Source organism: Vanellus vanellus (genome assembly GCF_965231255.1).
Source record: "Vanellus vanellus genome assembly, chromosome: 6".
Taxonomy (NCBI): Eukaryota; Metazoa; Chordata; class Aves; order Charadriiformes; family Charadriidae; genus Vanellus; species Vanellus vanellus.
Window position 1 is genome coordinate 29445503 of NC_138911.1, and position 235493 is coordinate 29680995.

At 41.6% G+C, this 235493-nt stretch overlaps 3 protein-coding genes across 3 annotated transcripts; 2 read left to right on the plus strand and 1 right to left on the minus strand.

Moving 5' to 3' along the window:
* Positions 1 to 10423: 10423 nt before the first annotated feature.
* Positions 10424 to 11829, plus strand: LOC309673553 (carbohydrate sulfotransferase 9-like; the record flags this gene model as incomplete). Its single annotated transcript, XM_082485349.1, has 2 exons — positions 10424 to 10517; positions 10979 to 11829. The coding sequence occupies 2 exons, from the start codon at positions 10424 to 10426 to the stop codon at positions 11827 to 11829; spliced, it is 945 nt and encodes a 314-aa protein (XP_082341475.1).
* Positions 11830 to 32728: 20899 nt separating this feature from the next.
* Positions 32729 to 68507, plus strand: ITPKA (inositol-trisphosphate 3-kinase A; the record flags this gene model as incomplete). Its single annotated transcript, XM_082485324.1, has 7 exons — positions 32729 to 33232; positions 57007 to 57103; positions 59225 to 59438; positions 61153 to 61357; positions 66013 to 66114; positions 67237 to 67308; positions 68183 to 68507. The coding sequence occupies 7 exons, from the start codon at positions 32729 to 32731 to the stop codon at positions 68384 to 68386; spliced, it is 1398 nt and encodes a 465-aa protein (XP_082341450.1). The 3' UTR covers positions 68387 to 68507.
* A 9112-nt stretch (positions 68508 to 77619) lies between these two features.
* On the minus strand, positions 77620 to 174632 carry LTK (leukocyte receptor tyrosine kinase; the record flags this gene model as incomplete). Its single annotated transcript, XM_082485636.1, is given in 32 exon segments — positions 77620 to 78393; positions 79130 to 79220; positions 79596 to 79730; positions 81219 to 81320; positions 81916 to 82008; positions 84648 to 84745; positions 87173 to 87302; positions 89920 to 89984; positions 92479 to 92569; positions 93395 to 93581; positions 94247 to 94357; positions 95098 to 95250; positions 95755 to 95853; positions 96386 to 96568; positions 97444 to 97453; positions 97456 to 97602; positions 98131 to 98175; positions 98177 to 98203; positions 98205 to 98264; positions 98978 to 99128; positions 99654 to 99831; positions 102827 to 102928; positions 107483 to 107577; positions 112911 to 113077; positions 114970 to 115070; positions 116150 to 116302; positions 117213 to 117350; positions 119364 to 119503; positions 126066 to 126288; positions 126929 to 127084; positions 131253 to 131366; positions 174590 to 174632. Coding segments are annotated over 32 exon segments (4362 nt in total).
* Positions 174633 to 235493: the final 60861 nt, after the last annotated feature.

The following is a 235493-nucleotide window of genomic DNA, read 5'->3' on the forward strand; positions in this document are numbered from 1 at the left end:
GAGAGTAAACCACCCGTTTTAAATAACAAGGCAAGCATGAGCAAGATTTTTGGGGGAAAAACATTTGGGGACCACTGGCAAAATAGATTCAAAGAATGAAATCAGCAGGAAGAAACTGCCTTGATGAGTAGTGTGAAAATTTATGTGGGAGAGAAAGGAAAGGAACATGTGTCAGTACAGTTTAGGAGATATTAAAATAGCTAGAGCTGAAGTGCAGAGCCTGGGACTAGCTGAGTACAGAGCTGAGAGTGAGAAGCAGTGGGGCTGCGTGGGAGGCTTGGAAGAAGGAGAGACAGATTTGATGAGCTGGGCTCGGAAGTGTGGTTAGTGTCGGGGGCTGTGAAGCTGACTGAGGAGACTAAGGGAGGAGTCTGGCAGTGGGAGCCAGCAAAGAGCTGGTTCGTGCATGGGGAAGACTGAACAGCAGAATCAGGGTGAGATCTGATGGGCATTTGGGAAGCTGTAAAACAGGATTTGCTGGGCAAGCTGACTGGGAACGATACAAGGATGGCTTTTGGAGGTGAGAATTTGCTGGAGACTGGGTTAAAATTTTGCCTGAGGAGTGGAAGCAGGGACTGGGGAAGAAGGGGTCACACCTGGGATGGGGGCTGATGGAAAAGCACTGATGCCCATGCAAATATATGTCCAGCAGAGGGGAATTCAGTGTTGGAGAGTTGCTGGGAAATGAGGTGCAAGGAAGTGGGATTGGGGGTAGCAGAAGTGGAAGACTCTGGGCAGGCTATGCTGATGGTGGGAACAGGGGAAGCAGGGACAAGCTCTGCTAGGGACCATTCTCCTCCAGTGCCAGGAATGCCCACGTGCCTGAGTCTTGCCATTTTGTTGCTATCAGCAGGTAAGTCTGATGAGCTTGGGTCTTGTCCTTATTGATGCTGGGTTTGTTCAGAAGATAACAACTCACTGCCACTATCAGTTATTCCATTAGAGTGGGTCTGATCAGTCGAGGAAGCTAAATGATTCACCACTGTGACAATGATTTTTGTGCATGTTGTTATGATGCCACATGAATACATTTTTTGGTAGTTTTTCAACACTTGGTTTTTAAAGAAACAAGTTATTGAACACAACTTGACACTCTCAGCTCACAGCATGGACATGCTCTTGAGATGCTGAGCACTGTGCATTAGGATCCCCACTATCTACAGCAGATGAGGGAAGGTGTGCGGTGAATCAGGCAAGGGGTTTTAGGATGAGAGTTTGGTTTCTTTGTCTGCCACAATATTGCCATGCGCTGCGGAGTGCCCCGCTTTTCAGAGATTCTCATTGACTGTTCATTCTCCATTTTCTGGGTACTTGAGCAGGGTATGGAAAACAGATTTGCAGACCTTTTGAGCATTCATATCTGTAACTGAATCAGCAAGACTATCTTGAAATTAGAATGTACTGTAACATTAAATACCCTAAAATGTCAGCTCTTTAGCTTCGAGACTCTGCTGCCAAAAGCCAGCAGTTGCTTCATCTTATGATCTCTATGATTTAGCTAATGCACCACTTTAATGCTACTATTTCCTAACTTCTGAATACTTGATACTGCATGTGCCATAGTATGATGTAAATACCTGTTTCTAAAAAAAGACCTTAAACATAACATTTCTGCTGAACAGCTTGTCCCGCAATACAGAGGAAACCAGAAAGGAAAGGGAAAATAGGCCTAGATTCATGTAAGAAGAGAGAGGAATGCATATACATAGTTTTTTCAGTAACTGTCAGGATATTTCACACAAAGAGGTTATTTCTGTAAAAGAGCAGGCACGAAAACACCAGTGTAAGGGCTTGTACAAGGTTCCTGTACGGGAGTCTTTGGAGGAGTATAAAAAAGAGTTGGGGGGAATGAGAGTACAGGAATGGTTTTGGACAAAAAATTGTTGGATACTGAAAATGAGGGTCAAAAGCTGGACTAGCATGATAGAAGAAGCTGGAGGAGATGAAAGCAAAACGGAAAATAATTTAAGCAAAAACCAGAGTATAAAAAGAGGAAGAGAGATCATGGCTGTTACCAGTTATGTTAGAGGGGTACTAGTGGAAGGAATGCAATAAGGATGTAATGAGATGAACAGCAGCCAGGAGGTTGCCTGTGGGCTGTGTGCTAAGCAACCAGGACTGTTACAGCCAGTTCTTGCTATGCTATATGGTGTGCAATGGCAGGAATTAATGAATCAAGTTTACACGAGGAGGATCTAGGGTTGAGACAAGGTGTATAGACCTGAATGGCAAGGATGACATAGCTATTACTGAAAGTAACCAGGAAGTGAAAAATGTTGGAGAGAACTGTAAGACACAAAAGAAGCCAGAGACCTAGTTATCAATATAATAAGGAAAGCAGAGGGATTTTATGAGGCCCCGTCTCCCATGAAACCAGCCTGAGAAGAGGTCATTCATTGCCACCATGATAAGTGTGCATCACATTCTAAGCTTTTCTTCCACAGTCCTTTTTCTGCCTTTCTTCCTCCTTTTCAAGTTTCTTATGCTTATCTGGATTCCCTAAAAGAAAGAGTGGTGGAGGTTGCTCTCCCATGACTGGTTTTGCAGTAGTTTAAATGGCAGTTTGATACATGCATGGACATGTAATTAAGAGTTTAGATAAGAATGCCCCATAGCCCGTTACCAGGTAAGAAAACAGAGGGGGTGGACTTTGTTCTCATATTATCTGTCAGGCACCAAAAGCACTAACAGAGCCCTGCCCAGTACCCTGCGGCTTTCTCCACCCTGCCCAGGACCCCACGTCAGCTGCCTGGGGGCATCAGTCCCTGTCCCAGTGATGCCACAGCAGTGCCGGTCTCCAGCTCCCCATGGCCCCACCAAGCTGGGCCAATGTCAGCGTAGCTCTGCCTGATGATCTGGTCTCTTGGCTGAACCTGGCCAACATGTCCAGGCCTTCAATGTTCAGGGACAATGGAGATGGGACAAGGCTGGTGAGGCTCCTGCCACGCTGGCCATATGGTTGCACTTGGCTCCCCATCCCGAAGGGAAAAGCTGTCCCTCCCTGCTCCCTGACAGTATCGATGGGAAGTGGCCATACTTACAAAATCAAAAGCTTGTGGTCTTTCTGTCTACAACTACAGGAAAGAAAACAGAGACAATTTTGATCACACAGTAAGGGTTGGGTTCCAGTGTGTTAGAGACTGCACTGCATTTAATCTCATTCCTCTTTAAATGTCTGTGGTAATTTATTGGGTAGTTTTGCATATTCCTTTCTATACTCATTTCTTTGAATTTGTTCTTCTCCATCTCTACGTCACTGAATTATACTTTGTGTATTTTCCACTCCCAGTCTCAACCTCCCTTTCCCAGAGGATCATTTTAGCAGGCTACACAGCCTTTCTATTTCCCATGGCCCAGGCTCTGCCACTTTTCCTCAGGTTGCTGCTCCCTGCCTCTCCGGGAGTTTTTCTGTCTGGCTCTGTGCTGCCTTTTCCCACGTACTCTTTTTTTCTCCTCTCTTTGGTTCTTTTCATCCCCAAATTGGCTCTTCCTTTCACTTGCTTTTTTGTGAGCTGGTTGGTAATAGATTTAGCACACTGGCAGCCTAACTGGTGCTGGCATCCCTGAAAAGGAGGATTTTAAGAAGTGATTTTAGGTGAAAAATGCAATAGCTCTGTAGGTGCTTCAGAAAATTCTTCCAAGAAGGGGGGCAGCAGAGGAGAAAGCAGAAGCTATTTCATAGAATCACAGAATTGGTTGGAAGGGACCTCAAGGATCATCTGGTCCAATCTTCCTTGGCAAAAGCACAGTCTAGACAAGATGGCCCAGGACCCTGTCCAGCTGAATCTTAAAAGCGTCCAATGTTGGGAAAGCCACCACCTTCCTGGGGACACTATTCAAATGGCTGATTGTTCTCATTGTGAAAAATTTTCCTCTTGTATACAATTGGAATCTCCCCAGGAGTAACTTGTACCCATTACACCTCGTCTTTTCCATGCGACTCCTTGTAAAAAGGGTGTCTCCATCTTCTTTGTAGCCACCTTTTAAATACTGGAATATGGTGATAAGGTCTCCCCTAAACCTTTTTCTCGAGGTTGAACAAACCCAATTCTCTCAGCCTTTCCTCATATGGCAGGGTTTCAAGTCCTACGATCATCTTGGTGGCCTTTCTCTGGACCCTCTCCAGCCTGTCCACATCTTTTTTGTATAACGGGGACCAAAACTGAACGCAGTACTCCAGGTGTGGTCTGACAAGTGCTGAGTAGAGTGGGATAAGGACTTCTTTATCTCTGCTGGTGATGTCTTTGTTGATGCAGCTGAGCATCTTGTTGGGTTTCTTTGCCCCAGCAGCACTCTGTTCACTCATATTGAGCTTGCTGTCCACCAGGACCTCCAGGTCCCTTTCCACAGAGCTGCTCCCCAGCCATGTAGATCCTAGTCTGTGCAACACTCCCAGATTACGTTTTCCCAGGTGCAAGACCTTACACTTGTCCTTTTTTAACTTCACAAGGTTCTTGTTAGTCCACTCTTTCAGCCTATCCAGGTCTTCCTGCAGGGTGACTCTCCCTTCCACTTCCCCACTCAATTTGGTATCATCAGCAAACTTCATCAGGGTACACTTGATCCCATCATCCAGATCACTTATGAAGGTATTAAACAGCATTAGGCCCAGTATTGACCCCTGAGGGACCCCACTTATGACAGGTTGCCACTTTGAAAAGGAGCTATTTACCTGTCAGCCAACGGCCTGTCAGCCAGTTCCCCACCCAGCACACAGACCGCTTGTCTAGACCGTAACACATCAGTTTCTCTAGGAGGATGCCGTGGGGATCTGTGTCAGAAGCCTTGGAGCAATCCAGGTTGACAATGTCTACCACTAGCCCCACATCAGCCAAGAAGGTTACTTAGTCATGGAAGGCAATCAGGTTTGTCCGGCACCATTTGACCTTGGTGAATACGTGCTGGCTTTTCCCAATCATGTAATTCATCTGACTGTTTGTTTGTTAGCAAGGGCTAACGGTAGCAGGGACTAATAATATGACTGATCAGAAAGCTGAGCTTTTAATACTGCATGAGAAATGACAGGTAAAGAAACACCTTGGAAGGCAAGACAGACAGATGACATGGAATGAAATAGAGACGCAGGCTAAAAGACAAGCATACGAAGGTGAACTGAGAATAACAAGACACTTAATGATGGCAATGGGGAAGGTAGCACTGCAGTTGCTGAGAACAGAGAGAAAGCTGATGCAGTAATGGAGAGCTGAGATGATCAGTGCAGAGAACAAGAATTTTAGCTTGCATCTGTGTTGGAAATTGTGACTTTGTACCTGCCTCACTGCTGTGATATGTGCTATTCTGTAGGACACCCCTGTCAGCCTCTTCCTCCCAGTCTAGCTCGTATGTTGTCTCTGTCCTGAACTTGTGCTTATTTTTGCATAACACCTTTCAGCCTGTGCTGCTGCAAGTGAGATGATGTCAGACTCTGGCCCTTGTTTGGAAAATGAACCAGATCAGATGGTTCTTCTAGCCCTTGGCTGTCTGCAGCCTGCTGGAGGTTCCTAGTCCACTAATGATTTTCCATTTCATGGAGCAGGCCAGTCTGCCTGCTGAGACTCCAGTTTCTGGGGTCTGTCTCCCTCCTGTCCATCCATAGCAAGTTGTACAAGAACAAGGAGGCTGCAGATTTGGGTGAGCAAGGGTCTTGCTTCTAAAGGCACAATTCACACTGTTAGAACAGCGCACTCAGAACTACATCTAGCAAAGCTTGTTTTTTCCATTCATTTTTAATTCTGGCTGTTCCAGGGGGATTTCAACACGTCAGCACCTCCTCACCTTCTATGTACCCATGTACATATCAGTATGTATGTATTTGCAGTTGGTTTTTTGAAGGGATTAACAGGGTTTAAGCATAGAATGTGGCTCAGCCACTGAGAATGTTATCTGTTTCCAGAGATTTTCCCTGCCTTCCACTGAGCTGCACTACTGGTACCTTTTTTTACTTCTGGCTTCAAATGTATCAGGAACACACATAAGTATTGTTGTAATTTCATTCTTTTAATCTGGAAAGTCTCACTTATCGTCAAGTAGGGTGCAGAGGATCACCTCATATACTCAGCTGTGACCAAGATCTATCTTTGCAAAAAATCAGCTTGAGACACACCTTTGTAAGTTTGTCACCAGGAGACCTTAAATCTTTATCAATCTACTTAGTTAGTTTACTTGGAACAAATAACGTGCCAGTGTAACTGATATTAATGTGTTTCTGAACTACACGGGTGTGTATATATATGTACGCATGCATAGACTTCAGAAATACACACAGACACACACACACACACACGAGTGTGTGTACACTTATTTCTATACTTGGGTAATAGGTGCCATACATGAAGACTTAACATTATTCAACATTTCCAGTTATAGGAGTTCTAATTGTTTATAAAAGTATCAAAATATTGTTTTTTCAGACTGATTTTTAAAATACCTTTTTAAAAACTGCAGATTTTTCAATTGTAATGATTCAGCAGTTCCAGGAGAAGGATTAGGGAATGCTCTATTATGAATCATTGTTTTAGCAGTTCAAGGACAGACTGATGTACCAGTGATACCTGTTAAAGGCAATGCAATCTATTCCTTCAGTGCCTGTGCTAGAAATAAACCTGCATGGCAGGAGTGAGAAGTTCAGTCTGGTTGTGATGTGCTAGATCATGTACTCACATGACTATCATTAAAACATCTTCGGACTGTCTAAATATTTGTTAATTGAAAGAGTACCAGTGATCCTATATGAGACCTTGCATTGGTCAGGGGAAAAGGAATTAATTAGAAAACCAAAGTTGGTGGTTGGGTAAGTGCGAGTGGTTGTGGTGTAGCTACATATGGTACAGTTAAAGTCCAGACTGATAACAGATACATGGGATGGTTGCATAAGGTCTATCTATTATCACAAAATGGAAAGCAAGTACGAGGCAAATGAATCAAGAGAAAGTAATTTAACAGGAAAAAATATCCAATAACTCAGGCATATGACATTTTTGTGAGAACACTGGGAAAGTACAATCTCGTAATTGAGACGGAAAGCTCTACTGGGTCAAATGATCTAGCCTGACATACAGGAGCTGTGCAAGTAGGTTGCCAGCCACTCCTCCATACCCAGTAAAGCATATAGGAAAGGGGGATGTTGAAAGTAATTAAAAGCAGAAATTTTTCATAAATTTATTGAAGGAAACAGAAGGATGGAAAGAACCTTTTATGGTTAGCAAACTTGAGAACAAAGGTATCAACAATGTGATACAACTTTTGAGGGGTTTGTTACTAGGAGTGTGTATATCGGGAAGAAAAGAATCTTAACAATGGATTAATAGAGGGGGATGGTAGAATTATCAGTAGTGCAAAGAAGGTTGGAATTCATTAAATATTTCTCACTTTATGAGGGTTTCAGGCCTTTTTCCCATCTCACATCCACATGAGATGATTTGCACTCCTTTTGCCAATAATCTGTTCCCCATTTGCTACCACTCCTGGTTTAAGCAATTGCTCTGGTTGCTGTCTTGTAGAAATTTTGTATTATTTTATAGGAAATGGATCTCACCAAACTAACTTCCTATTTTTATTTGGGTTTGGTTGATTAAGGTAATAACATCGATATGGTGGATTTAGAATTGTATAAAGCATTTGACTTGATGCTGCAGCATGTTTTGGCTAAGAAGCTAGAAAGCTGTCAAACCATCTGGATACACATTGAAGGAACTAAACGCTAGTTAACTGACAGGCCTCAAAAAATCTCATCACCTGGTAGAAATGCTTCTGAAAGGGTTCTATAAGGATCATTCCTCTTACTGTCTGGTTTACTGTTTAGTGATGTCCAAGAAAGAGTCCTAAAATGATTTCTTATTAAATCTGTAGAATCCAGTAAGACATGCAGAGTTGAAAATATTAAGCCATAGATACATACGGTTAATCTATAATGACGTGATCTGAAGAACAAGCAAAGACCAGCAGCACAGTGTAAGACTGTGATCTTGAAGATTTTATGCTTCATTAAAAATAAAAACCAACCAAAAAAACCCAAACCACAAAACCCTCACAACTATGAGTAAAAAGAACAAAGCAGATTAACGCCCTATATTTAGTTTTTAGTATTTTCTCCTCTCTTTGGGGATATGCTAGTTCCAAAGAGACATTTAGATCTCTGACTCCTTGCTGCATCACTTTTCACTAGAAGATATTTCTGCCTTTTTTTGAGTCCTAGTCTTTCCACCTTGCCTGTGGGAGCCCATTCTGCTTCCCTTTCGTTACAGCTATTTATTATGGAGTTGTTGTGTTAATAGACTCACCACACCTCGGCTGAGGAATGCCTTGTAGTTAACCAGTCACCTTAAATCACACTTAATTCCAGGTAGGATGAGGTAAAATGCAAATAGAAGTATTAATTCATTACATATAAAATAGACAACACAATTAGAAATATGTGGAACACATGTAAGTGAAGAAAAATGTTCATCTGATATACTGACACTGAATGTATCACAAAGATGTATTTTTGATTTGGAATTTTATTTCCCTTTTTCATTTTTAGGTGGCTTGTCCTTCTTCTGACAAAATGGTTCTCAGAATTTTCTTTCCTCCTCTTCCTCAGGTTGCTCATAGGTGATTTTCATCATTGGAGAACTTGCATTACACACAACTCTATATTGGGACCTCTCATCAGAAAACATCTTCAGAAGAAGCCTTCAGACTTCATCTTCAGGTAGCTTCTCTGAATCATCATGTTGACCTCACTTGTTGATGGACAGTTTTAGTTCTTATGGACAGTCTGCACTTTGAAGTTTTCTAAAGGGTCCCAACGTGCCATTGTGTGTAAAAATACTGCGTTTGTTTGAATAAGTATTCTAACAGTTTAATATAAACACAAGTAAATTGTTAATATATGTGACTCCAGATTTGTTCATAATGGTGTTTACAGGTCAGAGGCAGTGAACAGTCATCCCTCTCCATTTCTCAGGTCATGCCTACACTAAGTGAGATTTAATAATTAGTAATGATGTTAACGTTATGAATTTGAAGATATTCTGGTAAAGATGTGTGATGTAATAATCACCTGTCAGCCCTGAAAGGAAGAAACCTTCTGTGCAAGTACATCTGCAGGAATTTAACTATTACTGCCTCTACTGCCATCTCAGAAAACACAGGAAACCGGTTTCCATTTTGGCAGCTAGGGCTTATATACATCCACACTGCAGGGTGGGGGAGGACAGGGGGCACCACAAATAACTTCCAGAGTGGTCCTGTTGTATCTTTGTTTTTACAAAACAAAACAAAACAAAAAAAAAATTGAAGTTAGATCCTCAAGAAATCCATGCAATAATGTTTTTATTGCCAGTAGGTTCAGGGAAAAAAATCAAAAAGCAGAAATGGAGGACAGTGTTGCTTGGCTTTTTTGATGGTGCAAACTTTATGGGACAGAAATGGAATATCACATTTGCCAGTGGTTGTGGGTTTGCACTTAATTTTGTTACTTTAAATGAAGAATGATGAACAGCATGCTGATGAAGAGCTTTCTAATGGGGGCAACACAGTAAGATTGCACAGAGGATGTGCACTTACTCCAGTAAGTGCAAGGGGACAGAATGAGTAAGCACAGGAAAAGGAACACTTTGAGTGTTGGACTGCATTGGCCTTCTCTCCTTTTATCTGTGAAAACGGGACATCTTCTTTTCTGTTGTTTCCTTTGCTGCTTCTCTATGCTTCCTGCCATAGTGAGCCATTCTGGGGCTCTTACGCTGCAGCAGCAACTGCAGCAAACATATATACACTGCAATGTCTTTGGGAGGGAGAGAATGGGAGAATTAATCTATTGTTAGTAGTTAGGATTCTCTGCTGCAGTGTGGAAGAGTTTATCCTGCAGCAAATATTAGTTTATTTGTACAAAGTGGAAAGCTTCAGGGCAAGAGATGGGACGAATCTCATCCTGAATGCATTGTAGGCTTGCAGATAGGCCTGTTGCAGGTTACAGAAAACTTTGTACTCCCAGACTCCAAGAAGTAAGGTTATTTAAAAAAAATACATCTCTGTAATCCTAAATGAGGCTATTGTTACACAATATGAAAGGATAGATGAGTTTGCTTGGCAGGAACAACAGCTTTAAATGAGAAGGGAGGAGTATTTGCTCATATGCAGTTCATAGTTCTGAGAAAGGGAGGAATTTTGTAATGTTTTGAAATGATCGTATTATTTGTCTGTTTGGTGTGACAGTATAATTATGGTGACTCTTTTTCATAGGAGAATTTTTACTTATTAGCAAAGCCTGTTTTTATAGGGCTTGAAAGGTCTTTCTGCTATTGTAAATTCTGCAAGAGAATACTGTGTTATCTTTGTTGTATCAGTCATACAAAATCTAACCTGCATTGTCTTTCCTTGTTGACAGAAAGGCAGATTTCTACTTTAGAGATCACTTCATCCTCCTTCCTGTGAAAATAATATGAATCAGAAGGTGTTAGTTTTCCTTCTCCCAAATTTTATTTTTGGGATATTTCTTTTGGGGTTTTTCTATAAGAGACAAAAAAACCTAACAGGTGAGTAAAGAATTTACCAACAGAAAGACTTAGTGTTTTCTAGAACCAGGGACACCTTTCCCAAATGTGTTAGAAGGTAACTACGGAGCCTAAGTGATAAACAATACCATGAAAATGTCCAAGGCCCTGTCACTGTGATAGCTCTATCTTAGCAGTGTATGGGAGGAAGAGCACTACAAAAACTAGCTGACAATAGAAGTGTTAGAATATCCATCTTTCTTAGAGCAGTATTGCTAACATGTTGGAAGTTTTCATTTTGACAAACTTTTCACTAAGTAGGATAGTTTGTTGCATGTTTGCGGTAGTGGAGTCTGGTGCCAGTAAACAGAAACTTGATTTTAGCATCATCATTAGTTTTTGTATGCAGAGAGGTAGATTGAGTGCTATGGTTGTCACAAAGAAAGACTCGTATAAGACTATTTCACACTATTAGTTTAAATTTCTTCCTTCCTTGGTTGCAGGTGCTTTTCCTGATCCCACTGAAGATTGGCTGGCAATTCAAAATGATCGCAAAAGCACACTGGCTTCTGTCTGCCTGAAGAACAACCTTCTTAAATTGAGAAGCAAATTGGATTCTCATGTTGCAAACCAGCTCTTTGTGGAGCACAAACATAAATTTATCTACTGTGAGGTGCCCAAGGTAGGCTGCTCCAACTGGAAGAGAACTATTTTTCTTCTCCAAGCAGACTTGAATGCGGAAGCTTCTGAAATTGAGCATGACCACATCCACCAAACCTCACTGATCAAAAAGCTGGTGACTTACCCTCCTTCCATACAAAAGGAGTTTCTGAACAATTACACCAAAGTGATGTTCACCAGACATCCCTTGGAACGGCTGGTTTCAGCTTACAGAGACAAACTTCTGCACTCTGAGCCATTCTACAGTATCACTGTTGCTAATGAGATTAGGGCAATGTTCAGAAAAAACAAAAATTCTTCTGAAAAAGTGAGTTTCCAGGAGTTTGTCAACTTCATTATAGCAAAACCACCAAATACTCTTGACATTCACTGGAAACCAATGTTTCTGCTCTGTGATCCTTGCAACATTCACTATGATATTCTGGGTAAGTATGAAACTCTTGGGTTAGATTCTGAGCATGTTCTGAAGGTCATTGGAGCACCAGGGAGCCTGCACTACCCCAGCTTGAAGAGGTATGGCTCAGAGAAACGAACTAATGGTGATATCACCTTGGAGTATCTCAGACAATTGAACGCAGAACAAATTGAGAAGATAAAGAAATTGTATCAAATGGATTTTGTCTTGTTCAACTATACTACGAAATATGAGGATTATTTTTCCCTGAATGACTAATGTAGGTTAAACAAAGAACAGTTTCCTTTGTACAAAATGGGCAGAACTTGTCCTCACAGGTGCTTGATAGGTGGGTTGGTGACTGCTGCTGAGATTTTACTGGTGTTTGGAGACATGCTTTATCATCCTAAGCACTCTTGTAACAAATCCCTGCCATGATCTGTTGTACTGTACAGTGCTTTAACTATATGAAATTATTTTCTTCATGTTGATCATTAATGGCATATCTTTGTTTCACAAAGACTGTTTATAAATGATAGATGTTGGTCTGTTGGTAAGAGATCGAGATAGGGGAAGGATGAAGTCTTGTTTTTCACAGTGAATATTTTAAAACACCATTTTTAACGTAAATTATTTTAATTTTTTATTAGAAAAAGACATACAAAGCAATAAATAATCTGCTTTAGAGTCAAACCACTCTCTGTCTGCAAGAGCCTCAGTCATGAATCCTGCAGGAAAGGAACAAATAACTTCAGATGCTTGAAGCTGCATTACACAGAACTTAATGCCTGATTATATTCCCCTCTGGCGGTGCTCTCACCACAGCTCACCAGCTTCATCCCTCAAGCAGTATAGCTGGCAGCAATCCAGCCAGGCTTTCCCTTGTATCTCTTCAAAATCTTCTGATGAGCAGGTCTGGCTTTCATGGTGACTTTGCAAACTCTTTTCACCACCTTTATGAGAATTATGGTCTGATTTAAGAGGGGTGTCTGAAAAATGTATCTTTTTTCAGAGGAGTAGTTGGAGGTACCTTCTAAACTGTACAACCAGAGTGGTGCAGAATCTAAAATCTCAGTGGAAAGGTGACTCTTATCTATTCTCCAAAAGCACTTATCATCCAGTCAACTGACTGGCCAGTCAGCACAGGGCAGACAATGTTTGGCCTTTCCCATTTGTGCCTGCCTGGAGCCCATGAGCTGAGCCCTTGGGACTTACCTGAGCGTGACACTTAGGTGGAGATGGGTAGCCTCAGATAATCCATTTTTTCTACTTGTTGCTTTCTCACTTCACAGGAGATTGAGTGCAAATAAATTGTAGAATTATGGTGAGGGGAGCAATGAAGTGTGTGGGAGAAGCAACTCAAACCATTATCCACTTCTTATATTCCTGGGTGGCTTTGGTTTTAGATCACTGAGGGGTCTATAACTGCTACTGTATTAAGTACAAGGCTTGCCCCATTCATACATCGTATTAGCACCATCTTTAGGGGATGTGAGTCTCTCACGAGCTAACTTGAAAATCTCTCAAATGAACTTAGTTCCTGTCAGCTATATCTGCAAACGTACGAAGGCTGGCAGGCTAGCCTTGTACCCAAAGTTGGCTCACAGCTTCTCATTACATAGAAAAGGACAGGGACAAAATAACTTAATCACATTGCAGTGACCAATCTCTATAGCCATTGCTGCTAGCAGCATGGCCAAGGGAGAGGGAAAAGAAGATTGGGAAAATGGATGCAAAGGGATTTGAGTCATGAGGGTTGTGAAGAGAGCTCCCAGTGTAGGGAGCGGGATGCACAAGTGAGTGTTCTACCCCAGAGGGAGGGTGAATTGATATATTGGACATCAGCTGGAGATACTGATGAGACCCATGATGACAGGAGGAGGCAGAGGAAGAAGCTCTGTGCATCCCTCCTTGATAGCAGATGGTACGCAAAGCCAGGACTACCGCTCGGTCCATCTGGCAGCTCTTGCTTGGCTGACTATTCCATAAATGGGGCAGCTTTGGCACAGAGAGATCCAGAGTGAGAAGACCAAGCAAGAACAGAAAAACATATTTTTTTTTAAATAGCTTGTGATTTTATGCAGAGTGATTCACGGTTCAGGATCTTACTCTCACCACCACCATATTTGGTGTCCCCACAGTCCTACTATTCCCCAACACTGGTTGCTTGTGCTGCCCTGGCAACCCTGTAGTTCATGTGGATTTTTTTTTTACTTTTTTATTGTGCTGAGGCAGAGGAAGCTGGAAATGTCTCCCATCAAAGTTGAGGCTATGCAGAGGGATTGTGTGTCTCTCTCTCTCTCTCTTTCCTGAATCAGAGCCATCTCCAGCTATATGTTTCTCCTACGTTCTTTGCCAGATCATGCAGAGGAAGCGGGGAGTAAGATTTACTTTATAACTTGCTTCTACGTGATAGATCCCACCAGAGCTGTAAGCTTCAGCAAAGATACTTTAATTTTCTTGCACCATCAGGCAGCCTAGGAAACTCTGAAAAAATTATACTGACAGAGTTTGATAGGTCTCTTTGCTATCAGCACTCTAGTGTTAACACTCCCCTCCAGTTTCTTGCTGTTAGATATGAGTGGCTTTCTATTCTTATTTCCTCTTTCACACAGGATCACATGTTCTTCCTACAGCGGTGGCAGAAAACGGATGGCTAATTCATTCATCACAAACACTAGTCAGGAACAGAAGGCTATCTACTGATGCAGAAAAATATCTGTAACTATTCATGACAGACTTTCAGATTTAACATTTGCCTATAGAAAACTGTAAGTAGCACATTGCCCAGAGCCACTGGCTGGTGTAAAGCGATTTGGCTGGTGTGGATCTCAACAAAAAAAAAAATGCAGAGGACATGTGTGTGCATGTATGCACATATAACAACAGTTTAGGAAGGAGTGTCACACAAGAATGGTGTTAAGTTCTAACAAAATGGGAATAATGGGTTGATATCTGTTGGAAAATAGAAAAAAAGGACATTATCTTATAAAGGATCTTGTAACATTCCCCTGCAGGCATCTTTTAATGCTCAACCCAATTTACTACGTTTCCATTTCTGTGAGCTTGAGAATACTCCCTATCACTCCCCCATGCACAAGAGCTGCTATGCAGTGGTGCGGGAGTGCACAAGAGTGCTGCAATGTGTTTCAGAGTTAATGACAACAATGGCGACTTGCTGTATGTTGTAAAAAGCTTTGCAGAGATGGGCATGGAAGTTTGGGCTGAGCTCAAAAAATGAGTCTGCAGGGGGAAATTGCAAGGTCTTCAGTACTTGCATTGAGCTGGCTGTATTTTTTAGCGACAGCTGCCAAGTGGAAATGCTCGTGGAAAACTCTGGTCCGTAGTGTTTCCTAGCGTGTGAGCAACTGCCCATTGCCCAGAGCAGTGGGGACTGTGCCACCTTGTTTATTCCCCAGGTGAACCTCAAGGCTCATTACACTGGACAGAAATGAAAGGGCTTACTGTTATTTCATTCTTCATATTGTAATGTAATAAAAGTTGATGAAAGCTCTAGACTTTGTCCTAGTCAGCCAAAAAGAACTGCAAGACACCTGTAGACTTTATGACAAAAATGATGACTGTCTCTTCATGGCCTGGGAGAAAGATTTGCTGATCTGTTTTCCCTTCAAGTGTACTGTCCAGAATAAAGGCTCTAAGCTGAGCTGGCATCCCTCCTGCCTTTGCCTGGAGAAGAACCCCCAGTGGAGCTTCTTTCCTTTTGGTGCTAACTCTAGGTGATGTTTTCCTGGGAGAAAAGTGGGTGCTTGCTGTTGGGAGAGTGGCGGAGGCGATGTGACATAGCTTGTGGCTCCGGCCATGGGGTGGATTAAAAGGGGTAGGTGTTGCCGTAATTCATCTTCTGATTTATTGTTATACACCTGTGATATGACCATTACTGTATTTCATTTCTAATTACTGTAATAAACTGTAGTGAGTTAACACATTCATCTATTTGTTCATCCTTCTCAATAACATCTGTTTAAAAAAAAAAGACTCAGAGCTGTTCCATCAAATCATAACATAGGCCACATGCTATTAAACAACAATAAATACAAAGCCATTTGGCTCTGCTTTGGTACATTAATATAAAGCTGTCTCTCAGGACTTTTAAAGAATTGAAAGAATTAGCAAATAATAATGAGTGTTCCAGTTTGGAGAAAGGATGGATCTAAGCAAGGGAAGGAAGAGAAACAAAAAATCTTGCAAAGTCAGGCTTGCAATGTTTCTACGAGTCTATCAGCAGTGAGTAAATAAGGGAGAATTTGCCCATTCTCAGGGATATCCACGCACACATCCTTTCAGGATAGGTATCCACAAACCTGACATCCTAGTTTCTTCGTGCAGGTATAACAGATCTGATAGTTGGTCAGTGTATGTCAGCAATGGAGAGCATGTCACCAGTTGTTTCCTGAAGGAGACATTTTCTCCACTTAAAAGTGATGGTTCTGCCCATAATCAGTCCTAATTTTGAACGTGAGTCTTAACAGGTAAACCGTGGTTAGTGGTTTCTTGTTCAGAGAACTTCCCAAAGCGGGGCAGCTGTGAACAGAATAAAAGTTATCCACAGAACAGTGTGAGCAATGAAGCTTTGCGTGTTTGCTGCTACACAGAAGTGTCCTCTGACCAAGGGTAAGCAGAGGAAACACCACCTCTGCAAGTCATTGCATGTCGACCAAGCTGCAGCCCTCACGGCTCACAGTTAGAGGGTGGTTCTACTTCTGCATTCCGACTGTTAATAGGTCAAAAGTTTTAAGCTCTACGATCTCCAGTTTTCTTGGCTTGTCTGTCATAGAGGTGTGACAAAGAAAGGAACAGGGAAAAAGGAAACAGGAAAAGAAAAAGACACTAATGATCTGTGACAGCGGTGTAGGCCTGGCATGATTTGTCTCTGTCACAGCACTTCTTATCTCTCCCTTCCTTCCGGAATGATACGCTAGGTCATGCTTTAGTATAAAACAAAAAGTTATTAAATTATATTACTTACATAAATTAAAGTAAAGCAAAGAAAATCAAAACAGGCAGAGAATTTACTTGGTAGAAGTATCTGAAATGACAGGAAATCCTCTTGGAAGTTTTGACTGTGTATCGAATGTGCACAGTTACAATGCTGCTTCTAGTAAGAATTATTTTTAAAGAAAAAGTTCAAGTGATCATTAATCTCAATCAGTATACTGAGAATAAAACTCCAGTGAATCAGCAGATCAAAAATGAGTGATACATCACAGGATCAGGTCTGTAATAGGGAACCAGCTCAACACTGTTTCAGCACTACCCGTGTGCACGTCGTCACCTTTGTTCACGATGACTGCAACAATTTCCTTATACCTCCAGGATCCATCTTGTAGCTCCTTCTGGAGATGTACCAAAGCTTAGCAAGATGAAATAGCTTTCTCAGAAAGTCCCCTCATCCCACCCTGTAGAGGCATTGTTAATGAGCTTATACATCGCTTGTGATGTCCCACCAAAGGTATAACAGGTCAGCCGTTACTGGAGCTCAGAGCAGAGCTCAGCATGATTCCCTAAAGCCAGGTGGATATATTCAAGTTTGTATTTCTACAATATAGCAGAAGTATGGCGAAAGCTTTTTACCTACAAATCTATGACTAATATCCCAACTCCCAACTTGCTTGATGGCATTGTCCCAGATCCCTTCTTCAGTATTGACCTGAACTGCATGTAGTGGCTCCTGCTGAGTTCCCACAGTTAGAGGCCACCAAACAGGTGCTGCAGATGCTGACCTATTCAGGCACAGGTTGTTGCCAGGTGCATGTTGCTGGATGTATTGCAACTATTGTAAGAAGGATTTTTTTGTGAGAAAGTTGTTCAAGCACCTGCTCCACGCATGAGATATTACTGCCAGGCGAGATGTAAATATAAAGTGAACGATGTTTGGAAGGCATTCTTCCCCCTAAAAATAAACTCATCTTCCATACAGATAGTTTTAGTGGATAAAGGAGAAAGCTGATTTGGGACCATCGACATCAAGTCTCAGAGGCCTCTGTTAATTATAAACCAAAAGAGACAGGAAACCCTCGCTCATGAGGGGCCATCATTCTCTGCAGGGTTAAATTTTGTTTAGCCCCAGGGATTCATTAAGATTTGTCCCCTGGGGTGCCTACATGGGAAAGGAGCCCCTTGAAACTTCTAGCTTTTGATAAGCATGAAAAAATAGGGTGATGAAGTTGGGAGAGAATCCACCTGACATCTGAACATCAAACAATTGATTCTGGGTCCATCCTGTTCCAGAAAGACAGCGCAGGTAAGAAACAAAAACAGGGGGAAAATCAATACAATTAATATAAACAACATATTATCCTGAAGATTTTTATTATTCAGTAACTGACTCATACATTCTTTGGTCTTTGTTTTTTAGGTTCTTATCTGGAAGGCTGAGATTATGGGTTTGGCTTTTTTTTTTTGTCTTGCTGCACAACAACTGTTGGTACAGGCAGAGCCCTTTAGGTTTTGTAATTTTAAACACAGTGATGCTTTTATTTGTAGTAATATTCTTTGTTGCTGTGCAGAGTCAGATACCCACTTCGCTGTATACTGTGTCAGAATTTGGATTTGTTCTCCAAGTTCCTGTTGCTGTGGTTTACACGCCGCGGGACTCTCAGGAGTACCCTGTCTTACTGCTGGCAGCTGACTGTGTGCTACGTGTTAGGCATTTGTTACAGCCTCTGCCAAGGATTTTTCATTCTACTGAGGTTTTGGGGTTTTGTTTTTATCTGAAACAGATTTGGCCTCCTTATTCTGCAAACTGCAGGTTTAAGAGCTGATGAGAATATAATCTTTCTAGAATTGTAATAATATAAATAACAGCTCTGAAATAGCTGGTTTAGCCACTTATTTTGTATGTAAACTGTTTTATAAATTCTTATATGAATTTAACTCTTGCAGCCTTAGTAAATACCATGTATTACCATTTGTTTGCTTTGCTTTATTTTTTCCTAATTTATGTTCTCATAAACCTTAGATTTTATGAATTTAAAAGATTTTTCTGTCTTTTGGGGCAGCACACTGTAAAGCAAAGGTGTAATCCGGTCTACCTAAAAGGGCCCCTAACATGGGTACACACCACACCGTGTCATGTTTTAACCCCAGCTGGCAACTAGGACCACACAGCTGCTCGCTCACTCTGCCCCCCGCCTGCCCCCTCAGTAGGGTAGGGAGAAGAGGGAGAAAAGGAAAAAAATTCGTAAGCTGAGATAAAGACAGTTTAATAGAACAGTAATGGAAAAAATTCGTAGGCTGTGATAAAGACAGTTTAATAGAACAGTAACAGAAGAGGAAAATAACAACAACAATAATAATAATGGTAAAAGAATATACAAAATAGTGAAACAGCACAAGTCGCTCTCCCCACCCAATGATTGGTTGCCCAGCCCATCCTCAAGCAGCGACCACTGATCCCTGCCCCCCCAGCCAACACCCATTTATGAATTGAGCGTGATGTGTACGGTATGGAGTATCTCTGTGGCCAGCTTGTCCTGCCTATGCTCCCTCTCAGCTTCTACGGGAAGCTGGAAAAGCCCAGCAAGGAAACTATGCAAGGAAAAGTCCAGCAAGGAAACTATGATATAGTTGCCATCACAGAAACGTGGTGGGAGGACACACACAAGTGGAGTGCTGTAATCGATGGCTACCAACTTTTCAGAAGGGATAGGCAAGGAAGGAGAGGTGGTGGGGTGGCCCTCTATGTTAGGGGCAGTTTTGAATGTCTGGAACTTAACAGTGTGGATGACAGTGTTGAGCGTGTATGGATAAGAATTAAGGGGAAGGCCAACAAGGCAGACATCGTGATGGGAGTTTGTTATAGACCTCCCAATCAGGATGTAGAAGCCGATGAAGTATTCTATAAGCAGCTGGCAGAGGTCTCACAATCATCTGCCCTTATTCTTGTGGGGGACTTCAACTTCCCAGACATCTGCTGGAAATACTACGCAACAGAGAGAGAACAGTCCTGGAGGTTCCTGGAGTGTGTGGAAGACAACTTCCTAACACAGCTGGTGAAGGAACCAACTAGGGGAAGTGCCCTACTGGACCTACTGTTTGTTAACAGAGAAGGTCTTGTGGGGGATGTGAAGGTTGGAGGTCGCCTTGGGCAGAGTGATCACGAAATGATAGAATTTTCAATTCTTGATCAAGTAAGGCAGGGAGCCAGCAGAACTGCCACCTTGGATTTCCGAAGGGCAGACTTTAGCCTGTTTAGGAGCATGGTCGAGAGTGTCCCTTGGGAGGCAGTTTTGAAGAGCAAAGGTGCCCAGGAAGGCTGGGCATACTTCAAGCAGGCGCTCTTAAAAGCACAGGAGAAGGCCATCCCCTTGTCTCGAAAAATGAGCAGACGGGGAAGAAGACCAGCCTGGCTAAATAGAGAGCTTTGGCTGGACCTCAGGAAAAAAAGGAAAGTTCACATTCTCTGGAAAAGGGGGTTGGCAAGTTATGAGGACTATCAAAATATAACAAAGCTATGTAGGGGGAAAATGAGAAGGGCCAAAGCTCAATCAGAACTCAGCTTGGCCACTGCAGTTAAAGACAATAAGAAGAGATTCTTTGAGTATATCAATAGAAAAAGGAAGACTAGGGAAAATGTAGGCCCACTGGTGAATGAGACAGGTGCCCTAGTGGTGGAAGACACAGAGAAGGCAGAGTTACTGAATGCCTTCTTTTCTTCGGTCTTCACTGCTAAAGCTGTCCTTCATGAATCCCATACTCTGAAGGCAAAGGGGAAGGTCTGGAGAGAGGAAGATTTTCCTTCAGTTGAGGAGGACCGTGTCAGAGACCACTTGGCCAAGCTGGACATTCACAAGTCCGTGGGCCCTGATGGCATGCACCCATGAGTGCTGAGAGAGCTGGCGGATGTTATTGCTAGACCACTCTCCATCGTCTTTGAATGGTCAAGGAGAACAGGAGAGGTGCCTGAGGCCTGGAGGAAGGCTGACATCACTCCGATCTTCAAAAAAGGCAAGAAGGAGGACCCAGGGAACTACAGACCAGTTAGTCTCACCTCTGTCCCTGGGAAGGTAATGGAGCGACTCATTCTGGATGTCATCTCCAAACACGTTGAGGAACAGGAAGTTATTTGAAGTGGTCAACATGGATTTACCAAGGGTAGATCGTGCTTGACCAATCTGATAGCTTTCTATGATGTTATAACTGGTTGGCTGGATGAGGGGAGAGTCATAGATGTCATCTACCTTGACTTTAGCAAGGCTTTTGACACTGTCTCCCATGACATCCTCATTAGGAAGCTGAGGAAGTACGGGCTAGATGAGGTGACAGTGAGGTGGATTGAGAGTTGGCTGCGGGACAACACTCAGAGGGTTGTGATCAGCGGCACAGAGTCTAGTTGGAGGCCTGTAACCAGTGGTGTCCCCCAGGGGTCAATACTCGGTCCAATTTTGTTTAATATATTCATTAATGACCTGGATGAGGGGACAGAGTGTATCCTCAGCAAGTTTGCTGATGATACCAAACTGGGTGGGGTGGCTGACACCCCAGAGGGCCGTGCAGCCATCCAGCGTGACCTGGATAGTCTGGAGAGCTGGGCAGAGAAGAACCTAATGAGGTTCAACAAAAGCAAGTGCAAGGTCCTGCACCTGGGGAGGAAGAACGCAAAGCACCGGTATAGGTTAGGGGCAGACCTGCTGGGAAGTAGCTCAGAGGAGAAGGATCTGGGGGTTGTGGTAGACAGTAAATTATTCATGGCCCAGCAATGTGCCCTTGTTGCCAAAAAGGCCAATGGAATCCTGGGCTGCATAGGGAAAAGTGTTGCCAGTAGGTCGAGGGAGGTCATTCTCCCCCTCTACTCTGCACTGGTGAGGCCACAACTGGAATACTGTGTCCAATTTTGGGCTCCCCAGTTCAAGAGGGACAGGGAACTGCTGGAGCAAGTCCAGCGAAGGGCAACTAAGATGATTAAGGGCTTGGAGCATCTGCCTTATGAGGAAAGGCTGAGAGAGCTGGGACTCTTTAGCCTGGAGAAGAGAAGGCTGAGGGGAGACCTTATTATGGCGTACAAGTATCTAAAGGGTGGGTTGAAGGAGGATGGAGCCAGGTTCTTTTCAATGGTTCCCAGTGACAGGACGAGGGGCAATGGGCACAAGTTAGAACACAGGAAGTTCCATTCAAATACACGGAAACACTTCTTTACAGTGAGGGTGACAGAGCACTGGCACAGGCTGCCCAGGGAGGTTGTGGAGTCCCCTTCTCTGGAGATTTTCAAGACCCGCCTGGACACAGTCCTGAGTAATGTGCTCTAGGCAATCCTGCTTTAGCAGGGGAGTTGGACTAGATGATCTCTAGAGGTCCCTTCCAACTCTGAAAATTCTGTGATTCTGTGATTCTACAAGTGCCACATAGATAGAAAGCGTGAACTCAGGTATGGTACATATTACCTTCCCATTTGTACTGTGAATTCAATGTTGTCCTTGTACTAGTGCATCACCTCTTGTGTTTTTAAGACTGAGCCATGATTCTGCATCCAAATATCCCAGGACTTGAGACCTAGATTCAAATCCAAGTTTTTGAACCTGGAGCTGTTCAAACTCTCCACCCTCATATGGTCAGACTTTTTGAGTTATTTTTGGTTTGGAGGTTTTTTTGGTAGGTTTTTGGTTTGTTTGGTTTTGTTGTGTTTGTTTGTTTGTTTTTTAATTATTATTTATTTATTTTCTTTGCTTTTGGCAGCTAGCACCCTTGGAAATCACGGAGAATCAAACGCCCGTATGTCTTTGAAGCGAGTAACCAATTTTTCATTCACGTTCATATGAAGCCATCTGGTGGTGAAGCGTGGGCTAGGCAAGAGAGGTACTTGATGGCTGGAGTGTTTCAATCCCTTCTTGACCTAAGTCTCGTATCTCGAGACTCTCGTGCCTGTTTTTTCTCTCCCTCTGCTTCTGTCCCCCTTCCTCTCTGATTATCTACCTTTTTCTCTGGAATAAAAATTCCATTTCAATTTGGTCACTAGTGTTTTTCTTGTCCCAGTAGTTTGTGCATCAGTTTGCCACAAGCCTTCCTCCCTGACTTGCCAAGATGAGAGGACAGTCCAGCTTCTGACACTGGAAATTACCTTGTGCTGCTCCAGCAAGAACTTCTTGTTTCTGTGTTGCACTTTTTTTTTGGCCTGTAACTTGGCAGGAAAACATGGCATTACGGGTTTGATTTATCAGCACCCTTGTTAAGCTCTAACTGAACTTTATGGTTCAATGTTATATAAAAATGAATTATGAAGACAGTTAATTTTCAGTTGCCTACATTTGAAAAGTAATTTTCTTTTGTGTGCTTTGATTCATCTCTGTCATTGTTTCAGGCAGAGATTTATCCATTCACCCTCTTTGAATATCTCTTTTTGAGTTTGATCTTCATGGGACAATCTGAAAAGCAGGTTGTGGTGTATGGTTATGTATGAACATCTAACCTGCCATTAGCTATTTTCTATGTAAAGTGCAGCTCAATACCTCTATTATTAATCTCAGCCAAAATTCTGCTGAGGTATTTACACTATGAAATCTGAAGACAACATTGTTTTCCAGGAATCCAAACGTATGTGTATCAAAAGGAAAAGGTTTTAATGAAAATGACTAAAAACTGCCTGTGAGGGAAATGTAGTTCTTAAAATGAAAATTAAGTCCAGCAAACAAACTTCTAGACACCTCATATCAGTCTCTTTGTATCATCTCAACCTAGTGTTTACATTTCTGAAGGTGCTTCTGTCCTCATAAGGCCAGTTCTCATACTCTTTGGCAAGTACTTTGATACCAATATAAGAGAAATAGGATTCATTATTCCTCAAACTGATATACAGAAAAAAGCTCCAAAGTGTTAGGTTCTAGTTAGTAAACATGATTAATTAATACTCACCCTTAACAACTTAAAGAAAAAAAAAGAAAAAACAACAAAACAAAACAGAAAAAAAAAAAAACAAACCACAAGCTAAAACCAAGGAGTGTTTCTTCAGGTTGATAACAACCCCACAAGGGCAAGAAAGGTCTGCTCCTTGCAATTTCAAAGAGGATGTGGTTTTCTTTGCTTCCTGTCTGGTCATCATGCAGCCTTGCAAAACTGTACTTACCTAAGGCAATAATGTATTGGATGCATGAGTAAAATACCCTTGCCATTTTTATTTTGTTTTGCTGTATTTTTTCCATGCTGTTAAAGACCATGTTATTAGTTTTTTATGCCAGTAAAAGCACAGAGTACTTTCCCCCAGTATTTTTGCAGGGCTATTTTGTTTATCACTGTTTATTAGGACAAAACATCCAACTAGTCCCATTGAAAACAAACCTGGGGATGAAATGGTGTAAAATACCATGAGTTCAGGAGGTTGGAGGAATGTTTGTTTGCTAAGCCACTATTTCTGTCAGAGGAATCAGAAGAATTTGCTGAAAGATTGACGACCCCTGGCTTATAATATAGTAGTGTAGTTCCTTACGAGGAAGAATGGATGATTTAATCCTGTCTTGCTTTCAGTGTCTTTTTCCAGCAATCTGCTGTCTTGGAAAGAGAAAAAGAGCTGGGAACCCAATCTAATGATCTGCAATCTCAGTTTAGTTACTGAAGAGAACTTTTTGTGCTTGTAGCAATGACAGAAATACCAAAGACAAGTGCCAGATATTAGCTCAGCACACAGATATGGTAGCATTAACTTTTGTAGCAGGGTCCTGGATAGTTTTTTCATTCACAGAATTGAAGAAACCCATCAGAAAAATGGTGTAGGAAATGTCAGAATTTATCCACTAGGCTGAAGAAGACAGAGGAATTTATATTCTGATTTGAAAAAAAAAAAAAACAACCAAACGAAAAAGACAGATCCATGGCCCTAGGGAAAGTAGACCTTCTCCTGGTCCCCTTTATTGATTTACTTCAGCAAGAACTGACCAGCTACCATTTCTTTAATGCAAAAATCAGAAATTATTTTCCATCCAGCCTACTGCCTGCTTTACTTTCAAAATAATAGGAAAAAAGGAAAGGTAATTAAAACTACATACACATTACCACAGAAGCTTGGAAGAACCAGACCTTAAGCATACTTTTTACATGCTATTTTATCTAATTTTTATACTGATTTACTCTTGCAACATTTAGTGCAATAGGCTGTCCATCGTGCTCACTTACACAGCGTCAATGGCTATGTCACGGGTTCTGTCATGCTTGCATTAGCAGCATCATTATGGTTACAGTGTTATCATTGCTTGACTGTTTAAAATTCTTATCAGGCACTTTTCAGAAGCGTTACTAGCAGCGGTGGTTTTGGAGACTTCTAGGTCACGAGAGAATATGGGTTCTCTGTTTTGAAGACGGAACCACGAGCATAACTCAGTACAAACATTAAGCTCTATTTTGGTTCTCAACGCCTCTTTGGGACCAACAGCCTTACCGTGACTGGCACTACCAAAGCAACCTATCCATAGCTTGTATGGAAACCCGACAGTTCGACTTCACAGGAGGAAGGGGGTCGTTCTGGAAGAGGCGGGTTTCCCCGGCGCGCTGGGTGGACCTGGTGGCCAGCGGCGTGTCGGAGCTGTCCGCGGTGCTGAAACAGCGCCCGGCTCCCTCGGCCCGGCGATCGCCCCCCAAGGCTGGATGGAGGCGAAGCCACCCCGAGGTGGTGGCAGGAAGAGGTACAACCCTATGGCACAAGGCTTACGTTAGCATTGAGGCTGGAAACGTTCTCCTCCTGCTTTATTTTAATTCTGCTGTTCTTGGTGATTTTCATAGATCACTCTTTTCCCTTAGCACGTTTACGATCGGAGTGGAGGAAGTCGTTATGCAAGACGTGTCTTTGCAACACTCCTCACTTAAAGAATATGCCAGAGACAGGCAGTGAAAAACCCTTTGAAGACACAGACAATAAGCATGTACTTATAGTAGTGCTAAATTTGTTCCTATGACTTAAAGTAAAGAAAGCATGTGCAAGCACTTCTCACAGGCAAATAAATAAACCGCATGCAAATATTTAATCTTATGAAACAACAACAGCAACAAACCACAGAGAAAACATTTCCTGAATATTTCTGCAATTTGCTTTAATTTTTATTCTATCTTGTATTTCTATTTTTATCCTATATTTCAGTTGTTTCCAGAGGACAAATAATCAAGTCGTGCCAATAAAAAACTCTGTTAGGTTCTCCATCATACTGTAATCTAGTCTACAAAGCTGGGCAAATATGTGGGCTAACAGGCATGCTGGGAATATGCAGGAAAAAGTGGACATTGTTATAGACAGATTGCAACTAATTTGCAATTATGTCATGCCAAAAAACATATATATATCCTAAAAAACTCTAAAAAACATTCTCAGTGCGAGTAATTCTGCACAAGCGCAAACTAGTCCCTTACATTAAAACAAAGCCACTTGCTCATTGCTTAGTAATGACTCTCACTTACCTTTGCCTTAAAATACATTCGCATGGCATCACTAATATCACTAGAGTGTGCCTATGATTTTTCAGGATGTATTTGATCTTTCGTGCAGCACTGTCAAATGAACTGGCAAAGCAAATTGTGTGGACAAAGAAGTCTTTAACATAGTAAACACACCCCCCACCCCAATCCCCTCGCTATTTGATTGTTCAGTAAGAAGTTTTAAAAGATTTCCAGAAATTTTCTTCTTGAAAAGGGAAATAAAAGCCTGTGACTGTTGGGATATAAGCTTTTGACCACATTTGTGTAGTAACATCCTTCATTAAAAAGACTATTTCAATTCAGCTGCCATACCAGGTTAATTGTTGTAGTAAATACTACTAGTGATGCTTTCTGTGGAAAATGTTAGATTCTGTTTTAATCTTTGTTAAAAACTAAACTATTTATTTCAGACTTTCATTTTTCTCCATAATTTGGAGGAGTGTTTATAATTTATACTTTTAAATGTCTTAAAAGTGGAATCGCCTCTTGCTGAGATCTATTTTAATCTCTTCTGATAGGGAAGAACCATGATTTTCTCTTTAAGTACACCCCTGGGTTGCAGGGTGAACAGGTGAAATTAAACTTCTAGAAACAGTCTGCCTGTATATATAATGAGACATATCCTGCTCTTCTTTACACTGTTATAAAACAGGAGTAAATCCACAGATTTTAATGTGAGCCTTGCTGTAAGCACAGGCAAATAAGTCCTGATGTTCTGAGGGGGTTATAAATGGCTGGCCAAAAATAACTTCCTGAAAGTGTAAAGATAATAAGTGGTTTCACTGGAGTAATTATCTTTAAATAAAATCTTCATACTGAAGTTCTTGCAGTCGGTTCACAAGGAACTATGAGGAACATGGTTGTTAGGGTGAAGTATTACCTGTAATCATCCCAATCAAATGACAGCAAAACCTCTTCTTGTTTTGTTACAGCATTTTTGTGTGGATTTTCTGCTAAAGTGACAGTTGTGGAAGCTGAATCTTTTATTTAAGCTGAGAATGGGCAAAACACAAGCAAAAAACATGAGAGTATCTCAGGTGCTCTTCTATTAAGCTGCAGACACTTTGAGGAGGGAGCGCAAAACTCACATGTCAAACTAAAAACCTGCGGCCAGTGGTGCTGCTGCCATTTATCCACCCAGCTGCTTCTTTCAGCACATACTTCACATCATGGAATAGCACACCCGGCGCCCCTTCTCCTCTCCCATTTTACTCTATTGCCTGGATGCGTTGGCCCTCAGGCCAGCAGTGTGAGGGAGAAAGGTGGTGGTGACAGGCTGAGAGGGAAGTGGGAAGGAAAGGCCTTAGTCTTCCCCTTTCATAAGGAAGAATAGCAACTCTCTGCAGCATGAGATGGTGCAGATGTGGGAGAAAAGTGTTTTTTCATTCTAAATGTTTTCTAGTCACTTGTGACCTCCGCTCTCTTCACTTCCAGTGTAGCTCTTACTTCCCATAGTACTTCCCTACACAGTAACCCTGTGCTCTATGTACCAGCAGAGCACGGTGAGTCATTTTGTCATTTTTGTACACAGCAGGGGCACTGTGTACACTCCTTCTTACCCCTGGCCTTACCCTTGAGCCTGTTCTCATGGCAGTCACCTTATAACCTCAAACACTTGCAACCCCTTTTCCCAGGGGGGCAGTGGTATCCGCCTGTGCTTGAGGTGTGTCGTTTCCCCCTCTACTTCCCCCTCTTGCATCCGAGCATGTGAGGTAGCTGAATAGTTCGAGGTACTTCTGTTCAGGAATAGGACTTGGAAATGTAATTTTAATTCCAGCCACGAGGGGACCTTCGTAGTTTACTGTCTCTTTCCTGCAGGTTCATCTGATTCATACACCAAGATCTATACAACCATGCTCACTTCCACCAATATACTACATCTCCCTCCTAGCTGAGGATCTGCTCAAATCCCAGTATCCCCTGTTAAGTCATCTCTCTTATCCTTGGAATCTGCATCCAACTTTATTCTGCTGCTCAAACGCAACAGCATCTTTCCTGTGTTTACCCAGCAGCTTTGGATTCCCCTTTCAGCTTTCTACAGACTCCGGGCTGCTCAGGAGTAGTACTACGGGGCACTAGCAGCTGAGCTGACAGCAGGGCTGGGGAATAGAAAAAGTGATTTCTGCATGTGCTGATCCACAGATTCTGGGCCAGAGAGCCAGGACAGGGAACAGCTGAAGCACTGTTTGTGTCACTTCACATCTTAATCATCCAGCCACAGGAAGATTTCAAAAATTGCTGCCTGAGTTACAGCTATGCTGCTTCTTAGGTAAAAGCAGATTCCTAAGTCCTTTTTTCATATGGCATTCATTGAGAAGATGTCCAGAGTTTATATTAAAAGTCTCCAAGCCTTGCATAGAGGAATTTGGCAAATAACCTAAAAAAAATTAATCTGAAAGATAAAGAGCTCCCATTTATTGCAGCAATTGCTTTCACGTCATATAACCAGGGTCCGGAGTCTCATTCTCCTCTTGCCTGCGGTAGCTATGCACTTGGATAGTTTGATCTGGTTGTGTTTGTATGACAAAAAGGGGCTGTGACTGCCACAAGCGCTAAGCCACTCACTTAATCTAGCCAGCAGCAAAGACAGAGCAACTAAAACGCCAGCCGGGGTCCCCTGCCCGTTTGTAGATGGTGACCAGCCGACGAAGCTGTCTGCCCTCCCTGCCACTGCTGCTCTGCCAGCTACACCGGGCTGGCCCGGCCCGGAACCTGCTCTGCTCCCACCTCCTCTGTGCGGCGAAGCATCATCTTTCCGCAGTCGCTCCTGACTGACCCCACTGCTGACGGGAGCTCAGCCCACCCGTCGCTTTTCTTTCTGACTTTCCAGGCGGAGCTGCGATCTTCATTTCAGCCACAGGGGGGAACCTTTGACTTTATCGTGACAGGCCTGTGGGCGAGGTGGGATCTTTCCTTAGACCCGACCGGTTTTCACGCCCGTGTACCTTTCTTCAAGTCCTGAAAAGGGGCCTTGCTGTAAGAAAACGTACCCACCTTTCCCCCGCCCCCCCCCCCCCCCCCATTATATCCTGCAAGAGATATTATAACTACTTATAAAAGATATCTTGCTTTTATCTGTTGCATCCAAGAGAGACACGAATCACAACTCTCAACTACTTTTCAGGTCTTCTTAGGTCATGCTCAGGTTGGAATTGGAGGACATGGTGTTTCTCAGCTGTCATGCTCTAGGTCCTCTGAGAAGTCTCATGTGGGCAATGGAGTATTTTGTACATGTGAAGCAGGCTAAGTTCAACCCCAGCTTCCCCTCTAGACCATACTTAAACTGATGTCTATGTGAAATCTTTCCCATCCGTTAGAAGCGTCCATAGCATCTCCTTTGCCTTTGTATTGTCAAGGCTTAGGCACTCTATGGGAATGCAAACTGAAAGGAAGTAAAAATAAGCAACGTGTTAATGATAACAATGTTTAGAAAGAGATTTCATGGGAATGAAATAGTCTTTTTTTTTTTTGCCAATATAAATAAAGGCAGAAAGTTCTTTTTGTAGCAGGAGTGTATGAAATGTGAAACCTCTGCAGTGAGAAGCAATACTGATATGAATCAGAATGACTGTGATAAACAAAACTTTTTACCCCTTGAGGTGGGAATGTGATCCAGTGCTTACAGCAGCAGAGAGCAAATCTGAAGCGCCTGTTTCTGCCCCTGACTCACCGTGTGCCTGTAGTCAACTCATGTACTGTCTGTACATCAGTTCACCCATCTGTAAACAGGGACCCACATATCTGTATCTTATCGGATCCAGCTCTTGCCAAGCGTCATTAACGGATGCTGACAGCCCTTTGCTGTCAGGAATGCAGGATTTCACAAGTGGAAAGTACAAGTCATTACAACTTAGCAGGACACGAGCGCCACTCCTTTTGTTAAAACAGTTGTACACCTACAAGCAAACGTGGTGACACCCGACTGAGTGAAGAATCTCTTTATTCTCCTGGCAGTGTTGAAAGACTGAGTTAAATCTTACACAAACTTCAAAGATCAGTAGCTCTCTTAAAGCTGATATACTGTAAAAGCAGGCAGCTAAACCTATCTAATTTTATCCAACCAATCACTACTGATATTATTAAAATGACATTTTTCTAATTTTATACATGTACTAATTTATTAAAATTAAATGGATTGCATATATTTTATTTCCATCTTCATTAGTTGAAATGAAATCCTTCATAAATTATATTTTATAACTGAACTATTAACTAATCTTAGCACTCTGCGGAGTGGGTTGGTGGTCTCAGAACCGTTGCTAAGGTTAAGGTTTCCTAAATAAGGAAACCTTTTAAATAAGGTTTCCTAATCATAGACCACATATAGTCCTGTAATTGCAGAATCGACAGACAGAGCAACGGCCAAAAGAGGCTGGAAACGGAACTGTCCTTCCACGTGCAGCACGGCTCCCTGAAGGGTTCCTGTTTGCCCTGTGAACTCTGACACTTAAGCTCTCTCCTGTGAATAAACTCTTTTTCTCTCCTGCTCATCTACAGACGGGCGCTGTCGCAGCTACAGAAATTAGTTAAGTGGGTCCAACCTGTGCGTGTGGAATCTTCCACACCCATTTAAAACTGGCCTCTGCGGTTTTGGCTGTGACCTGTAAATTTATCACAGCGAGTCTTCTTATAAAGCTGTCAATTATAGACTCACTCTTTTGATTTAACTGTTATGACTTTAGGTATGTATTTAGGGCTAATCTGTCTTCATATTTTGGGACTGCCTTTCTGCACTATGAAATTTGAAACTAATTACAAAGTTAATAATAAAAGCAGTGACTCTGTGTCTTCTTTCAGAGAGAACTTAAGCCTGTTCTGGTCTATCATGAAGGAATACCCTCCTACTTCGGTTTTCTGTCGGTTGGTGAAAAGCTGCCCTGCCAACCATTTTCTTCGGCACTTTACTGCGAGTGAGTGTTTTTACATAATTTGGCGGGAGCTGTCACCCCCGCCTCACCCACCACATACACCTTGGCAGCTCCCTCAGCTGCTTCGACACAAAGAACTAAATCCACCGCAAGACTTGGCCGTTTCAGCTGGAAATTCAGATTGTCCAAATTCTTGGCTAGGCACCACCTAATTCTAGAAAAGCATCTGAAGACGCCTGAATTTTTCCTTCTGAAGTTCCCCAGCTGCCTTCCTGCCTGCTCCCGGGCATTTGCAAGCTGTGGGCTTTGTGAGCGGCACGGCGGTTGTCTCAGGAGAAGGCACGTCGTGCGGTGCCTGTTGAAACAGACTTTTCCAGAGGCTACCTGCAAGACTGGGCTCCAAAATAGTCAACTGCAACCAAATAATCTGAACGAATGAAGACAGGTTGACTAGTTATTTATAGCATTGCAGGACCGAGAAGTCCCGGCCGCGGCCTGGGCTGCCTTGCGTTACGTGTCGAGGGAGCACGGCCCCTTTTGCAAGAAGCTCACAGCCCAAGTACCAGGCAAGAGACAACAGATGGCGAGAGACAGATGGGAGAGTACACGGAAACAATGAGATAAATGAGCAAAAAACTAAGTTGAAGACTTTAGCATTTGGTTCCAAAATTATTAGTTTTATTAATCATCTCAGCTGATGTAACCCTACGGTAGGACGCCTTTCCTGTTCCAAAGGTCTTCATCGCTGCAATTACAACACATGCTGCAGCCCAGCACGGGTTACGTTTTAGGTGAAGAGTGGGAGTGAAGCGGAGGAGAAGTACCGGGGAGGGGGGAGGGGGTGTTATTTGCTGAAATTCATTCAGAAAAGGTGGCGGGGGTACCTCGGCAACCCCGGGCTGAGGGCAATGTGGTTAAGCACCGCTCAGGCGGTAAAGCGCTGACTGACGGCAAATCCCGGCTCTAGGGGAGGCCGGCTGTGCCCCTGCAGCCAGAGACGTGGGGCGGGACCGCGGCGGCCGGCGGGAACCTCCGGTGCTGCAGGAGGCCCCGAGCACGGCCCACCCCGCCCCGCCAGCCGGTCGGCGGGGGCTGATTTATTTCCGGACACCGACCCCGGTCTCCGCGGGACAGTGACAACTCGGTGTTTCCTCCCGTCACCCCGCCGCGGGGAGAGCGGAGCCGTGCCCGGGTATGCCCAGGTCCCGCCATGGCAGCCCCGGCACCGGGGGCGGGGGGAAAATCGCCGCACACGGACTCCCACACCGCCACGGGGAGGCCTGAGGGGATCGAAACACCGGGAGAGCGTCGAAAGTCGCTCCCCGCCCCGGCTTGGGAGGGGGTGCAGGCGGGCCGGGCCGCCCCCTGCGGCCCCAGGGGGGCCGGGACGCGCCCGCGCTGCGCAGCCGCCGTGCCGGGGGAGCCGTTAGCCGGCGGCGGGCGCGAGGCAGCGGCCGTTGGCGGGGGCGGCGGCGCGCGCAGAGGTAAGGCGGGAGGCGCTCCGCTGGGCCACTCTGAGGTGGCCCCCGGGGAGCGGCGGCCACCTCAGGGAAACCGAAACCAAAAGGGCGGCGGCGGTAGCGGGGGAGAAGCAAGGAGAAGGGGCGGGCAGGGGCTCCTCGCAGCGCAGCTCGGCTCGGCTCGGCTCGGCTCGCTCCTCCCCTCCCCTCGTCTCAGCGCCGAGGCGGGGCGGTGGCGGCGGGCGGGCGGGCTCAGCGCGCCCCCATGGCCCTGGCGCCGGGTCAGCGGGCACGGTAGCCGGCTCCGGCTGCCGCCGCGGGTGAGTCAGAGCTGCCCAGGGAGGGCGGGCTGGACATGAGCCTCGCCGCCGGGCTCGCAGCAGCGGCCGGAGGCTGAGCCACAAAGAAGTTTCCCCGGCGGCGGCGGCACGGCGCTCCTCCATGCACGCCCCCGGCCGTCGGCCCTGGGGCACTGCCCGGCAGGCGCCCGGCGCCGACCCCGCCATGGAGCCCCGCGCGGGGCTGCACAGCAGCCCGGAGCTCAGCCGGGCCAAGCGGCTGAGCGTAGGGGAGCTCCGTTCCCTCTTCGAGGCTCGCTGCGCCGCCGTCGCCGCCGCCGCCGCCCGGCAGCTACCCGACCCGGCGAAGAGAGGCTGCCGGCCCCCCAATGGGGTGCTGCCGCCCGTCATCCCCCGGCTCACCGTCACCGCCGAGGAGAGCGAGGAGGCGCAGGGCAACCCCCAGGCGCAGCCGCCGCACGCCGAGGGCGGCTGGCTGAGGACGGACAGCTCGCTGCACCTGCAGTCCCGCAGGCTTTCCACCTCCTCGCTCTCCTCCACCGGCTCCTCGTCCCTCCTGGAGGACTCGGAGGACGACGTGCTGAGCGACACGGAGTGTAGGAGCCAGGGCATCGTGCACCTGGAGCACGGCGAGGACACCAACCAGGTAGGGGCGGGGGGGGTGGTTCGCCCGGGACGTGCAGCCCCTTTCCCCGGGCCGGCGGCTCCTGCTGGCGGGCGGTGTTGCCCGGGGGGGGAGGTGTCGGGGGCCGGGGCGGGCGGGCCTGCTGGGTGCCCCCCGGGTGCCTCGGGGTCACCAGGCGCTCCCCCTTTGGAGTGAGGTTTTCCCAACTCCACACAAACTCTGGGAAACTCCTGCCTGGGGCCAGCGGCAGTGCGGTACGGTATACGGGTTGCCGCGCCTCTTTGGAAACCGCTGCTGCACGTTGGCTCTCCTAAAAGCCGGCCAGGTGTGCGCTGTTTCCTTTCTGCTGTGAAACTGTGCTTGATGTCCCAAGAATACGGGGGAACGTTTCTTGATCATAAGTGGGTTGTTTTTTTTGTGTGTGTGTTTTGTTTTTTTTTTTTTCCCCAGTCCCCTTTATCAGATCTTCAAAATAAAATTTTTCCAGGCATTTACCAGCAGGTATTTTTTTGTCTCTTTCAATCGTGGAGTCTGTGGTTGTCAGTTTTGGAGCTGCTGCTTGCTGTGAGCATGACAGGAGATGGGGAGGAGCTTGGAATGGGTAGAATGCGTGCTTTTGTCCATTCTGGCAGTAACACATTCTTCTCAGTAAATCCCCTCTGTAATTTGGCAGCTTTCATCCATGAAGTGCACTTTTAAAGGCATATAGTTAGTTGCTTTTTTCCTTTAATATATATTTGCCTGACTCCTTGTAATGTGCTTCTTGGGGTTTTGTAACTGAAATATGTTGCTTTAGTAAATTCCCCCTCCTACCTTCATTGAGACCACAACTTAAATTGTTGTTCTACTGCCAGCTCATTGGTACTGAATTGTTTTCAAGCAGAACATATGTTTTGAAAAATTGTATAAGGAAGAAGTAATGCAACTTGTAGGTGATACCTCCAGCTGCACTTTTCTCATGGTAATTGTGGGTTTACTACTTTAGAGGGCACATAGTACAGGAGCTAAAATGCTGTGCGCAATATTGGCTTTGTTTGCATCAACTTGTGGCCTGGTTCTGGAAAAAAAAGTTTGTACTTTGTCATATTACATATCAAGAAACTGATAATAATACTACTTAATTCGTACTTTTGATCCTGAGGTAGAATCTGGTGTGTGTGGGAAACAATTACTACTGTATTGCTGTTTGGCTTTCTTTTCTAAAATACAGGTTATGCTAGTGGGGATTTTGTGGAAGTAGCAGAAGAATAAAAATTAAAGGTGGAAAAGGGCTATTGGATCATTTGACTCAATATCCCTGCTGTTGCAGTGGGCTGTATGCATGTTTAATAGGGAACAAGAATTTAATGATAACACTTTAGCAATAAGGAGAACTTGGATATGGCATTGTGACATCTGGTTAACTTGTCTGTGAATATATGCTGAAGCAAAACCTATTTTTCAGGCAGGAAGTCATGCTGCTTTTAAGGTTTTGCTTCTGTACCTCTGAACTCATTGCTATTGTATGCAATACTGAGTTTTAAATCATTCATTAGGACTGTGTGCTTTAGATACATGCATTGTGTCATGTGTGTATCTAAAACATACAGCATAAGTGGATGTGACCGGTATTAATTTCTTTTAAATTATATGAAGTTTCTAGGCACTGCAAAATTGAAAAAGGCTTTAGTCACCTTTTAATTACAAGAGAAGAAAATTTGAAAGGTAAAGAAGGTCTTCAATGATGATTTATAGACAAACTAAAAATAGCTGTATCATAAGTATTTTAAATGCCAAGAGAATGTTATATTCGTTTAGGTGCATGGGAAATTGAGAACTTCAATACTATTATGATAATGGCGTTCTTGGAAAAAGTTTTTGCATGTTTCCCAAGTTTAGTGCGGCACAGGATTTTTTTTAATGTCTCATTGGTAAAGTATTCACTCAAGTAGTAAAATACTTCATGTTTTCAATTGCCAAGTTACTTACTACCTGCTGTGTAGGGGAAGATAGGGCAAACTGCCCACCAAGAGCTTGCATTCTGACTGATGTTCTCTACCTCATTATCACTTCTGTGGCAAGCTGGCAAACCAGAGTTGGGACTGGTACTTAGGACTCTAAAACAGGAGAACTAAGTATCACCAACTTCATGATACTGCCTAATAAATTAAGTGGACCAAATCTTTTATCTTCTTAATGCACGCTCATGTAGTTCATCCCTGCTTTCCTTGCTGCATTACCAAGGGCTCGAATCCTGGGAATCTGCTTTTTCCCTGTGGTCAAGACATGCTGCCCTTCATCTCAGGTGCCTGCACTGTGTGCTCGCTGATACCTGGAGGTGACCAGGACTGGCTTGTTCTTGTGTTTGACGTCTTTTGGTACTGAACAATGCTAGTGATCCCTATGCTCAGCTGTCCAGTCTTTACAGGCACTGTTTCTTTAGTGAAGCAGTGAGTACACAGCATGCCAAAGTAGAAGTGTCTGCTCTGAACCTCTGCAGGTTGAACTTTACAGGATGTGTCCTTTCTACTAATTGATCTTGGGGCAGGATGACTAAGCGTGTTTTAGAACAGAAGGCTTTGGGTTCAAGGCAGGCACATACATGTGAAAATATCTAGAAACCTGAGAATAACCTGAGGAATGGTTTTATATTTTGAAGATTCTATTTAGAGGCAAATTGGCACATTTTGGACATACTCATTGTTTTTAGTGTATGTATTTTAATAGATGAAGGCTGGTTCTCAGAGTAGAACGCAAAGGATAGAGACTTTTCTGAAGGAAACTGAAATCAGAGGTGGGCAAAACTTGGTGTTCTCTAATTCATGGGAAATTGTGACATTTTGAAATTTCCCTCGTATTGGAGTTCTGTTAGACTTTTCTTTGGGTGTGTTAGAAATTAATTTGGAGACCGGCACCTTATGACTAAGCTCAGACCAGCGCTTGGAGGACTGCTGGACTGTCAAGCCTACCAGACTTCACAGTGCCTAGCAGGGACCTTGGAAACTTGCCCAAGTCTTCAACCGCGGGAGCAGAAGTTCTGATAATGTTCCTGTTATCAGGGCTTCAAGGCTTCCATCTGCAGACCCAGGAACTTGAGACCTAAGCTGAAGGCGGCCCTCCCAGGCCTCTCAGCTGATGGCCTCTACTGTTGACCTGGAAATCAAGACTCAGTTGGGTCTTTGAAATTGTGTGGGCTCTCAAGCTATCTGTGGCAGGCCCGTGTGAGAGACAGGAAACTCTGGAGCCCTTCCTCTGTGTACAGGGCTTGCTGCCCTGGAGTTATCAGGCCTTAAATCCTGGGATCATAAGCTTGGGAGCCTTGGAGGACAGTTTTCCCTGGCAGCTCACGAGGTGAACAGAGAGTTCTCCAAGAGGATGAGTGTTTCAGTTAAGCGTTTCACAGAGTATTCTGGGTTGGATGAATTGGCATATAATGACAGCGTTAAATTTTTGTTTCTTATTGCGGTATGTGGGCATGTCCCTGGATCCACAGGGCCCCAGTTGGGGGGAGTGAATACCTTGGGACTGGTGACTGTCAATTACAGTACCGTTCTAGCCTGGCTCAGCGGGGACAAAATGCTGTTTGCATTTAGGCAGGCCCACCTTTGGGAGAAGCTCAGTGGGTAGGTGTTCCAGCTGCGGCATAAGTTCCGCATTTCATTTTGCAGTAATTGACAGAGGCTTTGGAAACTGGACTGCCCTGGCTTTCCTGGAGGAAGACCACTCCAGCAATGAAGAGCTGGAAGTGTGAGAAGCCTGTTCTGCTGCTGTTCTGTTAGCTGAACTTGTGGTTCTGGGAAAACCAATTGCTCATAGCTGTGTTAATGTAATTTGCATAATGCCGTAGCTGGAGCTTCACAAATCTTGGTAGGTAGCTTAATCAAAAATTAATGGTTATTTTCTAAATAGCCAATTGACAAAATAGATCTTACCCTATGACAACAGTTAACATTCCTGCCTTCCCTTGCATTTAAATGGGAAGCGTGCTTTTCTACCCTTGCTTCACGCCATCTGGAAAGTGTATATACACAGTTGAATCTTGCGGTGAAAGCACCAGTGGTCCATTTATAGTAATGGAGAGAGTGCAAGTGTTATATATTTTTGTCTTCGTTCTGTGAGTGAGCAATTTTAAGAAATACATAAATCTGGTTAGCACCTTCTTTGTTGGGACAGGGAGTTAAAAAATGTGGTTTTCACAGAGAATAAACACCATGATAATGTACAGCAGCCTCTTGTCCTCTTTATAGGAAAATGTTATTTACTAGATGGAAACATGCCAAATAAATCTACTCGTTCTCATAACTGTGACCTGTCATTCCAAATTCCTAGATCTGTAACCATGAGAACAGCTGACAGCTTGCTACAGAAAAAGCAGTTCAGTTCTTGCTTGCAGTGATACCAGTCCAGAAACTTTGGGGGATGGCTATTAGTGAAGCTTATTTGGTTTCACTGGTCTTCTTGCCATTATTTTTCATAATACGAAGCTCCTTAAAATGGACAAATGTATAGAGAGGCACACACACTTAAAAAAGCCCCGAAAGTTTCAACTACTTCAGTTCAGGGGTGGGTTACATAAGCTAATGCAGTAGAATAAAATTGTTATTTTTAAATGAAGAATGGGAACGAAGGGATGACATAAGTAAGACTGTTAATGGGTTTTTAGCCTACTTTCCAAAGGAAAGAAAGCTTGTGTAATCACTCTATCAATTCTATTTTAACAATTTCAGTAGGTTTCAACCAAATTTGGCAGTGGGATAGACATCTCAAAGCTTCTTCAAGAAAGAGCTCTTTAAAGTTCCACAAAGATCAGCCTCTGGGTGGAGGAAAGGAAACCAAGTGCATACCTTTTCTTCTCAGGAGGAGAAGGTGCAGAATGAGTTCAACACTTGTCTTCTGTTTTGCTTGTTAACTAGTGAATTGGCATGCGCGTACTGGCTAGTTGCCTAGTGCTTGTGCTGCAGCAGGTAGTGCCTCTTGTCCTGCGTGTAATTAAGAGAAAGTATGGGAGGGAGAATACAGTGCTGTGGGCTGGTGAGGTTAGGGAATGTGGAAGGCACTAGTTGAGAGGCAGGGGAACAAGGTGAGGAAGTTGTGGGGAGATGTGGAAATGGGAGAGGGATTGGAGGTTTTTTGGCACAAGCTTAGAGAGGACAGTGACAAGCTGTAGTTACTCTGATAAGGGTGCAGGACAGTAGATAGCAGTCAAGTAGAAACCAGGCTTCATTAGTTTGCTGCTCATGGAACAACTACTTCTAATGGAATACATGTCATAGTTCTAAAAAAAAAAAAAAAAAGCTGATTTATGATGACAGACCTGTATACTGAAATCTTTCTGAACATATGTATACTGAACAAATATGAGGTGAACAGAAGTAGAGTACTTTCCACATTTCCATGTTGCACAGTTATTGGGCCAAAACTCTGAATTGGGAGCCTTCTTTCAGTTTGAGGATGGTTTCTTCTCCACTCTACACTAGAATGGTGGAGTATATCAAAACATCAGCAGTATCAGTTCTAGGGGTGACTATTTATTAGTAATGTAGATTCTTGTCTGGTAGGAAATGAGTTGGCTCTTATCAAATCAGTTGAGAGGGAGGCAATTAAATGTCCTATCACCTAAGAGTTTCTGATCCTGGATATATCTGAAACGGTGACTTAGGGTTACAATATTCTTCTCTTTGGAATCAATTTCCCTCTGATAGTTTTCACTTTTCATATGTTAAAGGACATGTTGTTGCAGCGGTATACAGTTTAAAATTGGACAAGCTCTATTATAGTTTTTTCTCTTATGGACCTGTTGGATTAGGTATGTTATAGAAGTTTCTCTATATGTGCACTTTTACAGTTCAAACCTCCTTGTAATCTTTATTACACCTGGAAAGAGGGAAAGAAAGTAACAGCGACTCCTTATCAGCAGGTGATGCATTCATAATTAAAGAGGGCAGATTTTTCTCAGGGTGTCATTGATTCAACACAGTCGAAGATTTGTTTGTGAATACCTGTGCCAGTCTGAAAAGGAATAAGGGTAGTGGCTGGAGCATTAGTTTGGAAATTTTGCATGTCTATGTATATTTTTTTGGTTCTGACACTCTTACCCTATTAGGCTGGTTTGATGAGGGTGAACATTTTTTTAATTGAACATAGACAAAAGTAATCTGTCAATCCACACCTAATTCCATTATAAATGGAACGTGTTGAAGTGAATCATTTTGATTAAATGCTCACAGTGTGATGCACTTTAATACAGCTAATATATCTGGAAGCTGAGAATGCATGTTATATTTATGTGGTAGATAGCTGTTTTGTTTAGCAGTGACTGAGAGAAGAACTAAGGATCATCATACAGCATTTTGGTGATTATCTATAAAATATGATGGCAGAAAAGGTAATATTATCCTTGCACATCTTGGAAGGAAAAAGTGATCATCTTATCTACAGCACCAGTAGATTTGCTGTCTCTCTGTCTTCTACCTTCTCTGTCAGTGTAGTTTTTGCAGAGAAAGGGGGCTGAGGCAGAAAGAATTGGCTTGTCAGTCCATGTTAATTTGGATCTTGCATAGCGTAGGTTTAGATTGCATTTTTAAGTGCTCTTCTCAACTTTCTCTACCAACAGAACTTCCACTGAAAAGCTCGCAAATTGGGCAAGATGGCATTGCCTGTCCATAGCATAGCATACCTGGGGAAAAATATAATTTAAAAAAAAGGGGGGGTGGGTGGGGAAGAAGCAGGTGTTAGTCTCCATCAGCATATTCTGAGTGAAAGTATAGGGAATGGGGAGAGGCTACCTGTTCATCCAGTGTCAGACTAGCAAACACGTTTCTATATTGTTTCCAGTGCTTAACTGATCCACTCCTGTCAGTAATGGAGAATGCTTTCTGGGATAACACATAGCCAGCAGCATTTGGGTGGGTTTTTGTATTGATAAATGCTGAACTTCCCACAAGGGATGAAATTTTCCTTTCCATTCCAAAATGTGGAAGTGAGACTGATGCTATAGAAACCTACCCTGAGCCTATCAGGTGTGGCTACTATTGCCTTCTATTCCTTGGTAAGCTTGGGAAGAAGCTAGCCAAAGACCAATTGGCAGCTCATTTGAAGCAATATCATAGACCTGGCACGATCCAGATTTAGAGCTTGGGACAGAATCTCCAAGCCAGTTGGTGACTATAGCAAGCATGACACAGACGCTGCTTTGTGGGAGCTTGGCGTTAACCCAGAATCCAGGAACAGTCCTTGTCTGCGGGATGAAATATCCTAGTAAGGTGACGCAGTGAATGCAAATTCTTTAAACTGTTTACCCCAGCCCACCAATACCACCTTTATTTTAGTCACATTCAACTTCAATCCACTGTTCCCCATCAGCCTTCTGACCTCATCCATACTTGAGCCACATTGATAACAGAGGTGTGGTTACAGGTAAGAAAGAATAGGTATAGATACATGTTATGTCTGCATGTAATTGGCACTGAAGTGTGTATGACTCATCAGTCCACCAAATAATTACCTGTTTAACAGGAAGCTGTGATGTTGCAGAACTGTGTAAGAAAGCTAGTGGCAACAGCACAGTTCACTTTTGATGTGTTGAAAGAGAGTGCAAACTGCTGGAGTCTTCATCAACTTTCTTATGATAAGGGTAATATCTTTTGGTAAATTACACTGAACACTGCATAGAAAGAGAATGCCTTTGTTTTCCAGTGGTGATAGGAAATCATTGTTCGCTGTAAGTATAACTGATTCTGTCCCCTGGTCTCTGCAACACCCTGACATAAAATCATCCAGTCTTAGCTATAGCTGCCTTCACTACTCTGAGCTGCTACGGAGAACACAGCTTTCTTTGTGTCTTAGCTTTTTTCGAGCAACTCCATATAGTTGAGAACACTGCAGTGGTTCTTCTCAATGATGTTCACTGTGGCCAACATGTCACTTCTGTGCTCTACTTTCTTTGCTTCCTGTGGTGGATGCTGAATCAAATGTAGGTTTCTACTTCTTGCCTTTGAGGTGCTGGTGCTCCTTGAACTCTGTCTGTAGTGCGCATGAGGGACTGATGGAGCTCAGCTGTGAAGGGTGTGGTTGGCCATCCCACTCTTCACACTCAGGCCCAGCTGTGCACGAGACAGCTGTGACCTAGGTTCACTGGATACAAGAGTGCCAGCTCCCACGGGGCCTGAGGAGCCTCTCCAATTACAGCACTCCTTTGAGTGCCTTCTTTAGCATGGGTATGTGTTAAATGGACCAGGCTGCTCTAGCTCACTCTGTAGCATGCACTTTGGAAAGGAAGGGAGGATGAAACGCTGTTGTCACATGTCAGCACCTTCCACTACTGGAATGTGTTCAGATGGAGAATTATGTCTGCACTGGAACATTAATAATGTCTTAAATGCAAAATTGAGCACTCAAAAATTAGAAATTTTCAGAATTGAAGTTTTCCGTGCAATCTTAAATTATCCTTTTTATGTCAACACTTACCCTCTTCTGCAGAGCTTATGATATAGTCTTTAATTATATAATAACATATTGTAGTTCCTATTCATTCAGTGTAAACAAACAATTCCTGACTCTATAAAAAGCATAAAAAGCAGCTTTTTTTTTTTTTAAATTCTGTCCTCATTGGCTTTACCATTTTTACTTCACTTACTGGAAATCTACTGTAAACATAGTTACTGAGTTTTGTGTGGTAGTTTTAAGACAGCCATCACTGCAGCAGTAGAGCGCTTTCCAAATTTTAATGAATTTGTTGTCACAGTCTCTGTTACACAAACTTTTTTATTCCTATCTTATAGGGAAAATACTGAAGGAAAGACAGGGTAATATGAAAAGTACCCACTAATTTTGAAAGCCCAAACCGAGGTGCCAATTTTTGCTTTTCCTAATACCTAGTGTTATACCACACCATAGAATAGCTCCCATTAACTTCAGTTGCAGGTACAAACGTTCAGCATTTCTGCTAATAAGACCCACACTATCAAGTCAGTCAATAGGAGAATGAGAAAAATACAATTATCAGCCATGATGAAAGTCAGCATAAATAGCTTGCCTAGTCTCTCCCAGAGACACTCTGAAACGCAAGCAGTTCTCCAGATCAGCATTCAGCAGGATTAAATAGGGAAGTCGGTCCTTCTCTTCCTGTGATCTGCCTGATTCGTTGCATACCTATCTATGAAGAAACAGAGGTTCTGCAACACATAGCATCAGTCACTATGTAACTGTAACTTGTCCTTTGGGTTGATCTGAAATATAAGCCAGCTGCTTATTGGTTGAGTTCTACATTAAAAACTGTAGAATATTAATATGCCCACACTGCAGTCACTTTAGTTATTTTATTTCACATATTCTCAATGCTGAGATGATGATTTCTTAATATAATTGTCTTACATTCTCCTGATGCCATTGGGGTTTTTTTTTGAGAATGTATTTTCCTTGCCTGCGTGTGAAGAGTGGGATGGCCAACCATACCCTTCACAGCTGAGCTCCATCAATCCCTTGTGCGTGCTGTACCCAGCAATCTCCTCAGAAGGTAACTTCTAAAGACTAATGAGTGTCTACTGCAAATGAACCTGAAGTTCTTACAATTTGCCAAATCTGGTCAGGTTGACTTCTGCTCTTCCCATGGCTTGTTCCTGCTTTGAAAACTCTCCTCTTGCCAAATTTCAGGCTGCTTCCTCAAAATTCAAGATTAAAAAACTTTTCAGAGGCTTCATCAGAAATTTTGTCTTTGGATCAAGATGTATCTTTTTCTAGCCTTGGAAACAGTTGAAGTTTTGTTGGAATTGTTCAGTCTGAAGCAAACAGTTACTGCGCTTCTCTGAGGTGAGCAACTTAGAGCAGTTCTGAGGAGAATGAGACACACAGAAGCAGAAAGACTTCTTGTGCATTGGTGCTTTAGTGGCTCTGCAGGAAATGTGGGGTTTGAGACCCTGATCTTCTGAAAGAGGCAGAGCTAGATCAAGTCTTAAAGGGTGGCCTCTGTATTTTTCTCTGTTGCTGTATGCTTATGTGATGCAGTGATAGAAAGGATAAAAATCTGTGTGAACAGTGTTCGTGTGTGCAGATTGGTTGTTTGTTATCTTTTGTGGGGTTTGAGTGGGTTGTTGGCTAAGTGCACTTGACCTGAATGTTCTAATCATGATAAGCTCTGCTTGCTGTGGGCTCCTTTCTCAGCCGTTCCCACCCATGCGTGTTCTGTAGGAACAGCGGCGCCGGTTCTGCAAAGGGTCAGCTTTGTTCAGAGGAGAATGTAATGTGAAGAAACTCTAAAACCTTCCTACGCTCCAGCTTCCACTTTTCATAGTGCAAAATGCTGAGTATCAGAATTTTGCGTTGATAATTGGATACAGTTTGTATTGTCTTGCCCTGTAGAATTTAGGTTAAGAACTTTTTTGCCTTCTTTGTACTAACCCGGAAGGAGTAAGCAATTAAATCCCAAGGTACTCATTTCAGGACAGATCCTGCCATTCTGTTGAAAATCCTGTGAGAGTATTTTAAAGTGGAGATTCCTGACTTCCAGGTGCTTTTGCCTATCACTTGCTCATGATGACACCATGGCTACCAAAGGCATTCAGTAGAAAAAAATAATGAAGCCGTGTTTTAAATATGTTAGGAAGAAGTCTCTGGAGTTCTCTCTGGCCTAATGATCTGCATGGATTTGGGCACTAATCAGGCCCCTGTAACAGTTTCATGACTTGTTTTCCCCAAACTTGTAGTAAGACCAAAGAGAATACATGACAGACTGCCTTCAGCAATGACACCAGGGAGGGAGGAAGTCCTGTGCTGTGTAACAGCCCTGTGTTTGTTAATCTCTACACCCACAGTCTCCAAGTCTTTTCCCAGCAGTAGGGCTGGCTGATGTTCTGAGCATGGTTTCCCATTCCAACATTAAAACTGGAGTGAAAGCTAATAATTTTTTTTCCATCCCTGTTCATCCATTGGGATTTTCTGCATTATCTCTATAAATGCATCCTCTCCCATTGCCATAGCTGTGTGTCTTGATCCCAGTCTGCCTTTTCAGTCCTCTGATTGTATAGGCAGCAATTCTGTCTGGGGCAGGGGGTGGCTATAGGATGAATGTAGCCAAGTCGCCAGTTTTCTTTTTATGTTGCATTCTTCAAGGAATAAAGCAGACAGGGCAGCAAAATCAAGTCTTGGCTTGTGAAGTAACTTCTCTGCATGGCTCGTTCCCCTGTGTGCAGCGTAAGCCATAAACCACCTGCAAATGACATTTGAAATGTCTGTCTTTTCGTCGTCTGAGCTTGATGTATTGATGTTGGTCACTCATGGCTTCTGTTACCTATGTCCAATCTGGCATAGAAGCTGCTGCTTGCTCCATGTTTCAGGAGGCTGGTGGAGATGGTTGTGCAAGTGTGGCTTGCAGTTCTGTTGCTAGGCACCAGCAGTATGAAATGTTTTTTATGGGGTTTTTTTGGGTCTCTCTTACTATGAGATAAAAGTTTTGGTAGATAAATGGTCTATGTATAAACTACACCCTGTTTATTTTATTTTTAGGTGGGTTAGCATCTTAATAATTGGCAATTGATATCTGTGCTTCTCTAAAGGTGGGATCTCCAGGATCTTGATTGTAAACACATTTGTTTACCTTCAGAGCAGAGGAAACATACTCTGTACAACACATTCACTATTGTTCAAACACCCACAACTCTTCAGGAAGGCAGATGCCTTGTTTCAGTTTCAGTCTTTCGTTGAGTCACTCCTGCTTATGTAAGTTCTGAATTTGACTCCCTTTTTTAAGGCTACATTATGGAAATTAAAATCTTAAATAATCCCTTGTCTGCTGGGACTACCTGCTTCTGTTACGGAGGAGGAATTCAACTCGCCTTTCTTGTGTTGTTCTGTTAACAGAAATTCTCTTTTGATCCTGTAGTTTTTCTCAAGGGGGAAGTCATCTTTTCTCCAGATTCCTTACATAGTTCCTAGTACTGACTTGGGGCAGGAAGAGTTTCTCTAATCTAGGTTTGCTCCAAAAATAAACAACTACCTTGTGACTTAAAAGGCCCTCTCACTCCTATGGGGGAAGTTGAAGGGTCCCCATTTCCATTTAATTCTGGGTTTCTCCATCATTGCCACATTCTGCTTATGGGCTCCCATCCTGTCTGGGACACTGGCCTCACTTGTTCTGTTCTGATGCTAACCCAAATAGGAGTGTGGTTTTTGCCTTTTTTTTTTTTTTTTTTTTAAATCCTTTCAACACAGTGGTTTGGAATAATCTCACAGTTACTATGTTAAAGCTCAGAGTTATTAAAGTGGTTGCTGAGGGATGTGGCTTTCCCCTAGGTAAATACCACACCACTCTAAATAACAGTGCCTATCGCATGTTGACGCTTGCATTCCATTGCAAAGGGTGGGCCGTATTTGAACAGTGGTGTATGTGATAGGTGAAGCAGTAACTGCTTATGCATCTTTAGGGGAAAATGGAGGTGTGAGGAGACAAAGGAGTAGAGGAGAGACGGAGTACTGGACTTTGTCTTGTGACAGATTAGAAGAGCAGATGGCAAACTGTTACCAGTGGATGTCTGATCTGTTTTTTACATGACATATTTTTAGACTAATAATGCTTTTCACTTAACACTATATTGCTGCTTATTTGAGTACTTAAATGCCTTCTTTGAGTGCCTCTAATTTAGTTTATGAGCAGTAATTAGTTAAACTGTTCGTGTTCTGAAGTGGAGCTATTGTAGCTTGTAGTTGTGCAAACTGGAGCAGAGAAAGGGCACGTGTCTGGACTTAGATCCCATACTGAGGCAGTGGAGTTTGCTCAGATCTTTTGTGAAGGAGTGTCCAACATTTTAGGGTGTTAGAAGCTGAGTTATTATGGTAGGAAAGAAAAAAGTTATATGTAAGTCCATTTTAAAAATAAATACCTGCTGGTAACCTCTTTATGTGTACGTGCATATGTACATGCATGGGTACAATAATTTCAGAAATCCTGATTTGCAGACAAGTGTTGGTGTGAGTGACTTAATTTTTTAAATGTATGTCCTAATACTTTTTAGGAAGTAAAAACAAAGGACAGAAAGGGATCATGTAACTTTCCTCACTCTCCTGCAGGACATAAATATCTTTAGACAATTGATGATGAACCATCTTGGTGCTTGTGACTAGAACTCCTTTAAAAGTATTGCAACTCTATGATGCTGGGATCAACTCAGTTCTGTGTTGGTGACAGGTTTCCCCTGTGACTGAGCTAGACCACAGTTTTACAGACATTGTCAAACCTGTTTGAAAACTCACTGATACACCTGGAAAGCTCTTTTCTAATACCTCACCTGAATGTTTTGATTTTGTTGCAAATTAATTTGTTCTTGTCCTTCCCAGTGTACGTGGAGAACAATTGGCTGCTCTAATAGTTATGAAGACTTGTTGTGAACTAGAAAGAAGACAGTTGCCATGCTTGGTCCTCTCAGGCTAAGCAAACAATTCTTTTAGCCTCAGAGATATGACGTTTGTTATTCATCCCTGAACTTTCCTCCATTTTGTCAAAACTTTCATAGAATAGTGACCAAAATGAAGCACAACCATCACAGATAACCAGTAGGTTCTTACAGCAACCTTAACTCTACCCTTGTGCTTCCTATCCTTTCCTACTGGAAAAAACTAATTATAGCATAAGTTTTCCACTGTTACAGTATTATGTTCCTTTCAGGCAGAATCACAAAGTTATATGGGATACAGCTTCTGAGGCCCTTACACAAGGGTACGTTGAAAGCATGGTAAGCTTTCAACATATATTTGCTAACCCAAGCTGCTAGGCATAGGAAGAGAGGAGTCTTTGACCAGTTAATAGAAGACAATTTTGCAATTCCTGTCTGATGGTAGTAGTTTGTGGTGAATGGGGAAGTGTAATAAATGATAAGCATTAAAATTTCCTTAATTTCTCTGTTCAGACTGGAGATTCTACTGTGGCCACTGCATCACTGGGGTGTTAAACTGGTGGTGAGCCTAGCCCTGAACTGCTGGGCAGGCAGGACAGAGCTGTGTGTCTAGGTAACAGTCTACACCACCTTAGCAAATAAGATGTAGCGCATGCTCAGCTTCCTTCCCAAGCACCTGGAGTTCACTCAGGGGAAATTAGCTTCCTGGCCTGTTGCCAGAACGCAGTCTCTCTTGATGTTAGGCAGAAACCACACCTGATTCAAATGGATTGGCACTTCTTCTTGTAGTACTTTGGATTTGAGGTCATACACAGTTCACAAATGACATGTTTGTGCCATAACAAATTATGCTTATGTTTTAGGCTGAACCTATTTATTGGTCTATGTATAGAGAAATGTGGTTGTGTTTGGGTTTTCAGTATTCCCAAATACTCATCCTGTGTGGAACTGGTAATTCTGTGTCCTATCTAATAGGGTGTTAGGCTCATTTTTACATCTGAAGAGTATTGTCTTTCTGGGTGTTCTTTTCTCATGACTGGTGACCCATGGCAAGCAGAGGATAGATGGAGGATGGACAGAAAATTCTCAAATTGCCAAACTGTGGCATAGGAAGTTTCTGAAGACTTAAACTGCAGTTGTTTTGGAGGTTAAGAAAGATTTCTTTCCTTCTGCTACACCATCTGCTAAAGTGATGTTTGATTTACCACAAAATTGTTTTGGGTGATGGACAGCCTGGATAAATCTCAAATGTCTGGGCTCTGAAAGTGAGTCAACTTTCCTATAGTGAGGAACTTTCCATTTACTTGGACAATAACATTTCCGTTTCCAGCAAGCCTGACGTTCTGGCAGAAGCCTAGTAGGGCCAGAACCTCTTTGGTTCAGTTTTCCTAAGTTCGGTAGGGACAGGTGGCAAAGCTCTGTGCTGTCAGGGAACTGGTGTCTTTCACAGCAGAACACAAGCTGCAAAGGTAGAGATAATGGCCATGTTTAAAGCCTGCTATCATAAGTAGACATTTCAGTATCCCTTAGATCAGAAAACGTTGATTCTTATTTTAATGAAATCTGTCTCTCAGTCAACAGTATTGGCTTTTACAACATCTCAGTGAGAAAAGTGAAGGAAGCCCTCATGACAGTGCAACTTTAAAGCTATCTAATTCATTTACTATTTTGGCTTTTGGCCTAGGAATGACATAAAGATTGTAGATATTTCACTTGAGAATGATCAGAAGCAACATGCCAACGTTGATTCCTGCAGAATAGTCAGCAGACTGCAGCTCTTGATGCTGGTTACAGAAAGGCAAGCAGTACTTTCACTTCTTCGCACTTCATTTTGCTCTGGAGCGGGACTGCTCCTGGAATTACAAGTAGGATCCAACTGTGGAGTGGGATGTGGGATTTTGAGCTCCGAGTAATTCAGTCCGATGCCGACTATCCGTTTCTCTTTTCTTCACTTCTTCCTTTAGTCTAGGCATAGAGAATATCCAACAAGCTTACCACATATCCTAAAAGCAGCGAGCCAAAGAATGCATGCATCTCACTGCATGGCGAGGTGTGACAGAGGAGAAAACACAGGAACCTGAAGCTTCTGACTTGCAGCTTTGTTTCTGCTTATTGCATTAAGTGTTTCTCATGGCTCTGAAGGTTTAGCCCGGCCCATCGTGAGTGTGGTACAAACAGGAAACGAAAACCCTACAGTCAGAGGATACACCTGCTAAACGCGGGTTGAGCAGCTGTGGCTCTCACCCATGGATGAGTGCAAAACCGGAAGCATCAAGGGCTAAGTACAGGCTGAGAGCACCGTTTCTTCTCAAAGCCTTGGAGGCTGGATGGTGAAAGAGAGGGAGGGAGAGATGAAGGTGTAGTCACAGTTTGGCTGGCAGTCTGATGAGAGGTGCTGATCAGGAAGTTGCTGGTGTAGCATGCAAACTGCCGTTCTTTAGGAGCCTGCATTCTCCCTTGCTGTTGATCATCAGTCTTACAGCTCCAGCTGGCACTCATATACCATAGGAAGATCAATGGTGTGACAAAGCAGTGAGTGAGAGTTCCCTTGGGAACTGAAGCAGATACAAGGATGGTCAAGGCTCCCGGGGTGTCTGGCACATGGAGATTGCTCAGTGATTTTCTTGATCAGGGACACGGCTACACTGTTTGTGTTCCTTGGGTGACAGCTGACAGCATTTGAAGTTACACCGCTGCCCCGGCAGAAGGCCAATTGCAGTGATTTGGACAAATCATCCGTTGATGTTTGTTGGCATAGCACCTCTGACAGTCTGAAGAACGATGCTGTTGCATATAGGGTCAGGGCACAGATTTTTAAAGCAGGCACTCAGATCTCCAGACTCTGGGCTGGGCTATCTGTTGATGTAAGTTATTATAGAGCAATATTTTGATTCTGGCCCTAAATACCTTTTTGTCTAGTAATCAACAATCACTACTGTGCGGACTAGTGCATCAGGAACCTGTTTACTGCCCGGAGACAAGAGAAGCTGAAATGTGGTAATAACGGGGCTAAGTCAGTTGCTGTAAGAGCCTCACCCTGTCTTGGGAGCTGAATCAAGTGTTGCGCTCAGAAACTTAGTTATAAAGGTTTGTGTGAGTGTTTGCTCACATACTCCTGTCGGATCTTGCTTGGGGAGCATTCTTCATGTTGACTTGCTCTTTCACCTCCCACCCATTGAGATCTTTGTCTTGATTTGTGATTCATGTCTGATTCAGCCAAGTGGGTAGTAGACTTGGCAGCAAGAATCTCCTTAGTTTGAGGATTCCAGAAACTTTTAATAAGGGGCAAAAGCACAGAAACTGGCTGCTGAAAGTATAAAGTAAGTGCCTTATATGAGAATTTCAGGGTTTTTTTTGTTATTTGGGGTATTTTTGTTTTAGCTATGGAAAATCTTGTACCTTACTTCCCTACGCAGAGCCTTTGTGGATATTTAAGTTATATTTCTCCCAATAAATAAGGGAAAAATGACATATGTGCCTCACTTTCTCCATTGCAGTACGATGCCTTGTTAGGTCTTCTAAGTTTCTTCAAATACTAAATGATCCCAAGCCTAGGAGTTGTTATAGTCTGGACAATTGAGGGGGGGGAAGTCACGAAAATTTGATCAACTGCAATGGAAAGCTTTTATTAGATACTTTAGATATTTAAAAAATGTGCATGTATGTATGTGTATATATTATTAAAAAAAATGCAAGGATAATTATAATTTGCTTATATTGGCCATAAAAATATCTGCTTTTCCAGGATCTGGATCTGACCAAGTCAACTGCCTATCTCTTTCAGGTTTGCAAAGGCAACTACACTAAGCCTCAAACTGAAAGAACTCAAAACCAGAATCTCTCAGTAGGCAAATTCTGTGACTGTAACCGGAAAGATACCATGTTGCTCAGCAACTCTCACTATCTTTTAAACTTTTATTTTTTTATATAACATCACTCAAATCCCTAGATCTCTGCAAGAGGTGAAGCCATATGGCTGGCTGTCCCAGAGCTGCACTTCCTTGAAAAAATGAAATCCCTAATAACCTTTCAAGCTGGCTGCTGTAAAGCTGTACCTATGGAAAACTCATTGGCTTGGGGGAAGTTACACTGATAACAACTTGTCTTGGTAGAATATTTTGATTATGACAAAGCAGTAGATTCTTTGTTAAAGTGTTTGTGATTTTTTTGTTAATAGGTTGTTATTATAGTACTGTAGTTATTGATTACATTTGCACAAAGAGAGAAGCATATCTAATCACAGGGTAATTAAATTAAGCTAGTAATTGTCTTGGTTGTGGTCCGCTCAAAATGATTTCTTATGGAAGCTTTTTATGGTAACGGCAGGTAGTGGGTGTATCGAGACAGGTGAAAGCCAAGTTTTGTTCTGGCTAGGCTTAGTTCATCAAAATAATATGGTTAGTAGCTTTGGACCTACATTTAAGTTCTTTGTAAGTGCGGGTTCAGTATGTCAGGTCAAAGCCAATTAAAAAAAGTGACAAATAATACTGAAAATGGCGAACAAATGTGAGTATGTTAATTTCATTTTCCAAATTGAATTAAGGAATTGAGTAAAACGGTGTACAGGATTAAGAAAACAAACTGCCTTTCAAGCTGATTTATTTCAGTTTTAATTAACTAAGGTAAATAAAACAGTCAAGGATTTTGTAGATAAAATTAACTCATAGGGTTTTAAAACCATTTTATTGAGTTAAGTAAATGTATATACTATAAAAAGTAAAACTGAAACGATAATAAAACTTTAAAACATACACAGAGTTTAGAAGGAACAACAGAGAACTATTTGCAGGACTAGACTACCATCTGCTCACACTGATACTTACAACAGGTCTGTGAATAATCTTAAGGGACCTTATGAGTATTTGTTGTGTCGCTCAAAGAAAGTAATGTGGGTGCTAGTGTGTGACCCAGGAAGGAAGAAGGAAGAGAAGAAGGGGGGGCGGGGGGAATCACAGCAGAAAGGTGAGCCACTGGAGAATGACTAATACAGTGCATGGACAAGTCATAACTGATACCCAGTTTGGTAATGATTAGTGTTAGCTTAGGGGCTCCTCATGGAAGGCAGTTCCAGCAAATGGTCCGATGGGTTCCCAGGTGTCACTTTTGCAGTCACTATTGTTACGGTTACTGTGTCCGGAAAGAGGCCAACACCCATTACCTTCTCCCATGCTTGCTTATTTGCACTGTGTTGTCTGAGATTGCCAGGCAAGGTATTGCTCAGTGCTTTTGCATTTTGGGCACATGGCTCTTATGGAATTATTTTGAAACACATGTAGTAACTTTTTGATAATTATAGTTTTCTGTACTCCTTGCAAGTCCCTGTGGAGGAACCTTGTTCATTCTAGGAGTTAGTGAGACACTGAGTAGGCAGTGGCATCCAGCAATACGGATCAGATTTCAACCCCCATGTCCCAGAGTGGCAGAATTTAGCCTAAGTGATGTAAAGACTTTAAGAGAACAGTAGATTATGATGACTGACAATTAAGTACTCTTTCTTAAAGCCTTTTGGGGGGAAAAAAAAATTACAAAGACATTTCTCACTATCCTTTTGTTTCTTGCTGTCATAATAGCTCTCTGTAGGCTTGCGTAGGCTTTGTACTAGTGCACAAAAAAAAAGACAACAGGGTCTTGGATAAAGAAACTGCTGAAACTTTCCTGGAAAAAGGATTCAAGGGTCATTGTTTACTATAGTCTAGCAGAATTTCCATGAAAATTTACCAGCTCAGGCAAGAAACTGCTCCTCCACACTGCTGCTGATGGAAAAATGAACTTTTTTAGTGACCCTCTTGATTTATGTTACATTTCAATGTCTTTTTGTTCTTTAACTCATGATAGTTTCAAGTAACATTCTAGGATTATTAAAACTGGTAGGTGTGTTTTTTCTGAAGAAAAGTTTTTTCTTATTCCCTTCCCTCCCCTGGTACTTACTAGTTTAGATGTGATTGGTGTTCTAAGTTATTGTAATTGCAGAACTGAGTCCTAAGTAAAGCAAATTCCTGTGTATGTTGCCTGCTTGTCTGAGGGTAGTTACGTGTGTTTAAGGTGTTCACAGAACAGAGATCTTTTACCCTTAAATGAGGGAGGGATTTTATTTCCTCTTCCACAGAACAGCAGAGGAGGCTTCAGGTGCCTATCCCCCCTTGCCCTTAGGAGTCAGAGTGGCTCATCTGTCCCTGAGGAATTCAGCATATGCTCAGAGAGAGAATTCAGTTTTTCTATACCGCCTGTAAAACACCAGCAGCAGCAACGGAAAGAAACCTCCACCCAGTTCAGGGAGTCTGCGCTAATCTGTTCAGTGAGTTTGGCTATTAGGATGTTATAGCCCTTGTCCTGAAATGCTGGGAGGGTTTCAGGAACGCCAATTAGTTCCTGTGGATTAATTCTTAGGGACAGTGAGGCAGGCCTGAGCCAAAACCCCCTAAAATGGATGAAATGCCTCCCAATGAGTTTGGTGGGTTTTCCTCAGCCAAGTCCTACTGGCATATTTGGGCAGGATCATCATGGCTGTGCTTCTACATACTAGTAATGTATGAATTTGTGTTCTCGATCATGAGAAAAGGCTGGAGAAAGCTGTGCTCACAGAAACCAGTGGTTCTCGGTTGCTGCTCACCTTTTCTGTTTCTTAATGGATAGGCACAATGGCAACAGCTACCTGTATCCAGGGTTGACTGGCCAGCGTCTTGCCTGCCTGTGCCAGTGCTAACACAGAGCAAGTCTGCCACATCTGCTGCATGGATGTATGCTTCCCTTCAGTGCGGTGCTTCAAATTCAGAAGAGTGATTCAAAGGAGTAATCCAGATAACACAAATCAATGTCACATACGAAACCACAATCTTTGCATACATTGTGGCTGTATTGCAGGAATCGGTTCTCCCATTCTCTTCCCCAAACTTTTGTTCATTTGCTACCAGGGACATAGTTCCAGTGGTACAGCCTGTCACACAAGCTGACCTGTTGGCAGGAAACTAGCTTTTCCCCCTTTAGCATCCCACACCTCTTGCTGCTTAGGGAGACATATATATATATAGCGTATCAGTTACAGTTAACATTGAGTAACTCATATGCTGAATCTAAGAATGTTACTATTCCTCGTGTTTGCCTCTTGACCCTTTTGGAATGGTTTCCTTTTTCTTCTCTTGAGTTATATTGATCTCAAGAGGCATATAAAACAGCATTGGTGATGTCAAGGGTATCTGATTCAGGCAATCCTGATACAGAGATATGAGTTTTCCCTGAATATATATGAATAGCATACACTGATTGGGAATCTAGAAGAAATGAGGGCTTGGAGAAACACAGGCAGAGCAAAAGATCAAGGAAGACTGAGCAGGAATCTAGAAGAAATAGGGACTGAGGGAGATACCGACTGCAAATACAGATGGGCAGTGGTAGCAGTCCTCCTTGCCATTGCAGCATAAAGCAGTGATTTGAAAAGCATATAGTACCATTGCTTTGTTAAGAGGTAGAGATCTTGCTTTAGAAATAGAAGTGAGAAAGATTCCTCCCACAGCAGGCACACAAAGTTTTCATCTTCCCACTCACACCACTGCTCCAACAGCATGCAGCCCTGTTTGCATCCTGGCAATTTGCATCCTGGGTTGAGTGAGTTGGGAGCCTGGAAGTTGCAGTAGAGGAAAGTACAACTGCTGAACCCCTGCCAATGGCAGCATGCCCCACGGGATGGGTCTGGAAGCAATCCTTTCCCTCCTAGCTTGAGCTTCATGCTTTCCCTGTCTTGAAGGGGGGGAAAAAGGGTTGCGAAGAGATTATTTAAAAAAAAAAAAGTTAACTATTGTCAGTGTTCTCAAACCAGGACATCTGCTTATTGGATGAGTAGCTTAAACATAGTCATCCAAGGCAGCTGTAACTTAAGCAGCCAAAGTCCACTTGAGCTGGGGCTGAATTTGGCCCATTGTCTCTCCTTCACACCCACAGTACAAAGAAAAGCTGCAGCTTCTTAGGGCTAGGTGGGAGGGAGGAGGTGGGAACGCCACTGGAGCGTGGTGTTGCATTGACAGTTGATGTGCGTTCCTTAAAAACTTGAGCTTCTCATCGCTTCTGGAGGTAGCAGTATAAGTCATTGGGAGACAAGATGCAGTTTGTTAGGAGTGGGACATTATGATAAGTATAGGATCTTTATGGGAGAGCTATGGAGCAATGCTGATTTCTGATTAAGGGATAGGGAAAAAAGCAGTGTTACCCTGAAAACTGGGCTGGAATCTTCAAAAACTAAACGTTTGGCAGGAGATACATTCAAAGGGGTCACCAATTCAGAATGATGTTTACTTTCAACTGTTCTTTAAATAACTTAAAGCTGTGCCCTCTTGAGTAGAAACAGCAGAGTAGACTGAAGGGCTTTTACTATCAGTTAAATTACTTTTGTATAGTCTATTTGCTAGATTTATCTTTGCTAATTGAATAGCAATAGTTACAAGGGCTATATCCTCCAGAAGGAGGCTATGGACATTTATAAGTGGCATACAAGAGTGTCATCCTCACTAAACAGCAGCTAGATCTGTGATAGAGTCAAGTTGCTGTTTAGCACTGCAGGGCTGCAGTTTGGAATGACTTAAAGCAAATAATATAGAACATGAAATCCAAATAATATAGAATATGAAAGGGTCATTTAAACCTCCAGAAAGTATTTATGAAACTTGAGTTAGGTAGAGCTAGTAACACCTGTGGAGTTGCAGTAGGTGCACCTGAGTCTTCATGATTCTCAAACATCCAGGATTTTCTTTGGATGCTTGCTCTCACTGGCATGCTATGTTTTCAAAAGTATTACTGCTGCGTGGGGCGCTTAGATCGAGAGTGACTTCATTTCAGCTTGACCTGCATACAAAACCAAAGTAAGTTAGATAGGAAGAAGCAATCTTATTTCAGAATAAGTATGTTCATACGGTGATTGTATTGTTACATCAGTTTAATTTGCAGCACAACTTAAAACTTTATTGTGAAGACAAATCCTTAAAAGAAAGATCACTTGCATATGTATGTTCACATATACATTCTAAGATAGCCACTGGGTTTTAACCTCACGCAGTGACCATCGTTGCTAGAGGATATCTTACAAGAAGTGTGGTGTAAGTGAACAAGTTTGGGGCAGGATTGCCAGGTTAGAGTGTGATATAGAGAGCAACATTTTGCCTGTGTATCATTGTCTGCAATTTCACTTTTTGTATTTTTCACTTCTATAGAAGTATAGTGTAGAAGACAATAAAAAACAGGTGTCCTAAGCACCTATATTGCCAGATCAATATCCCTGCTAGAGAAGACATGGTTGTTTTGAAGGTGGATATTTCAGGTGTTGAGCAATGACCTAAACTAGTTTTCAGTGAAATCAATGTTTCCGATTGATTTTGGTGAATCCCCGTTAGGCCGTTGATAAGCACTTCTGTAAACGCAGCCTAATCTCAAACTCTACTTGATCTCAGCAAAAAGCCCTCAGCACTAAATTGTTGTCCACAGGTATTGTGCAGCTCCGTTTTCTTCTCCAGCAGGGTATCACATCCTAGTGACAGAAACAATGAGCCTGCTGTCCTTGTTTGTAAAGCACATTGGGATCGGAGTGTAACATGAATGCCAGCGGGCTGGGTTTCAGTTCCAGAGCATGAGACTTTTTCACTTTCTACTTTTTTCCTCTTTTTTTTTTTTTTTTTTTTTTTTTTCCCCCCCCCTTTCTGCCTTTGTGACAGAGCACTCAGCAGCTGTTCTGTTTCCCTGTCTGCCTGCAGCGGTATCCAGACAGCTGCACTGTGCGGCAGCCAAAGGTGGCCAGAGCAATGCCCAGCTTTGTTAAAAAGTAACAAGATTGGGAAAGAGGGGAGGGAGCAGGAAAATCTGTGACCTGGAGTAGATTCTACAGCACACTGTCAATGGGTGCCAAGAGACCTCGGTGTCCTCTGTGTCTGACTAGAGATGCATTTTCTGTGCATCTGTCACAGTAAGACTCACCTGCTGGCTCGGAGAAAGCAGTTAATCATGAGGTGATGCTGAAGTTCTCTGGGAAAGGAAGTATTGCTGACAGTGGCAAACAGCTTATGTTCGTGTCTCATGGAAACTTAAATGTGCGTAAGTGTGTGTTCAGCATTTGCTTTCTGCATACTGCATGACTCAGACACAGAGAGGGTCAGGTGTGGCTGAGAACAGGCCTGTGACATGCAGTATGACAATTTTTTTTTTTTTTTAAATTTCTTGCATGCAGCTTTTTTGTGGATGGTAGAGCATTATATTTAAGTATTTGTCCATTCTTTGTTTTATGTGCATATTTTTCCAGTGATGATCATAGTGTCTGTTTTGTGGTTCCACCTTTGAGCACTTACAAATTAGTGAGAAACAATTTAACGTGCATGAAGCTATGTGGTAGATTTGTGTCATGTTAGGATTTCAGCTTTTGCCCAACTTAATTTTTTTTTTCTTTTCTTTGTATTCCAGAAAAAGGCATGGCATACAATTAAAACCATGGTTAACTTACCAGTCATCAGCCCCTTCAAGAAACGCTACTCATGGGTGCAGCTGGCTGGGCATACAGGTGAGATATGGATATCTTCAATGTGTTTGTCTCTGGAGTGGGGATGGCAGCAGCAAGGAAAACAGTGTGTTAGTGTTTCTCTGTTTCCTTCCTTCAGGTAAAAGGAAGCAGGCACTAGAACATCTTTCCTTCAGTTGTGGTGAGGATAGGGAAGGGGGAGTGATATACCTGAATAATAAGATGAACAAGGAAGCAACGGTCAGCTTCTGGGGAAGAGCCAGACTCCTGATGCCTCCTTCTAAGGTCATATGTAAAATACATGTTAGAGGGAAACAAGAGGGACCGGGAAGTTGAAGCCGTAGTCCATCTGCTGCTGTTGGTTGTGGTAGGGGATCATCTTTCTTGACTGAGTAGTCAATATGTTACTTCCCTAGTGCGAAGGATTGCTGTATGCGCCTCAGCCTTGGCAAGGACAGTGTTTCTAATACCAGCCCCAAACCCCTCATCTGAACGTAAGCCTTTGGGTGGAAAACAAATCTGGTGAAAATTTACTTGCTGACCAGGTGTTTGCACTGCGAGTCTGTCATTGTTCACTGTATGGGTGCAAGGAGCAGCTCAATCTGCTGGTTCTAGTTTGTGTCTGTGGAAGTTGGTAAGTGTGCTCCTAATGTAGGCTTTGTTTCATTGGTAAGACAAAAAAAAAACCCAACAAAGAAAAGTAATCAGGTTTGCTTCTCTTGTGCTTCATTTAATTCCTATGCAGCCCCTGTTCCTAAAGTGCTAGTGCAGGGTTTATTAGTACACATGTGGGCAGGCACCTACGCCACATCGTGCTTTAATGCAGTACCTGAACCACCTCTTTATATGCTAATGCACTAATATGATGCACTTCAAAGCTGTGCAGAGAAATTTATTTAGTCCTAGAAATGGAGTAGCTACACTTTGCTTAGTGGTGTTGGTGGGGCTGACTTGTCACACAGAGTGCCAAGATGACCCAGTCTTATTGCAGTTCTTATCACAGTGTGTGGGGAATTGGCTTGATATGTGTGGAGTGATGCACTCACTGGTCACTTAATTGCAACTCTTCTGGAGGCTTGTGTAGTAGGGTGGAAGAGTAGTGTTAAGAGGTTACTAGAAGATAAGGAGAGCTACTGCTCCACTTTGCTTTAGATATTTTTCTGTGGTTGCATTTAGTCCATCCTTTTTGCAGTTGTTCTCTGATATGACAAGTTCTTTCTAAACTAAAACCTGGGCAATTACCGTTGTGCTGAGGCAGTGCCAGTTATAGGATTTGTCAGAGAAGAACCAGTTTGCAATGGCTGAAGGATCCTGCTGTGATAAAAGTTGAGGGTTAGCCCCAGGAATAATGAGGCTCCTACTTTGGTGCTTATTTTATGTCATGTAGATTAAAGGGTACCTTTGAATGAAACCTGTACTTTCCTCAGACATTGTTGGCAGGTTGCAGGACAGGAGAGTGACTTCTGCAGCTGGAGTCTAATTACTGCCAATCTGGGCCTATGCAGACTGTCATTTGTACTGGGTACCATTCCGACACTGGGTTGTAAAAAGACAATTGCACTGCAGGCTGTACATGCAGATTAGCAGGGCTTGGGAGAAGAGGCAGTACCTGGAGGTACATGCATGCGCAGTGACAGCATGTATGTGTAGAAAGGGCAGTGCTTGGCTCCTGGCCTGTTGGTGGCTGTTTAACAATCACTGATTGACCATACTGCCTCAGTATGTACACACTCAGCAGGTATACCCTATGTGAGGATTAAGGACAAAGCCAACACTGGCAGTGTTATGCAGCTTTAAAATAGCCTGTCAGAGGATTAATGAATTCTAGCTCGTGGCTTCTTCCTGTGCATTTTGATAAGTATAGTAGTGTTTGATATCCTAACAAAGAGTTTAGCATGGAAAGAAAAACAAACAACGGTGGCCTGGAGCAGCTGCACTCCTTAAAGCTATAAATTCTGATGTGGGAATGTATCCAAACGGACTTTCACTGCCCATGGCTGTGTTTGTCCTGGGTGGTTTATTTTTTATGAAAAGCATGTTATCTTTTCTGCTCAGGGGAAACCTTTAACTGGTGATGTGTAGATGAAGCTGGAGTAGTGGGGGAAGGTGTTTTTCTTTTTTGTGGGTCAGTCTCATCAGCATGTGTTTGATTTTCTTTTTTAGGGAGTTTCAAGGCAGCTGATAGTGGGAAGATTCTCAAACGCTTCTCAGAGAATGAAAAGGAGTGTTTTGAGCGATTGATGAAAGACCCGCTACGCTCCTGTGTCCCTTGCTTCCATGGTGTGGTGGAGAGAGATGGCGAGAGCTACATTCAGCTGGATGACTTGCTTACTGATTTTGAAGGGCCTTGTGTGATGGACTGCAAGATGGGGATCAGGTGGGGTACCTGAAAGAGAAAGTGCTTTCTAACCCAAATGCATTTGAAGGAAGTGGGTGAAGGGGGATGGATGTGGTCATGCTCTGTCTGGAGAAGTTTGGTAACATTTTTGGAGCCTTGGGATTCAGTGGTTTGGCAATTGCCTTGGAGAGCCTGAGGAGAGTATGTCCCCTTGTTGCCTGATTGTACATGGATTCTGTAAACTGACTGATCTCTGACTGATCTATAGCCTCAAAAACTATCCACATCAAGATATTTTCATGGGTGATTTAAGACAAAGTTTTTCTGCAGTGGCCTGATAATACATGGTAAAAAACTTACACGATTCATTCACTGCCAGTTTATTTGATCTTTGTGTATGCAGTGATTCAAAAAACACCACGAAGAGTAAAATTCCCATCTCCAAATGTGGGTGACTGAATAGCAGTGTGAAAGCTCATTTCCAATGCCTGAATGAGTCTTCACTGGTATTGATCTTTACAGAAAAGAAAATACTTGACCATCTGCTCAGGACTGACCTGTGTTTTTCCCTACTCTTGACGTCTCCATGATGCTATCACCTTGTTCTCCAGATTCTCACTTTCTTTTCCTTTTCTTGTCTGTGATTAAGAGGAAAGCCTCAACAATGTTATCTAAGCATAACAAATAGGTAAGGAATCTGTTGAGAGCCTGGAGTAACAGTACAGAGGGGTATGAACTGTCATAGTAATCTTTTGGCTGCCAGCTCAGATGCTCAAGAGTTATTGTCATAAATGAGTTATTCAACTTCGAGGAGCGCAGACAAGCCTTTTCAAATAGATGCAGAATCTTAAATGAATTGTCAGCTAAATCAGAGCAGAAATGTGTAGTATTCGTATGCCCAGAAGAAAGAGGAGAAGGATTTGCAGCAGTACATATTTTACTCAAAGTAGGTGACATTCTGGTAATGAGTGACAGTATCTCCTAAACACCAGCCTGGTTTATTCCACTGTGATGAAGGAAGTATGCTCCAGGCGCCTGACAAAGTGCAAGCTTTGTGGAGAGGGACAAGCCCTGAGAGTCCAGTGGAATGTAGAGAACATGGATAGTGCCCTTCTAATGGTTACCAGATTAACAGGTTGAGTGATAACAGCAAAATGCGGAAAGTTTGTCACCCTTCACCTTCTTGTTCGTAGTTACCTTTTCTGGTTTGGAGCTGCTCAGATAATCTGCTTTACTCTTTCATTTTTACTATATGAAGAGGGATTCTGTCTTTCACTGTCTGATGCATTAAGTAAAATATTGCCTTCTGAGGCCTAAAAAAATCACACATGACTGATGTTAAGCTTTTTTGAGGAAAGAGAAGACCGTAAGCCTTCAGCAGCCCTAATTGCTTTTGATTTCACTGTAAGTGATCTCTCCTAACTGTCCTCTGAAAATACAGTTCTATTTCATGGCACACTAGGAATTCAGCTTTCTCCCATTCCGTAAGCAGGACGTGACGATAACATGTAACGGTAAGTAAAGGTATAGTTGGAACAAGAAGTGAATGACACAACTCCTGATTCCTGCAACTGTTTCACTAAATATGCCTGTGCAGTTGTTAGTTCATGTTCTTTAGTTTCCCCATGTGCAAAACTGGGGTGATGATAACACTCGCTTTCCTGGCTGACATTTCTTGAGGCCGGGTTATAAGTTGTAAAAAGAAATGTTTGGGGAGTCCTTACAGTTTTATTGGGATGCGATGTTTTTTCAGGACATACCTGGAGGAGGAGTTGACTAAGGCCCGTGAGAAACCAAAGCTGCGTAAGGACATGTACAAGAAAATGATTGAAGTGGATCCTCTTGCTCCCACAGCTGAAGAAAATGCTCAGCATGCTGTCACCAAACCCCGATACATGCAATGGAGGGAAACCATCAGCTCTAGTGCCAACCTGGGCTTCAGGATTGAAGGGATTAAGGTAATAGCTTCAGTTCTGCCTGTTCTTGGAGACCGAACTTTGTTTGATTTGTTGATTAATCAAAAAGTTCGTGCACATCAGTAGCCAGGTTTTCCAAAGGACTATGTGAAAATGCAGTAATTAAAACCACAGAGTTCAGCGTATTTTGTTTTTAAAGCATGCATAGTAATTATAAAGGAGTACTGTCAATGAAGTTAAGCATCGAACGCACGTCAGCTGCACTTGGTTCAACCCCAGAGGCATTGCAGGAAGGACCCAATCAGGTACACAGAGTAGGTACAATGAAAACGAGACTGTTATAAGGAAGAATTCAGAATTTAAGAAGTAACCACGTCTGCCCATGACATTACTTTTTTTACCCAGGAATGATACATATTTATTCCAAGTGAATCACAGTAAAGTGTTTTTGTTCCAGTTATGCTTATTTGCAAGGCATGTTAAAAGCATTAGCTTAGATATTCTTGGGATTGAGGAAACCCCTTTTCCTTTTAGTTTATTGCAATATCTGGTATAGATGGAGCTGCAATAAAGCCAAAACCAAAAATAAAATTTCTCCATCAACCAAGTTCACCTGCTGTTCTTGATGGATAAGTTTGTGCCCCTATATCGTTCCTAGGATACTACCTTACAGCCACGGAAGAACCCTGGCAACTTTCTTTCCTACCCCTTAATTCTTTATATTTGTTGTGCCCCATGGCAATGTCAGGTACCTGCCCAGAAACCCATTAGGACCTACTCTCAGAATATCAGCCACCTGACTCGGTTACTTGCACGTTAACACTTGCTGGAATGCAGAAGTGTGCTTTCTGCTTGCATAGGCCTGTTGCAGCTCGCCTTAAACTCGTTCACTTGGGGTTAGATAGTGGTGTACCTGTAGCAGCACAGAGCATGGTGAGGGCTGCCCAAACCCCCCCGCACCCTGAGTACTTGTTAACCGAAGCCCATGACGGGACAGCTATGAAGAAGTTAGTATGGGTTACCCTGTGTGATTTCAGGATGTTCCTGGAGCATATACGTTTAATTTAGGTATGTTAGGACACTGTAAATTATAATCTGGATGAGTTTTGCTTCCATTTCATAGTTCAAGCACATAAGAAGAAGAAAGGGATAAATGAGAGTGACGCTGATGAGTGAAGGCTCTTTAAACACCCCTTTCTCCTCTGCTTCCCTGTGTTGTCTTTTCCCTTCCTCACTGACGGGTTCTCCTGCTGTGATACAGGAACTAGGGCTTCCAGCTCATGCTGTGCTGGCCCCTCGTACACTGCGCCACCCACTCCTGGCTGTTAGACACAGGCATCCTCATGCAGGAACTGTCTGGGTGGTAGATGATCTGGCTCCAGTCCAGCCAAGACACTTCCTATCTCATCCTTTAGCCATCTAATGGTGTTATTAAGATACCTGTTTTATTCCTGTACCACTTAAGTCTTTGGATGCTCTGTGTAATGGCATCAGAAACCTAGATGATCTTAAGACCTTTTACTTATGTTCTTAGAAAGATAGTTGGTCAGTGTAGAAGACTTACAGATTTATGTTTAGTCCTGAAGACTGACTGTACTAACGGAGCACAGAGGAGCTCCAGTAAAACCTCCTGGCATGTTCTTTGTGGTTTGGCTGGTTATCAGAGGTGGGTAGGAGCAGTATGGCACACAGTCTGCATGATATTTCCCTCTGTTGAGGGACACAAATACTTAATCTTTTACTAAGCACAGGAAATGCTTTGGAGTACTGCAGTACATTACCTCTGTCTTCCTGTGCTGTTATGAGGGACGTAGGTATTTATTATCTTATTTTTTCACATGGAGAAACGATGATGGAAAGCACGTTGTTCAAGCAATACAGTTAGTCAGCACTCCCTACACTGTTTCCCTGTAGCTGAACTGTACATCCAGTTCTGTATATTTGCAGAAAAGCAAAGCCGAGCTGCAGAGATCCGCATTTTGAGAGGAGAGCTATAAGGATCAGTGGTGCCAGCTAGTGGTTGATGGGAAAAAGGGGTTGTTCTCCCTGAGTGCATTGATAACTGCTGGAATTAGCTGAACAGATATGTGGGGTTTGGTCATTCAGAAATATTTCTGCCCTGTGGCTGCTGGAGTAAGAAACCATAGAAACCCTTCTGTGAAGTGGCTTCCAATAAATGAGATCTAGTTCACCATATGCACTCCTCCATCAGTGGGTGCATTTTCTTTTTAGGTTGATCCATCTCTTTTCCTTGCCTTGCTTCCCTATCTCTGAAATCAGGCCAGGTTCACTTACAGGATTTGTCCCTCTTCCTCTTATCAAAAATAGTTGGAACCATTGGGTTTCCTTGCAGCTGGCACCTGACACTCAGTCTCTTGTGCCTGCCAGATTCAGAATGCAGGTTTGCTTTCTGGAAGGGGGTGTCTGAAGGCTAAGCATCACAGCGTCTCTACAACATTAATAGTTTTGCAGAGCAGAGATGCATGGGGCTGAGAATCGGGAGTTCTGGCTTCCCATTATGTTACCGAATCTCTGTGCGATTTGGCAAGTTATTCTTCCTTTGGTACCATTCCTTTAGCTGTAGATCAGGGATAGCCATTTTTCCAGGAGGACATCAGATTTGATTCATAGATCTTTGTGAATCCGTTTAGGTGATGACCTTAACCCAGAGCCTGTTAAAGGAACTCTGCAGAGGAGTCTGAGCAAGACCACACAGGTTAAGATAGGTAGCACTTTTATGGAGCAGCCAAACCTGCCCTCCTGCCAGCTGTGTCACTGTCACATCTAATGAGAAGTGCTGCAAGTGACCTACTAGCTGTACTGTACAATGAACTGCTCTGCTGTGCAGGAGTGTATGTGGAGGCCCTGACAAAGGTAGGACTTCAAGGAGCAAGTCAAGCAAGTGCATCCTGGGGATCAGGTACCTCCAGAGTTGTTGCAAGGACCTGGTATAGAATACAAGGGATGGTGCCATTCAAAATCTGAATGTTGTTTACAGCAAGTAAAGTCAGGCAGCAGTTGCATTTCCTGCCAACCACTGCAAAGGAGCAAAATATCATTAAAGTGTTTCTAAACAACAGGGAAGCAAGCAATTAGTCTGTCCAGACTAAAAGGGATGAAAAGGGAACACACAGCAGCTATTCCAGACTTTGCTCTGGGATTTGGGGCACCTGGAGAAATTATTTTTAAAACAGCCTTACTCCAGTGAAGAGGTACGAGGCATCAGACGAAATTCCAAACTTCTATGTGCTGTTGAGTATTATCATACATCAGATCAGATGGCTCCTAACTTTCACTGCCTACCTGCTGAACTTCACTTGCATAACTTACACATCGCATCAGGCTGACATGCCACACTTGTATCTGGCCCACAGCCTTGGAATAAAATTCTGTTTATTCTGCTGCTAGAAGGGCTGGTAGGTGGGAGGCTGTTCTGCATGCCTTTGCCATTCAGTCAGTTCATTCTCTTGCATGATAAATCTGGAAATTTAGCGTTACCAGATTTTTTTTGTGTATATACTAAGGGCCGAGTTTTGCTGTGGAGTAAATAGTGTTTCACCTGCTGAGACTGGAACTGAATTTACCCAGTTTTGGTGCACTGACTTTTAATATGTGTGAGGGAACACATTTTGATGAGCTGTTGATTTACTCTTAAAATGGAGATGAGGAACTTCATTGGACTGATACGATGGAGAGGAATACAGTTTGACAATCTTGCAGGCTTTTAATGGATACAGGCTACCAGCTGTTTTACGCGTGCATCCTAAAAGCTTGTACTTGTGTCCCTTAAGGCAACGGGGACACATTCATGGAGAAATGCATATTAATGTAGTCTATGCTGAACAGATACCTCTGGTTCATGCACTGCTCCTACTTGTAGCCCTACAAGCACAAACTGGTCACTACCAGTACATAAAAAGACTTGGTTTTTCAGTAGCAGGGTGCTACTGTACTGAGTCGTACCCCTAGCACAAAAATACTCTGAGTTTCTCCAGGACCCAGTTGGATGCAAGCATGCACGTGCTGTCCTTTGCCAACATTCACACGCTTGCTTTGTCACTGCTAGCATTTGTGTCACTCCCACCATTGCAAGTCCCGAGTAGTTCTTGGCTGCAACTGGCTTTCTGTTCTGTGAATTTTGGGTCACATTAATGTGCAAAGTTATATTGGGAACTGAATCTTAACCACAATTCTTTGATTTCCCCATTGAAAAACAAAAACAAAAACAACAACAACAACAAAAAAACCAAAACAAACAAAAAGTAGTAGTATTGGGTTTGAAAATGTTCCCTTACACCCCCAGCCAGGATTTGACTATACCAAGCTAGATGAGAGGACAACCAAAGAGGTCACTGTGGTTTGCCCCATTGAACTTTGCACTGCTAGTACTGACACATGGGAAAACCCTCCTGCAAGCTGGTAATACCATGAGGGTGTTGGGTTTTTTTGTTTTTTTTTTTTTTTTTTTTTTTTTAGCTGCACTCAACAGGAAATGAAGTGCCATTTAAAGTTACCCAATCAGCTTTTGTATCTTTTCTCCACTTCTTGCTTGTTTTATCTGCTCTCTTCCTGTTCAACTACTCACTTTCATCTGGTGAGCAAGAGCTAAGCTGCTCGTGGTTCAAGAGGATTGACTGATAAAGGGAATGATATGTGTGTAGTATAAATCATCTCTGTCTTTGTGCGTTTTTGTGCAGAAGGCGGATGGAACGTGTAACACAAACTTCAAAACTACGAAGACACAGGAGCAAGTTCTACAGGTTTTTGTGGAATTCATTGAGGGCAACACAACTATTCTGGTGAGTCTGAACTCTTCAGGTTCACTGATCTTTGACCCAAAGAGCTTGCTTCAGGGTGATTGTCCTCTGGTACAAGGAAGATCAATGAAACTATCAAGGAAGAAAATGGTTTGGACTTCCAGTCCCTCTCAGCAGATGGAGTGGACATAGGGACTTGGGCTGTGAGAAGTAGTTGGCTGAGACCAGTTCAGGCAGCTCTTGCCATGAGTTCAATTGGGCTAGCAAAACACTGGTCAAGCTAACTTATGGCTTGCCATCAGCTTTGACCATGAGTGTTAGATGCATCAGAGATGCTTAGACGGTGTCTAAGCAAGGATTGTGTTGGCAGGAAAACTTGTGATTTGGGAATTCAGTTTGGAGAGGATAAAACCAGACCATGGGGGCAGGAAGTGAGATTGGTGGCTGGCTGTGCTCCTACATGTGAGACTAGCCTTGAAGAGCAATTCCTGTGTGCTGCTTCACGGGTAGCACAGCAGGCATGTGGTAGAAAGCATAACATGTCTCTTCTGTTTGGAACTTCAGAGGATGCCCTAGTGTTTTGCTGCAGTGTAGAAGCCATTGTGAAGACAGATTAGCCCTCCAGGAGGAGCATGCTTGGTAACATAGAGCAGCATTAAGAACGTACAGTACAGCTTTCCTCATTAGGCCTTGATTTTATGTTGTGGGTTTTTTTTGTTTTGTTTAATCCCCTCCCATCCTTCAGCCCAGCTTGGTTGGAGCTCCTTGTCTCTCTAACACAACTTCATTCCCTTTTCACTGCAGAGAACTGGAAGTTTTTTAATTGCTTGAAACTTTTTCTCTTTATTAAAAAGAAAAAAAAAAAAGGGGATGCAGAAAGCGTGCAGCCAGATGCTATCTCACTGCATCCAAAGCAAGACAGATGAGTGTGCTTGGTGTAACACATGCAGCAGAGAAACTCCAGTCTGTTAATTCACTATGAAAGCCTGTTGAAGTGTATTTTCAGATTGACTTTCAAATGATGAACCTATTGTTTTGAAGGACCCCTAGCCTAAAATTAACATGATGTTGTCATTATATTGACTCTTGTAAACTCTTGTATTTTCATTCATTCTTTACTTCTTTTGTGGTTTTTTGTTTTTTTTTTTCCTCCTCTTCCTCCAGAAAAAATACCTCAAGCGTCTGCAGGAAATTCATATCATTCTTGAATCCTCAGACTTCTTCAAGCGACATGAGGTGAGCAGTGAGTGAAATGCTGTGGAGGTGCATTGCTGTTTGTCATTCAGATGTACTTCAGAATAGCCTGCTGTATTAGTAGAAAGGAGTTTGTAGAAGAAGAAAACTAGTATACGTTAACACAGATACCTCAAAGCCTCCATCACAACAATACAGAAGATTAAACCAGTTGAGGAATAAGGAATCCTCCCATCTTTTTAGCATCCCAGCACTTACAGCTCTAGGCCACTGCAGGGAATAGTTTATTAGTACCAGTTTCCTGTGGTTTCTCTAATCTCAGCGTGTTCCAGTGGGAATCTTTATGGGGGAATGGTAATGTGGAAGCTTGCATTTGCTACAGTAGGATTCAGCTGTAGTTTGACAATGAAGACTTTGTTATGCTGGATTTACATTGAAACACTGTATAATTCTGCTCTATATGTTCTCCTTGTATGCTTTGCTGTGGAGAAGGCATCATTAGCATTGTAAGTTCTGCTTGTTGCAGCTCAAGATTTTTGAGGTCAGACATTTTATTTTACCTTGATAATTTACTTTTCTCACTAGAGGTATTTTTGTTAATCATGGGTCATGGTCATTCTTGGAAAGTAGTCACTGGCTTTTACTGAATTGCTCAAATTGAGACCTGCTGCCAAGTGAGCTGGAAAATTGCTTTGTCTACTGGGTCTCTTTTTCCATATACAGGCCCATTTATATGTTACTGATTGACATGGTTATGCAAATTTGGCATGTAAATTGTCGATGTGTAAGTGCAGCCCAAAAGTCTGTTAGATCACAGGTGAGGTCATCTGAGGAGGTCATCTTAGTGGGAAGCATTAAGTGATGGGGGAGACCTAAAGATATGTTTTTAACCACGTCGTCTCAATCTGTCTTCCAGGTCGTTGGAAGTTCACTACTTTTTGTACATGATGGCACTGGGAATGCCAACGTGTGGCTGATTGATTTTGGAAAGACCACACTTCTCCCTGATGGGCAGACGCTGGATCACAGGATCCCCTGGCAAGAAGGCAACAGAGAGGATGGGTACTTGTTGGGATTGGACAATTTGATTGGCATCTTGGAAAGCATCACTGAAAGATGAGTTGAGAATGGCACAAAACTTGCAGGGCTGCTCTGTAACTTTCTGCTCTACTGGGATCCCTCAGTTAGAAGGAAACCTTTAACTCCCTCCAAACTCCTGAGGTCATCAGTGCAGAGGGAGCTGCATCCAGAACCCAGCAGTTAGTCATCAAAATGACTTTGCATTGGCCCTCTATGAACCTAAACAACTCCAGATTGGTCTGTATTGCACCAGCCCAACTTCAGACTGGTCCTCAGAGAAAGAAGATCTCCATACTCAGGAATCACACCAGCATGAGTCGAGATCTGCGTGGTAAACCAGAATGATTTTGATTTCTGGCAAACAGATGGGACTCCAGATTACCTCTTAGTGAACCAGAGCAAGTGCTTGGGGATTCAGGGTAGGAATAACGATTTTTCAGGGAACTGCATAGTTTTGAAACCAGTAAGAGTGGTTTTTTTTTTTCCCCCTAATTCCAAGTCTCCTTGCTCCTTTGTACACTATAGGTTGGACCAACAACTTCTGCTGCATTGTGTTACAGTGTGCACAAGGTGGAAATGGGTGATACTCACAAGAAACCTGGAGTAAAGGGAGACAGCAGTTTGTAGTGGCTGGATGTGGTAACTGCTGTTGATCATTCCTCTTCTTCCCTACCCTAGCCCCGATTCGCTTCTATCCAAGAACAGCCTTTGCTTTTATGTAGCCTCTCAGGAGATTACAAACACTCTAGGGAGAGAATAGCAGCCTATTGTCTCCCAAAACATTTGACTTTCAGACTGGGCGGGCTGTTGGAAAAGTGCCTAGCTTGGCAAGTTTGGCCTCTCGCAGCTGAACTGCAGTTCTGAAAATCAGTAATGACTCTTTCGCACACAGACCAGGGAACTAAGGGTTTGTTGTTTTGGTTTTTTTTTGTTTTTTTTTTTTTAAAAGCTTTATTTTTAAAGACAAAGCCCTTATACAGGTGCACACATACGCTCGCACTAGTAGCCAGCAACCAACATGATCTAAGATCACTGTTTGACTGACTCCTAATGCATGTGACTTCTTGGCCATTTTCATGTTCCCAATATGATGCTGCCAGGTCAGTGTATAGATTGGAGCAACAATCAGGAAGGTAATGTTTCTGCATTCACAGCATTATACTAACGATGAGATAATTCTCAGGCATCCTTCCTCCAAGGTATCGGCTGTTAACTCAGGGAAGTTTGGGGGAAGGAATGTCAGTATACCCCTGGTCCTCATCTGGAATTGCGGGACCATCTGTGGTTCGTTCTTCTCTTGCTGTGGCCCAGGCACGGCCACAGAAAACTCACAGTGTTCAGGGTAAAATCAGGAAAGACTGAAGTGGTTTCTTGTAATGGCTTCACATACCTTCTCTGTTGGTTGCTTCTAGTCCCTTGAACAGTTCTTTAAATACTAGCAGTATCAATACTATCAGAATTCACATGTTCACTCACATTCCAGGTTTTAACATTAATAACATGATGATGCAGTTTTCAAAACAAGGACAAGACTTATATTACTATTTGATTGTTAATCCCTTTTCAATATCTAAAGCTGTAATGCACATTGATCAGAAATTGCTGTCTTTTGCCTGTGTCCTGTGTTCAGAAGAGATTCTGAGAACTTTAGGATATATCAAGGTGACTCCATGCTTTGGGAAACTGCTATTTCAATAATAACTGTGATCATGAGCAAAAAAAGACTGTAGAGTCCAGGTCTGGAATGAAATGTATCTATAACATTTGTAATTAGAATTGAGCAGCCTAAAATAATTTCTAAAAGATAACACACTACTGTACTAAGAGATCAGTCAGATTTAATGATTTTTTCATCACCTCTAAACAAAGCACCAGTATTAAAAATTCAAGCTCAGCTGTGACCGAAAAGTTAGACGCCATAGCATGGGTATTCTGTAGGAAGTAATGACATATGGGAATGTTCCATCCTAAACCAGAAGTTGTTTGAATTCATAATTATTTTTGCAGTTCACTGCAAATTCTGACTTCCTTCTGTGGCCTCCCAGAGTCCCTCTCAGTTTTATTTTCATAATAGTATGTTAACGAATTTTCCCCTTAGATGTTTCAGAGGGTTTACACTTTAAGCGATGATGAGCCTTCAATAGCGAGCACAGATATTATCATTCCAGATGCCTCCTAACTTTAGAACTGCTATGAGATGACAAATTAATCTGTGGTGAATTTTATACAATTTAGAGGAAAAAAAAAAAAAGTTTTCCTCCTTTCCTGCAGCCAACAGGTAAGCCATCGATTAGCAGTGCTTAAGGAGAATAGGAAGTAAATAGGTCTCACAGGGGAGGACTTTAATAACAATACATTTTCTATGAGACTGCAATTGCAAGCAGTCCTACCATAGTGAAAAAAAAAAAAAATAGAAAAGTCAGAAATTAGACTGTTAAGGTGATAGAATTCATTAGTGGTTTGCCTAATAAATCTTCAGAGTTAAATTTCTTTCTTCTGTTCTCACATATTTGAATCTTTTGCACCAGTGCAACTTATTTTCTAGAGGGGAGATTTAGAGGGTAAAAGTTGATGCTCAAATGTCAGTTGAGAATTTGAGACAAACTTCTTTTAGAATGACTGTCCCTTTCTAAAGGAGAACTAGAAGCAATGTGGTACCAGTATCTCCAAAAGAACCAATTGCTGCTAGCATCTGGTTGGTTTGCAGTATATGGGCTTGGGGGAAAACATGGAGAATGATCCATTCCTCTGCAGTAGTTGAAAAGGTCGGGGGAAAAAAGAAAGCAACTGCTATAGCAGACCCTGGTCTGGAAACTCATTCTAGATGATAAGTAGTTCTAGCAAGTTAGTTTTGAAATGGCCTTTTGGCTTGCTAAGGGATTAGAAGGGAAGAAGCCACAATCTTCTGCTGTTGTTATGGGAAAGGAGAAAAGGAGGCAGCTTTTCATTAGCAAATTGCAAGTGCAGGACTGCAACTGAGCACTGGAGCTCTAAGGGGTTGGAGGATATAAGCTCATGAGCAAACTACCACAGGGTATGTTAGATATACCTTGATTCGCATCAGGTGGCCCAGAGTGCCTGTCTGTGTACACTCACGTTCTAGTGTGAGGAAGCAGCATAGCTGCCTTTCACTATGGGGTAAGCTGCCTTGAATAAGCTTGTATTTACCAGAGGGTCACCATGATGCCTGTGCACAGGCATGTAACACAGAAGAGCCGATGCCTGATACCCAAGGTACTTGTTCTCATACAAGTCCAGAATGTAGTTCTTTAATGCCTCTGCTGAGATATTGCCTCACTCTGGAGACACTGAGAGCACACGTGTTTCCACAGCACGGTAAGACATGCTGTCCCAGAGGCGCTTTGGTGCTGAACAGCTAACCTCTGACTTGGGCACCGAGGTCTTTAAACTCACTAGTTAGATGCAGCAATGCTTACTGCTGTAGCTGCTGTGTTCCTGTGTGAATCTAGCAGTAGGACTTCTCCCTCAACTTTGTCAGTGACTTGTTTTTTTTTGGCCTTGGACAACTATCCTAGGCCTCAGTTTTGTTCCCATTTTACTGATGGGAATAGTACCTACTTGCCTCACAGGAATGGTGTGAGGCTGTCCTTTATTATTGCTTGCAAGATGCTGTGAGATTCTTTGGAGGAAGGTGCAATATAGAAAGAAATGCACAAAGAGCAGCTAAGTTTAAAAATCATGGGTGTTGGGGCCCCACAAGGATGAGTTTGGATGAAATTTAACCAAAGTGGTAAAAATTAAATCCCTCTTTTTTTTACATGGGGGAAATTCAGCTAACATCTGATCCAGTTCCTATTATAGGGAAAGATTTCAATGGGAGTTGGACCAAACCCTTAAGTATCTCGGAGGGCTCTTGCTATTTTTTTTTTTTTTGTATTGCTATTGTTATTATTTGTTATTCTTAAGGTACTGAGATGGAATGGCCTGTATCATCCACAGTGCATCTGTCCTGAACACTACAATGCAATGCTGACCGTGGTCACTTTTGACATTGACTGTATTGGTTGAGTGTTTGTTACTCTGAAGTGTGTATGCTACTAAATAAATGAGACTGGAGGAAAAAAGACATCCACTGTGATTTAGTCACAGGACAGTAATATCTTTTCTTCAAGAATTTCCTTAGGGAAGGGACAAAAAATATTTATTTCAGTGTTTCTTGTGCTTCTAGTCTTTAGCATCTAGTACCTCCTAAAACAAAACCAGTTCTAAGACATCTAGAAGCTAACCTACATTTGCTTTAGAACCTGATCCACACAAAGCTTGACAACATCCTTCCAGGTAAGCTCTGTCTCAGAAATCTCCGTTCATGGCCTACAGTATACCACAAAATTGTGCATCAAAAGGCACTTGGGAGACTCAGAGCAGTTAACTGTTTTGCAGGGTGGTTTTATGTGGCAGCAGGGAACAAGAGTCAACCCTCCGGAACCGGCAACACTTCTCAGCAAGAGAGAGCGTCCTCTTACCAATGTGCAAAGAGTACTTAGCAGAGAGGGAAACAAATAGCCACCATTAGTGTCTCTTTATTTTGTGTTCCAAATATAGAAGTATACACTTGTCCAGCTTTAAATTGCATAGAAGCAGGCATGTCATCTACTTATGTACAGTAGTCACCCAGAAATGTACGTTGGCAAGAAGTGCTGCTGTGGTCAGAGGTAATGCGAAATCAAAACCAATTCAACTAAGTGCAGAAGTCATGTGATGAGAGGGGAAGATGTTAGTGATGTCATGCCTAAGGTCTCTGCATCAGATTGAAAAGGGTGGGCAGCCGGGAGGAGAGAGCACGGCCAAGTCTACAGGAGAAGCTGTCTTGCAGAGCTCTGCTGTTGGAGGGCTGAGGCAGCGCCGTCCCTGACTGACACAGCTGTGCAAGTGCAAATACACTGGGGAAAATCATACTCCCAGCAGTGGCATTTTCTTCTCTTTCAGGTAAGTAGGGGGAGGGTATTGGAGGTGGAATAAGTTACACTTACTACTAATAATACTAATTAATTAGACTGATGAAGCTTTCTTAGTGCACACCTTGCCCATTGGCAAATCAGTGGAGAACTTACCTCAGCGAAAGGGTTGATATGAGGGAACACCTTAAATCTGTGCAGTTAAAATCCCTGTTTCTTTAAAGGGAAAATGAAGATACAAAACACCTCAGTTGAGGAGAGAAAAGATAACAAAGAAATCAGAAGCAAGAGTATCAACAAATGTGAAAAGAAAGAGAAAGACAAATTTAAATTTGCATTACTATTTCATGTTTGTTATTCTTTAACACGTAGGTATGAGGTTGTATGAAGCAACACGAAGTACTAATGCTGAGCCCAGGAGAAAAAAAAAAACTAACAACTATATACACACACTAAAAAAACACAAGTTGGTAACATGTTAAAAGACATACCACACATCAGGAAGAGCGATTTATAATAATCATATAAATGACTGATTCTCCAGTGGGGAAGTGTTGGAAGACCTTTCCCATGGATCACAGGACTGAATTGATCCCAGATCTTCAGCTCATGTCATTCCTCTAGGGAACAAAATTATGTTGTGGCTTTCAATTGCCAAAGTAATCTAACTTTGATACTATGGGTTCAACTCATTGCACTAAAAGGGTCTCCTTAAAAAAACAATTTCAAGCAAGTTATGTTTTGAAATAGCAGCAGCTGAGCACTATGAAATCTGTGATTGTATGAACAGTAAGTCTCAGTCTTAGAACTGTCGGACTGAAGGTTGTACCGTATATCATTGCAATTGTTATTTTTCTTTTTAGATAATATGGTTTGGACAGCATGTAGCATTTCAGCATCACAACAGGAGCAATATTAGCATAGTTTCCTCCAGGATATTAATTAAAAATTAATTATCTGTGAGAGTTTTTAAAAGCAACTAAGATCAGATATGCACAGAAAAACTGTTACAGGTCAGAGTCACGGCAACTGTGCTGACAGAACTTCATTTACTTTTAGTTCCTACTTGAGAGAGTGAAGAGCTTGTATAAAATTTGGGTTGCCAATGCAGATTCTTTTAAAATTCCTGGCTCTTTCTTTCAGGGCCTGTTTGGTATGTGCTGCTCCATGATCTGGCTCTACTTCCCTGAGCTACATGCTGCTGTAAACCAGGCACGTATGTCTAGGAAATAAATAATCACAACGTGCTCATGCTACTCTTTAACAGTTCACCTTCAACACCGCACCATAGGTGGTTCCTAGAGAGAAGATACTGGGCAGGGTGGAGTTTTATTCTGGCTCAGTGCAACTTTGTCTATGCTCTTCCTGTAAATAAGTATCTTGATGCAGCTATTCAGTAAAAACCGGTATTTCCCCAAAGTGCTCGACTGCAGAACTTGCATTTACAAAATGAAGGCATAGCTGCAGCCAAGACTGCGTGTGGCATTGGTAATAGAACAGTGCTCTTCTCTCACTTCACTTTTCAATGGCTTATCTAGTTTTGTGTCTATGTCTAATTTGTGAATTAACTTGAGGCAAGTGCTGCATATGGGGAAAACAATGGTAGCTCAAGCTGGGTAGCCATATGGACAGCAGGGATCCTACCTCCTCACTGGAATCCTAGGGTGTTTTATAGTCATTTCCACGGGAAAAAATGAAGAACTGTCTTGTGCCTGATACTTTATATAATTATAAAGTCTGCAATGAAGAAAAGGTGGTATAATTAACTTCCTGTGGCTTCTGAACAAGTCAGTATTTCACTCCTCGCCCATTTCCCACCCATGCTGATGGCTAAGGAGAATTGAAAGCAGAGTCACAATGGGCCTGCAAAAGCATGGTGATGCCCACCAGTGGTCTGCTCAGGGTAGAGCCTGTTACAAACAAGGGTTGGAGGGCAATTGGGAGTCATGTCCACTGCGGCTGAACTGGGATCCCTGCACTCTGCTGTGGCCTTACCACATATGCTGGGAGGAAGGGGCTGAGTTGCGGAGACCCAGTCACAACTGTTGGAGAGTTTGGTAGCTTACCTTTGGTGGGAAAACTACTAATGCACAAATGATAGGACTAATATAATCCAAAAGGTAAGGCTGTTGAAGATGAGCTGGTGTTACTCCAACTAGCTAAGAGTAGATGTATTTATTCTTGACTAGCATGTTCCAGAGGTGGCCAGCCTGAAACATGACCAAAAAATGTTAGCCTTTGCAAGAAGAAAGAATGAGAAAACTGCTGCTAACTGGGCTTTCCTGCCTCATCTCACTGGGCTGTAGCAGCTCCTGGACATAAGACGAGAGGCAATGAGCTAAACAGGAGAGAAGCCAGAGAGCTAAAGCAAAGGTGCAATGAAAAAAGGGGCATGAGGAAAGGGCATACATCTCCCTCAGTCACTAACCCATCAATCCCCACACCACTCCTGGAATTTGCCTATGCACAGAGGGACCCTTCTCTTCTGACCACCTGTCATTTCCCAACATGGATTTGGAATTACTTCCATACCATACGGCCCATTACTGAAAAGTAGCCATCATCACCACTCTGGAAATGATGATCTGTAAACCCATTATAAAGCCAAAGGCCTAAAACTATAGGAAGGGTGGAACAGACACAAATTCAGACCAACAAAGCATAAACCTGAGCTGAAGATGGACTCCACTCACAATGGATTCAGACTCTTTGCTCTGTGCTTCTCTGTGTCACATCTCAGTAGTGTCCATCCCTGAATGATGTGAGGACAGGAAGTCTGTGTGGTTAAAGCAAACCCTCTCCTGCCAGCCCACATCTTCAGACTGTACGTGCAGCTGATGGCTAAGCGTGAAGCTTGTACCAGAGGACCTCTTCCCTCAGAAAGGAACCAGACAGAGTCTACGACTGATACTCGCCATACAACTTGATTACACCTGAAGGCAGCATGTAATTTGCCACAGTAGGTTGGCACTACAACATTCAGGAGTGGGACAAGGACATAATGCTTCTGACACTGTTCAAGCTTAATCCAAATTATTTACTTGTTTCAGTGTGCTTGTATTTTGCAGGCTTTAACCAGTAAACATCAGTTTAGTCCCTAAGCAACAGAAGAAAGCCTTAGAAAGGAGCTGCCTTCAAAACAAACAACTACCACCTTTACCAGCAAGTCTGTATACTTGGAAGGTGAGAAGAAATGATGATGTGCTCAGGTGTGTGAAGCCAAGTCATGATTTTAGCTTTCTCAAAGGGTTGAGCTATTCTACCTTCCTGTGTAAAGGGCACTGTAAGGTAGCGTTTGTACTAGGTTTCCCTTCACGCTGCCCCTCCCTTGCATTACCTCATTTCTCCCTCAGAGGAGCAGGTGTTAAAACCAAGAACTCCTGTGGGCCAAATGCTAGACAGTTACACAAGAACCTCAGCATAATGCTTACCAACACAGCACAGGAAATTACTGTTGAATGTCAAAGTACTTACTTACAAAAATGAAGTTCATCCCAAGTAAAGTCCATTATAAGATAAAGACAGTCCATTTCTCATCACCCCATGAAGCGCACCCTTTCTTGGAAAACCACCTTCCCCTTCCACACCCGGAGCTGTGAGGAAAGCGACACCATGAGGCAAGCAGCAGATTTCCTTCGCTATTCAAAGGGATACTATCAGCTCCACCAACTATTTCTTTTTTTTTTTTTTCAATAGTAAATTTGTTTTCCTCTTCATTGCTTGTTTTCAAAGCACACGCTCAGAGGAGCCTGGATTTTTTTTCCCCAGCCTTCCTACTGCTTCCAGTTTGAGCAGTAGCTTCATTTTCGTGTTTTTCCACAGGGTCTTCTAATAAAATAGATGCAAATGTGGCTGCTATTTATTTACTTCCCTTACAGTGAATGAGCATCATTAGTAAGTCATCAGGATTGTAAAAAGCTCCCCGGAACATAGCAGCCTTTGCAAGTTGGTTGCTGCTGGCACAGCATGCATTTTTGGTTTCTTCAGTCAGAAAGAAGCGCAACCTGTGTCAGTCATTATTTCCATCCAAATGCTGCATTTGGATGGTAGGTCCGTTTCTTTTCACCTGAGCAGATTGAGAAGGAGACCTTTCACTAAGTATTGTATTCTGAATCAGAGCAGCAATGCCATTGTTCTCCACCACTAAGATGGTTCAGTGGACAACATTTGATGGACACAGACAGAAATGCAACTGTCTTTAACGATCTGGGGAGCTGGCAAGTAGAAGGAGGAAGCAGAACACTGATGATGTTGAAACATCATCCATTTGAAGGAACTTAAATGGAGGAAGTAGGTGAAATAGGAAGCAGTCCTTCCAAACACACACATTCCCTGATCTTTGGAAGAACCTTTTCTGTTATACTGGAGTAACACTCAGGTCATCTGACAAAGACAGACCAGAGTCCCTCTCTCTTGATGTTTTCTCTGTTTTATAAAAAGGCTTTTCATCTTGATGCAGACTGGAGCTCCTTAGCACAGCTGCTCTGACATCTGCCAAAGCTGATGGCTGGTGGTCAGTGCTATAGCACAGGTCATCATAAGCATAATTTACATTGCCACAGGGGAAAGTCTGGAGTTTCACCAGTTCAATCCCACCGATATCCAGGTGAGGGCAGTTGCTTCTACTTGGAGATGCTGGAGATGCCCGAGAGCTAGGAGAACTGCAGTTCCCATCAAAGCCTGAATCTTCCCGCTCTGGAGTCACTTTGAGTGTGGAGCTGGGGCTGAAGTGACAGATGTTCTCTAGCACCCACGATCCATAGGTTGGGTTCCAAAGATTTTTGGTTTTGTTTTTAAGTCTGTGGGTTGGTGGATTGCTGAGCTCCAACTTCTGGTTTGAGCTCTGCTGGAACCAGGACCCACTGTTGAAATCGCTGAGGCATGGCAGGTTGGGCCCTCGAGCAGTCCGGTTGCTCAGGTTCTCCACCAGCAGCTCTTGTGGACATTGTACAAGTTTGTGCCCAGCATGGTGGGAGTCCAGTGTTTTAGGCGTCATCTGAGGTGTGAGAGAAGGGCTTACCAACAGGGGCACTATCCCACTGGAAATGTTTGGGCGCATGACTGTACTCCCTTCATCCTCTGGTGCAGGGCCACACTCCATGGGCAGCTCAGTGTTGATCACATCGGGGTCCTGAAAAGAGAGAGACAAGAATCTATTACACCCTGAGCACTTCCGGGGTGACTGTCACACCTGCGTTTTTAAAAGAAATAGCTGTGAGAGTGAAAAAGCTTTTGGCAGAGGCTGACATCAGGTTTGGGAACTATTCCTGGACGTTGTACAAGGTGCTATGTGCCATCTGGATATAGCATGCTCTTAGGACTTGCAAAAATGCTCTCTCTTTTACGTGCTTCCTTTGAGCAGAGGCTGTGCTTTATTGAAATTGGTGGCTAAGCTGGCGGTCACTAGTATATAATTTCTCCCTCAGGAGGTTGGATCCAGGCCTGTAGCTGTAAAATGCGACCAGATGGTGACCTCACCATGCCATCTCATTCCCAGCCTCCCCACTCCATACTAATTCAGCTGTGACTTTCGAGCAGTGTTAGGAAAGGTCAGAAGACAGACCTTGAAAGAGATTCTAAATACCTTTCCATCACAAAACGAAGGACATTTTGCTACTGAACCAGCTGAAAGCATCCACTTGCACAGGAACAGTATAAACTCATTTTGGTCGGGCTGAAGATGGGAGAGCGAGGATGGATGCCAGAAAACCCAAATGAAAAGAGCAATTGAACGAACAGCACTACCACAATTGGGAAAGTAAGTAGATCCATCTGTCAGGACTCTTAGTTTTGGGCCCTAAAGCTAGTGCCTTTGGCTAGTTGGCATTCCATGGATTATCATCCACCTGGATACCAAAGACCAATACCTGTGTGCAATACTTGATCCTTTCCAGGATGGTGGAGAAGTTTGGCCGATACTCTGGGCTGTGCTGCCAGCACTGTGTCATGATCCGGTACCTTAAAATAAGTAAAAAAAAAAAAAAAAAACAACCAAAAAGTATTGATCAAGAAATATAACAATGTAAAACGTGTTTCAGTACTAAGTGACCATGGGACCAAAGGAACTGCAATCAGTACATGGCCCAAAGGAGGAGAGCAAAAGCGGACATGTCATTTCTGCATCCGTGGATCCTGAGCCATTAGGGAATGACACTTAAAGCAAAGCTTTAAGGGGTCTAAGCTGTATACAAGAGTCAGTGGCTCAAGAGATATCCAATAATACCCACTTAACGCCGGGGGAAATCACCATTCCTTGACTAAAGGTGTCCAGTTGCCTTTGTCTAACCTGTTTGATACACCCTGTCTCTTGCCTTGGAGTAAGGAAATACTCACACTGGCCCTGGACAGTTTTTTGGTGGGTCCATTCTTCCTCCACTGGTGACAAATTCCAGCACTTCCTGATTGGTTTTGCAAGGGTAGGGCATGTAGCCTAGAGAGAAAATCTCCCAAAGAAGCACACCAAAGGACCTGCATCAGAAACCAGCCAACAATACCAATTAGTTTTCATTTCTGCTCCACAAACCTGGCACAAAGCTGGGTAGGTAACACCACAGCAATAACCTTTCAAAGCTGTAGGCCAACCATAGTAATGTCCAATTAGTGTGATTATGAGTCAACTTTGATACAAAAAAACCAATCCATCAAAACCTTTGCTCAAGCTCTGAAAGTAGTTCTGCAGAGGTTTCAAAATATTTGACTAACTCTGAAGATGTTCTTTCTGCTGCAATTGTTATTTCTAGAGCAGGAAACGCCAGAGCACCCTTTGCTACGTATGGTCTAACTGAAAAAAACTGTTAGACCTGGCATGGAGATTCCTACCTTACTTGGGAAGACTCAAGATCTTTGAATCAGCGTTTGGGAAAAGAATGCTCAAGAATAGAGTCAAGTAACAGACATCCAATGAAACTGAAAGGCAACAGCATTTATTTTTTGTCATGATATGGTTGCTCTCCTTTTTTACATCTATGGGCCAGTTAGGCAGTGCCACTGAAAATAATGTATGACTTAGACCCAGGGGAGTCAAGAGGGTTCTGCCAGGACCTCAGCAGGGTCAGAATTTTAAGAGTCACTATTTGCTGCAAAGGTGGAAGAAAATTCCAGGACACGCATGCTACTTATAATAGCCTATTACAGGAAATGTGGCACTTTCCTTCAAAATATTTAGTACCGGCTGCTCACAGTTAGGCGCTGATAAGCAATCCCTTGTCTTCCGGCATCACTAACAACTTCAGGAAACTGGGTCAGTGTGGTATTTAAGGCAATGTCTTGGTACAGTATATTGAAGGATCTACTGTACAGGGAGAGAGGCATTTTTAAGCAACTGGGAAATTTCCATTCCCCAGCACCTGTGCATGAATGTGCTACTGGTGAGGGGCTGCTTATTTTAAAGAAAGATCAAGTTACATGAGGAATCAATATATAAATATTTTTCCTCAGCAACCAGCAAGGATTTTTGATTAAATTTGCTGTCATTTTATAAACATCAGAAAAAAAAAATATACAAAAGAGTAATTCTGGGTGGTACAGAGTCATTTACAAGGTGTATAAGCATGCCCTGTCACTGATACAAACTGAGTGGCAGATACTGAGGGTTGAGGGAAGTGTCTGATGGTATGTGCCTGGATTTTTAACTCAGACTTCTTGGGAATTGAAAATGCTTTCGCTTTTCACTTCTTGATTGCATTTATATGATGCTCTACAGTTATGTATAGTCAATTTTTATTCTCTTTTTAATAGTTACTTTTTAATTTTTAAATTTAATTAATTTTTTTTTATTCTTATTCAGAATTCTTTAGCTATGCTTCTGCTGAATGCAGAGGGAAGACTTCTAATATTTTTTCTGGGAAATTCTGACATTTTTTCACGTCCCTACTGAGCAGACTTTATTTTTCTTGAGCAGTACATTTCTTGACCCTTATCACTGAGTAGCAGAAGTGATTAAAAGACATTTGTTACCAGGTATCAGTCTTGGAGGTGAAAATGCCCTCTAGAAAAGCTTCTGGTGGCATCCACTTGACAGGCAGCATGGCTCTTCCTCCCTTGCGGTAGTAACTTGCTCTGGGAAAGATAAAATGCACAGAGAATGTCACACAGTCTGAAAGGGCTCAGATATATAAAAGATCTTATCACCACAGCAACAGCAGCTGGGGACTGTGAGCAGCAATGGGGACCAAGTGAGAAAAAGGAGAAAAGTCATCAACTCAAATAGTGTGGTGAAACAGTGTTTTAGACTCTTTTTGCAACTAGGATGGAAACTGAGGATGTTGTATGTGCACAGATGAAGACATCAAATTTGCCAATGTTCTGCACAGGGGTGCTGATGCAGCAAGCCTTCTTGACATCATAAACTGAAAATTATTTTTTTTTCTTTTATTTAAAATTATTTATGATTAACTAGCTAATAAATTTGCCTGTGCTTGGTTTAGTGTCCATATGTTTGCAGTGTTCCCTGGGGCCCAGTCTGGAATAAACACAGCTGAAATGTATTGGCTAGTAGGCATAGATGTGTGAATTTCAGTCTATTAACTCCAGTTAGTTAACTGGTAATAACATTCAGGCACTGCTTCAGATTCCACAAGACATTTCACATCAGTCAAAATGATACAGATAGTATACTGAGTTATTCACAGGACTGAAATGGCCTTTCACTTACCTGTAAATATCCCTGGCCATCCCAAAGTCACCAATCTTGGCTATTCGTCCTGCTCCAGTGCAGGTCAAAAGGCAATTCCTTGCAGCTATATCTCTTTAAAATACAAACAAATTATTAGTTCTAATGCTAAACCCTGAAGTAGCTAAAAGAATAAAGGAAGAATATTAGACCCAGTCCTGCAAGTCTCAGTTGAGTCATCTTCACATGAATGAGAAGAGCCTTACTGAAAATAAGAAATAGTGCCAGCTACATTATCATTTTTATTAACCACAATTCTTAAACTGCATTTACATTACATTTTCTACCCAGTGTTTTCCAAGCATTCCCCACTCTCATTTCCTTTCACTAAGGCAGAAAACAGGGTCAGTATCAGATCCAGGACAGATCCAACCTCTTTTGTTTCAACCACATTATGACAGTTTTCTTTCTTGCTCTACTTTTTTTTAAAGAGTAACATCTCAGCAGTGTCTCCATTGGTTACAGATGTGATGCTATTGGGTAGTCTTAATAAACTGCTTGAAAAGTCAATGTAGGACCAGATTCGGTCAACTGTTGATTTGTTGTTTCTGGATATCTCCTGTGGAACCAAGCAAAGCTACATATGGGAGCAGCCGTTTGCTGGGTGCAGGTTTAGCTTGTAACAAATGGCAGTGATGACTGCATGGCCAAGACTGCAGGATTTGTGTTCATTTTAAATACGCATTCTGAAAAGGAACTCATTAAAAATCATAGCACTGTAGGGGTCCTGTTGACTGCCAAGAAAAATGAGCTCCTTAAACAGCTCATATGTTTCTTCCCGCTGCCAGCCTTGAAAAAACCCTCAGGATTTGGAAGTCAAGCTCAGCTTTCTCTTCCATCATCAGCTGTGACTCCTAGATGACAAGACCTCCCCCTAGAGACATCTCCACAACCCCACTTACACTACCTTTTCCCCCTGGGATAGCTGTTATCTGTAGTGATAAGCTTCTTCCCTTCCTGACCCACTCTAAGTAATACTGACATCACTAACAAAGACTAATACAGAACCTGAACGAAATTCCTTTCTGTACTGATTTCCTGAATTGTTGGCTAAAACAAAACAAGTCCATTCCCAGGCTGCTTATGCTAGAGATGTAACAGTGCAAAAACTGACCCAGAGAGTTTTTTTTTTTTTAAAAGTGATATACTGTTGTTAAAAGAGTCAAGCACTCGTTTCTTCCACTTTTCTCCTGAAATAGAGATTGGTCTTAAGCAATAACAGCTGACCTGTCCATTTGTTGACAAAAATGTTAGAAGCTTTATGTGACGACTGTTGGGCTCAGTGACATATGATAAGAAAACCAGGGAATGTCTACCTGACAGGAGAAATGAAAATTGGTTTTATGAAACACTTGTGGAGAAAATTTCTCTTGAGTTTCTACAGGACTTCTTGCAGCACAAGCAAAAATTGGCCCTTATCATAAATTCAATAGATCAGGGTGGGTGGAGGTTGATGAGGGATATTACTATTACAGTAAGGATTTTAAAAAAATAATGCTGTAGTGATTAAGTCTGAAGTTTCCAATTAGTATACTGATCCTCTCGTACTTATTAAGAGATCCAAGAGCCAAAACTTGTTGCATGCTCTTACTGCTGTTTTTTAATGACAGAAAACTCTAATCCTTTTTTCAAAGGTATTTATTTATTGTTCCAATAAAAGTAGACCAAAACCTCAGACGCTCTAATCCCAAAGCCATAACACACCCCATATCTCAGTCTCATGGCTTTTTGCTCCAAATGCTGCTTGTCACTTGTTTCCCTCAGTCTCTGCCCACTCTTGCCTAGCTCTGTCTCTTTGCTCTGTGCAATGTCATGCGTACATACACGTGCTTGTGCGTGTGGGTGAATCAGTTGTCTACTTGCATAACTCCAGGCTACACGTTGGCTCAGTTAAAGCCTGTGTGACCCTCTTGTGTGCAGGCCTCCCCTTTACACAAAAGGGCTGAACTCAGCATGGAATTCATACTCAGGAAGGAATTCAGTTGCACGCTATGCCTGGGAACATTATGAGCTGAAACAACTCTTAATCAGAAGCAAAGGAGTCCAATATCCAACTGGGAATTTTAAAAGGCTACCTATAACCTTTACCTCTTCTATAATATTTTATTCTTATTTGAAACCTGCCATATCAAAGTTTTTTTGCTCTACAAAAGAGAAAAAAGAGGTGTGAACAGACAAACAAGGGCTCCCTAATACCACACAGCAGGTCAGCCACTGAGCTGGGAAGGGAGCCTTTAGGGTTGTGGTTTTACCTCCTGTTATCCCCGTTCTACCATTCTTTAGTCAATGGCTCAAATATGAATGGCTGTCCTGTGCTGGTGGGATAGAGAAAACATTAAGTCAAGATAGGGAGATCAGAAAAGAGAGAAATGGTACCTTATTGTCTTACAATAAGCTGACACAGAGTGACACTACCATCTAGTGGGCTGCAGGGATAATCTCAAATGTGCCTACGTTTTAGGCACCTGAAAATTAATACTTGAAAATGTTCACTGCAAACGGAAGATTCCTTTCTCCCCAGCAGTCCAAAGAGCAGTGCAGAGCCTAACTCCTACCAAAAACCAGTGAGACCAGCCTGGGCACCTAAGCACAGGCTTGTATTGGTGTAGCAAATCTCTGTCTCTCCCTGGAGATTAGTTCTGTCTAATCCACTGCAAATAGAAACTGAGCTTCACGCACCCTGACATACATCGGAAGGGACCGTTTCTCCTCACCTGTGGATGAAATGATTCTCTTCCAGATATTTACAGCCGCAGGCAATATCCCTAGCTATGTTCAGCAGGTCCTGCATTGTTAGCGTGGATGGTTGATTCTGGAAAAGGACACACAGAAAATGGTAAGGGAAGAGTAGCAGAGTAGAAAAATATAGTTCAGGCAGAGGATAATCAGAGAGGGGCAGAAGAAGGGAAAGGGAGAGACATACATATAGACTGGGGGAAGGGTTAAATCAGTCAGAAGCAAAGAGGAACATATGCAGATCAAAATAAAGAGTTAGAAAATGAGTAAACTCTTATTAAAGCCAAAAAACTTTCAGAATATTTCAGTTCTGAGCACAGTGCATGAGTGCAAGTTGATGAGAGATTTATGGCCTGGCTTGAATAGCCTAGTAAAGGGGGTGGGAGAGGACTATTCCCTACTGGTGTTGGACAAGCAGGTTTAATTGGTGAGATGGGAGAGAAAAAAAACCCACCCGCTTTTAAAGACTGAGTTAATAAATTATCAACAGAAATTAGCACATGAACTCAGAGAGAGTGCAAGATGCACGAGTGCACATTTCTGCACCAGCAGTCAGCATTCATCAACTTATCTGTTCTTGTGGAAGGACAGAGATTACCCTCGGGAGCAGTATGCAAAAAAGGGATGCCTTACCACAGGACTCCAGGACTGGTACCACCCCTTCACCATCTGCACTTGCCTAACTAAGAACAATAAAGAAGTCTTTCTCCAGGAGCCCTGTTTTTTTTCATCCCATAATTTATTTCCCCATAGGGAAATTTCCTTGGTGTTTCTCCAGGAACTTCTGTATTGCTCTCGGGAAGGGTGGGGAGAAGTTACTACACTGCTGATCAAAAGCCCAAGAGATACCAAATAAATTGTTCTTTTTAAGGCTGCTTGTATTTCTGGATGCTGTTATCACTGTAATTTCTCATGCTCAAACCTCATAACATACACTACAGCCATCAAGTGCTATTTTTATTGGCTAGGCAAATTATTGTACAAAGCACTTGGACATCTGCCAGAGAGAATTATTATAGTTATAAAGTAGGCATTTCTGGAGAGGAAATGAAGAGCAAGGAAGAGAAACAGAACCACAAACTTCCAGACCTTATCTCTGCTCTGGGATCCCTTTGTCAGAAGACTGTGATGGACATGCATTTTCCCCGCAGCCAGGGAAACTTGTGAAACACATTAATGATGAGGCTAGTTCTGTTTTCAGAAAAGGTGTACAGGGACATTTTATTTGAGTACGAAGGTGATTTCAACCATTGTATTTGCTATCTGCTAGCATACCAGCTAACATAGCAGCAGGTTTGTTTTTAGATGATATTTAAAAAATAACTCTTCTTTACATTACAACTGTACATAATATTCAAATAAGAGTATGTCTTATTCTCTGCTGCCCACAGACTTTATCTACTCACAGAAATTGTACCACTTTCACTAAATGCCAAAAATAAAAATACAAAACCTCCTCCATCTGGGTGCTGTTATACCACTGTAAGTGCATTTAAGTAGTATATTTACTCCTGTGTAAGGAAGAGATTAAGCTCAATCTTTTAGCAACACATTAATACCAGCATAGGAGTATACACACATGAAACTATATTGTCATAACTATTTGGGGTGTACGTGTGTGTGGAGGAGTAGCTGTGCAGCCGCATCATGTGGTGTAGGAGTACATGAGGCACCAGGCAGCCTCCTCCTGCCCCTGTAGGCAGCCAGCATAGGCACCTCAACACAACAAGAAATAATATAGAATCAGGCCTAACTCTTCTTTTTTTCTGAAGTCTCCGCTCAAGCGGAGATATATAGTTTTTTAACAGAGGTGCCCAGGATCACACTGTTAAGAAGCAAGAACACATATCTGGAATCAGCTATTCATTATAAAAACACCAAAACTAATTAATTCCAAATATTCACTCTACTTGGTTGGCATCAATCAGAAATCAGAGATAATTTGCAAAAAACCCTCACGACAGCTTTTTATAAAGGTGGGGTTTTTTTAAACAAAAACATTTGACTTGATAATTTCATTTGCATTGATTTAAATCCCTGCTACATGCAGGATCAGCTCTTCAACTAGTATAAATTTGTGCATCTCCATATGGTGCTGATGCACACCTGCTGAGGTCCTAGCGCTACTAATTCCCATTACTGCATATCAGTGTTATCAGTTCAGTTCCTCACACACCATCACAGTGCACAGAAAACAAGGCAGACATTGAGGAAAGCAAGCCCTTTAATTTGTAGCCCAGTTGACAGTGAACTCTGGAATGGCAGGACAGAATTTTACTCTTTCCTCCTCCATTACTAACAGACTGGAGTTCTGGCACTGCTTTCATTTTCTCTCACTAAGATCTGCTTACATCAAGCAAACAGATGTACGTATCCAGAAATTTGTAGGAGCTGGGACACATACCCAGCCCTGCTTGGCTTCAGTGCCTTTATCCAATTCATACAAATAATAAAAACAGTCATACTAAAAGCAACCATAAGCCTAGCAGGGAACTTATCTCACCACCCTTGGTCGATTCTGCCGAAGAAAGCTCTTCATATCTCCTCCAGCCATGAGCTCAAGCAGAATGAAGCGAGGCAGCGTCTGTAGGCTAACACCGATGCACTGCACGATATTTTGGTGATTGAACTTACTGAAAGCCAAGATCACAGCAACATGGAAGAGAAAGACAGCATTAGTACCTGGCCGACATCCATCACGCTCAGTGTGCCTTGAGCTTTGACAGCTTGGATTGAAGCAAACCCTGATGCAGTGCAAGTTACCAAACAAATTCCTACTTCAGCCATATCAAAATGCCTCTCTGATTATGACAGGCCAGAGATCAGGGTTATGCTATGCTTTGCTTTGCCCATGAAGAGCTTTCAACAGAAGGTATGAAAAGCTGAAGGTAAAGCAGAGCCTTCTGGCTGTGAAGAGAGAATTTAATGGGCAGACTGACTAAAAGATGGCAGTGACATGAGAGGGAAAAGAAAGCTAAGCACTTCAAACATGCAAATATTATTGGCATTTGTGAAACAAAATCCTGGCTGGTGGGGATTTTAATTCAGAATTGGTTATTTTAAATATACTGCTGTCTAGTCTGGTGGACTCAGTTCAGTATCTAGTCTGCCGAAGAGGGGCTCAGCTAATACCTACTACAGCAGCTGCTTATGCGATGCTTTCTGCCTCTTACAAAAGTAAGCTGAGACTGTCAGGAAGCTTAGTAAGACTCGGTCATTAGAAAGCAGCATCTTCCCTTGTATAGTGATTACCTGGATAATACAGGAACTAAAAATGGAAAGGAAGCTGGGAAAGAGAAAGAGTCGTGTGCTACTAAGTGAATCAAAGCACTCTGTAATCAATTGAAATTGCTCTTTTAAAAACATACATCAGTGTTACCACCTGTTCAGCTGCCAAAGTTCTTGCAGACTTTAGGAAGTGGCACTATGTCATGAGATTCATGCTTTAATATGAGAAAACTAGCATCTAGGTATGAGCTGGGCCAGACAATGAGAAGAGGAACTGCATGTTGCAGAAATTAAGAATGCATAAATTCTGATCACTTACAATCAACCCTGACTGTACTGTTATTTTAAGGTTCCCCTTGACTACTATTGTTTTAAGCTTACGGATTTGGGTTAATGAAGTAAATTCCAAGATTGGAATACTTAAAGTACAGGTGGTAATAAGAATGACTGACTTATCTTTTCCAGGCTGTCTTATCTTTTCCAGTACACTGTCAGAGGGTTGTGCAGATGAGACCTTATAAATGTTCTGTCAAGCTTGCAAAGACATCAAAAGCCAGAACACATCTAAGAGAAATGACCATACTGGGAGAAGGGCTGTGTTCCATCTGTGCAAGCTACACATGCAGAGCCATATTCACTACCTTATCCCTGCAGAGGTTTCAGTGTCTCGCTCAGCTATTTTTGTGCAAAGAAAGAGTAAAAGCCAAGGACCTTCACTGCAAAAAGTGCTTACTTATGGCAAACTGTTCTACAGATAGGAAAAGCTAAAAGGCTGCAGTATGCTTAGCTACTGCCTGAAAACCACAATGGGAAAAGCTTTTCACACTTTCTCCTTCTTCAGCTGCCAAACCTGCTCTTATCAAAATTCTTACTTTTATTTGCAAGAGATAATATAGTTTAAGGCCTTGCATCCAAGCCTAAAAACTTACCTCCCTGGCACAAAGCCTGTGTTGTACCACCTTGGTGCTGATCTTGCAGAGGCTGAACTTCTGAGCTGCTGCACAGGTGGCTCTAATCTTTAGCTTTCCTATTGCTTTCTGTTTCATCATGGAAAATTTGTTTTAGCAAGGGCTTCGGGACATGACTTACACTTATCATAGAATGGTTTATGTTGGAAGGGACCTTAGAAAGGGCAGTGGGATTCTTTGAAAAGGAAAACATTTCAAACATAGAACATGTTTGTACAAAAATGTTGTGCCTTTTTAGTCCTCTGAACATGACCAGTAGAACCAACCAGCAGAATTTTTTGTTCAGATGTTGTACTGATTTTGGGTGGGATAGAGTTAATTTTCTTCACAGTAGTTCATATGGTGCTGTGCTTTCGATTTTTGATCAAAACATTGATCACATTGACATTTTAGTTATTGCTGAGCAGTGCTTACATAGTGTTAAGGCTCCTCACACTGCCCCGCCAGCAAGTAGGCTGGGGGTGCACAAGAAGTTAGGAGGGGACGCAGCCGGGACAACTGACACCAACTGACCAAAGGGATATCCCACACTGTATGACATTGTGCTCAGCAACAAAAACTGAGGGAAGAAGGAGGAAGGGGGGTCATCTGGAGTTTGGCATTTGTCTTCCCAAGTAACTGTTACGCATGATGAAGCCCTGCTTTCCTGGAAATGGCTAAATACCTGCCTGCCAATGGGAAGTAGTGAATGATTTCTTTATGTTGCTTTGCTTATGCACCCAGCTTTTGCTTTACCTATTATGCTGCCTTTACCTCAACCCATGAGTTTTCTTAATCTTGCCCTTACTATTCTCTTTCCCGTCCCACTGCTGTGTGGGGCTCAGCTGCCTACTGGCATTAAACTACAACAGGTGTGCAACAAAAGAACCTCAGTTACTTTCTTTGAGATGAACAAGTAGCTGAAACCAGTAACTCATATGCTATTAAAATGTCATCTGGTGAAAAACAAGGCTGATTTCTTTTCTGAACTCCAGCAAATGAATTAACAACTCTTATTACCTGCATTATTCCTTTTCCCCCTGCCCACCATCAGTATAAAAACCTTAAACTATACCTGATAATCAATGCTTCCATCAGGAAATCCATCTCATCCTGCTCAGAGCAGACTTCTGGCAGGGTCTGTTGAGAAGTAAAGACAGTGAGGACCATCCCACCAAAGAATTGAGAACAGTTAGGTGACCACCAGAGGAAAAGAAAAAAAAAAAAAGACAAGAACGAGAATGTAACATGTGAATCACTTCAGGATCATAAGAGGAGGGCCTCATCTTTTCAGTGCCCAGTTTATTGGACTGCACGTGACCCATCTGGCAGTTAAAGTTAGAGCAGGAAACTGGTGACCTACTTGGAGACTTTTGTGTGCATTTAACTGTATGCGGTGTTCTGGAGCAAAATAGCTTCAGGTACACATCAAGAAAGGCATTAGCTGGGGAATTACAAATCTAGTAAGCACTTTAAAGTGACAAGGGTTAATTTATTTTCCCTTTTCTGTATGTCCACATTGCAGTGCATGCTTCTATGTCGTATGACATATATAGTCACATGATTTAAATAATTCTATTACGTGGCCTTATAGCTTTCTCTCTTGCCAGCAGATCTGGAGAGCATCTGCCACTGATAAACATGCACTGAGAGTGCAGGGAGCTGTAGAAACAGCGCTTGCTACTGTGCCCACTGTTTTAACATTACGTGATGGTTTGGCCACAGCTGTGTGTAGTACCTGCTGCCAAACTGCATGCAGAGAGGTGGGACGTTTACTGCTCAGCGTGGTGAGGCTGGCATGGAAACAGTTCTTGTCATCAGCAGTGTGGGCTACAGAAGACCGGGTTGCATTTTGCTGTCTCAAATAAGTTAACACTTCACACAGGACAGTGCAGATGATCTATTAAATTGGTGGAATACCCACAAACAATATGTGGAATACGTTGCAAATGTATTTTTTAATTTATCCTCAGTCTGCACCTGCTTCTGCAAAGTCCGATCAGGACTGACACACTCCACCATAGAGCACGTGAGCATGGCCACAGCTTGGGCTCCATGGACACTCTACCGGTTTCCAGCCAGTGAGAACAGCCTTTTGATGATGTTTTGGGTGTCCACCTTACAGTGAACTGGGTGAACAAGTGGGCAGGTGGGCAGATGGGGCCCTAACAAGTAGCCATCGTTGCTGAGACTTGCAAAACTGGTGACATCCTCGCTGGATTATCACAACTGAACAACATGCGAATCTACTTCTGTTTGGCTCTGTGCTGTGGTACCTCCTCCAGTCTGGGCTGTGAAACTGGGCTGGGCCGTTACAACTGCTTGCTAGTGTCTGCTCTGGGTTTTCATGCACATTTGTTCAGTGGCACAGGGAAGTTCATAACAAAATGCCATAATGTATGATCCTTTCACTTCTTTTTTTTATGAGGGTTTTGAAGGACAGGATAAATAACAATAGAACTTTTTTTTTTTATTAATGAAATCTATGTTTTGGGCTGAACTCATAGAAGCAGGTTTGGTTCTCTGAGTCACAAGCTTATAAAAGAACAAAAGCAGGCTCTGAGCATCCTTAACTTCAGGGCTGAGTAACTGACAAATCCTGAGGCAACAGCAGTAATTTCACAGCAACCCAGCCTGTTATCTCTTGCCATTAATGACACAGAAATTAGCACGATATCGCAGTGTATATTCACAGCAGCATTTTAACGCTGCATTACTAAGAGACTACCTGAAAGTTTCACATATGATAGACAAACACTACTCTCAGTATAAAGGAAATGTAATTGAGAAACAATACAAATTTTTAAATACAGTAATGTCATGTGAAAAACTTAGAAGAAAGCACTCAAACCCACTGAAATGCAGAAGTAATAGTATATAAAGCATTACTATAAATGTTTACTGTTTGATTTAACATTAAGGCTTCATGCTAATATTTCCCAGGGCTTTCTTTTCTTTATACAAGATTTAGAAATCCCCTTCTAGTCCACAATGCCCCCAAAATTTTTGTTTGTTGCTATTTTTTCCCCCTTAAGTTTCTTTTTTTCTTGGCTATTTGTATCTATAAGAATCAGTGAATCATAGAATGGTTAGAGCTGGAAAGGACCTTAAAGATCATCCAGTATCATCTAGTAAAATCATCGTGGCAGAAAAGCCATTGTGGTAGATTCTCTGCTGGGGTGAACTGATGGTTCTGTATTGATTTCAAGGGAGCTATATTTATTTGTGTTGACAGAGAATTTGTTATTTTATTTTAACTAGTCATATTATGCAGTCTCCAGGTGACTAATTCACACATCTGAGGGCACTGACTCTATCTCTCCTGAGCAATGGGAATGGAGCTTTCAAAAGAGATTGGCCTTTTTAGATTCTCCTCCTAGTTAGATGACAACTTACAACCATTATGCATGCAGCAAACAAGACAGATGCTTTATTTTTAACCTGCTGCTAGTGCCATACAACTTAAACATAAAATTTTATAATTCCCGGAAGCAGCAATGCGTGGAAACCTGCATTACACACATACATATGTCATTATGCATGTGATGAACATGAACCTCCAACTGGAATAGTAATAAGATAATATGGCTCTTACGGGTAATTATTGTTGTATAAGAAATTTAGGGGTACTGACCTTGACAGCCACTTGAAGAGGGTTGGGATCCCCTGCAATGCCTACCACGGTTCCCTCATAAACCTCACCAAATGCACCATGTCCTAGTGCCCTGGAGGAAAAAAGAGAGAGAACAGATGTTACTATGCCCCTAGATCCAGCTTTACCCAAGCTCTTCTCTTCATCCAGTCCAAGAACAGCAATAGAACCTGCTCTAAGAGATGGAATCAACAACAGAGTTTTGTTTTCATCTCAAAGCCTCTGAAAATAACTTCTCAGTATTTTCTGTCATTGTGACTAAAGCAAGGAGGTTGGATCCTTACTGGTTCTGAACAAATAAAGCAGCCTGCTCAATCCTAGGGTCCCATCACCAAGTATGGCAAGAGCAAGGCAAGAAAGAACTAGAGAGAAACAGAATAAGGTAGCTGCAGGCTGATGTCTTCAGGAGATGGTGTAAGACAGCATGTAAGAATAATCAAGTTTCTCCTTCTAAAGTTTACATAACTTTGATCAATATAATCTGGATGGCATGAAGTCAAAGAGCAACCTAGCATGTTATTTCCTCCTGACAGGAAATGATGAAAAAGAAGTACTGCTACAGATTTGGAAGGGAGTTACTGCCAGGTGACAAGCGTAATCCAGCACATCATATAAAAAGGACAGAGGTGAAATACCCTATGCTTTGTGTGGAAACATGGAACAGAAGACTCATAAGCTTATACTTCTGCTTGAGAACTTTATGGAATCAAAATATCTTCGAGAAAGTAGTAAGTGTCACATCTGTTCTATTTTGGCTGGCTTGGACTAGGTGCTTTCCAGTTAGTCAGACAAGGTGGACCTTGTTTGCTTGTCCTGGATACTCGATGATGAGTAAAACAAGCATGTAAGCCTTACCTCTGCCTTTGCATCAGAGAGCAACCCCTGCTGCAAGCCTTACCGAAGCAGAGAGATGTTCTTCCGTGGGATCTCCTTCAGCTCGCTCAGAGTGGCAGCCTTCCCTGCAAAGCAGTAGTTGGGATTGTAATCTGTCATGATGGCTGATGTGCGGATTTTGCTCAGTTTATATTCTGGGCTCTGCAGTCGTGCTCTGGCTCCTTCCAGCTGCTGCTTCTTAAGGTGATAAACTGGGGGTGGGGAGACAAATAAAAACACAGAAACAAGATCAACACTTGGAGAGAAAAGACAATGCTGGCCACGCAGAACAGAAAGAAACCAACTCTGTAATTATAAATGCTCAAGAAGTATCTTTAGCTTACCAGTATCATGCTCTTCTCCATGCTCTGTAGTGATTTAATACTGGATATGCAAACAGTCTTATTCCTGCAGAGTTATTCCTAATCACCTGGGAGCAACTAAGGTTTCCTCTGCTTCTTTGTACATTGGCTGAGGAAAGGCTGCTCCACAAGACACCTTGCTGGCATCAAGTCACAAAAAGCACACCATCTCCCTGAATTAATTATATGTTTAATTACAGGCTGTGACTTCATCCTATAGAGCAATGGCTGCTAAAGAAATGCCTGCTAAGAGGGCTTTCCAAGCTCTTTTGTTAGCAGCAAATACCAGACCAGAGCAGTTCTGGCCCTTTGGGATTATGTTTGTGCAGGATTATGTGTGGGACGGTGATGTTTGCTATGACTTCTTTCTCCTTGTCCCTCTCATCCATTTGGGAGACCACAACACTCTGGTTCCGAGTATTAAAAGTAAAAGCATGTGGTTGAATGGTGTCCTTTTGTCTAATTTAACTGGGAAAAGCCAAGTCAAAGGGTGATAAGGAGTAAGAGTTACTTACTGATAGATAGGCTGCCACAAGTCAGGATCATTCCAAGCACCACAATCACAGCCACAACAGCAATGAGGAGTGGGAGAGGAAGGTGTCCATCTGGGATAGGACCCTGGGGCACTGGATAAAGATAATTAGAGATGCATTAATCAGAAAACAATCAAAGCTGCTGTAGAGCATCCCTCTCAAGGTCCTATTTCAGAAAACAATACAGAGATCATGATAAGACTATCTTATAAAAATTATAGCAAGTCCCTCTAAAGCCCTGGAGGTAGAAAAAATACCTAAATAATTTTCAAAACATTCCGAGGACAGAAAACTAACTGAAAAAACACAGACTGCTTATCCATTCTTCAGCTTTTTACTAATGGGTAACACCACTGCTCTCGAGCTGCAACTCTACAGCCTTGATGCTTTGGAGTTGCAGGAGACTGTTAGAAAATAACAGCGAATACCAGGCATCAGCTGAACAGGCACAGTGGGAAACTGCTGTGGAAGGAAGTAATTTGTGGCTTAAATAACTCAGCAGTAGGTGGTACGTTATACTGGAGAGGTATTTACGCTTAAATATCTGACACACTGTGCCCATTCAGGAAATTTACACTGTGTCTCTTTACTGATATTTTACCTTCTGCCTAATCTAAATCTGAATTTTGGAGATGTCGATAGAGATGCAGCTCAGTGTTTAAGGAAAGGACATGAGGAATTTTCAGTCATATGTTTGACTGACTTTTCTCATAACGCTGTGTACACTGGAGCCACCAGCTGTAACTTGGGGATGTGACCATCAAAAAAGCCAGGAGAGAGACGATACAAAGAATACAGACATTATCCAGTGAGGATAAAACTCCACATCTTACCAGTGCAGGTGACGTTGTCGTTGGCTAGCACAGCACCCATCTCACACTGACAGACTGGCAGGTTGGTGTCAGGGTCCCGCTTACAGTTGTCTGAGTGGCAGTGGCTGCAGTTAAGATAGATCTGAACCTCCACCTCACCATGACTCTCCATGGCTGAATGAGGAACCAGACACAAAAGGTGGGTTTAGTTTAGCTTTTCCCATCTTGTTCCGGTAAGGAAAAAAATAGATCAGGTACCTATAACTTCTCTCTTTCTCTGCAGTAGAGAAGATAGCCCAACACAGTGTGGACACACGTCAGAAACCTTAGGGAGGTTTCTTCCCCAGGAGGGAAGAAGATATTGGATGCCTCAAGCAAACAGAGAGGTCCTGAGGTGAAATGACCTGGAAATGTCTTGGACTGAGGTTGTGAAGTCGAACTTGATGACTGGTGTCTCTCCTGGCTTAGAGGTTGAGAGGAAAATGGTCCCAGAGCACTATAGATACATTTAAAGAAATCACCACATCTAAAGATCTGGCCTGCAGAGTGAAATATGCCTGAATGAAATCCACAAAAAGCAAAGAAAGGAGGAGAGGGAGCAGGAAAGAGGAAATAGAGAGGAAGAAGAAAAAAGGAGGAAGAAAATAACTAAGAGGAATAAGTAGTAGTATATTGTACCTGCCAGGGGATGCAAGAAGATCTCTCCAATGGGGTTCACAAAAGAGATGCCATCCTGCCCACTGGCTGTGATATCATCATTATCAGAGGCATGCCCCCCTGGGGAAAGAAAGAATATGGCTAGCTGATCAGTGCTGTATGCTGCAAAAATGTGATGCCTTTGAAGGGCTGCATTCGTTCCTGGTTATCACCTGGGGTCACTCTGCAACCTTTCAGGGATATATTAATAGGTATGGTGTCCTTGATGGATAAATACTCACTTGACCCAGCCAAGCCAGTACAAGGCTAGCAAAGTGACTTATTCCAATGTAGATTTCTCAGTTCAGCAAGGTAAAAATATATTTGCTTTAAACAGAAAAAAGAAACAGAACATCTTCTGTGGGCAACCTGGGGACAAATGAAGGGGCGATTCAGCATGCCTTCCAAATACTAAATCATATAGCAACACTTCTATAACCTTGACTTCGCCAGTTCAAGACAGATGGTGGACAGCGGGGCAGGTTCAGCTTGAAGTATCTGTGAATCATCTTCTGCAGTAGCGTACCTCTGCACTAAGAGCTCTAGCCCTTAACTGCAGGTGCTCTGAAGGGTACAAAATTAGACAGCATGACTATTCCTCCAACAGACATACCTTTGTAGCCTCCACCTCCTCCACCAGAAGTACAAGCTCCTCCTCCCCCACCAAAGCCACCAGAGGTGGCCCACTGGAGCTTGGCTAGTGCTTGAGGACAAGCTTGACCCCCTTCTCCACCTTCCAGAAGGGACTTCCCAGCCTGAGGAAACAGAGTCTCATCTTGCCAGCCACCACCTCCACCTTCACAGTCAGAGAGTGAAAGAATAAAACAAGAACACGTGAGGGGAGCACAAGCAGAGGAAAGTAGAAGAGATACTGTAAAGAGACACAAATTGGACCTTTGTAATTTTTTAAGTGCCTGTATTCAAGTTAACTCCTTCTTTAAGGATAAGAGAATATACAGACAAGCTCCTTTTTGCCACGGATAATAACAAAGTAGAAACCTAATGCACATCCTGTCGTATGTGCTGCACAACCAGCACCTTAGCACCAATTTCTAGTGGCATTAGGGAAATAAGGAGCCCACCACTGCCCTTCATGATAACTGGTTAGTGCTTTCAGCCATGTGAGATGCTGAGCTCCCTGGGGAAATAAAAAATAAACTGGATTTCCTCATCTCCCTCTAGCGGCCCCTCTATAAGGCTATTACAGCAGGAGATGGAGAACCACTGGATGTTTTTGTCTCTTAGGAGTAGATTCTAGCCACAGCTGTTACAAGATTATAAATAAGCTTCCATTTCTGGTATAATTCCCATAATATAATTCTTGTTATTAGGGTTTCAGGGGAGTATCAGGGAAAAAGTCTTCTCTTCAAAGGCCATTGTTACAATGTGGAGGACTGTGCTCCATCCTCCAGATACCATTTTCACTGAATCATTTCAAAGAAGAGAAGAGCTCTCCTATGGAATAGTCTCTACTGGAGCACTCATCACCTGTCTTTTTATCTGGTGATATGCCATATAAGACATCCTTTGTAGACTACCAGCATATTTCTAAGAACTACTGCCACAGAAAAACTTCAAAAGACCAAAGAGAAGCCCCTCACTTCATGCCTACAGGACAAACTTGCATATTCAGCCATCTGATTCAGACCCTGTGTGGTTGTAGTGTCTCACCTGCTGCCCCACAGTCCTCCCACTGACTCCAGGTACTGCAGTGCTGTTCTCAAATTGCTCCAGGGGTATGTCGTCCAGGGAGCTGTCCTGAGCCTTCAGATAGGCTTTTCTCCTCCCTCCTGCTGCGATGAGCAAAGGTTCGAAAATCCCATCCTTCTGCTGGAAAACCCCCCATCAAACATCAGAAAAAACTTCACATCCCTTGGATATGTGAACTCACACAAACTCATCAAAAAGCATTAAAGCATCCCAAAGAAGAGTGGCCCAAGTCCAGGGCAATGCTACTGATTGGTTTCCTAACTGCACTACAAAAATGTTTTTACACAGTGTTTCTGTGTACAAAAATAACACCAGGGGTTTTGGGTCGGTTTTTTTGGTAGGACTGTTGCCAATGTTACAGTGGGATCCTGGTGTGATCCCCAGACCTGAGCTGTCAAGAACTGAGGTATCAGTTCAGCTAAGTTAGCGACAGTGACAAGTTTGATGAAGGATATGAAAAGAGACAAAGGATTTAAATTAAAACAACAAAAAGACAAATAGAGACACAAGGATAGGGAGGACGGAGAGGGGAACCTCTTTTTTCATCACCTTTTTTTAAGAACTGAGTATCATATGACATAATTGGCAGTGAAAGCTAGTTGCTCAGATGAACACTGCTTAGGGAGTATGCAAAGAGGAAATACTTACTCTAAAGATGTAGGTTGCACCTCCTCCACCCCCACCTCCTCCAGCCCCAGTCCTTCAGGTCCTTTTTTTTTTTTGTAATCTTCTTCAATGAGAGATGACTCCCCTAAGCAGATCTTCTGGGTTTCAGGATTGCCCTGAAAGGAGACAAGAGATGCACTCAGATATCAGCAAGAGGCAATACCAAAGAATTCATGCTGAAAAGAGCCTATGTGATAAAAGGACTTTAAAATCATTTGGTCTAGCATTAGAAGACACATATAAACATTTATGTAACCAATTTCTATTTGTCACGAGTGTGGTTTTTGTCATTACATATGTCTAATACAGGGACCACTGTAGTTAGTGCGAAGATTCCTACTAGTTTTGATAGGCTTTGGATTCTTAGTATTTAAACTTAGAGAGTATCTAACACAGTGCAGCCACAACACTGTTGGATGCTTCCATAAATAATATTAAATTATCTGAAATCCTAGCAGACAGAAAGAAACCTAGGCTGTGGAAAAATAAGAGAGGGATCACACAACTCTCACCTACTAGCTCCCCACTTAAAATAAGCAGAAGAAAGCTGATGAAGAACTTATTTCAAACACCAGGAGCTTAAAGCAAAGTTCCTGTGGACTTCATATTTGTTTGTGCATTTTGGGATTGTTTTTCCTTTCAGAGTTCTTTATATTTGTTTTGAGATTCTTTCTAACTTGGTTTATTGGTTCTTCCTAGTCTCCTGACTGGATTTCATTGCTGGATCCTGGGATTTCTGTCTTTCATCACCAAATCCCAAGCCACCCACTGAATCTCACTGAATCGTATCTGCAAAGCCTCTGTCCACATGTGCTTGTGCAGCCCTCACCCCAGGGCAGGCATCCTCCCCCTGCTGCCCCACTAAGATGTACAGCAGCTCATCTTTCTCCAGCTGGAAGGTGGCCGAGATGAAGACCCCGTGGGACCTCTTATTGTGGTTTTTGGCTCCCTTCCCTCCAGCTGCTCCATAGGCAGAAATCCTGGAAGAAAAAGTAAGTAGTTAATGAGGCAAATCTCATACTTCTTATCCCCAAAGCAACTCCACCTTCAAGCTCTCCCCAGCCTGCAATCCCAAACAGGCATTGCTCCAGAGCGGGTCCCCTGCTGCAGCATCTCATGGCTATTCTTTGTCTGAGACCCATGCAGCCGAGGCTGCTCAAAAGGATAGACCCACTCTACACTATAGCGCTGGAGACAGAGACTTCAGGAGCAAAAAACATGAGCTAGTGTAGCCAAATCTAGAAGACCAAGGCTTTGGGACTGAAATGATGGCAGCACTTCCACTTGATCACATGCCCACAGTCACTTGTGTTCTGATCTAAGTCACCACTCCACGATTCCAAGCTTCATGGTAGCTCAGACGCAAATCCTTACAGCTAGTGCTCCTATTTCTCTCTTACTTCACTGCCCCCTCTACCCACTCAGTACCGATGGTCCCACACTTATGCTCCACGAACAAAAAGTAGTTAAATTTGTCTGCCTTTCCAGCACACACTGATACTCACCTGTATCGATTTGTGGCTGGCACTCTCCAGACTTGCACTCCCCGGAGCCTGCCCTCTTTCTCCACGGACACCGACACGTTGCTGTTCTTATAGGCACTGTTGCACTGAGCTTGAGTTGGCCCATGTGGACCACTGGCACCACATGTTGTGAACCACCACAGAACAACAGATGTGTCCCCTGTGACCAAAACAGCAAGAATTGGGGCAGATGCGAGCTTCTCTTTATTTCTCAGACATCTGCAATTGGCTGCATGGAATTGGCTGGATGGCTGCACTCAAAGAGTTGTGGTCAATGGCTCGATGTCTAAGTGGTGAGCAGGGACGAGTGGCATTCCTCAAGGTTTGGTACTGGGACTGGTACTATTCAGCATCTTTGTTGGTGACATGGATGTTGGGATTGAGTGCACCCTCAGCAAGTTTGCCAATGACACCAAGCTGGAGGCAAGGGATGCTATCCAGATGGATCTTGACAGGCTTGAGAGGTGGGCCTGTGCAAATCTCATGAAGTTCAACAAGACCAAGTGCAAGGTCCTGCACTTCTCCTAAGGAGAAGGACTTGGGGATGTTGGTCGATGAGAAACTCAACATGAGCCGGCAATGTGCACTCGCAGCCCAGAAGGCCAGCTGCCTTCTGGGCTGCATCAAATGAAGCACGGCCAGCAGGTCAAGGGAGGTGATTCTGCCCCTCTACTCCGTTCTTGTGAGACCCCACCTGGAGTACTGCGTCCGGCTCTGGAGCCCCCAACATAGAAGGACATGGACCTGTTGGAGTGAGTCCAGAAGAGGGCTGTGAAGATGATCAGAGGGTTGGAGCACCTGTTCTATGAGGACAGGCTGAGAGAGCTGGGCTTGTTCAGCCTGGAAAAAAAAAGGCTCTGGGGAGACCCTGTAGTGACCTTCCAGTACCTAAAGGGGGCCTACAGGAAAGATGGGGACAGACTCTTTATCAGGCAGTATAAGTGATGGGACAAGCGGTAATGGTTTTAAACTAAAAGGCGGTAGATTTAGATTAGATATTGGGAAGAAATTCTTTACTCTGAGGGTGGTGAGACACTGGAACAGGCTGTCCAGAGAAGTTGTGGATGCCCCATCCCTGGAAGTGTTCAAGGCCAGGTTGGATGGGACTTTGAGCAACCTGGTCTAGGGGAAGGTGTCCCTGCCCAGGGCAGGGGGATTAGAACTAGATGATCTGTAAGGTCCCTTCCAACTCTAACCATTCTATGATTCTATGATTCTCTGAATTCACAGAACTATAAAACCAAAGGTCAAGTGTCATTGAAACAAACAACTGTTCCTGTTGATATCTTTCCTTAATGATCCTTTGATAACAAAATTCACATTATTATTATTCCCAAAGAACATTTTTATATAAAAAATAGATGATCAAGAGAAAGACCATGTTGCAGTAGTATATGCTATATACAGGGCTTTAAAACTCAGTGTGTCTATTTGATCACATGCCTATTAATTATTATAGTCATATAAAAAATGTTTAAACTTGCATTTACAATGTTGAGGACTTGAAAGCCAATACCTGCTAAAGTTAAATTTATCTGTTCAACTTTAACTCTGCTCCCGTGTAATACAATCCACTAAGATACCACCCTCAATTATATGATCACAGAGTACGTATATTATCCCAACTTTATTCTAGTCTCAGCACAACTACTGCTCTGTCTATAGCCACTGTTTTCTTTTTTCCCCCTCTCACTTTATTTCCTGCACACTATTTAATAAATCACAGACTGCAGATAAACACCATCAGTTGGAGGGGGGAGGGTGAAGGCAGACTTCTGAGAAGGGGTTTATCCAAGTGTCTCACAGACACTATCAAATTTCTCTTCCTAGTGCCGGTATGAAGCAAGGAATTATTACACTTTCCACATGAGAACTGAAGCATATACACAGAAATAAACTGGGTGCTGTTGAAAACATCTTCCATTACAACTAGTGACCACCTATGAAAGGTGGTAAAAGTTTTAAGTGACTTGTCTCAGGCTTGCACAAGAACGCTGTGACAGCAGCAACAGCCTCTTGCTACTTTCAGTAGGGGCCCTTTTCCTCCAAGACATTTTTTTCCTGGCTCTCATTAAGCATTTTTTTTTTTTGTTTCTACAACAATGCAGCAGGTAACCATGTCCTCCATTTCACAACCCTTGTCTGAGACCCAAACATATGCATCTTGTCCAGTGAATGAGATAACACCTAAGAATAAAACCATTCAATAATGTATCTAAAAACTGTATGATGCAGTGCATGCACAAGGGCCAGAGTCAGAAGTAGAATTGTTTAAGGGTTGAATGATTAACATAGCAGTAGAAATTACAAACCTTTACAAGAAAAATTCTATTCTTGTTTAAAGGAAGAGGCAAGCAAAACTATCCTCAACAGATGTCATCCTATGAACACGCAGATGGATCACTGGGGTAAGAGCGTTAGCTGCATTACAGAAACCTCTGCCTCTTGAGCTAACAGGAACTGACAGCAGTACAGATTGTCACATTTCAGGTGGACAGAGTCTTCAGGAGGTGGTGCAGTCACACACAGGTATTTGTTGGCAGCGAAGCAGCCTCAAGCATAACCTCCACCCTTCAGGCCCTCCTTTAGACAGCTCTTCTCACCCACACAGTTGTTATCTGTCCTCCAGTGGCAGTTTCTACTGCTCTCAGTAAACTAGTCCTCAGTGTCCCCTGTTCTCGTAGTTTTTCACCCAGTTTTTCTCCTCAGTGGATTTCCAGATCCTCACTTGCCCTCCCTGGATCTTCATCTTTACGCCCCTGTTCTCCACTCATTAGGTTCAGCTTCACTGCTCACCAAATCTCAGTAAATCTCTTTCTATCCCCAGTTTTCTGCACTGGTCTACACTTTTTGCTCCTGAGCTGGCTTTTGTGCACTCCAAATTTGAGTCTTGCAGCTTCTGCTTTTACTTAAAGCTTCTTTATTTAAAGGTTATGTTTTTCTTTAAAGAGGTCCTTCTATTTAAGGACTGGTGAGTTGGGCTTCAGCAAACTGCTGCCCTATAGCCACAGATTACCTGACATGGTCTCCACATCTTTGGGATGGGTTATATTTAGTTGCCCTGTTGCTATAGGGCAGGCAGATCACACACAAGAGATGGGAAGGGAGACAGCTTTTATAGCCAAGAAACAGGTTTTTAGTCCTGAGTCATGTACCTGGGAGGGAGGGCTCTTCCAGTGGGTTCAGAAGATGCTCATCCAGGATACTAATCTCCCGTGGGTACTGGTGCTTCCCACCAAAATGATTTGGTTGTCTTCCTGTAATAGTTTGTAGAAGAGATAAGAAAGATGGCAGGATGGTAGAAAAGAGGGATGGAAAATTTAAAGATCACATGAATGAACCAAGTACAACCATTTGGTTAAAATAAGTAAACAATACCTTGGGCAGAAAAGGTGTTTTAAACAACCATATTTTTTTTTTTACTCTTTTAGGCCCATGACTTGGGTTGGCTACTTGTATCTGTGATGAAATCAGTGGGTCTTCGCATGAACACAAACTCTGCAGGTTATCCCATGCAGGCTCACCTGCAGGATAAGCTTCTTGGCCAGCAAATCGCACTGGACGTGATTACAAGAGACTTTAGGAAAAACATAGTGTGGGAGAACAGATACTACTTATTGATGTTCTGCTGGTCAAACAGGCAAGTGACAATTCTGGACAGGCAAATGAGTGGAGGTGTAAAGGAAAGCAATAGCAAAAATTGTTATCTTTGGTTCTGAATGGCATCATGATAAGTAAACTAGCCTAACAGATAGCTCCTCTCTCGGCAACCAACTTTGAGCACCTCAGACCTTGCTTAGAGAATAAATTATTAAATAAAATTACCTGTATCACTAACATACACAGTTAAGAAACAGCAGCATACCCTTGACACAAGCCGTAAATTTTTGGACAAACCATTTTGAAAAACACAGAGCAAAACACTACGTTTCTGACCAGTGAAATAGGCCTTTAAAAATCAGCCCTTTCTCAGAGAGGAAGGACTTCAAAGCCATTGCTGATGCAAAGCATCTGAATGCATTGAGAATACCACACAACCAAAGCTGCCTTACAACAGGAAAAAGTAATAACTGAACCCTTGTCTTATAATCTACAAGCATCCTGTTTCAATAGTTAAATTACCCATTTTTATGCAGACCTTTGATTGGAAAATCTTTGTAAGAAAAAGGAGAGACTTCCTTCCATTTTATGAGCCCTCAGTTAATTTAATACTGAACATTTTTCATTAGTTGAAAAACATTACAAATATTTCAATTTGTTCCAGTTGTGAGATTCTAACAGCTGTTTGATGCTCTATTCAAAAGAGACTCACTCAGTTCCAGCTGGACAATTATCTCTGCTGCAAAGCCACTGCTCTAAATAGCGATAATTAACACCCTTGTTAGCTGTGTCAGAAAGGCCAAATAACTAATTGAAGCATGGAGACCTTGCTGAGCTTTTACTCCTGAGAATATTCCCCCAAGGTCTGACTGAAAGAACGTTGATGGATGGAAGTAAAAGGGAGCTTTATACTGACACACTCTGTTCATACTGAGATAGAGAACTTCAATGGATGGAGTTGTCAAGCCAGAGAAAAATGAAATTAACCCAAAACAAATGATCTGGATCAAAGACAAGAAGAAAAACTCAATGAAAAAGACAATGCATGGCCAGAAAAGGTGCCTGTCTCCCAAGGCCTGCACTGAATTAGGAATCCCAAAGGTCACAACAGTTTCAGACCCTTACAGACATACAAGAAGCCTAGTTATGTTTGCAGAGCAAAGAAATGTAAATCATTCTCTGAAATAGAGAGTCAGTCTGTGTGTCTGCATGGATTTTTTTGCAGCATCCCAACTGAGTATCCTAAGGCAATGCCTCGTTTCCAAACAAACAATCTTTCCTCCTTCTCCAAACAGTCTCAAACCCTCAAAGCACTGGAAGAAAGCTTCTGTCTCCTTCATGCTCAGCAGCAGACGAGCTGCAAGACAGGCTGAGCATCAACCCTGTCCACATGAGCCCTTAACTCTTAGAAGGCTGATATTTTATGCAGCGTCAGACATGAATTTGTAAAGTGGCTTTTTCTACAAACATGATGTAGCCCTGGGATCCTGGGGCTGGTGCTCCAGTCTGTTTTAGCTTCCACTTCCTCCTCTGACAGCCAACACGTTGACTGTAAGTGAACAGAAGGGAACAAGACTTAATTCATATTAAGGTGTACTTTGATCAGAAAAAATTATGAAGAACACAGGACTCCTTTCTCCAGGATTTAGCTAATGCTGTCCATTTCCACAATGAAAAGGGACAAAGGGAGGCGTAAAGGAGAAAGACAGGGCATCTCCTGCAGGCAAAGAGCTGAAGTAACTCACTCTTACTTCCCTGTCTCTGGGACTGTAATGAAAAAGATATAGTGATCCTGGGGCCAGGATTAATCAGAGTAAGGTGCCCCACAGGATCCTCAAAGTATGCATGGTCCCTCAGAGATGTCACCTTACTGTTGCAGGTTGGAGAATTCCTGGAAACCTCGCGAACTTGTCCTGGAGTGGGACAGAGAATGAGGAAGCTGCACCAGCTTCCCCCATCCCTTTGGTCGATCTATTGCATTTCTAATCAACACCTTCTTAAATCAGCGAAATGAGGCAGTAGTGGGGCTTGAACCACCCCCTACCACTCATCTCAAGCAATAAGACTAGCAGGTGAACAGAACCAGACTTTGCCGGGTCGGGGACTCCAAAGTCAAGAACTAGAGATATATTATACAAAAGCTCTCTTTGGACAGTCATGCTATTTATAAACCAGTCTTCTGGGAAATTGGAAATTATGCACAGAACGAAATGTAATCCCTAGGTCAGGGCAGTAGAGTGCACTTTGATAGACCACAGACCTGTGATCTTAATTGGAACAATATAATTCTCAGAGCACCAAAAGGTAATAGTAAAAGCAGTGATCGCATAAGCACTGAGGAGGGCAACAACCAGCACTCTGTTTGCTGTGCCAGCTCACATTTTCACGTTTAGACTCCCAAAATTCAGACTTCTTCCTATGAAAGCTCTAGTCCACTAAAACGATAAAATATCTTTCTGCCTGTCCCCTAACAGTTCTCACAATGAACAGGACCCATGTCATCTGGTCTGTGACACTGTCTTACACAAGGTAATTGTATGAACCAGAAGGTGGTTTCATCTCACCCTTTTCACATGGAAAACATCTGCCACTGCCCAGGAGCTGCCATCCAAAGAACGGTCTGTTTGGTTTTTGTTCTTATTGATTTCCCCTAAACTGCCCTCGCTACCCACTTGTTTTCCTCCTAAATCTTACTGAATATTCCCTCTAGATTTTCAGGTATATGGAAAACCTTACCTTTCCCAGCTTGCATACAGACAAGCAGTGCTTTCAGAGTCTGCACTGAGTTTTGTAGAGCAATTGAACTACAGGATTGAAATAGATGGAAAAAATAATATTTACATCCTAGCAAGCAGCAAATTCTTCCTTCCTGCCATACATCCTTCCTGCTGCCCTCATGCAAAAAATTCACTGCTTGGACCTTAATTGGCTCCATCTCTGACATCTGAAACCTCTCCTTGCCAGGGAGAAATAATTTCATTATTGAAAACACAGCAGAGCTGCTGGACTGCTCTGCAACCTAACTGAATTAAAGTCATGAGAAGACAAATGCAAGGGAGTTACTTTCAGAGGCGAGAAAACATCAATTTGCAAAGAGGATTCAAGGAACAGTGGCAAGCGCAAGGCTTCCGAGAAACAAGTTTTCCTTCCTGATGTCTTTCTTCTGCATGAGTCACACATCTTTGGATCACACCTTCAGATGGGGTAAGTGGTAGCTCCTCCTGAACATCAGAATGATTTATACTAATTGAAAATGAGGAGTAACTTGGCCGATCTAATGGACAGGCTCTTATAACTTTGCTGCAGTGCCATTTAAGCCCCACCTATTTACCAGAGGATATATCCCTACACCAGAGCCATAAAAATGTCTGTGGGTAAACTGGAGGCTCTATTTGTTCTCAGGAGGGCAGTTGGGTGCACATCAGCTGGAAAAAGAGCATCAGGAATCACTCCCTTCAGTTTCCTCAAAAGATTTCAAAACAAAGTGTTAGCACGGAGATCCCAAAGGGCTTGGGAGCCAGGGGTGTTAAGGAGCTGGAGTGAACAAATGACATTACCATCAAGGAACATCTCTTCCTTTTAATTTGAAATGAAAATGTGCATGCTCAGCATTTTATAGAAGGGTAGTTGCAGTGCCCACAAAACAGAGGGACGGAGAACAGGAGACTGAATCAGACAAAGGTGGGAGGGAAAAAGGGCTTTTGTTGATGAAGAACTTTTAACACGTCTGTTTTGACATAAGCCTTCCCACATGTTACATTAGGCTACAGCTAGCCTCTGCAGGGACAGGTTATTATTCTAAATGCTGTCACACTGGGTCTGGTGGCACAGGAAGGGTAGTACAGAACCACTGATGCACATTTTGTCTGCAACAGAAGTCACAGGGACTGCTGAAGAAGAGTGTGATGTAATTATTCCTTAGGTCCTGAATGGAAGAAGTCTAGTGTTTCTCGCCAAGACACACACAGGTCTCAACTGTGTGATAAAAGATATCCCAGATCAGAGAAGAAAAGAGCACTAGGAGACCCTGACATGCTGTAAAATTGCCTCTACTTGCAATCTTCAGATAAAATGTCATCGTGCTGTAAAAGCTAACACAAATGATCCATGTGGACCCCGTGGGGGGAACAGAGCATGTGTGTCCTGGATCTGTGGCATGCTGATTACACTACCCAAATTCTTTAAGGGATTCTGCAACATTTGTGGCTCACCGTCAGTGAAGCAGTCCAGTCCAAATGTAATATTGTCGATAGCAATATCAGCTTGGGAATTCCAGCCCCAGGTTGCCAGGAGTTGCAGTTGAAACCTTTGCAATAAGACAGAAGATTTAGAGAAGACAAAGGGGCAGGGGGGAAACAAAAAACCCTAAAAAATACAATGCTCTCTTAACATGGAACCATGATCATCACTATTTAGAACGTTTCCTCCATACAAGCCCTGCTGAACAGCCAAAAGGGCCTACTAGAAATCTTATCCACACATCAACAGTTATTACAACCAACATTCATATAATGCCACGTTTCATGGGGAACAAGAATGAGAGCCCTACTTCTCCTGCTATCTGCACACATGTAGAAACACAAGCTTCTGTCCCTCACTAATAGTTATAAACAACCATCCTTATTTAATTGCTATAAATGGTCAGGGAATTAGACACATGCAAAAGGGAAGGGAAAAAAGAATCTCCTCCTTTCCATCCCCAAGGAGACAGTCAAAATGAAAACTGAAAAGAACAACAATATCCAAATAGACAGGAATCTTGGGCTTGATCCTCAGCCAATGTAACTTAACAAGGTGATGTGAGTTTATTTCAGCTGAAGGTCAGGACATTTTAAATTTCAGCCATAACTCCCTAACGTGTTTGTTTTCTGGGGTGTCTCATATTTTTCCACCATGACCAGGTGTTTAGCTACTTATCTAGGAGGTCTGTCATATCCCATGTGCATTGCCACATTCTGAATTCACAAGTAAGAAAGAAAATGGGCTGAAGGATCTCCTTCTAATGGATAGGACTGAATTGTTTTTCATTAAATTTCAGAAATAAACAGATGTCTGATGTCCAGTCCATTTACAGCTTATTAAAAGCATATGGAGAGGACCTCTACTGCTGTCACTGGTGAAGCTCAATGATGATTTATGAGAGACCAAGCACTGGCCTGCCTAACACATTAATCATTCAGCCTAGGAACATGCTTGTCCCAAATCAGTGGCAATAAAGTATGTGTGCATATTCCACCCACCAGCCAAATGTTGGTCCATATCCACAGTTAACATAATGTTGCGTAGATGCATCAAAATCTTTATGAATAAGATGCTTCTACCCCAACTCAAGAATGGCCCCTTGTGCTTAAATGAAAGCATTCACATGTACAGGACCTAAGTGCTCTGGGAGTAAGTGTCGGTGCAGCAAATGCAAATCAAGGGTCTCTTGAATGACCACTCTCTTAGCTATGGGATTAGCAGGGGAATTTGCTATTAGATTCCCTTCCTACAGAAACCTGCCTCTTTATTAGCAGATTTAGCAATACTTTGGTATTTTCAGACCTTGTACTTAAGTCCACTGATACAAGACAGTAATTTCCCCAGCCATTTGATGAAAGAGAAAGTCACAGCACCCTGAGGTCCAGGACTAGAGCACTTCTAGGACCTACTGCCATAGATACAGCACCACAGCCTACCCCTTACTTAAGACACCCACATTGCGATGTACCCTTGGTCAGGGAAACTTGCTGTGTCTGGAGCAAAAACAGGAAAGGGTCCACGGCACTGTACTACAAGGTAGATTTCTGCTCCAGCTGAGTACAAGTGGGAGCATGGGAATGATCCCTCTCCTCCAGTGCATGAGAATAGATGTCTCATAAGCTCTGGGCTCTCTATGCCTCACCTTCCTCACAACTTCAGAAGGAGGAATTTGCCTTTTGAACTCTGTGCTGTGTTAGCCAGAGGGGTTTCCAGTATTCCTGCTCATTGAGCTCATTTTGCTGACTCCAGCATATTACACTCTTCAGCTCTCTGATGTCTGGTCTTCTGCCTGCCTGATTTTCTTCCAATAGCAGCCTTTTTCCCTGTGTGTGTGAACCAAGTGAGTGAATTTGCCAGCTGACCACCAGAGGCAGTTTTCCAAGTAGCTAGGTGCCCAACTGGGAGGCTGATTAGTGAATTGCGCATTTTGTATTCCTTCTCTCCTAAGAAATAAATTCATTGGAGGAAGCCGTTGCTAAAAACTACTTATATCTCCCCTCCATGGCCTCCTCCTCCTATCCGCTATGGCTTCTCCCATTCTGGCCCCATCAAGCCATTCATGTCCTGCTACAACAACTGCTTGTGTTGCAATTCATGTCTACCCCTTCTTCCTGTATGATTTGTCCCCTCCCACCCACTTTGCTACTGGATATCATCCCTTCAAGGAACCAAGGAAAAAGATAGCCCTTTCATACTTTCTTGAGTACAGCAAAAGAAGGACAGGAGTTTCCTGAAGATTCACAATACAGGAAAATGGCGTGCCAGCCCAAACTCTGTGCTAAAAGAATTCCCTAAGCACAGCATTGCTGGAGCTTACATCACCAAGGAAAGCTGCCAGCACCCACGAATATACAGAAAAGTCACTCATGGAGATTTATACCAAACTGTACTATGATTGTACAGCAATATTCATCATACGCCTCTGTTTACAATTGTTTGCAACTTCACCAATCTTAAACCAATTTAGGCTGAACTTTTCTATTTTGGGTGATTTGGTAAGACTTGCCTAGCAGACAAAATGTTTTGCCAGTGTTGAGGTGAGGCAATGCAGGTATTCATCACTCTGACCATGCTCAAAAATGCTGACAACTTTTTAAGTGTTTTGTGTCACCAGGTATTGGAAGTGGGACCTGAAAGTTGTGAGAAAGAGAATCACATGGCAGGGATGAGCTTTTTTTTGCCATTTGAATGAGAATCTATTAAAATTTTAGAAAAATGTCCTTGAAAAATGTAAACTCCCTGACATTTCCATGCCTGGTAGATTTTTTTTTTTAATCCTGCAATCTCCTCTTTCCTGGATATCTTCAAGTTTGGGGTTAAATGGTACTTTCCATGGCATTGCTGTTATGAACTGTGTCAGGTCCTGCTTCAGCTACATGAAGTGAGAACTGCCCTTCCAAATTATTGGATACAGTTTTCGTCCCCAGCCTTTCTTTCTTTTGCTGATACTGGCCGAATAGGAGAAAGAAGCTGCCTAAACTGAATCCAGAGAGAACAAGGTGGCACCTTGGAGAGGTGGGGGAGCTCCCTGGGAACTCTCCAGCAGGGGAGCTTGGACTTGGTTTGCGGGGGGTTTGGACCTGAGATCTATGGAGAGAAACAAACAGCCAGTCAAACAGGAAAACCGGGAATCAATTTTTACTGTAGGTCTGGGATCACTGAAATAAAAGCGGGCAAGAGATAACTAGGAGAAGAGAATGGAAGTGCAGGGAAAGGAGTCAGACTTAGTGAAAAAAAAACACACAGAAACATAGCACCTGCTGGAAAAGAGATGGGAACAAGAGGCAGGGAGGAGTTGAGAAAGGAAAATTATGACTGGAAGCATGAGACAGATAAAATGGATTCACAAATGCTAGCTTAAAGGAGAAGGAAGAGAGACCAAGTACATCAAAACAAGGAAGAAAGGCATTGAGTGCTCACAAAAGCAGGTGAGACAGGACAGAAGGGGCAGAGCATGGAAGGAACAAGACAAGAGGCCTGGGATGGAGCCCAAGCGTCCTGGGAGCACAAAGAGCAGGGTTTCCTCACTTGGCACAAATAACTGCAACACCTTCCAGCAAAGTGTGTGCTGCTTCTGTTTCTGTTACAGATCAGTGCAGCATATGACAACTTATTACTGCTGTCAGTCACTCGGTTAGCTCAGGCAGCAAAGGTCTGCTTGCTGGATTGAACAGTTCCAGCCTCATCCACAGTGACTGTGACTGTTGTGCCACATCAGTTTTAAATTTGTTTGAAAATGGCATAGAGAAAGGTTACGTAAAATGAAACAAGATAGAACTACTTGAAACATGCATCCGTGGCCTACCTACCTCTTTCATTTTGTCTAAGTGCTCAATTCTTTCAAATATTACAGTATTTGAATATCATTTTTTTTTCATGCAGTCCTGGCTAGTGGTCCCTAAAGCCTCTTGCTGTCTATTCCCTCCTGCCACAGAAAATCCATTTCCCTTCAGAACTGAAGACTGATGCAGAAATCGGGGGTTTCAGGGGACAAGCATAACAGACTGTGTATCAGAGGAGGCAGAAGGTCTTAAATACCTCTGAAGAGCCCCTAGGACTCTGCTGTGGTTAGGTCCACATGAAAGCGCCTGGGGAAAAGAGCTATTCTGGACAAATTCACTGGTCATACTTTATATATGCAGAACTAAACAGATGCTAATCTGCAGGGCTCCAGACTGTGTCAGACAAGAATATTAAATACATTGCCCGCATGCAGACCTATCCCATCCTAAAGGAATAATTCATGGCAAAGGTGCATATGGTGGACATATGATAATGCTGAGACCAAAGGTAATCATGAAATTAAACTAGAAAGAGGGTGGAACAACATTCTGTCTCTAAGCTTTACTGCTGCTTAGGTCTGAATTACTATCACTTCCAGACCGAAATTCCTTAACCTCTTATACAAAGATGCAGAAAATATTTGAAGTTAAAAGGAATCTGCTCACACCTTCTAATCCATGAAGTTTTGAGACATTTATTTATTGACGATATTATGTAGATATTTTTCCATTTATAATATTCACTGTAGAGACTTTGAGATTCTTTTGCGTTAAGTGTCACATGAAACAGGCCTTCCTGAGGAAGACTCAAAAAAAAAAGATTGGGGCAATTTAAAAATCATTTGTGTCGTGCAAAATAACCAGCTGCCAACACCAGCTACATGGCTTGAGATTGAATGACACTGGGTGAGGGAGGAGAAATACCTGATAAAAAATAGATTTGGGCTAAAATTCTTTGAATCTTCAATATTTGACTTCATTTGAAAATCAATGTCATATTGTATTTTCACATCTGAAACTGAAAATTCTAGTGTAAGGCTGATTCAAGCAACGGTCTTTTCTTGAGATTGTTGAATCAGTGATGTGGCGATGAATGATCTCAAATTGCCTAGGCTGAACTGATACAGATTCTAGACTAGACAGTTGTATTGGCTAAACTGTGGTTTTACCACTCATTTGACTCCCATGGCTATTTTTACTGTGGGAGTACAAAGCACAGCTACAATAATATAGCTGATTCCCTACTGGGAGCACTTTACCACTGTGACCATACTGGCTTTCTCAGATTGGTAAAATGTTTCTAGTACAGACAGTTGCTATTTCCAGTACCTAAGCAGTGATTTGAGGCTGCTTGTTAAGCGTAGACACACAGTACGGGCTTGTGCTGAGCTAAGCTATGTATGTACATGAAAGATACGCATGAAGATATACATGAAGATATGCATGTATGACAGAATACTTCCTCAGCAAGCAGAATTGCAGTACTCCTGTATTTTTTTTCAGTAGAAATGGCCCTGGGAGAAGGCAAGAATGAAAGTGATGCTTCACAACAAAGACATAAACAATTTACTAAATCTCTAGAGATAACCCTGGATGCTGTCAGTGAAGCTCTTACCGGTTCTGAAGCACTGGCATTGGTAAGGTGATGAGAAACCAGTGGTCACTCCAGCTCCCTGCTCTTTCCCACATTGGCAAGGTGATTGGAGCTTCCTTTATCTCTTCCTTGACAGAAAAGGAGACAGTACCATTGTAGCTGCCAAAAACATGCACTGAGAATTGGATCTGTAATAGAAGAAGAGAAAAAGTATAGTATCCTGTGATAAAAAGAGAAAGGCACTCATTTCTCCCCTCCCTGGGGATTTGAGACCCCAAGCCTTTGATCCTGGGTCAAACTGTTTAATCACACACAGCACTAAAGCCCCCATTGCTTGTGTATGACTCATCGCTGTTCTTAGCACAGAATTTTCTAGGTGGAGACCCTGACTGACACTCCCATTAGGCAGCTGTTCTCCAACCACCAACGACAACATCCATGGCCTCAGACACCACCTGAGTCAGAAAGCACTGGTTTCTTCATTATCTCCTTCAGGAACAAAAAGTAGTAAAGCAGAGAAACATAGGCTTAAACTCAAAAAGTGCCTTATCATTAAATGTTTCCACTAGAGATAGTTTATTGAAGAAAAACAATCCTAACTGCATTCTTCTTCAATGTTCTTACCAGTTTAAAGATTCGTGTGAAAGGGTTTGAACCACAGTTTAAAGCTTTTAAGGATTCCCATTGTAACCACCCAGGTTAATGTGTTGCACTGATATGCCTCAACCTATATGCAGGCATCATATAGGGAAAAAAAGCACCCCAAGAAGAGAGCTGCCCTGCCCCAAATGCCCTTGAAATGAGGAATTAAGCTGTCTCTAGAGGCAGGAAACTTCAATCCATATACTTGCTCCAAGTCATAGGCACCATCTGGACAGCAGCACCCATATGACAGGTGAGCAACCTGATCACTAAGCCAAAGAATATTTTGAAGCAGGACTCATTCCTCTTTCTTTGGGGCAACCACTTTCACTTTGCCACAGAGCAAGAGAGAACTGCTATTTCCAGCACTGCTTTGAGCATTCAGCTGCTTTTTATGTCACAGAGAGCACTAGCAGGAAAGGGAGCACACACACGCATGTGCTACAAAGAACAACCACAGGAAGTTCCTTGCTCCTGAAATGAGGGTTCAAACCCTTGCCAGTGGAGGACAGAATGGGTCCAGATCTCCTGTGACCTGTACACTATAACCAACAGTTACTACTTCTCCTCCTCCTGGTTTTGTGAATCCAGCTCCAAATACATTTTAGTTTGTTGGAACTACCCAACAAACTTGACCTGGATATATAAATAAATATAAATGCTGAAGTTACATTTTTGGCACCTGCACTATATTTCTTTTGCCAGCTCTAATTAGGAGGCATCAAAGCTTTCTGTTTTCCCCTAGCAGGGCTGAACTCCAGCTCAAACTTGCAACTTAATTTTCCTAAGTGTTATGAGTGCAATATTATTTAATATTTTTAATTCCAGCATCTTGTAGTTCCCCTTATTCTTTGTAGACATCTGGGCTGAAGGCAGGCTATGTGATTTTATTCATGCCAGGTTGCCCTCACCTTTTGAAATTTCTGAAGAATGTGAAGAAAAGTTTATCTTCATCTGTTCCTGGAAAATCTAATACCTACTGACTTCACACTTGTTCTTAGTGAGACTGAGACTGAGTTTGTTAACTCCTACAAAAGTATTGTAGAATTTAGGAAGGGAAGCCTCAGCAGATATATATATATTCAGATATACTGAATGTCTCAACAGCCCAGAAAGCCCATTTCCTTTCCTACAAACCAAGGCCACCTCATACAATTCAGGTGCTGCGTCCCCTTCAAAGGAATGGTCGGCACAGCTAGGCTGGGAAATTTTCTATACTGAGGAGTTGATTTGGGGGTCCTGCTTTCACTTAGTGGGGGTGCAACTCATGTCTCCTTTTCAGTGTTCAACAAGTAGCTAGCTAGCTGTTATAGTCAGCTCTTCTGCTTTCCAGCATTTCATAGAGCGTGCAGAGGCACAGGAGAATGGGCATATTGTGCAAACAGTGCCTACAGCGTAATGATTAACTCCACAAACATTCTAAGACAGTGTGATATACCTGATAGTCTTCAGTGGCAATACTGGCTGGCAAGCTGGTACTGTAAGCCTTGGCCATACCGCTCGTCTGATTGCTGTCTGCTCGCAGATAGAGGAAGTGTCCTATGAACAGAAAAGTGAATCAGGAAAGCCGAGACAATGTTTTCCTTTTTTATACCCTCTTGAAATAATTTAACATTATTGTGCTGAAGCATAGTGTAAGTAAGATGACAAGCATGGCTTGAGAGCAAATCTATTAGTGAGGCAGTTAAGTTGAATATAATAAGCACTCTGGTAGATTTCAGCAACACAAAAGTCAATATCCCAAACCCTTTCCTAGAATATGAGTGCATAAACCTCAGACACCACTCAAGTATGTTCCCATACAGGGGCTCACACCAATCTACAGTGAACTCCAGATCAGCCCTAATTCTTACACCATTAGCATCAATGACTCTTGCTGAGACAAACACTGGGCTGGAACAACTTATTTTTAGTCTTTGTTCCCAGGGACAGCTTATACAAGCTCTAAGGAGACAAACAGAACAGTCATATGGACACCCTTCATTTTAGCAGGGAACTGTGCTGAACACTTCTGACTTTGAACCTGAACTTCTGAGGGTCTGGCTTCCCTCCTTATTTACCAAGCTGACAGTTCTGGGAATTATCTGACTCTTTTTTATTGTGGTATTGTACGGCACAAAATGTGTATGATCACTTGGTCTTGGGATATGCTTACATGTGATGCTCTTCTTAACCCACTGGCAGAGTCTGGCAAGGATTTCCAAAAGATTTATTTCTACAAGCTGCCTAGATCTGTTGAGCAATTTTTACTTTATGATGCAGCAGCTCTTATGTTGCTGCTGAAGTAATCTGCAATTGCATAGCTCATAAGAGGAAGAAGGAGGGAAGTATATATAAACAAAAGAATTCATCATATAATTTTGTTAAATGTAAAGAAGAATCCTCGTCTCCAGTAGTTTTGCGTTAACTTTGTTGCAGAATTTGTTTCACATAAAGTTTTAAATGATGTTCAAAAGTTAATTTTAGCTACATTTGAAGTTGTTATAGATAACACTGATGCTAAAGTTGATTTGGCAATGCTGCCAAAAATTTTAAACCAATTCAAAAAACCTAAATTCAAGGCTATTGTATATATACATACACACACACAGAGTAAGAGGGTACTATGGAAAACCTACCTCCAGTGGCTTGCAAGGTAGACCCTACAAATGAGTCATCTTGAATCGTTTCAGTAAAGCCCCGAATAGACCAAGGAGATGCTGCAGTTTCTTTCAGTGTCCAGCCACACGGACCCTCTTCGAAAGAGCAATGTGAGCCCTCTGGGAGACTGTCTACAATGGAGAATAATAAAAAGCAGGAAAATAGGAGAAACTTGATTATGGAAGAACACAAACAGCAACAGAAGCCAAAACTCATTGTGATTGTCTAAGCTACCCAACTTATGCTACATAGTTTTTTCAATGTAAAAATAGTAACTAGACTTATTTGTTTATTTCCCAAGTCACCATCAGAAAGCCAACACTTCTGCTTCTGGAGATATTTGAGGCTTTGCAATTCTGTCCTGCTCTAGATGCTGTGTAAAACTGCAGCTCCCACAATCTAAAGAATGGTAAATCACTGCCATATGTTTGTAAAGGCCTTGCTGTTTATGAAATTACAGACATCCCAAAGTTTTCTGTGTTTCAGTTAAAGGAAGGCCAACCAGCAGATTGTTTTAGAACTCTGCCACTGTACTTGCAACAAAGCTAAACGATGCTTCTTAGCACCACTGAGTCAGGGGATTTCTCTGTCATGATGTGCGAGATGAGCTCTGAACTGGGATCTTGGAGGGACAAATTTATGAGTGATCATGTTGGTGGCTGGCACTAGAAGACGATCAGCACCTTCCACTGAAGGGAGGTTCAGACCTTGGGTCCAGAAGAAATTTCTCATCCAGCTGCAGACTGGTTTTGCCTTTCTCTGAAGCAGCAGCAACTATGAAAGGCGGGTCATAGAGCTCCTTACTGCAATATTTAAAAAAAAAAAAAACAAAAACAAACCAAAACAAAAAAACCCAAATCCATTTTATCCTATACAGGGTGAATTTTCAAAGATAATCTTGGTATCCAATTAATGTAAATAGGATAAATTAATTCAGGAGGCAAAATACTGAAATAATCTAGAGATGGAATCAATTTAACTTATTTTTCATTCTAAATTATTTTTTTCTAATGGGATGAAGGTGCCATGCCACATACTCACCACACCTCACTCCTTTCTGTTCTTTGGCAGGGCAATCACTGATGAATTCACAGATTTGTAGGTGGCTGACACAACCTCCATGAAGGCAGGGGAAGGCGGAGCCTTTGTCATACATAGAAAGGTCTTGGTTTTCTTTATCTAAAGGAAAAGCAGAAAGAAGCCCAGAGATGAGTTGGCAGAATGTGTACAACCCTTCACGTGTATCAGCCCTCACATGTAGGACCTCAGAAAGTGAGGTCAATCATTTTCTCACTTCTGCTTTTTATCATGTAGGTTTATATCCAGCATAAGATTCCTGCAGATCACCTCAGCTTTCACGAAGACCAAATTTATTGCTCCTTTCTCTCTCATGCACTGCCTTCTGTCTTCTGCTGTGTTTGATCTATCTTTAGGTAATCACTTTTCTTTTTTTTTCTTTTTTTTTTTATTTAATGAAGGACCTTGCAGTTTCCTACCGTGGTGTGCTCCTCAGTTCTGCACATGTGACTGTGCACCTGCCAGGCAGCTGTGTCATGCTGCATGACACTCGGCTGCTGGAGGCAGAGATACCCACTTAGCTCCGGTCCTGACAGACACATTGCTATTCCCTATTGAGGCTCAGGCTTAACTAACACTCATGCTGCTGACACTTTTTGGTGCCAGCTCCATGGCATCCAGCCCATGAAGAGAGCTGCTTCCCCAGCAGGTCAGCTCACTGTGCGGGAACTTTACTCATACACCCTAGCCAGTCTAGTCAGCTATACTCCAGCAGCATTTGACTGACGGCACAGGTACCCAGTGACAAGGCAGAACACAATTTTTAAGTCTGATATTTCCCAAAAGCAGGACTCCTAATGTGCCCAGCGTGTGCTGTGGATGTGTGTGTGCACAGGTCTGTTATGGACCTGCAGGTTTGTCTAAGTCTCTTCTGAAACTGCTCCCCTTTAGCAGAGCTCTGCACAGAAGTTCCACTGGGATTGTTACTGCTCTGGAAAAAAAAAAATGTAAAAGCTAGAGAACCAATTCCAGAAGCAAAAGAAAAGGACATCTCTGCAGCAATCCAGGTACACAGTCTGAAATAGTATTTCTTCATGGCACTGTGCTGTGCTGGGTACATGCATCAGCTTATTTAAGGACTGTTTGGGGGTGTTTAGCATAGTGCTTCAGGCTGTATGCATCCCCTCAAAACTCCATGACTGTCAAAAACCCATGGCATTAAAAATGTTTGTTAAATTTAAAGATTAATGACTGCAGTAAAATTAAATCTGTGATATGTTCAAAACCAGTCTCATGATATATTATAAAACAGCTCTGTGAAACCAGTATTCTCTTTTTACATTTGAAGCTTTTTACATTTCAAGCTATTTCTTCAGTGTCTTCAACACCGAGGCAATAGCATTATATTAATGCATGAAAAGCAGGAAGTGAAGATGATTATGTCTCCAACCTGCGGGCTGCCTGTGCCGACAGACTGTTGTACTTCCAAGAAGCCTAAATGACATTAGCAAGGTTCTGCACAGCTACTGAGGATCATCTGCACGACATTCACAACAGGACTCTAAGTGCTAGGTAAAACTAAGGACTTCTGAGCTGAGCACTCAGTACTTTGGAGAAAATAATTACATTCCAGTTATTTTCATTTTAGACAGAAGTTGTCAGCCTGGCAGTAATAAACAGACACCATGGAGTGCAGATCAATGTTTCTTTTCTTTATAGATTTGGAAGGTAGAGCCCCAGGTATGGAAAAGGCTTTAGTGACACAGGGTAGTCTTTTGTTCTTGATTATTTAAGAAAGAAAAATATTAAATGCTAAAATAATCTAGGTAAAGGCTTTTTTCCATTCCTGTTGTTGGATGCAGCATAAGCCCTGTTGTTTTCTCCTACAAAGATCAAGCAAAGAAAATCTGAAAAGCAGAGAGGATCACTTAAATGGGTTCTATAATTCTGAGCTTCAACCCTGCCTTTCGAGCACACACACATGGGTGCATATACATAAAGCGCACGCAAATGTGACCCTTGACAGGTAAGCACTGCCAGAAACCCCAGAGGAGACTCAGCTTTCATTTATCTCCATCTGACCGACTCCCTGATCACACTCATCAGTTTTGGTGAGGATGCTGCTCTTGTCTGACTGCATTTGGTTATCCCAAACCTGACTGTATTGCAACATACCATGAAAGCAGTTCCTGAGTTGTAAGGAGCCTACTGCCAGTACTCCAACTTCTTGTGCTCCACAGTTTGAATACAGTAATGTGATTTTAAAAGGTCTTTCTACTCGGCCAATCTGGGCCATCAGGTATTTCCATTTCATCCTGGAAGACAACAAAGAGCTATCAGACATACAGACAGCATGCTGGAATCTATGCAATCTCTAGCATAGAGATTCTGCACTGTGCCGAGAAGAAGTAATAGTATTCACATGGGGAATAGATTGATGAGTGTAAACTCCAACATAACGAGCAGGTCTCAATATAAAACAAGCGATGTTCAGCACAACAAGCTCATGTTCAGTTATCTTTGCTGCAGATACTATTGTTAATGATTAAAAGATCCAACTATTCCCAATGATTCTTAAGTTAAAATGGGGCTTAAATTATCACCAATTTTGAACATACACCCCCCCATACGTGCCTTCCACATATATGGTTGTGTTCTGTTTGCACTTGCAAGTACAGATCAACCAAGCAGCTGCACAAGTCTCTGGAACCCCTCAAGCTAACACTGACATTGTATGTTCTGGAAGTAAATGCCTGGCCCTGAATGCTTCTCGGTTGTGTGAAGTATAAGAACTGTTTTCTTTTCTCTGTCTACCCTCCCATCTTAACAAGGTAGAGTGCACCCGAAAAGCAAGGGGAAGAAGAGAATGGTGTTCCAGAAAACGCAGATTGCTCTGGCAATTTACATTTCACCACAGAACAAATGCTATAGCCCCTAGACAGCAAAGGTTTCTCAACTGTGCAGCGCTTGTGGAATTTCAGAGAAAGAGAGATGGTCCCATGCACTATAATTTTAAAGATGGTTGTTAGGCATCAAAATCTAGAGAGAGATACCAAGTGGAATTTTTAAAGTACCTCATTCAAATCAGTCTGATGGACGTCAGGGTATCCAGGTGTCATTAAAAAAATCCAGCAGGATTCTTAAAAATCTTTTTATTGTAATTTTATTTTTAAAAACTGTCCTACCTCATGTTAACAAGACAATAAAATACAGTTAAAAGTATGTTATTATTTTGTAAAGGGATTGTAGTAAGGATAGTGACAAAGAAACCTTTGCTCTAAGATCTTTTCTGAAAAGAGTACCAGACAGAGATAAATTTAGCGATACCCTACACGCTGCTGATGTTGCTGGAGGCACCCTCGATTAATGACTCTAGGTCAGTACCAGGCCACACTGTCAAGGTGTGTGATTAGGCTCCGCTCCTAGTATTACTTTTTCATTTGGGCAATGCCTTCAGCTGCCATGAAGCAATCATCTAGCCCTCATCCTGTACCAGAAACGCATTAGAAGGCAAAACATGGACAACAAACACATCTCTACTGGACACAATGTGAAAATCACAGACCACCTAATTTGCAACTTGCAAAAAACCCAGAGCAACTTTAATTGTTTATCACCCTCTCTGCTCTCCCTTGCTACTGATTAGTTACCTAACCCATTCTTCTCTCCACAAACCAACTACATACCTTCTTCTGGTGAATTTTTCTTACTAGCCCTTCTATAGCATCCTCCCATCTTCCACTTTCACTATTGTACACACATATAAATACCCACAGATAACCTAAACTCATCTGAAGTTGAGCTCATCTTATCAAGATGACCTTATTTCTTCTATTTCATGCCCCATCATATCATATTTAATAGTTCAATATGACTTAATTCAGCTTCAGAAATCTCCAGCCCCGAACCACAGCTGTACCATCTCTACTACCCAACAAAGGAGAACAACTGCTTTACTTTCATTTTGTATTACAGTGCAGCTTCAGGAACGTCCAGCACTTAGAAATATATCTTGTAAATATATCTCTCCCTGCCACACTGTGGCACAACATCCGAGAGCATTCAACACTGGCCCAGAACTCAATCACTTCTGCTACATGACACAGCTTTGTTCATCACCTGCATTGCATCCTGTTGGCCACAAAAATCAATAGGCCTTAATCAAATTGGTTCAATGAGTCACGGAAGTTAAGGACAGTCTTTAAATCTTTTGAATTTACCTATTAGGCATACTAGACCTTCCAAGCACTGAGACATAGTTCTAGTACCTCCACCAAGTTACAACCCACCCCTGAGCTGAGACATCACTGTATCACCAGTGTCATCACAGCCCTGAGTGCAGGAACCTGTAGTACACAGCCTCTGATTCACAACTGGTGTTACATTTAGCGGTAGCAACTAAAGAGGTTACTGCCCCACAGCTGAAAACAATGACTAGTTCAGCTGCGGCACCTTAATCCTACATGGTTTACAAGCCAGAGAGTTTGGAACTTACCATTTATAGCCTGGTACATCAAAATAAATGAAAACCACTAGCGAGCTAATTCAATAAACCAACCTCTGAAACGTCACAACTGAGAAAGACACTGTCCCTTCTGCCATCTTTGCTGGGAGAACTGTGGCATCTGGTAGAAGAGCAAGACCACTATCTTAAACCACTACTTGTGTGAACTGGCAGCTCTTCAGAGTCAGAGTCTTAAGGTCCTGTGAAGCATTCTAGTTCCACACTGAAATATCTCAAGTACTGTAATTTGACTCCATTTATAACACCACAGGAAAAGCTGGCAAGCATCCAGAGACCACAAAAATGACAAGTAGCCTTGCATCACCCAGAATGTGTATGGAGTTTCATCATCATCAAGGTATTCCCCTTCAGAGAAAGCCTACCCCTCAAGATCCAACTGCAGCAAGATTTCTAATGCTGTAAATAATTACACCTTCTTTGCTTGGCCCCACTATCCAAACAGGGGCTAGTCAGAGCCAATTTAATTTCCTTAATGGAATCAGGAATGAAGCCTATTGTCAATCTAGCAGAAGATGGATCATTGCAGCAGGCTTCCAGATAAGCCAAACTTGGCAACACCTTTACTATTGATTTTATGTCAAACCAGATCTCAAGTAACGAAGTAATATTATGCTTCTTCTAAACAGAGATGTTAAATTTTATCTGTATGTATGGAGGGGCTATCAGAGTCTGACATAATTTTGAAAAATTTACATGGATAGAAAGTTTGGACTTGCAAGCAACCTGATGCTTAAGGCAAAAGAATTCAAGATTCACCCTGCAAACCTATAAATTCAACTTTTGATTTGTACTTTCAACTTCCATTTTTCATTAGCCTCTCAATCTCCTCTGCTGACCAGAAGTTTTCCTCCCCCTCCTTATCAATCCTTTCTATGCCATGCCTTTCCATAAGCAACAAAGATAACTGATCATTAATTTTAAGAAAGACTATTTTAATATTAAGAACAAAAATTTCTTCATTAAGAGTGAAAAATTCAATAAAGCTGAACGCTAAAGTTGAAACCTTTTCTGAATTGGGGAGACTCACTGCATGCGTTATTGCACAAAGGTATGTATACCAAATACTTCCAAGCTCAATCAGTGAACATACAAATTAGAAGCTTTACATTACTTTTCTATATACAGGAAGTTGTTGCCTTCAATTCTTCACAAACATCCAGTTCTAGCCATTGGACTTAAAAGGAAATAGGTAAGTGAGAAGAACACATGCTTACTCCTCTTGCCTTCACCAACCATTTAGAGGGTTCTTATTTGACCCAGTGTATTTTTGGGTGCAATTTCAACAGAAGCACAAGGGGTGGCAAATCATATTCCCAGATTAGTGTTCAAAAATCATAGTCTTATATAACAGCTGGGCAGCCTCTCTTTTTCTAGCTGCAATTTTTAAAAAAAATGGTTGTGCTCATTGTTGTCAGTACATATTTGACATTTTCTGAGGATGCTTACCAGACTACTCCCTTTCAAAGGCTTGTGTAGTTGGACACCTAATTTATGAAACCCAAATGACCATAGCTGTTTCTAGATGTTCAGATCAGCTATACGGCAGTGTTTCCATGTACAGCAGTAGCAGCAGAAGTTAAATAACATTTGTGGATGAAAACAACCGCATCAGTAGAATGGAAGTGTCAAAAGATGGTAATTTTCTACAAGTGTCTTAGAAGCTGGCAGGGCATTTCAGCACCACCACCACCCCAAAAAAGGGGGAAAACACAAAATGCTAGCCAACAATTCTTTTGAGAGGTTAGCTAACTGAAAATCCACATGTGCACAAGGCTGTGAACTTTTTGCTTTTTGGCCTACCAAAGACTATCATGGCCAGCACCTTGTATTTCAGAAGGAGAACAGAACAAAATCAACTTGGCTGATGGACCATGGAAAGGGAAAAGACTATCCCTGCCCTAAGTGATGCTTTTTTATTTTCACTGAAGTGTGAGTACTTGTCGTTGAAAGAAAGTAGCTCCTTGCTGAAACAGTTCTGGGTGACAAGACTGAAATAATTGTGGTCAACAATAAACACAGGCATGTGAAACCATTCAAAGCAAAAGCATACAGGACTCGGAAGAATTTTCAGCTGTGACTTTCTGGGTCTGCATGGTAAAGCGGGAAAAGGTGGGATAAGCAAAACAGTAAAAAAAGACATTAGATGTGACCTGAACAAGCACTGGAACTGTAACCCTGAGAAAGTGAAGACAGCCAGCTTTCTGAGACAAGTGCAGATGAAGAAGGCTTGGACTTGCAAGCAAAGCAACAGGTTCTTGATGTTTGAGCTCTGCTGAGATAATGATAAATAGAATTTTATATACTTTTTTGTACATATATAGAATTTCAAACACCTCACTCCCTCAGTGGTTCTCCCTCTAACAGTAGTAACTCAGAATGCCCACGCCCTATAGGTGTGGTAAATAACAATAAATACTGTGACTTTGCCCTACTTGTCCAGAGAACATAGAGTCTGAAGTCCATCTGTTTCTTTGTTCTTTCACTAGGGTACATGTGTAAAAAACTGAGTGGCAGCTTCAACACTACTGATTTAATGATAAATCCTAGTAGTTAGTGAGGTGGATAGGACAACAACTTTCTCTCATGCATGACATATATCTAAGCTTTTGGGAACTGTGGAGCTGATGGATCCTGAAGGAGGAAACACCATCAGGAGAACATTTCTAGGTCCAGAAAGAGGACAGTTCACTGAAGTGGTCTGGTGCAGCTGGAATTTTTGATGAAGTATAGCTTGATCTTGGAATCGAAGGGACTGAAGCATGCCCAGATTTTTCTGGAATTGGCAGAGATTTTAAAGAGTTTCCCTGTAAAGAGGTAGAAAATGAAAGGTATTTGACCTAACATGGTTCCTTAACTCTGTTTTACCTCTATTCCTTTCCCTCCTTTTTATTTTGATTTAAAACAGACTCAGTCACCTTCTATCTTTAAAACCTTAGTACTAAACCCTCTGAGCTTACCAGTGCTTCATTTCACTCACTAAAAAAAAGTAATACCAGTGTCTATGCCAACTTCCAGTGAAGCTAACTATATTTTAATAAATCTAAATGCCATCACTTTTAGAGATATTATAACCTCTATTTCATGTAGAATTGTTTTGCAGTGCTTAAATAAGCTGTTAAACAACACTTATCATCCATTCCAGCAATGATGCAGTAATTGTGATCAAAGCCTGGTCTGGGCAGCTAGGTGTATCAAAAGGCTATTTTATGAGTTTATATAGGGGAATCGAGCTGTGGTTGCAGTTGCAGAGACTTGTCAAATACTCAAAGCAGCAAAGGCAGTTATAGGTATAAAAGGACATTAGAAACTGATCCCAGAAAATGCAATAGATTCCTTATGAAATTGGCAAGAAGAAGGTGAAGGAGTAGCCAGGAAGGAAGTGAGCAATAGCTAAAAGAAGGGGGGGGGAGGGGTGTGATCTGAAAGAAAATAAACACTTTTTTTAGTCAAACTCTGCTATCTTTGGCTTACCAGGAGTCTTGGCTACAGATCTCCATGGCAGCCTGGGGAGTGCCAAAGAATTCAAAGAAAACAAGAACTGGGATCTGTTGCTTAAGTTCTCCATGGGAGTCAGTCAGGTGATGGAAATAAAAAGCCTGACCTAGGTTCTTGCAAGGCAGATTGCAGCAAAGAAAAAACAAGCACATGGAAAATGGCAAAATCAGATGGCACAAGGACTTTTCTCCTTCTTTTCCTGTGGTGATTCATTCCTTTTGCCCATTTCTCCTCTTTACTGCATTCTTCTACATGCATGAATGAAAAAGTAGAACACTGTGAAGATCAAAAAGAAGGGAATACAGGACAAGATCCAGGGTTGCTGCACTTTCTTTTTTTGTCTTCACCTCTTCTCACCTCTAGCCTCTGTTTTTCCCCTCCCTGAACTCTACAAATGAAGCAAAAGAGGATGCTCCTGAACTCAGCAGACAGAAGGAGGAAATTACAAAAGGGTGAAGCTAACCCTACCTCAAAATGAGAAATGTGACACTTGCAACAATGATAGGACCCCTTGAATACTTAGAGTTATCAGTCACATTGCCAAAGAAATCTTTGGACTGAGTGCATTTACAGCTGTAGTCCTGGCATCAGTGAGAGAGACAGCCACTTCCAAATGTGAGGGAAGAAGAGTGAGTCCTAAGCAATTGTGTTCTTTGCAAAGGGGACACACAAAACCTGGGTCTGTTACAGGCATCCTGTCAGGAAGCTGCATGCTTCAGTCCTGAACAGTTCTACCTTCATTTTCTGCTGTGACAGAAGCAATGATCTCAAGAAGAGAGAAGACACTGATAAACAGTGAGAGAGTTCACCCTACTCTGCAATTCAAAGTCTAAACAGCTACAAATTGATTGTCTTACCCGACATTCTCCTCATGGCCAACTCTCAGAGAAATTACTGTATTTCTGTTTGTCTCCACATATCTGATTTCAACAGTGAAGCTCTGGAGGAGAGGAACAGCATCCTGTGAATATATGGCCAGTTCCAGCAAGCAAGAGTCCAAGCTCCCAGGCAGGATGGGGCTATGCAGGCTGAACTCACATCTATCTGGGAGCCTACTGGTGTTCAGGAGGAAAATGTCCCCTGTGAGGAAAAAAAAAAAAAAAGAAGAAGAGACACACAGTGCGGATGGAAGAGAGATAAGAGAAAGATGCATAAGGAGTTTGAAGCAAGGAATCATGAGAAGAAAGGAGAGGACTATGCACAAAATCCAAAAATAACAGAGAGCAGAGAAAGGAGAATAAAGTAAAAATGAGGGAAAGAAGTAAAGAAGTGATAGAAGGAATGAGAAGAAAACAAGCAAAGCAGAGTGAAGACATGGCCAACAAAACAGAAGCCAAAGACTTTGCAAGTCAGACAGCAGATGTGGAGCCAGCCCTGACTTGTAAAGGATTGAGTTTCCTAAGAAAAATCCAGTGTCTGTAAGCAAAAGTAGCTTATCCTAAACCAGGGAGATACAAAAGGAGTATATAAAGGGGCTGGCTGTACACAGAGTACATACATGGACAATTCAGGCAGTACACATACATTATATGGCTCTTAGTGACTCCTGAGCACTGACAGCACGCTTACAAGTTGTGCACCAGAACCAGCATATGGCAATATTTTTAGTGACATGTGCCTGAGGCCTCAGCTTGCTGGCTCCTGTTGCTGCCACCCACAGCTGCTACCAGTGCTGGGAGAAAGCAGATGTCCATTCAAGGGGAACTGTAACTCTGCCTACCTTCAACATCTCTGCGGGGAGAACTGTTTTCCAGAAGCAGCTGCTGCCTCTCCTGAGACACCAGGACACCAACTGAAGATAACACCCAGTCCGGTTTTCCAAAATTGTCTGTAGACGTCACCCATGAACAGCTTGAACCGATGATACAAGAGATTTCTGTTATGAGAAACCAAAGGTTTCATTGAAGCCTTCACCAATTCAAGGGGCAGGGATGATGCAGGCACATGAATGACCAGATCTACAGTGTATGGGGGGTATCTCTCCCAAGAAATGGAAGAGCTAAAGGGAAAAAAGAAAGTTTGTCTTGTGCAATAACAATGGAGTTTCTCCCAGTGTGAGTGCAGGAACATGCCAGAAAGAAAAACCACCCTGCATATTCTTGGCAGGTGTACATCAGCATCCTCCCACCGGTATCAACAGTGAATTTACAGCAGTGGAAGGTCTAGCCTACATGTACATAAAACCCTGAATGAGAATAATACCTAGTGCAGTGAGGATATTGAAACTGTACGGATTTAGCATTTTGACAGAGAGGAACAAATTAAACTCTAAGGTCAACCCTCTCTCAGCAATAGAAAGAGCTTGACAGGGTCTCAAGCAGAATAACTGAGCAATGCAAGCTTTACATATTTTTTTTCATTACTATTTTTTTGAACAGCTTCGCTTTCCTCCAGCAGGACGGACAAGAACACCCTCTTAACAAACTCCAGAGTGCATCCACAGCACTGAGAGCACTAGATCCTGGCCAGAATTTTTCATAATCAGCATATTATAAACCAGACAAGAAGTAATTCACTGTTCTCTCATCAATCTCATCAATCTAATATAAACTCCCTGAAGGGATGTTAGCTGCACAAAGATCTCCCACACAGAGTGGGGCTGAATAGATATGGTAAGCTGATATTAACTTGCATGATATTTATTTTCAGTAGTAATAATAATATTACAGTAATAACTGGAGGACCCCCAGGACATATGAGAAATAAGAGCCTAAACATTCGTATTTGGGATCCTGAAGTTCAGAGGGTATTCAGACCTTGCAAACATGAATGATATGTTATCCTTTTGGTAGCTCTATTCCTGGGGAGGATATAAAGAACAGAATTAAGGTCAGGGCTACAACAAGGATAGGTAGTTGCACAGGCAACACAGCTGGGGCAGAGATAAAAACATAAGAGCCTCCAGAAGATTGGCTATACTTTAACTAAACTTTCCGAAAAGGAAGAAAAAAAAGCATCTTTTGAGTGCAAGGGCTGAAGTAGACAAGTTTTCCTATCTTTAAAGTTAATTGTAACTACATTTTTATAAAACTGCACCCAGTATGCAGGGGTAAGAGAAACACAGACATTACAGAGTTGCACATCATCCTGGCTTGGGACTGGCTGTGAACTCCTACCTGAGCACGCATCCTGCCCAGCCCTGCCTTGCCTCCTTGCTGCCGGAGGTTACTGCCTCTCTCAACCTACCACCTGGGCCAACCATCTAAATAGCTTCTCAGCCCACCTCATCAAATCCGTACAGCTTAGCAGAGGTCTACTGCACTACTCAGCCAAGTGAACTGTCAAATTGTGTGTGTCCATATGCAATGCCACCTTCCAGCAGGGCACAGGAAGGAGGGGAACAGCCACTCTTCTGGCTCTGCTGGATCTAGGGAAAGATGTTTGTGCACAGCTTCAGACTATGATTTGATGATCCAGTGAAACAGCTTCAGGGATCTCAATAGTTCAGAAACTCCGTGGCTGTGTGAGACAAAGCAGAGTCCTGATCCAGAACTGCTGTGCTGTTTCAAATTTATTAAAGTTTGACAGGTTAACTCAGAACCAACAGAATTATTGTCAGTAGTAGTAATATTTTTATCAGATAAAAATCTAGTTGGTCATAAAATCCAGAAAGCAATTTCTCTCACAACAGCACGACACTGCAAGAGAGCAAAGTCAGAGCTCAGAAAAGAAAAAATTCCTTTACCTTTTTAAGAGAGGATTACTTGAAACTAATATTTATGACAAAATACTTCCATTAAATCTTACCAATACCCCTGCTTGCAGTAGCAAGGAGTGTACCAATGCAGACTTAAACCTTAGAATGTGCCTTGTATCACAAAGCAGGTTGCTGGTGAGGTAAGTGAATGCAATGTTCTCCTTCAGCAGCACCTAATTCCCATACTCTCTGGGATGTATAAAGCCTATCTGCCACAACCTGATGCCCAAGAGGATCTGAATGCCTGGAAGAAGAGTCTGAAATACATCAGAGAAGTTATTGATATCTGGTACAAAAAGGCCTCTGAGCTTTCTGGCAAATGGTCATCTGCGTTGCATTGTGATGGGAAGATCAATCAACAAGAACCTATTGTTTAGCACAAATTACAGAACAAAAGAAATAGGTACCCATGTGGTCACAGTATAAGAGAACACTGATAAGTGCAACCTCTGACACTACTGCGTACCACCTTACAGATGCTTCATGTCCAGCTTTGCTTAGTACCTATGAACCTGGAGAACTTCAAGCCCCCAGAAAGGCAAAATGTGGCATATATGAAAAGGAAGAAAATAAATTAGAGAAATATATCTACATTAGTACAATCAGCAAAGGACATATTTTAAGGTGCTACAAAAGTGCTCTGAAGAAGCTTAGATTGAAGCAAGATCACGGACAGTCACAGGGCATGTCAGAAAGGAGGTTCACACTTTAAAGAATTAGATACCATCTGCAAAAGGTTACTATAAGGAACTCCTTTCTGGCAAGTCTAGGTCATCTTGCCACCTCCTGCAAGGAATGAACGTGACTTTCCTAGCATGTACAGGCCTTTCTTTATTGTTTAGCATCTTCATTAATGACCTGGACCAAAAGGGCAGAGTACAAACTCAGCAAGTTCACAGAGGTACAAAACAGGGAGGAGCAGCTGACACACCAGATGGCTGTGCTGCCGTTCAGAGCAGCCTGGACAGGCTGGAGATTGGGCTGATAGGAACCTCGAAGTTCAACACAAGGAAATGCCAAGTCCTGCACCTGGGGAGGAATAACCCCTGGCACCAGCGCATGGTGGGGGCTGCTGACTGGCTGCAAAGCAGCTCTGAAGAGAAGGACTTTGGGGTCCTGGTGGACAAGCTGTCCATGAGCCAGCAATGTACCCTTGTGACAAAGACAGCAAACATCCTTCTGGGCTGCATTACGAAAAGCACTGCCAGCAGACCAAGAGAGGTGATCCTTCCTCTCTACTCAGCACTGGTGAGATCACATCTGGAGTACTGTGCCCAGTTCTGGGCTCGCCCATACAAGAATGATATGGAGTTACTGGAACAAGTCCAGCATAGGTCCACATAGATGACTGAGGCCCTGGAGCATCTTTCATAAGAGGAGGGGCTGACAGAGCTGGAACCGTTCAGCCTGTAGAAGAGAAGCGTCAAGGGGATTTTATCAATGTGTACAAACACTTGATAGGAAGGAATGAAGAGGAAGTCAGGCACTTAAGTGTAGTGCCCACTGACAGAACAAGAGGCAATGGGCACAAATTTAAAAAAAAAAAAAAAAAAGGAAATTCAATCTGAACACAAGAAAACACATTTTTACGATAAGAGTGGTCACACACTGGAACAGGTTGCCCAGAGAAGTTCTGCAGTCTCCATTTATGGAAATATTCAAAAGCAATCTGGACATAGTCATGGGCAACTGGCTCTAGCTGACTCTACTTGAGCTACGGTGGTTAGACTAGATGATCTCAAGAGGTCCCTTCCAACCTCCACCATTCTGTGATTATTTCACTAAATGAAAAGGCATCACTTCAGTTTCCAAGTTTCCAAACCACTGATAGCAACTGGTTTGTTTCTTCTAGGCATTTATAAAGCATAGAGTTTGCTAAACCTATCCTGGCACCACAGTAATATCAGATTCATCCTACCTATCTCGCGAGCATTTTGTCCAGCTCACTGGGCTTTTACAATGCCTAGGAAAAGAAAATCCCGGTTGAAAAAAAAATTTGGTATCAAGAAAGGTAGTTTGTTCTATAGTTGCTGGAAAGCAGCTCCACTAATTCGCTTTTATTTCAAGAACTCCCAAACCCAAACCTGGTGGATTTCACTCTACTGATGGAGAAGATTATTCTATTTTTTTTTTCTTTTTTTCCTGTGTTTTGGTTTGGGGTTTTTTTTTTGTAAGTAAGGGATTCCCTTAAGGTAACACTGGCCTTTCTGAGTCATTGCTCCATTTCTAGTCAGAAAGCCAATGACACAGCTTTCTGGTAAAGGGTCCTTGTGACTGCCAGCATCTATCTTGCACCTAGATTCTGAAGTAGAAAGAAGGAAGATGTAAGGAAGAGGACTTTTAGTACCTGGTTTAGAAGGCTGATGCAATGACACCATCCTATTTTTTATCAGGGAGTGCTTCTGAGGCGGATTTGGTGAAGAAGAGTTTTCTTCATGTGATCCAGAACAGGAGACAACAACTATAACAAAACAAAAAGAACATGGGAAGAGTTTGGTGTTTCTATACAAAACTATGCTCCCATATTGTTAAACAAGAACATATATTCAGCAAAGCCCTGTTAGATTACATTCACCCTCATTAGAGTGTACTGGTGCAATACTGTCCTGATGGTGTTTCAAAACAGGCCTACCACTTCCCAGAAACATAACTACAACAAAATACTTTACTCACTAATGTGTTCTTTACTATTCTTTACCCACTCATTTTTACCAGTATATCAGCTCTAAAGAGACACTGTATATTTCAGTGGTGCCCATGTTGTTGTAACAGTACATCTAGCTGCCTGCCAACAACGACACCTCTAAAGCATTCATGTTGGATGGGGCTTTGTGCAAAATGATCTAGTGAAAGATGTCCATGCCTAATCGCCCTATGGCAGGGAGATTGGACTAGATGATTTTCAAAGGTCTCTTCTGACCCAAACCACTCTATGATTCTATGACGAGAAGAAGAGTTCAGCTGTAAAATATGTTAGCTATACAATACACGACATGGATTTATTGGCAATCTTTCAGGAGGACCTGCATAAGTGCTCTCATCTTCACCACACAAGAACAACGCCCCATCTGAAACTAATGCTAATGAAACGTTTGCATCACTGCACACATTCACAAAACATATTTCTTTCTTACTGCCAGCCATAAAGCATAGATTTTCAAAGGAATCAGGTAACCTGCTTGTATTTGATATCTAGTAATACATACTCTCTCCAATACACTTCTCATTAATCCACCTTCACTGCTCTATCACAGGTATCCCTTTGTCTTATATCTATAAAAACCTTGACTGGTAACTGTGACATTTGATCATAATTATGACACCAATACATACACATTTGTGCATTTTTATTCAAATCAAATCTTAGAGTCCTGATGTAAAGTTTGGTTGTGCTGGAAAAAAAAGAGCAAAATCTCAGAAGATATAAAAGGCCATAGATATTATTTTCTGCTTCACTAATGTGAATATTAAATCCAGCATGCTAAGATTAGCTGGTTTTAAACAGAAGTGTTCTTCTGGATCAGATTTTTGTTATGCAAAGTAAAACAAATTTACCAAAACTACTATTCATTGTAGTACTCCTGACAATTAAATATTCAGTACCTTCTGACTTCTCTTTTGAACAACTCATACCAACAATAGCTTTTTTTATTTATTTAACCTGTGCATGTGAAAATACTTAAGTCCCAAACTAAGTATGCAGTAATCTTTTTTTAAGATTGTCCCTGGTCTTGTCTTTTCTAGGAATCAAAAACAAGTTGACCAAAACAAACGTATTTCTTTTCAAAAGGTGTTTGAAGATGGAGAGAAGCAAAATGAGTTGCTTTCAAACCTGAGCCATGTGGGTTATAAATTCAGCAATACAAAAATGTGAAAGTGTCAGAAGAGACAGGAATCTTATTCACGTGAATTGGAGTTGAGACAAAGATATATATACATGCCATTGATATTCTCAACAGAACTAATTTGAACAGTAATATTATGAAAACATACAGAGGGATCTAGAAAAAAGAAAAACAAAAAAATGCCAAAACTTAAACATATGCTCAACTTTTTCAAACTTAGCACTGCTTTTAGTTTTTCAGCAATATCTGGCCTGATTGTAAACTGCTAAAGTGATTTTCATTTTAATATATATGACAATGTGCGTCACACAATGAGTAAAATGCTATGAAATGTTTCATACCATGAGAACTCTGTATCCTTCCATCTTTTATTATAGTACTACAGACAGCCATCAGTCTTCATGGGGTTCCAAAGAAAAGATAACTTTAGAACAGAACAGTATCATGCTGCAGCAGACACATGCTGTACTGATCACAGACTTGTGGTCTCCACAGACAAATTGTCAAACACTACATTTTTTCCTGCCTCTGTGTTCAAATACTAATGTTTGAAAAGCTGATTCTGCACTGTATATAAGACTGACACTGGTCTGCTAAGTAACTTATCTTCAATAATGGGATGAAATCCTCAAAAAGAATGTGAATTCTTGTTTGGCCAGCCTTTTGAAAGGCTTGCCTTTCTTGGCTTACCTTATGAAAAACGATGGGGGAATCTCTTCATAAAACTGTCAAAAAAATCCATGCTAATATTGCAAACAAATCTATTTCATCATATTTAAAGAAATTCTGCTGTGGAAGGAGACCAACACCTTTTGACAGCTTGAGTCTGCTCCTCCCAACTTATGTTCTGTGTCTGTTGAGATGTTGTTCAGTTCTATGTCCCCCGATCTTTGTTAAGTACTGCTGTAACATCAGCATTTACTTCCCTTAGGGCTTTCTATAAAGTCTGTTCCACCCACTCATCTCCTCACATGCTCCAAGCTGCTTGTGTATTTTGGAAATAGCCTGAATATCATGGGACGCACAAAACATAGTATAGTCACGGCAGAAGTTCTGCTAGAGACGTTCTTCCTGATAAAACTAAAACTCAATAAAAATATTTGACTTGCACTCCCCACCGCCCCCCAATTACATAAACACCTGGGGGATTTTCCTTTTCTTTCTCATTAGCAAACACAAGTTCCAGTGGCAGATTACCATGAAGAGAGGCCTAAGCTACTTGAAACAAATTTACTGCCTAGTGTTAAAAAATACCCATTGTCATTGGTGATGGCAGAGACAAACAGGGTAAAAAAGTTTTTTGTACCACTGAGATAAGTGTCTATGAAGTTTCTTGCTATGGTATTAAGATATATTAAAACTTAACTACTGCTTTGTCACAAAGACCACTATATGAAACTTGATCTGCTACTTACATTATCCACTGTGGAGACTGTTAGCAACATCCTATTCAATTTTGGCAAAAGCCAACAGGGTTCATTCAAATGCCTGGTAACAACCCTGCTCACCTACACTGGGAAGATACCACTTACTGAACTGGGCATATGAGAAGAAGGAAAGGCAGTCACTACAGCTGAGTTCACTGAGAGACAAAACATGCTTGGACAGAAGACCCTAGACCCAGCGATAGGCAAGGAATTTCACAGTATCACAGTATCACAGTATGCTAGGGATTGGAAGGGACCTCAAAAGATCATCTAGTCCAATCCCCCTGTCGGAGCAGGAACACCTAGATGAGGTTTTGTTCATACGCACCCACAGAAATATGCCCTCATTCATTTCTTTTCTCATGGCGAAGAATTTCTGGCTATGACTGAGCAGAAGAGGACTTAGAGTATGATGAATCCATACATGAGATGTGGATAGTGTATTTCTAACACTCCAGTCCAGCCCACACTCTTACTTTGCATCTCAATTATTTTGCTCTCTCACTCATTCACCCTCTCTGATTGAACTGAAAATCTAGTGCATGCAGTCACTAAAAGAAACTTGTCTTCATTTTCTTTTGAGACTAGGAACTCAAGAGATGCTTCCAATAACCCCACCTCATATACCCTCACACATAGAATCACAGAATGGTTAGAGTTGGGAGGGACCTTTCAGATAATCTAGTTCCAATCTCCCTGCCCTGGGCAGGGACACCTTCCCCTAGACCAGGTTGCTCAAAGCCCCATCCAACCTGAACACCTCCAGGGATGGGGCATCCACAACTTCTCTGGGCAGCCTGTTCCAGTGCCTCACCACCCTTAAAGTAAAGAATTTCTTCCCAATATCTAATTTAAATCTATCCTTTTTTAGTTTAAAACCATTACCCCTCATCCTGTCACTACACTCCCTGATAAAGAGTACCTCCTCATCTTTCCTGTAGGTCCTCTTTAGGTACTGGAAGGCCACTATAAGGTCTCCCCAGAGCCTTCTCTTCTCCAGGCTGCGCAACCCCAACTCTCCCAGCCTGTCTTCATACATGCTTCTATGTAATTCTTGTATGACATGAATTTCAGCATTGAACAAATAACAAAGACTATCTCTTATTAACTACATGATTTCTCTGTCTTGAACAGCAAAAGGCAATGATTTAAGTGAAAAGAAATAAAAGATGCAGAGAAAGGAGATGCGTGATTTTAAGCTAAATCTGCCATTAAGGAATATAAAATGATCAGGAAGAAACAGTAAATGTAACAATATTCAACTGTCACAGTAAAAATATGGGATCTTTTAACAGCACAGCACAAATCCATTGCTTTTTCTGTAATCAAACACAGTAAAATCAGAAGCCTCCAGCACTCAGAAGGTAATTCCATTTCTTTCACTATCTTACAGAAGAAAACATTCAGACACCTGCAGGGCTGAAATTTTTCCTGAGTCCTGATGTTACTTTGCAGGAGAGAAGAAAATTACAGAAAATACTTATAGAACTCATGATGGGAAATCAATTCCGGGTCAGCCAAGACATCTTCCAAGACATCTTCCTGCCAAAATAGGAATTTCCTTTAGAGCATTTTCTAGTGTTTTTCCCCATCTAATATCAAAATAGCAACTCGATATTCTCACTACTTCTCTGAGAAGACAAACTAACATACAGCCTTATAGATCTGACTGTCAGGAAGTCAGACGAGACAGAAAGAAGGCTCTTTGTCTACTACCTATCCTAGTATTTTTCAATTACTTCTAAGCCTTCCACTTTCAGCTCAATAAATAATCTCTCTCCTTCATGAGTATTTACAGCTTTAAGTTATTAACCTTTCACCTTGAAAATGTCACTGTGATCTCCTGCTGCTTGCTATTAAACTCTTATTCTTTGCTCATTAGTTGGTTGGTCCCCATGTCCCTTGCTTACTTCATCACTCTTTTTGTACTCTGTCCAGATAGATTGCAGGTAATGGTCAAAAAGGGGAGCAACATGAGAAATGCAGTTTTGCCAAAGCTTATTATATAAGGTGATACTTTAGGATCTTCTTGGACCCCTCTCCAATTTTTCAGGATATTTGCTGAAAGGCAGACATCAGTGCACACTAATGCTATGCTGTGCAGAATGGCCATCTCTCTTCTGAGAATGGCCAATCTCTCTCCTGAGATCTCCCAGTTTATCCATGCAACAATCTCCATCGGTCATTGTGGCCAGAATAAATACTCTTGGTTGACCATCCACTATGATATCAAGTCTCTTTCTCCGGCATATTTCCTTCCAGAACTGGTATTCCCACCCTCCGTAGCTATATTATTTTCCTTTGAGATACCTTGTTTTATTGCATTGGTGAGTTGGAGTCTGCCTTCTTTCTTCCTATCTTATTCTTTATGTTATCAGCAGATCATCAGCACAGTTTTTAGGTTGTCTTCTGACCTACTGCTAAAACTGTTAAAACTGTTAAAGAGCACATAGCCCAGAGCTTACCCTTACAGGAAACTTACAGGTAGAGTAAATCAACAATGATTCCTATTTATACTTTTATTTTAAACCTACATGTGACATAGTGATTTGTATCAGCCCAGGAACACACTAAAGTATATATTAGGAGCTACCAATTTAAGTATGTGACTGAAATCAGAATGTCCTACGTCTACACTATGGTTTTTGTCAAACTTGTAAACTCATTTTAAAAAATGACACTGCAACAAGAAATCTTTTCAAATAAGCCCTTTAGATAGACATGTAGTTATAAATCCTCTTCTAGTTCTTTGATCCTATATCAAGTATTCTGATATTTTTACTGAGACTGATGTTGAGGCAGCAATCTTTGTATTACTAAGTAGTCTTAATTGCATGGGTAGAGAGTATATCAGCACATGTAATTAAATACAGCCATCCAGCATATTCCATTTACCCTTTTTTAATACTAATGCAATGTTAACTTTCAGTCCTCAAGAAATTCTTCAGTATCCCAACACTCACCGAAAAAATCAACATGGATGTCTTCTAAAGCTCCTTAGCTAGTTCTTTCAAAATTCTTGAACACAAGCTGTCTTTGACCAGTTGTTTTACAAACTAGATATTTTAATAACTACTTTTTCATAACATCTTTGTGTTGTATGAAAACTATTGCATTATTTCTATGTGACAGTGAAGTATCAATTGTGGGTTGGTTTTTTTTCCTAGAAGAGAAATATTTATTGAACTCTTTTTCTTTTTGTCTCTATTATCGACAAACCTACCACACACATCTATGACAGATTCATATCATTGCTAAGGTGTTTTTGCTACTAACGCACTTGGAAAATTTCCTTAGACTTCCTAACTGTGCAGCTAGTTTCTTCTAAATTTCTTTTGCTTTCTTCATCTATTGCTAAGCTTCCAACTTTTCAGCTTCCTTCAACTTTTCATCAAGCAATGTACTTTTTCCCTTATTTTTCATACCAGCATAGCCTCCCGTTTCAGCTACAGGTTAGTGGCTTTTTAGCCGTTTACACAAACAACCCAATTATTATCTGTATTTTTCTGTCCACAGTCTTTCTTTGAACTGAGATAGTGGGACATTGTTTTAACCTTTGGGAGATTTACTTCTTCTGGAAGTATCAAGATATAGCACTTCAGATGTTATTTAGGTACTAAAGTCCATTTATTTGAATCTCTAGGCTTAAGTACATATCAGACCACTTCAGATTTTATTCTGTTTTAAAGAAGTGTGTATTCAAGCCACAATCAATCCCACTTGTATAAAACATGGATTTAGTTCTAAGCTCAGTTCTTACCTCAATTCTTTATTTGCTGAGAATAAATCTAAGACAATATCCTAATATGTGATATGAGGATTTGCATTCAGATATTGTCGTCTACTCAATATTTGCAAAGATGCTCTCATGCTAGTAAAATGAAATCTCCAACACGCCACTTGTATTGAAGGCTTCACACACACACAAAGCTTTTTTTCTCCCCTTACACACAACAGGCTAGTTAAGTATTTCATCCAGGTCTTCAGCTGATTTGACAGTCTATAGCAGTCATCAACATTACTTTAGGTATTAATTGACCTTTTGGCACTCAAGATCATCTGATTCAATGGCTGGGGAAAGAGGAAATGTCATTTTTGCCACGCGATGCTGTTCCCAACCTACTTCTGTCCTTTGATTCCCATCACAGGAATCCTCCCTCCTAGCTGAGAAATTCCATCTTATCAGCATTTAGGTTTAGAAATTAGTAAATCCATTCCATTGCCACTTGTTTATTAGCCAGCCTCATCATGTTGGCAGCAGGCAATTAAAGAACTCGTCTTAGTCTTTGGCGCCTTGATTAATTTCATTCTCGACACCTTGACTCTCTGCAAAATGAGTGATTTTTATTCCTTACTTTTCTATCATTTCACTTGGTTGCTAACTGACCACCTAACACCATCTCATTCTGCAAAACTAAAACCAGTCTTTTATGCTAGCAGGGACTATCCTTGACAGCTCCTTGCTTATTTACTTCAGAGACCCTACTCAGCTCTTGCAAACCTATCTGGTATCCCATCCACAAGAGACAGAACACCACCTCCTTGCTCACCTGCTGACAAGAATCTTCCTTGAAGGGTGGTAAGTGGATCAGTCTGAAGAGGCACAGCCACTCCCTGTTATAATATTCACTTAGACTGCCAAAGATCATCTGCAGTTTCCATGACATACAGAATGACTAGACATATACAGTTGAACTAAATTCCTACAGTCCTCTTTCCCACCGCTCACAGCATGCCTGCTTCCTGGCTGCCTCTAGTTACACAAAATGCTGCTTTGTCTCTCATTTCCTCGCTTTCTCTGTTCGGTCACCCAGTGGCCAGTTCCTTCCCTGGATAGTGATGTTTCCTGAATCGTGTTGTCCAACCACTCTTTATCCTCTCCGATGCTTTGTAGACTGTGTACTCATCCTTTCAAGCCACAAACCTTTGTTTCTAATAAAATCACTATGCTACACTTCAAAAAACTATGACTCTTTAAGCTCCGGCACCAAATACAGTACATTGCAGGTTTCCACCACTGTGCTCCAGCTATTAAGCAGAAATCACCCAGAAAAAGTTTTGCCCGTGTTAGCTACATTTTTCTCACAAAACTCACCTATTAGATAAAATGCAAGATGGAATTCTTGGGTCCTCCCCTTGGTACTACTTCCCTAACTTGGCATAGTGCCTTTGAATAGCAACTTGCTAATTGTGATTTCTTATTCAGTTTTCAGTGTACACGTACATCTACTGAAATAGATTTGAATGACTATTTTAATTACAATTGAGAAATAGCATGCCAAAACCACTTCTTGAAATCCCAAAATATGCCATCTACTGCATCCTCCTAATCTACTAATTGTGTAGTGTATACATGCACATACTCATGTGTGCACATATTGTCACATTAACTTAGAAAGATTTCTCTTTTTATAGCACAGCTGCTCATTACTCATATGTCTGTTTTTATAATACTAACTGCTCATTACTCACAGATAATAAGGGCTAGGTTTTGCATTGCGTCTCACCTCTACTAAAACTGCCAAGAATCAATCTGTGCTACCCAACTGCCTGTAGCTTTCCAAGGACCTTTAAGATGCACTGTTCAGGGGAACTCCACTCCACTCTCCATTTTCTTCTGCGTTCAGGCTGGGGTGATTGCTACCAGAAGAGGCATTTACTCCATTTCTGCTAGCTGTGTACAACTAGCAGAAATGTTACTGACAGCTAACACAGGTTGTACCAATGTTGGTTCTGAATAAGAAGGATTTGTCCATATGACCTAAAGCTTCACTGGAAATCAATTTCTGTTTTTCTTGGTAGAATTTCATTGGTCTGAGCTACAGCCTTGCATCTGAAAGCTGGCTGTTCCTGGGGTGATGGCATGTAAAAACGCATTTGCTGCTTATATCACATCTGTATTGGAGACAGCAGAATTCCAAATCCTGAACTCTTAATCTGGTACCTTTTCTTCCCTTGCTCCTCCATACACATTAATGGGGAAAGAAACATTTAAAATAAATTAAGAGACGCATAACTGTGTTTTTCTCACAGGGAATATGGATCTTCTTGGATTTGCAAATACAAGCCAAAAAGAAGAAAAAAAAAAACAAACGGAAGTGTTCAATGAAGCAAGAAGTGAAATTTTTTTTATTTTTTTTATTCTTGAAACCTTTTATTCTCTTTTCAAATCTTAAAACACTTCCTCATTTTTCTGCAATAAAACCACCATCCATTCTTCAGGAAAATTTTCCTTTCTCATTGGTTAAAATTTTTAGGTTTACCTTTCAATATTTTTAATCTAGTTTACAGTTGGGCCACACAAATAGTTACATTGTCAAAACCAGAAGGATGACAAGCTTAGGGGAGAGGAAGGATGCAAGCCTTTCAAGCTGGCTTTGTCATTAGAGGAAAGGGATGTGAAATTGCACCCTAAGATACCTGTTATAAAACAAACTGTCAAAGAACCATCATCACAGAGGAAGCATAGCTTGGATGACAGGCTTACATTAGATGTATAACTCTGAGATGAATAAAATTAAGGGGCATGTGTCCATCTCTTAATAGAGGTTTTTAAGAAGCTCAAAAGAAGAACTAAGAAAGAACACATGATGGAAAAACGTTTTGCCTTCCAAGGGAACAGCACTTCAAAACTGTTGTGCTCTCGTGCATAAATTTAGAGGAAGAAACAAAATTGTTTTATTCCTTCAAAACAGCACTCATTATAGTGGTTTTCAATTGCAGCTTAAAAGGAGATACGTATGTGTGAATTCACACATATAGATGTGACAGGCGTAATTAGTCACAAGGGAAAGTGAAGGAAGGTATAAAGCTTGTAGATGCAGAGAGAGTTAGAAAGCGGAAGAGAAGGGATGCCTCAAAAGATTACCCCTAGCCTCACTCTCTGCTGATGTCCATAAAATGCTGAGCAGTGACTATTTTCTCATGGCATGTTTTATATGAAAATGCCAGTTCCATTACTTAATGGGAAATACTAATATCTTCCAAATATTCACGTGGAAACAATTATAGCAGTTTGTTAAGGTTGAAATATGTCTTCTTTACTCTGTAATCTGCTCCAAGTTCAGAGTTTGTAATATTAATGCAGTAAAATTGTGTAATACCTAGCTGAAGGAAAATATTTTAATACTTTCAAAACAGACTGCCATATCAAATGACTCATTTTGATTAAGTCAAAGCACAAATTTGGAACATTATGGTTTGTAAAAAATGTTAAGATTTTAAGTCTTCATCACGATTAGAAATTAAATACAATTTCCAAAGTCAGTTTCCCATGAGACAGGATATTTAGTTTTCAACAAACACATATACTAAGATGTCAAAAAACCCGTCTGTGACCTGTCCAGAGTGACCAATACAATTAGGCAAAAGAGTAATGGAAGACATAATTGCTAGACAGTTGCCTTTTAGAAGGCGGTCAACTATCAGCTCCTGGATGCCTCTGTATTTTGTGACTTGTTGCAGAAGCTCTGTGTCCCTACCCTTCAGCTTCCATGGCATGGCAGTGACACCGTTTGCAGCAAAAGAGAATTTTTGTGCCAGCAAGAAAGTGAAAGAAATATAATTTTCAGATCCAGGTTTTGATTGAATTATTACAATGAATGTGGAATTGATCCTGTAGAATTCAATTTAGTAAAAAGAAAATTATTTTCAATTACTTGATTTCACACAGCATAACTTAAGTGGAGAGGACAAAAGTGACTTTAAGCTGTCCTTGAGCTCCCTTGATCTTCGAGGTTACTTAATGTTTCTTTCCATCCTTGTTTTACTAGGAACAGCCTTAGGAATGCTCTAAATCTATGCACTGCTCCAAGAATCCCTCAGGGGCTGCTCTGCTCACAGAGGCTATCCAAGCACAAAGGCACATTTCCTGCACTTTTTTTTTTTTTCTTTGATCTACTTTTGACACAAGCATGACTGCCAGCAGCTCTTCATCATCTAAGGATTCCCTTTTGAGAACTTAACCCTTGCATACCACCGTAAGTCAGCTATAAGGATGCTCCATACATCATTAAAAGCAGTTTTATTAGATACATATCTTTCTCTGGTAACTCTTCCCAGACAGGAATGCCACAGCATTGTGTCTAGCCAAGACACTGCTCACAAGCAGGGTTCCCATTCCTGCTCTGCTATTACCCCTCTGAGTCACAGATGGTGGAATCAACCTCTTGGGGAAGGTGCTTTTAGCAAAACAAAGGGAGAACGTGATGCAAAGACTTCCTTACTGTTGTCTTATCAACCCTCCTGGTTCACATAAAAGTGAAGGAAGAACTATCACAACCAACACTATTTTCCTTCTCCAGGACTCTTGGCTGTAGAATGCCACAAGCTTTCCTCCAGTATTCAGCCTCTATATGAATCTGTGGGGAGATTATCAAGGGATTGGAAACTAATCCATACATGGCAGATAATTTCATCTTTTTGCAATTTCATATCAGAAACAATATCATCTCCTACCTTCATTAAAACATACCCAAATCTGCTCTTTGCTGAAGCGCACATCACTACCAGTGAATTCTGCAACACTGAGAGGATACTGGTGGCAGAAGAGAAATGCCTAAAAACTTGCATGCTCCCAGACAGTTTCCATGCTAATACCCAAAGCTCCATGCACAAACTGCATGCGAAGTGCTTCTCAATACAGTTTTGCCTTGAAGAGAGCATGCACGGTTGTGCACTGTGCCCTCACACGCAAATGTAATATTCACACACACAAAGCCATTTGCACAACAGTCTGTCCAGCAATGAAACAAGAAAAATATTTCACCACATCTATTTTTAATAATGAGAAAACACTCAGATACTAAATTAAATAGAAGATACATAAACTAATCAGCTTAATACATACAGCTGTTTCCAAGATGTGACAGTAACAAATGTAGCAGAAAAAAATGAAACTACCACTTTAGGTAAGCATGAAATGCCGTGTCTTAAGCTGAAAAAATCATCTTTAATCAAAAAAGGACAGTCTAAAACACATAATGTAATTTGTAAAGAGTAAGTGGCCATTTCATTTGACCATACCAATCTTTTAGAACACTGTGATTTCCTTGTACAGGGCTTACTGTATTTTCTCTTCTAAATCACAGAATTCTTGTGGAATCAGTAGTAAACATAACACCGTGAACTTCCTCTAGCTCCTTTTCTTTCAACACCCTTACTAACGATTGACTGCTTTATTAAGATTAGCCTATCCTTGCCTTTCTGTATTCTCTTGAAAACGGGCTCTGCTCTCAGCTTCCTTTTGAAAAACAAGGGGGGAAGAAGAAGAAAGACTTACACCACCCCTATAGACAGACAAAAGACTGAAAGTGCTTGCCAGTTAGTTGCTTCTACTGCAAGAGCTTCTAATTGTCCCTTCTGAGACTGCCACAGAGATGGCATTCATCTCAACCCAAGGAGTAACAAGGGATTTGGAAAAGTCTAAATAAATTTATCAACAAGAAAACTCATAGGTATTGCAAATTCATTATTAAATATAGAATGAAAGAAATAAAACCTGAGAAACAACTCCTACCCCAAAAACAACTCTAAAAAAAAAAAAGAAACAGAAACAAACAATCCATCTACATACAACTTCAACAGAGTAGTTAATAGAGTGGGGGGAGATGCAGAGGTACCAGCTATTTGATTTTTTTTTTTCCCAAGAGACTGTGAAAAATGCCATTAAACCATCTATTATATAAGGACGCTTACAGTTACATGGCTACTTCTAATGTTGTGTTGATACACAAAGAGCCTCTGTAAAGAAGGCAAAAATTCTTGCAGCAGGAAAGGCTCCCAGTTATTGTCCTCCTGGTATTGAAATGCAGTCTTGTATCAGAAGCACAATGTGTGATTTCAAGTATTGATTTGAGTATGAAAGTGTAAGAATGAGGCTCAAATCTCTTATTCTAACATAGCACAAATACCCCCATTGGAAAAAAGCATGCAGAGGAGGAGTCAACAGCAGGTACAGAGCACAGCGTGTAGAATGAGAGAAATTCGCTAGAATCATGATATTCCTGGTTGGTCCATGGCTAATGCTGGTAAATATCCATTCAAAAATGGTACTTATCATTACTAAGCTGCTACTACTAAGATTTCTTCTGAAGTGGAGTTTCACAGTAATAAAACAGCAAAACACAGTAAACTGCAGTTTGATTACTATAGTTATGGCTACAGTTCTCATTTTGGTTAATTAATTTGAAAGAGAAGTTCAAATGTAGCAAGCTAAGTGAGCTGGACAAACAGCAAGTAATTTGACCTGATAGTTATTGAAGCATATTCATCACTTACCAATTCAGACTCACAAAAGGGAAGAGAATGCAACTGTTACTGCCCATGCTCGATGACTTTATACCTAAAGACAAGTGAACTGGGAAGTAGTAAAAGCACTAGCATGCTGGGAGACCAGAACAGCAAGACTTCACCAAGAATGTCACCCAGTTACCCAGCTAGCAGAAGCGAACATCAGAATTTCCAAGACACAGCAAATAGCAACTTTTAACCGGTAGCAACTGTACAATTTGCATGAAGAACAAGGGTCTGGAATCCTTAAAAGAGAGTTCAGAACCAAAAAATCCAAAGTAAACTCAAGGACAGAACAGATTTTTTTTTTTTTTTTTTTTTTGTAGCATCTAGAATGCTAAATACATTGTGATACATGGTGATAGAGATGGCCAGTCAGCAGCTGCCAAAGAAAACCCCTGTCAGCAGCAGATAAAGCCCCCAACTGAGCTGGAAGGGGTCAGGGCACAAGAAACTGTGTGATCACAAAGTCCAAAGTTTGTTGTTGGCGCAAACATAGAATGAGGCAGACTCGCATGCTGCGTTGCCAGGTCACTTTCCTGACTTCCCATCTTGACCATCCAGTTCTGCTTTCTACAAAGTGCTAGTGTGCTAGTCTATCAGTGAGAAGTTTTATTTGCATTGTTTTAAAAAGAAGAAAAATAGCAATAATCAGTAGGACTAGTTGTTAGCAGTCTCTCTCATCTAATAGGCTTGCTATCTCGGACCAGGACAAAAATTGGCCTTTTCTCAGCTCATTCATGAAATTTCTCCTTTATCTCAGCTAGATTCACTGGCAAGCTTCCTACTCTTTCTTGCAACAGTATCAACAAGAGTTTGAAAACAATATCCCACTTCCAAATGCCTCACAAAGGCACAGCCTTTTTTGTCAATATGGAGAGGCATACTAGAAAGGTAACATGTCCTAGACAACTAATATAGAATAAGAGGCATTAAAATTCGGGGAAAGAAAAAGATGTAAGTAACAAGAAACTTGTTATCCAAACATATGTGTTTCTATAACCAGGAAAGGAATGTGAAAAACAACCAATGTTTCTGTTTTATTTACTTTTTCCTACTTGGTCACCCTCATGTGAAAATCACTCTGGGCTCTATGACTTCAAAGGATAATATCTTGTACACAAGGAAAGATACCTTCACCATTTGACTTGTAATTTGATATTATGATAATGTTTTCTTTTAATGAAAGAGTGAAGAATGTTTATTTGAAAGCTGGCTGACGGCCACCTCTTTTTAAGCTATATGAGGCTGTGGTTTCTTAGAGCTGTATGAAACATCTTTTATGAAATTCAGGAGGAGAAGAGAAACCCTCAAGACCTGAAGAACTGGGTCCCATTTTCACCTCTCCCATTGATTATTAACAGTTTTGGTATGTGCAGAAGCTCTGATCAGTAATAAATTCCACATAAATAACAGAAATGAACAACAGGACCAGGCTCTATCCAATATAGAGGAAGATAAATACCCAACTCAGGAGAGCTCACATTCTCAGACAAGCAACAACAAAGAAATGTCATAGCAAATAAAGATGCACAGAGAGAAGAGGAATAAACACATATGCCAGGAGAGAAGAGACAGACACAATTGAATTGCACTCAAATATTAAAATGTCTTTTTTTTTTTTTTATTTTAAAAGAACCTGGAGATACAAGCTATCAACTTTAAGTACTGCCCATTGTTTTGGTAATACATCACCAGGCTCCTAAAGTGAGTATTTAGCTACCACGAGCTGTGCTGGCAATTCCTGCTTTACTGAGCAGAAGCCTAGATATAGTACCTCCTGGAAATTACAGAACATAACATGATTGTTAGTGGCAAAGTATACTTAACAAAACTTACTACTACTACTTACCAAAGCTACTTTAGGTTCTCATTCACAATCAGCCAGAGGCTGCAGCTAGATCTTGAGGTAACCACACAAGGGACTACGAGACCTACGCCTTTTTAGAGGAGCAGCACTTGTGTTTTGCCATAAAATAGTGACTTCCTCAGAATTATTTTGCTCAGAAGCCCCACCCATCACTCTTTATTAAACACACTGATAAGGGAAAAATATACCACACCATAATTATGGTGGGCTTCCACATAAGAAGTCAGTATCTGAGTATATATTGATACTTACAGTCTAGACATGACTATAGCCTTTATCTCAAGATATCACTAAGCATACATGTGAATACACTTATGTGTGTGCCAGTAGTGACTGAGACTTGATTATGTTTGCTTTGTGCACAAGAGAAGGTCATGAAAACATGTAGTTTTGCAGAGGCTAATTTTAGTCATGTGATTGATTCTTCTCTAAGTGGTAAAACTGACTTTTCTTGTGCCAATGCAATGCTTTTTTTGGAGTTAGAAAAGCCTTACTGATAATTTTTTAAAAATCCAAGAGGCATTTTTTAGACCTTGAACATATGTCACTACAACTTAAGTCTAGATGGGGGTTCAGGTAAAGCTTCAGATCTCCTCGGTCATTTATAAGCACCCTAGCGCAATCCCCACACATCCTTGCCAGCTGTTCTACCTGCCACGTGGCCCCAATGTGTCTGCCAGGCAGATGGTTGAATCTACAAGGAAAAAAAGCTTATTTCTGTGAAGGAAATAAGCTAAGGCAGAAAAAAAGTGGACCAAAAGTCTAAGTAGAAATGTCAAGGGGTAACTAAAGGACTGAATTCCAGAAAGTTTGTATCCTTATGGGTGAGATATGGTTTTATATTGCAAAATCATATTTTAGAAGCTGTAAACAGACAAGGGGGAGAGACTAACTTTTTCTACTGCATATTCTTCTTACCTCTTGCTCTTGACTGCTCCAAAGAACTTACTTGCTCTTCTCAAAGGGCCAAACATTTCAACACTTCCTTAAATCAAATGGTATGTCCCTGAAGAAAAGTGTCTTTGGTGAAGGCTTGCCCCGATACTGCTAAATGTAAGAAATGAAGCAGGAATATGAATAGCACAATACAGAAGAACTGTGCAGGGGGAAAGAGGGCAGAGGAGTTTTGATGGTGATACAAACTTTTGAAGTGTGACAGACTTGCTCTTGCCTGGGATACTTTACCCTAGTTCTGGGAAAAGGATATATCATTACCAGAAGTCTTAGGAAAAATCATCTGCATGCAAAGTCCTAGATAAAAATCACATTTCTCTTCTTGACTGAAATCATGACCAAAGACATTCAGAATCTGCCCAACACTCTGTACTGAAAATGTTCCCCCAGGAATAAAAAAGGAGAAGGAATACAGGATACTCTCCCCTAGATCACATGAGAAAATGTTTCCCAATCTTATACCCAGTTGTGAAAGTTTGGTTTAGGCCATAAATAGAAAAACACACTAAAGGCACTTGACTTGCTTGATCTCTTGGAGGAAAAACGCAGTTATTTTTGCTAAATGAAAGGATATACATTTTATCCCCTTCTTCAATAGACAATTTGATTCTTTCTTCAGGGCACTGTCTGTAATTCCTGCTGCTAACGTCCATCACGTGTCTGACAGGCCAAGAAGCTCTCTCCCCCTCCTGAAAAGGGCAGCCCTTGTTCTGCCCACATTCCCTGAAGCCATAATGCTTTTAATTGATTGCTCTTCTCTCCTTCTTTTCTGAAGCATCTTTTTAAAGTCACTCTACAATCTATATACCCTCAATAACCACTTTAGTTACCTTTTCCAACACATGTGTGCATGAAAACCCATTGCTTTATATCTTAGGCTCAAAAACCCTCAAGCAAGCTAGGAAAACCTTAAAAGTTTTATTTCTTAATAAGGTGGGTTGTTGGTTGTTTTTCTTTCTGGAAGACAGGGAAATGTAGCAAAAGAAAGAGATTAAAAATAGAGTGAACCCTGTATCCTATATCTTCTCAAAAAGAGGTGTTCTCTCACCTAGTTTGTGAGTTTTGATATTGTGAATTAGCAGAGGAGACAAGGCAATGACCATAAAAGAGGTCCTGGAGCCCATCATCGAGAGCTTTCTGCACATCTGCTTCATTCATGAATTACACACCAATGTTAGATGAACTAGAAAAAAAGAGAGGCCCTTGCCTTAAAAGAAAACAGGGAAAGTCACAAGCTGCTGGTATCTGTATGACTTTGTGGACAATGACCCACCTTGATGTTTTTTGCATTCAACACATAAGCCAAGAGTGAACAAAGTGTCTTCTGCCCACACTTCTGCCATTCCCAGGAATATGGCTATTTGAGACTGGGAAGGAAAGAGGCAGATCAGTGAACATCCAGTTGAACTCAGAGCTCATATGAAGGTGATCAGCAAATACTATAAATCACATGTTACTTTTTCATTGCATTATGCCATTAGCAGAGACATGCATGGGAAATGTCATGATCGGTGTTAAAACCTAACTCTGCTCTTTCTTTAGAAATCAGTCTAATAACTGAGTTACAGAGGAGCAAGGAAGGATGACCCCGATTTCTTTATTACCTTGAAAAATCAGGGCAGTGGGCATGCTGCATGTTTAGTACTTAATTTCCTTGCTGATAGGACTGGTACATAGGACAATTTACTTGGAAAATTTAAAACCAGCATTTTAGAAATTAAGCAAAGTAATTTCCTTTCAGCATATTCTGTTAAACAGGAAGAATCCTAGCATGTGGGATACTGCTATTTAAGCTGTCCAAAATTGATTTCAGATGTTTAGAAAGATCAAGCTAGTGAAAAGGACTTAGAGCATTGCTTTTTGCTTCTCCCACGAGCATTAGACAGAGCACATGTTCAGTTACCCACTTTAGTTTGATACTCCTGCAATACTGTAGCAGTCTTTGTGATACAGTTCAAACCTCATTTAATGAGGCAACTATCTTTTTCAGGTGGAATGATGCAATTGGCACATGGAAAAGAGATCAGACTTAATCCTTGGCTCCTACACTTGGCCTGGGTCAGAACACCCGTAAGACAGCTCCGCTGCATTGACACAGATCTGAGAGTTTAGCATCACAGTCAGCTCTTGCTTTTTTGTGTTTCCAGCACTCCTAGTACAGGGTGAATGTTTTATGGTCTTCTCTGATGTAAATTTCCATGACAGGGCTGCCTGGGACTGTGGCAAGCTGTACTCAATAACCCAAGGCACCCAAGTTGGTTCTATAGTCCTCCGTTTTCTGCAGCATGCTTGGCTGCTTAAGTGAATCCACTGTCAGTAAGTCACATGCTTGACTCCTCTTTGCCTTGACAGGTTACACCAGCATTACATAAGTCCAAGCAGTTTGGTGAACACCAAACCAGACAGAAAGCCATGAAGAAATCAGGCTGCATGGCTGCTTTAGCATCAGTGACACAGCAATGTTTTCCAACAGTGTTATGGATATTCTTAAGCAATAGAGAGTCAAGGTGTCCTCCTGGGCTGTCTTTAGGTATTTCACATATTTCTGCTTCCTGCAGAACAGACCTTCATCTGTAGGACCCTTTCACCTCTCTACTGAAATTCAGTCTTGATTCCCACCCACGGTTTGACGTTATTGTAGCTTTCTCTCTGTTCTAGTTCCTTAGAACACTGTATTCACCATTTCAGGATTAACTGACTTTCACTGAAGAAGCCTGTTAAATATAAAAGCTTTTGACTTCCAACCAGGTCTCTGAATACGTGAATTTCATGAGTCATTTTGAACTATATTATGATATTTTAGTGGAGCTAAATGTTGGGGTTTTAGATGTTTTTCTTTTGCTATTTATGTGGATATTTCTGCTAACTCAGTTCACAGTACAGTAAGGACCTGGTTTTATGTGTGTGAACTGATGTATTGAAGAGATTTGCCAAAATAAGCAACTAGCAGTTTGTGGATAATTACCTGTTCTTAGTTAATTTTGGATTTTATAACGAGCAAACTGCGACTTACAAGGTATTATTTTGCTGCTGCTTGAAGTATTGTGCAATATGTGGGAACAAAGGATTTAATTTAAAGAGAGCCAAATATCTTTGAAATACCAAAGCTAAATTACATTTTTTCTCCCAAGACTTCTGGGTTTAAAAGAACAAAGGATATACAAAACATATATCTATGCACTCCACATAGACTTTCTTTCTAAAAGTTAGCGAGGAAATATTAAGAAAAAAACAACATATCACTAGCCCAATACTGGTTTAAATTCTCTAAATTAAAATCTAACTATAGCCAAGTCGAGGTCACATAGAATTTGGATCAATAAATCAAATGGGTTAATGGTGATGTCTTAAATAATCAAATTCTGAAATCATCAAATGAATGCATCAGCTAATCAAATCAAATCACAAGGTTGAAACTCAATCCTCTACTAAGAGACTGAAAGTGATGGCTATATTCCTTTGATCTGAAGCTGTACCTCAGTTCCGATCTAGCACCGTGGTCTTGGTGCAGCTGTTGCAGGACACAACATTCCAGGCCAATTTTAAACCTTTAAACAAGTTTTAAGAGAGTGCAGTAAGCTTCTTTCTTGTATCACATTGTTGTTATACAAACTACTATTACTCCATTAGTCTTATTTCTGATTTTGCGTACAAAATCCTGAACGTTTAATGAAAGTCATTGAAACAGGTTGATAACTCACCATACTAGCTCTGAATAACACTCGTTCACCTGTTTACTAGTTTCAAAAAGTCCTATCCAGTTCTCATTCACACACAGGGAACTATTAACAGCGTTATTTCCCACCATTTCAACCATGCCCACACTCTAAATATTCTTTAGAGTGATTAACAAGGAAGTTTCCTTCCTTCAAGGTTAAAGGAAGAGAGACTTAAGTTTGTTGGTTTTTTTGCTTTGCCATTGTGGAAGCTTTGATGCAGATGACTGCAATTACTCTCACCAAACAATGCAATAGCTTGTTAAGAAAACAAAAACTAGTAGTACAATAAGATTACTCTTCTCTAAATGGAGAGGTGCCCAAATGACATGGTCTGTGTAGGGTCTCCCCATATAGACACTGAGAAAAGTACCTCTAGATAGCAGCTCACTGCATGTCTGCCAGTCGTGGATTTGTGGCAGAACTGAATCCTCTCTGGACAGCCTAGGTGGGATGAATCCCAGTGTTTCAGGACTGAACTGTTACACTGATATAGCCAAGGACAAGTGTCTTCACTTCCCAGCCACTCAAAAGTGAACTGGAGATATTTTTCTGCTCAGTAGGACTGGTGAATCATGAGAAAGAACCTCTCTTCCTAATAACCATACTTTGTCTTTTAAAAATAAAAAGAAATTAACAATGTCAGGACTGGAATGGACTTCCACTTACTCAGGGATTCAGGGACCCTATTACATCAGAAATCCAGGGACAGTTAAGAGACTTCTGCATCCTAGAAATAGCTGGTGTGGTCTAATTCTCCTGTAAGACACAAGCTTTTGGCTACATTAGCCAGAGTTCTTAAATGCATTTAAAAAAACCCAAAACCACAGTACTTTGGCATTTGCCTTTCAAAATTTGGCCCGTCACCACAGAGAACCCCAATGGCAATAACACTTTCAAAAGAGCCCACGGTGCAACCAGCAGCACTGAATGTTACAAAAACAGCTGGGGTGAACAGGAGACAAAGTCAAGGATGCTCCTTTGCTGCCTTCTTTGGAGTAATAGTTGAACAGTACAGGCAGCATGAACTTCACTTAAAAGGATCCCAGAATCTTCACAGCTATAACTCACAGATGAACCGTTGCTTTCCAGTCCTCACCCAAACTCATACTGTTTACTAGCAGCTCTGAAAACAAACCAAAAAAAAACCCACCAAAAGCCCCATATGCATGTTTACAAACCTCTTAAGCACTGTCCTATCACCGCACCCTGAGAAAATGATGAATTGGAGAAAGCCTCATCTGAATCATGTGAGAAAAAATTTTGCCCTCAACTTTTTCAGCTTGTCATTTAATTTATGAAAATTAAAGTTTACCCAGATGCATTTGGATAGCAATTATTCCAATTCAGTTGCAAATAAACTGGAATAACAGCTAATAAAAGGAAATATTTCCTGTTTATTTCAAGTAGACTAACACCCACTATGGACTAACACTGCTAGGAATTTAATGTAGCTTCCTGAATTGGCTACATATTTAATCTTGATATTTACTTATAATGGCAACAGCAACACTGACAAAAGTTAGAAGTTTCTGTAATGAGTTGGGTACTGAAGCTGAGATAGGAGATTTCTGATTGTATGCTGTATTACGTTTTGACACAATCATACGTATACTGTCATTAAATATTCAGCAACTTAATAGTGCTAGGCACATTACGTTTTTATGCTTGTAAGTCTGGCGAGCTGCATAAAATACTTTCTTAAACTTCTATATTAGATCATTTTAAGTTTCTCATGGAGCCATTTTCTCCAGAAATGAGTACTGCTGGAAATAACTTTATTTCCTTATTTCTATTTAAACTCCTTGTTTCCAGACACAGATTCATTTTGGGAGGGAGACGCATGCCTGGGGGTGGGGAAGGAGAGGATGGAGCACTCCTCATTATATGAGGGTTTTGGAGCACACCTCTAAAAAAACTTACAACCTCTATTCTCAGCAAGTACTTTTGCAACATTATGTTCATTTTCTGAAGTGTAAATGCTGCTACAGTACCTGTAACACAGGTTTGGAGTGTTTACTGCTATGTGATTTCTACCCATAAACAAACTCCTAACAATTAGTCTCAAAGTTTTCCTTCCTTGGTCTGGTCACAAACCTATTTTGCTATTGTCAATTCTTAAATAATCTATCCTTATGAAGAAGTAAACAATTTATACCCTATCATCCATTCAGTGCTTTCTCCTAATTTCAAAATTACCCCATTCCACAGGTTTTGTGAAAAATAATAAAAAGATTACTTAATTTTTTCTTTAATTAGTCACATCAAAGCCCTCCTGTGTTGTCTGAACTCCTTCTTTATGGAATTTTGATTATGGTAACCTAAGAATGAACATGCTTTAGATATGTTAACATGTACTACATTGTTGTTCTTTCTGCTAATTCAGCTGCTTCCGTGTAAACATGGTTTTGTAACATTGATATCACAAAGTATAGCAAGTGCTGTCTAACCATTCCCGGTCACTTTAAAGCTTTTTCAGTGGCATGCTGCAGAGCAGAATTCAACATCTGTCCTCTTCACATCAGTCAAGAATCAACATTCATTTCCATGTCGCACAGCTTGTAGTGATCAGACACCTGGTGTTTTGGTGCACCTTAGTGGCTGACACAATTTCAGTATCTATTTGATCACATATGTAACCACTGTAAGCACTATCTGTCAAATCTACCAACATTTTTTATTAACCCCTCACCTTTTTCTTTGCTGATGTATGCACAAAACTTCCTCAACTGATTTTAAGAAGTCATGGTTGATGCTTTTATTCTCATGTGACAGTGATATATATCAGATAACCACAAGGGTATAGATGAGCACTAAAATGACCACAGGACAGAAATAAAAGAAGTGGATGGATGTTCTCTAATACAGAGAAGAAAGAGAATCTGAGGTCATTCAGCCAGGTTAGAAGTATCAAATTATTAACAGATATCCAATGAACCAGCAACTAGTGTTATGTCTCTGTAATTAGCTCCTGGGTATACACCTTTCCAGAACACTTGAGGTATGAGGGAAGCTGCTGTGAGATTATGAGGACAGGCTGAGTAAGAATAAAGAAGGGATGAATCAGTGACATGCTATATTACACCGCTGCTACTTCAGTCCTGCAGGATTTGAATGCACATGGCTTAATATTAGGTAGCATATAGCACAAGAGGGAATAAAGACACGGCCATTTACTAAATAGAAATCATAAGGTTCTCAATAATGATCCTGAAAAGACAAATTGTTCCATTAACGGTAGATTCTGTATTTAAAAGGGAAAAAACCCCACAGTACATGTGCGCCATATAAGAGTGCAAAGGCACTACCTCCTCAGGCATAAACCATTTAAAAATCAAGAGCTCTAGACAGCTTGAAGCCAAAAGTCTTTAACAAACTGACTGGTGGTACCTCTGCCATAACACTCGTTTTAGAAAGTCTCAGAACACTGAAAGCATCTCAGTATGAAAAGAAAGTGAGCATTTTCTTGATGTTTGAAAATGGTAAAAGGGGAACCAAATGATATGCTGGAGCCTGATTACAAACTTGAGGAAAATAATGGAATAATTGTATTAAGTTTGATTAATTAACAATAGGAATACAGTTAAAAAGACAAAGTTTCATGGAATAAAAGGTTGTCTTAAACCCACCTTATTCTTTTCAGTCTTTGAACACTCTGAAGTTGCAACAAACCCACCAATTTAAAACCACATCTGCAGGTGGTGATTTTCTAACAATAAGGACATATTCCATCAGCTTTCCAAAACATGGCAGAAAATGACTTCTGCAATCTTTCTGGCTAAATCTGTATGAAAATGCATCCTTTCTTTCTTCATGGATTTTTCTTTTTAACAGCATTCATTAGTTCAGTTGTTGGTATTGCATTCTTTAATGTCCTTACCACACAGTGGATCATAAAGAACATGCTAGGTCTCCAGGAATAGACCAGGAAGTGTCAGGGCAGCAAGCTCCTGGTTTCCACAGTGATAGTCAGCTGCTTTGCATGTAACAGAAAAGAATAATAAACTGATGTACTTTGACAGAGACGTTCTAGGTCTGTTCTTGGAAGAAGGTTTCAGAAGCATAGAACCCTTGCATTTTCTGTTTCTTTTTTTGAGATGACTCTTTGCCATCATACTTGCAACAATCTGACCCGATCACTGACATTTATGTACTCTCGTTTACAGTCTGTGTGCCAGGGACAGGTTATTAATAGGTGTGCCATTGATTCTAATATCATGGAAATGCAGCTCATAGCAACCTTACAAACAGCTAACTTTCCTTCTAGTGCCCAGCCTATTTTTCACAGTAATTTGCTTCATCCTACTTTTCACTTACACCACAAGTATTCCAATTTTTAATATAGCATTCCAGTTAACAGATCAGATTTATGCAGCTGTATTTGCACTTGTGGTCTTGTGGTTTTCCGTTCTCAGAAAGGGCCATCTTTCTCAAATTATATTTTCATATGAGATTACGAGTACAGGAATTTTTTGCTAAATTTCATCTAGCAGTATGCCTACCACCAGCACCTTGGCAGCAGCTATATGGAGCAGCATGGAAGATTCCATCCTCTACAATTTCTCTTTAATACCGCAAGGAAAATATGGAAGTACTGCCACATGTCTCCTCTCAGTATCTGCCAAATGCCTTTCCAGAAGGAGAAATTCCAATTGCTCCATGCCAAAATTTAGTTTTCATAGGCATAAGTTGTGAAAAGGCAGGATGCACGGGAGTACTGTTAAGAGAATGAACTATTTCTTACCATAAATTGTCCAATAAATACATAAAAGTGGGATTTATGACTTCAGCCACCTAGTATTTAGGTGTGTAAACTAGTTAACAGAGACAGAAGAGCATAACAGGAAGAGTCTAGAAGGCTATCTTAAACTGTTCACCTACTAGATGACTCAAGTTGACCAAAAGTAATCCTATTGTAAGTGCCACACAGTGAATTGGTCTGTCACGAATTCACTTTGTACCTCTTAACGTGCGCTAAAAATCTCTGTCATGACAGTAAAAGACTGCTGTCTAGATCAATCCTTCAGTGACTAAACTAGGTTGGAGAAAAGTACAAGATTAAAAACTGAATCTTCTGGCAGTATCCCTTGAATTCCAAGACACTGGATTAAATTCCCCAGTGCATCATCAACACTCTGTGTTACCTGGGGTTTGTTCAATTAGTGCCCAGGCTGCCATCTGTAAAAAGAGGGAAGCAGAACTTTTTATCCTCCTCATTCTTGGTGTCTTCTGTAAGTTCTTCAGGGTCACATCCCTTTTTCTCCACGCCATCTCCTCACCCACAAAAAAAAAATAAAATAAATCAGGACATGGAAAAGGGAGAGGAAGTTTATATTATGCTGTGGAGAACTTTGGTATCAACTACTAACTTTGAAGAATAATCCTTAAAATGAAAGATGCAGATGAAGGACCAGACCCTGTCCAGCAATCACATGGCATAAAAAGAATGGTTTCCAAGGAAATGGATGTCTAGGAAGTAATTAGAATTTTAAAAAAGATACATGCAGCCCAGGGAAATGCAGAGTTTTATCAGCCTTGGCACAGCCTCCAGCAAAGGAGTTAGCAAAACCTGGAAGAGCTCATATATCATCCACTGAACTGTGACTAGGAAGATCATTAGGTTAACTGCAGTGAAAAGTGTTTCCAGTTAATCTGCACTGAGCCCTAACTACCTAATGCCCAGAATATTCCTGCTTTTTGAATGAGGAGAAGGGATGGAAATTATGTCAAGGAAGAGACAAACCAGGATCGTGAAACCCAGTCACGGCAATTATCAAAGAGACATATAGAAGTAAATGCTAAGCACATGTGCATAAGCTGAAAATTAGAACAGATACTCCCTAGATCAGCCATCTATTGATTTCTGAAGGAATCCTGCACAGTAGGCTATGACTAAAACAAAATATGTGAATTGAGAAGAGTGATGGAAAGAACAGATGAAAGAGGAGATATCTGAAGCTTAATAAGAATGACTAATTTTCCAACTTTGTGTGTATATAAATACACATGTATATTTAAAGATAAAAATGGAACGATGTAAGACATACAAATAATATAATCATCAAACAAGGAACAGTTCACAATTTCTTTAAATCCCAACCCAACACTTGGAAAAGTCAGAATGGATTTTTTTTTAATTTTAACGACAGAAGTATGTTAGCACCATGGGCTGCTACTCCAGGCTGTCTCCAGAAATAGACGCGTTTGCATGAATTACAATTAAGAAACTGGAAGAATATTTTGCAGAATCTTGCACAACTGTCAAAAAAAAACACCACAAACAAATTACAGACCATGCCACATTAGTCCTAAATGCCGCAGATTTAACTGCAAGAGGGAATTAGAGAAAGATACTCCAAAAGCAACATATAACTATAGAGACAAGAAACCGATGACCAAAAGGCAAAAAGAGACATGAGGATGAAGGGAAGCTACTAGTTGGTAGTTTTGTACCATTGCAATACACACTTTTAGAAGTAGAGAAGAGAAATCAGTGGGCCCTAAGTATTGACACTGCTCCCCATGGACATGGTGTACCACAGCTCAGAAGGAAAAAAAATGGGTGCAGGAGAGTTTAAAAAAGGGAAGAGCCAAGGTAGACAAGCTGCCTGATGCCACACTGCCAAGGCCTTGTTGTGGACCCAAGTACACTGGGTGTAAGTGAGCAAGTCTATGCACAGCTACAAAACAGGCTACAGAAAGCAGTGGCTAGAAGCAGCAATTATGGGAGCACCAAGTCAACAAGGTAACCTCAGACTCGAAACAGCAATGCAGACAAAACTGAAGACAACCACAGTGTTGGGGCAGGCAGGCACAATTTCCAGACTGAGGAGGTCAAAAATCAAGAAGGCAAAGAAAAGGACTCAGCCAGAGGGAAGAGTGTCTCAGAGAAGGACAGCAGTGACCGAGAAGAGGTCCCTCCTCAACAGCAACGGGGCAAACAAAATGTGGGAGACTGGTTTAGAGATCACAGTTGACGTCCTTTATCAATGAAGCCTGACAGGCCACAGTGGCACAGCAAGAAAGGCATTTTTCTAGGCTATAGTATGTATGAGGTCGGCCAAAGCTCTCTTAGAAAGAACAACTGTGAACTACCATGGACCTTCAGAAAAAAAAAGGAGACTTGGAGCAGACATCAGGAAATCAATCTGTGCAGACAGGTCTAGGATGCTAACTCGAATCACAGCACCAATATAAACAGTCATCTTAATAACAAGACAATTTAATAAGTATGGAGCCCTGACGGTATGCCGAACATTAAAAAGAGTAATGTTTTCATTGCTTACTGCTTCAGAATAGCACGAGAGCCAAGCCTTCAGAGGAAGGTGAGTCTGGGCAGTTTCCTAAGATCTGCATGTTTCTCTTTTGGAAAGGATTAGGACTAAGCTTGTTCGTGCTGTTCGAAATATTTGCCACCTGAGAGATGACTCTCCAGTATGAATACCTTAACTTGCAGCTAACACAATGTTAAGAGGTGCAGAATCTTTTTTCAAACTGCAATTGGGATTACTGCTGGGAGCAATGAACTTTGTGTAACAGATTCTCAGTGGGTGGGAGAGGCCTGGTATTTGGGATTTCCTGAATGGACTAAAAGTCAGGGATGACTTAGACTACCTTATGGCTGTTTGGCAAATTGTTTCTTTATTTTCAAAGACACTTCTGTCATTTGTGCCAAGATCTGAACTTTATTTTTGGATCCAAAAAAATCACCTTTGGGTTGAAAAACAAAACACAGGTTTTGTTCATGGCCTAAAACAACATAACCAAGATTTATGAATTGTACCAGTCTCCTTTTGGTAGGAAAATGACTTTGCAAACAGAAGAGTGGTCACCTGCATTTCATTTTTTTTCACTTGTTTTCCCCTCCAGCAAAGAAACATAGAAGAAAGTGGGGATGATAGCCAGATGATCCCACTGTTCTCAGAACACATAAACCAGAAGACAGTCAGTCATGTTCTAAAGAATGACTATGACTAGAACGACACTTCCTTATCTTGGCTTTATATTTTATTTTTGGCTTCCAAGAGAGTAAGGTGGGGTTCAGAGAGTGAAGTGGGGTTTAGAGAGGAGATCTCTGAGCTACTATATTACACTTCCCAACTGGAAAGCAGCTAAGGGGGGATATTTCGTATGAAGGCTTTTATTTTACTTCTGACAGGAAGTCCTTAAATATAATGACGCCTTTCTTTCCTTTAAAGGACCACTTCAGGATCAGTGCCAAAATAGAAATGGTGAAATTAGGAATTTCTTTCCTTCCAAGGAAGGGGGCCTCAGATTATTGTCTCTCATTACTGCAAGGATGAGCTTCAGGGTTTGACAACCTTATGAATTCCTCTGTCACACTGGCACAGCCAACACTATCGTGGCTATTCTGATATTCTTAACACCAGCAAACTATGCTTTGAAAATATCCCCCAGCTCTTATATCTAGACAGCTTTATGGAAGGGAATGAGAAGTAGAAAACCCAAATGACTGATAGCTAGATCATACCAGCACTGATTTGATCCATTTTAGGACAAAGGTGCCTCTCATTCATTCCTTTCAAAGAAGTTTCAGTCTGTCTTAAGCTTCATGCTGAAGATGAGAATGTCACAACCACCCCAGTGTGAAATCAGTGCAAGGACATCAAAGCAGAAGAAAGCAGAATGAGTGTCTGCAAAGAAACAAAGGTTCTTGGGAAAATTTCTGACTTCCTTTCAGACCATGGATAAAGTGATTAAACACCAACGAACAAAATAGTGCCTGAAAGAAAATTATTGGGGACTGTCCCTCCCACCAGTCCTGAGCTATTTCATTTGCAGGCAGTAGGGAACCACAACTGGATGCATTTCTGGATATATCTGGAAAGTGTCTATAAGCATGAGAAACAAACACAAAAAAACACTGGATGCAAACAAACAGAACACATGAATGTTGAATTCTCTGGATATCTCAACTCAAGCTCTTACATTTGTTCAAAAGAAAATAAAACCATCTTCTATTAGAGTGAATTCATTCAGAGTGAACTTATTCACAGTATGATTGAGGTTGGAAGAGACCTCTGGGGTCATCTTGTCCAACCCTCCTGCTCAAACAGGGATACCCAGAACAGGCTGCCCAGGACTATGCCCAGACGGCTTTTAAATATCTCCAAGGATGGAGACTCCACAACCTTCCTGGGCAACCTGTGCCATTGCTTGATCACTCTCACAGTGAAAAAAAAGTGTTTCCTGATGTTCAGAGGGACTCTCCTGTGTTTCAGTGTGTACTCGTTGCCTCTGGCCCTGTCACTGGGCAACAGTGAGAAAAACCTGATTGTGTCTTTTTTGCACCTTCCTTTCAGGTACTTACAGACATTTATAAGATCCGCCCCGCCGCCCCCCCCCCCCCCCCCCCCCCCGCCCTTAGCCTTCTCTTCTCCAGGCTGAAAAGTCCCAGCTCTGTCAACCTTCCCTCATAGGACAGATGCTACAGTGCTTTCATCATCTTTGCGGCCCTTCGTTGGAGTCTCTCAGTATGTCCATGTCTCTCCTGTATTGGTGAGCCCAGAACAAAACACAGCACTCCAGGTGTGGCCTCACCAGTGCTGAGCAGAGGGCAAGGATCACCTCCTTCCACCTGCTGGCAATACTTTATCCAATGCAGCCCAGGGTACCATTTGCCCTCTTTGCAAGGCCAAATTTCTGGCTCATGTTTAACTTGGTGTCCACTGGGACCCCCGTGCCTCTTCTACAAAGTTGTGGCTGCTGGAGTACAGACGTGCTCCACCACCACTTACCATCTGAAGTACTAAATTCTTTTGGAATCATGAGACGAACACTCACTCTCTGGAAGTGATTGGTGGGGAAATGGTATGAGACCATCAGCTTTCAATAACTACTCACTTTAACCAGGCCTTTATCAAAGAATTACGAAAGAGACTACATAACCCAGTGGTGTCTCCCTAAAGATCAGTGCCTGACTACTGTTGGCCTGCAGCTGGAGTTTCTTCACTGGCAACAGGTCACTCCAGACCTGTCCACACAAGGGAGAAAAATGAGATTTCTGCTCCTCAGCCCTCAATCAAATGAGCAAGTTAAGATGAACACCAGACTGCCTTAGTTCTTTGCTCCCAGGACACCAGCCAGCACACATGAGCCAGCACAATGAGGAAAACAAACAACGTGAGGTCAAGAGCTTGTGCAGTTTTCTTCTCTGCTAGTCCCCTGTAAGAGCCTGAATCATGACAAGTCCTAAAGCAAACCTGGTTCTGCCCCCAGTGCAGTATATCAATGTGGAGTCCCTTACATAAGGCAGCTGCAAGGTGATAAAATGCCCCACAGTGGCATGTAGCTTTTAACAGTTAACACAGGCACTGCCTGAAAGGTTCTTTAATTCCACACAATTCCTACACTTTCAGTACACATTCTTATGACATCCAAAAATGAGCTACCAGACCAAGATGGTTCCTTGACTCACAGTGTCCACCAGAAGCAGCACACTTGTCACAGTTTCTGTACATTTAGATTATACTTAGACAGCTCATCCTGCATCTCATTTTACCTTTTCAGCTGTAAACAGCCTGAAATTGTAGCTGTAGTTAGATTATCATCCACAGGAAAAGACCAAATACATATTTGAGTAGTACTGTTCTTTTTCATGTATAATTGTCAAGAGTTCCCACTGCCCACCTAGTACTCCACTAGATATTATCCCAGTGGAGTACTGGGATAATATGGTAAAATATGGTAAAATCAGTAATATGGTAAAATCATTGGTGTTGTTTCAGTCTCCCATCAGTGCTCAACAGAGCTTCTTCCAGACCTCTCACAGAACCACACATCTCAAAATGTCCTTTCTGTGCCAGCTCCCCCTGAAGAAGCCTGAGGTTGCAAGCCTGCATCAGGAAGTTGCAAGTGACGCTGTAAATACCAGAAGTGTCCCAAGCATTTCCAAGAAACCCTGTTAGCACAACAGCCAGCTACTGGGTTAATTAAAAGCTACTGCGTCCTTGCAAGCAGAGGATGAATTCCGCTTTATCTACAGTAATAAGGAAGTGTGACAGAGCATGCAAAACATACGCAGTCTGAGGGAACAGCATAGTCAACAGTAGATAGTACATTCTTTTGGAAGCAGACATTGAAGCATTTGCATTGCTCTCCACCTAGGAACGGCTTCAACAAGAAATAATTTTATCTTGCGTTAAGAAAAAGAGAACCGTGTAACCTGCCATAGTGCCATAACCATATCTGAAGTACCCAAACCAGAATCTGTTACTATATCCTTTTATATCACAATATTTTGAGACAGCTGGTAGAGAGCAGTTGCTGTTGGGGCACTGAATTCCTACTTCACTGTCTTCTACTCAGAGCAAGACTAGGTTTTAAAGTTATTGTGATGCATGATGGAAAGCCAGTTCAGTTCCTGGGACACTGGTAAGACAGGCTTCACTGACAGAGCATTGCAAGGGAGCAGGTTGCAGAGTGCTGGGCACAGAGAGGCCTGCACTTGGCTTTGAAGGCAGTCGTGGCCACTGCTATAATTCCACACCAACACGCCAAGGGCATACAGTGCAGTACCCAACCCTGTGTCTCTGAAGAAGAGAAGCAGTTACCATGCCAGTGAAGGTGGACAAGCACCTACCCCTACTATCATCTCCCCAGCACAGCCCTGCTGGCTCTAGACAAGAGCCAAACACCTTTCAAACATCTTCCTCACAGCCTCAGCTAGAAATTGTTGCCAGCTTCCAAGGTAGGGACCACAGCTTTGCCAGCAAGTGCTCCAGCAGCATGTGGAGTCTGCCAATGCCAGCTGAGACTCCCAAATGGGCTTCCATTTGAGAAGCTGAGAGCTGAGCCTCTCAACACCAGCTGGACTCCAGAAGAGGAAAGCAGTCAAACAAACACTCAGAGGGGGTGAAGAAGGTTGAATGTGAAACTGAGCACAAATTTCAGCAGGGTGTTTAACAGTTCAGCAGCCAAGATTTGTTCAAATATCTTCCTTGCATCATGGCTAGCATTCTCTGCTGCTGTAAGCCATGCTCACCTCCAAAGGACACTTACCCTGAGTAATGTGTACTTTATTCTTTGCATACACTTATTTCTTCCTCTTTAGGCATCTGAGAATGTAGGCTTTGAAACTAAAGGCATAGAGACACCAAGTGATTGCTTTGCATTCTTTTAAAGTTCACTGCAGGCGTGTGTAACGGAAGAAGAGAAACAAGCTGTGTACTTCTTACAAGACCTAAAGACACCGGTGCATCCTTCACTGAGCTCAACTTGCCAGGTGCTCCTACCTACTGTGTGTAAGAGACACCAAGCCACAGGAGAAAAAGCAAGACACAGCAGTAGGTCTGATGCGGTGCAGGGGATCGGGAACGGCCACGCACCACAGACAAAATAGTCAGAAAGGTTCCAAGACCCATAAAAACAAATTTCACTTAATAAAACTGATAATGTTCAGCACACAGTTCTGTCAAAAAGATGAGGGAGATGGGGAAAGGGAAGCTGATTACTGTACTTTAGTTAGCATTCACAAAATGTGTTACTTCTGAATAGCGCCAGCATTTAGTTGCACATAGAAACCCAACACCAGCAATTTCAGCTATATTCTCTCCTCTCTTTCTTCTGAAGATGAAACTATGCTCTGAAAGTTGACTCAGTGTCACAAATGACCAAGCTGGCATGAAGAATATCAATCACATCATCAGAGAAACAAAAGAGAATTTTACATGTATTCATCGGTGCTGTGACTTCTCAGGATACATTATGGAAAAGCAATACAAATGCACACCTTTAAGGAGAACACTTTTGTTTCCTCCACCAGTGGAAAAGCCAATGCTGTCAGAAAGCTCTTATCAGTAACCCAACATTCAATGTGAAGGAATAAATATACCTTTTTTTTTTTTTTTAAAGGAACACATTTAAATTTCCACTGGAACTGAGTTATAGATTCTCCTTAATTCCATTTCATTAAAAAAGGCCAAAAAAAAAAAAAAATTCTATGCACTGGATCTATTTCAAGGAACTAGAACATACTGGTTTATGTCTCACCACATCTGAATAAGGGAGATAAAATAGGTAAAATAGGACAAGAATTAAGGCACCAAGCCTTCCCCAAATCATACAGAAAGTTTGTGGTAGAACTGGAAACCAGCCTTAGGAAATCTGACTCAACTTATCATATTGTAAAAGAGTTAGAGAATACAACCTCCGAGTTCACTTTGTGTAAGTTAAAGTCATATTAAAAGGAAAAATTGATTTATTCTGTACATTTACTTTTAGTAGTATGTTAGGACAACTGAAAGAATGACAAATGTCTCCAGCGCTGCCAGTGCTTATAATTCTATTCTGAATTCATTTCTCTACAGTGTTTTTCTTAAACATGTAGTTTCTGGAGCCATGTAATGACATGAAAATTACAGCAACAAAAATTGCTTAATAGTTACCCAGGATAGCAAACACAAACTGGAAAGACTCAGAAACCAGATGGCTCATAAATATGTTTGTTTTAATTTGATGATTTTTAACCCTATCTTGTGAAGTGAAACCTGAGCTCGGAGAGTTTAGGTACCATAAAAACAGTGCTTGCTATACATTTACCCTTTGCCAAGCTCAGAAAGACTAAGCAAGGTACTTTCACCTGTTACTTCTCACCAACTTTGTTTCTTGCTCCTTTGAGTGTTTGGGTCACCAAGAATAAAAGGGACATGCTTAAGAGTATTGTTAAATGTAGCTGACGTTTTTTTGAAAACTCATGGGAGCACTTCTGTGCGTGCTAGATCTTATAAAACAATTTGTATATAAAATTTAAGCCTAGGCCCAAAACTATTTTACTGCGTGCCTTTTAGATGATAAATGTAAACCCCAGTTCTCCACTTTCAGAACAAGTTCAGTTCTATCCCTAATTGTTTCAGAGCACATCCTCTAACAACAGGCTGTACATGATACGGGTCAAAGCTGAAAGCAGACTATTTTGTCTGAAGGGCTAAGAGGAGACTTGAAGGCCACAAAACAACGTGGTATATCTCTTATTCTTCATACTATAGCATCAATGATAGGATTCAGACTATTAGTCTGAACTTTGTGTCCCCTAAAACTGTTAAGTTTTGATAACTGGAAGCCAAAAGCTAACAAGGTCCAAAAATAAGAAATTGTCATAAACAGAACTAGATAGCTAAGAACAGTGTTTTTCTATTTAGTAAAACAGGTTGTAGGTATTTTCACAGTGGTACAAATTCACACTGGAGTTGTCAGCTCACTGAAATCTAGCTGACAAGGCTGATGTTGAGCACTTGCTTCCTTGCAAGAGAATGGAAAGCAGACATCACTAAGCTAGGTAAGGGCGTATTCACATAGCCTAAGTTCAGGCATCTAATCCTACAGGTTAGTTTCACAAGACACTTATTCAACGACTGTGGGGAGCGATTCAGAAAAAAACCAACAGCTTACAAATTTCCCAGAACACTTCCCTCCCACCCTCCACTTCCCCTGGCCACACTGGGAGTCTAACTCCTTTCTTGTCCTTGCCCAGCAATCACCATCTCCTCAATTGTACCTACATAAGCTGTATAGGGTCACACTGTAACTGGACCATTGAAATGATTTACAATAAAGCAAGCTAGCTTTTAACCTAGATAATTTCAAAGCAACCCTACAGTCTGACTGACACAGCTAAGATGAGTCTATGCTGCCGACTGGGGGTTGGCAGGAGAGGTCGAGGTGGGAATGAGTCTTGGAGAGCGGAGCTAAACATCAGCTGAATGTTGACCTTCCTCATGTTGACTCAGTCTTGAGAGCCCTAAGAAATCCAGCAGAAGAATCAGCACTTCTACATTTTAAATTCTATATTTACTTGACATAAGGCATCCCCTCACCATTCTTGGTGGAAGAATGTCGGTAACATTATTAATTGGGCTCTTGCTTCTTGTCAATCCTCCTTCTTGCAACCATAAAGCAGTTTCTATCAGTAATGCAGTAGCTTCTCTAGCTTACTCTGCTTGTACTCTGGTACCGCAGTGACTGTAAATTCTGCTGAAGTTTAATTAAAAAATAACTGTTAGCTAGATTTACCAGAGCTGATAGCCTGTACAGTCACATGCCACATAAGTCACTGCAAAATGCTAATCTATGTATTAAATATATAATTAAAATATTATCACAAACAATCATGAGCAACCCCTGAGTACTGTACAGTTTTGGATAACTGCATCCACCAAGGAAAGTATGGAAGACAGCTTGTTTAAAGCAAAATATTTTGCCATATTTTTTTCCTAAAATAAGTGAAAAAAAATATTCACCATCAGGAAAAATTAATTTTCATGCAGATATATGCAGGAAGGCACACAAGAGAGGAAAAACAAGTTTGGGAATTACAATGGGAAGGGAAGAAATAAAAAAAGCTACATCCTGTCCAAAACTTATCAGGAAATCAAAAATGAAAACAGCTTTCAGAGGGGAAGCTAAATGCTTGTGTCTAATCAATCTAGCACAGCTCTAGATAAGTTGAAAAGAGCTAGATCTGCATAAGTCTGTCATTTTCTATCAACCTCGATAGCCAGAAGACAAGCCCTTTTGAAATAACTAAATAAAAGCCAGCTTGCTTTATTCACCTCATTTTGCTTATAATTAATTGACAAGGTTATTTTTTGTAAATTTTACTGACTTTCAAATTTCTTCTCTAGGATTGCAACGGACTAACAAATACAATCTGTCAAACTCTGGAAAAGTTTAAGTTCTTCTAAGCATCTGATAGATATTGAAGGGCCAGGAGGCATGTGGGACTTCAGGAAAGTTGGAAAAAAAATGGGGATAGCAAGCTGTGCTGTCGGTCCCATCTGGGGTCCCCCAGGTCCCCAGTAGCCAATTTGGCCTAAACCATGACACAAGCATTCTGCAATGACTATGCTATCAGGACTTATAAAATTCATAAAGTCCAGTGTCTCATTAAAATCTAGGCTGAGCTGTTAGCCTGCATGGGGTTAAAGAAAGCTTCTTTCAGAGGTTTTAAATACTATTCAGGCTCCTGTAGCGACTGTAAACACAGAAAATGCTCCCGTTGTGAATTACATACTTTAAAAATGTTACTCATGTAAAGAGATCTGGACTCCAGCACAGTATACATCAAAATGCCATAGAGCAAACTCTAAAAACATGTTAAAGTCCAAGGAAATTTCAAGTGGTCATGCTTTTCTATGATTCTATTTGCTGAAAAGAAAGTAGCAAATAGGTATTAATCACTCAGAGCACAGTAGGAAAAAAAATTATAAATAGCAGATACTTGGAAAATTAAGACTGCAGTTAAATATAAAAACAGAAAATTAAAAAAAAAAATCAAGACATCTAAGGTATTAGAAGCATGTAAGCATAATTGTCCATGCTCCTTACATTGTCTAAAATATTAGTCAAGACGTTAGGGTCTGCAAAACTGCCAAATGAACTATCCAGTGGAGCAAAGTAATTTTTCAGTTCCAGTTTGAATTCGGCTTTGGCTGAGGTTGCTCAAGTTCAGACTGACAGCTGCTAACCCTTTTTTTTGGTAATCCCAAACCACACTGGCTGGGCTCACGGTCTCCACTGGAAAAGAACTCCTCCATCCTGCTCCTCTGCCCAGTCCTGGCCACCTCCCATCCTCTCCATGTATCCCCACAGTTTCCTCCTGCCTCCCTAAGGCCAGGAAAGCAGAATAGAAGTTGTGAGGTAAAGCTGCAAAGGGGAGTGCCCAAGTGCTCAGAGTTTACCCTCAGCCTGTAGAAAAAGGTCACGGCTGCAGCACCACTCAAACCAGCTCTGCATTGCTGTATGGAAGCAGGCGCTTGTGAGGGGTCCCATGGAGAAGTGGAAGCTGGATGCGAAACTGCTCGGAAGCCCACCAAGGTGCCATCCCATGCTGATGGCACCTCTGCTATAGGAAGCAAGATTTCAGCAAACTGTGACACTGAACCAGTAACCTATTGGGTTCAGTTCCCACTGAGGTTCCAATACAACTGTTGTTACTGGGTTGGTTCTGACCCAAGGCGGGAAAAAAGTTCCCATTTGGGTTTCATTTGGCTCCTGGATAGCACAAAAACCCTTTACTATGACAATGCAGGAACAGACCTCACCTCCTGTCACCTCCTGTACTTTATTCTGTGCACCAAAACACCTTAATCTCTCTCCATGTCACTTCCTAGTGTGGCTCTCACTCGGTTACTTTATCACTCCTATGTTTTTAATATATAAATACGTATCTCCATAAACATAGACACAGGGAAGAGATGTGGATGCTTTAACCTCAGAAAGTTAGGCAGTTTATGCGCTCAAAGAAGTGCTGTGCTACAGGCTGGGAAAAAAAATCCAACACTCAAGTGAGCAACTCAAATGTATGAATAAATGCATCATTCTTGGCTGATATGCCAAAGCTTATGGGATTTCAGACACCAATTAGCTGAAAATCTGTGATGTCTTATTAACAGACATGGCTCTCCCATTAGATAGGGCAAAAGTTAAGCTGAGTTGCAAGGATAGATCTGTGCTTTTTGGAAAGACTTCAGCTTTTAATTCTATACTTCAGTCTCGTTCTTGACTACCTTTAACTCTGATGAGCCTCCTATGTCAATAGGTGTCTCCTGTTTTTTTAAACTTAGTGCCATTGTCGGGGAGTTTCTTTCCTTCATATAGGATGGAATGGAGTGGAATGGAGTGGAGTGGAGTGGAGTGGAGTGGAGTGGAGTGGAGTGGAGTGGAGTGGAGTGGAGTGGAATGGAATGGAATGGAATGGAATGGGGTAGAATGGAGTGGAATGGAGTGGAATGGAATGGAATGGAGTGGAATGGAATGGAATGGAATGGAATGGAATGGAATGGAATGGAATGGAATGGAATGGAGTGGAATGGACTAGTTCATTTGGAAGGGACCTACAATGATCATGTAGTCTAAGTCCTAAAATAAATATAATGCTAGTTAGAAATCTTAACAAGATTTTCACTGACAAGTGGAGGAAAAGGTTGTACAGAATTGTGTAGAGTTTCATGTTTTTCCAGCCAGCTTTATGTTAAAGAGCACATATAGAAAACCAACCTGAAATTCTCCTAAAAAGGTAAAACCTGCCCTGCAGATGAGCATCTCACTGAACTTCCAAGTTCTTTATTCCCTCAGTACATATGCCAGAGTTGCTTTTTCTAGGTGAGGAAGACTGGAAGGTCACCTCTATTTCTTTTTATGTCATTTCTGTCTGTTTTCATTAGTCCTCACAGGCCCAGTTGTGCTGGTATCATACACACTGGAAGAAGTTGCAGTGTGGAGGCACACCACCTTGAGGAAAGCTCTTAGAAACAGCACAGCTGAGGGAGGCAAAAATTCTTCAGTGAGATCCTGCCACTTGCTCGGGAGCTGTAGTCCTTTAGGCAGTGCAGAGACCCGGGGAGGTCCTGATGCCATATTTACTTGGTTGAAAAGTACCTACACCCTGAGCACCCCTCTTGCACATTGGGCATAAAAAGGCAGGAACCTGGCATTCCCCAGGCACAGCACCTCTGACTCCTAATGGTGCTGAACCAGTCACAATCTGAACCAAAGGCTCTACACATTCCTCCCACGCACAGATAACCCACCAGTATGATTTGTCACCACTCTCACAAGGGATCCTGGCTCTCCCTATTCACTCAGAGCACATCTGTCAGACCAGCTGCAAATCACCTCTTATGAAACACCTCAACTCACCACTATGTCAAGCCGGCCTGCTATCCTAAATGCCATGGGTTCCATCTTTGTGCACACCCTGTCCTGCTGCTAGCAAGCCACATCAAAGCACTGCGTTTGTTACACGCCAAGAGAGGAGAGAAGCGGGAGAGCAATTATAATGGAATGGGAGGAAGAGGAATTGTAAGAGGAAGGACTGATGCTGAGAGACAGGAAAAGACTATAAGCCTGATCCAATTAATTAACATAATTAATGTCATTATTTTCCTCCTCTGATTTAAGCATTCAATACAGAAATCATGCTTACTCGTAAGAGCCTCAGATAAAAGTCTCCAGATACAGAAGGCAAGATGTTGCACTGCTGTAACTGTACTCCCATAGAGATCCATCAATTTGCGTTAACCAAGAACCCCATGGATTCCTTCCTCTTCATTTATTTCTGGAAAGAGCTCACCTGCCTCTTCTCTCAGCAGCTGCTTCATGCTTCTGCTTTTACTAAAGATTTGCAGAAAGTTCAGGTTAACTTTATTTCCTTTGTTTCTGAGGAATTTAATCCAATACCAAGCTACAAATAACAGTACCAGCCACTGTGTACATGTGCAGTAATGAACATCAGCCTGAGGACAACCACCTGCATGCACAAATCCAGGTACAAATGGCTATGTGGTATTGCAAGATAACTGAGTGGCTTTAATACAGGATTTTCCAAGTTACTGGCAAGACCAAAGAAATTTAAAAAGAAAAACTGTCACAGGTCAACCTGACAATTTTTCAGAAGTTTTATAAAATTGCAAAGACCAACACATTTCAGGGAGCGTTGAACTATAACATTCAATGTCAAAACTAAACATTTGATATTAAATAGTGTTTTAAGATTTTTAAATAGAGATTTAAGATTTTTGAATAAAAGGCTTCTCTAAGGAAAAGTTTGAACTAAAAAAAAAAAAACACCAAACACATTAAAACAGCTACACTCATTTGAGTGTCTCAGTATGAACTAACCCGGGCATACACAAGACGAACCTCCATATGTAACAGCTCAAAACCTAGAACACTTTATAAAGCATTTTAGTGTCACCAGATCAGCATTTTCCACTAAAATTAATTCAAGATGAAAATTTCTCTCCACTCTAGTCACAGACATCACAGATGCACTTCTACACACCAGCACAGCCAGCATGAACCCTATCACACATTCAAGCAGGCTGAAGACAAGGACCCTCCTGTGTATCTGTTTAGGACTCTGGGCGGTGGGAGAGGAATGCTTTTGAAACATGACTGGAGCGGGGCACCCTTTTCTCCAACTTTGATCTTACGGGCCAATTAGAAACTATGAAACTATGTAAAATTGACAAAAGGATGGATTTCTCCTATGGCTGATCACAAGACATTGTCTTCAGCTTTAAATTAACAGTACACACAGCTCACTACCTGCTTTCTTCCTCCTCCACAATAGTTGTCTTGATGTAGTTCACAAATTCCCAGTATTTGTCTGCATGTGCTCCCTTATTGTGGCATTCCCATAGTTTCTATTCTGTCCTTTTCCACTGTATTTCAAAGGGTCCTCAACTTTGTCTAGGACTTAAAAAGAACTGTCTTTTTTTATTTCAAGGCATCTGCCCAATGTTTGGCTTTCAGTGACACAGTGCCTTGAATTGCGTATCCGGACTGGGCACAGTATTGGTAGATATGCTGTCATTTGCACAGTAAATGACCACGGACCTAACTCCCAAGAAAAATTTCCAGGATCACTTGGTGCTGTCCTCGTTGGAACTATTTAAGTGAAAATACTGAAACCACTACTGTACCTGTATGCTACTTTAGCTGAGTGGAGATAGGCACAAGAAGAAAAAAATAAGAGAGAAGCTCTTCAATGAAGAGGCAAAATAGAATGTAGAGCTCCATCCCCTCCATTCTTGACATGCTCTCCTCTAGGCAGACAAAGGGATACATGAAATAGTAAAAGCTAAGTGAGATAGGTGTGCTGGTTTATTTTAAGTTGGCTTACAACAAAATAAGGTACTCCTATATAAGCATCTTCATACAAGTATGGACTGATTAAACTTAAACCAGCTTATATTTACTCTATAAAAAACAGGACAGCTTAATTCTGAGAGGAAGACAAACCTGAGGAGAGAAAGAAAACCTTCTGGGCTTCTGAAAACTGTTTGTTAGACAAATGCAGGTAGGAATAGCATCTAGGAGGAATGGGGCGTTTACCATTGCTATGCTGATATACCATTCCACACACAAACAAACAAACAGCTGTCTGTCTTACTCCTAAACCTGTAATCAACCTCGCTATGCCTCTCTGCCTTAGAAAGGATTCAATGAAACCCAAAACCATAACTATTCCTCAGGCTGAAAGTAAACATAAGATACCCTATTCTGTGACAGCTCCACTACAAGCATTGGAAAGGGCTGTAAAGAAAGACTTGACAAAATGCCTCTACTAATATTATCTCAAGAACTGTGGTTATAGTCAATAGCTAAACTCTTGAGCAATGACATAAACATGACTGCACTTTTAGAAAGGTGTTTGAGGTTTGCCCAGGACATATGTTGTGCTGTAATTTTGCAGATAGTTTGCCCTCCACACCCAGAGGCAAAAGCACGACATCTGGCCAAGCACAACCCATTTTTTTATAAAGGAGAAAAGGACTGACCTACACCCTCCACCAAACTCTGGGAATCAAAGGAAAATTATCCAATATGAAGACTCAAAACTATGCTGGTGTTTAAAATAAAAAGAACATTCTCCCATACATGCATCTGGTGGCTTTTTTCACCCTTTTTCTAGCCATCTCCTGAGACCTGAGGCTAGTGTGCAACATCAGCCTCTGAATGACTGTGAAGTTGGTTTGACACTGAACAATGCACATTTGTGCACTGAGTCCTTTCCTGGTTTTATTGTTGGTTTGGGGGTTCTTTTTCTGAGTTTTTTTCTGCTGTTGTTCTATACAACTTTCTGAATTTTCTCATAGAGTCTTAATTTTTGCACCAAAAGGAGTTCTGACCTCCTCCAGTGTTTTTGTGTGGCAAAAATTTTCAATGGATGGGAACTCTGAAATTACCCTTTTAGGATACAGCTTATTAGAAAGGCATATGCCAGCCAGTAAAACAAAAGAGAGAAAAGTGGACCTGTAAATTCCCTCATCACCAAGACCCTGGGCTTTCCAAATAAAGAAGGAAATATAAAGCCACTCTGAGAATATGCTCCAGGAAAATTTCCTCAGTGGAAACACAAGAGTTTTTTTAAATAATTGACTGCAGAGTCTGAAAGCTGACCATAATAAACCAGTGAGACAAGCAAGACCCATGTGAAGATTGTGAAAGCAGCTACACAGTTAAATGCTCATGCATCCAAGTCTCTTCCTGGGCGATTGAGATTATTTTTGGCAGAAGATTGGACAGACATTGTAAAATGTACATTTGTTTTCATTTAGCTCTACTTGCTCTCTCTGAAACACACCTTTTTTTTATCTCTGTCCTAATATAGTCATGCTTCAAACCACGGACTTGGAGATACAGCAAATATAATGACTATTCCTTACACTAACCTTACTTGCATGTTTGAAGTCACTCCACCAAAACCACTGGAATGATATTTAGCAGCTCTTGATGAGACCACGTGCCATGAGAACTGAGGCTGTGGGGACACACAGCTCTGCTTGCCCTGGGACTCTTTGACAGTAAAGCAACCTCCTCTCGATAGGAATAACAGGCCAGAAAAAGCCTGAAATCAAAACCCCTGTGCTATGCATTGGCATTCAATTGTAAATAGAACTAAATTATGAAACCTGCTTTAAAACCGATGTCCCAGCTTGTCTTTTTATAAAAGAAAATATATAGGAGTTCAGCATTTAGCCAGAGACAGAGAATTTCACTGCACTAGCAAGAACAAGCTGTAGCACCCAGCAACCTGTTTGCCTTACCTCCTTCCCTGCCTGGAAGTAATACAGTTGGTTACACTGAGAAATACAGAAGTGTCTCCTGATCTTTGTCTAAGGGTCAAGATGATGTCCCTGTCTCTGCATTGGGGGTACTATTGTAACTTCAGCTCTCTGAGAAATTCAGCATGACCTGATACAGGTTTTTCCTAATTTTCACGAGTCTGCTTGTGACTGTGCACATATAGTAAATGTGTCCCACTCCTACCTTCTTCTCCCATCATTGCTTGCATGCATGCTGCCTCTTCCTAACTTCTCTTCTATTACTGCAGTTTCCCTCCTAACATCTCCATCCTTCTATCCTACTGTTATTTCATTCCTGTTATTATGTTATATATACTGTTATTTCATTTCAGAACCAAAGCTGACAAAGACAAACAGAGTGGCACAAAGGTTCCTTTCAAAACTCAGCCTGAGCAGCACTCTCTAGGTGGGAGCTCATAACTCCATCTTTCATAATCCCTATACCTTCTTCTCCCTTTATCTGTCTCCTTCATCTCTCTCCTCAGACAAAGCATCTTTTCCAAACTACACCTTTTCCTGTAAGCAACCTCACTACTCCTGGACCATTGCTTTCTCCCACCTGTCCAAAATAGTCCCAGAGAGAGCAATCCAGTAATCAGAGAAGAAAATGGTCCTGGGGTATAGCTACTAATTTCATCCTGAACCCTTGTACAATGACAATGCTTGCTTCCAGCCGAAGAGCCTCGGTCAGCCGTAGCCTTTCTAAAACTACAGATCACCTATTCATTTCAGTTAACAAAATTTACTTAGAATCAGTAACCATCAAGGTTTACCTTCCCACACATCACCCACTTTATATATGTTTCACGCCAGTACTTTCTGTCCCCTCTCCTTTTTTTTCCCCACTGTTTTCAAAACAACGCTTTAGTAGTTTTAAAGGTAAAAGGGAGCGGCAATGAAATAAGTCTGAGTCCCTGGGCATATGAAGGAGTTTGCATCGCAAGGAGGTGGGGAAAAAAATAAGTTACTTACCCACTGTGGTGACCCACAGCACGAGCTGTGGGAGCCGGTTCATGGCTCTGCGGGGTGCGGGCAGGTCCCAGCCGGGTGCGGGGCTCTGGAGGGGACGTTCCCGGCTCTTCCTGCGGGCTCCGCAGGAGCTCTGAGGCTGGGCTCGGGCTCCTGCTGCCTTGGAGGAGAATTCCCACCTCCTGCTCAGGAAGGCTCGCATGGGTCCTAGAGCCACCCTCCCTTCCTGCCCTCCTCCTCCCTCTTTGCATACCGCTCCTGCACGATCAGCAAATCCATGAGGCAGTTGCCTCAGACACGAAAACGTCCATCTATAAATTTTTTAAGCAGTACTATTCACTCGGAAAAGCTGAATTCAGCATCTTACCGGGCTGTTCTCCCTTCTCACCCTTCCCTTGCAGCTGCCTCAATGACACACGAGACACACGCACTGCCTGGACCAAACTCAGCTCGTATTTAAGATGACAGAGAAGATTCCCCTTTTCTTTTCTTTCCTTAACCTCACTTATAACCACTTAACTCCTGAGCAAGACAGCCTCAGTTGGTGAGACGAGCAACAGGGACCTGCAACACAACAAGGCGTAGGCACTCTGCCTACAGCCTTATGCATTCACTCTTTAATCGCTTTACTTGTTAAACTCCTTTTTCTTCTGGTCTATCAGCATTTCAATTACATTAGTTCACTCTGCCTTCAATTTGTTTGCATGTGGATTTTTCCTTCACAGGGAGTTTATTTTAAAACAGCTATTCTTTTTATAATCAGAATACATTCTTTCTGATTAATTCTCCTTGTGGATACCCTGACTCTGGATTAGAAGTCCTTTAGTCCAAATTAGCATAATTTATTGTGGCTGTGGGCTACAATAATCCTGAATGGAAACTGTTGTGAATTTAACAGGTAGTACCCAAAGTCTTGAGTAAAATACCATTCACACTGTAGGCACTGGAGAAATTTAGAGCTGACATGAATTAAAGCCCTGATAGGACTCGTGGGTCTGGCACTTTGAAGGCAGAGGCCTGCATTCTGTTTTTAATTGTGGTTCACAGATTAGACTAAAAATTTAGTGCATTTATACTTAACCTTCTGTGAATCTTCCACTAATATCGATGAAAAGTATGCACTGCTCAAGGGTAGAATTTGCTTTTGTACCGTAACCATATATTTGGATCTCCATATTTACTCTTTCTTCAGCGACATATTGCCATTTTCAACAGATTTAGAGAGGCCTATTTCTGAACACAACCTGGATGGTTTGGAAGAAAACATCATTTTGAGGCTTTCCTCTATGGCCACATCAATTACAAAACTACGGTAGCAAGAAAGACAGACATTATTGGTTGCTTATTAATTAAGTTTATATAAACTGTCCCCCCAGCAAAGTAATAGACCAAGAATAATGCGTATTCCTACTCAAAACCAGGGGAAAAGAAAAAAAAAAAAGCCTGCCAGCTTTCCATCTCTTCATAAATAACTTTCTTGGCTGAGGCTTTGGGACTGCAAAGCAGATAATTTTTTACTCCAATTGATGAAAAAGTAGATGCACCTCAGGAATTTCTATACTTGCCTAAACCCTCCTATGAACAGAAACGTAAAAAATCTGTATCTGCAAGGAACTGGTAGCAGCAGCAGCAACAGATGAAATAACCCTGTTTCTGACAATACTCAGTCTTAAAGCAGTTCATATTTTCCATGGTTTTCAGTTAGTTTGGCCAAGACAGCTGAATTCTGAGGCTCATTACAGAAACGTGAGGCACTCTATAAAACTGAAATAGATGCATGTGATGCTTTTAAGCAGAGAGTAAAAGCAGAGGACAAGGCGACTAATCTCTGACCTCCTGGCTCATTAGCCAGTTTTGAGGCTTTGAGTCCTGGCTCAGAAAAGTAAACCTTGGTCTACTGGAAGGCCTGCAGTTAATCCTCAGCAAGGTAATCCACATCTGTCAAGCAAAGGAAGTCATCCAATTCAGACAAAAGCTGATGTTCCAGGGAATCAAAGATTTTAAAGATAAAGGACAGGAAAAACAAATGCTTCAGAATGAAAAACACAAGAAGATATGCAAAATGTGAAAACAATGCAAGTCAGAACAATGCCCAACATTTGGAAATAGGTGCATGAACTACAAGCAGATGCCACTCACCAGCAGTTTGCAAGTGGTACAAGAGCATGCACGGCAAGAAACAAAACCCAACAACAACAAGAGAATGACAGCAACACCACTAATTCAGAGGAAATCTCTGTAGAAGTAATTAGGAGCAATGGACAATGCTGCATCAGCAGAGAACTGAACTGTCAATCTGGAAGAAACTGTGACAATTACATGCTTTTAAGTTGGGCACTGATGCACAAGCTAGAACACTGCCAGAATCTGGATACCAGCAATTGAAAAAGCCTGCTGGTCTTAAATAATGATACTGTCCCTGTCTCAGCAACTCAGGAACAACCTACTAGAGCCCAGGAGAGGGAAGCAAATATGCTTATTTGATTCTTACATTCTTCTGAAGGCCATTATTGTCCACTGTTGCAAACACAACACAGATGGCAGCACCGAACTGTGATCCAACCCTGTAACATCTCAAAAACATTCAGATCAGGGGTGCAACACAAGTTCCCCCCATACTACTGAGAAAATTCCTCAGAACTGAAGGGAGGTGGAAGCACTTACTCGCAGGGCAAGCAGAGGTCCAGCAACGAGGTGTAGTCACTGCTAGAAAAAAAAGACAGAGTTTTCATTTACATGTACACTCAGGAGACAAAAATTTTAAACAGTGGAAAATATTCCCCACATACAAGGAGGAAGCATTGGAAAGGTGGTTGATACCAAATGCATTTCTAAATGGGACGCAAAGCAAAGCAAAGCAAATGTTCACCTAGCTTCAACACCTTCTTTGGGAGATACTGTTCACTTTTGGGCTGTGCACTTTATAGAAAGATACAGCACATTTCCGATAGCATGTTGTCCTGGTTTGTCTGTATCACGACATTTTGATCTAAGAAAAATATGAGAAAAACGCAGTCAGAGACTTTATAAACCTTGCATGGAAAATAAGCTGTAGGGCAAAAGCTAAACAAATACAATGCAAATTCTGTATGATGGAAATAATATCCAGCAGAGCAATGTGAATGTGGCAAGATGATATAGACTGGTCACACTAAGATGAAGGAGTACAGATTCGTTTGAAAGACAAACTGTGTAAAGAAATGTGTGCTCAGTCAACCTGCCTCAGCATTCTGGAAGCTGCTCAACAAAACTCTCTAACAGACAGAGTATTTAACTGTTACAAAAACATCTGGAAATCTGAAGGCATTAACCAAAGATGTCCCAGTCAGAAATATGCTATCTAAGTGCAAAATTAACTTGTCCTCACACTCTTCTACTGAGGATATTGGTAATTTTTTCAAAGTTGTATAGTCAGACTTGGACAGCAGTCAGTTATCCATAAAAGAAATTGGGTGTTAGTGTACATAAATAAAGAAAGAAGCTTTGGCTTTACTCCATAGTCATTAAAGCTTCATGCTTTTGTGTATGGAAGAACTGTATGAGCTGAAACTGATCATAAAACTCTTTACAGCCTAGGGGACCTGGCAATTCTTAGCCTAACCTTTCCCACAAGAAAAAGACTACAGAAGTATTTTGGTTTCAAATGTATGATTGCAATGTTGCATAAAAACTAAGCAAGATTTGATGATGGTTAGACACACGGTCTCTGGAGTACTTGACAAAAGAACTATGAAGCAAAAATATCCATAACTAGATTTTATATCTGTTACACATGCAAGCTCTTTAAAACAAAACAAAACAAATCTATCTGGTGTCAGACAAAATGTAAACTTTGATTGCTGCAGACATTGCTGGGGGCAAACCCCTGCAGAAAATAATTGTAGTCAGTGCCACAGATAACACTAGATGCTCCAAATGGTTCACAATAGCTAACAGAGTGGTTTTACCCCTTAAAATTAGTCTAGGTAATAAAGGGTTATATTTGATTGTTAAATGTGACTTTGTTTCAATGCGTATGAAATCCTCAGACATCAGAGAAAAAAGTGTTGAAAAGGACACGCACAGAATCATTTAGAGACTTAAAATCTAAAAGTAGGACCAATGATATTTTACACCAACCTCAGATAAGTGGCAAGATTGAGGAAATTTTTGTTATGGTTGTCACATAGGCCAGCAGTGGTAAAGACATAGGTGGTATAAGGGGGAAAGGGGGAAAGTAATCCCCCAGATCAAAGTAGGCAGAGATTTGTCACTGCTGGCTGGGAGAAAACCAATTTATTTGCATCCCAGACTGTCAAATTCATTCCTGCATAGGATAGGATAGGATAGGAGTATTTCAGATGGAAGGGACCTACAACAATCATCTAGTCTAACTGCCTGACCAATTCAGGGCTGACCAAGTTAAAGCCTGTTGTTAAGGGCATTGTCCAAATGCCTCTTAAACACTGACACCTTGGGGCATCGATCGCCTCTCTAGGAAGCCTTTTCCTGTGTTTGACCACCCTCTTGGTAAAGAAATGCTTCCTGATGTCCAGTCTAAACCTCCTCAGCACAGCTTTGAACTATTCCCACTCATCCTATCATGGGATAGCAGGGAGAAGAGCTCAGCATCTCCCTCTCTGCTTCCCCTCCTCAGGAAGCTGTAGAGAGCAATGAGGTTGCCCCTCAGCCTCCTTTTCTCCAAACTATACAAGCACCAAGTCCTCCTAGGACAAGCTGCTCCACATAGTACGTTCCTTCCAGCCCCAGCTTTGTTGCTTTCCTCTGGATACATTCGAGGACCTTCACATCCTTCTCAAATTTTGGGGCCCAGAACTGCATACAGAACTCAGGGTGAGGCTGCAGGAACCCCGAATTCAGCAGAATAATTGCCTCTCTTGACGCCAGGATGTGGTATGCCCTCTTGGCTGTCAGGGCACAGGAGTCATTAGGCATGTCAGTACTATCCTTGTTGTATTTTAGAGTAGCTGTGTTAGTAATGCTTGAAAATGGGACACCTTTAATGAACATTAGTTTTAGCAGTTTGCAGTGAAGTATGTATGAGGCATGTCACTACAAGTCCCCATTATTTCCAGTACAGCAGGCCAGTAGAAAGCAGTGTCAAAATAATAAAGCACCTACTAATGAAAAATGATAGAGTCCGTATTCAGCACTGTTAAATCAGAGCATAACACCAGCAAAGCATGGCCTGTCATGTGCTGACATTTGATTCAATGGAAAATTGAAAACAAGAGTGCCTGTGCTACTAGAAATGGATGTCAAGAGACCTTGGGGACTTGTAGATATCTAAAGAGACAGATGAGGAAAAACAGCAATCCAAAAATTACATGGAGTACCTGGAGCTCCTGCCATTTACCCAAGACATAAAGCTCATAACTGTGAAGGCAAAAACAGGAGGGAGGCAGCCGAGACAGTGCGAAAGTCATGGGAGTGTGTCACACAAGAAAACCAAAGAAGAAAAAGGCCACCTGTGAGTCAGCTGCTGTGTAACAGTCCCAGGAAACTACTTTCTGACGTGCCTTGTGTGTACAATTCAAATCAATGAGCTCATCAGCATCTGACAACATATATGACCACAACTCATTGAGACCCTGTGGATGCAAAAGCACTTTTCTTTCAATAGCACCTTAAGCTCACAGACCACCTGAATGACACAAAATTTCTTTTTGAGGCCTTGGGTTTAAATCACATATCTTATCCCATGGCAGCGGCTGGACCGTTGCTCTAGCAGCAACATCATGAGATACAACAGGAAGAAAGGTGACACTTGCTGTTCCCTGCAAGGGCCCCGATGTCACCTAGTACAGGAAATAGGTGCGAGGGATAGCCTGAGTTCAGTGAGGTACCAAAGCCTGTTGACCCTCCAGGTCAGGGCTGAGAAACTGGATCCTTTCAATGATCCAACAGCCACAAACAGGCCTGATTTATGCCCTATTTCTGATTCATCTTTTCTGTAAAGCCACTTAAGAAAAGGTTTCAATGTTCCTCTGATTACTGTCTTTCACTTTGCTAATTTTTACTGCGCTTTTTGGAAGCATTGCTTTAGAAGATGGGAAACTCCCCTGTCATGTCTGCATGGAGCTTTCTGACCTTCAGTGCTAGGCACCAGCTCTCCTGGCAACAGGAAACTAGTTCCACTGCTCTGAGATACATGCTTTAAATAGCTTCATTTCTCAGTGTGACTTCCCCCCAAAAAAGTCCAAAATCTTGAACTTCTAGAGGCTTCAACCTTTTAGGAGTTATATGACCATTTGTTGTTTATACAACAGTCTCTTCCAAACTAGGTGGAGTTAAACAAAATAGTTTAAGGTCCTTATACCCATACAAACTTCATCTGTAGCCATGAGGCAACATAAACTGCGTTCTGGTTCCTGAACATCCTTCTCCTTCCCTACACAGTTTTCATCCAGTGTGCAGGTGTCTCACTTCTTTCTTTCAAATTTATGCTGTTTTTCACAGGATTCTCTCTCACATGGCTACAGCTGGCATATGGTGATATCCAGTCTATGAGGTAACTCCAATTGTAAATTAGCAGACTGATTGCTATATATGCCACCTAGACAAGCCTGCAGGACCAAACCCAATCTGCTCATGCTCTACCTTAAGGGAGAAATAAATTCAAAATGAGCACGCAGAAGAGCTATGCAACCTTCTAGATTCCAGGCCAGGCAGAAAGAAACAGACCCCCAAACTGGGAGCCCTGATACAGGGAGAGAATGGATGACCCCTAAGAAGCTCAGTTTGAAAAAACTATGCAAGCAAGCCTCAGAACTGATGGCTGCAAAATGGCATTTACTAAGAAGCTGGGGGAATGCTGTGGGCTTTGTGGTAATTCAGAAAGTGACTAAAAATGACCAGACTAAGAGAAAGCCTGAAGGAAAGGCACTGTAAGGCTGTGTGGGGATGAGGAGAAATTTGTTTAAACTCTTAATTTTTACCTATCTGATCAAACACATCTGTCACAAAACCATCTTTTTCTAGTTCACATTTGAATATAACCTTACAGCATGAAAGCCCTTCTCATGTTTACCATATGGTAATGAAAAGAGACAGGAGAATCCCTCTCAAAAAAAGTTCCACCCTGAAGCCCTGTTACAGAGGACCGCATTTATTATGTAATTAAAATAACCAAGTCTGCAATTTCATTGCAAGTATCTCCATCACTATGTTACAGCAGGATGAAGGAGGAAGCAGAATTCTATGCTGATTGTTCACTTATCCCTTATTTTAAGAATTGTATCATAAATAAAAGTTAAATCAAGTAAACAAACCTTTGTGGACCAACACTTGGCAGTGGTAAAGTGCTGATTCAGTATTTTTACCATAGGACTCAGCCTGAGGAACTCTAGCCAATTAGGAAAGATGAAGCACAAATCTCAAAAAGTAGTTCCTTTCTGATGCTCTGAGGCTGAATTGCACACCCAAGTAGAAGGCAAGATTGTGATCTCCATGTTTGAAACTCTGCCTCTTCAAACATTATTTTTGCTGTGAGTATAGGCTTCCCCAGTAGGATTCCGAATAACTGGATTTCAGTTGCCTGCAATTTAATTTCTCTAAACCACCTCATGTGACACGTCCCAAACAAAAATAGTATATATTTAAGCTATATCTTTCAAACCAAAGGATCCTAACTTTCTCTACAGTCTTTACATATAAATTATGTCAGTCAACAGCGCAATGTATCAAAGTTCTGGAATACCTATGGATTATTGAAAGTACCTTATAAATCCCACCTTTTTAATACATATTCACCATGAGGTGAACATCATCTATGAGCAGCATAGTTTTTGGGATCGCTTGGCCCAAGCATATAAAGTACAGATAAGACAGAATAATTGTGACTTAAGGTTGACTCTAAGTATTTTCGTTACAATCTTAGCCAATTTATGCTTACAGTGACAGTGTCTCAGCGCACCATTTAGTTATACTGGGCAAAAGAGAAGATAAGATTTGACATGTTGTGGTAGGAGTGATGAAATGATTTTTCAAGGAGTGGTTAAGATAGCAACAAATTTTATAAGTCCTACCATAGTCCACATGAAAACGACTTTTTAGTTGCTCCTAGTGGATTGTCAGATGAAAGACAGGATACAAAGTGGGTCATGACAGTAACTCCCACACAGATACGAAGCAAAGATTTCCTAAAGATTTGTTTGGTAGCCACTTCAAAGTAAAGGAAGTTTACCATAAAATCATCTATAATTATTCATATAGGTTATTGTAGCAGGAAATTATATGTATTTTCCCCTGAGATTTATCAATAACAAAAATTATGTACCTGATAGATCAAAACCTTCATATATTAGAGACAGTATTAGAGACTCCTCTTTCTGTTGATTAAACAATTAAAGAATTTCCCTAAAAGAAGTATTTTACTTTTTAGCCTCTGGTCTCTCAAGGGACGGAGTATCAAAATATTTATGCTAATTGTTTTGTCAGAACACAGCTGAGATAGAATAATCCACTATTTCCTTGAGTGTTCTCAAGACAGCAATAAAGCTGCATTAAGAACACATGAAAATGCAAACAATATACTAAAATACAGTGGTATTAATATCGTCAGTGAATTAGTGTTTATATTGATAAATGTTAATTCTATCTGTGGATGATCCAACGCCATCTACAAATTAATGAAAAATGAGAATGAATAATTACTTTCAGCTTACTGCCTAGGATATACATGCAAAGCAAGCAACAGGTAAGCCATTATTTTATCTTGAAGGTTGTGGTGCAAGATATTATGTCATATTTCCTCATTTATGAAAAGAGTATCAGAGACAGAGATTTCCATTTGTCAGCCTTACATACATGAAGAAGTTAAGGCATGTCCCTGAACATGGTAAACCTTATACCCTTCATTTTAAAAGATAGTGAAATACTCCTTTACTTCTTAAGATGTATTTTCTTCATGTTCGGAGAACATGGCTTAGGGCTTAGTTGCAACCCTTAAGTTGTTTAAGAACAATGAAGATGACTAACAATGGAGGGACTTTTCTGCTGATGAATGCTAACTGCTAGTGTTTGGGGTTTGCTTTTTTTTAAAAAAAAAAAAAAAAAAGAAATGGTCAAGTGCTGTAAAACCATTTAAATAAGCAGACACTGACTATGCAGTAACTGTAAACAAAACTGGCATTTCATTAGCAACATTGGCCAAATGATCTTGTTGACTGACGGTATGGATTAGGCAGGTTAAATGAGTTCAAAGAGAATTTGTATTACATGTTTTTTCTCTAGGATACAGTCACAAAATTTCATGTATATTCAGTCAGTCATTTCTATAACCAAGTCATATTACTGCTCAAGTATCTCACGTAAATCTTTGAGTTTCAGATTATGTGGTGCCACCACCCTCCTATGTTAATAATTTATTGGGGTTTTATGCATATTTCCAACATTCCAGCATATTTATCTTATCTATTGTTCCAGCTTTGGGTATTCTTGAATTGATTCCATATGTTACTGCTTAAGCAGGTAAGCGTCATTACTTTCCACCAGATTCTAGGCCGGTAAATATTAACACTGTGCTGACTTAGATGCTGTTTTATTTTTCTTTCACAGTGTACTAAAAACATTTTTAAGATAATCTTAAAATTAGAAAAAAAGAATCTGAAGTTTATGACATAATGCATTGTCAGACACATAAGTTAAATGAAAGCTAATGGCAAACTTGTTTTATTTTTTAAAGTAGTTTAATAGTCTGCTTTCCAATTCTAGTTCTGTTAAATTTCAGTAATTTATTTTTAAAGAAATATAATAAAATTTATTCAAGCTGATTACCAGTTTAAATAATAAATTTAAGATTACGTTTGAATTTATATGTTCAGTATTTATACCTGAAGGCAATAAAACACCTGAAAATAAATGCTATGCTATAGGAATTAGTATTTCCTTTAAACGCCCTTCACAGTATAGCACTGTGTTTCCTTTATTGATCATTATTTCCACCAAAAAATCATGTCAATCCCTTATCCTTCTGTAGCCTGATAATTTGGACTTTAAATCCCTTAAATGTGTTATTAAAGCTCATGGGTTTAGTCTTAATCTATTCCTTGAGGCCTAATGACACATGAGATTCTGTCTCTATACTGAAAAGCTCACAAAATTCTGCTTATTCACAAGTGGATAGCAGTAAAAAAGTCTAAGCAGCTGATAAAAACAAACTATTGGACTTTCTTAGTGAGAATATCAATAGCAAAGTATCAGCAGTAATGAAGACATGGGGTTGGTGTGTGCCTGGGTTCATGGTACCACTGAAGGCTGAGTTCCTAAGGATGTACATGCCCAGCCAGGAGGCAGACAACAGGAAGTCTTTGCTCTCTCTCCCTCTCGTGACTGAAAAAGAACTATGAATGTGACTGACCCTTACACATTAGGGTCCAAGGAAAAGCTGTTCTTGCTTGCATCTGGTGATCAAGGACCAAAAGACAGAAAAGGGCTTCCCAATGATGGTAGTAAAAAGGGGAGGGAGAGAGAAAGGATTTCATAAGCTTGCTGGTTTGAACTGATCGTGTGGCTAAGCGCATTGTAAGAAAGCAAGGCTGATACCAAAATTTTCTTAAAGAATAGCTATTAACCTCTGTCATGTTTGAGTTTCTCCAGAAATTCTTCTGATATTTCATTTCTGGGCTATGAGGAGGCAACTAACCTCTTTGTTCTTGGGTGTGTTTCTCAATATTTTTAATTGGGTCATTAGCACTCAATCTGCTGCAACTTCATTATGTGCACAGTTGTGCCAGGAGACAGATGTGGCAGATGATCAGTATTCACAGCTTGCTTTTCTGAGGATCAACATGAAGACCAGCAGAACGCAGTGATGTCCTTGCCAGCTCTTTGTCACTCCTACCTTGAGCTAGAGCAAAATGTCTCACAGTGATGCCTGCCTGTTACTACTGAGACTTTCAAGGGTGCCTTTGAGCTGGTTCCTGGCAATCTCTAGAACATCCTGCCTCAAACAAGTTTTTTCAGCAGCTTTGGCAATATACACACATCACTTAGCCCTTAAAAGCCTTTCCTCTAGAGTTTGATAATGCCCCTGTTGCTACATTAAGCACCCATCATAACAACAGTTTCTACTCAAACTGCTCATTTAGTCACCTCCTAATGACATCACAGAGCCCACTCTCTGCATAGACATAAAAATAAGATGTAATTTCTTGGCAGAGTCCTTCAAAATCTTTTCTTTTCTACTTTGTTTCTTTTCCTCCTCATTCCACCAATAGGAGCAAACATTCATAGCCTTCAACAATTTGGGTGTTTAAATGTGTGGTAGGGCAGTGCTTATTGTTCTTTCTTGCCACTTAGAAGAAAGAGGAACCTGAAGCACAGAGAGTTGAAAAACCAAGTTTTAAAGGCATTTAGACACCTGGACAAACAGATGCTGTTTATAGAAGTAGTCCTATTAGTATGAATAGGATTTAGACCTCAGAAAAGGCAAGTGACAAAAATGGACCCTTCAGATGGAAGGGTCCCCTTCTGGGACGCCTTCAGAGGGAATGGACCCCTACTGTCAGTTGATGGAATCCTTTGATTTCTTCCAATTTCTGCCAGGTCTTGAACTGAAGGGTGTTGGATTGGTAGCCTGGGAAAGAGCAGCTCTCTACAGATGCTAGGACTGGAAAAAGTTTTACCTTGCTAAAAATGCTCAAACAACACTAACATTTTACAACTTGTTGACTTTTGTGATAAGGCACACTGTTAGAGTAACTGTCAGGGTTAGTCTCTAGGGTCCATCCAAACACTGGCCTCTCTACCTACTCTACAAATCTGTAGTCTTTTGTAACATATTGGGTTGTTGCTGTGGTTTTTAATCAGTCATACGCTTTACACTGTCCATTCTAAATGCAAGGCACAGCTCTGCAACCCAAAATTCAATACAGGGAAATATGCACATTTAGAGATGGGGAATAAACTCATATCCAGACATGCTACTACATGACGTGTCCTGTTCATTTCCTGGGAGAGAATAAAAGATGCAAAAATGTGCAACTGTCTGCACTGAACAGACGTCAGACGTCAAGTAAGTTCAAAGCCATCTTCTATACTAATCCCTTAAGCTGTTTGCATTCCCTCTGAGGGAAAAATTATATACATGTATACACATATAAACAGACACGCACAAGTAGAATCATAAAATGGTTAGAGCTGGAAGGGAACCTTCCATTAGATCAGGTTGCTCAAAGCCCCATCCAACCTGGCCTTGAACGCTTCCAGGCATGGGGCATCCACAACTTCTCTGGGAAGCCTGTTCCAGTGTCTCACCACCCTCATAGTGAAAAATTTCTTCCCAATATCTAAATCTACCTTCTTCCAGTTTGAAGCCATTACCGCTCATCCTATCACTACATATCCTTGTAAAAAGTCCTCTCCAGCTTTCTTGTAGGCCCCCTCTAAGTACTGGAAGGTCACTAAAAGGTCTCCCCAGAGCCTTCTCTTCTCCAGGCTGAACAAGCCCAGCTCTCTCAGCCTGTCTTCATAGAACCGCTGCTCCAGCCCCCGATCATCTTCACGGCCCTCCTCTGGACTCACTCCAACAGGTCCATGTCCTTCTTATGTTGGGGGCTCCAGAGCTGGACGCAGTACTCCAGGTGGGGTCTCACCAGCGCGGAGTAGAGAGGCAGAATGACCTCCCGGGACCTGCTGGCCATGCTTCATTTGATGCAGCCCAGAATACGTCTGGCCTTCTGGGCTGTGAGCACACATTGCCAACTCATGTTGAGCTTCTCATCCACCAACACCCCCAAGTCCTTCTCCTCAGGGCTGCTCTCAATCTGTTCTCTACCCAGCCTGTATTTGTGCATGGGATTGCCCAGACCCATGTGCAGGACCTGCACTTGGCCTTGTTGAACTTCACAAGGTTTGCACAGGCCCACCTCTCAAGCCTGTCAAGGTCCCTCTGGATGGCATCCCTTCCCTCCAGCATGTTGACCGTTCCACACAGCTTGGTGTCATTGGCAGACTTGCCTGGGGTGCACTCAATCCCAACATCAATGCCACTAACAAATATATTAAACACTACCTGTCCCAATAATGACCCCTGAGGAACACCACTTGTCACTGCTCACTGCTTGGACATGGAGCCATTGACTGTAGCACTTTGAGTGCAACTATCCAGCCAGTTCCTTATCCACCAAGAGTTCTATCTGTCAAATCCATGCCTCCCCAAATTTAGAAACCAGGATATCATGCAGGCCTGTGTCAAATGCTTTTCACAATTCCATGGAGATGATGTCAGTTGCTTTTCCCTTATCAACCAACACTGTAACGCCGTCATAGAAGGCCACCAAATTTGTCCTTAATGAAGCCATGTTGGCTGTCACTGATGATGTCATTATTTTCCATGTGCCTTGGCAGAGTTTCCAGAAGGATCTGTTCCATGATCTTGCTGGGGACAGAGATGAGACTTATCGGCCTGTATGTCCCCGGGTCTTCCTTTTTTCCCTTTTTAAAAAATGTGCATTATGTTTCCCCTATTCCAATCAGCAGGAACCTCACCAGACTGCCACGACTTCTAAAATATGATGGATAGTGGCTTAGCAACTTCATCTGCCAGTTCCCTCAGGATCTGCAGATTAATCTCATCAGGTTCTGTGGCATTGTGGACCTTCAGGTTCCTCAGCTGGTCTCGAACCTGGTCTTCTCCTACAGTGGGCTGTTCCTCGTTCTCACGGTCCCTGCTTCTGCCTTCTGCAACTTGGTCAGTGTGGTTAGAGCCCTTGCTGGTGAAGACTGAGGCAAAAAAGTCGTTGAATACCTCAGCCTTGTCCATGTCCTGGGTGACCAGGTCTCCCGTTTCCTTCCTGAGTGGGCCCACATTTTCTCTAGTCTTCCTTTTGTCACCAACATATCTATAGAAGGCTTTCTTGTTGCCTTAATGTCCCTGGCCAGATTTAACTCTATCTGGGCTTTAGTTTTCCTAACTTGATCCCTGGCTGCTCAGACAACTTCTCTGGATTCCTCCCAGAATATCTGTGCTTGGTTCCTTTTTTTCTGTTTGAGATTGTCCAGGAACTCCTTGTTCATCCATGCAGGCCTCCTGGTATTCTTGCCTGACTTTCTCTTTGTAGAGTTGCATCGCTCCTGAGCTTGGAGGAGGTGGTCCTTGAATATTAGCCAACTTTCTTGGGACCTTCTTCTCTCCAGGGCTTTATCCCACAATACTTTACCAAGCAAATCCATGAAGAGGCCAAAGTCTGTTCTCCTGAAGTCCAGGGTAGCAACCTTACTGTGCGCCCTCCTAGCCACCCTAAGGATCACGAACTCCACCATCTCATGGTCATGGCAGCCAAGGCTGTCCTTGAGCTTAAACTACAGAGAATACATCTCACCTCTTACAGAATTTCCATAAAACAAGACTAGAAGTAGGGTTATTTTTGCAGTCTATGAGTACAGCCTTATGCTTGATTCCTGGCACAGTGTCACCTTTAAAACAACTGATTTTTATCAGTGTACTTTCTCGTATGCCTCTTGTAGCGTTGAGTTCCTAATCTGCCTCTTAACTACAACAATCACACAGGGCATTAGAAGAGCTGTAGAGCTTTGTGGTGACATCCACAGCTTGGTATGGTCATTAAAATGCTCTCATCTACACTGAGAATTAATCCCTTGCAGAGATGGTCTTGGACCTTGCTGTCTATGGTCTTGGCTTCACAAGACCTCCTTGGGCTCAGCTAAGTATCTGGGCTCAGCTAAGTATCTGGGCTCAGCTAAGTATCTGGGCTCTGCGAGCAGGTAACCAACAATAAATAAAATGAATTTGCAGTATTAGAAGGTTGATTTTCATTTCTAACTGACAGAAACACTGAATCTCAAAATATCACTGGGCGATATTAATCCAAATACGACAAATGCAAGCAAAACTGATGTTATCCTGCTGACACATAAAGTACTTTATAGAGGGCAGAGGAAAGAGGCAATCCTAATATTTCAAAAAACAATGCAATCCGAAGAGAGAGACATTTGCTAAGGATTTATCTGGTCCAATCATTCCTATTTCATTTAACATGCTTTTAGTTAATTAGCTCTGAAAGTCTAGTGACCTAATGGAAATTATCGAATCAGTCAGCATGAAATGAGTTAGAAATGGTCTACACCACGAGAAAGAGAATCACATAGAACCTAGCTGCTGCAACTTTTTCTGTGTCTTGTTTATTTTTATTCACAGTGCCACTCTTGATTGTTTTTCCCTTCTTCCTGTATTTTATTATTTAATTCTTATCACAATCTTACAAACTAGTGTCACTGAGTATAGGCTGGAAGTCTTTGCCTTTGACTTTGGAATGTCCCAATCTTTAGTACTGAAAATGTTGCCACATTAAATATCTTCAAAGTAACATGAGTCTTGATGACTGTAGAACTAATTAAACTTCTCACAGTCTTGGGCAAGTCCCAAGACACTTTGATAAATGCAAGTACCTTCCCCATTCTTTCTAATTCCAAGAATTGATGCTTGGAGCACTTTTGTTGTTCTTTTTCAGGTAGAGATTCATAGTGCAGGTAGAACAATGTCTTATGACTTTCTTCTTAAAGTTTTACAATTAAACAGATGTCTACTTAGCTTCACCTCATGACCAGACAAGGTAAAAGAAAATCCCCAAACCCCACGTAACTGTAGAAGAGGTGGCTGATAATATTTTACACAAACTGACTTCTTTTCAAAAGAGTATACAATGGCAGGACTCAAACAACAAAAATTTGTGCTACAGAAGCCTGTCTAAGCATAAGCTTGTATCCCATCTGGATATAAAATGGCTAGGCTAATAATAAATGGCGAGATGCATCTTTCCCATCACCATTGTTAAAGATGTAAAAACAGTGATTCTATTGGCAATGAAATATATTTTGAGTGCTTTCAATTTCCTTGTGTTTGGAACTGAATCAAAGGCCTTCTTGCAGGCTACTTGCACAATCCCTAGGTTTTCTGCACTCAGAATTCCTCTTAACCAGCCTAAAAAAAAAAATATGCAAAGCTGGCCTGCGCAGAAAATGATAGATAACCTGCTCAGTTCATTTTCCTACATATTTTTTTTTTTGTTTACTGTTGCCTTCCCTTCCCTTTTTTAACTTGCAGATTCTCTCCCATGTATTTTTCCTCTTGTTTTTTTACCACAGCGTTGAGGAACCCAAGGCTTCTGCTGTGCTACCTGCTGTACAGCAAGTTTTTTCCTACCTCTTCCTTTTGGCATTTTTTTGAATAGCTTTATATCTCCTTGTTCTTCAGCTTTCCTCATTGGTTCTCTCTGATTTGTGTTTCCTAGCCTCTTCTACATTCCTTCCTTTTTCTTTTGAAATATTTAAAAGATATTCTTACATTATTACAAAGTAACCTTCTATCATCTGTCTTGGTTTTGGTGCTTTCCACTGAGGGAGCTCAAAACACTTGACAAGTATGAGTCCATTTGTCTTCTCAAGTCTCCCCTACTTGCCATAGGAGGAAATTTAGGCAAAACTGCTGTTTTCAAACCGGTCTAAAAGGATTTAGGCACTAAAATATTCCTACTGGTCTTTATTTAGAGCGGGACACCTAATTTCTAGCTAGAGGCAGCTTGGGAGCCAGTTCTGCGTTTTCATCATTACATCATTCCTTCTTCACAGATGGCTAATCACTATTTTTCACAAAGGAAAGCCCACTCTGGAATAAGCATTTCAGAGAACATAGTCTAATGTCTTCAGCTGGTACTAACTGACGTTGTTGCACCAACAAACATCATAATGATTTACACCAAGCTTTTGATGATCCCATCCCTATACAGTGACACCTGCAACACTGACTATGCTTCAAAAAAAAAAAAAGAAACTAGACAGAATATTTTGGGTTTAAAGTGTGAAGACTTTTAAGAACTGCAGAAAAAAACATGACACAGAGAGAAATCCCTGTTTTGAACACCACGCTATACCAACATAAAAGTGCATATAGAGAAACAGATTAAAGAAATGTTCTACAGAATAAAACGATGCAGGGCAGCATGATAAATTCAAGCTAAGGAAGGCAGCCGAAGGCAGTAACAGCTGCTGCCATTCCACTTGTCCATGTTCTGTACAGTACACAGGTAGGCTGAAACAGTTTGTTTATAGAGGTAAAAGTGCCAAGGCAGCCACCAAGCAATGCTGTGCTAAATCAGTGGGAGGAAAAATCCTGGCTACATAAATGAAGGCTTGGAGCATCCACCACAGATGTGGTGCAGCTTGTCATATATGCCTCCACTACATCGAGTTGCACCAGATTTCTAGTGGTTGGCTGATACACAGCTGTCAGTGTTTCATTGACGTTACACTGAACGACATAGACCTTCAGTCTGACATACGATAACTGTTTTCATGGCTACTGAGGACACTCATTTTCCTTTTCATGAGGAGCAACGTTATTGCAGCAGACGGTCTCTGTGTACATAACTAGTAAGCTACAGGCTGAATCCCTAGTAAACTACAGGCTGTATCATATGACTGTATGCTAAATATACTGTCAAGAAAAAGCAAGGTACTCAGTTTCAGGACTGAAATCCTAAATCTTTTCTCAGCTGATCCTTACATGTTGTCAAAACTCTCCCACAGCTTTATGCTGTGTTGGAGACTCACTCATGGCCCTGTTACTCTGGTTGGGAGAAACTGCCCTGTGTGAGCATACATTCCCTGTGGATCCTGATTCTTAAGTTCAAGCGTGCATAACACAAGGTAGGCTTTCTTGAAAATAAATACAAAAATAAAGATTGGAATGTAATATAAACAACTGACAGTTGATGTATCTGTATTTGTTGACACACACAATTAATTCAGTGGAGAGTGTCAGGGACTCACCTCCTTCTCCATGATAATTCTGTACTGCAGCAACTTTCCATTTTGTCAAAGGCTAATTGCCAGCATTCTTCCAGTGAGCTGCAAACGCTGACTGCTCTTATCCTCCACTGTAGGCCTCCAGTTTTCAGACATAATGACATCTTCTGTATATCTCCCCTAAACCAGTGGATAAACTTGAAAACATGTGGAAAATCAGCAATCAGTACAGATTATTGTAAAGTATTCCTATGGTAAGTCATTACAACAACCTGGCATCTCTCTTGAATTACAAAAGACACCGGTAGCTACTCTTATATTTCAAGTGCTTGGTGAACATAACGACATATGTTTATATTTTACATGCTTATTTTACCAAAATGAGATGCTCAAGCTCATTAAATAAATTCCTGAATTTTCTATCACACCAGGAAAAGATTTAAGTGTCAAAAAGAAAATGTAGCTGGCCATAAGGCCACTTCTGTTGTAACTTCTGTTTTTTCGTGATTTTCTATTCAACTTAATTTTCAGATATATTGTAGAAAGGCTGGTTTGTGCTTTGCATGGAATAATCAGCCACAGTCTTTCTCAAAAACTGTGAATATAAAGCGAGAAATCATTTGGCCAAGAGTCAAATACTCAACAGGTCTATCTCCTCAGAGAGCGAGATGCCTTGCACAAGATATGATTTGGCAGAGATTCTGGCTATAGCCAACAAAAAATATTTTTCAAATTTCCATAATCCTGACTTTATAATAGAGTTACTGTGTGTTCTCTTTCAAGGACCAGAAGAATGCAAGGCCATACACTACCGCCTCCCATCTCCCTTGAATTGTCTCATAAAGCAAAGCCTACTCCTACTCCATCCTTTAAAAAAAGAGACTTTCTGCATACCCACAGACATTACAGGGGTCCATATTGCAAGCTTGGTTTCCCTGAATTTACACATGCACTAATAATACTTGCTAAAGGTGACCATCTGATTAGCAGGAAACAACAGACCATCATTCATGCAGAGAAATCACAAACCTCAAAAAACTATCTGATGTAGTTAAGTCAGGTAGGGAAGCATGTGCATTGATAAGCAAATACAGTGCTGTTTTCTAAGCCTTCAAATGCTAGGAAGAACAATAGTGGTTAGGAAATGTCCTCAGAAACTCTATTTATCTGCTTTAGTTATATTTCTTCTCAATGATATAATACCCTCAGTTAAGTGTTTCCTTAAATACTTGGGATTATATGTTCAGCATTTTAATCGCAAGCACCATGCACCCACACCCTATAACTTCTTGATGACCTTGTCATGTGCAAATGGTGGTAGTATATACAGTAGTATATAGTAGTATATACAGTATAGGTACCAAAGATAGAAGATACAGAAGTTAGAAGACTGCAGGTCAGTTAAGAAAATAATTATTCAGCACCACTTAGGCAATCACTTACAAAGGACAAACTAAAGTCTTAGGAGGGTTTGACCAGAAGACACTACTCCACAGTGAATGGTGACACACAAGGAATGCAAGCAAAAAAAATGTAAAGTGTTTCCTACAGAAAAGATATCTGTGGCCATGGCACCTGAATACATCACAAATCCACACCTCTCAAGCAATACCAAATGATCTGCATGCCCAGCTTCAAGTTAAAGCATCTGAAGCTACAACAGTCTGAGGGGTTGTGTCAGCTGCTGCCTGTGGATGTAAGCCACTGAAGACCACCTCCCAAGTCAGCTCTGAGGAAGAAAGCTGCAAGAACACACTAGCAGGATATCAGCTTGGTCAAGTAACAAAGACAAGGGAGGGGACATAGATTCAGTGCAGAAAACAGTGCAGAAATTCCTAGGGAGTTGGTACAGCAAAGCTTCTTTCAACAATAGCTAGCTGAAATGAGACAGCTTTGCTGAACTTTTCTGATGTTGCATAATCCAGGACTAATTGAAACAAGAGTGAAGCTTCTCATCAGCTTCTCTGAAGATTCTTTATGCTTCACTGCATAAGACTATAGGCACTCCTGCAATCCCTTAAAATTTACTGTGGAAGGATACCACAGTAGATAATATTTACAGAATTACAAAAGTTAATTATTTGATTCAGCATGCAAAACCCAAGGTTCCTTGTTGTTGCAGACAACCAATTCCCTTTAGCAATGTGTTTAAATGCATGTTTAGGATGGATTGTGTCTCGTTTTGTACAGAGTACTCTTACTGTATATGTTTAGTCACATCAAAAGCCTCTATTCTGAAACTGACTTTGGTATAAGGTTTCTGTTCCCATAAACTGTCCCAAAAAATTGGCTTCAACAGCTGGCCATGTTTCCTCCCCAACTCCTTCTTTAGCTTCTGCATCTGTAAGCTTTTCTCACATTATAGTCTCACATCTTTTGTAACAGCTCTTGCAGTAACACATCCAAACTTCACTTATCGCTTAGAATGAAGCTCCAGAATTTTGGACTCCTGATATCCACTTTAGTCTCAGACTGGTTGTGGTGGTTTTGTGTGTATCTGTAAGTAAATAAATCACAGAAGGCAAATCAAGGTTATCCTGCAAGTTTGTACAAACACATTGCAGCTTTTACTCCTCAACTCCCTGGGTTTCCTAAGGCCAAATTTCCTTCTGATGCAATTTTTCTACCGCTGACAAAAAAAATCCCACCAGAGATGTACCAGATCTGCCTTCTTTTCCCTCTTGTGAGTGGGTTTTGTGGGAAGGGGAGCAATTATACTGTGAGTTGTTTTGTTTCACATCAGTAGAGGCAGAAGGGAAGAAATTCTCTTGCAGGAGTACACCAAATAACCCATATAACTACAATGCAGTATAAGTATATTCTTTGCAAATTATTAAACTTCACATTCATGGAAGCTTTGTGCTATTATAATACGCAAAGTGGATACATAGTTTTGATGTATTTATATAGACAGGCACAAAACTACGCAAAGATCATGAGCAACTTTTCCCAGCTCAAATAACAGTTGACAAAAGGACAGTGGAGAGAACACAGAAATAGATACTTCCCAAATCCATCTCTAATTTGGTTTGGGCATCAGGCTCCAGCTCACCGTTACCACCGTGGATCTCATGCAGCAGCAGCAATAACAGGAAAGATGAGAAAGCTCCTGTCAGATTTTTAGTCTTTCATAATTTTCTAACAGGGACTAAAATTTATGTTTAAGGAAATATTTTGGCATTTGAGGTTTTTTTTATTAGGAGTGCAAAGTTTATAAGCATTGTTTTTAGGTGAGAAAGGTGATCTGGTAATTTATTTCTTGGTAATTTTCCACTTAATACTCAGCAAAATTTTAACCACATGTTCTGAATGTTTCGCATATGACAGATGGTTCCACTTCAGCTGAATCCAACTAAGTCTTATCCAACAAGAAAGAAAAAATTACTGTTGTTTTTTTTTTTTTTACCTCTGCTGTCTCCAGCTTTCTCTTAATTTCTCATTGTTGAACAAGAGGAACACAATAACTTCCACAATACATTAAGCTCACTGTTTAAGAAATGTTTGGCTGTAGTAAGAGCCCAAGCTGTTTATTCACTCAAATCCTAAATGAAACATTTGTAGTCATTCTGACAAGTTTCAATAATCTTTGCAAATAAGCTAATCTTATTTTCACATGCTTTTGCAATTAGAAGAAAAAAACATGAAATACTGTGAGAAATGCTCTAATTGTGATATTTCCTGTTTTACCTGCATCAAGAAGGTTTCCCTGGAAAACTTGTTGTTATGATAAGGCCAGCCAACTTTACATCAAAGAGACTTACCTGACAGATATGCTTCCAATACCACTGGAGACTAACAAGCCAGCAGCATGTGAAAGAACTTTCTTGGCAAAGATTGTCTCTCTTGCAACTGGATTCTCAGGTGTAACAAGTCCACAAGCGCACCCTTCTGATAGACTAGAGCTTTTCATTGCTACAACATTCAGATGCAAGTATCTGTGTTTTCCCAAATGGCAGAAGTATCTGGCTTTGGTGCCTTGGGATAGTCATTCAGAAGGAAGGACTCGAGCTCTGAGGTTCCAGTCTTGGTCCAAAGTTTCCCAGACCTCACTGGGGGTCAAAACTAGAGCACCAACATAGTCCCAAAAGTTAGTGGAGTGCAGTAACATAGACACGCAGAGGATGGTATTTCTAAGGGTGCATCATAGTGAATTCACTTTGTTCAAAAGAATATCCCTCCACTTCCTGTCGAAGAAAACATTGGTTCTGGATAGCACCAAACTTAAGCATTTTTTTGTTTTATGAGGAATAGAACATTTTGTACAACTAGCTCCAAAAGTGTTTTGCTTTGATTTTGGGCATCCCTTAACTCTTTGTGTACTTTGTGTTGTCCTCAGCAACAGCCACAGAACCTGTGAGGAGGAGGCAACAGCCTATGTCTTCCCAATAACATTATCAGAGAAATAATGAGAGAAACAAAGTCAAATATTGTGTAGTATGCTTGCCAGAACACTCCTGTGGGACACAGAGTCACAGTTTCAAAGGCAAATACAGGATTTGAACTCAGGTTTCCAATATCTTAAAAGGTGGGAGAGACAATACCAGTACCTCCAGCACCTCTTTCTTCTCCCAGACTACCTGGCTTAATTTTTTATTTTTATGTTTATGACTGGTCCAACATTTGTTTTTTAATTTTTCTTTACATACCAAACATAATTACTGAATTGAGGTTAAATTTATGAAACCTAAGCCATATTCCCCATTGAACAAAATATTTGCTGAAAAATAAAATCACTCCAACCAATGAAACAAGAGGAAATTAAATAGGGGAAATTAAAAAAGACTGGGGAGTGGGGAACAGGCCTGAGATAGGGTATGGAAAACTTTCATCATTCAATACATTACTAATCAGCATGATTAAAAAATAGTTAACATTCAACTGCACAGATATATAGTCTCCTATGTTTCTGTTAGTCACAAAGTAAAATGTATAATAGTGCAGATACCGTTAAGAAATTTCACTACAGAATCAGCATGAGTTTATAGCCTATTCAAAAAAAAAAAAAAAAAAGGAAAAGAACAGCTTTTAAATTCTTCATATCAAGCACTGTTTCTTGTTCAGGAGGGTAAAGACACTCTGCAAGGATTGGTGTTAAAGCCAATCAATACTGCTGGGAATGGTCCCTTAACAACATCCCGTTCCATATTCCCCTTCTGTGGAGTTCAGAGCACAGAGAAGAGTGCTTGTGCCTCGATGCCACAGAAAACATTTATCACTTTTAACATACTCAAAATAGCCATAAAAGAATACAGTACAATAATGTAGCACAGGGGAAATCTGTTTAGAGAGCCTAAACTTGTTTGCTTTCTCAAGCCTCAGATTTGAAAAAGTATCTGCTTCCAAAGAGAGCTACGCTGACAGCTTTGACTCAGGGACACACAGGCATTGGAGCCTGTGCCCTTTCCTATGATCCACGAGGTAATCCCCAGATCACAGAGTTTGGTTTAGGACCATTGCTTTTAATGAATTATTGTGGCAAACACAAGGCGAGAAAGTGCAACCATCTAACACTACAGTGAGATTATGGTAACTGTCTCAAAGAGTATACTGAAAAAGAGGACTGTGGTTAGTATAAGTGATGGAGGATTTAACAGATCGCTTGAGCATCAGTAGGCACAGAAAAATATACTAGAAATACCCGGGAATTTGGGCTCTGGGAGCTGAAGTTAGAGCAGAATCTCTGAAAGCTTTTAGCCCTGCCTCAAATAAAAAGTTTCCAGACTTCTGGCTACCAAAAAACAAAAAAACCCCAAAATGAAACAAAAAACCCGACAGAAAACTAACAAAAATAAATAAATAGAAACAAACAAACAAACAAAAACAAACAAACAAACAAAAAACACAGAAAACCCACCAACCTGAAAACATAGCAATGTCAAAAAAAGTAAGATCTTGAATCCATGGGAAGAGGCCCAGAAACCTGCAGCATGCAAATGTTCATGAGTCACATACACTGGAGGCTGTACAGTTTCCTAAGTCAAAGAACCATAGAATGGTTAGAGTTGGAAGGGACCTTAAAGATCATCTAGTTCCAACCTCCCTGCCATGGGCAGGGACACCTTCCACTACACTAAGCTGCTCAAAGACCCATCCAACCTGGCCTTGAACACTTCCAGGCATGGGGCATCCACAACTTCTCTGGGAAGCCTGTTCCAGTTTCACCACCCTCAGAATAAAGAATTTCTTCCCAATATCTAATCTAAATCTACCCTCTTGTCCCATCACTATACTCCCTGATAAAGAGTCCGTCCCCATCTTTCCTGTAGGCCCCCTCTAAGTACTGGAAGGTCACTAAAAGGTCTCCCCAGAGCCTTCTCTTCTCCAGGCTGAACAAGCCCAGCTCTCTCAGCCTGTCTTCATAGAACCGCTGCTCCAGCCCCCGATCATCTTCATGGCCCTCCTCTGGACTTACTCCAACAGGTCCATGTCCTTCTTATGTTGGGGGCTCCAGAGCTGGACGCAGTACTCCAGGTGGGGTCTCACCAGCACAGAGTAGAGAGGCAGAATGACCTCCCGGGACCTGCTGGCCATGCTTCATTTGATGCAGCCCAGAATACGTCTGGCCTTCTGGGCTGTGAGCACACATTGCCAACTCATGTTGAGCTTCTCATCCACCAACACCCCCAAGTCCTTCTCCTCAGGGCTGCTCTCAATCTGTTCTCTACCCAGCCTGTATTTGTGCATGGGATTGCCCAGACCCATGTGCAGGACCTGCACTTGGCCTTGTTGAACTTCACAAGGTTTGCACAGGCCCACCTCTCAAGCCTGTCAAGGTCCCTCTGGATGGCATCCCTTCCCTCCAGCATGTTGACCGTTCCACACAGCTTGGTGTCATTGGCAGACTTGCCTGGGGTGCACTCAATCCCAACATCAATGCCACTAACAAAGATGCTAAATGGCAGTGAACCCAATACTGACCCCTGAGGAATGCCCCTCATCACTGGTTGCCACTTGGATATCAAGCTGTTGACCACAACTCTTTGAGAGCAGCCATCCACCCAATTCCTGTGAAAGCTTGTCGATTTGCCTGAGAAACAGAGAAAGAAGTAATAGAGTTATGGCCACTGAAAATCCAGGCCCTCTAGCAGCCTGTCAAGAAACCCAACACGCCTGACCTGTGATCTGACTAGTCAATAGGCAAAGCCAACACAAGCGACAAGGTCTAGTGCATGCTGGAGCTGGGCAAGCTTATCAGTATGGGCTCCACACAAGCACTGCTGAAACCAGCCACCCAAGAAAGGAGGCTGAGGTGATAGCAGCACGATGTTCGTTACCTCTAAGAGACAAAAAACCCAGCCATGGATGTTGTGTGTGCTGCTGGCATGGTGGTAAATACTGTGGTAGCAGCCCTAAGTGGCAGAGGTCTAGGGATGGTATGAGGGAAGACTGCTTGGGCCAAAAGGCTGTAGACTATGCTGTACACTGTATACATGAGGCCATCTAAGCCTCTGGGAATAGGCAGAGTTGCCAGGGACCACGAGTACCTCATTCATCTCCAGACAGGCTTCCCTGTTCCAAGTGCATGTGTGAACCCAGCACCAGGTTTGGGGGAAAAAAAAATAAGATAAAATAAAATATAGCCATTCTGTGACAAGTTACCACCAGATCCCTCACTGACCGGGAAATCCATTTTAAGGTAATATATACCAGAGGACTACAAAACTTGGGCATTTAAATCAACCTTTACAATCCAGGTTTGAAGATTTGGCTTTATCCTGCCTGCAATGTTAGTTATCTCTTTCCTTTAAATATCTAAATGCACTTTACAGAGATGATGACACCTGCAGGTGAAAAGCACAGGACAAGCATTATCATTCGCAGCAAGTAGGAGATAAGCTGAAAAGTTAATCAATCCTTCTAAATAATCCTCCCACCTTTTTCATTTAATCCATACCTTTTCCAGTGACTTTTGCTGTAGGGTAGTATTTGCATATGAAGTGCGCAATTTTGAGCTCAGAAGAGACAAGTGAAGCCATCTACCAACTTTGTGAAAATTACTTGAAAATCTAGCTCTCAAAAATACATTATTATTAGTATAAGGTATATCCAGATTGTCCAACACCATTATAGGATGATTTCCTTCATTGAACATTATCCTTTTTTTAAAGTCTGTTAAATTGCAAAGAATTTGTTCAATTCATATTATTGCTATCCCCCTGGTCCTCATGTTAGGGCAGAAATGAAGCAGATTCAGTTGTCTCATTGCTCTGAAGAAACTTAATGGATCTTTAACAACATACTGGCATGGTTTCTCATGAAAAAAAATCCTCCTTTTTTGCCCTAATTATCAGTCTGAATTAAATGGTAGTTCCTAAAACTTCATCCATGAATCATGTAAGTTATTAACAGGTTTGCACAACAAATCTTTCAGGGGAGTATCTTGTGGAGAATCTGTGCTCCACAGACAGGCAGACAGTTGTTTTTCTCCCATTTCATGCGTGACTTTTTCAGAATCTATCAGCATCAAACTAAATTACAAACTAAGTTTGTGAGCTGGAAAACAATGTTTCTTCCTGAGGACGCTTTTTCAGCCACAGATAATGTTAGACATGACTGTGATTCCCTACCGACAAAAGCAGTGCTAATGAAATCAGATCCTTTCACTGGAACAACTATAGGGAATTAGGACTTAAAAATCTCTTTAATTTAAAATCTGTTGTTATCTTCAGGACAACTGTTAATAATGGACCACAGGCTCACCTGGTAAAACTACTAAAATCAATGAGACCTATTCTTACTGCTAGCATTTAAAAACCCAGTTAACCACATTTAATCAAAGCGAGATGCACACTATCACTCTTTGTTTACTGAAATATGGCCATCATATTTTGCAATTGTGGCATTGTTTCTGTTTCCTTAGGAAACACTTGTGACCAGAGTTAATTAATTTTTAATGTTTTGTTTGTATCAACATGTTATAAGAGATGCAAAAAAAAAAAAAAATTAGTTCTTCGTACCCAAATAAAAAAAAAAAAAGAAAAAAGCTACATATAATACAAAAAAAAAATCTAAGGCTTTCCACAAACCACCAGCTTCCAGCGTCAACTGCAGTTAAAGCAGTCATGAGAAAACAGCTTCTCTGGTACACTACAGAGCAGTGAGCACAGTGGCTGCTATTCCAAACCCAGAAACAAGTCTTCATTCAAAATACACACAAGTAGGGGAGGAGATTTCACTAAATTATTTTCCAATAATGTTTGTGTCTGTAGAACAGGCTGAAATACCAGACAGTTCAATAGCTTACAGACATCAAATAAAGCACACCACACAAATTGAACAAATGCAATAACCAGTTCTCAAAAAAAAAAAAAACCCTCAAGAGTGTTCCAGCAGTGTTGGGCTGCCTGCAGAAAGTTACCCGTAAACTCTGATATTTGCCTGATGCTCAGTAATATTAACTTCTGAATCAGAAATGGAGTGCTTCATCCTGTACAAAGTGAAGTTCAACTCAGAGCAATGGGCACTCTCAGGAACCACAGTTTGACATTTGTCCCAAAGGCACATAGCAAATTGGCATCCAGAACACAAATAAATTAGGTCTTTCATCTTCTAAGCTGCTGCACAGTCTACCATTTTGATATTTACTTTTAGACGCCCATAATCAATCAATCACAGGATTCTCGTCTGCTCGTCTAAACCACATATTTTCCAAACAGCTATTTTTTAAGCTTCTTCTCATGCTGACTATTGCATCTTTTGCACATTATAAATACAGGGCAGTATGGTGGACCTTTGAAAAAATTTGCTGAAAGCACTTGTGATATACAGCAGAGATTTGCCATGAGGGGCGCATATCTCATATGCACTTCCAGAAGGGAAAATTCTTCCAACCCTATGTTAAGTAAAGAAGAATTTTTCAATCTGTGACCTGTTTAGTATTTAGAGACTGAAACAGTTATCTCTATGCATTCCTGCTGCAGTGCTGGCTAAAACTAATATATGATCTTCTACACTGATTATCATGCCTGGTTTGACAGTGGAGCTGCACATATGAAAAAGACAAAAGCTATTATGAAAGACTGGTTCTCCCTAAAAAGATATTTCTAAGATGTTGTTGTGCTCAATTAGCTTGTTACCTGAAAGGTTATGTATGCTGTTATTTTAACTCTTAATAGTAAAAGACTGTCTCCTGTGGGCTTGAAATGTCAACTCTTTCTAGCAAATATCAAAATATTAGTTCTGTCATATACTCATTTAAGAGTTACTCTTTAGCAAGGTTTAATATTAACCAGTTACTATAAACTGCAATTAAAACTGCCTTCAGACAGACACGTTCTCATAGGCACGTGTATGACTTCACCCTTTAGAAGGTCTTTCTGCTATTTGTGAAAATCCCTAAAGGCATCTTCATGAAAAATAGGGATGAGCAGTGACATTTCTCAGTGGCTTTATTCAATTATAAGGAATGGAAATTTTCTAAAACATGGGTTTTATTTAATACTAGCTGTATCAATTGTTAAATTCTTCATGGAGATCTTTAACCCATTAAAAGCCCACACTGCACATACGTTACTAAACAGTTTTATTCACCCAGGCACAACCCAGCTTCCTTTATTTTCTTGGGAACTGAATAATTTTAGGAAACTCTAAGAAGGAAAATTGAGAAACTTAAGCAAGCCTCAGATCAGCCTACCTACTAACCCTTTTTCTTTCCATATAGAAGACCCCCTGCAAAAAGTAATTAAGCTAAAATTAGGCTTGAAAGCACACAGAGAATCACAGTGGAGCTTAGTGAGTCAGAAGGAAGTCATAGCATCTGATGACCTTTCAGAACTCAAATTAAATAAAAATTAAAATTGATGCAACCATTATGAAACTTTCTGAAAGATTTTTTAAATCGGGGAATATTTTTGATGATCACATTAAAGAGACATTGATTCTAAAGTAAATGTTTGTACCACCTGCAGGCTTTAGCTTTTATCATATGCTTTATTTTGAGAAGATCAATGCTTGATGGAATTGTTCAATTGCAGTGCAATGTAATTAAGGCAGGGGCACTTTCCAAATATTCATCCAATACTACCAATTACAGACAGTTAGGCAGGACAACCAGCAGCAAGAATTCTAAGCAGCAACAGATCAGAACAGACAGACCATGCTTCTGAGATGGGAGGAATAAGTTTCCCTCTCAGCACAAACTTGGCCTCAGTGCCAGCAGAGACACAGCAGCTTCTCCCATCCACAAGATGAAGAGGGAGTACAACCACTCCACTGACACAACAAGCCCAAGGCAGAAAGCAACAACACCGCAATCAGCTGAGCTTGGTGGAAACTTCTGTGTATCGTTTTCTATATAGATGTGGAGACACCTACTCTCCTGAGTACTTTCCCTGAGATTACTGCATTCCAGGAAACAAGAAAGAATAGCTTCCACTCTCCCTTCTACTATTTCTGCATTTGCTGTGTTGTTAGGGAGAATCGTATCTCGTAAAGAGCAATTCTTTAACTGGCTTTGAGTCACACAAGCACCACTTCCTGCTATTCTCTAGAGCAAGAGGCTCAGTGAATGGAATAGAATAGACAGGTTGTCAAGGTAAATATTTAGCACTAATCCAAGCTGTAACAACAGCTGGCAGAGAAGCTGGAGGCAGCAGCTACATGTAGAGCTGTGCCTCACACATGCTGTGTCATTTTTCAGATTTCCTTGGTGCCAGAAGACTGGATGCTAGTGAGGATGTAAAGTAGCAAAGCTAATAGGGAGCTACTCTTCCTGAAGTTTTCTTACTTGCAGAATATCATCTTGGTTTGTCTTGCTTTCCCTGCCATGCAAGTGAAAACATCTGTGCTAGAAAGCTTGCTCATAATAAAAATTTTGAGAACAAGTTATAAGGATCAGTAGCATCAATTCTTGAATTCAGTGGAAGACAACTTCTCGGCCTAAATTGAGGTGGATGGTCACACACTGCCTCTTATATGCATATAATGACTCTAATGTTGCCAGATCTACTTTTGCTATTAGCATCAATGGGAGCTAGACCCGGGTTACTGATGGACTTTGTGGCCAGAAATATCCCCATGGCAGCCTATGGGAAGAAAAGATACATGTCCTGAATTCATCCCCATAGCAATATAGCCTAGACATGGTCAACAAGCCAGTGAATTGATGGACTCTTTTTGTCTCCAGGAAGTAGAGAGTCACTCAGACATGCAGTTTGCCCATCATCCTGAAATCCTATCCATCTACACAGCGAGCTCAATGCTAGCATTGGTACTCTCAGCCATAGCTTGCGCAGTCTCATGGGCTTAATTAGTTTACACGAGCCATGTCAGAGCAGAATTTAATATGCTGTTTGTCCACGAACACCTGCATTTTTTGGTGTACCAAGAAGCAAGTGTAGAAACACTTAAATACAGGTGCTAGCTCTCTGTAGGGGCTGAACAAATGTCCTCCCTCCCAAATTACCTTTTTGCCACCTTCTGGATGACAACAGTGGCACAGCTAAAGAGAAGTTACCGTCTTTCCCCCCGCCCTTGTTTTTGGGGTACTAAAACTGATCTGTCATTTTCCAGTGCAAGCTGAAACCATGGCTGCGCATTTTCCTGCACTTGGGAGTGGATATGTTTTCAGCCCTCAGACTGGATATTGCAAGAGTCTGAGGAAGACTATAGGTAAATATAAACCACATAGTCAGCTAAAGGTTTCTCTCCCTGTTCTCATCAGAACTTTCTTCCCTTATCACAGAAAGGAATCAAGATTGATGGATACTTTATGACTTCTGATCCTCATGCACCATAGAGAAGGGCAATAAAAATAGAGGTCATCTCAAAACTCAGTAGCATATTTCAAGATCCTTATTTACTTTAAACATCTCCATTAAATGGATCACTAATAAATAAAGCACAGGGAAAGAAGATTGGGTTACATAAATTCTCTACCATGTTAGAATTTAAAGATAACTCTTAGCAATTGGGACATTTTCCACACACTACTGCTCCAGAGGATACCACAGCTCAAGATAATGTGTCCTGCATGAGCAGATAAGCATACCAACATGATGAGAAGTAAATCCTACAAAGCACTGCACATTGCAACATGCAGGCCAGTTCCACCAAGTCTTCAGCTACATTGTCCATTCTCTCTTGGGTATCCACAGAACACCAAGAGAGAAGGAATGAAGAGGCACAATAGAGAGTGTACAGAGCATCCAGCCTGATTTTCTCACTCTATCTCACATTCCTCCTGCTTCCACTCTATTTATCGTTTTTTCCTTCCTGTCTTGTATGTGTGTTAAGAGCCCTCTCTTCTGCATTTCCAGCTATGGGAAACAGATCTTTTATATATCCGTGCTTCCTGACGATTGTCCCATTCACTGATAATCATAGTAGGAAGTCACTCTCTTCTATCCCTAACCTCTTTTTTTCTGTAATTTGAAGCCTTTATCTAAATCTGAAACTATTACTGATGTAAATAATCCCATTGGTGCAAATGAAACTACCTGGATGCAGATAACTGCTGAAAATCAGAGGACATTTGCTAATCATTTGACACTTATGTTAACAAATTTTATGATTTTCCTCTCTTTTGACAATACAGTAAATAGAAAGAAAATACAAAGACAAGCGAACCACTTCTAACATACTCTCTAAATTATAATCACCTTTAAGCTGTTGGAAAAGGTGCTAGGAGCGGATAGGGTAAAGTACCCCATTTCACAGGTATTTCTAAGATTCGAGCCAGGTTTTCCACACCTTAGTTCACAAGCAGTTGATGACATTATATAAGAATAACCTGATTTAAAGAAAATAACATTGCTGAATTTCAGACCACTTTCAGAATCCTGAAGAGGATTCTAGGATACAGAACAGTTGCTTCTACAATTGGGACACAAAGTTACATTAAGTTAGAGTGGCCAAAACAATGTCTGAGGGACCTACACCAGCTCCAACTCAGCCTAAAGCCATGTTTGGCTCAATACCAGTGCCAGTCCATAACATCCATGCATTTCTTTCTTAGGGTCTTTGAATTAATGAGATAATTTTATTCTAAGACCTGTGTTCTCTCTAGAAAACGCTTTTCATGCTTATGGAAAGAAATATGAAATCTGTTATTTATAAAAATTAGTACAGCCAAAAGATCCCAACAAAAAGCAGCATGCTTTGTCTTTGGACAAACAACTTTTAGGCTGTCCTATGCTGAATATATGGAAAAAACCAGCTAATGGTAACAGTAATAATCAAATAGCTGTTTAACATTGTTTATGCATGTCTGCCCTAAAGGAAGGCAGCCTTCAGAAAAAGCCTTCTTTCCAAGCTCTAATGCCTTGAAAATACCTACCCGACATTCCTGACCACTCATTTAAGAGAAGTGGAGATTTATTTTGTCATGAGGAATATAAACTGTAAATGGTTCATGCTAGGACAGAAGTTTTAGTTAGTTCCAGGCTCATCACAACAAGGTGTATTAAATAGTTTTCAATTCTTTAATACCAATTCTTAATTAAAGACTTCTGGCTGTAACCATTTGTTCTGCAGCACGAATGCCTTGCAGTGTCTATTGTGGTAATCTTCAAAACTTTTCTACAAGGCAGTCCAGAAGAACACGGCTTACAGTGGAGTAAGTAACTGAGCTCAAGATCTCTGAAATCCTGGATAGCTGCCTCATCCTTAGATCACCTGTGCCCTCTGATTACTGTACATCCAGCAAGTTACTACCCTGTATGATGTTCCTAAGAAACACATGTCCACTACACATAGTAGGCATCATCAGAAGTAGGCACCATCAGAGAAAGTTTCTTTGCTTCATGTTGAAATACGTCAATCCTCACCAGGGGAAAGAACTGCAGAAAATGATGGTGAGGTTCTCTGTGAGGCCCGGTCAGCCCCCAGCATCAGTGCTGAGGCTAACTATGAGAATGCCAATCAGTCGAAACACTGGGCTAAGAGCTCCCTGGACACATAACCAACACAAAGTTAAATTGAACCTCAATTTATTTTCAGAGACAGAAGTTTTATTCGCCAAGAAATAACATTCAGCAACATTGCTTTGTTGCTGAACAATTCCCTTCTGCCTGCATAGCTTTTCTCTTGCCTTAAAAGGAACAGCTTCTTAAAAACTAACCTCATAAATATACACAGAAAAAGAGAGAATCTCATTCTGCCACAGATCAGTGGAATTCTGCTTTTAATTTTCTTTAAGCTACCCCCCTTTCGTCTGTTTGCAGAGATCCTCCAGTCTGACTTTGTCCCCTTCTAGCTCCTAGCTGCACATCCAGTACTGCAAATATTAGCTACTCTTATCTAATTGTGCATCTCTGTTTTATTTATTTTATTTTTCAAGACCTTAAATGCAACACTGATGCATAAACGCTCAGCTTTCCACATTTGCTGCAGTTTCCACTGTGGTGGGAGATTTAACAATGATCTTGCAGACCAGATGGTGAGGGCTTAAACTGCAGATGAAATCTCCATTAAAATGATTCATGTTATCATGAGATTAGGTCACAATGACAGGGCTGCAAATGCCACAGTACTTGTCAGAACCATCTCTTGCTGCACCCTCTCTGAGTGGTGCCAGTGACACATTCAGGACTTGTTCTGTGATACTCCAAGTGTTTAAGGACTAGAAAATGATGCATGGGATAAATGGACATCCCAGGGGATCATTATCAGGCCTTCACATTTCATTTTAAGTTGACATCCAAGATGGGCCAGTTACAACCCCGAGCCCTTTCTATCTGGCCTTGGGGGAAAAGGCAGGTAGTGCTGATGGGTTATCCATAGTAAAAGAAGCCACAACACAAAAAAAAAAGCAATTAAAATGGGAAGTACAGCAGAATCCAAACCCTAAATAAGCCAGCTCATGCTCCAGACTTTCAGCTATGAAAATTTCTGTCATGTGCTGTACGCTGCCAACAGTAGGGAATTCTTAGAGAGACTGGGGGCTACAGTCAAAGCAGTATCACTCACCAAATGAGATCAAGTTTCTTGGTCCTGTCTTACCCTGATCCACCCCTTGCACATGCTGTCCTAGATACTCTACAGCTTTTATAGAAAGGAAGTTCTGCTCCCTAACCATGCACTTATTCAACCCACGGTGCAGCTGCGTAGGGTCTTATTTGGCACCTGCTACATACCGAATTAGTAAAGGTAAAAAGACAGCAAAAGAAGCCTTCAGAGACACCTTTTGCATTTCCACCAGCATGTTAGTATCATCTCAGTCCTTCACTTGCACAGCTGTAGCATGAATCTACATAACTTCCAAAGAACATAAATGAAAGTGAGAGAGAAGCACAGAGGTACTGATTTTTGTCCCTTTCCCTTTGCCCATATGCTTTGAAAGCAGAACACTTCTTTTGCCCCAGTGGTCATGCTGCCTACCTTTATTGAATCCATGGATTATTTTGAGTAATTCTTAAAGTCAGGTATACATAGCACTGTGGATTTACACAGTGGATTATAAATGCAGACATATTTTCCACCTTGAATAGGATTAAAGACTAAAAATAAAACACTTCAAGCAAACAGAACATAAACCCAAAGTAAAGCCGTTAAAAATATTAATCAAGAGATTAAGACAAAATTATTTGGGGGAGAGGTCATTTTTAAGTTAAAATCAGTGGAGAAGAGCAAACCATTGAGCAGAAAGAGTGTCCTTAAAGAGTAGGGGAAGCTGATGGGAGACTGTGCAAAACAGAAGTAGGTATGGAAAAATACAAGGTGGGATGAGAGGCGAAGGGGAGGACTACTGCAGAAATCGCATGAAAAAGAGAAAACTGAAGCAAAACTGGGTATAAGAAATATGCAAGCACACCTTCTGCCTAGCCAAACACCAGTGTACTTGCAAGTGATACAGAATGATACATATATGCACAGCAAAAGCAACCCAAGGAAATCCTGTCTTGCAAAGCCAGAACTCTTGTTCATGCACTCTTGATTGTGCTCCAGAAAAGACAAAAAGAAAGGGAGCCTGTTTTTTTTAATATAAAGATAGCCCTCAGAATTATACACAGAAAAACAGGGACAGGACAGAAGAGGACACACCAGACACCCATATGAATTGAGCAATCAAAACATAACCTGGAAAGGAAAAAACAGTCAACTCATCACTTGAGGATGAAGCTACCTGATCTCTTTCTCTGTGACCTGCAGGAGAAGCTGCTATTACATATCCATAATGTGAGCTGCTGGTGGCAAGGTCAGGCATCAATAATTTAGCCAGTTTGCCCACAAGAAGAAAATGAAAATCATTAAGTGACAGCTTTCTTCTGCTAGCATCTCTGCTAGGTACATGGTAACATGTTCTTACCCATATACCAGCACTGCAACTGGCCTAAGGAGGTTAGTTCTTCAATTGTTCAAATACTCTATTCAAATACATATACTCTCACATACATTCTGTGCATAATTTTTTATGTATAGGAGTCTCCATTATGTCTAATCATTTGATCCCCTGTGCATGATTTCTCTTCAGCAATAATTAGTTATTCTAGTGATGCCTAGAGGCACTTGCAGAACTCCCCTCCCAAGACAGGAGAGTTTCTTTGTTTCTTGTTCAGCCAGTTTTAATGACTTGGTATTGGGTATCAGGGTACCTGTCAGGGTAAGCTGCCCCTCAACTAGATCTACTGGGAATGTATTAAGCCAGGCAGTAACAGGAGGTGGCAAGGTATGAACAAAAGCTGTAATAAGAGAAGGCACAACTTCTTCCAGGATTTTTCCTTTTACTTTAGATGCTTCTGAAGTCCAAGAGAATGTGAAGAAAACAGGGCTAAAATCAAGGGACTGCAGAGGAAGCAGGGTGACAAGTAGATGTTAGAGTAGCTGCAATGAGGCTGTTTTGGAGGACTATTTGTTTTCAAAAGTAGATTAACAACTCCAGGGTATTCTATCACTCTCCCTCAATCACTTCACATTAACATTCCTCTGATTTTAGCTTCACTGAAGTCAATGATTGACTAATCTATAAGGAAGAGGAAAAAGCAAGGCAGAGTACCATGGCCTTAAACAGCTATTAGGATGGGTCATCAAGCTTTTTCACAACACAGATCATGTTTGAGTGAAGATGAGACTTCCAAAAAAAATTTTTGAAGTACAGCAATAGTAACTCAGAGCAACTTAGAGTACTGGGCAGATAGGCAGAGAATGTAATTTTGTGTCCAGATCTCCTTGATCTGAAGAGCAAGTTGAATGTCAATCTCTCTCATTATCTGCAAATAAAAATACTTTGTTGTAAATAAAACATTACATTGAAGCCAAATGAACATTTTTCTCTTTCTAATTTGGGGGTGTGAATTCAAAATAAAAGTTACTTCAGTCCAATGTTTGGCTTCATGAGACTTAGGATTTGAAAACAACGTTAATCAGTAGTCCAATTTCTGTACACCACTTCTTAGAAACTACAGGATTGTACAGGGTTATCAGTGAAGCAGTACCGATGCCCCACTGCCACTATACAAATGATAAGCAGACTGCTTTGAACTGATAAGCTACTTTGAAATGATGAACTTTGAAATGATAAGCTACACTGCTTTGAACTCTTGTGAGCCTTGTAACTCACAAGTTACATAGGCACCACCTAAATGACCAAAAGTAACATAGGAAGAAAAAGACGTTAAGTCCATTATTTCTTCTGTTACTGCTGTAACTAAGCATTATCAGGGCAGGGGTTACTCTTCAGTTAGCTTGGATATTCGGTGTCTCATTCAATGCCTCATACGTTTATTATTCATGGACTAGCTGACAGCTAGATAGGTAGGTAGCTAGTGCTGCCACGTATTGCTGTAAGAAGCCAAGGAGTAGACATCACTGAGTGCTAACTTCTACAGTGCTAACCTGTTATGTATTGGGAACACAGTTTGTAATCAGTCTTGACTGCTGATAGTGACATCACTATCATTTTTTAAATAACTCTGACAGATAATCATGGAAGCCCAGAAGTTGCTGGGAGAGATGCTCAGAGCGTAGGTACATACAGTTGCCAAAAGCTCTACTGTAAGAGCAGAGATGTGATGGCAGCACCCTGCTGTTGCACAATCAAGGACATGATCTGCCTGCCTACAGGTGTCCCCTCTCAACCCAGGCTCCACAAAAGGCAGTGCATTTCAAAATGGTGTGAAAGAGCCCATAGGCCATCTTCAGTTATTTCAAGAAGAACCACCCACCAAGTTGGTGTTGCTTTTGGTCCTGGCAAGAATATGATGGGAGGGTAAAAAGGAAGAAGCACAAAGGCTCAGGAACACACTGGTCTTTGGCATAGGCAGGATTTGGCTGCCACTCTGCTGCCACCTGGAATGAAGAGAAATTGCTTCCACTTCACCTCAGGATTTTCCATAAACAAGACACAATTATATATGAAACAGGCTAGAAAAAACAAAGGCAGCACTAATGGGGCACTAAAAGGGTTTGGTTAAAGTGGAGAGCATGAGCTAAGCTGCTAATGGCAAAGCCACTGGAAACAAAATGTCAGCAGATTCACACCTGTCATTTGCTCTCCCATCCCGCGTCCCCCCCAGCCCCGATTTCAGGGAGGCACAGAGTCAGCAAAACTCACACAGGCACCGTGCTTAATTCACTCAGGCAGCTGGGACCATACACTTCCACGAGTCCTTCTCTCTCCCTACCATTTTCTCCGCTAAGCAACGATGCCTGCCTGTGAATGGTATACACTCCCGCAGTAGAAAAGCTCTTCTCTTCTTGCTCTCCTAGTGCAAAGGGGAGAGCTTGAACAGTGAGAGCTGTCAGTTCCCATCTTTCTTTGCCACTCAGCTTATTTCCTGATTCCTAAAATGAAGCTGCAGCTGCACTGGATGGATGTGCTTAAATGCAAGCCTCCGGAGATGGGGAAGTGCTGACTGGTGAATTGCCTTTTTCACCTTGTTCTGATGCCATCCTCTACTCTCTCAACTTTTCTGCTCTCCCCTCCCCCTTTCCTAAGGAGAATCAGCAACCTCTTTGCTTTTATTTTTTTGTACAAGTTGTCCTTGGTGAATGCTCCCCCATATGCTTCTCTAAAATGACATCTACTCCAGATTTGTCAAGCTTAAGGGATTTGAAAAGTCCAAGAATTAGGGCCTTGTATGTATGCTGTTAACTTTTCCCACCACCACCATCCTCCCCCAAAGAAACACAGGCTAATTATTTCATATTCTTTGTTCCCTGAAGGAATTATTTCACGTTCTGTGAAGGAAGCAGTTATACTGCAGCCGTAGTCCTTCAAGGCACCTGCCTTGAGACCAAAGCCTAGTTATTATACTGGATTCCCAAGTACTATCTAAAGTAGTAGAGATTTCCATTCTGACATCAGTCCTTCCAAGTGATCTGACTTACATTTTTATCTGTAGTTTTACCATCATGCAGCAAAGGGATAATATTAGGCATTTATTTTTAAACATAACCTGAACATTTGTCAAGAATTGCTTAAAAAAGAAAAGCTATGAAATGGAGGTCAAAAATAATAAATATGATTTTGAGAACCTAAGAGAAGAGGAAGAAAGAGAAATTTGGTCAAATCTACAATCTTTAAATGAAACCATATGAAAGTTTGGGGTTTTACAACACCTCCTCTCCAGCCAATTTCCTACCTAATTAAAATCATATATTTAAACAATCTGTTCTTCCTTCTTCCCTCCCCTCCACCAGAAGATATAATTTAAAGATTTTGACTCCTAGCTGTCCAAACAAAGTGTTGCACAGCAACAGCCCCTACTTCTATCACTGGATCAAAATAGATGTGGGCCATAAAATCTCAAATTCGAGCTTTTCCCTGTTTTCACATTTTATGGGTGAGAAATTCAGAGTCCACAGGTTAGAAACAGCTTACCACTGCGTTTCAGATACACCCAGTATCAATGTGGTAAAAATGAGCCCCAGTAATTTCTTGAATTTTAATAAGAACAACTTAGTCTGTTATCTGTGTTACACTTAAGATATCTGAAAGGTCTCTATGGACTTCAGCAAGAAGCAATCTACAATCCTTTTCAAATAATCAGTCCTACATCCTTATTAAATACACACACCAAATAAAAATTTACAGTTTGCCAGTCCTTGAACCAGTTCAGCCTAAAGAAACCAAGTGCTGTTCTAGTTCCAGCACCGAGTTATCCTAGCCCAAAGAAACAGTGAGGCTACCCCTCCACCAAACGCGGCAGCCAACAAAATGGTTAACGTAGCTAATGAAGGCACATGTGAGCCAGGACATCCTGTGCTGCTTCCTAAGCCTGAAACTGAAGGCCTTACTGAACTGGCCCCCTCTCCAGTCAGCCACATGCTGGGTTGTCACTGGAGCAGGCCAGTCACAGTGTCCTGTCAAACACACCATAACGTCATGTCCGATCAGCCTTTTGCCTTGGAGCTGTGGGGCGCCAGTCTCTTCTCCTTAGAGCACCAAGAGGGATGTTAATTCTGTGAGTCATGCTGGTAAATTTATGGCATCCTAAGCTCAAAAATGAGAGGTTAATTCATGCAAAAAAGAAGAAATAAGTGAGACAAACTAAGATGACAGTAAAATTGAGCCTTGCAATCACGAAGCAATGCTGGGACAGAAGGGGGACTCCTAGCCGAACAGTTCCCAGCACATAATGCTACGGAAGGCACAACTCCCTGGTACCTCCCTGTCCTTCCTCAAGGATTTTGAAGGTGGTAGACCTCCTCAGAAACACCCCAGAACCTCGCCCCCCCCCCCCCCCATTGTTAAAAGCCCCCATTCTGTTTCTAGCTAAATCAGCCCCCAGCCTCCTACTTGCACACATATGCACATGCACACCCCATGGCTCCTACACAGCTTTGCTCTCTTTGAGTTTGTTTAGCACCAACCCATGATGTCAAATGTACTGTGAAAGGGCAAAACATTCTGGTTTTCCTCTTTTCCTACCTACCTTTCCACTGTAAGATTACACTAGGATTTTCAAAATAGCTCAAAAAATCTTTTTACTCTGAGTAAGTCTGAAAATTTGAAAAAAGTTTACTCTAAATTTTCACATGCAAAAAAATCCTATGATGAAAAAATACAAAGCCATAACAAATCCAGTTTTCTTCAGCTTTGGTTCACTTTATAATGAAACTGAAGAGTCTGGCTTAGCAAGAATAACACAGGTAGAAGTACTAAAGTATAGAAAATAACAAAGCCTTATGCATTCCAAATTCTTATGTTATGTCAACAGAGGGTGGTACAAGAGCTAGAGCAGCTGACGTATAACGTATCCTAAATAGCCTTCTACGAGGGAGGCTACTGTACTCAACCCTTAGACATGTGCACTGAATCAGAGTAAAAAAAAAAAAAAAAAAAAGGAATAGTCTTGCTTCAGCAATCAAGTCTACATTAAGGCTTGGTTGCATTAACAGAACCCAAATGCTTGGAAAACCACTTTGAAGCTAGTATTACTGCTGGTGACACTGGCAAAAGTAGGTGATTGTGCTAACAAGTTAAAATTCAGAGTTTTTTCCTCCAACTCTCATGCAAGCCAATACTAACCACACTTTAGCAACACCAAATGGAGATCTGACAAAAGCATTATGTAGATGAGTACATAGCTATTTTCAAGAAAATTACTGGAAAAATATATTTGATTGCTACTGGTACTGTTAAAACCTCTCAATTTCCAATCACCTCACAAAGACTTCGAAAGAAAATACTGAGGTGTCCAATTCTCATAATCGTGGTCAGACTTCTCACAAAACAGACACTCCATATTCATATACTCCACCATCAACACACAAGTACCGTTCACAGCCAGAGGTTAAAGCCTAGGAATCTTAATGAATATACATGAAAGAAAACTGATACATTCAAAATCAAGAATGAAAAACTCCTCTTAGTGCCTTTTGGAGAGGCCCCATTCTAGTTTTGTTAAGAAAATAGGAGGTTCAAAGTTAAAGAAGTGATTGAAAACGAACACTGAATTCAATGTCTAGTAAAATGAAAAAAAGGAGTAGTTTTCTAAAAAAAAAAAAAAAAACCAAAAAAACCAACCCAAAATCGGTTCTTTGTTTAATCAGAGCAAACTTTAGATAAAGTAAAAAAATCATGAAAACACTACTGCAGGTAATTGGAACTGGGAAGAGTTTTAGGATGTAAAGTGTTGTCACAAAGGCCACGCCAATATCAGCAGGGTTTAAAACTCATTTGCTACCCAGAGAAGACCCAAAACAGCTTCAGATATAGGGGAAGCTGTCATTCTACACAAATCAGATTTTGTGGTTTAGGTGATGGTGGTGGGAAAAAAGGTAGATAGCATAAACAGAAGCACAGACCACATGACTTGAGAGAGTCTGACCAAAGCAGGCCAAGCTAGTACGTACGTCACACATTATCAGTAGGAAATTCTCTGAATCTCATTTCCGAGGCCTTTCTTGCAGAAAGTCATTAAGCTCTAATTAATGGCTCTGTGAGGTGGAGGGATCCGCTTTGGCATCCATTAAGGTGGAAACTCAAATGTCAGACTAGTAATGGCATTAGGCAGACTCTGGCATTTTGCCCAATGCATTGACGCATTCAGCATCCTTTGAAATCTTTAGCCCTGTAAGAAAATCTGCAGGTTTTCTCTCTGCCTGTGTGATGGATAACATCTCCAAGTGATCTGCTGGTCCATTACCAACTCCACCCCAACTGAGCAGGAAGAAAAGACTCAGCATGGCCCACTTGCACAGTCCTTCTCCAAAACAAAGTTCAAAACAGCCACAACCTGAACCCTGGAGATGCCACAGGCCTGGAAAGAGCAAGACCTTTATGGGAAGCACTACCCACAGTTTGGGAGTTGGCTAAGGAAGCAGCAGAGGTGACGGGGCAGAAAATGGCCTAAAAAGCTGGGATTGAAGAGATGTGCTGTCAGCAGCGGCCAGCAGTGGGAAGCTAGGAAGCACCTGCCTGCAAGCAAGGTAGGGAAGCATAGAGGGACCACAACTCTCTTCGTACTCCAGCTGGAGACAAGTACTCCAGCTTCCACACCAACCATGATGTCTCACCCCCTAGCTGCCTCAGCTCTCTGTCCTTGGCCTCTAGCTCCCATGATCCTTCCTTCTTCCTAATTTGCAGGATTTCATCACTAAGTCACTCACCCTTAATGAGAAAGCCCATTCAAAATAACTCTTGTAACTTCTGTCCAACCATGTTTTACTCCTGGGCCTGCCTGTCCCATTCCCCAGCCTGTAAAAATGTAGGTCTGCTGAATGAAGTAGTACATCCAAGTCCTGGAGAGAGAGGAAAGAAAGATGCTGAGACCTCATACTGCTGGTCCAGCTGGATTGTCATTAACTAAACCCCAAAGGAAGTTCTGGCCAGTCATCCTGAGGCAGTGATAAAACAAAAACCAGCCTCAGTGAAAGTTAAAATACATGACTTTGCATCTCTTTCTCTTTAATGATCTCAAAGTACTTCCCTAATACAGTTGTAATGCAACTCGGAAATACACAGAAATGTGTAGTAACGTGCCAGTTTCCTACATGGAAATGAGGCATGGGAGAGGTCTTTTCTCCAGGTAAAGAATGCAAGTAGTGTTTCTAATGCAAGTTCTAGACAGAGTTGTATATAACCCATTTTCCAACAAACAATGGTCAAAGCAGCAGCAGAACTCACATCTCCTGACCCTAAGTCTTGCCTTTTAAGTCTTTTCTTTTAAGTCCTAAACTTCCTTCAGGGCTGCATAAAAATCAAATTATTAGTTTAAAATTCATGACAACAGAAACATTCAAGAGTTTGGGAGTTTTACTTGCTTCTAGGTTTCTGATTTAATTTCAGTTCATGGTTGTCATGGGATCTTTGAGAGAAAATTCTTTCTTTGACCCTTTGTTTTCTCACCTGTAAAATGTAAATTATAGTAAGCCCCCCTGTGCTTCAAAGGACAACTATAGGAGGACAAAATCTTTATTCGAATGTGAGGAGTCACTAAGAAAGATGCCTATGGCAACAAGTAAAACTATCAGCCTCTTCTAAATCACTTTCTTCCTTGGGGAAGCTGAGCACCCAACTTGTCTATCCATGATACAGAATTTGAAAAATTGAAGGGGACAGTTTCCCCTGACAGCAAGGAAAAAACATTTCCTTTCCACCATCAAAGGAAAGTATCAGAGTAACTGCATGGACGTTCTGAAATTCAGTATAGTCAGTCTGACAGCTTCTGTCAGTCCATTGTTCCACATACTTAACAACTGCAGAATCAGCTAAGTACATTACCAGGTTAAGCACCAGTGGTATGGACCTAGCAAGCAAGAAAAAAGAAAAACATCAACAAAACCCCCAAGATTATATTTCCACCACAGTTTGTACTTTCTGCCACCACACAGGCCTCTTCCTTACAAGTGGAGACCCTCACAGCTTATGAAAGAGTTTTATCCCTGCAAAGAGGACACTGCCAGCAGCTAAAATGAGGCATCATCCAGCTTCATTTATTTCAATTATTTCTCTGTCCTTCCCCCATTCACCACCACTGAAAATAAGCACAGGAGATTAGCCTGGGCCAGGAGTGAAATTAGACAACTGGCCCTCAGATATGCATATGCAAATGCCAAGCTGTGCCAGCTCGTTAAGCAAATAGATCCTGGCTAGGAAAAGGGCTGTGAGGAACAGGCAGAATGATCACTATTGTGCTTGGAACAAGCAAGGCAGCCCAAGCAAGGCCCAATGCCAATTGCCCCTCATTCAGATGGACTCTAGTCAACTCAGGGATGTAAAGTTTAACCTGGCATGAAGTAGAGCAGTTTTGCCAACTGAATTTTTGGTAACTGCTGTTACAGTCATGGGATAGAGGCAGGAAAGAAGTGAGACAGACAGTGAGCTGGACATTGTTTTAAAAGGCCCAAATGGAGCTACAGTCAGGGTGACAGTGATGGGTAAACACAAACCCACACAGCCATCTCTGTCACAGTAACTCTGTTCCATGCCAAAAAAAAAAAAAAAAAACAAAAAAAAAACCCAAAAAAAAACACCCACCAAAAAAAACCACAAACAAACAAACAAAAAAAACAACAAACACAAAAACCAACCAACCAACCAACCAAACAAACAAAACCCCACAACCAAAAAACCAAAAAACCAGAGCAAACTGTTTTAGAACTGTTCTTTGAAAACAGAACTTGAAGTAAAACGAGTCCCAGAATGAAATATCACACAAAATTCAAGCCAAGGCTGTGGAAGAGTCCAAGGGTTTGGTTTTACATAGTAAAAGTGACAACCTCAGAGCCAGAAGCAGAATGAAGCTACACCTCAGTCCAGGCATTTTTAGGGCTTGTTATGGTCCTGCACGTTTCTTATTTCCTTTGATTTCTTCCCTTCTTCATGCTACTTCTTCATACACATGCCTGGAAACTGCAGCACAAAGAGACTGACAAATTTAGCTGTGGAAAAGTTTCTATGTTGGTTTGTGAAGCAAAATAGAAACAGTGAAGTACAGAAAAAAATTATCATCTAGCTGGATTTTTTGAAATATTTTTGCTATTAGTTTGAGCAGCTATCAGCTTGCGATACTATGGGCATTTCAACGTGCAGAGGTCAAAAGCAGATGAGTAATCAACAGCAGTGAGACACAAAGCCATGAAGAACACAAGAAGTCGGATCATATTAGAAAGAATCAACTGAAAATGCATCAGCTAAACAAAGAGAACAGGCAGACAAGGCTGGGGCGGGGGGGGTGGGGTGGGGTGGGGGGTGGAAACAGTAGCTTAGTTGTACAGCTTTACAAAGCACATGCAACAAGCTTACATGAAATGCCAGAGACTGCACAGCCAGCAGCAAAGATGAGAACTAGGGTATCTGCACCAGTCGCAACATTTTGATAGTGTATCATCTCACCATTCAGCACCTTTTTCCCTTTCCCATGGAAACTGTTTCAAACTTAGAGGCAAATGCAAGAGAAGCCGTGTTGGGAGCCATCGCTCCTAAGCTTGTCCTGTTACACAGGGGCAGTGTTACAACAACATTTCGCCATCAGTAGGCATGAAAAGAAAAAAAAAAAAGAACAAAAAACAAACCACCAAACCCTACTTTAGCTGAGTTCCACTCAGTCTTTTGCAACGCATGTCCTTCTCATAACCTTGAGCCCTTAAGCTGGGGCAAACCCCTGTTTTTCAGTCCTGGCGGTTTATTATTGTCTTTATGTTGAATACTATGCATAATATTTGTGAAATCAATAGAGAGATGCTTTAGCTGCTTGCAAAAGGAATACAAAGAGGCTGTCTGTGATTTCAAGAAGGCAGAGTCTGCATTGATTAACAGCACTAATGCTCATGTGAGGTGCATCAGCATGCCAGGATGCAGGAAGCTCTGCAAGGTTTTGAAAGTGGACTGGCATAATAAATAAATACACAGTCTTCTCGCCTTTGTTCATAAATGTTTAACTTCAGTGTGCATTGTACATGCCTGTTCCACAGTCCACATTTAACAGACATTTAGAGCAGCACAACTGAAGGATGGTGAAGATTGTCTTACAGGCCAGCCATGCGTATAAGAAAATGAAGAACCTATGCATTGCCCTGCTTGCTACAGCTTAAATAAAGCTTACATGGAGCACTGGAGCAGGAAATATCACACAGAGGCAGAGGAATCTGCAGTCAGTCAGAGAAAAGTATTGCTTAAACAAAAGCAGTGTAGGGAGGTTGCCTTTAGTTTCCCTTTTCACAATGCATAATAAAGAAAAGATTTGAAATCAGTCATATCCTGCTTGAAAAGGTCTTCATGGACTTATAATTTGCCTTGAAAGAAAAAAGATGGGGGTGGGGAGAGGACGCTAGCAGGTGGTTGCATATGATAAGATGAACATAGCTTTCCAGTGTTCCTCTGGGTCATATTCTCTCTACCTCACAGTATGCCTTGCATTCCCAACCACAATGTTCTTTCACGTTGTGCTATCTACCAGCATGCAGAAGCTGTAACACTTTTGCTTGGAGACAACAGAATTCATCAAGTCTCTCATTTGCCTGTGGTCAAGAGGCTGTGCACCTGGGTGTGTAGTCCACTAATTGACGTGTTCATTCCGTTCTTCGTGAGGATCAGGGATAGTATCCCATATCTGAACTTCCCCAGGGAACTAAAATGGAGGTGCCCCAATGGAAGCTGCAATGGCGGGGATGAGCGGAATGCCATTCTGTACTGCAAGACAGTCACTCGACTGTTCATCATTCAAAACTTCAAAATCATAAGCATCTGGATCAACATGCTAACAAACCTCCAATGGTTGTGCACTGGTAAGAAGGAACCAGAGTGTCACAGAAGTCTAGGGGCTATCCAGGAAACTGGCTGGTTGCTGCAGCAGAGAACCCTTCTATATGGCCAGTGGATCAGTGTGACAGTGCACAACACACAGGTCACCAGGCAACTCAATTTTTCTTTTGAAGCCATAAGCAAAGATATAGTATTACTGGTTCATGTGGCTCCATGAAATAGTTTTTCAGAAACAAAAGCACTTTTCACAGATGTTTCCCGCTTCTCCAGCTATAAGCTAAGCATGAAGATCATCCCATTACACATTTTGTGCTGTCTCTTGACCTTCAAGCTATTCATGCATTGTCTCACTCTGACTCATGACACACTCTACTGTGCCATATCCTGCTATAAATTTAATCTCCATATTTACGTTTGACTGGGAGACACTTAGCTGTCCACCAACTCAGCAATATACATGCTCTCGATTTGGGATCAGCTTCAAGTCATTAAGTGGAAAAAGTTGGTCGCAAAGTACAATCATTTTCATATAGTTGTCATAGCTGACACTGTTTGACCTGCTGCAGACATGCCCAAGTGAATGCCATCACATTTCTTACAACAGCAAGTAAGCATGCTTTCTGCATACTATCCACTGCCATGTTCTCTCTATACCGGCAAAGTTACCAAATCTTTTAAACAACTCCAAATTAATTTGAACCTGCCTATTTTTATGAAAATACTGCATGTGGTTTCTGCTGATGATGTTCAAAGAATGTTATGTTTTCCTAATGGTATTAGTTACATATATATATAGTTAAAATATATCAATTTAGCATACAATACAAGGTGATAAATATTTGGCATCAATTTATCTGTCTTTTGCTGTTCTAGCAACCTCAAGCAAGATCAACCTCTTCAGAAGTTGTTATCTATTTGACAGTAGAAACTGTTAGATCTTTTTCCTCACAATTTTGGCAGCAAGAGCTTTGGTAGATCTTGGACCACTCAAAGCAGATTCACAGAATAACTGAGGCTGAAAGAGATTTCTGGAGTCAACTAGTCCAGCCCGCTCAAAGCGGAAATAACTCCAAAGCTAAATACGATTGCTCAGGCTCTTGCCCAAATTATTTCAAGACCACAGACACAAGACAGCCTCCTGTGAGGAACAGTATGAAAGCAAAGATGAAATTACACTGCATGACAAAAAACCCAGATACTTCAATTTTTTTTTTTTTTTTTTTTACACATTCATTCCTACACCCTCATTCCCCTTTACATCCCTGCCTAGAATAGGTTCATGAAGAACTTCCACCTAATCTGTCCCCCCACATGAGGCAGGGTTGATATGCAAAAATCACCAGAGGTAGATGTTCACCTCATTGATACTTAAAAACCTCAGATTTCATAAAATCCCAAGGTAGCTCTTCTATTGTTGTGTTCCTAACTGCTTTCCCTTAAAAATCTAATCCAAATCTCTCCTTGCAAATACAACTCATCACATTCTTACCTTGTTAGATACTGAGAGTATCTGATCAGTATCTTCCCTGCCACTACCTGGCACGTATTGATATATTTTAAATCATATTATTTTCTTTTCCATCCAGTCCCTTCCTGCACAGATTATATTTCCTAGAATTCCAATCTTTCTCCCATTTGTCTATCATTCTCAAAACATGGTGCCAAAATTGGATACTTTTGTATTTGTATATTTGATTTTTCCATTTTTTAACTCCCTGTCTTTACTGAATTTCATCTTATTGGATTTTACATTGTTTCTTCAATTTACAGATTTCTGATGACCACACTTGAATGTTCTCTCACCCTGACAAAGAACTATTGATAGATTACTTAATCTATTTTTTCCACTGGTTGTGCCAATCTTATGTGGATTTTGCTTCCTGAGTTTGCATACGAGAGTGCCATGCAACACTGTGCCAAGCCTTACTTAAAATCAAGACATATCACAGCTGCCACGTCAACTTGTCCATTAGGCTGACAACATGAACACGGCTGGTCCAAGCTTTGATACTAATTAAGAAATAATAGATATCAATTTCATTATCATGTTTAGAAGTTGATCAGAAGTGGTTATTCACGCAGGTACACATGGGTTCAGCTGCTTAGTGTGATGTACTGCGACATTTCTGCCAGAATTTCAGCCAGTGCCTAGCAGGGAGGAGTTCTGCATCAGACTTGTTAGCCTCCCCTCTATGCTGGATGCTTGTCAGTTGTTGAGGAAGCTCTGTGTTTCATCGCACATGCTCCAATTTGCTGGTAGTGGGCAAAGTATAGACTCCCATTGCTTCCCACTTCAAAACATGGAAATTTGGAGTTAGGTGCCCATGAAGCTTGTTTAGCTGGCAATATTATGAAGGGATTTTGTTATTTTTGTGGCTTTGTTTTTCTTAAAGGAATTCTGTTGTGTTTCTCGTATTTTCTGACTTCCCCTCTCTGACCTGTTGTGCAAGTCTGTTACTATTCCCACACATGGTTTTGGTCCTTATTGCTATGACTACTCTTTCCTCTTCCTTCTACCTCTTGTTGCTCTTCCAGCAATGAGGTTATCCCTCAACCTTATTCAAATATCTCCTGCCTGTGCTGGCTCTGCCCCTTGCTCTATTCTGCACAGCACCTTCCTCTCCAAATCCCACCAGAACTCCTATCCACAGCACACCACCTCACTTCCACTGCCTTCCAGTTCACACTTTTCCCAGTGACCATCAGAAATACGTGACATATCACAACAGGCACTGTCTATAGCTTTGAGAGTTTAAGGATGACCTTCAGTGCAGAATACCTGATGCATCCTGAGATGGGGACTAAAAGATGCTCTGATTCAAATTCCTAAGATCTCAAATGCATCCCATCTCCCTTTGAAGTTGCTCCAGTGACTCCCACACTTTAACTGCAAGTGTAAACTCTCCCAGCTTAAGTTTGCAATAGCAAACAGATACAGAGTTAAAAAGAAAGTTTTCTAATTCAGTTGCCATTTAAGGGACACAGGAAAGATAATGCAGAGAGTTAATAAGTTAATAAGTGATTTTACAGCAGTTCACCTTCCTGGAGACATTCTGTGTTCAGATAAGCAGAAGAGCATTTACTTATCAGGTTCCTGCTAAGGAGTCCTCAGTCACTTTCACAGTGAAAGCTGAAGGAAAGGTAGAACAGCTTCTGTGCCAGGTAACCTCAGAACCTGCCAGACAACCTTGTGGCCTTTTTCCTGACACTCTGATTTGCCATTGGTAGAGCCAGCCTGTTATCTAGGATGGCCCAGTTTCAGCAGGAGAGTACCAAAATTCACCACCTCTGTTGTACATTGCCACTACTGTCTTGGATGTACAGTCAAACACAGAAAGAAAAAAGAATGAAAGAGAAGGCAAAGAAACCCAGTATTTAAATTGAGTAAGGTATTCAACACGCACACAACAAAAAGAACCCAACACCAAACAGAAGTAAACAGATAGCAGAAGTAAACAAATATAGGTGGATTCCCAAACTGATGCAAGTTAATACGGATGCTCTGGTGTCATTGAATAACTGCCATTAAGGTGTAATTTCAACAAAGATTCATGACAGTCCACAAAGAGGAGCAGCTGAAACCAAAGATATTTAGGAGGCTAACAAACAAGAGTTTCCACAAATGCATACTCCCACTTAAAAAGAAAAAAAAGAAGGAACATTCCTTCCACTGTAGACCCTGCAGTTCAGCATGGAATAACCTTAAAAGCATAACCTTAAATCTCACTTTCACATATACATTTCTATTCACCCACTTCACAGTCACATGAGGCACCAAGTATAGCTAAATGAAACTTCAGTGATTTCTAAATACAAGCCATATGCTCAACCTTTCTGAACTCTGTCACATTCTGCCTGGTTTTTGCTTCAAAATTGTATGCAGATAGTATTTGCATGTAAATTCTGGTACAACATCCTAAAATAGGACTGCATTGAAAACTGGGTCTAGGGCTCTCCAAAGATGGCTTAAATTTAAGTGAACATTCAGATGTCCTTTACAGATGGCCTGAAAAAAAAGTCAAATGTCTTAAACATATCAAATAATATTTGCAGTTATACACCCTCAGTATCCGCTTTATTTACCCTATTTCCTATTGCAATTCTGCAAACACATCTGTAACCTGACGTTTTTGTACGTGAAACTGGGAAGTTTAAACTGGAGGGTAATTTGATTTGTAACAAAATACAAAGCCAGCCAAAGTGGTTCTGGGTTTGGATTTCTCTGTAAATATTGCATGTGTCTGGTTATAGCTTAAATCGTGATGCGAGGACAATCACGTGGCATCACCTGCTCACTGTCACCCGCACAAGCTCCCTGGGTGGAGCTGATGGGTGAGCTACGTGCCCAGCTTTTGTATCGCATACTTGGTTCCTCTGGAAACTGCTATAAAGCCATGAATTCTACATCAAAACTTAATTGTTTCCTCTGAAACTAATGGTTTGGTGCATTTTCAAACAGGACAGAAAATGCAGAAAAATACAAGAAGACGGATTTACATTCAGGCCATTATGTATTTGAATATCTTTTTGACCTTAAATGTGGTAAACAATAGTGATGGCATAGTTTTAAAAGAAATCAAATATCTAAAACAATAAATGGCTTAAAGCTAGCTAGATCTTAACTGACAATCATTGCCCTAGGATATACTTTAGATAAGTGATTTGCCAACACTGTAAAGTTACTAATCCTTGGAAGAGCAAGTTGTGGAGAACATGTATTCACACTCTTGTCTAAATGCTTAAGTACTGAAGAACAGACAGGAACCAATTAAGACCATAACTGGTGTTGATATACTAAGTAACGTTAAACTTTAAAATCGTATTCCTAATACTCACATTGGGACTAAAATCAAAAACTAGTCCAAAACCACTAGTACAGTGTAGTAAAAATATGCTTTTTAAATATAGGCATTAGTCAGGGGTGGAAAAGCCTCTCAAAAGAACAATGTTAGGGCATTAAAATGCCTAGCAAAAGCATCCAAGACTGAAATAAAGCAGCATATATTGATGGCAGTGAATAGAGCTACCTGATTTCTCACAAAAAACTGTGGTCACACTCATGCCCTGATCCATCCAAACCTTTTCAGGAATGACCTTGCTCTCCAAGCATGGCACTGCCCATGCAAGAGCTCCCCCCATCCTGACCCTTCCCAAACTTCTTTCCTTAAACCCCCTCTCACCCACCTCTCTCTCTCTTCCCTTTCCAAACCCCCCTCTTAGAAAGCCCCTGTCTCATGAGCTGTTCCACCCAGGGGTCCCTCCTTCCTTTCACTCATTCAAACATTCCAACCCATCAAAGCAGATGCTTCTCAAGTGTCACACATCTCAGTACTTCTCTATCCCAGTCCCTTGCCAGCCTGTCCTCTTTTCACTCTACATAGGCAAGACTGTTACCCTCACTTTGGACCTAACTCTCTCCTCCTGGCAAGCTCCTACTTGCCACTGGCAGGCAATGTTGCTTTCTTCTGGCTGCAGCAGCCAATCCAACTCTCCTCATCGCTGGCTCTCCTGCAGGCTCCTACCCGGAAAAGGTTTCACTTTCCCATGTGGGTTGCACTTCTTGAAACCCCCCATGCACCTGGCCACCTCAAAAGGCATGGAAACAAAAATTAATGGATAGACACAGGAAATGCTAAAAACAAGCCTAAAAAGCTTTGCTGTATACATAAATACAAAGCATCTATTAAATAAGGGGAAGGAGGGAAAGAAAGAAGCCTCTAGCCTGACCCAAGATGGGATGGGGGCAGACCTTTTCCCCACAGGCAGTCATTTACAGCTTTAAAATCTTCTGCTGATTGCAGACCCAGTGTGACATTTCCACTCTCCACAAACTCCTGTGAAAATGTTTCCACTCAACCTAATGAAGCTTGCCATGCTTCCTCTTCACCCTCGGTCTTCAGCTGCTGCCTTGTATGGGAACTAATGAGATAACCAGCCACATTTCCTATGCATGTTTGCATAGGAAAGCTTAAGCACCTAAAGCAATCGCATACAGATACTCTGCCAGAGCAGAGAATCTTTGAATGGCTCAGAGGCACCTGAGAAGAGCATATTTACATAGGCTGGGATTGTACATCTGTGTCTCCAAGGGACCCAAATACTAGCTCATATTTGTATTGGGATATATGGGGAGGAGTACTGTGCATTCTCTCCCACTTTGTTTTGCTGATTCCATTTGCCTTCCCAAACCCTCCTTCCTAAAATTCCACAGGACAGAATGTAACAAAGGTCATGTTACTGCCAGAGGACTTCTCCCAAGCACACATCTAAAACACAGTATGCTTAAGGGTTTTTGGCAAGTCAGCTACACACTTGGTGAAATAAAGGGTCTTAATTTCTACAAGCTTCACCTCTTCCTGGTAGGCAGGGATCAGGCAGGAAGGTGGGTGAAGCTTTGTGAAACTGCTGGGAAGAGCAGTAGAATTTTTGCTTGTTATTGCTCTAAATCTCCTTTTGCAGATCCAGAGAGACTCCTTGGGAGATTACTTCATGGACATGAAGTGTTTGTTTGAAAACTCTCCCAGTGAGAGATAATTGTTTCCGCAGCCTGATAAAGGCAATGTAAATTAATCAGGCATATCACTACTTAATCCTTAATAGATGCTGGTGCAGAGTAAAGAGAGAAAAAAAAAAAAAAACCACTCTTAAATCACTGTACTCATGACACAAGATTACAGAAGTGCTCCATACCGCAGCTAATTAGATATGGCACTGGATCAGTGCTAATGAATTTCATTTCTTCCGTCTTCCAAATCGAGATATGAAGAAAAAAAAGCGGGGGGGGGGGGGGGGGGGGGGGTGTAAGATGTATTTCCAGCTACTGTTTATTCCAGTGGTATATTCCTCCAACACCAGGATGACATTGTTTATTATTCTTATGATACTTTTCAGCAATCACTTTAAATTATTCTAAATTCTTAAGGAAATGGGGAGACTGCAAGTTCAACATGAGGACATTGCAATAGAGCCATATCTATTTCAAGCCCCAAATCCAATCTATCCATACAGAAGAATAGGATTTCCATGGGTCTGAAGTGACAGACACATGGTCCTATGCACTCATTACACTAATTCTAACTGGAATTTTGATAGGAAACATTTTGAACATGACCAGGAGGATAAGATTTTTGATCAGGCCATTCAGGTGCTGTGCAGATACTCTTGAATGATCCATATAAATGGGGTACATTCAATAACAGAAGACAGAAGTGAATACTAAAACCACACCCCATATTCCATGTACATGTTACACCATTCATCCAGATGGATGATAGCAGGCCAGAAGTAGATAGCTAATCTTTAATCACAGGCAAACTAAAAGCTTCCCTCAGATTTAAATGAGAAAATTAGGTTTTTGTAATCAAGACAGACTTTGCACTGATCACTGTGAGATTATATTTTACACATCCCCTTTTTGCTCAGTAATTGGGAGACAAGAAAATCAGCTGCTAGGACAGACAGTTACATCCTGTCAAATGACCTGTGCTTGGGATTCACCTTTTCCAGTTGTCTCCACCATGATCCCATGTTTATTGCTAACCATCTGAATTTCAAATAAGCAATAGCAGCATTCCATTTCCTGGAATAAAAAGTTGGAGCTATAGCCCTGAAGAGATGAGTCTACCAGAGCCACGTCTGAGAGACAGTCAAACCTGGGGCAAAAGTGAAACAGAATAAGAGGGTAAAGTTAAAATTATTTAAGATTCTTGACTTGGGTTACTTGGACACTACTGAGAACCCTTCCAAATATATGTTCCTTTTCTGCCCTTCCTTTATGGCCCAGTGCTGACCTGTCCTGCTAGTGATGACCTTTCCAAGGCACGGGTATACCATATTAATCTCTTCCCTTCCTCCATTCTTTGTCAGCAAAGTCTCAGTTCCAAAACGACAGAGACAATCGATGTGTCAGAGACTCATAAGTATAAGTGCCAGGAAACCCTGTTTTTCCCAGTGAAAAGAAAAGAAAACCAAGGCTTTTGTAAGCATCTGCACATGGCTTCAGATCAGACTGCATAGGAAAACATAAGGCTTACATTTCAGCAGTCTTCATTTTCAGTCCCCTCTACCACCATCAATTTGGAGTGAGAGGGTTTTTTTTTTTGTTTTCTTTCCCCTCCTTTTAGCACAAATGGGTCAGTGAACTTCACAGCTTGAAACCCTGACAGAACCATATGTTCTTCATTAAAAGCCATTAATGACAATGATAATAGCACTAATTAGACTGCATGCAAACATACACACACTTCAACAGCTCCAGAGCTACAGGCAACCAAAGGTCCAAATTGAACCAGCTGCTGTATGGTATTGATGAGTACTAACACCCACCCCCCACCCCCCTGCCTTGTCCCAAAGTAAAGGGATGTGCAATCAGCATCCAGCTGGACATGCAGAGCAGGTGCTTCTGATGCACACATTGGTCAGGGTCTTTTGCCTTTGTTTCCATTATCCTTCCACCATTTCCTGTTCGTTGTGTGTAAAGAATGATTGGGAAACACCAGCAAAGCCTGTGAGCATGTGCGCTCCATCACCATCTGCCATTTTTAGTTCTCTTATGGGTACAAGTGAGTGTGCACACAGGGCTTGAAGAAGCATGTCATTGTGTTACACCTGGAAAGCATTCCCAGCAAATGGCACTGACTTGCTACTTACTCCAAACCTGACTTCTGGAAGTCACTTTGTTATTCCCTGCCTTGGTCTCTAAAAGCAGAGGCAGTACTACTGCACAGGTATGTCAAAGCTTCTTCAGGAAGATTAGTGTTATGAAATCCTTGATGTGAACAACATCTGGAGCTATACTAAACTAAAAGTTTCCTTTTAATACAACAGCTAGATCACAATTATCAAATGATCAAGACCCCCAAAAAGACTGATCCATGGAAGCACCGTCCATTGCAGCAAGGCCTGCTGGATCAGCTGGTGGACTTGCATGTGGAAAATTGGAAATCTAGGCCTGCCTCTGGTCTCAGTTTTCTCTGTAACCATAGGCAAGTCTCTTCCCTGCTCTTCCCTTTGGGAATAAACATCTGTAAAAAAGCAATGATGAAACTGACTTCCTTTGTAAAGTGCTTTGAGTTATATTCAAAACCAGTATTTATAATAAGAGTCTGGTAACAGTACTCATGGGAAGTGTATCAAAGCACACTCTCCTAACAGACGTATAGTGTTGTTCATGTATGTGTACTTAAGGTATAACGTTGAGGTATGTATAGTAGTGAACAAAGAACACACTAGTTGCAACATAACCATCCACTCAGCACATTATGTATTCAGAGTCAGTGTGGCTGCTGAGACCCTTCAGGCAAGTTACTATGGATGCAGAACTGGCAGAGAGAATAAGCCAGAGCAGCACTGCTATGCAACTGGTGGGAAACCTGGGCTAAGCCCAGGCAATCAATACCAGGTCTTAAAATCAATTTAAAGTGTCAACAACCAAGTGCCTTGATGAGGCTTTGAGCCAGAACGGAGAGAAGAGAGACCTACTCACTCTCCTGTAGTGTGTCTTTCTCAGAGGTGACCGTTTTAGACTGACCACGCTAACTCTTTGCTAATACCAGAAGCTTGAGTAAGGCCCCAACCCTTTTGGTCCACTGAGACAAACCAGTTTCTGGCCACTTCCTCACCTTCCTGTCTTAGTTTGTCAAGGGAACAGCACATTGTTACCCTGTCCATAACGAACTAACAACTCTACAGAGAGGAATGGAAAGCAACGGCCAGTAGATTTTAACTTCAGTGAATCTTTAGCATAAAGGACAGGGACTTCTTGGAAAAATAAAGATTTTGAGAACAAATCTGATAACGTCCCAGCTATGAAGATAAGAGCCTCCTCATTCCCTAGTTAGAAAGAGAAAGGTCCTCCACATCTTGTATTACCATTTTCCTTACTCTCCAGGGATTATCAACTCACCTGAACCATCCTTCCCTGATGGAGGCCAGTTCTTCAGCTTTTGCTGCTTAGTCTGTAGTCTCACAGCCTCCAAACAGGTACTCTTAAATAGACTAATCCATTCCTACCGTCATTCCTAGATCATAACATTATACCAGCCAGGCTCCCCAAACTCTCCTTTCCATTTCAGAGAATGAATAACTGGATCAGAAGTGGTTTCTTGATATTACAGTATCTGATAAGCAACATTAGAAAGCTGTAAACCATCAACTAGCTGATTTGCAGAAATACGTAGCAATGAAATACCTCTCCTGTGCAACAGGCTGGTGTACAAAAAACATCAACTGGGGAACACACACATTACTGCAGCTATGAAAAAAGTAGCTAGACAATTTCAAAATCAGTACACAGCTACATTCTTTCTGCTTTATAGAAAGTAAAGTTTTGGTTTGTTTTTACAGTGAAATTTTTTTTTAAATAAAAAGCGTGGCATAAACCACATGAGAACTCGGCATGCACAGACTAGTGGTGCTAGAGGACAATACTTTATGAATTTTTCACACAGCTGAGTACAACATATATCAGCTAGAATCATGCCTGCTTAAATGTGAAGTGAATTAGGATGCTCAAATAAAACTGATAGCTTGGTTTAAAAATCTTCGTGTTCTGACCTCCAGGCAATGCAAACTAGAAATATTTTAAAAAAAAAAAAAAAATCATTCTTTTAGAAGGCAGGAGCCAGGCAGTGTCACAGCATCTATGTCTTAATAGCCTGAGTTTCCCAAAATGTATCAGTGTAAGTTATTCCAGTGGTAATTTTGTATGCCCTGTGCTTTTTTGAATGATACATCCATAAGCCTCCTGAATCCATTTTCACCATACACTACTGCCCCCGCCCCCTCTCAGCCCTGCCCCAACCCACAGCAATATTTCTTTATAGTCAGATGTTAATAAAATGGTTCTCTCTAGAAACAACTCATTACCCAAGAAGTTGAAGGAGGAATGTGGTATTACTGCACAGTGACCTGTGAAGGTTATTACACCAAGATGGGAGATCATGAGGAGGGAATACACGAGGAGATGCCTGTAGCAGAGCAGTTCTGTCACTATGCAGCCAACACCTGCTTTTAAACGTTTTTGTTCCTCAATTCCCTTTTTTCCTCAGAGGGTCAGGATGAAGCAACCTGTCGTTCTATAAGGGTGCCTCCCAGCACACGGCAGCAGGGTGTGAAAGTGCGTGGGCAGAGAGACTGGCAGGTCCTTGTTGACAACATCCATTACAGATGAGACAGGGAACACCCTTATGCCGGGGCACATGGGCTAAGCAAAGAGAGCTCTGCAACCACACCACAAACCATCCTGACACTTTGCGGTGAGAGGAAGTGACCTCAGTTCTGTCCCTGCAGGGTTGGGGTCCTATTTGTGAAAGGGCCGGGCTGGCTTAGGAGGGGGCCAACGTGAGTTGGTACTGCTGAAGGCTGGTGAAGAGCGCATGGTTATTCCGGGCCAGAGGAGTTGTCATAGGTCAGGCTATGCATGGATCATAGCAATGAGCTCTTCCCTGGGCCCTGTGCTCTGCTGTTGAGAGCACACACCGAAACAGGTGGGGAATGGGACTTAACCACTCTCATGGGACAACGAAGCTATCAGACAGGGGAGTGCTGAGGAGCAAGCCCTTGACCTCACCACTGTCAGTTATTAGTGAATTTAGGGCTTTCAAACAACAAATCTAGTCAAAACACGTCAGCCAATTGAGACAAGCTGACTAATTATGATGTTATAAAGAAAATGCATTTTTTCCCCAATAAATTCATTATTCACAGAATTATTCCACATAGTTGAACTTAGGACTCGGTTTATCAAATACCTCCTCTCTCCCATTCCTTTTCTCTTCTGTTTTGCCTAGACCACAAGCTCTTCAGAACAAAAGCTGCCTCTTCTCAACCTTCTCCAGAGTACTACCACATTTAACCCAGAGGGCTCCTGATTCTGACAAGAGTCCCCAGGTACACCTCTAATTGAAGTAACTTTGTTAAGCCATAGAAATCAAAAGGAAACAAACCAGCTCCCATTCATGTTACAGTGGTTTGAACCTGCTGAAAGTACAGATCAGAAGGTGTTAAAATTCCTGTGGCAGAGCAGACTTGGTGATCACTTCTTACAATTTATATGGTATATGTTCTCAAAACAACACATATTCAAACTTCATGTTTAATAGGAAGAGTATGGATAGAAAGTGCTGCATAAGCATAGGGTTCCTTTCAAGTGTATAGGAAAGGGACAACCCTGTGACTGGCCTGTTTTCTCCTAAGCTCAGATGGCATTTGTGAACAGCTCACCCAGGGGATGCCTCTACTGAATACAGCTGGCAGATGTTGAGCTCATTTTTACCTGTACTTTAAAACAACTCACAAATCTGGTAACTGAATTAGCACAGCACTGAGCTTGAATTAATTATCTCAATTCTGGCTTTAATTCAGGTTTTGGTTGGCAATACAGGAAACATGAATTTTTGATTCCTCATAGCAGGTTAGCAGTGGCAAAACTGCATAAAGCAAAATACTGAAGTGATATGATATCACTCTGCTGGTTCACAATTTATACTGCTGAGACCCAGCAGGGTAGGAAGCATAGACTACTCAGTGGGGAACCACAGATTCAGGCTCATAGCTGGCTAACAGAGACATAAATCATTCAGCTTAGAGCATCAGCAGCTTGTACTCATTTTTGTTCGAACACTGTGCAGATACTCCCCAAAGTATCAAAATGCCTATTCTGCTTGCATTGGAAAACTTTCCTCCTCCTAGCAGGACAGTGTAACCATCCTTCTGAAGTTTAATGAAACTAAGAAGGGAAGGCTCCTGGTGGGAGAAAGGACTGCAAAATCTAATCTGCTGTAATGGATTAATGCTGTCCTGAAAAACACGCTGGGCTGAGCTTTCAGCCCCTTTCCTTTTAAATATCTAGGACAGTGTTGAAAAATGCATGTGCCACCATCACTGAGAAATGGACAACTTCTTTCCATTCCTCTTCCATTTGCCGGGTAAACAGGCCAATCGCAGAGTCAGCAGCCATGGCAATTTCTGAATCAATATTTATCAAGCCCTTCTCCAACTGCTATTTCATGCCTCATTGGTCAGAGAGCATCCTCTCCAAGTGAGCCAGAAAATCCTGACCTTGCAAACGACAGAGGAGCTGCTTGAGGATCGCAAAGTACAGCAGCTCCTCTAGCTAAAAAAAAAAAAAAAAAAAAAAAAATCACAATCCATGTAAATGTCCTCATGGCATTACACATTCTTCTTCCACCTTCCCTTCCCTTCTCCCACCCCTTCTTTCAGCATCAACCCTTGAAGCTAAAGCTTCATTTAAGAACCCTAAACAAACAGCTTGTTCATTAGCAAAAATCAAGCTATATGCAAAGGACATTAAAAGCCATGGATACCCGCAAGGGAATCTGGTTTGGGTTTTTTGTTTGTACTTTTAATGACATGGAAGATTGATTTCTTCCTGCCCCTCCCCTAGGCATAGCGAGTTCACAATTATTCCATCAAACAAAAGCAACTGCAACAATTAGGGGGAACAGACTGACAGAAAGGAAGGTATTTGGGGGCACAAAGATGCTATCCTCCATCCTGGCACTCCCCAGAGGAGACTACAGAGGGCAGAGAAACCTGAGAGAGGAGAAGTGCCGTAAGATCACCTTTGGAAAACAGATTGCTAAAAATCAACTGATAGCTCAGGGACATTTGAAAGGAAAGAAAACATTGTCCTTCCCTAGTGAAAAAAATAACTTGTTATAAAAGCAAATATGTCCACGATTCTTAGAAGAGATGAAGTGGTGTTACTTACCAGCACACCCTCTGAAATCTATGGCTTGCCTCCAGGACCCATTCAGACAAATTGGCATTAACTGTGCACTTTAGCCCAGAAGGGATTCACAGTGCCACACAATCTGGTACCACAGCATGTCCCTCTGCTGCAGGTTGACACGCCTGAGGTTTTCTTGGAAAATGCATCTGTATCTGAAGACTCCATCAAAATATACACTGAAGGTGAGGAATTGTTGCTACCAGAAAGAGACTGAAAACAAACACAATCAAAGTGAAAAATGTGAAGGATCAGAGAGGAGTCACTGTTCTTTTTTTCTTTTTCTCACGTAGAAGAGAATGCCTCCAAGCACACAAGGAAATTGCATCTTTGAGTTTCCTCTGAGCCCCAAGATAAGCAGAGAATTTCTGGATCTTTGACCACTGTAAGCATAGATGCCTTAGACCTTCTCTCTACAAGTCCATTATTCAAAACAAAACAACAAATAATAGGTATGATTTCTGTGCACATTTTCAATATATTCATCAATGACCTGGAGGAAGGGATAGACTGTACCATGAGCAAGTTTGCTGATGACACAAAACTGGGAGGGGTGGCTGTCACGCTGGAAGGCTGTGCCACCATACAGTGTGACCTGAACAGGCTGGAGAGTTGGGAGGAGAGGAGCCATATGAAATTCAACAAGGGCAAGTGTAGGGTACTGCATCTGGGGAGGAATAACCCCATGCATCAGTACAGGCTGGGGGCTGACCTCCTGGAGAGCAGCTGTGTGGAAAGGGATCTGGGAATCCTGGTGGACAACAGGAAGACCATGAGCCAGCAATGTGCCCTTGTGGCTAAGAAGGCCAATGGCATCCCAGGGTGCATAAAGAGTGTGGCCAGCAGGTCAAGGGAGGTTATCCTCCCCCTCTACTCTGCCCTGGTGAGGCCACATCTTTTTTATGAGGAAAGGCAGAGGGACTTGGGTCTTTTCAGACTAGAGAAAAGAAGACCGAGGGGGGATCTTATCAATACTTATAAATACTTAAAGAGAGGGTGCCAGGTAGATGAGAACAGTCCTTTTTCAGTGGTGCTCAGTGATAGGACAAGAGGTAATGGGCACAAACTTGAGCATAGGAAGTTCCATCTAAACATGAGGAGAAACTACTTTGAGGGTGGCAGAGCACGGGAACAGGCTGCCCAGAGAGGTTGTGGAGTCTCCCACTCCGAAGACATTCAAAACCTGCCTGGACGCCGTCCTGTACGACCTGCTGTTGGTGACCCTGCTGTGGCAGGGGAGTTGGACTAGATGATATTCAGAGGTCCCTTCCAACCCTGACCATACCATTCTGTGATTCTGTGAT